Here is a 249,505-nt window from a genome sequence, read left to right on the forward strand (position 1 = left end):
TTTGCCTACAAGTGTCACAAGTGCCACCAAAAGCCAGGGTCTCTCCCTGCACTCACTCCACCAGCCTTGGTTGGTGCAACAAATTGCTCTTCAGATGAGAACAACCCGGGGATAAAATGCCATTTCAAAGAGTCATTCAAGGTCAATATGATGAGCTTGCCAGAAGGGAACCATGAGAGGTTGGAAGTACCCCCCATATGGCTGATGAGCAGGAACCACATTGTTCCTCACCTTCTGACAACCCTGGAAGGGATCAGCCCTGCCATGACTGGAGATCTCTGCTGGAAAGAGCCCCCAGCCACAGTCCTGTCCCTTGAACAGCCCCTGAGCTGTGAGAGATTCAGTCACCCAGCCTTGGCTGGATTCCTTACTGTCCTTAAATGTGCTTTGAAGACACTGGATAAAAGTGTGAGGAGTTTTGTAAAACATAAATAGAATGATTTAGGTGGCCAAAGGGTCCCCCATCCCCAGTGCTGTACCACATCTCACTGCTCAGTGCCACAGACACAGGACACTTGAGTGGGACATGGTGTGCCATCTTGCTAAAGAGACACTGAGCTCCCACCAGACTAGCCCAAGGCCAAGGAGAGCCTGTCACTGCTGCAGCCATGGTCCTGCTGCCATCTCTTGCTGCCAGGCACTGTTCATGTCCCCAGAAAGGTGTGGCCCTGGCTCCAGGTGTCACTGCCCTTCCCACAGTGCTTGGAGCACCAGGGCAGGCTGTGCACTCACCTGTTCAGAAGTTGCTCCACACTGCACATCCCAGGGCTCCCCTGCATCACCCAGCTCCACACAACTCCCCAGGCAGGTTCTTCAGCCTTGGAGTCAATATGTGACTTTGCTTCTCAGGGGGACACCCTGTGAAGCCCTGGCTTGGGTCAGGGAATGACATTCTCTCTACAGGGACATTCCTGCCACACTGTGCAGAAAGCACAGCTCCTCCTCAGTGCTCTGCTCCCCATCCAGGCACCAGCCCTTCCTCCATACCCATTTGCATTCACTCCACCTCCTCACCCAAGGCCCTGCTCCCTCTGGCTGGCACAACCTGAAGCTCTGAATCCACCTGGAGGAAAATTTCTAGCTGCTGGATGATGAATCTTCTCTGGATGAGCCATGGGACCCACTCTGGGTCCCTACAGCCACCCTTCAATGCACCTCTTGAGGAGTTTTGATCCTCTGCAAGCACTAGCAAAAGGAGCACTGCTCAACTGTTGGAGCAGCACTGGCACCCCAGCAGAGCAGTGATCATTCACAGCCACAGTCACAGCCCTTCTCTGCACCACAGTGACCTGCTCTGCTTCAGGATCCCTGATAAAATCACAGCTCCCCACCCCTGCTCCTCTTCCTCCTGAGATGTCTTTGTCCTGGGGTTTATTGAGCCCCCCAGCTCCCTGGCCCAGCCACAGCTCCTCACTTCCCATGGTCCTAAAACAGCACACAGCAGCTGGGGCTGGACAGATCTGCTGATGTTCAGTGCCACAGAGCCTCTTCTCACTGCCTGGCTGCTCCCAGCCCCCAGGGGTCACCACAGGAGCTGTGGTCAGCCTGGCTCTCCATGCCCCACACTGCCAGACCGGCTGTGCTCCGGCAGGGCTGCTCCCCGAGAGGGCAGCTGGGGCCAGCAGGAACCCGCTGGAGCTGTGAGATGTGCTTGCTGGCAGCCAGCAGACAAAATGTCCTTAAATCTGAGGTCCCCCAGGGAAAATAAATGCTCTCCATCTGCTGGGATGGCCGGGGTCTGCTGCGCCAGCCCACACTGACCTCTGCTCATGGCCTTGTCCCGAGGTTTCTTGACACCGAAAGGCAATGAACAGAACCCAGTGTGGAAGAATAAACACAGCCCGTGATACCCAATTTGGGCTGGGAAGGGCTGGGACACTTTGGGTGGATTTCACAAGCCTTTAGATAATTTATGCTGGGGCACTGGGGTTAGGGCTCTGGGCACTGTCCCAGGCGCCAGGGGCTGGCCTCGCCGCTGTCCCAGGCAGGGAGGTTACACAGCTACATTGTCCCTCCCAGTGCCCAGTCAGCTGAGGTGATCCAGCAGGACAGGCCAAGGGTGCCCTGGAGCTGCAGGGGTCAGGTGTGGGCAGGAGAGCTGCAGAAGCAGCAGGCAGATCCTGGCATTGCAGGCATCAGGAGGTCTGGGAGCTCTTCCCCATTGCTGGGGATGGGAAAAGTGGCTCAGCCCAGCCCCAGATGTCAGACTAACACAGGGCAAGGAGCTGCTCTCAACCACTGCTGGACCACAAATCAGGCTCCTGGCTCCACTCTTGGTGGGTCCACTCTTGACCTTGGTGGGCTCCCATCCCTCTGTCACGATGGGCATCCTGGGGGTGGCCCAGGCAGGGGTGGCAGGCTGAGGGGAGCCCCGATGAACTCCCCATCTCACAGCACCACCTGTAAAATGCGATCTTTCTGAGCACCCCAAGAGACTTTCTATTGCAAACCCTTCCAGATAAACTCAACTTATTTAGCTGATAATATATAAACAGTTTATCAGCTTTGCGCATTTGCAGTGCAGCGGGATGGATGTTGTTCTTGGAATTCTGTTTGGTCATAATATTTAGAAGAGGGCTCTGATAGCGAAGATAAGCAGCTCGCCCACAGCAGATGGCTCGTGAGACACTCGGCGGAGCCAACATTCTGTGGGGAATGAATAAACTTGTAATGCAAGTTGTTTGTAAGTGGTTTTAGCTAAATGTCACATGTAAGACTGCACAGACATGCTCTGTCCAAGGTGTTTGAATTTATAGGAGCGAGGATTCAAAGGCAGGGGCCAAATTTGCTTTTAAACTTCCTTAAACAAATGTACAGAGGATAAAATACCTCTGGATTTGCTCTTGGAGCCGGGGTGTGAGCAAGATGCATGCAAAGACACAGCGCATCCCTCCCTGCAGGTCCTTGCCAAGGGGCCGTGCCTGCCACTGTGCCCAGCCTGGGCTGGGGTGACACAGGGCACCATGACCCCCTGAGATCCCCCTGGCCCAGATCCACTTTATGAATGGCCTCTGCTGTGGCTGTTCATTCACCTTCCTGCAGAAGGGAAGCAGGGAAACACTCTCTTCCCTGCAAGTACCCAGGGAGCTCTTTCTTCATCCTCTCTGACTGCATGACGGGGCTGGGAATGGATCCCGGGGAAGCTCTGGATATTCACACACATCCAGGGCATCCCAGAGCTGAGCTGCTCCGTGGCACCAGGGCAGTGTGTGGCCCTGGCTGGGGAGGGGCTGGCAAAGGAGGTGCCAAGGCACAGCGAGCTGCAGAGAGAGGAGGTGGTGGCAGAGAACATCCTCACCCACAGGTCTGGTCTGTGCATGCTGGGGGTGGTTTGAGTGCTGCGGGGCAGGGCAGGGCTCTGTGTGGAGCCTGGGGATGTGCCGTGCCTGCTCTGCCAGCCCTCTCCTGGCAGCTCTCTGGGTGGCTCTGCCCATTTCACCTGTCTGTCCCTCCCAGCACAGCGACAGTGCAGGAGCCAACAAAGGGCACAACACACCTCACTTCTGCTGGCCACTGGGAGCTGTGGTGCTGTCCAGTGACTGCCCACCCCACTGTATCCCAAAACAGAGCTTTCTGTGATGTCAGCCTGAGCACCTCAGTGTCCAGAGCCTCCTGCTCAGCACAGCCTTCCTCCCCAGCCATGTTTCTGGGACAGAGATGCTGTTGAGCTGTGAGAAAGCACAACTGCGGGATCAGCCCGAGGGAAGTGCCAAGCCCTCACCTCCAGGTGAGGAGACACCATGGGCGGTGCTAGGGCAGTGCTGCCTTTCTGCTGGAGGAGGCCTGGAGGGAACAGCATTCCCAGGTGGAGCAGAGGCAGCCCTACACCTGCACTGGGGCTGTGCTCCCCTACCTGCTGCTGGTGTAGGGTCACCCAGCACTGCAGCAGCACTGAGGTGACACACAGAGCACATTGTCCTCACCCACAGCACTGCTCTGGAGCCACCACACCCAGGAGAACCCTCCCTGCCTCAGCTGCCCCAGGTAAACCCCTGCCATGGGGCCACACGGCCCAGCAGTGCTCTGACACTCTGAAAGGGCTCCTTTTACTACAGTCTGGGGGGAAAGGAACGCAAACCAGGGTGTTAAAATGTATTTCTTCTAGTTTTTGCTTTAAAGGCTCCTGCACAACCGGGCAAGGCACGCAGGCACTGCTCCCTCCTGCAGAGCCTGTGCAGACCCAGTCTCCTTCCAGAGTGGTGGAAAATCAGCCAGCACCAAGAGCTCAGCTGCCTGGAGGGACTCAGCCTCTCACCTCAGCACCCAGAAGGGACTCCAGGACTGGTTATTTGGGATTCAGACAAGCATCCAAAAAAGGAAAGAGGCTGGAGCCAAGGAATATTTGTCTTGTCCTGTGTTGTATGAGTTAATGAACGTGATGTTTCCAGCCCACTCCATTCATCCTGCCTTCCCCTCCCAGGTACTAAAGAGTCACACAGGTCACATTGCTCTGCTATGCCCTCATGCTAGATCTCCTTAGAAACTCTTTGTTTCCAAAGAGTCGCCCTCCTGCCCCAACATAACAGTGTTGGGCTTCTCTAAGTTCATCTCATAATTGTCTAGATTTATGAGGCCTCTACTGACATGTTGAAGACAGCATTTAGAGTCCCTCAGTTCTTGTTCTGTTTAATCCATTCCCTTTTTCCCTGGGTTGCGATTCCAGCTCAGCATGTGAAGCTCTGCCATTGCCAACAGGCTCTTTCATTCCCAAAACGAGGCAGTTTGACATCTTTGTAACTCTATTCCTTTCCCCCTTGTGGTCTCTCTTCACCTTTTTTACAAGTTGTTTCACTGGCAAATTAGCTGCGGGCTGGGCACAGTTCACCATGCACAGTGAGCACTGGGACAGAAATTCCTTTGGCCAGCAACAGTGATTGTCTGGTTCCTCTCAGGGGTACATGGCCTGGATGGGCTCAGTGTTTGGGCACATTCAGAAAACTTCACCTTCTCTGAGGTCTCCTCAGTCCTACCACCCTTAGGTGCCAGAGAGGTGCCAGAGAGTGCCCCTCAGTCTCCAGGGCACTCTCTGAAGGACAGCTTTGGGCCAAAGGTCTCAAATTTACTGATTCTGGTCAAACTTGAATTTGTCTTTACAGCCAGAGAAATACCAAAAGCAACAAGCTGTGGGTACCCCAAGATTGCTACCATCATCCTGAGGCTCCCATGGAGCACTTCCCTTTGGCACAGTCTGATGGTTGCATTCACTCAGAGTGTAGGTGATCCATGGTCTTTCTCAAGCAAATGTTTAATTCCATTTATAAAAACAATTTAACTGAAGCAATGGGATCAATTTGCCTCTGAAATGAGAATTAACAGAGGATGGTCCTGTAGGTGATTCCTGTGCATGATTCCTACTTGTGCTTATTTCTTCTGCACTTTGCCAGTCCTCCTGCTGCAGTCTCATTCTAATGCCCAGCCCTCTCTGGCCCTTCAGCCCCACCAATACCCCACCCAAATACCCTCCCCAGCTGCAGTAAACATGAGTGGCAGAGGCACAGGCTCTTTTGAGACCTGTGAATGAAGGCAACTACATCTTCTAGACTGAGTGCCTGCAGAGGACACTGCCCAGCTTTCCCAGGAGAGCATGGTGACACTCTGTGAGCTCAGTCTCTGCAGCTCCAGGAACAGGGATGGTGACCTCAGAGCAGAAGAACCAGAAGCAGCCGCAGAGCAGAGCTCAGCTGTCCCCTCCCCTGTCCCAGGAGGGTCCCTCCACAGATGGGGTCCTTCAGAGCTGTGCCAGCAGCTCTTGCTCTCCATTGAGACACAGCCATCGAACAATCCCTCTCTAATTGGCTTTGTTTGCTAAAATTAAACCCCTGCTCAATGAAACACAGCCAGGAAGACACAGCTCCCCCAGGGCGTGGGCTCTCCCTCAGACCAGCTGCCCTCATGCTTGGCCATGGTCCTGCTGCAGGAATGCCCAGGCTGGGGTGGTGGCATGGGCAGGGACAGTCCTTCATGAGCAGGGTGAACTCTTGCAGGCTGTGCTGCAGCTCCTCAGGTGTCACACGTGGGACAGCTGCCCTGGCAGGAGGCTGGGAGCACTCCTCACAGCCCCTCCCTGCCCAAGGAGTGTTCCTGGGGTTTGGGTCCATCTGGGACATCACATTCCCCCTCATCCCCAACAGGATCTTACAGCAGTGTCCCAGTCAACCAGCACAGAGACACTCCTCTCCAAACGAGGGGAGGAAGGCAGATAGCAAACTTTGCACGCTGAATTTTCTGAAACTAACTATAAATGGTAAAAACTCAAAGTCTTGCTTTCTCTGGAGGTTTTCAAGCAAAATAACCCCAAGAACAGCAGCTTCAACTTTTATTCGGATGAGAAAACATTCTTTTATTTTGACATCATCTTTGTCCGTTTTTATCATAGGGATAAAGTATCTTTTATCTGGACACAATGCATCAAGTTGCAGGGTGAGTCATAAAGTGAATCTATACAATTGAGCCAAGGTGCTGCTCGGGGGTGAGGGCTGGCAATGTCCAAATGTCACACTCAAGGTACAAGGCAATAAACAGCCATCTCTGCTCTCCAAGGAGCTGGGTCTGCTTTAGGAGAACTGTCACTTCAGAGACATCCCCGTGAGCTGGGCATGGACCTGAGCACATGAGTGAACCTTTCTCACACCTACTTAATTCAGCAGGGATGTGGAGTTTATCGATCTGCCGTGGATTCCCTTACATGCACTGGCACATCAGCAGGTGTGGGAGCTGCTGTGGGGTGATGCTGTCAGCCAGGACTGAGCAGGGTTTCCATCTGAAGCACAGTCAGGCTCCCCATGTTCAGTGTCAAACACTCAGTGGATTAACTTGGGGCTGGAAGGCCCTGGACATGTCTGTGCTGCTTGCAAGAGAAGACAGCTCTTGCACACATGGCAGAGAGGTGCCAGAAATGTCAGAGAGCAGGGAAATAAGCCTCATTCCTTCCTGGGCTGCTTCAGACTCATCATCCAGAGCCACCCCTGCTGACAGTTGTGTCCATTTATTCACCTTTTTTGGGGAGGGACAGGGACATGCATGGACTGCAGGGAGATGCAGGACTTTGGCTATGGAGTCTTGTCATGGAAAGTTTTCCTGTGTGGGCAGCAGGCACACTGCACCTCCTCCTTGTCTTGCAAGGGCTGCTGAGGCAGCTGAGGGTGAGGAGGAAGAGGGTCTCAGGACATTATGGTGCTTTATGTCCCTGGGGCTCCCTGCACCTATCCTAGACAGGGGAAGTGTCCCCAGCACAGGGCTGTCCTTTAGCACCCCCAGAACTCTCATACCAGGCAGAGCAGTGAGAACAAAGTGCTGATCTGACCAGGCTGTGCTCCCCAGGGCAGGCAGATATATCAAACCTGTCCTATGGGCAAGCCTTCAGACAAGCCCATGGTTATCTTTGCAAGGCTTAGGACTAGGAGAGGCAGCACAGCTTCCCAGAGTAGAGGAGGCTTTTTTGCTGGGCACCAGCCACCCCTCCAAACACCACCACGCCAGGGGACAGTGGTGGGAGCAGCTCTCCCTCCTCTCCTGGTCAGCCAGAGCTGTGCAGGAGGGGAGGTTGGCACTCACCTGCCCTGGGGGTGGCAGGAGGGCTTTGCTGCTGGTGGTTGAGTGCAACCTGGGCGTGGTGCAGAACTGGCACTGTGTTCTCCACTCATACCCTCCATGTGAACATCCATTCTGCTTTCCTTCCCCTCCCAGACAGCATCAGGAAAAGGCACTGACACCTCTGCAAGGGACACTCATTCTTCCTGGGATGGGAAATCTCAGTTCTGCTCTGCTCAAGTTTCTCTGCCCAGAGCTTCCTAGAAAACAGGCTGTCCTGGGAAGAGGACTTGGGCATAAGGTGCCCATCATGGGAAGAGGGCACCTCATCACCTCCCCCAAGCGCTGACAGTTTGGATGCTACAAGTCCAGGCCAGGAAGGAAACAGATCTGCTCTTTGTCTCCATGAGCTGCTGTTTCCCTGGAAAACCCAACCATCAGTCACACAGCAGAGGAGCACAAGAGAAAACAAAATTACTGGTTTTTAACTACAAAGTGGTGCAGCCAGCTGTACCTGGGCTGGGGGCTCACAGTACAGGAGTGGTTAATTATTGGATAGATTAGGATGGAAATGTGTTCTGATCTAAAAGCTGGTTTGGGGAGTACCTCTGCAGAGATGCCAGGGAACTGCCTTTGGCTGCTGAAGGAGTTAGGGTCACAGGGAACACAGGGAGCAGAGCTGTGGGTTCTCCCCAAGGAATCAGGGCTGGCTGAGCAGCAACATCTGCACTGGCTGCAAGCAGGACCCACAGCCCAGCTCACCCCAGGGCATAGATCTCCTCCTGTCAGGGACACTAAACCAGGGCTCTCTTCACCTCTGGGGGACACAGTGTGACTCAGCTTTTACCCACCCTCTCCTCAGAGGGGTCTTTTGCTCCACAGAGCCCTCGCCCACCCCCTCTCTCCATTCCTCCAAAGCAGTTGGATTAAGATTCAAAGGTGAAAACACAGCAGGAAACGCTTTGATACCAAGAGACGGACCAGCCGAGGAATGTTACAGGATTTTTCCGTGGCTGTTTCTTCTCAAGCATGTACACAAGCAGCAGCACTGGGTTATGCAACTTTGCCTCAGTGCCTTTAGCTGCTCCGGGCAGGGAGAAGCTGGTGTTATTTAGAATACCCCCTCCTTAAATCAAGCTGAGAAATGGGGACTGGCACGAGCAGCAGGACTTGCAAACTACCTAGATTCCAAATGTTCCCACTAATTAGCACAACACAGCATCTTTCCAGGAACAAGGGAAACTCTGAAAGCCCATGGCAGTGTAATAACGTGCAGTCTGATGGAAGCATATGTCCTGAGGGTGGGTGGCCAAGTCCTTGTGGATGTGGCCTGGCTTGGCTCACAGCACAGCCTGACCACACGGCAGGGCTGGAAAACCACTCTGATAAATGCACCCTTCAGTAGCCTTATACATTTGGATTTGCTTTCCTTGAGGAGGCAACTCCTCTTAACCTTCGCACAGATGGTCTCCTTCCACCCCTGTCTCCAGGAACACCCACTGCCATCAGCTGCTTCTCAGACCCTCAACAGCTGCAGGACACAGCCATGGTGCCACACGAACTGCAGGACACCTCAGCCTGATGCTGGAATAACAGGGCATGGAAAGAAACTCTCTTCACAGCTCCTTCCCACGTACCTGATGTTCAGGACCAGGCAAAAGTGTGTCCTTCAGCTTTGAAGATCTCAGCTTTTCTGCCTGGCCCTCTCCCCGAGGCTGGGTTGAAGGAGGGATGGGGCTACCTGGATCTCTTAGTTCTGGTGCTCCAGTGATATTTGTGAGCTCTGTGATCACCTCACCTGGATACCTTCTTCCAGTTAGGAAGAGAAGGAAGCTGCTGAGCACACCAAACACCTCCTGTCCAAAAACTCAGACTCTGCAGAGGGTACAGCCCAACGTGGGTGTTTGGTGGAAGAACTGTGCCTGCAGCACTCCTCACACTGCTCAGTAGCACTCACACCCCTCATCCTGGAAATCATCACGAGCATCTTGGAGTCATCACGCTTGCAAACCTCCAGAGGGAATGTGGGGGTCCTGCTGCCCACACATGCTGCAGCTCCCACTGTCCTGGAGCTCCAGGCAGGAGTGAGACCATGAGTCCCTGGGGTTTCTGATGGGGGAGATGGGTGTGAGCAGCTTCTGACCCAGGGGAAGAGCTCTGCCAGTGCTCCTGCATGAGCTGTGCTGAGCACAGAGCTGTGCTGAGCACCTCAGGATGTGCTGAGCATCAGGTGAGGCAGGAGAGCTGGCCAGCACAACATCCACCTTTGCTGCTTCTGTCAGCCTCCTCCGGCAACTCCCCAGCATCCTGCAGCTGAGGAGGTGCCTGTGCTGTTCTTTGCAAGGGACAGGGTTGGTGCAGACACACACACTGCAGCAAAACCACCCAGCACCTCACCCCCTGTTGCCACACAGGGCTGCTTGGAAGGAATGGGCACTGCAGATCTATGGATCTCAGGCCAGACTGGGTGGCAGAACTGAGCCCAGTGCTCCCAGCCAGCCCAATCTCCTGGGGACTGCACCACGCTGGCTTGGTTTGTTTTTTTAGTTCCTCCTTCTCACTCAGGAGGTGGCTGCCAGCTGCTCCTGTCGCTGCAGAACAGGAGGAATGATCAGCTCTGGCAGTGGGGAGCCAGGCCATTGTGGGCCTGGGGAGCAGGGCAGAGGCACCCTGAGCACCCTGAGCACCCACAGGAGGGCTTTCCTCTGGATCCTCATCCCAGCCACATGCAGCACATCCCTTCCATGGAAACACAGTGTTTGCTTTGCAAGTGCTGGGAGAAGAGGCTTGAAAACCATCCATGTATCTGTGCTCAGCAGTAGCAAGGGAAAAGCACCCTGAGTGTTTGCTGCTGCCCTCAGGGGCTTTACACAGCTGGGGGATTGTGCCCCAGTTTGGCTGTGGGCAGCCCTGCCGGGCTTTTTGACCAAACTACAACTGCTGTGAGTTGGCCCTAATTCACTGCTGGCTCTGGACCACCTGCCTCAGCTGAATCCTTGAAAGAAGCACAAGCTGGGGAGAAAACATGGAGAGAGGTGAACCACCTTTGGGTGTGTGGCAGGAACCCCTGGGCTGTGATGCACATTTTCCAGAGGGCACAGTTCACCCCAAAAATAGTTGGCAAAGTCTTTCCTGAGCAGAGGGGAGGTCATCCAGAACACACCATAACTCCAGCCATGAGAGCAGCTGTCTCCCTGGCACAATGAAGAGAAAGTGCATTTCCACATCTCTCAGGAAAGCACAACGCCAGGCAGTTCAGAAAGATCTGGGATCTCCAGCAGGACCTTGACTGGATGTTCCAAGCAAGAGTAAACAGCTCTAGCTGAGGTCCTGTGGGGCTTTTGGCAGAGTGGGGAGCCCAGGCTGCAGCCTGGATAATTCTAATAGATAATTCTAATAGATAATTCCAATAGATAATTCCAATAGATAATTCTAATAGATAATTAGACTCAGCTTTACTCTGCTGCTCCCAGGCAGATGAGTGCTGCAGCCTCTACAGAGAGCAGGGGCAAAAAGTGCTCTGAAAAGTTCACTACAGGCTGAGATGGTGGAGGAAGGAGAAGCAGCACAGTGATCAGGGTGCTGTGAAAATCCCAGAACATTCCCAGACACAGCACCAAAGCTCTGCCAGGCGCCAAGCAGTGCTGGCCAGGAGTTTTGAGGGAGGTGGGATGGGAAAAGCATTTCAGGGAGGCTCAGGTAGATTCTGCATCACCTCCTAGATGTGATGGCCCTTGGAAAGCCATCTCCTCTTTCCAACACACCCTGCTCTGGGCCAGCCTGAGGGAGGAACAGAGAAAGCTGAAACCCCACTGAAATCACAGGAGGTCCCTTGTGGTTCCTGGCTCGAGCCGATGCGGATCCATTTCAGCTGAATGCAGGATTATCTTGACAGCTTGAAAGCTATTATTAACCACAGCTCGTGCCCAGCACCCCACACAGCTGGGGGAGGCACTGTAAATCACTGCTGGGTGGACACAGGAAACCAAATAAGTGAGAGGAGATAAGAGGCCATAACAGAGGTGTGACGCACTTTGACAAACACCTTCGAGATGGCAATTCAAGACTTCAGTATTGCAGCCACGTGGATCAGCAGAAAAGGCAAAGATCAGGATTAATGGATGGTTGAGTGGACTCAGCCTTGCTGCCACATCCTGTGGCACCTCACAATTCCCACTGGAGCTGAGGGCTGCTGGGGTGATGGACAAGGGCTGAGCTGCCAGAACCAGAGAGGCTTCTGGGGCCAGAGACAATTCATCCTAGACTGAGAAGGAACAGCACCTCCAAGAAATGAGGCAGGAGAGCTCCAGGCAGAGTACAGGTTATTCTCTAGACACCTCCTAGGCAGCAATGGGAATTCCAGGGTAGACTTCAAACCTTCTTGATGATCTGCACTACCCAAAGGTGGCCAACATACATCAGCTGATTGGCACACAAGTCCCTCATCCCATTCCCTGTTTCAGTTTGACTCTTCCTAGCATGCAGCTTTCCCACAGCCCCGTCCTTTGGGCAAAAGCAAAATGCTGCTGATGATGCAGGAGGAGCAATGGCTCTGCTCTTCAGGGACTGAGAGGCAGGAGAGGAGGAGGAAACAGGCAAACTCTGACCCCTCACAGCATATTGGATCCTGCCTTCCCTCCTTCTCCTCTGCTCAACCACCAGGATTCCCTTCCCTTTCCACCTCTGCAGCACTGGGCACAAGAGGGCAGAGGGCATGAAAAAGCCTGGTGAGAAAGCTGAGAACATGCAGCAATCTGATGGAAAACTGACCAGGATGTGGGGTTGGGGAACAGCTGGAATGGCTGGAAACTTGTAATTCTCAGGGAACCACTGCAAACCCTGCAAAGAGACCCTCACCCCCCTTCAGGAATTAAAGATATATCTTGTGTGGGGAGCCCAGATCAATCCAGGAAGAAATTTACCCCCACCATGGGGTCTAAAATCCCCCAGAATTCCCAGTGTGACGTTGCTGGGCTGTGGAGGCAGAAAAGCATTTGAGTCCTCAAGGCTGCTCCTTGGGAGTGCCCATGCAACTACCTGCAGGATTTGCCTGTGGGGTGTGGACTCGAGATCAGGTTTATATTTTCTTCACCTCACTGAAAGCAGCCCTGTCAGCAGCAGTTCCTGGGCTGGAGACAGCTCTGATGGTCCCAGGTGGTGACAAGAGCCAGGAAGATCCAGCCTTGGCCAGGCCAGTCCTCCCTCAGCTCAGCCATCAGCTTTGGACCAGCCCTGCAAACCAGAAAGTGCCTTTAAAGGGTGAGTTTTGAAGGTGCCAGCATCTAACTCCTTGGCTTCTACTAATTTTTGCCTTCTTGCCAGTCCTCTTGCTTTACAGACAGGACATATCACTTCTCCTAATTGCTCAAGGACTCCCTGGCCAGGACCCACGTGTGGGTTTGGCCATTAATAACAGACTGGTTCCATATCTCAACCAGTGTCCATCTCCCTCCCTCACAGCTCCCTCCCTTTCAGGTGAGTCCCTGCCAGAAAAGATTTGGGATCTGTGGCAAACTCCAAGGCTCTGGCGAGTCTTCGGCCTCCTCCACTGATCTCCAACCCCAACAGAGTGACTATTTGCCTGCTCAGTGCAAGTTTATCCTGGAAGCCTTCATTGATACTCAGCCACGTTCGTCACTTGAGTCTCTGCAAACCCTCTGCCAGTTCAGGTGGGGTTTCTTGCTTTGCCCTTTCCCCCCAGCTCTCAGCTCTGCTCGGGCCAGCCCTGAGAGATGCCTGGCTCCAAGCCACACATCAAGAGCTGGTATCAGATCTGGATCACTGAGTCCCTTTTTTATGGGGATAAGTTTGGCAGCAACTGGTTCACTCTAGCTGACTGCTGAAACCTCTCCTCCTGTCTGGTTTTCCCAGCCATTCACTGCACCAGGATGCCAAACCAGGCCAGAGGCACCTCCTGGGACATTTCACTCCAGGCCATGGTCTTTGACCCCATGTGAGAAGAACAGCCCTCCATGTCCTGTACCAGCAGGAGACATCCTACAGAAAACTCCAGGTCCTGCCCATGTCCTCCTCCTCCTCCTCACTGGCATTCAGGCTATGTGGGAGCTGCTCTGGTCTGACCCTAAGACAAGGAGATCAATGAAATTTGCATATGCACTCTATTTTGGAAATGCAAACTTGGTACTCATTGCTTCAGAAAGTTAAATCATCAGACGGACATGTCCTGCTGGAGGAATGTTCCCTTCACCTTTCTTGTTTAACGTTCCAATGAGATTTTTTTAATCAGTATGAAAATCAGACAAAAGCTACACTGTACTGCAGTACTGAAAGTACATCCCAATAATTCAGAGTAAGTATGAGACAGAAGTACTCTCTCCCCAAACAGCCATTGAAGCAAAAGAAATCCCTGGTTAAACTCCTAAAAGGCCTGGCCAATATTAAGGATACACACAGTTCCAAATGGGCCTGGTGGTACTTTAACACACTCCTGAGCAAGTGGCTGAGAAGCATTCACAAGACTGATGGCATCTTCCTGATCCTCTGTCCACAGCCTGTGGTTGGGGGGTTGGAACTAGAGGGTCTTTAAGGTTCCTTCCAACCCAAACCATTCTGTGATTCTCTAATTCTTTAGGATTCAGGCTGGGCAGACATGAGGGTCCTTTGGGATGCTCAGATCCATCACCTCCAGGGGTTGTGTCCTCCTGGACATCCCAGAGTTGTTGCAGTCCCCTCTGAGCTCTGACCTCAGCCTGCTCTGCTCCCCTGAACAAGCCCAGCTCCCTCAGCCTCCAGACCCTTCACCATCTTCATCACCACCATGTTCCTGTGCTACAACAGTGTCAGCCATCTCTGCCAGGTGCTTTTAATGACCAGAATGGCCTTTTGGTCACATTCCTGGCTGCCCTGGGCAATCATCCTCAGCCCCCAGCAGCCCTTGGTGCAGCAGCAGGTCTGAGGGTTTCATGGCCCAGGGGTGGCTATCACTGTTTCCTGCCCTGGACCTGCACTGAGCTGTCCCCAGGAGTCAGGGATGGGCTGAGAAGCATGTTGCCAGCTCCATGCATTGAGCAGGGCATGCTGGCCTGTTGGAAGGGCTGGTCTGGGTGTGCACCCTGCTGGTGTTTTGTCTCCTGAGGGGTCAGGCAGCCCCAGCAGAGCTGTCAGAGCACTCTCAGCCAGCAGGCTCCGTGTGAGGCCACAGTGTGCTTGCACAACACAACAGAAAGTGATTTTTACACTTGACAACAATTAAGTATTCTTGTGTTTAACAACAAGTATGTGCTCGCTAGACCGAGTGCCTTCTGGAAAAGCCCTTAAATCCCTCGGCCCCATCCCACTCTCCCAAGGGGTGCGAGTGACAATCTGCCTGTGCTCTGCTGCTGCCTGGGGGGGATGTTCTGGGGACAGCTGCTCTCATCCCAGGGGACAGCAGACACCCCTAACTGCACGGGAGGAAGGAGGGTGAGAATGCAAGCCAAGAGCTGTGGCTTCAGCCTGTTGATGGGATGGAAGGCAGAGAGGGTTGTGGGAATGGGAGGGGGATGAGTTACATACTGGCGCTGCAGCAAGGCAAGCCCTGGACTCAGCCAGGCAGGCTCAGGGATCCCCACCCGGGTCAGGGGGCAGGGAATGGCCTCAGGGCTGTCCCAGCAGGGCCAGCCTGGTCACCCCAGAGCAGCCTGCTGTGTCACCAGAGGGTGGCTGGGGAGCACCCAAACCTGCAGGGCGCAGGATGGGGCTCCTGGTGCCAGCCTGGGCTCCCTCACTGCAGCCACCCTGGGACAAGTCCTAAAGCAGCACCGTGGGCTCAGTCCCAGCCCATCCTGGGAGTGCTGCTATCCCAGGCTGTGCTGCCATGAGTAGGGAGTGCAAACTACACTGTGCTGACTTTCGAAGAAAGTTTGGAGTGTTTAATTTCCTTTCCCCTTCCAGTATGAGCACAGAGCTAAGATCTGAATGAGGAACTGGCTGTGTTTGCTGTCCTTCAAGCCAATCTGGACCACTGGAAACATCATGGAAGAGCTGATTCGGCTGAATTTCATAATGAACTGCCAGTCTGGAAATTACAGGTGTATTTGGAAATATCTTGCACAGCTGCACATGGCTCCCTCCTTCCAGGAAACACACCCTGGGGAACACTGGTGAGAGAGTCAGGCACCAAGAGAAACTCATCCAGAGCAAAAGCTCAATGCAACCTAAGAGTCATTCCAAATATTTGTTAAAAAAAAAAAAGCGAAAATAAATCACACACAGGGAACTTCAGTCTGAATCAAATTGAACATCATCACTTCTCACCATTCTTTTAAAGGTCTGTTGGCTTCCAACTGTAGAATGCTACTGATAAACCACTTGCACTCAAACAAAGCCACCTGGCTTTGATCCTGACACTTGCATTCACCTGATATTTTTCCCCGAAGAACAGACCCTCTTCTGTACAAAACAACCCATTTCAGTGCAAGCCTCTTGTTCAGCAGAGAAGCTCCTGGACTGAGAGGCAGAGGAGGAAGAGGAGGTTGAGGATCAAACCCTGCAGCTCAGGAAGAGTGGATCTCAGAGCTGGTGCCCTGGCTGCCCCAGGCTGGATGTGGCAGGACCTCTGTTCCCCTGTTCCCTGCTCCGTTCAGCTCAGCCAGCGTTGGCCTGTGCCCTCCCAGGGCTGTGCCCAGAGGGACACTGGGCTGCTGTGACCCTGGGCGAGGGCTGAGTGCTGGCACAAGGTCCTGGGGGCTCCAGGCATCTCTCCCATGGCATAGGGTGGGGACATGGCCAGCTCTCTCACCCCAGGAAAATGAACTCCATCACCAACAGTGCTGCTGGCATGGAGAAAAGCTGAGGGTCTCACAGCCTTCCCACTGCTGGGGAAATCGTGCTCACTGCTGTCCTGGGGGATGCCACACACTCCCTGCCAGGGTCACAGGGCCCTTGCCGAGTGTGACACACAGTGACTGTCCTGCTGCTGGCCAGGGCTGCCCTGCACTGCCCTGTCACAGCTGGTGCCACGTTCCTGGGGACAGAGCTCATCCCAAGGTGATGCCTGATGATTTCCTGTCCTTTCTTTTTATACTCTTTTTATACATTTTTATACCCTTTTCCTCTCCTTGTACCCTTCACAAACACACCTTGTACCTTAGCCCTACCTGTTTATAACTCTTGTAATCTGATATTTAGCTTAGTTTAGGGGTTCTTCAGGGGGAAGATGAAACATCCCTACTATCTCAGAACTAGAAGCTCCAGCCTTGGATGGAGCCTCCTCTCTGAAACATGTTCTTGTAAACTAGGCTGTAGTTTCATTTGGGTGGAGATAACTGGAATAGGGGGACAATTACTTCATTTGTTAAGTTTCTTATTGGGAGATTTTAGGTAGATATGCTGATTAGTGAGGTCCATAACATTGTATACACGTTGTACATGGAGTGCTCCTCAGCGTGTTTCCACCTTTGTCGAGTTGTGCACCTGGGATCCTATAAAACCAAGGTAATACTCTTTTCCCCTATATTGCTGTGTCTGCTTCATATTTTTACCAGTGGATAAGGCACCAAAGGCACCCCCTCCACCCTCATGCTGCAGGATCCTGCTCTGCTCAGGCATTTGCCAAAGACAAAGGAGTTCAAGAAATGTTTGGACAAGGCTTTTAGGCACCTGGTGGGACTCTAGTGGAGTCAGAAGATGGATGTCCATGACCCTTGTGGATCCTTCCAGCACAGGACATTACGTGATTCTGCAAATCTACGAGATGCATGTTGTTGGTGTTTGCACTCATTCAGAAACGAGAGGCTGTGGAGGGCTGTATGTGTCAGACTGGCCCAGCAAAACGAGGTGTGAGCTCATGGTGTCTGCCATGACATCACAGGGCACAGCACCCCTTCACCCTGCTGGTGCCCATGGGCTGGAAATGTCTGGCCTGAACATGACAGAACCTTCCTGCATGGAACTGAAAACATTTATTCTGGAAGGGTCTGGATGCTCGTGGCTAAAGGCAATAAATACGGATTTAATTTCATAGTTAATACCCTGTCCAGGGTAAAATGCTCATTTTTAATATCGTTGCCTGCGATCTGACATTACCAACGAGATGTTGCAATGCAATCTCTGAGTCATTGTGCAGCAGATAATGGTATTTTCTTGAGTTCAATCTGGAGGAGTTGGCCCCATTTATCAAGCTTGAAAAAACGATGCCAGAGAGTCTGCCAGAGAGTCTGTCTGGCCTGTGCTGTGCACGAGTTACGTGACCCAGGGCTGCGAGGAGAGGGGGAGAGAGAGAGCAGACCTGGATGTCATGATGGGGGATCTCCTGGGACAGTGTCTCACACTCTCCTTCCTTAGGGTCAGCCAAGAGACTCCTGAGTTTGGGGTATGAGGGAGTCAGGAGTGACCATGTCGCTCCAGCTCTACCTTTGCTTTCAGGCTGCCCCAAGGGAGCTGCTGTCCCACAGAAGGAGCAGGCAGAGCTCACATTTGGGGTCTGGAGAGTCCCTGTGACATGCAGGAATGGCCAGTGTGAGAGGATCCCTAAGTCTGTTCATCACCAGCCCCATTGCTGCTGAGCCCAGGAGCAATATTGGGGGAAAAGAACACTTGGCAAGGTGGCTGAAGAGGGAATATCCATTGTGGACAGGTCAATGAAATCTCCCAGGTAGGGACTGGGGCAGGGAAGCCATGAGGAAGCATCCTCAAAGAAATCCTGCTCTTACAAGTACATCCTGTAGGTCTCTCAGGGTAAAAAGCAGAAGAATAGAAGGATGGGAGCTGGAGGAGAAGACTGCCTGGGCTGCTTTGGGCTCTGGGAATGTTAAAGGAGCTTGAAAGATCCGGAGAAAACTAGAAGCAATCCTAGGAATATTGGGCTTTATTTTCTGTCGGCAAGCAGGGGTGTCTCCAGTTATCCAGCAGCGCCAGCGTGGGAGGGAGACCTCTCTGGCAGAGTGCTCCTTCCTCTGGCAGGCAAAGCCCAGGTTCTGCACAGAAATATGCAGTGCACTTTTAGCACAGAGGATGATTGACCCATTGGGCCAACTTGGCTGGGGACGCAGCAGATTTGCTTTCAGCAAAAAGACTTTCATTCAAGACTGGGCACCTCATTGTAAAAGAAATTCTTTTTACTGACCAGACACTGCAGACAGGATGCAAGAACCAGCAGATGAGAGTCCCTGGCCTGCTATGCAGAGGTCAGAGCAGATGATCCCTTCTGTCCTTGAAAGCCAGTAAATGGTTCTGCAGATACTTAATGTGTGAATGAAAAAGTGACTCATGAGAACAAGACACATTAATTCCTGTGATCCTCCATCCAAAGGCAGTGCCATGAGGTGTCTGAGCCAGGAGGAAAACGTGGAATTCACAAAGGCTCCTACAAGCACAGGGTTCTGATCAGGAGCTGCACAGGCAGGTCTTGTGCTGAGATCTCCTCCTCTGCTCACCTGGAAATCTGTGGGTCAGCAGAGATTCAGCCCCACGGTGGGAGCAGCCAGTCCTCTCTCCTGCTCTCCACAGTTCTCTGTGGGTTTTGGGCAGGGAATTGCCTGTCCAGATGTATCTGCAGCCACCTGCCTTCCCCTGCCTTCCCCTGCCTTCCCCTGCCTTCCCCTGCCTTCTCCTCACATAGCAGCCACTTTGGACTTTCCCTCTGCCCTGTGTGCACTGCTGGACACACCACACTGGCATGCAAAGGGAGGTCTGGAAATCCCTCCCCAGGTGGTCTCCTCTCACCTCTCACAGGAGGTCACAAGCTCTGCACCACACTGATTTGGCTGCTGGATCAGCACAGGCTGCCCAACAGGATCTCCCTGTCCTGCTGAGGATAAAAACACCAATCACCCACTGCTCAGGATTGGGAGTGAGGGGTGGGAGATGTGTCTGGGGCAGAGGAGTCCAGCCACGAGCTGGGTGGCCCACAGGAGATGTTCCAGCTGTGGGCATCCTCTCCAGAACGAGTCAGCACTGCTCCCTCAAATGCTTGTCAATGAAATGAGGTAGTTTGGACATCAAATCCACAATTTCAAAGAGAAACTTACTTTTCCTACCAAAAGAACCCCACCAAAAAACCTAAAAAACAAACAAACAAACAAAACCAACAAAAAAAAAAAGAAACCCAAAACCAACAAAACAAAGGAAATTTGGTTTCCAGTGAAATGTGAACAACCTCAAAGTGATTGAAGGATTTCTGATTTTAACTGCCAAATGAAAAATATTGGGGAAATTTGGAGAATAAAAAAAAAAAAAAAAGTGGAGCTAATGTCTCAATTTTCAGCTGCCAAAGGAGGGACAATGCCATCTTCACACTGCCAGATTTCAGACAAGCCTTGGTATATTCAAATTAATATATATGTTGACAAAAAACCTTTCATGAAAACAACTTTTCTCAGGAACAATTTCCATTTCCCAGTTCTGTGACCCTAAAATACATGCCAAAAGTCTCTAAGAGGGCTTTAGTTTATTTAACTGAAAAGCAAAATGACAATAAAGCGAATATTTAAAGTGAAGCTCTGTTCTGAAAATATATCTACTTAATGCTAAAACGATTCAGTTTCACAGAGCTGGAAACAATTATGAACCAAATCAATTGGGAGAAGGAATTTAATCAGAAAAATGTGAATGCTAAGTGGGAATTGTTGAAAAACATTTTACGCGTTGCCCCAAAACCACAATCCCACAATTGAGAGAGAAGGCAACGTTGGTTAAAAAAATAGACAACTCTGGCTTGTGAGGGAAGTGAAGACAACTGTGAAAAATAAGAAAACCATATTTAACTTAAGAAAGTGGAAACTGATAATAATGAATGAGAAGTGAGAAACTGTAGAAAGCTGATAAGGAAAGCCAAGAGCTGAGGACAACATTTGGGCTGCAAACCTGAGCGAAGGAGCAGCAACTTCTGTCAGTGTAAAGGGAATAATTATAGCTCTTGTGAGGCTGGGTTAGACTTGGGATAGATGCACCAGAGCAATCAGCAGCTGCAGAAGAAATCTGCTGCTCACCAGTGGTTAGGGGAGTGTTTGGCTGAATCAGGCACTGGAGGGGTTGGGCATCAGCTCTGGGCAGACCCTCCACAGCAACAGACAGATTTGGGTACAAGAAACGTGATTAAAGCTACAGAAGAAAGAGCATGTCAAACTAAGATTCATCTTTTTCCTGGAATTACAAGATTGATTGATAAAAATAATATTGGTGGTATAATAGACTTCTGCAAGGCGATTGCCGTGGTTTGGTTACATTTTGATGAAGAAAGCAGAACAATACCCAATCAACATGGACCATATTTAAGAGATTAAAAGCTGGCTGTGGGGTGTCCCAGCTGTGATTGTCAATGGGAACTCCACACCCAGAAGGGAAAAGGGAGCTCCCTGGGGGTCAGGGCTGGGCCCTGGGCTATTCAACCGCCTTATCAATAATCTGGAATTATATTAAATCATCTGTGATGACACTGGAGCAGTGAGACAAACAAATGGAGAAGCTGCCAGATCACTGCTGCAGAGTGGCCTGGGCACTGTTAATGGGTGTGTTGGTTTTACATGGCCTGGGTTTTGGCAGCAGGGAGGTCACAGAGGTGGCTCCTGTGAGAAGATGCTGGAAGCTTCCACCATGTCCAGCAGAGCAAATCCCTGATGGCTCTGAAAATTATGGACATGCTGCTGTCCAAGGCTGGGCCAGTTAGAGAGGTTGGTTATGCTCTGTGATAACATATTTAAGAAGAAATTCAAAACCAGGTGGTGGTGTGCAGTTTTTCTAGCCAGAGAAGTGGAGGAGGTCAGAACATGTGACACGTCCAGGGACAGATTATGGGCCACCTGGGGAGGGGTGACTGTGGGACCCCAGGGAGTCCTGCAGAGCTTGTGCAGGCTGTACCTTCTCACAGGTGAAGGTGAACTTTCCCAGGACAGCAACCTCCAGGGCAGCAGGGAAATCCCAGAGCTCTGCACCTGAGTGCCTGAGGCTGCCCAGCCCCTGGCTCTGGTGCTCTCTGGGCACGAGGATGTTGGCAGACTGAAGAAAAGCTGGGAAGGTGAATATAGAGAACCAAACCTCCAGTGAGAGTCCTTCAGGAACACACCTGATTCACAGTGACCCAAACCAGCTCTTAACTTCATAGAATAACAGAATCACAAAATGGCTTGGGTTAGAAGGGACCTTAAAGTTCATCTCATCCCACCCCTGCCATGGCAGGGACACCTCCCACTATTCCAGGTTGCTCCAAGCCCTGTCCAGCCAGGCCTTGGACACTTGCAGGGATCCAGGATCAGCCATAGCTTCTCTGGGCACCCTGTGCCAGGGCCTGCCCACCCTCATAGGGAGGAATTTATTTCGTATATCCAGTAAAAACCTACTCTCTGTCAGTGTGAAACTGTTCCCCCTTGTCCTGTCACTCCAGGCCCTTGTGGGTTCCCTTCAGGTACTGGAAGACTGAAATTAGGTTATCCCAAAGCTTCCTTTCTCTAGGCTGAACAATCCCAATTCTCCCAGCCTTTCCTCCCAGCAGAGCTGATCCATCCCTCTGATCATCCTGGTTCCTCCTCTGGACTCTCTGCAGCAGCTGCAGGTCTTTCCTGTGCTGGTACCCCAGAGAGAGACAGAATTTGCCATGTGCCATTCCTCTCCCTTCCTCCCTCTCTCCCTCCTTCCCAGCTTCCCAGATGCTCACACCATGCCATCTACAGCCAGCCAAGCTGCTCCTGCCAACACCATGTGCAGGGGACTGAGATGTCACCTGCCCAGGCTTTGAAGGCTCTGCTGGGACCCTGAGCATGGCAGGAGCTGCTGTCATCTATATTCCATGACATGGCAGGAATTGTTTGCAAAATTATTTTCCAGAGGCTCTGACTTCTCCAAACTGACAAGAATGGGTGGCATCCTGTTGTGGGAAGATGCTGCTTTGTCCCTGTCCTCAGTAGAGGTAAAGCCTTCGTAGGTGGTGAGTGGCACTGGGAAGGAGTCCAGCCTGCACTCCATAGATAAATAAAAGCAGCTATTCCACTACCTGAAAATGCCAAAATGGCCAGGGACTCCTGTGTTCCCTGAAGCCTTTTCAGTGCCTTAGAGCTGGGAGGTCCATAGCTCTGCCCAGCAGCTGGAAGTCTCTCCATCCTGGTCACAGTGAAGACAGCTCCAGGAGGTGTGTGAGGACTGCAGAGCCAGAGCTGCACCTTGTGCAAGCAGAGCATGGCCATGGCACAGAAAGAAGCCCAGCCATGGCTACAGAGAGCCAAGGGCTTCCTCCTCCTGTTCATCGGGGCTCTGCAAACACTGCTGAGCTGTGGAGAAGGTCATTTGCAGAAAAGCCACCTCGTGGAGAGGATGAGGGGAGGAGAAGCAGCTCCTGAAGCCCTACACACAGCTCTGCCCTCATCTGGCTTGCAGGAGATCCTCTTCCCTCTGCCCACCTGCCTGCAGCCGCTGAGAAGCAGCAGGAAGGTTTTGGGCAGGGCACTGCAGAGGCCAACTAACCTGCAGCTCTTGCTGGCATTCCCAGGGGGAAAGAGTGCCTTCGGCTGGCTCTGGCTGCCTGTGTGCCAACATCCAGCATGTTTTACAACTGACCTGCAAGGAATGTGTGTCACTGAAGAGGATATGTAGCCCTGGAGAACATAAACCACAGCTGCATTGTTTAAAAGTATCTCATCCACTGGATTGGAACAACAGGCGAAGATGATCTCAGGGAGATAACTCTAGGAGTGTGTTAGCAGGAACGGCTCTGCTACCTTAGCCAGTGGAAGATTCTTATAAATTCACTCCTCCTGCCATCCTTTTGCAAAGGGTCAGAAGATGTACTGACAATAGCAGCATGCAAATATTTCAGAACTTGGCCACACGCTGAGCAAACACTCTGGATAGTTTCACGAGTAGATTAAAATGCCAGATCAGCGAGCAGCGCTGCACTTTAAAAATGCTCACTAATTTATTAAGTTTATTCTTAGCAAGCTTGCAGGCTTCAGAAAGTTAAATTTCTCGGTGACAAATGGCTGTGGAGCTGGGCAGGCAGGGCGTGCGTGCTGCAGCCACATGGCCCTGGGGGCAGTGCAGGGGAGCAGATCCCACCGAGCCCTGCACGGGGCACAGTCCCCAGCGGAAGAGCCAGCATGGGCTTTGTGTCAAGACTTGTTCAGCTACAGAGTACAAACCCAGGGCTCTTGGCACATCCCACGCTTCTCCAGGGAGCTGCTGCCTCCCACTCCAGGCTTAGACATCCCTTATCTGTTCCCCCAGGCCTGGCTGTGTGCTATGGGTTAACTGCTCTGAGCACCACTCCTCAGAGCACTCTTGATGTCCCAGCATCAGTCCCCTGTGCTCCAGCACCTCCTGCACCCAGGGCTGAGCCAAACACACCTCCCCTACAGAGACACCATCTGCCATGTTCCCAAATAACAGCATAACAGCCCTGTCCCTTTTCCAGGTACCCTGACCATGCTGTGCCCAGGACCTCTCATCTCCCTGTGCTCAGCCCTCCTGAGCCAGAGGCTTGGGCTCAGAAGCTCACTGAGCTTTATCTAAGACAAGACTGGTGGGAGGTGTCTCAGGTGGAACACAGCAGTAGCAGGTACATCTTCAGGCAGTAGTCGAGGGCTCCACTGCCCCTCAGCCCTCTGCCTCTGCTGTTCCCTGTGGCTCTGAACACCTGGAGCAGGGTCTGGAGTAGCAGGGTTTCCTCAGGAGGAAACCAGTGCTAGCACTGCTTCTTAAGATATATATTTTTGGTCTCCTTCTTGTTCAAACTGAACTAAAGAGTGTGTTTAGGAATCCTTCAGAAGGGCTGTGTGCCCACCTTTCACAACCACACACCCCTGGAGATGAAGCCTGACAGCAGGACAGAGCTCTGGGATGATGTGGGGAGTCCTGTGCAGCAATCTTATCTGACCTCTTGGGCCCTAGGAGTCCTCTGGAAGCACCACAGGACAAGGTGCCACTTGGACATTATTCAGTCCCTGCCAGGAGGGCTCTGACACTGCTGTACTGATGGGGGTAAAGGAGTTAGGCACCTTCTTATGCCTGTTTTTACTGCACTGCTAAAGAGAGGAGGGTCTTTCCCTGCAGGGAAGGACAGCAGTGGGATGGGGATGCCCACAGCCCTGGGAACCTTGGCTGCTCTGCAGGGCTTGATGCTGGAGCCTGGTGGGACACAGGCCTGAAGGAAGAGACAGAAAAGTGACATGGGATGTGTGAGTAGCAAGGAGTTTACCGAGATGAAAAACCACATAAAGGAGCATTCCTGTCATTGGAACTGTGCTCAGCAGGGAGGCTGGAGGCAGCAGCAGGCCTGGCTGTGCTGACAGCAGCTCAGCACTCCACGCACCCAGCCCTGCCCTTCACCTAGCTCGGGGAAAGCCCTGTGGCAAAGGGATGCAGAGAAGGGAAGCCTGTGTGGCACAGGGATGAACTGAGGGGCGATCCCCGGGCAGGGAGCAGCCTGTCAGCCCTGGGGCCAGGGCTCGGCACTGTGTGCTGGGACAGCTCCTCGGGGCGGCGATGACAGCCACCGTGGAGATGCCTACGTGCTGTTTGTGGGGCAGAAATAGGGCCCTGTCCCTTTCCAGGGACAGAACGCAGCGGGATCCTTTGAGCTGGAGCTCAGAGCCGTGCGGGGCTGTTCCGCAGCGTTTGCCGCATCTCCGGGGAGTTGTTATTCATCGTCAGACTTCAGAAAGGACTCGTGCCTCTTCTGCTAGCACTGGGAGGGAAAAGACTTTCCCAGGAACATTTCCTGAGCTGGGAGCGAATCCCACATGGCATCGCAACCCTCCGTCAACAGCAAAGGCATGTTATTGTTACTCACGCTGCAAATGAGCTGTTGGACCCAAGGCAGTGTGTGCCGCTGCTGGTAGTTAAACAAGCTGCCTCTGCCCCGTCCAGCAGCTGGCTGGGCCATGTCCGAGCCCTGCAGGATGACCTGCTCCCCCGATGCTGTGATTTACTGCCCAGCCTGCCGTGCAGAGAGAGAACAGCACACACACGTGTGTCAGGCGGGATCCACACCCTGCGGGGTCCCCGTGCTCTCACCAGCTCCTCATCCCCAGCTCCCTCGGCATTTCAGCAATTCCCTGCGGGAATGCCTCAAACCCAGCTCCTATGGTGAGCTGCTCAGCCCTATTTCCTGATCTTTGCCCTTGCTCAGCAGCAGTTTGGCTTCCAGAAATGCAGGAAAGTTGCAGACTCAGTCCTTACACTGTAGAAGCAGCATCTTGCTCACAAGCCCGACTAAGTGTAGAGAAGGCTTTTGAAGTGAGAGCACCCCAGAATGTCACCCTCAATAAGCCACAGCCACTCTGTTTTCTTCACCTCCGGTGGCTACAGCAGCACATGGGGGTGAATTGGTCTTGGGAGGCCTAAAAAATTCACATAAAGGATAAAACCAGCCCTGCAGTTAAAAGGATTGGAAGACTGTAAGAAGAGAAGAAAGTTCTGGAGACTGGTCCAGGGTGACACAGACGCTGGGCATGAGATGCTGCACTTGGGTGACAACTCGGAGGGCTCAGGAGAGTGTGGGCACAGTCCTGGGGAAGGCATGAGCACCAAACCAGAACCAGCCAGAGTGAAACGCTGCAGGTTTCTGCCTTTGCTCAGCCTTTCGCAGGGCACAGCCACAGCAGCCCTTCCCCAGGCAGCCCTCAGCACCCACTGCTTGCAGGGCTGTGTCCAGGCTGGGCAGTGCACAGGGGAGAAAGGAGAGATCCTGACCCCACACTGACACATCAGAGAGCAGCAATGGCTTTGCTTTGCAGAAGATCTAACAGGGCAGAGCTGTGCTACAGGGAGCACTGCAGGGTGGCAGGTAATTGTACAGTGAGCTCACAGGTGTGAGATCCTCGATATTTACTGGGAGTGGAGACTACCAGACAGACTGGACACCTTGCATGCTGCTGATGTTCCAAAGGACACAGGCCAGCTTCCCCATCAGGGGCCAAAGCCTCTCTGTGGGCTGGGTGATGCTGTCTGAGATAGACAGTGACAGACACCTCGTGAGCAGAGCCCCCAAGGACAGACAGAGGGTGAGGAGCCTCTCTGGGCACCTGCTCAGCACTGACAGCACTGCTGAGTGTCCCATGGTGCCAGTGCAGACCTGTGCAGGTCCCACATCTGCCTCGTGGCACTCCAAGGTCTCCTGCTGCCTTACAGGGCAGTGCTGGGACAGAGCCAGAGCAGAGCAGGGGCTGGAGGGGGTTGGGGTGCACCAGGCTGGGTTGGTCCCTGCTCAGCATGAGGGGTGAGTGGCAGAGCCTGCTCATTTCAGCCTGGACTTTATTTTAGTTCCTTTCACTCCTCCACAACTCTGCAAAGGCAACTGCTGGTCCTTCATCCCACACCTGCAGGCCCACCAGGAGTCACAGTGCTGGGTGATGGGCAAATGTCCTACCAAAACCAATCCTCCTGGGAGACTGGCTGCTCCCCATGAGGCAGAGCTCTGTCTGGAGAGGAGACACAACCCACAGCAGCAGCACCTCCAGGCCCAGTCCCACTGCAGAGACACAGCACACCCCACACCCCAGTGCTGTGAGGGGGTCACAGCCCTGTTCTGAGGCTGCTCGTGGCTGTCACACCATCACAGTGGGGTTCAGAGCCAGGAAATCCCTGAGGACAACTGATAAGCCCTCTGCATCTGTTCCAAAAATGCCCGTGCAGGCAGGGTGTATTCTTGGCTTGAGGTTGGGCCATAAATCAACGTGAGTCAGAAAAGGCCCTGACAGCATGTCCCCTTCCCTGGTGCCTTCTGCAGGACACTGCCAACAGCCCAGGCTGGTAGCTGCCTCATGTCTGGGTCACTCTGCATGATGGACACCAGCAGGGCCTGGGTGCAATGGCCAGAGAATCCTGGAGGGACCTGGCAGTTCTGCTTCAGAAACACGTGTGAAACACCACTGAGTACAAGGGGACAATTGGGGGGCAGGACTGCCCATGGGCTCCAGGAAGCCAAGAAGGGTATGCTGGCCAGGGAGCCACAATGCCACACACAGAGCACAGACTGGAAGATCCAGGCAGCGTGGTTCCCCAGGAGAGTCTCAGAAATTACCTCACAGTTTAAACTAAGCCATTCATACCTAATGAGCAGGCAGGACAGGACATAACCACAGCAGGCCAGGCAAGGGCCTGTGAATAAACCTTCAGCCATGAGATCCCATCCTGGAGCCATGCAAGACACAGCTGGCAGATCCCAGAGAAGCATCCCCTGATGGCTGGTGAACCATTCCCATTTCTGATGCCTCAGAAGAAAGGACAAGGATGGAGGGTGCCTCTCCCTGCCTGCCTGTGGAACTGGCACTGCTGGTTGCTGAGAATCCATCCCTCCTTCAAGGAAAGCAGCCGATGGAACAACTCCTCTGGGAAGTGGCAGGGGATAGGTTGAGGGAGACCCACCAGAACCTACAGCCCAGTGAGGGACAGATGGGCCATCCCAGGGAGACCCACAGCCCTGTCTCCACACCTCGGGGCTGGCACTGAACCTGTGCCACCTGAGCCACAGTGCCCTGGGAGGAGTGTTAGTGTCACTCCTGAGCGTCAGTGCCTCTGCCATCCTTGCAGCTCACATGTGATCTGAGCTTTCTCAAACACAGGTGCTTCTATAGGAGATACAGCATGGTGGAATGCTCAGGCTCTGCACTCAGCAGGGAAATGTGACATCCTTGTGTTTCCTCAGACAATAAAATGATAAACTTTTCTCCTGTCTCCTTCCAGAAAGGCCCTGCCTGTAACTCACCACAACAGTGCTGTTCCAAGTCTCCCCAAGTGCAAGGAGCTGCCCACCATGACCCAGGGTGCTCTTTGTCCCCTTTCCCAGAACAGGGGACACCTGCCAGCTGTGCCCAACAGCCAGCCCATGGTGGAGGACAGCACAACCAGCCTGCTGGGGGCTCAGAGGTGGGGAGGTGACACACAGCCCTGCCACAAATGTGCCACATCTGACAGCACAACATCCCAGCAGGTCCCTGCTCTCCAGCTTGGGGGGCTTTATCCTGGTGCAAGGCAGCCCTGAGCCTGACAGCAGAGCTGGATCTCTTTGTCATCTAAACCCCAGTGCATGAGCTGAGCTCCTGTCCAATAACAGGCAAGGAGGCCAAGAAATAAAGCAGGTACATTCCAGGAATGCTGCAGCAGCAAACACTGCATGAATCACGTCAGGCTGCATCTTCTTCCCAAAAGACATGCTTGGGGTGGGCATCCCACCTTTGGAGCTCAGCCTTTCCAGCAGGAGACAGGTCCTGCACACCAGGGGTGGTGGAGGAGAGGAATAACCACCAGGCAGAGGGAGGCTTTGATTCAGCCATGAGGTGTGGAAGAGCCACACAACATCCCCTGGCCTGTGTCCCTCCTCCATCAGCACCCACAGCTGCTCACCAGCATCAAACCAACCCCACAGGCCTTGCCACAGGACACTGCTTCTGCCACAACACCCAAACCTTCCCTGCTCTTGTAAAACGTCTCTCCCTTAATTCCAATGGGTTTTAATATGGACACAAGAAGAATGGAGTGACCCTGGAGAAAAGCAGCAAGGCGACAAAGCTTCAGGAAGGCACACAGTGAAAACGGATGGATTTGGATCTCTGGACCTGAGACTGTGGTTTGGAGAGCAAATACAGCACAGAGAGAGACATCAGAATTAGGGAAATCATTGCTGGTCATTGTGCCTACACAACAGGAGGGATGCTGGAAAATGGGAATGGGTTCAGAGAAAAGCTACAGGAATGACTGAGACACAAAAAACGTGGAAAACTCCAGTGCCATGGAAGGCAGAAGAAGCCCAACCACTTTTCCCAATGCAGGGCACAGGTAAAACAAGACTTGGTCTCACTCAGACAGCACCTGCTGGGCAGCTGTGCAGTCCAAATCAAACTGAGCTCCAGCTGATCCAGACCACTTGCAATGGGAAAGCAAAGTGCCTGATGCCAATGGTGTTGCTGCTCTCTCATGCAGAGCAGCCCTGCCACGGAAACAGGGGCTCCCTCAGCTGGGGTCACCCAGCTCTGCTCTGCCCAGGAGGGGCTGTTGCCCACAGACAGACAGGATGGGATGTTTTCCAGCCTCCCTGAGCCCTTTTGGGAGCAGATCCCAGCCGTGCAGCTGGAGAAAAGGCACCAGGGACTCGGGGAGAGCTGTGGGGAGGGAGAGATTCTCTGTGGAGATGGGGATGAGAGCAGGAGAGTCCATGTCTTTCCTCCCCACAGGGCCCGTGCCAGCTCGGTGAGGTCTCTGCTGGTTTCCTCTTGGCTGTCAGGCTGTGAGTGCTCGGCAGCAGCCGTGCCAGGCTCTCACAAACACCAGCACTGTGCTTGCACAGCGGGACAGGGCTGGCCTGGCTGGCCTCCAGCCCTGGCTGCCATAAAACGGGAAATAAGGGAATTGGAGAGAGACCACAGCGACCACCAAGCAGCCAGCACGGGCAGTGTTGGGCAACCGCCCTGTGCCAGGCACGAGCAGGGAGCAGAGCCTCTCCCTGTGCCCAACACACTGACAGCTTGGGGCACAGCTGGAGTGTGCCCAGAGGAGGGTGAGGATGGGAGGAAGCCCCGTGTGCCTCACCCTCCTCAGATGCTCCCGGGGAGGGAGGCAGCCAGGAGTCCCGGGATGCTGCACAGCAGACAGCGCAGCTCCTCTCGCTGAACAGTATGGAGTTTTCTGCTAGTTACATGTTTTATGAAAAGTTGTTGGCAAAAATGTGCATTTTCTTTGGCTGTGTTTTGCATGGATTTGGCAAAATGTAACGTTAGTGTCTCCCCTTGAGAGAACTTTATTGAGTGGAACAAAGTCGGATATTTTTAGCTACCCATTGTTAGCTGAAGAACAAAGCCATAACTAAGATATTTTGTCTCTTACACTGAAACAGGACTATCAGACAAATCCATGTACAGTCATATGTGGCTGCCCATTCAGATGGAGCACGAGAGGGAAACTATTTTTAGCCTGTACACTCCACACAACAACCGCATTTCCCTTCCCCTCCAAGCTGGACCACCACAGGCAGCACCAGAGAGAGCAGCTTTGGACAGGGGGACCTGGGGTTACTGCCTGCTGCTGTCCCTGGGGACATTTGACAAATGACATTTACAGGAGAGATTGGGTCACGCAATCCTAAAAACACACTCTAATTTTTCTGCCGTTTGGGGTGTTTCTCCCCCACTCAGAGCTGAAATGCTGTGTGTTTCACTGAGAGGCAACAAGAAACACTAAAGCAGGATACAGTCAGATCCCAGTGAAGCAGCTGTAATGCATAGTGCTAAGCCCTGAACCCTCACCCCTTTTTCCCAAAACACCTGTCCATCCCGAGCCCACTCTGGTGAGGACAGAAGATGCCCACAAGCAGCAGTGGGTCTTGCAGCCTGCAGGGAGGAATGGAGCAGCCACAGCCCAGTCCTGGCAGCACTGCCGCCCTTCCCGCTCGGCAGTCCAACCATCCGTGCTGGAAATGTCAGGGCTGGGGCTGCCAAGGCGCTGCTTTCGAAAGCTTTAACCCTGAGACACCAGAGAGCCCAGCACGAGGCTGACAAGCCTCCCCCGAGTGCTTCAGTGCTCAACAAATGACATCAGTGCATTCTGACTGGCAGCGTTTTGCAAAGTATTCATGTAATAGAAACAAAGCAGTCCATAAATGCCCTGGATTTCTGCGTGTGAGAGATGCCGAGAGCTTCTTCTAAACAGTTTTTGTGGGTTGCACTGGTGAGTCACTGAGAAATTGCACTAAACACTGAGCATTTGGTGCAACCAGAATGACCCTCCACAGTTAAGGGAGCTGTGACCCACTCATGGCAAAGCACGAGGAATAAAAGCAGGGTGCCAGCACACAGCCTGAGCTGCTGGGGGGGACCCACCGTGTCAGCTGGGATGGGGACACCACAGAAACCATCAGAGCAGCCTCCAAATGGCTGCAGCAAAGCAAGAACCTTTGGGAACCTCAGCGGCCCTTCACCACCATCCTCCCTGTGCACAGCAGCTGCTGCCTCCACAACACATTTCCCTGCCAGCCTCCGGCGGGGCTAGCTCCTCACTAGCCAAATGCACCTTGTTCCTGTTCCTGAGCAAGTGTCACTCTCCACACAGATGTCTGTGTAACCCACGACCTGCCAGGTGCCACCGTGATCCCACAAAAACCCAGGAGCAGCAGCAGGCAGCGGCGATGCCTCACTGTGCTCGTCTCCCTAGAGCTGTCCCCACGCACCAGAGCGTGTGTCACCCTAACCAACCCGCACGGGAGAAAGCGGCCAGAGGACAGAAAAACATGAAGTAGGAAGCATTAATTACCTGTGGGCTTTTCGGCTGAGCTAGAGCGTCCTGGAGGAGATGCTGCTCTGCCACTCCTCGCCTGCTCCGCGGGTTAGGGCTGCTTTGACCAGGGAGCACTGATTGTGTTTTATAAACTTGAAGCACACTAAGAACTGGTTTAAAATAGAGTGAACAGAGCTGGTGCGGGTGGAATTAGACAAACTCTGCGAGCTGCTTTTCCAAAAATAAATTAACTTCTTGCAGCCCGCGGAGCAGGGGCGGGGGACGGGGCCTCCTGGGAGAGCTGCCCGAGTGCCTCTGCTGCTCTGTCCCCCTTCTGGCACAGCCCCGGGGCTGGGGCTGCCCCATCCTGGGCACAGGCAGTCCCGGGGCTGCATGGGGAGGGGCAGCACGACCCTGTCCTCCCCAGTCTCTCTACACCCCCAGAAAGTGTCTGTGCACTGGCAGAGGGGAGCAGAGACACCTGAGGGAGTTGTGCCCTGGCACTGGGGAGTGGGGCAGGGAACCAGCCAGGGCTGGGAGTTATGGGTCAGTCCCTGCCAGACTCCTTGCCTCAGTGTGTGTTGGGCTTTTCTCTCTGCCCAGGGAGGCCAGTCTGGGTGAGCAGGGAGCAGATCTCCTCGGCACTGCCCGTGCTTGGATAGAACTGGGAGTGCTGGCTGTGGTGAGCTGGAGAGGGGGTCCAGAGAACCATAGGAGAGTTTGTGTTGGAAGAGACCTCAAAGCTCATCCAGTGCCACCCTCAGACATGGGCAGGGACACCTTCCACTATCCCAGGCTGCTCCAAGCCCCAATGTCCAACCTGGCATTCAACACTTTCACGGATGGGGCAGCCACAGCTTCCCTGGGCAACCTAGGCCAGGGCCTCCCCACCCTCACAGGGAAGAATTTCTTCCTAATATCTCATATAACCCTGCCTCTGGCTAGTGGAAAGCCATTCCCTCTTGTCTTGTCTTGTCTTGTCTTGTCTTGTCTTGTCTTGTCTTGTCCTGTCCCTCTAGGCCCTTGCCCAAAGTCCCTCTCCAGCTCTCTTGGAGCCCCTTTAGGCACTGGAAGGGGCTTTAAGGTCAGCCTGGAGCATTCTGCTCTCCACTTCTCTCAGCCTGTCACAGGGGTTGATCTCACACAGGTGGCTGGGGGAGGTGGCACAAGTTCTTGCATTGTGCTCTCCTGAGTGTGGACTCAGGACCAGATGGTGATTCCTGACATACCTGAGCTCTGGAGGGTCATTGAGCTCTGCCTGGCATTCCCAGAGGTGCTGTCACTTTGAGCAGAGCAGTCCCTGCTGCAGGCTGACCACAGCATGTCCTGGCTATGAAACTCAGGACATGAGTGGTGGACAGGCAGAACTGTCCCCCAGGAGCTCTCCTGACAGGCAGGTCCTGTGACCCCAAGGTCAGTCCCTCTTTACTCTCCTTTGGGGTGCATTCATGGTTTCCCTGGCAGGTATGAGATACTTGTCCCCATTCACACAGGAGCACCAGGCTGTGGTCAAATGGTAGCAGAGACAGTTTTGGGGAGCAGCACTGGCTGGGGAAAGGGATGGGAATGGAAAGGGGAAGGGGGTACTTGCAGACCCTACTCTGCCATGTCCCAGGGACACAGCCTGACCTGGGGAGTGGAGCTGCTCTTTATCATGTTTGCTGGGCCAGCAGGTCCCAGAGGACTTGGTTTCTCCAAGCTTGGTCTTTGTGAGTGAAGAATGAACTGGTGCTGAATTCCCTTTGACTTCACCTATGCATCAAATCCCTAAAAATATCACTTTCCCACCTATAAACTCTTTTTCATGGCTTGGGCTAGCCCTCTGGGCTGAGCTGCTCCAGTGCAGCTTGGAGCCCTTTGCTGTCCCTTAAATCACCCCTTTTTTCTTTTGATCTCAGCACCTGGCTGAAGCCTGGATGTTTGCAGGCTCTTGCTGTTGGGAAGGGAACAGGATGGAGTCTTCCATCTGGGCTCACCAGTGTTCCCTGAGCACAGGAACAGCTCAGGAGGCAGCAGGAACTTCTGCTCAGCATGGACCTCCTCCCCCCACTAACGCCAAGCTCTGAAGGCTCCCTGTCTGTGCTCCTCCCTCCTCTGCCTCTGCCCTGCACACCCCCTGTGCTTTCTCCTCACTGATAACAAGCAGAATGATGTCCACTTACCTGTGCCCCCAGTGCCACTGTGGTGCTGGGGACAGTGCTGGTGGCAGTCCCCTTCTCTCTCCTCAACTTTCACACCACACACTCACCCTCCTCACCTCCCCCCCCCCCAAAAAAAAGGAAAAAAATCCCTGTAGATTTTTTACACCAGCAGGGAGGTCCCTTGAAGCAAATCCCTCTTCCAACCAGCAGCCAGGCCAAGGGCAGCCCTCCCCAGGCAGGCAGGACACGCTCCCCAGGCAGGGAAAGTCCTTTTCCTTCTATTTATTTATATCCATCCCGCTGTAAACTCACCCGCCGGCGAACCTGCTGTTCACACTAACAAACACGTCCCTTTGGTCTGAGCAGCAGTCACTGGCCGGGCAGACACATGGAGCAGGGGGATCTCCACCAGAGAGATCCAGCTCTTCCATAAATCCCCAGCTCCCACTGGGTTTGTTTACATAGCAGCTTGTGACTGAAGTCCTTTTGGCAAAGCAGCTCCTGGTCTAGGAGAGACCTGAGCCAGAGCCCCAAAAGGGCCCACACTGAAAATGAGACAGGCATGATGGTCCCTGTGGAAGGTACTTTAGTGTCACTTCCAGACACTGCCCAGGAGAGGTCTGCTCATGGTGTGTTTGCACAGGGCAGAGCTACAGTACATACAAAATGTCCTTTAGAAGCAGGACAGGTGCAAAAAGGGAAACAGTGACATTTCTGAGGTGGAGAGGTGAGACATTGCATTATGTAATACTATTCTGTAATATTCTGTATAATATTCTGTATTAATACGTTTATATACCAATACAGCACCTGTGTTGTTATTTAGGCTGCCATCCTTTGAGCTCAGAGTTTGCAGTCCACTCTGGGCAGCGGAACAACTCACACTTCTCTCAGAGTTCTTCCAAACTGTTTGCTGTCCATCCACCGCCCCAGCCCACAGGGGACATGTGAGTTTTTGCCAGAAGGTCCTTGCAGAGGAAGATTTTCAGCACAGTTTTGCCACGAGAGCTCGGGTGGGGCAGGAGCTTCCTGCAGCAACCAGAGCCATGGCCCAGTGCTTGCAGCCAGGCCAGGGTGAGGAGGAGAGGCAGCTCTGCAGGGTGAGTTCACAGGCAACTTCCAGAGCCAGCCCTGCGTGCTGTGTAACACCCCAGGCCAGAGTGGGGATTTCCTCCATGCCAGTTTATCCCATCAAAACTGAGAGCTGAGATTACCCACAGCAGAGGGGCTCAGCTCTGCCCTCCAGGCTGGGCAGCCCAGCACCAGTGGGTTGATGGCTTAGCACCACCCGTGGGTGGCACAGAGGTGGCAGTGCTGCCTGCAGACAGAATGGGCAAAGCCACTGAGCAGCCAACAGTGCATGGGGTCACTTGCTGCCCGTGGGTGCCGCGGTGCCCCAGGGGGGTGGCAGCGTGGCAGTGGCTGTGTCCCTGTGCACACTCATGTGTGCCCAGGCTTTGCTCCGGATGGGGACACTGGGGGTGTCCCGGGGTGTTGCCAGAGGGAAGCAGGATGTGGGGTTTGGATCAGGCAGTGCCCCAGAGCCAGGCAGGTGCTGCTGACACCACCAGGGTGTCTGGCACTGCGTGTGCATGGCTGATTTCCGTGCCGCTTCAGCCCCGAGCAGCACAGCGCCGGCTGTGCACCAGACAGTTTATTTTAGCCATCGGGGCTGCGGGATCCGGGGCTGCGGCTGTGTGGGCGGCCGGGGGCCGTCAGCCCGTGCCTCCAGCGCGTGTGACACGCGTTTGGTGTCACCCGAGTGGGAGACCTGCTAGCGGGGTGAAATATGAGCTGCGGGTTCCCGGCTGCAGCTGGAGGAGCTCGTCCTGCAGCCTGGCTCTGTTCCCTCCCCGGGGCAGGCGGGGCAGGACAGCGGCAGCCGGTGCGGAGCTCCGGGGGAACACCACCCTCAGCGACGCTGCCTGGCTCAGGGATGTGCTCAGCAGCCGTGCAGGGCGATTTTTCCTCGCGGCCCTTATATCTCAGTTGCTTCAGATGTCCTCTGCCCAGCACCCGGCCTGACTGTGTGCCCTGAGCACGGACAGATGCTCGCTGCAGGAGCCTGGTTTATGGATCATCTGGGCACAGCCTCACTGACACCTCCAGCCCAGCCCAGCCCAGCCCAGCAGCCGGGCAGCTCTCCAGGGTCAGGATCCCACAAGGGGCTCAGGAGCCATGCTGTGACCCCACTGACAAAGCACAGGGCCTGCCGGAGCTGTGGCACTACCCAAACCACCGTGTCACCGGTGTGAGGTGTGTGACATGTGAGGGAAGTGCCGAGCTGGCAGCTCTGGGATCCCACACAGGTACTTCTGCCATTCCTGTGTGCAGAGAGTGAGGTCTCAGGGAGGGCTTAGGGAGCTCCCAGGATGACACTGAATATGGGACACCAACACGAGGTGGTGGATTGATCTGCATGGAATTCTGAGGTGTGGGTGTGGGCTGTGCAGGGACTCTCACAGGGCCAGCAGCGAGGGCAGTGTGCTCTGAATCAGCAACATGAGAGCAACATGCCAGGGCACACAGTACCCATGGACCACAGCCCTTGGTTCAGCCTATCCACCCCCTGAACATCACCTGGCACAGGGGGCAGAATGACCTGCCAGCTTAAAGTTTGTCATGGGGTTGCTCCTTCTGCAATGCCAAGCCTCAGTCCTCCAGGAAAGCTCCATGCCTGCCCGTGATCTGAAGAGATGGGGAAGGACAAGCTGAAGCCTTCCCTCAGGATACTCTAAACAGAAACAAGAAATACATAAAGGAATAAAAATTCCCTTTCAGAGTCTGTGAAGCCCCAAGCTGCCATCCAAGGGAAGACACAGAAGCTTCATGTCCCTGTTGTGGGCATCCTGAGCAGCTCCACCTCAACTGAAAACCCCAGGACTCTGGTATTTGGGGTGTGTATGAAGCAGAGGCAGGGGCAGTGGCAGGGTTTGGTGAAGCAGTCATGCCCTAACACATGTAGCAACTTCTTTACCCCACACACTGCATGTCTGGGGCACAAATACTTCCCTTAGGCATCCATCCAGGCCTAGGGATGCAGGGATGCTCTCCTGCACCAGGATGCTCTGCCCTGTGGATAGCTCTCACCTGGCAAAGGGAATTGGGCATCTCTCTTGGTGATGGCACCTGTCCGTGTAGGAATATAACAGGGCTGGGACAGCACTTGTCGAGGGACACCCTGGAACTGGTGCAGCTGCTCCTCTGCAGTGAGATGGGGCTGCCAGCAGCCCGAGGGACCCTGATTCTTCCTGCCCCCACTGCCCCCCACACTGGACTGGGGATGGGGACATGGGCACCGTGTATGGGGCCGGCAATGCTCTCCCCACGCTATTCTTAGGAGGGGTAAAGTTTATACAAGAAATTTAAGCTTTAAGCCCAGGCACCATAAATAGTCTATTTTTCAAGGGCTCCAAGTCAGTTGTAGGCTCAAAGCCAGAGCCAAAATTTGGCAGCTGTCTTTGTTTAGTGATTAATTAAAATGAGGTAACAAAACGAGACATATCTATTAACGAGGGTATTTGCAGCGTCAGTAGAGGATTCCAAATGGCTGATTTTTTTCCCCTTTTAATCTTCAAACTTCTCGTTAGGAAAACAAGCTCTTCCTCCAGCCACAGCCGGGTTGGGAGGGAAGGGCTGAGCCGCGGCCCCTCGCCCGGGCAGCAGGAGGGGAGCGGCGGGCAGGCGAGGCTTTATCTTTATGGTCCTCTTCCTTTAAACAAAGCAAACCTCTGCATAAAGATTTTTCCAGTTTGGAAATTTTATTAGACCTTAAAGTAAACTTCAATGGAGAGACCCTTGGCTGTGACAGAGGTAGGAGGGGGGAGCTTTGCACATTGCCGGCCTTTCCCCAGCGGGTGCCACGCAATGGGACTAAAATGGGAGTGATGGAGGCAAAGGGGCATTTTCTAGGCTCTTTTCCACATTTGCCAGGCAAACAGGGCCAAACCCATGTCCCTGCCTTGTTTTGGGGCAGCAGCACGCAGTGTTCTGGGCACCCTGAGGAGGTGTGACAAGACAAGGTGACAAGGAGGAGGGTGAGGATGGAGCCTGGGAGGCTCGTTCCCATCGGCTGTGCTCTCAGCTCATCCCTGACACTGGATGCATTTCCTAGATCAGAACACCAAGTGGAGCATGAGGCTGCCTTGTGTGGGAGGTGCCTATGGTCAGAGGAGGGTTAAAGTGTGTGCAGGGGTCAGAGGCAGTTCTCAGGGGTGTGTGAAACAGGTTCACCCTCCCCAAGGCTCTGAACACTTAGCCACATGGGAAAGCACCCAAGTATGAGGAAAAGGGAAAAACATCCCAAAATAGTTTAGTCTTGTTTTCTGCACTGAGACGCCCAGACAGGGTGGGAGTTCTGGTTGTGTCTGAGCTAAAAATTACAGTAAATAGAGAAGTGGCTGCAAAGCCCCATGTTCTGGATAAGAGGAACATGTGCAAACACTGTCCATCAGGGCGAAGCCACGCTGAGATGAAGGACCATAAATAAATGAGGAGGGGGATGGAGTGAAATGAGCTCTGTGTCAAGGGGTGAACTGTCAGCCACCCACTGAACCGTGTCCTCCCTCCAGTTTGTTTCATGGGATAACTGGGAGTGAGGGGAAGCAGCTTTGTACCTCGGGAACACTGAGCACAGGAGGGATCCTGGCATCCTCTCTGCATGGGGGTCTGGCACCACTGAGTCCACCTGGGGGGACCAAGGGGGGCTGATTCTGCCAGGACAGACCTGCTCTGGGGCTGTCCCACTCTCCAGGAACATCTCAGCTGCTGGTGAAACCCTAGCATAAATCCTGAAGTCTGATCTCTGGAGGAGGTGACAGAGTGGGTCATCCATGTAACAAGCAGAGAGGTCCTGGGCACTGGGTCCTGAAGGGATCTTCTCTTGTGGCACACAAGCCATGTGAACAGTGGGAAGAGGAGAGGGCTGGAGCAAGGCAGATTCAGAGTGGAGGAAAGCCCACTGCTCCTCCTTGGGTCATCACTCTCCCCGGAAAGAAAGGGGGATACTTTCAATGAATGCGCCATGGCCCACTTTAATTATCAGAAGTTGCCCACATCAAGCACCAGCCTCAAGGCCTTCTGATGAGAGTCTTTGGATGGGTGAGCTGGCAAGAACCCAGCAGCAACTTGAGGTCCTGGGCTGTCCAAGCTGTGTCTGGAGCTGGTGCAGGGGTGAGGGTGAGAAGTGGGGCTGATCCTCTGTGTCATGGCATCCCCGGTGGGGCACAGTCCCATGTCCCAGACTGCAGGACTGCACTGGAGGGGGACAGGGCACCCCATGGGGCAGAGGCCCTGCCTGTGCAGGTGCAGGAGCTGGCTCTGCTCCCCTGGTAGGGGGCCCTGGGAGCACGGCCTTGCAGCAGGATTCGTGCTGGGGGTGCTAAAGGTGGCACCGAGGGCTGGTGACAGCGGGAGGGAGCTCTGCGTGTTGGATGGAGCCTCCAGGATGTCCGGCTGGGGCTGAGCCCGGAGCAGCAGCAAGTGCTGGGGGAAGCGCGGAGGGGATGAGGCAGCGCAAGGAGCAGCCGAGGGGAGCAGAGCAGCACAGCGACAGCGGGACAGCGTGGGAGGTGGCGGCGGGGCAGCCCGGGGACAGCCCGGGGCGAGCGGGGCGGCAGGGCTGGGCAGAGGGAAGCGGAGGGGCTCGGGCGGCTGCGGGAACTCTCCGGGACTGCCCCGTGCTCACCTCAGCTCGGTCCCGGCGGGACGCGGCGGCGGCGGAGTCGCGGTGCCATCTAGGGCCGGGCTGGGGCCGCTGCAGCGCCGGAGGCTGCGGGGATGAGCGACAGGGCTATGGGACACGGCTTTGGGACAGGGCTGTGGGACAGGGCTGTGGGACAGGGCTGAGGGACAGGGCTATGGGACAGGGCTGTGGGACAGGGCTGCGGGACAAGGCTTTGGGACAGGGCTGAGCGACGGGGCTGCGGGACAGGGTTGCGGGACGGGGTTATAGGAAGGAGCTGCGGGACTGAGCGGAACCGTGCCCGGACACCACAACCCCGCATCCACCTGCTGCCTCCAGAGCCCAGCCCGGACCCGGACCCGCCGCTCCGTCCCCGTGGCTCCCTGGGGTCCCCGCCAGGCCGGTGCTGCCCCCGGGGCTGTGGGGGATGACGGCCCCGGCTGCGCTGGGCAGGCACCACCCGCGGTCACTCGGTGTGAGCTGACCCCGACCCGGTAGGGCCGAACAGCACCAGGGTCCCTGCCGGCAGAGGAGGGGTTGGGGAGCCTCTCGGGCAGCGTGCAGGGAAACCCGGCCGGTGCAGCCGAGCTGGAGCTGCGTCCCGGCCACTGTGCCCAACACCTGCCTGGCAGTGCCCGAGGTGTCCGAGGAGGACTGGGGAATCCTGTCCCCAGGAGGAGATGGAGCCATCTCCTCCCAGTGCACCCCACAGGGCTGCTTGTGGGTCAGCAATGGGACAGCAGGTCCCAATGCTCAGTCTGTCCTGCCCTTGCAATGAAGATCTTGCAGAAAACTCCTGAGCACAGCTGGGGCATTCTTGACTCTTGGTATCTAAGCTGAGGGTGTGTATGCTATATCTTGAGTCAGTGTCCCCACATGGCCTCCCAGGAGTGCACTGGTGTTGATGACAGTGCAGTGAGTGGACATGAGGCTGGCCTGTGGCCCCTTGCTGTGCTGTGACACCTTCTGCCTGTCCCTGGCAGATCAGGCAGTCCCCCTGCCCATGCAGCTGGGGGTTTCTCCATGCTACCTCCAGCTCTCCTTCAGTCTGGAGCAGACTGAGCTTTACCCACTATTGGACAGCTGGCCCTGAAGTGCTCCTCAGATTGGTTTCAGTTTGGTGAGGGCTGTCAGAGTGCTGGAATTGAGTCAGGAAGGCACCATGCTGGCTCTGCACAGGATGATTAGGCCTGGATCAATCCTCCAGAGGGATGATACCAACCTCCTGGGTCATGCAGGAATGAGTACAGACACATCTTGAGGAGGCAGAAACAATAAACACTCCTGAACCAGAGATGTGGGCTGGTTTCTGTATTCTGGCAGTTTGCCACATCCTGCAGCTGTCCAGAGAAAAGCTTTTGAACGGCTGGACCTGGGCACATGGAGCCCAGGGGCAGCCTGATGGACTGGACAGCAAGGGCCTGGAGGAGGAGGATCCAGTGAGGCTGAAGCTGACGCTGCCTGCATGTCCTGCCCAGGTGTTGTATTTCCAAGTGTTTGGATCTTCTTAGCATTGATTCAACAGCAAACCTCCTGGTCTCACCCCAGTTTCTACCACTGACCCCTCTAAGACTTCTGCTCTGTTCTGCAGCCTGAGCTGTTCACTGCAGTCCTATTTAAGATTTGACCTGGAGGAGGGGAGAGCACCAGGTGCTTCCCACTGTGTATCCCTGAGCTGACAGACACAACTGTGACACACAGCATGCCCTGACAGGGCTGTTTCTGCAGTGTTTCATGCTCTCCCTCTCTCCCAGGTCTCAGCCACACAGTTGCAGTTTATGGCAGGTGGGAAAAGCCTTAGTTCATCCATCTGAATTGCCCCAGCTCCTGCTAGGGGAGGGGAAACATTTTGGTTATCACTGAAATCACTTCAAACCAGGGACATTCAGCTGGATGACACTGGGTTTGTGTGAGCCATGGACAAGGGACAAAGAGCAAAATACGGGGAGAAGCACTGTGTGCCTCATTGAGCTAACAGCAATTGATTTAATTTATACTTTGACAGGCAACACTGAAAATAATCACAAACCACTGCAGCTCGGTGTGGGGGGTTTACCTTTCTTTTATTGAAAGAGCAGAAAGCAATATCCCCAGACTGGGAGGACTGGGAGAGGGAGACTAGGCTCTGCAGGAGCCAAGCTTATCCATACATCTGATCCTCTGGCAGACACAGGACCAGGGAGCTGCAGGAGATTGTAGATAAGAAAAGTAAACTCTTCTTTAATGAAGCTCCCTGGGTTACACCTTGCTGTTGGCTCCCTGAAATCATTCTAAATTCAAGTATTTCTGAAGCCTCATGAATTTTTCTCTTTCCTGTTTAGCTGCCTATAGATTTGCATATTTAGTTTTGGGATTTTTGAAGGTTTTACTGGCTAAGGCAGTACCTGTCATGTCCTATGCCACTTTTTTTAAAATTTCCCCTCTTCTCTGCCAAGTATTGTCATTATTTGTTGCTGAGAAACAAGACTTTGCAGCAAAATGCCACTAATCTGAGGGATAAACCACCCCAAATCTCACCTCTTAAGGTAATCCTGTTCATGACATACATTCAAATCCCATGTTTATGGCAAAAAAAAGCATTGTCAAATTGATTTCTCCTCCTGGATTCCCTGTCTGTTCCCCATTACTTGATGTCATTGGTAAGTGCAGTTACTGTATCTCTCAGGAACCACAGGTTTGCAGGGTAAATCCACCCCCGGGGCTTTGCAGAGCCAAACTCAGCAGGATTTAAGGTAAATCCTTTGAGCTTTTGGAGCTGCAAGTTGCAATGCTGAGCAAGAGGAGACCCTCTGTGAGACCCTCCTGCTGTCCCATGCAGCCCTTTTTGTGGGCTCACCACAGCCCACCTGGAGATTTGGGGATTTTGACACTGGTCACTTGGGAGTTTGGGAAGTTTTATGGGAAGCAAGGCTCACACAGGAACCTTTGCTCACATGTAATTCCATGTCAAGGGATGTTAGAGGAGAAGCCTTAGGGATAATTTAATAACATCACACCCTTCTGGGGGCTATAGAAGGTTGTGTGCACAGACAGTTTGCTCCAAGGAAAGGCTTAGGGACACCCACACCAGTTCCCAGATCAACTCTGCATGCATTCATGTTGGGCACCATGTTCCAGCTATTAGTCCATTTGGGATTCAATTTTGAGCAGTTTCCATGAGCTGGACTTTCCTCTGAGGGGCTTGCAGGGTGGGCAGCAATATATCTGGCCCAAAGAGCAGTGGAGAAGGGGGTCTGGGCCAGCTTTCTGGAGTATCCATGCCCCAAGGTCATGCTGTGCCTACAGGGAAGTCCTTCCCATGTTCAGGTTGTGCTGCTGACCATTGCTCTCACTCCTCAGTGGCAGGGTCCTGTCCAGTGGTGGGCCAGGCCTTGAGGCACCTGCAGGGAGAGGCTGTGAGCTGCCCATGCTCTGCAGCTATTCCAGCTCTGTACAGAGGGAGTGTTCACTGAGCCCCAGATCCAGCTGCATGCTCTCCTGGCTCAGGGTGATGTCCCCATCTCTGGGAAGCCATGAGAAGCCTCTGGCTGGCTCCCAGACCTGTCCCTCACAGTGTCCTCTCTTCATCCCTGCTGTCTTTGGGGGATTCTCTCTGCCTGGGACCAGCATCTTGTGGTTATTGCTTTGCCCTCAAGATCTTCTGCTTTCCATTAATTTTGCTTCTTATCTTGACCAGACTAGTTATCTCTATGAACCACTGCCACACCAAACTCTTCATATTGTCCTGAGTTGTCTTTAATCTATACATAAACCTGCTCTTGTAATAAAGCCCCAACTCCAGGGGAGGATAACAATCAGTGGAAAAACAGGGAAGCATTGGTTTCACCTTGGGAAAGTCCCAAAGATAAGGATCCTCCCTTGTCTGTTCATGGGGTCTGTAGGGATATTACTTTTAAATCTCTCCTGTGGCATGGCTGATGCTATCGCTCCAGCTGAGTTAGTTACCCAAACTGTGCAGTGCTGTGTATTATTGGAGCATTACTGGGCCAGATGGGAGCAGTTCCCTGCAGCCCTGAGGCAGCACTGGGTTTATGATGACTCTCCAGGTTAGGGGTGGTTATTGTGTGTGATCTCTGCACACTGCAATGGGGAGTGAGGCTTTGAGGGGAAATTAGACTGTAATTTAGCATTTACTATCAAAGGGTTGGGAGACCTGTTCCAGGAGATGCATGTGCTGCTGGAGCAGTGTCATAGAATAACAGAATGGTTGGGTTGGAGGGACCTTAAAATTCATCTCATTCCGCCCCCTGCCATGGCAGGGACACCTTCCACTATCCCAAGTTGCTCCAAGCCCTGTCTGACTTGGCCTTGGACACTTCCAGGGATCCAAGGGCAGCCATAGCTTCTCTGGGCACCCTGTGCCAGGGCCTCACCTCCCTCACAGGGAAGAATTTATTCCTAACATCCAATCTCAACCTATTGTCTTTGAAGTCATTCTCCCTTGTAAACAGTCTCTCTCCATCTCTCTTGCAGTGTCCCTTCAGGTACTGGAAGGCCACAGTTAGGTCACCCTGAAGCTTCTCTTCTTCAGGCTGAACAATCCCAATTCTCTCAGCCTTTTGTCATACCAGAGGTGCTCCATCCCTCTGATCATCTTGGTGGCCTCCTCTGGACTCTCTCCAGCAGCTCCATGTCCTCCCTGCACTGGAGGTCCCCTCAGGACCTCTGCTCATGGCACTGTCACAGCAGCTGCAGAACAGGACCAGCTGCCTGCTCAGAGCACAAGCCACCCTCAGTCACTCCCTTTATAGGCACTACAGGACAGCTCTGGGATGTCTCTACTCATCCACCAACCCATCTGTTAGGATGGGACACCACTCATCCAAAACTGCAAAAGAAAAAACATTTACTCCTGAACCATGACCCAGTCTTCAAAAATCCTGCCCCTTTGTGAGATGCCAGAGTACCCTAAAATCCAAAAAGTAAAGGACACTGGTGTGCTCCTGAGCCTCTGATCAGGTTCAGGAGTTGTATGCACTTACAGTGAAATCTTCCTAAGACTGATGAGGTATTACAAGCAGTTCTGTCAGTCTGCACAAGTGAAGTCACAGCTCTCCATTCTTGCCTGTGCACACAGACCCAAGCCAGCAAAGTTGGACAGAATTGCCAGGGTTCATTTGATGAAAAATACCACACACCTTCTTAGTTACTTCACCCACTAAAGAAACATTGGCTGGAATCCCCATGCCAGCTGGTCAGAGCCCTAAGAAAACTCTTGTTGTCACAAAGGTATTTAAAAAATGCATTAGGGGCAAAAAAAGGTATTTTCATGCTTCCTAATTCACCTGACCTGAAAAACATTTCCAGGGGAGGGATTGAAGCAGCAGTGGGGCTGGAATGCACAGGCAGAGCACTTGCCTTTGGTAACTCCAGCTTTTATTTGGGAGCAATTCGAAAATCACAGAATCACAGTCTCTTGGGTGGGAAAGGACCCACAGGGATCATCGAGTCCACCTCCTGTCCCTGCACAGACACCCCAACAATCCCACCCTGTGCATCCCTGGCAGTGCTGTCCAAACACTCCTGGAGCTCTGGCAGCCTCAGGCTGTGCCCATTGCCTGGGGAGCCTGGGCAGTGCCAGCACCCTCTGGGAGAACAACCTTTCCCTGATATCCAACCTAAACACTCCTGGCACAGCTCCAGCCATTCCCCAGTACTGTCCCAGGGAGAAGAGATCAGAGCTGTCCTTTGGGAGGAGCTGCAGCCCTTGGGGAGGTCTGAGCTCAGTCTGCTCTGCTCCTCTTAACAAACCAAGTACCCTCAGCTGCTCCCTGCATTGCCCCTCAAAGCCCTTCACTACCTTCTTTGTGTCCTTCTCCCTGACACTGTCTAAAAGCTTTGGATCTTATGTTGTGGTGCCCCAGACTGCCCCCAGGACTCAGGGTGAGGCCTCCCCAGGGCAGAGTTTAAGATCTAAACCAATGTTTCCCTTGTCATGTGGGGAGCAGAGCCAAGTGCCATGAGTGAGATTTAGGCTGCAGCACTGTAGTGTGTGAAATGTGTGTGAAAAAAGGGTTTGCCACTCAACGGAACAAACCTTTTATTTCATTCAAAAGTGAGGAAAACCAGGGAAAACGACCATGCTAATTTGAGCTGTTGTGATGTGAGTCAGGAGAATGGTAAGCAAATTATAGGTCTAAAGAAAGATGACAGAACAGCTGTAAACACCTTGGCAAGATCTGGGGGTTTGGAGAGGTCCTGACTGAAAGGATCACTGGAAGAGAAAGGGAAGTACATTGGCACTAAGAATAAAGGGAGACTGTTTGGAAAGCGAAGCACTGGGAAAGATAAGGTTTTTCTTTGGAACTCAGGACGACAAGGGATATTGATGGTCAGGGTTGTTTATGTTGGAATACTCTGGTTACAGTAACATCAAGTGGCTCTTTTTGAAGCAAACAAAAAGCCCCAGAGAGCTCACACTGGGTTAGGAGAGCTTGAAAATAAACAGAGCTTCAGCCTGGTGTTTGTACACAGGTCCTGAATAGGCTCCTGTGGGAGAGGAGCAGCAGAGAACAGGGGAGCCTGGGGAATCACAGGGTGTTTGGGGTTCAGAGAGGCCTTGGGAGGCCCAGCCTCCTGGTCGAGGTCAGGCCAGGGCCCTCAGGGCTGTGTCCAGCCTGGTCCAGCAGCCCAGGAGAGGGACAGCACAGCCGAGTGGGTGCCTGGCCCAGCTTAGCCCTGCCTGGCTTTGAGAGCTGTAATTATGGGAAGGATGGCTGGAGTTCCCCTGAGAACAAAGACACAGAAATATTTAGCTTCCCAACATCCAAATGCCTGATGCTGCCCCATGCCCCAGGCTGGCCTCTCATACTCACACTGGCAGGCCCATCTCCTGGGCTTTAGCTGCTAGGAATTTCCCCTTCCTTGGGTGAATCTGGAAAGAGTAAAACAGAATTATCACCCAAAGAAAAGGGACAGGAAACAAGACCCACATACTGCCAGGTCAAGAGTTTCTCCACAAGCCAAGAGAATATTTTTTCCCTTTTCAGTTCCACAGCCACTGCTCTAATTTACCCCAAAAAGCTTTTTCCACACTCTCTGGTTTCCAGGATCATGCTGCTGCTTCTTGCTCCCCTCTTTAGCCAAGCAAGTATGACAGCCTGCCCTACTCTGAGGGTTGAGCAAGAATGCAACCTGTATACTCATAAACACTGCTGTATGCTAAAAACACCTCCAGTTTTACACATTCCTACTCATGCTACAGCAACTCTGACATTTGAAATGCAGAAGCACATTATAGCTTCAAAGACCTGCTTGTAAACGCTGTCTCTAGTTAAATCTCCTTAGCAAAATGAAACGTCCTACTGTTAGGAAGCAATTCCTTACAGAGAAGGAGATCACACACTGGGACAGGTTTCCTCAAGAAGCAGTCGAGGAAACGTGCACTTGAACTTGCTGCTTCCCTCAGCCCGTGCAGTGAGGGGCTGAGTTGTGTCCGGGGAAGGACACAGACACGGCGGGCCCAGGGCTCGGCAGAGCCAGAGTTGCGAGCGAGGAGACCCGCAAAAAGGGGGATAAAACCAGGGAGTTCCCTGCTCGGGGTGCCCCCAGCCCGGGCTGTGTCCGTGCCTGCGCTGGGAATAGCTGGCTCTGTGGGCCCAGACATCCGAGACTGCGGGGGGAACCTGCGCTGGAGGCGGTGAGGAAAGCGGGTCTGACTGAGGGAACGGGGAGTCCAGCGGGGCCCTGGGCAGTGCGGGCGGGGTGCGGGCCCTGCAGCACCGCTGAACGGCGCCGGGAGTGGCGGGGCGGAGAACCCCGGGAATGGCCGGGCAGAACTCCCGAAGTGGCAGGGCAGAACACCCCGGGAATGGCCGGGCAGGGATGACCATGCAGAGAATCCCGGGAATGGCCGGGCTGGGATCCCGGGAATGGCCGGGCAGAACACCCCGGGAATGGCCGGGCAGAGAATCCCGGGAATGGCCGGGCAGGGATCGCGGGAATGGCCGGGCAGAGCACCCCGGGAATGGCCGAGCTGGGATCCTGGGAATGGCCGGGCAGAGCACCCCGGAAGAGCGGCCGGGCAGGGATCGCGGGAATGGCCGGGCAGAACCCCGGGAATGGCCGAGCTGGGATCCCGGGAATGGCCATGCAGAGAACCCCGGGAATGGCCGGGCCCGGAGCCCCGGAAGAGCGGCCGGCAGAGCCCGGTCACGTGACAGCGGCCGGGCAGGACAGCGGCGACTCGGGGCGGGGCGGCTGCTGCTGTTCCTCGCTTCCCATTGGCCTGTCCGAACCACGTGACACGGAGCCGGGCCGACCGGGGGCATTCTTCATCTCTCATTGGCTATCTCTCACCCCGCGGGGCGTGGCGCTGGCGGCGATTGGCGGCGGGCGGCTGCACGCGGATGTGGGCGCTGGCGCGGGCGCTGCCGCCGGGCCGCGGGCTCGTGTGGCGGCGCGCGGGGAGCGGGGCTGGCACCGGGAGCGCAGTCAGGGCTGGCACCGGGAGCGGCACCGCAGTCAGGGCTGGCACCGGGAGCGGCACCGCAGTCAGGGCTGGCTCCCGCGGCTGGGCCATGGCCGAGGGCCCCTCGGCGGCGCGGCCGGCGCGGCGGCCCAAGGACGTGCCCCGGCACGTGTGGGCCCGCGAGCGGCGGAAGAACGCGGGCACGGGCCTGGCGGGGCCCAACACCGTGTACGTGCAGGTGGTGGCGGCCGGCAGCCGCGACGCCGGGGCCGCCGTGTACGTGTTCTCCGAGTTCAACCGGTGAGTGCGGGCCTGGGGTCGCGGCCGCAGCCGGCTCTGTTCCCCGGGCCTCCCTGACGGCGCTTTCCCCCCAGGTATCTGTTCAACTGCGGCGAGGGCATCCAGCGCGCCATGCAGGAGCACAAGTAAGTGGGGCGGCGCGGGGGGACAGCCCGGGCTGGATCGGCCCCTCCTCACCCCCGTCTGCCCGCAGGCTGAAGATCTCCCACCTGGACAGCATCTTCCTCAGCCGCGTGTCCTGGGCCAACGTCGGGGGGCTGCCAGGTGAGTGGGGGAGCCCGGCACGGCCTCGGCCAGCAGCTCTCGGGCCGGATGCAGTCACTTTGGGAGGTGCCCGGTGTGGCGTGTGGGGCCTGCTTTAGGCACCGGTGGGGACAGCGACATCGCTGTCAGAGGGCTGGGCTGCACGTGGGGCTCTGTGCTGCTTCCAGCTGCTGAATGGGTTCTGCCATAGTGCAGACACGTGGTGGGACAGGCTCTGCCCGTCCAGCATGTCTGGCTTTAGCTTCCCAAAATCTCCAGTGTTGCCAGCAGGGAGCTGTTCATGAATTAGGCTGGTTTGAGGCCACTGCTGTCCTTAAGGCAGGATAAACTTAGAAGGGATGGTTTAGGATCTTGGCCATTAAAATTCTGGAAATCTCAAACAAAAAAGGAGGGGATTGCCAATCTGTTCAGGCACCTTGCTCCAGATTCATAGTATAACGTGTAGATATTTTCTTTATCTGCCAAGGCAGGTGACTTGTTGAAACTGCCACAAAGCTGAGGCAAAACTGAAATTAGGTCCAAGTTCAATTCTGGCCTTCATGGAGAGGCCAAGCACTCCTGAACAGAGAGGGATCTTTCTTTGGGATCTACCAGCGATTACTGGGGCCATGATAAAGCTGTTTCTCTGCTTGCTTTTAGGCATGATTCTCACATTGAAGGCTATAGGGCTTCAGAGGTGTATGTTCCTGGGGCCACCAAAGCTGGTAAGTATGGGAAGTTGCAGAAGGGCAAGCAAACCCTTGAAATGATAAAGCTCACCCTGGAACTGGGAGAGCTGGTGGCAAAGTGAATCTTTGTGCTGGTTTGAAATGCTGGTCTGAGTTTGTGTCAGCCCAAAGGACTGCTTCAAAATCCAAATCTGTTCAGTTACAGGACAGCAGAATTCTTCTGCACTTGTCTTGTAGAGTTACATCCTGATAAATCAGCTTTTGGAAGAAGGGAGGATCTTTCTTCCCTTCTCTGCTCGCTCCCCATTTTATATTAATAGAAACTCAGTGTCTGATCTCCTGCTTAATGCAGTCCTTGCCAGCCTAATGCCGCGTCTGGGCTGAAAATTTGCAATCCTCAGCATTGTTTTATTTCCTTGCAGTTTCTGCTGACTAATTGTATGGATGGAAGGGGTGGGGACAGCGGTTCTTTCTCTTTCTAAGGTGCAGTGCCTGCCAGAGGTGGGACACCTGCCCAGGGCTGCCTGAGCTGCCCAGATTTGTCTGACTGGGCGTTGAACCTCTGCCTTCACTGAAAAGTGCCTGTAGCTGCTGGGATTGTCGTGGCACTGCTTGTGGCACCGCTTGTGGCACCTCCTGATACACTGTCTCTTTTCCAGCAAAACTACTTGAAAGCCATTCGCCTCTTTCCAGGTCCCCTGAAAAGGATGGATTTAGGTAGGTAGGTCTGGGATGTGTAGCAAAGGAATTTGTAACTTTTTGTTTCATCTGTAGCCAAGGCTGCATTGACCTGTAACAGCTTCAGCATGCATGCCTGGGGTTTAGATCCACTCAGGGGACGTTTTAAACATTTGTTTTGCTCTGATACACTGTTAAACCTCTCACAACAGTGTTTCCAGCTGTGTTTCTGCTCAGGGGCTGCCAGACTGGCTGATAGAGGCAGCATTTGGTTTTAGAAAACTCCGAAGACAGTTTGCTTCTGGAGTCTGCCGGTGAACTTTCTCACTGTGGTATCATGGACTACTGCCTGTGGATGCTGGGCTTTTTAAAGCTTTAATTATTCATTAGGGTTTGCAGTTGGACAGAGAAAGGGAAGGCGATCATTCAGCAGGTTGTGTTTAAGAAAGAAAGACACTTTTCTGCTTTATATTCTTGAAGAGTGTGAATCTCTGTTAATGCACTTGTTAACGGTGGTTTTTAATCTCTTCCCAGCTGTGCAGTTGCACACAGAGCCTGAGTACAAGGATGAGACAATGACTGTCTACCAAATACCTCTGACAGGTGAGCGCATGGTGCTGCAGAGAGACAGGGGAAGCACGTGCTCAGTAAGCACAATGAAGGTTCAAGGAGCAGCTTCTGTTTGCCAGCCTGAGTAAGCAGAGGTTCATTAATTGCTTTTCTCAGGAGAAGGATCTCATTCAAATAATAAGACCTGCTGAGTCAGGGCCTTGGCTGGTTCCTTTAGGTGTGGGTGGATAGAATGACTTGTGAAACATCCCTGGATTTGGCTTTCTCAGCCAGCTGAGTCCTTCCTGCTGGGAACTGTGATACTGAGGGTGCAGCACAGACTTGACAGAGTTTAACAGTTTGGGGAGAAGGACTTGAATGAGGAATGGCTCTGGAAATAAGTGTCTGGAGTATGCAAGTGCAGGCTGGGCTGGGGGGAGGAGATCTATATTCTGGTGCAGTTTAAACCTGACTGTCATGGAAGGGGGAATGCTACTCCTGCTTTTCTTATCTTGTTGCTTTTGACTGATCTTTTTCTGCTTTCATTGGATTTGGGACAGGAAAACCACTGTCTCCTGAAAGTACATCTCCCCAGAGTCCTGGAGCATCACCCCAAGGTGGAAATAGCCCTAAAGGAGACACAGGGCCTGGATCCCCAAAAGCTGCACAGCAAAGCTTGGAGGAAGGACAGGGAAAAGAAAGCCCAAAGAAGACAGGTGAAACACATGGAATGGCCTTTTCAACTTTAAAGAGAGGAAGCCAAATTTAGGATATGGATTTGTGCTCTGAGCCATTTGGTCTCTGAAAATGAGGGCTGTAGAGAAGCTCAGCTGGATGATTTTGTGGAGCAGGAAGTGTCCTTGTACTTTGGAGGTTGACACAGAACTTATAAGGCCTAGAAATTGGACATGATTGCTGCTTGGGTGTGATTAGTCCTTACAGTAATTTGCTTCTGGCTGGGGTTGAAGCCCCAGCCTTTGTAATTCAGTTACAGGTGGATGCTGGGCTGATTATTTTTCAGTCTTTGGCTTAAGTTTGGTGTCTTGTATCTGGAGCTGGGAGCTGTCTGGCCTTGGGTGTTCATAACATTTTGCTGCTGGGCTCCAGGTTAACTGGATAATGTTCCTGTGAATGCTTTAGCAAATTTTGGCATGTTTTGCTTTTAAGAAAAATTATAGTGAGTGATGGTTTTTAGTAGTTTTGCTTTCTTTTACAGGTGATGAGCAGAACTGTGCAAGTAGGCATCCTGATCTGGTGACAGCTTTTCTTTGTAAAGTAAGCTTGGGCACAGAGTCTCTAAACCAACACAGAACAGATTAGAGAATAGAACAGAGTATTTCAGGGGGAAGGGACATACAGTGATCATCTACAACCACAGCATGGTTTGGGTTGGAAGAAACCTTAAAGATCATTTCATTCTGCCATGGGCAGGGACACCTTCCACTAGACCAGCTTGTTCCAAGCTCCATCCAACCTGGCATTGGACACTTCCAGGATTGAACCATCCAGTCCGACTGCCTGGCCACTTCAGGCTGCCCAAAATTTAAAATATATTATCAAGGGCATTGTCCAAACATCTCTTAAGCACTGGCAGGCTTGGGGCATTGACCACCCTCTGTAAGGAAATGCTTCCTAATGTCGTCTTGCCACAGAGATTTAACTGGAGACAGCATTTTCAAGCAGGTGTTTGAAGCTATAATGTGCTTCTGCATTTCAAATGTCAGATTTGCTGTAGCATGAGTAGGAATGTGTAAAACTGGAGGTGGTTTTAGCATACAGCAGTGTTTGTGAGTATACAGGTTGCATTCTTGCTCAACCCTCAGAGTAGGGCAGGCTGTCATGCTTGCTTGGCTAAAGAGGGGAGCAAGAAGCAGCAGCATGATCCTGGAAACCAGACAGTGTAGAAAAGGTTTTGGGGTAAATTAGAGCAGTGGCTGTGGAACTGAAAAGGGAAAAAATATTCTCTTGGCTTGTGGAGAAACTCTTAATCTGGCAATACATGAATCTTGTTTCCTATCCCTTTTCTTTGGGTGATAATTCTGTTTTACTTTTTTCAGGTTCACCCAAGGAAGGGGAAATTCCTAGCAGCTAAAGCCCAGGAGATGGGCCTGCCAGTGTGAGTATGAGAGGCCAGCCTGGAGCATGGGGCAGCATCAGGCATTTGGATGTTGGCAAGCTAAATATTTCTATGTCTTTGTTCTCAGGGGAACTCCAGCCATCCTTCCCATAATTACAGCTCTCAAAAATGGGGAAACCATCACTTTTGAAGGCAAAGAGGTAAGATGTGTCTGTGTTTCTGTGTGGCTTTGTCACTCTCCCTCCTTCATTGGGCTCCCAGGGTGAGCAGCTTTTGTACAGAATGCTTTGTCTACCCCTAGATCCTGGGACTGTTCTAGCTCCAGGTTGTTGCTGAATGTGGCATGTCTGGGGCTGCTGGGGTGGTAATTAGGGAAGTGCTCTCTGAGATGAATTCCTGTGTGGGTATGGCTAGGTGTTTGCTGTTTGGCAGAGTTGATTCATCTCCCCTTCCCAAAGGTGATGCAGGTCTAGGAGTGAGTTAGTGGAATTAATCCTTCCATTTTTTAAATCTGGGGATTGAATGCCTATGCACCTCTGACACCAGAAGTTTTTCAGTAGTTCCAGGGCACAGAGTCCGAATCTCTCAAACACTGGAGCAAGAAGCAGAGCCAGCTCTGGCCATGGCCCAGTTGATCTGCAAGTGAAGATCCTGACCTAGGAGACAGGATCAGCATATCTTTGTGTCACAAGAATTTCATAAAGCCTTTTTTTCCTTACACATGCTTTTGCTACCATCTGAATCTGTCATGGGAACCTAGATAGTGCTAAAATTACCCTCATCAGGTCAGGCTCTGGTTTGCTCTGAGGCCAGGGGTGGGATTGGTTATTACACAGCAAAATGCTTATGTGTGTAATGAGAGCAGAAAGGGCCCAAGAACTGCCCTGGCTGGTTGTACTGAGCATTGAGAGGGGCTGCTGGGATCTGCCTGACCAAAGGAGTTGGACACACAGGTGCAGGAAGGACTGTGTGTTCAGGCTGGTTGTGGTGTGACCATTGTGTATCTGCCTGCAGCTCGTCCCTGAGGAGCTGTGCACCCCCACTGACCCTGGCCCAGTGTTCCTCGTGCTGGAGTGTCCTCATGAAGGCTTTGTGGATGCTGTCTGTGAAAATGAGACCTTCCGAAGGTAGGGCTGGGGCACCTGGAGTCTTTGGGGGAGGATACCTGTGCTGAGCTTTGCCCCAGAGAAGCTCTTGTTCTAGTCTAGATATGCTGTTCCTCGTGGCTGATGTCTGAGCTCTTTGGCGCTGTTAAGGAGTTTTAGATGCAAGAAAGGATTGGTGGTGCATTCTGAGGCCTTTAGGAAAGGCAGGCCCTGTGGGCTTCTGTGAGTGTCACAGGCCTGTTTTCTCTCAGGGGCCTCCAGAGCAGGAATGTGCACTGGTGTCTGCCTGGGGAGCAGAGAGGCTTCCCTGGGTGCTGGAGGCCTGCATGCACATAACTCTCTAGAGCTTGTGCAGAAGCATTTGGGTTCTTGGAGGCTCTGCAGATGTTGCTGCTGGTGGAGGAGAGGAACTGGCTTATGGGAGATACTGGAGATGTCAGCAAATGGTGGGCCTGAGCCTTGTGCCTGTGGTGATGCAGAGCCTGGAGCTCTGGGGCTGTGCTCTGCAGATCCCTGCTCTGCCTGCCTCAGGGGGCATCACTGCTAGCACCAAAGTGGGAGAGAGGAGGGGATGCCATGGACATGGACTGGAGCATGGATATTATTTCTGTTTGAATGTGTCCCAGGTACCAGGAGGGACTTCCTGAGAACCAGGTGGCCTTGGTTATTCACATGACTCCTGAGTCAGTGCTGCGAGACAGCCGCTACCAGCAGTGGCTGGAAAGGTATGTGGTGCTGTGGTCCCTGGGTTCCTGTGTTGGCAGCAGCCTGGTTTTGTGGTGCAAGAAGTAAAAGAGCTGCAGAGAGAGGGCTCTGCTGGCTCAGGTGAGATTTTTAGCTCAGGTGTGCACATGTGCCCAACTCCAGTGTGGGGCTGAAGGTGTTGTGCATTATTGTCCTCTGACAGATTTGGGCCTGGGACTCAGCACTTGGTGCTCAATGAGAACTCCTCTGCTGTGCACAACCCACGCAGCTACAAGATCCAAACTCAGCTGAACCTCATCCACCCAGAGATCTTCCCTCTGCTCACCACCTACCAGAGCAAGGTAGGCCAGGCCCTGTCTCCCCCTGTGCCTCATGCCCTGAGCCAAGGCTGTGTCTCACGTCACCCTCCTCCTGCAGGAAGCAGAGGCTGTGTGCCCTGTGCCCATCGTGCGAGGGGAGTGCCTCCTGAAATACCACCTCAGGCCACAGCAGGAGTGGCAGAGGTCAGTGGGAATCTTTTACTTCCCAGGTTTTGGGTGTGGGCTTGAAGCAGCTTTTCAGTGAGGGAGGACACTGTGTCAGGATCCCCCTGCAGATCCTTTCTGGTGGTTATGCTGGGGGAACTGTCTCAAGGGCTGTGTCCCTGTCCCTTAAGGTTTCAGACAAGCCTTAGTACATGGATGATTGAACCACTGAAAACAGCACTTGGCCAGTGGTTTGGAGTGTTGTTTCTGTCCCTTGCTCCTGTAGCCTTGTGGTGCTTTGTCCTTTGCTTTGACTCATGCTGTGCACCCAGCTGTGGCTGTGGCAGAGCAGATGGAGGCAGGGAGACAGTTTTTGGGGAGCCCAGTGAAACTCTTACCCTCTGAAGACCTAGAAAGCTTGACATCTGAGCTGAAAGCTCCAGGTGGTTAAACAGTTGCTGGCTTTGCTCCTGCTGACCTGGTGGGCAAATAGATGAAGCTGCTCAGTGAGAACTTTAAGGACCAGGGAGCACAGGGGGCAAGGGGATTTCAGCCACCATGGCTCAGATTTCTGGCTTTGATGGGCACAACAGGAGGATCCCTGTGCCCAGAAAAGTTTAAGTTTCTCTGTTAAGGTGTCTGAAGGCCTGTAGTACTCAGGCCTGTAGTACTACTTCAAAGTAGTATGCTCTGAAGCAGGCCCAGTACACACGTCCCTTACACTTTTCAGCAACACCCAGATCCTTTTAGGTGGCTGCTCCTCTTCCAGGACCCTTTGTGCTGCCTTGCAGTGCCCTCTAGTGCCTGGCAGCACTGGATTGGGATGTACTGCTGTTCCAGGAGCTTTTCCACTTGGGTGGAATGATCATGTCTGTGCCTGGCCCAGCCCAACCAGGCCTTTTTGACACACACCACACTCGTGGATGTGTCTTCTCCCACCCTTCAAAATGGAAAGAGCATTTCCCCACTTGTTTTAAAGCTGTTTTGTCACAGGAATTTGACCCTTTGCTCTGAAAAGGGCTATTTCAGTTCCTGCCTTGCCCCATCCTGAGAGGTGGCCTGTTGTTGCAGAGATGCTGTGACTGTCTGTGATCCTGACGCTTTTGTTAGTGAAGCCTTGGATCTCCCTGACTTCCAGACCCGTGTGAAGGAGTGCAAAGAGAGCCTGTCTGCTGTACCAGGTATGGATCAGCAACTTGGCTTGGATCAGTGTAATGGGAAAAAGGACCTCTTGGTGATGCAGTGCTTTAGAGCTGATAAAGCTGTGAAAAGGTGGGGCTTGTTCTGCCTTCTGTTGTAAACCTACTGCTGAGGGGGGCAGAAAGGACTGATCTGGACCTGGCAGCTCTGGAGTTACTGGGCTGGTGAACTAAATCATGTCTGACCAGGCAGTGTGTGGAGAACATTTGCTTACATATCCTTGTTGTCTGTTTTCTCTAGGAAATGTGGATGCTTATCCTGAAATCGTGTTCTTGGGAACAGGATCCGCAATTCCCATGAAAATCCGCAATGTCAGTTCCACGCTGGTGAATACCAGGTAAATCCCAGTGCTCTCTGATCTCTACCTTCCAACCCAAAAGATCCCCCTCCCTGCATGGCCCTTCTGAGAGCTCTTATAGTGGCTGCTAAATATCTCTGTCACTTCTCACTAGTGCTAGCCGGTCCCTGCTCCTGGACTGTGGAGAAGGAACCTTTGGACAGCTCTGCCGCCACTATGGAGAGCAAGTGGATCAAGTGCTGTGTAACCTCGTGGCTGTGTTTGTGTCCCACATGCACACAGACCATCATTCGGTGGGTTGAGCTGGGGGAAGGGGAAGGGGAAGGGGCTCTGTGCAGGTGTGCTCTGAACGTTGGACTCAGCTGTAGCTCCAGCTGATGAGTGGGGGCTGCCCTGCTCTGCATTCCTCTCTGCATTCATTCCCCAGGCACTGCTGAATCTGTCTGTTTCTAATCCCCTCTCTCTTCTTGTCTGAGGTCTTGTTTGTTTTGACTCTGTGCTTGCTGAGCTGTGGTAGCACTGTTGCCACTTACTCCCCAGACACTTCTGACTACACTTTCTGTCTGTGTTCCCTTTGCAGGGGCTGGTGAATATCCTGATGGAGCGCCGGAGAGCTTTTGTAAGTAGCACTGGTGTTTCTCTGCTCCTGTACTTGGCTTGGGCTGAGGGGAGGAGAACTTTGGAGTAGTGGAGAAGCACCAGCCTTTCCCTAGCACTTCTTCTCTCTGATTTGGTGTACACCTAGTACTGATTTTTTTCCCCCACCTTTGCTTTTGCAGGCAGCCCTCAGTCAGGCTTTCAGCCCTCTGTTTCTGGTAGCACCTGAGCAGATCATGCCTTGGCTACATGAGTACCACAACCACTGTGAGGAGATTCTTGGAGACATCAAGTGAGTGCTCTCTGTGGAGAAATGTCCTTGGTCCTCATTCAAGGCAAACCCCTGTCCATTCCCCCACTCCTTTGTTGGAGGTAACTCTGACTCCTTCCACTGCCTGTAGAATGAGGATGTGCAGTTTGCAGAGGGCAAGATCGGGTTTTTTATTCAGTTGGGCTGATAAAAGAGGCTTACTTGCAGGCTCCTTTTCTCCCTAGGAAAATAGAGTTGGGCAAGTAGAAGAAATAGTATTTGGTAGTGGGGAAGAAGTGATTGGATGAGTTACTGGGACAACAGTGAAAGCAAGGGGTAAAACAGGCAGCTCACCAAGGTGCACAAAGGCACTGAGCTGAAAATGACAAACAGGAGAAATCAGCTAGTTACAGAGACGATGTGTGCCTTGTCCTTATTTGTCTCTTCTTCCCTCTCTCACAGAATGATTCCTTCTCAGTGTCTTGTGAAAGGCTGTGAGAACATCAGACCCAAAGCCAAGGAGTTTGTAAACTCTCTGTTAGAGAGCTACGACCTGGCTGAGGTGAGTTCCTGAGCATGGGGGCTCTGTGACTGGAGGGGACCTGGGGTCTAACACTTGTATCCTTGTTCAGTTTCAGACCTGTGAAGTCCAACACTGTAAAAATGCTTTTGCATGTTCAGTGGTCCACAAGTCTGGCTGGAAAGTAGTTTATTCTGGTGATACAATGCCCTGCATGGCCTTAGTGCGAATGGGTAGGTAACAAAACCCTCTGCTTGAAGAATCTCTTGGAGAAAGGTCTCCATCTGTCAGTATCCAAAGTGGGCAGCCCAAAACCCTTGGTGTTGTGTCTGCCACACAGCGAGGGGCTGAGGAGGGACAGGGGGGCTCCTGTAGGCAGTGAGACTGATCATTCTTCAGCTGAAAATTGAATATGTGATTGTTTACACAGGTAAAAATGCCAACCTGCTGATCCATGAAGCCACACTGGAAGATGGCATGGAAAAAGAAGCTATAGAGAAGACCCACAGGTGGGGTGTGTTCTGCTGTCTGTCTCTGTTAGGAAGGGAAAGTGATCTGCTGGGTGTAGCATTTGAAGCTGGCAGTGAAGGGCCCAAGTCCTGTCAAAGGTTCTGGTGTGTGTAGAGCTCTTGTACACTAAGGATGGTGTGTTGTTCATTGCAGCAGCTCTGAAACCACCACAGCTCCTCTCAACATCCCCCAAAAGACATGGGGAAAGCTTTCAGGCAGACCATGGTAACTCTACAAATAGACCAGCCCAAGGGAAAGGCCCTTTGCATGGTTACATCTTAGAACTAAGCTCAGAGGGTAGAAGATTTGTCTTACCTGCACAGCTCTCTGAAATTCCAGTGAGCACTGCAGCCAGGGATTCCATGTGCTGCCCCCAGCAAATGTAGGAGAGCAGCTGCTTGGAATTCCCTGTGAGTCACAGTGCCAGAGCTGGGTGTGCTGGTACCCCTGGGACAGGTGCCTGTCCCTGGTTTGTGGAGCTCTTAAGTGCAAGGCTCCAAAATTACAGCTGCTTTCCTGCACTCAGGGTTGTGTGGAAGTCAGAGATTTGCCACCAGTGCAGGCTGCCCGAGGGAGAGGGACCCTTGTGCTCAGCAGATGTGAGGTCACTGGGTGTGGTGTGACCCTGGGTGCAGAGCAGCAATACCTGCCAGCCTGGGTGTGACCAGGGCGTGTTCCTTTTGCAGCACAACGTCCCAGGCCATCCAGACTGGGATGAAGATGAATGCAGAGTTCATCATGCTCAACCACTTCAGTCAGAGGTATGCCAAGATCCCTCTCTTCAGCGAAGACTTCAGCGAGAAGGTTGGGATTGCCTTCGACCATATGAGGGTAAGGGGAGCTTGGGGCTAGCCTGGGAGTGGTGTCAGTGTTATTTTGGGATGGCTGCTTGTGAATTAAATTCTCCTCTTGTACTGTATCAATACCCCATCACCCAAAAAGCAGTCTCTGAACCAGCTCCTTTAACTGCTGGCAACATGGGGAAAGGATGGCTCAGGGTGAGACAGGTGCTGATGGCTCTTGAATCCAACTCTTAACACACTGGGTACCTGCCTCATGTCACCTCAAGTCTGTGCTTGCTGCTCATAGCCAAAAAACCTAATTTTGCTTCTATTGCCATTCCTGTCCCAACTGATGAGCTGCTCCAATGGCTTTCTGTAGCAGACACCTGAGAGACAAAAGCTGTGGCCATTGGGCTGAAGGTACCTGTGGTAGAGAGAGAAGCTCACTGTCAGTCAGAACTTGTGCTGGTTCTCAGCATTTCTGTGGAAAAAATGGCCAGAACACGTCGAGGTCAGGGCTGCTTGGTGCAGGTGCTGCACACAGGACAGGGCAGTGCCCTTCTTCTGCACAGACCAAAGGCAGCAAGGAAGCAAAGAAAATCAAACAGTTGTCCTGCAGGTGCTCCTGTGCTTGTGTTTCAGGTGCGTTTCGGTGACTTCCCGGCCATCCCGAAGCTGATCCCACCCCTGAAGGCTTTGTTTGCAGACGACATAGTGGAGATGGAGGAGCGGAAGGAGAAGCGGGAGATGCGGCTCCTGAAGGAGACTGCCCTCCTCCTGGACAAACTGACTGCGGAGAAGAACACGGAAGCAGCGTGCCAGAAACGGAAACAAGCCAAGAACCATCAGGAACTACCAGAGAAGAAGCTTAAGACAGCGAACTGAGAGAGACAAGGCTGGGAATGCTCTGCTCTGAGAGAGAAGCTTTGCTCTCCGCAGGCTTCAGGAGCGCACAGTGCTGCCGGCACCGCGGGAAAAGGGCTGGCCTGGGCATCTGGGTTTGCTTGGTCATCATGGATCTCCCTGGGCTGCAGCTCCAGTGGGTTGTCAGCAGTGCTGGTCCTTGTGGAGACAGGATCTGCCCACATAGCTCCTGTTCTGGGGGCTCACCAGTCCATGGGGCGTTTTTCTTTTAACCAAAAATCCTTCTCTCTGAACTGTTTTAATTTTGGGGTTAATGCTACAAGATATTGATAATGTAACAGCAGCAGGTGTGACCTTTTTTCAAGAGATCAGGTGTGAGAGGCTCTGGAGGGAACAGTGGGTTTGCCAGAAGAAGGTGAGCAGGTTTCAGTGATGGGAGGTGTAACCAGCTATCAGAACCCAGGTGATAGGAGGAAAATTAACAGTAAAATGGGACCCAGTTTTAGGGTTTTAGGTTAAATTAGAGGTGAGAATACATCTATACATCGGTGTTCCCATTTTAGTTTGGTTTTCTCCACTGACTTTTTGTTTCGAAAGATCAGTTTTCCAAACCCTTTATTTAGAATCTGAATAAACCACTTGCCATCCTCCAGAAAACTTCTGTGTCTGGATCACTAATGAGGCAACAAAAACCTGGATTTCTCTGGAGAATGACCTTGGCTGGCTGATTCAGCATTGGGGTAGAGACCAAGATCTTGTCCATCAGGTCTGGATCATGGTGGAGCCTCATGGCTGAGTTTCAGGCCAGCACAATCCTCTGCCTCTATTACCCTCTGAACAGGAGCTTTGCTTGTCAGTCCCAGCTGGTACTAATGGGCTCTTGAATAGCTCTGGATCAGATGACTGGAAGTTTCTCTGAGCAGATCCCAGTTCTGGATGCAGGGACCAGGAAAGCTGGCACAGCAGGCACAGAGTGGATAGGTGTGTGGTTAAGAGGAGTTTTTCCAAGGATTTTTGTGGATCAACTTCTTCCCTTGTCACTGCTGTCACTGCCTGTGTTTGGAGGCAGGAGGGAAGCTCTGTGCTGTTTCAATTAAGGAGTTCATTTTTGGAGGCTTGAAGTCGCTCAACCCTACTCAGGAGATGATACTTGCAGACAAGACATAAGACTTCATTTTAAGTTAATGGAAAATTAAGAGACAAACTGTCAGCAAAGCATCTTTTGTTGATGAGCTCTGCTTTAATGTTATATTTGTCTAAAGCAAAGAGTGGGAAATGGACACATTTGTGTCCTACGAAAAAGCTCTGCTGGGCTTTTATGAAGAGCAGAGGACTGGGGAAAACCAGAGCAAGTTCCTGTTACTGGAGAGGTGGAGGCAGGAGCCAGGTTGGGGTGCCCACGGGAGGACCTGGTTACTGCTGGGGTGACACAAGCAGCTCTGGGACTTCACAGGATCTGTGTGCTGCTTTTCATTGATGTAAAGAAGGGTCTTTTGTTTGGAAAATAGTGAACTGCTTCTCACAGAGGGTACTAAAGAAATGGAAATCCAGCACTGGCAGGAGCCCGCAGCACTCAAGTTTCAGCTTCCAATGCGTGTGCAGCGGTGTCGGGAACAGCGCGAGGGTGACAGACGGGACCTGCCAGTGGCCGATGTAGAAAAATTCCCCCGGACTGTGCTCTGAGCTTCTCGCGGAGCGAGCCGCGCTGGGAAATTGCTTCTGGGGTTCCACAGCGGTGCCGGGGTGAGGGAAACGGGCTGGAGCAGCAGGAAGGAGGTGGCAGCGCTGGGACCGCCCTCAAATCCCGGCGGGACACGGGAGCGGCTCCCGGGAGTCCCCCGGGCAACGGCGGCTGCTCCTCGCAAACACTCGGCGGAGCCGGGCGGATGGAGCCCGAGATGGACCCCGGGGCGGCGGGGCCGGAGCGCTCGGAGGAGCCCCAGGAGGAGCCCCCGGAGGAGCCGTGGGCAGCGCGGGTGGCTCGGGGCGCGGCGCTGGCTCTGGCGGTGCCCCCGGAGCGCTGGCGGCGCTGGGCGCAGGGCGCGGCAGGAGCGGAGCTGCGCGGCTTCGTGCGGGGCGCGGCAGGACCAGCGCTGCTCGCATGGCGGGGCCCGGGGGGCGAGCTGGGGCTGAGCCCGGGGCCTCCCCCGCCGCCCCCCAGCGCCACCAAGGCGCTCTTCTTCCTCCGCCCGCCCGGAGCTGAGCCCGGCCCCGCCGAGCTGCTGTGCGGGGATCTGCCCGCTGACCCTCTGCCCCACTTCGCCGCGCTGGTGGAGGAGGTAAGGGGGAAAGGCAGTAAGGGGTTTGTAGAGCCCAATGAAACCTCCTAAATCCTGACCCGCGTCGGCTCTGGGTGTCTCACAGTGGTGTCCGTGGGGGGACGACCCACGGTACAGAATCACAGCGTGGATTCCTGGGAATTAGAAGCTGTGGCTGCCCCATCCCTGGAAGGTTGGATGGAGCTTGGAGCAACCTGGGATAGTGGAAGTTGTCCCTTCTCATGGCAGGGGTGGAACAAGGTGAACTTTAAGGTCCCTTCCAACCCAAACCATTCTATGGTTCAATGATAGTTGGTGCTGCAAGGGACATCTCAGGGCCATCTGGTCCAAGCCCCTGCCCAAACCAAGCCACCCAGAGCCAACTACCCAGGGCCATGTCCAAGTGACTTTTCAATATCTCTATGGATGAAGACTCCACAGCCTCCCTGGGCTGCCTGTGCCAGCTCTGTCACCTCCACTGGGAAAAGGTTTTTCCTGATGTTCAGAAGAGCCTCCTGTATTTCAGTGCCCAGTTACCTCAGGTGGGCTGACGTTTTTTCAAAGGCATCTTCAAGAGATTCAAGTACTTTCTCCTGCCTGTGTTCTAGCCTGACCCAGACGGTGGTCTCTCAGTTTGTTCCCAATGACCCCTGGCCTGGAGAAGTCCTAGCATGGGGCTATAATGGGAAAGTGGAGAAACTGATGCTGTAGGTGCATTAAGATACTGGATTCCCAGGAGCAGGCTACCAGGCTGGCTGTCAGGGTTTTGTGGAACGTTATCTACACAGGAGCCCTTCTTCTGAGGGCTTGGATGAGCCCAGGTCTTGGGAAGTCAGCACAAGCAGCAATTTCTGCATCGTGGCTTTGTGGGTAATGGCAGGAGCTTCGGTGGGCACTGCAAACACCATCGGCTGCAGGGAGGTGCTGGGGTAGGAATATTGCCCAGGTCCTGCTAGATCCTGCTTTCTGGCTGCCTTCAGCACCTGGGGTTGGGCACACTTCCCCATCAAACTTCATGGAAAACTGAGTGGTGGCACTGGGCTGAGGTAATTTGGCATGAAGGTAGATAAGGTCTTGAATTTCCTGAGTCTGGGACAGAGAAGTCACTGTGGCCTATGGTGCAAGCTCTTCTAGAGAAATCAAAGGTTGTCCTTTTTTTTTTTTTGTCAGACGTTTTCAGAACAATCTCAGACTAAGTTTTCCAGTGAAATATTTGGTGTCAAGCTTTCTGTATTCTGAACTTCTGTCAAAGTTTCTTATACACCAGAAACTGACCCCCCAAACTGTGTAAGTTTGGTGAGGAAGGACAGCTGAGCTGCAAATTACAGCTCATCTGCTTGCCACACCTTCTCCTTGATGGCTGCAGAGCACACATTTCTGTGCTGTGGGGCTGGGGGTCCATCAGGAGCCCAGCTGTCATTTTAACAATCCAAAAGAAAACAAACAGCTGATTTGAGTGGTAATAACATTATTCTCATTAGCAGTCCATGTGATTTGAGTAATGGAGACAAAGCCTGCTACTATAGCAGCTGAGACTGCTGAAGGTGAACCCTGTGTCTGTCTGTGTGCCCTGGAGTTGTGCTCCCCTTCCCCCAGCTCCCTGGACATGGTGGTTGCTGCTGCTGGTTCTCTTCAGTCACAGTGTAAAGAACCTTCAGCACCCTGGGATGGCACCCTGGTGCTGGACTGCTTTGTTCCTTTTCAATTCCTTGTCTGTTTGTAGCTGGTTTTATACCTGCATCCTTTCCCAAGCTTGGTCACTTAAAGGCTGCTCATCACCAGGGGCAACCTGGCTCTGATCCCAAGCCAGCCCGGGGTAGGTGACAGACACTGTTGCTATCCCAACACAAAAGAGCCAGAAGCTGCTCAGCTCCAGGCAAGCTGAGCCCAGCCATGAGTCCCAGCTGCTGGGTCAGTGCAGAGCCTGGAACTTCCACTGATAAAGACAGGAACCAGATTTGGTGGGCTGCAGGTTTGGGAAATAACCCAAAACGTGGCTGTGTTGTGCTCACACAGCAGTATGGCTGGGGTGGGTATGGAGTAGACTCTCACCAACAGCAGATCCCAGGAGGTACCAGAGGACCTTCCCTCTGCACATGGGGTGGCTGGGCAAGGACAGCCCTAGGCTCAGCCCAGCCCTGCTGGCCTGGTCATCATCACCTGCCCTTGGCTTGCAGGCAGGGAACTGTTTGGGACAGTGATGAATGTGGATCTCTGTGCTTGGCCAAGCCAGGACCTCAGAGCCTGGTGAGCAGTTCATGTCCTGCAGCACTTTTGTCATAGAATCATCAAATCACAGCATGGTTTGGGTTGGAAGGGACCTGAAAGCTCATCCTGTCCCATCCCCTGCCATGGCAGGGACACCTTCCACTATCCCAGGCTGCTCCAAGCCCCATCCAGCCTGGCCTTGGACACTCCCAGGGATCCAGGGGCAGCACAGCTTCTCTGGGCACCCTGTGCCAGGGCCTGCCCACCCTCACAGGGAAGGATTTCTTCCTAAATCAAATCTAAATCTGCCCTCCTTCAGCTCTTCTTTGCTTTTCCATGGCTTCTGCTGCAGGTGATTGTGCCCATCCTGACCAACCGGAAGAACCATCAGGGCTGGCCACGAGTGGTGTCACAAGACATCATCCATCATGTCCACAACCTGAAAAGTACTGTTTTCAAGGTTGTTGGCCAAGTAAAAGGCAAGACCTTGCTGCCGCTTCCAGCTGGCTCAGAGGGAATCGAGGACATTGATCCTAAAAATGAGAAATTGTGAGTAGCACCCCTTGCTCTCCACTGGGTTTTCTTCTGCTGATGCATGTGCTGTGTCTTTTGGGGATCCTCCCTGTCAGACATGGGGACTGTTCTTGCTCCTTGTCCTCTGTAGCTCATCAGACTACCAAGGAGGGGTATTTTGCTCTCTCTGGTTTGTGGGCTCTGTCTTTGGAGACTGTGCAGGAAATGATACAAGCAGGAAAAGCTGAGGAAGTTGAAGGGGATGTGGGCATGCAGAGAAGCAATGAACCGCTTGAATCCCTGAGGGAAAATTCCAAACTCTGCAGTCAGGTTGCTCCAAGCCCTAATGTCCAACCTGGCCTTAGACACTGCCAGGGATCCAGGGGCAGCCACAGCTTCTGTGGGCACCCTGTGCCAGGGCCTCATACCCTCACCGGGAAGGATTTCTTCCTAACATCTAATTTAAACCTACTCTCTTTCAGTTTAAAACCATTTCTCCTCTGTTACGTTCTGGGCTAAGCAAAACCACCACATCTTGTCACTAACTGTCTTTGTAAATAGTTTCTCTTATGGGTTTGATTGTTTTGTAGTTTTCAAACATGGATCTGGACCATAACTGTAAAATCCAGCTGCCCATTGAGGTAGATCCAACTGAGCAATGCACATGGACAAGTGGGAAGCAAGGTGACCCATATGCTGTGTTTTCTGCAGCCTGGAGCTGATCAACAAATCCCTTGTCCATGCCACTGAGTCAGCCATCATTGGCTGGAGCCAGCAGATCCAGAGAGTGCTGAAGAAAGAGTCCTCAGAGCCTCTCCTGCAAGGCAGCAACCCAAACCCACAGGTGGAGCTGGAGTTCTGGAAGAACAGGTGCCCAAAGGGGGGCTGGTGGTGCTGCTTTGGGTGGAGGGGGTGCTGGGAGCCAGAAGCAGCTGCTTGGGGTCATGCAGAGACCTGAACAAGGAGAATTGCTCTCTCTCACAAAATAATGATGATCTCAGGGTGCCTGGAGGTGCTGGGCAGTTGGCTGGGTGTAACTTGGCCCCACCACACTTCAGGGCTACACCGGGAGGGAATTTTGTTGGAAATGCTCTTTCCATCACGGTTCACTAGGAGCCAGCCCCAGAGCAGAGCTGATGGACACACTCTGTACCCTCAGCTGGCTGCACTTGGTGCCACAGGGGGGTTAGATGAGCCAGGGAGTGGAATTTCACCCTGCCCTTTGTGTTGTGTCTGCTCAGGCTGACTTGAGACAGAGCCCTGCAGAGCTGTTATCAGTGCCTGCAGGAACTCCACCTGCCTCCTTTCTGCAGTGCCCTGCTCACAGCAGAGCTGCTGTCACCTGAACCTGGCACTCTCCTGTGGGGTTGGTCCCACGCCCTGTCACCACTGGGACTCAGTCCTTGTGTAACTGCAGGAAATCCTGGATCAGCCCCAGGGCAAACAGGGCTTTGGGGCACAGTGAGTGCTGCCCTAGCTGGGCTGGTAACCTGTTGTGGCTGCTGCAGGTGTGAGGATCTGGAAGGAATTTACAACCAACTGACATCCAGGAAGGTCAGAAACTTGGTGGAGGTGCTGGAGAGAGTGCAGAGCATCTACGTCCCAGCCTTCCAAAACATGCTCATGGATGTTGAGACAGGTGAGAAACTGGGACAGCTTCACCATGGTGCTGACTTGTGTCCTTTGTTCATAGCCTGGGGTCCCAGTGCCCTGTACCCTCCCTGCTGGGGTGACAGGGTGGCTGTTTTCTGTTGGCTTTGCTGGGAGGGAGATGTTGGTAGCGAGAGTTTCTTTTTCCTTGCTCTCAGGCTTTGGGGTTATTTGCATGAGCACTTCTGGCACTTGTCAAAAGGCTGAGAGAAATGAGATTGTTCAGTCCAGAGAAGAGAAAGCTCTGGAGTGATCTTATTCTGGCCTTTCAGTACCTAAAGGGGCTCCAAGAGAGCTGGAGATGGATTTTTTTACAAGGGTTGGCAGTGCAGGGCAAGGGGCATTGGCTCCACATTGCCAGAGGGCAGGCTAGGTGGGACAGTGGGAAGGAATTCCTCCCTGTGAGGGTGGGCAGGCCCTGGCACAGGGTGCCCAGAGAAGCTGTGCTGCCCTGGATCTCTGGCAGTGTCCAAGGCCAGGTAGGACACTGGGGCTTCGAGCAGCCTGGGACAGTGGAAGGTGTCCCTGCCCATGGCAGGGGGTGGAAAGAGGTGATCTCTAAGGTCCCTTCCAACCCAAACCACTCTGTGGTTTTATGATTATATGATGATGATTCTCTTGTTGGTCCACAGGTTTAGTTGCACAATGTTGTCCTGGTTTTATTAATTAAAATACATTAATTTTTTAACACTGGGGTAGTTCTTCAGGGTCCAACCAGAGACCTGTACAAAGCTAAGCTGAAGATTTCTCCTTTAGTCTGCTGGTGCAGTCAGGACAGGTGGGACTGTGGTCACCTTCCCTGTGGGCAAAGGATCTGCCACAGCCAAACCTGGGCTCAGCTGAGCTCAGACCCACCCTGCTGATCCTGCAGCTCGTGCAGAGTTGCATTTCCAGTGCTGCCAGACACTGCTTGGCCCTTGTGGCCTCAGTCCCTGCTCCCTGTCCCTTGTCACCATGTCTGTTTGCTGCTGGGTGTGCTGTAGGTGAGCAGGGATCATGGTGATGGATCTCCAGCACACGTGGGTGAGTGCTTTGTGCTCAGCAGGACTGTCTGTTCCCCACTGTGCCAACACCCACCTCGTGACTCCACCACCCCAGCTCCATGCATCTCACCCCTTCTCCCCTGTCTCCCCACAGCTCTGAGTGAAGCTCAGGACATTGACCTGCACCTCACACCCCTCCAGCAGCCCCTGCAGGACATAGAGGCTGTTGAGTTCAGCAAGGTGAAGCCTCTCCTGGTGCCTGTGCTGCACGTGGTGTGTTTGATCTGGGTCACCTCCAAGCACTACAGTGTGCCCCTGCGGGTCGTGGTGCTGCTCCAGGAAATCTGCAACCTTCTCATTCAGCAGGTGTGTGCCTGTGGCACCTTTGCTTGCCACAGGAAGGTTTCTATGAAAGCTGCTTCTCCTTTCCCCTGTCCTTCCTTGGCAAAGTGATTTTGAACTTGAGAGGAAGGGTCAGACATGTTCAGTGCAAGAAGTGACCCTTTGCTGTGACAGCAGAATTGACATCTCTGGTGTGATTTGGCTCTTCCAGGCTGTGGTGTATCTGTCTCCAGAAGACCTTCTGAAAGGAGAGATTGAAGAGAGCCTGGGCAAGGTGCAAACAGTGTTTGACATCCTTATTGCCTTCAAAGAGGCGTTTGAGGAGAGACGGGAAAATCTGCACGTGTATTATGAGCCTGGCCAGGAGGTCAGGAGGTGGGAGTTCCACAGCAGGCTGGTGTTTGCAAGGCTGGACAGCTTCCTGAAGAGACTGGAGATGGTGAAGGTGAGAATCTGGTGCTGAAAGGTATTGCAGCCATCAGGAGAGCTCTGTAGCCATGAACTCACTCGCTGAGCCTGAGCTTCCCCTGGTGCCAGGGCATGAGGCCACTCTCTGGGCTGTGCTGTCCCCTGTTCCATCGAGGCAGGGACCTTGTTTGAGCAGCTCCTGCTCAGGGCCTGTGTCAGATTTGCTGTTTTGTCCTCCTGCTCAGGCTGGTGGGTGTGTCAGTGCTCCCAAGACTCCTCTGGGGCTCCGTGCTCTTGTTGGAACAAGGGGATGTGGATTACAGGGCTGTAAATAAACCAGGACAAGTTCCCAGACATCCTGTGCCCTCAGAGACACCCTAGAGCTGGGCATCCCCTGCCTTGGACAGGGGCTCTGGGGGGGAGCAGGGACACCCTCCAAATTCCTCACCAGGCTACCCCTTCAAATCCCCAGCAGTCTGTCCAGCTGGGGGCTGTGGGGTGTCCCTATTTGCCATGAGATGGTCAGCTGGGGCAGGGACAGGGAGTGCCATGAGTGCCATCATCTCTCAGCCCCAGTGTGGCTGAGGCTCTGTTTGTCCTGTTACACACACACTGTACCTGCTGTACAGACACTGTGTTCCCCTGGGAGCTCTCCTGATAGTCTGGCTAACAGCTCACTGCATCTGCTGTTCACATCTTTCTGAAGTGAATCACTCTTTGTGGATGCCCCATTCCCAGCAGTGGGTCAGATGGGCACTGTCCAGGCAGTGTGTGCCTGTTCAAAGCAAGGTCTGGGTTGTTTCTCTCCTCCTCTCATTCTCTGCACTGGGACAGAAGGTTTTACTGCTTTAACCACATTGTGTAACTACTCATTCTTTAATGAGCTGTGTTGAAAACCATGATGGCTGACAGCTATTTTAAAACTGCTCAATAATTGTAGAATCACAGAATGGGTAGGGTTGGAAGGGACCTTAAAGATCATCTGGACCCAACTCAGCCTGAGCAGCCTCGCTGTGCCTGGGAGGTGCTTTGGCCCAGCAGCAAACAGGATCTGTGCTGTGCTAACTGTTGTCATCTGCTTGTGTCTGAACCTCTGTGTGCCTCCTCTGCCTCTGCAGGGTGTCCTGAGCACAGCCCTGGACCTGACACAGCTGGAGAAGATTGAGTTTGGGGGGATGAAAGGGAAGGCCCTGGGCCAGAAGGTGCTGGACATGTATGAGGAGTTCCAGGAGGTGTACAAGGTGTTCTCAGACAGAACCTACGACTGCCTCGACCTGACCAACGTGGTAGGTGGGACATGCCTGTGGGGACACCAGCAGCACATCCTTGTTTCCAGAGAGCAGCTCCTCTGCAACAGAGCCCTGGTTCCTCCTTCCAGCTCCTTCCTCCTCTGTTATGGTCTGATCTGTCACTGTAGGGAGCTGGGAGCTGCTGGCCTTTCCTGCAGACCTTTGGGAGTCCTTGTAGCTCCTTATCTACCATACCTCGCTGGTTCAGCAAGTGCATCTGAGGGTTTTTGGGGTGGTGGTGTGGTCTTCAGGCCAGGTTCAGGGTAAGAGAGTGTGGAAATAGCCCATGTTGCCTCCAGGCTAAAGTTAGTACTTGTGGGATCCATCCTGGAGGGCCATGAGCTCAGCCATGGGACAGCACAGAAGTGTCCTTGACTCCATGGGGCTTGACTGGAGGGTGGCCAGAGGAACAGTTTAATTCCTGGTGAACAAGAAGGGGAAATCTCTCTGGATAGGGAGGTGGCAGGTACCCCCCAGTGCCTTCTCACAGCTCAGGACTGGCTGTTCCCTCCCCACAGGAGTTTGAGCAGGATGTCCTGGGTTTCCAGCAGAAGGTAGAGGACATTGACCTCCGGCTGGGCACTGTGTTCAGCCAGGCCTTCAGCGACGCCCCAGACCTGCAGCACATCTTCAAGGTTTGTCTGTCCCTTCCTTCTCAGGGAGTCACTGCAGAGCCCAGACAGTGCTGGAGCTGCAGGGACTTGGGTTTGCCCATGGGGTGGACAGTGGGACACTGACACTGCTGGGCTGGACTCGGTCAGTGGTGCTCAGACCTGTGGGTGCCTCAAGAGCTGTGCAGCCCTGGAGTGGCTGGGAGTGTTCTGCTCTTCCCTTGTGACACAAACAGAACAGGTCTTGGCTCAGTTTGGGGAAGAGCAGTTGAAGAAATGACTCAAATCAGGCTGTTGGATGGCAGGAGTTCCACTGGTCTCTCTGGGAGCTGGAGGAAAGGCTGCTTTGTGCAGGATTTTCATGGCCAGGTTGGACACTGGGGCTTGGAGCAACCTGGGATGGTTGAAGATGTCCCTGCCCATGGCAGGAGGTAGAATAAGCTGGACTTTAAGGTCCCTTCCACCCCAAACCATTCTGTGATTCTGTGATTTCCTGGTGAAAACTGCTGTTAAAACCAGGTGGTCACTGTTGGTATCAATTCTTTGCTATTGTTGATACATGGATGCATTTCAGCTTTAAAATTTATGGTTTTCTAGAAACAAGGCTGGTTTGTTTACCAATGAATCTATCCTGCAGAGAAAGCAAATGGTATTTTCTGTAAAATTTCAATGTAATTGTAAAAAGGAATGTAGAAAATTGTAAGTGATAATATTTATCTTTCTGAGTTGTGGGTTTGTTGTTTTTTTTAATAGCAGATTTTGAAGCATTTGAAGAATAACAGTTGGAATATGGTTCACCCACAGAGAAAGTCTGAGCATCACTGTAACAGAGACATTTTTTGTGATGTGGTTTAGTGGTGGGATTTGGTCAAAGGCTGGACTTAGTGATCTTGGAGGTCTTTTCCAACCTTAATGATTCCATGAAAGGAAGGGACTCCTTGGGGAAGTTGGGAAAAACCTTCCCTTTGCCAAAGTGCCCATCAGTGCAGATCCTTGGGCTACTGAGAAAGACGAAGCAGCTGCATCAGTGAGGAAAATCCCAGTGGGACTTTCTGCAGGGGGGTGAATTTTTTCCCATTTCTTTCCCTGCTTCTTCCCCTGCACAGTTGCTGGCCATGTTCCAGAACCTTCTGGAGCGCCCTGTGATCGCTGCAGTTGCTGCTGACAAGGTCCCTGTCCTCCTCAGCATGTTCAGCACTGCCCTGGACCAGACCAGGTTCATCTACACCAGACACACCCAGGCAGGGCTGCAGCTCGGTGGGTTCCACGTGCTGAGGAAAATTGATTTTACAGGAAATTTGGGTTAGATTAATTAAGGGGGAAAATAGTTTGGTTTTCCTAAGGCAACCAGAACTTCTAAATTGCAAAGGTTTTTAGCTTCTGTAGTTCTTGGTGGAAAGGGGAATGGCTGGGAATGCTTTGTTCTTGGCATTGAAGCAAATACTCTGTTGGGGGGAAATATCCTTGTTTTAAATGTGTGTGTGTGTGGGATTGAAGGCATGTGCTGAGCTGTAAATGCAGAGCATGCAAGGGGGAGTTGGTAATTAAGGGTTTCATCAGCTTTTTCCAGGTTTGTTATTTCCTGGAAACGTTGGCACAGAAGGGAATAGGTAGACTCCTGTCAGATTAGGAGGATTAGTGTCTTCTTGAAGAGCAGCCCATTTCCTTGCCTCGGGAAGACTTTTCTGGAGCCTGGCAGATCCAGGAGAGGCAGCACTGCTGGAACCAGTGCAGGTTAACAAAGGGAATGTGGGGATTCATGGAGGATGAGTCCAGCATTTGCTGAGACTCTGTAGAGTGTGGTTTTGTGGCTCTGAGATGGGATGGTCACAACCAGCTCCTAGCCAGAAATCCCTTCCTTCCTCAGCGCTTTGGGAAGCAGGGAATTCACCCCAGGCACAACACCCCTCTGGATCAGCTCTGCTTCCAGCACATGCCAGGCCTCTCCTCTCATCCCTTATTCCAAATCCAGAAGCACAGGGGGACTTGCCCTGCTCCCAGAGCTCTGTCTTGTGACAGAGCTTGGATTTCAGGGCAGCAGCCAGGGAACCAGGGCAGTTTAGTGGAGCTGAGTTGCTGTGGGTGTCTCTGGGGTTGCTGTGCTCACAAAATGCTGTTCCCCTGTGCCCTGCCAGGGTTTCCTCCCCTGCACAAGAACGTCCCTCCCGTGGCTGGAGCGCTGAGCTGGGCACAGGAGCTGCAAGCTCGAGTCCAGGGGCTCTTTGAGCACCTCAGGCACATCCCACATCTGTGAGTGTCTGCTCCAGATAAGTTGCTTTGTGACCATCTGGAAATGTTGTCTCTAATCAATCTTTTCATGTTCTTCCTGTGTTGAATGTTATCCAGTGGCTGTAGCTGAAACAATCTTTAGTGAAGAGGTGAGAAGTGGGTGCTCTGGTGCCATTCACTTCCCTGCCATCTTTATTTGCTAGGAGATGCTCATTAATTGGATTGGTTTTGAAGTGGTTATGAGGCACATTGGGATAGAAGATGGGCTCTTCAGCTTTTGACATAGCCCTAGGTTGCAATTAAAATAGGTGTTGGAACCTTTCCCACTGCAATTCCTCTCAGCCTGGTCTTCCAGGACCTCCTTGGGATCAGCCCAGCTCCTGGGTATTGGCAGAAGACAACTTCCTCAGCATTAAACAAAGGAAAAAATCTCCCAAGATCAAGAAAACAAACCAGGGCTGGAATTCTCACCACCCAAATCCTTGTTATTATGGGTCATCTGGGAGATGTGTGTCCCTGCATTTTGCACTGATTTTACCCCTCTGTTCAGAGCAGTTATTGGCTTGTCCTGCAGCAGAGTGGTGTGAGGCTCTTTCCCACGTGCAGCTTGAAAGGGAGAACGGATTAAAAAGGAAAAATGAAGATGGTTTTGCTTAAAGGCCTTATAGAATCACAGGATCACTGAGGTTCAAAAACACCTCCCAGGCCATCCAGTCCAAGCTGTGCCCAATGCCCACCTTGTCCCCAGCCCAGAGCACTCAGTGCCACAGCCAGGCCTTCCTTGGACACCTGCAGGGATGGGGACTGCAAACCTCCCTGGGCTCAGTCCCTGCCCATTCCTCTTGTTCTATTTCTTGGCATCATGGAGGAGAGCATATATATATATATATATATATATGTGTGTGTGTGTGTGTGTACACACATATATATGTGTACACACATAATAACTGGTATATAACATACACAGATATATATTATGTGTTATAGATTATTGTATGCATATATATTTTCTATATATGTATATATATATTAGAATTTTATATATATATATATATATATAAAGTATTTTTTTCTATACATTGTACAAGCAGTTGTTCACACAGCAGTGACCTGCATCTAGTGGAGCCCAACTGGAACACAAAACTGTCTAGGATAAAATGTTTAAAACTGATGTTTTGGTAACTGATTTTTCCAGAAGCTCTAAGCCCTATTCTTGTCCCAGGTCCTTGTCCCCATTTTGCAGGTCAGCATGCAAACACCTGAGAGAGAGCACAGGGGGTTGGGTAGGGAAGGGATCTGGAAGGGTGAAATCCAAGGTTCCCCTTCAGAGTCTGCCTGCAAACTGTAGGGGGATCTTGGGAAGGGTAAATGCAGACCTCAACCCCCAGAACTAAAGGTAACCCTTGTCTTTTGTGCTGCCAGGAGCTTGGACTCTGCCCATGGAAGAATGGTGGTGCAGAAATATGAAGAAATGATTCAGCTGCTCGACAGGTACGTGGGGCTCAGGCAGGGCTGTAGCTGTAGGAGAAAACATTCTCCTCCCCCAAGCCACCTGCCAGCACATTTGGCAGCCCAGGGCCTGGGAATGTCCCTTTCTAGCCCAAGGGAATTTGCTGCTGGGAGAGGTGGAGGGATCCTCTCCCTGGGTACCACAAGTTTGCTGGGATGGATTCAAATGAGAGTCCTGCAGGAGGAATGGGGGCTCTGCAGTCCAGCAGGAGCATCAGCAGGAGCTGCTGTGGGGTGGAGGAGCTGCTGGGTGGAAAGCCTGGGCTGGGCTGAGGTCTCTGCCCTCTCATGCCCATTCACTGGCCGTGTTCACAGAGGCTGTAATGTGTATATTCCACAGTTTGGGGTGGGGGCCATTGCCCAGGACTTGGCATCTTAACATTTGCTGTTAAACCTGGCTGCTCTGGGCTGTCCCTTGAGAGCAGCCTTTTCCCCAGGAAGGAGATCCCTGCAGGGGCTGCTCCTCACTGGCAGTGAAGGGAGCTGAGACCCTGGGCTGGATCCTGCAGGGTGGGAGGAGGGAGCTCTGTTCTCATTACCAAAACAAGGCTGGGTCATTTGGCACAGCCTTTCAGAGAGGAGCAGCCCTACAGTCTGGGGTGAACACCTCGAGGTGCTGCTTTCTGGGTGACATTTCCCAGAGTGCCAAGGTGACAACATGATTCAGAAGAGACTTGGGAGTCACTTGGGAGGTTGGGACTGTCCATGACTTGTGAGATGGCAGGGCCCCTATTCTGCCCTCTGTGCTGCCATCCCAGCAGTGTCATTGTCACTGTGAGACAAGTGAGGTCAGCCTCAGTCACCCCCAGTATCCTTTAGGCACTTCGGAAACTCCCAGCTGCTGATACCTCACTTTAGGCTAAATGCTTTGAAAAGTCTGTCTCTAAATCTGAATCCTCTGCTAAAACTGGAACTTGAGAGAGCTTTGCCCTCCTGACTTGATGCTGCTGCTGGTTTTTGGGTGGCTGTCTTGGAAACCCTGTTGTTTATGGAGATGGCATGGATGGGCTTTGAACATTCCTTCATGTCCTTCAGTCCTCAGAGTGGCCTTGCCTTGCATTCAGGTACATCTGCAGCCAGCTGGCTTGGTAACTATGTGGTGGATGTTTCTCCTTTCTGGCAGGTATCAGGAAAAGCTGTACTTAGAGTGGTCTCAGACAGTCTCAGAAAAATCCCAGTACAACCTCACTCAACCCCTCATCCGGCGAGACCCAGAAACCAAACTGATCATGGTCAATTTTGATCCCCAGGTAAAGCTGCTGCCCCTTGGCTTTCCTGCCTCCTGGGGCACTGTCCCCAGCTCTGGGGGACATCTGGTGGGGTTGGATCTGGATCTGTTCTCTGTGGTCTGTGGAATCCCTCTGGTGCTGGGTAACAAAGATGTACCATAGATCTGCTCTGCCTAAATACCAGGGTTACAGTTTGAGCAGAGCAAATTCTGCTTCAAACCAGTGGCAGAAAGTCCTTCAGGAGCCAGATGTGTAACTGGTGTCAGCATGTCCAGAGCAGAGTTGATACTGGTGAGAGGAGTGATGGGACATCATCTCCTGAAGCATGTTGGTTATGTGTGCTTGAAATCTGAGCTTCTGAACGGCAGGGTGTAAAAAAACCCAGAGAGGGTTTGTTTTGTGACTCCAGAAACCTCTGATGGAAGGTGGCCCCAGAAGGAGTTGAGTCACTGGGTTTGAGGCCATGGTGCTATTTTTTTGTTATTATTTTTATGCCAGCCAGGCCAGCACACCAAGAGAACTGGAGCCATCTTATCTTTCACTTAGATAATGGCCTAGCTCCACTTGCAGGCACAGTATTGCTGAGGTTTGTGATGTGGGTCAGCCTTCATCTGAGAGGGGATCCACATGGATTGCTGAGAGGACCAGAGGTGATTGTGGCTTTTAGAGGCTGCCTAGGGTTGGCTGGTTGGTATTTAACAGAGCTGTCTGCCCTTGGCTGGGCAGAAATCCAGAGTCAGAGACCAATGGGAAACAGGTGGTACAGACCAGGAGGAGTCCAGGCCCCTTCCAGCATGCTGCTTTGGGAACAAACCAGGAGGAAAGCTGTGTGATGCTGAGAATGGATTGCAGAGTGTGCCAGGGGCTGGGAGGATTGTGCTGTGCTCATCTCTGTGCTTTGCTCCCCCAGCTGGTGTCGGTGCTGAGGGAGGTGAGCTACCTGAGGGGCAGCCAGGCAGCAGTTATCCCCCCAGAGGCAGCTGAGATCTATTCCTGCAAGGAATCCTTCCGGCAGCTGGTGGCCAGCTTGGAGCTGATGGGAAACAGCTACAACAAGGTGCTGAGAACAGTGCTGGAGGTGGAATATCCTCTGCTGCAGGGGCAGCTGCAGGACATCGACTTCAAGCTGAAGGAGGCAGAAGAAACACTGACCTGGAAGATGGAGGGTGAGCTGGCTCTGTGTGACACCTGGGTCTCCTGGTATTGCCCCAGGCTCTGTTCCCTGGTTCCCAGTGGCAGTTGCCAGCAGGACAGGGCACTCTCCAGCAGAGCCAGCACTGGGGAGATGAGGAGCAGCCCCCAGCTTGCCTGCTCTTTTCCACATCCCCTCAATCCACTGGGGCTGTGGACAGGATCCTGCTCCCCTCAGGTTTAGCCCAGGCTCTGGGGAGGAGAGGCTCCGGTGGTCCCTGCTGTGCCTTTTGGGGGTAGGAGGGAGCTAGAGGCTGCTCTGCTGTTCGAGGTGGTGAGTCTCTTGCCTTAAGGATGAATGAGAAAAAAGGTCTGAAGTGGGGAGCACTGGAGGTGGGACCAGCAGCTCTGAAAACAGATAATCAATCATATCATTTTCCTTAGGTGTCTTGGATCACCTCTCTGGGGTGATGGGTGATATCCATGGCCTTGAGCAGAGGGTGCAGAAAGCCAAGGACAACGTGGAGGAGATCCAGAGCATTGTGCACTCATGGGGGTCACCTGTATTCGAGAGGAGGGATTCCAAAAAGGAGTCAGTGCTGAGCCTGGAGGAGTGTCAGGAGCACCTGGAAAAGCGCTACAGCCTTGTCAGGGTGTCTGGGCAGAGGATCCACTCTCTGGTGAAGGTGAGGGGGGATCTTCCTGGGGGTGGAGGGCTCCTCAGAGGCTCCCTGTGTCCCTGCGACAGTGAAAATGTCCAGAGCTGCTTCACCTTTAAAGGACTCCCTTATTCATTTGAAAGCCTTACCCGGGGTTAATTAATGTTGGCTCTGAGGGGTGAGCTGGAATGGGGATGTGGGCCTGGCACTGCTGGGCTCCCAGCTCAGGGCAGGGCTGGCAGCAGCTGGAGCTCTGGGAAAGGTTTGGCTCCAACTCTGGCTGCTGGAAAGCCACTAGAGGGGAGTGGAGCATCGGGTTTGGGATTCTGCTCCAAGGAAAAATCTACTCTGTGGTGTTTAGCTGCAAACAGAAGCTGGGGCTGATGCTTGGGTTTCAGGCTTGCTGTCCCTCTGTGGAGCAGAAGGTGATGCTGACCATCCAGGGAGAAGCTGAGTGACAGGAGAAAAGTTGCTGTCCCAAACCTTGGTGTTTTCCAGCAGTTTTTCCAGAGCTCAGAGTCCTCTGCAGGCCAGGAGAAGGACCAAAGCTCTGCTCCTCACCTGCCTGGAGCCAGGTGTTGTGCATGTCTGGGACAGCCCCTGGCCTGGAGGGAGATGGGTTTTAGGCACAGCCCTCTCCTGAGGGTCACTGGCCTTGAACTCTGAGGAGACCCTGCTGGGTTCATCAGGATGAGCCTTTGGGACCCCCAGTGCTCCCTGCCCAGGGGTGCAAAGCAGCCTCAAGTCCTGTGGCCTCAGAGAAAAGGGAGGCAAACATGGCAGAGCTGCTAAGGCTCTTCTGCCCTCCGTTTTCACCTTGAATTATTCCTGGAGACCAAGCAGCCCTTGGCAGGAGCAGATCGTGGCCATGTCACCACCTGCAGGAAGGTTCATCTTCCCTATCCTTCCCTAAGTCTGACACTCATGTTCTCCAGCATCAGTCCTGATCTATGGGCAGCTCTCTTCAGGACAGACTCACCCTGCTGTGTGTGAAGGCATCTTCTTTCTCTTCCAGGAAAACCAGAGCCTCTTCCTTGCAGACCCAGCATCTGATGCCTGGAAGGCCTATTTGGATTACGTGGATGAGATAGTCCTGGATGGATTCTTCACTGCCATTGAGTGCTCACTCAAGTACCTCCTGGAGAACACAGGTGACACCTGGTTCCTGTCCCCTGGCTGCAGTGGCTGCTCAGCCTCTCCAAGGGGACATCTCTTGTTGTGCTCCCTGATACTCAAGGGTTGTTCTCTTCTTCCTGGCTTTCCTGTGGCACAGAAGCCTCCAGGAAGGGAGGGTGGCTCCATCACTGTCACTGGATTGCTCAGGGGGAGGGATGGAGGTGACTGTGCACTGTTTGCCAGGATTAATGGAACAGAGGAAATCGAGGCATCCTCCCAAGTCTGTGCTTGGCCATCAGTCACCTCCCACACTCCCATGCTCAAAACATTAATGTAGTACCATATTTCCTCTGTGGAGAGTCTCAAGAGCCAGTTCTGCTCCTGAAAGGCACAAATAAAACCCTCAGCCCCTGAGCATTAGTCCTGGGCAGAGGTGAGCTGGGTTCAGGAGTCACCAGACCAGCCCTCCTGCCCACAGGCACCAGGGAGGTTCACTCCTGCTGAGAGCAGCCTGTGTCCAGCTAAAGCACATCTCCAGGAATGCTTTCCTTTTGAATGTGGAGGCACAATGAGTCAGAGAATTGCATCCAGTTCTTCACTGTCTCGTTAAAAACTTGCATATGTTGTCACATTTGCATCTGGCTCCAGTTTCTGGTTGCTGATATTTTTTTTCCCATGCCTTTCACGACTAAATTAAAGAGCTTCTTGGTTCCTGTTGTTTTTCTCCTCTGCAAGCACTTCTGTGCTGTCATTGTTCAGCTCTCAGACTCCCTTTGCATGAGCTGAAGAGCCTGGTCTCCTCAAGCCTTTCCTCCTCAAATCACTTGTGTCTCATCTGTCCCCCACTGTCTTTGGTGGGTACAACAACACAGCTGCTTTGCCAACATCTCCATGGGTTATGCAGACACCAGTGAGTGTGGGTTTGCCACCACATCCTCCTGCTGTCCCTGTGGGGCTTGTGGTACCTTGCAGTAGGATGTTGCAGTAGGCCCAAGGTTGCTTTTTTCCCCTTGAAAAATAGGAGAATCAGGATTTCTCTCTTCTTTGCAGATGCCAAGGCAGGGCTTGCTCCCCTGTTTGAGGTGCAGCTGGATTTGGTGATCCCAGATTTGGTATTTCACCCACCCCTGGACCCTGGCACCAATGATGGCTTCTATGACATGGTGGAAAGTCTTCTCAACGGCATCTACCACATGTCCTCACTGGTGCCTCGGCTGGCCACACACAGTGGCTTCTGCCACTACCAGGTGTGTGCTGGGGAGCTTCCCTGGGCTGGGTGGCACTGAGGAGGTGCCATGTGCTCCCATGGCACTTCCCTCTCCCCTCTCCCTCTCCCCTTTCTGCTCTTTACTCTTCTTTACCTTCTCTCCTTTATTTTCTCTCCTCTCTGCTCTCTTTTCCCTCCTCTCTCCCCTCTGCTCTCGTTTCTCTCCTCTTTCCCCTCTCTTGTCTATCCTCTTTCTCTCTCTATCCCCTCTATCCACTCTCTATCCACTCTCCCCTCTCCCCTCTTTTCTCCTCTCTGATCTATCCTCTCTCCCGTGTCCCCCCTGTCCCCATGCAGGCTGACCTGGAGGACATGGCAGTCCTGTCAGACGAGCGCCAGGAGCTGCTGAGCCGCGTGCAGTCGGCGGTTGGCGAGTGCTGCGCACAGCGGGCTGGGCTGGAGCGCTACTCCCACCTGTACGGGGAGGACAGGAAGGAGCTGTGCCGGCAGTTCCTGCTCTACGGGAGAATCCTCACGGCTGCCGACATCGAGGCCCACGGTGACGACGGTGTCCCCGAGGCGCCACCCACCCTGCAGCAGTTCAGGGAGCACATCGACTCCTACGAGAGGCTCTACGAGGAGGTGGCTAACTTGCAGCCCATCAGCACCTTCCAGGGCTGGATGAGGGTGGATGCGAGGCCTTTCAAGGCAGCCTTGCTCAATGAGATTAAAAGGTGGAGCTTGGTGTTCAAGCAGCATCTCCTGGACCACGTCACACACAGGTGAGAGCTGGTCCTGCCCCTGCTGCTGGGACTGCACTGGGATGGCTCTTGTCTTGGCTGGGCTGGATTGTCTCACACTGATAACCAAGTCAGTTATAGAATCATGGAATCTCCCGAGCTGGAAGGGATCCACAAGGATCATCAAGCCCAACTGCTGGCCCTGCCTAGACACCCCAACAATCCCACCCTGTGCATCCCTTGTCCAAGTGCTCCTGGAGCTCTGGCAGCTTTGGGGCTGTGACAACTTCCACAGACAACACAGGAGCAAGAGAAGGGCCCATGCTGCACCCCAGCTCCATCACACCCCTGGGTCCTTCATGCCCTGGTCTCTGCTGGTGTGTGAGCTGGGGATGATGACATTCTTTGGTACTGTTGACATCCCTGAGCTGATGCCCCTGCAGCCTGATGTGTGGTGTTTGTTTGATAGGATGTTTGCCCACTCATCCCAAGCCAAATAATTCCATCTCTGCCAGGGCCCTGGGCTCACTTTGCTGGGTTTGGTGTTGGCCATCAGTAAACTCCATTAATGTTCTGAGGTACTCGCTCTGCTTCTAAAAGCCCATGATTCAGGTAAAAGCAGTCATGGGGAGAGTCTTCAGTCTACAAAAAGGAGCAGTTTGGGCTCCAACTATTGCATTAACATGTGTTCCTTGTTCTGAAGAACTGCTCAGCTCTGTGCAGGACAATGCCTCAGGTGATTTATTGATCACAACTTAGTCACCACTGGAGGGTGTCTCAGGTCTTGGATGCTCCCAGGGAAGTGTTCACAGACATCTGAAGAGGAGGCTGCTGTGTGGGGTGGTGATACAATCTCTTGTGTGCTTTTCAGCACCGTAATTCTGTCAGATAATTTCTTTGCAAAGAGGTTTTGTGTAGCAGAGTACAAGCGTTTAGGAGTTGCTATTGAGAGTCCCTGACTCAGCAGTTTAGTCTTTATTAGGTGAAGTATTTAAGGATACTTTTAGGCCCAGCAGTATCCAGAGAATTTAAGCAGGCACTTAAAAGTAAGTGTGTTGAGAGGTGGAGAGTGGATGTGCTGGGAAGAACTGGAGACCCAGGAGCCCATTGTTCCTCTGCTGAAAGTGCCCTGCAGCTGGTGAGGTTAAGAACAGGATAAGGAGGTGAGGAAAAGAGCCCCAAACACTCTCCTTGTCTGTGATGGTTTATGGCTCAAGGGCTTTGAGAGACAGGAACCATGACTTTATTTTTAAAGACCTGGAAGGATTTTTTCCCTCCCACATATGTGCAGTTGCTTTTCTGAACTGCTGTGAGTTTGAATCACCTGCAGGAGGGAGCTGCCCTGTGGAGTGAGGCAGTACATGAAGGAGAATCCCTGTTTGTTAGAGCTTTGCAGTGTGTCAGGTTCACCTGGAGAGTTTGGCTTCTTGTAGTGGAAGAGATGGGGTGAAAACTGTCATAGAATCCCAGAATGGTTTGTGTTGGGAGGGACCTTAGAGATCATCCAGTCCACCTCTGCCACAGGCAGGGACACCTTCCACTGTCCCAGGCTGCTCCAAGCCCTGGCCAACCTGGCCTTGGACACTGCCAGGGATCCAGGGGCAGCCACAGCTTCTCTGGGCACCCTGTGCCAGGGCCTCACCATCCAGAAAAAACTGACCTCTCAAAGATACTCCCTCCAGAGCCCTCCTGAGCTCACTGTCTGTTACACTCCTGTTCAGCTTGACAAGTCCCAACCTGTCCTTCTGTTCCTTGAAGGAACCTGCACCACATCCAGGGATACCTTTGCGCATGAATTTCAGTTGTGAGGCTGGATATTAATTCCAGAAGAGCTGCTCTCACCCTGTGCTTCCCTGCTTTGTGCCCTCCAGCTTGGCTGACCTGGACGAGTTCATCCAAACTGCCGAGAAAGGTCTGAGCAGAAAGGTGGAGAAGGGTGATTACGGTGGCTTGGTGGAGGTCATGGGTCACCTGCTGGCTGTGAAGGAGCGTCACAGTGCCACTGATGCCATGTTTGAGCCCCTGAGGGAAACCATCGAGCTGCTGAGGGCCTATGAGCAGGAGCTGCCCGAGGAAGTCCACCAGCAGCTGGAGGTGGGTGAGCACTGGTGGTGGACACAGCAATTTGCCCAGGAGCAGAAGGCAAAGGGAGCAGGAGTGGAGCAGCATCTCAGGGATATTCAAGCCCCTGCTCCCTGTCATTAGAGGGCCTCAGTGGGTAGTCTTTTGCAGGATGTGCCTTAGTAGCTCTAAATTTTGGAGTTATATTGAGATTTTTCTTTTAAAGCAGAGATTAAGCCTTTTGTTATGTATGAAAAACATAGAATTGCCTGCTCCAACTCCCAGCGATTACTCTTGAAAAAAAAATTAATGCACTTTCAAATCCATCTGTTAATTAGGTTGAATTATAATTATTTTTTAATACGCTGGTTCTTGGCAGCTATGGAGATGGGAAGGATAATATTGGCAGAGGAGTTGCCTTCTCACAGGACTTCAGTCCTCCTCTGGATCAGACCACCAGAGCTGCTTTTTACCCAGAGGACATCGCTGGGAGGAGGTTGTGAAAGTATTTTGGCACCTTTCCCCATCTGGCTGTCATGAGTCAGTTTTCTTGTGGGAATTCCTTTCATTTCTGCAAGGGGACTGTGAGATGAAGGTTCTAAGAGATGGTGAGGTGCCTGACCAGTGTTGAGGGACAGAGACAAGCACTGCCAGCAGCCAAGGGGGTGCAAGGAGAAGGGTGTGGGTACTTGCTGGTGGGTGCCCTGTGGGCAGAGCGGGCTGGGCAGGACACAGGGATAAAGCAGGACCTGCTGGGGAGGAGTTCTGCTCCCATTCCCTGCTGTAGGCTCAGGTGGAGCTGAGGGGTGTTCAGCAGTGCCTGGATTTTCTGCTTGTGCAGCCATGATCTGTGGGTGGTCAGTCACCAAATCTGGAATAGTTCAGGGCCCTAAAGATATCCAGGGTCCTACAGACTCCCTGGAAACCAGGAGAGCTGCATTGCATGGGTGCTCCACTCTTCATCCACCATAAAGCCCAGTCCTGTGGGGAACCTGGCTCCACTACTCCCCTGCTCAGGAGCTGCTGGTGTGTGCCTGCTTGTGCAAATACCTTCAAATTACTGATTAGTTTTCCTGATAGAAGAAATGAGGATGTCGAGCAGCCATCCAGATGCAGAAGATAGCAAAAAAGAGTTGTTCTTTCTGGCAAGTGACAACAACACTTGTGTGTGAATGATTCATTCCCTCCTGTACAGGGTGGGAAAGCCAGAAGTTCCTGTAGGCACCTCTAGCTCCATGGCTGTGGAGATGGATGGAGCTGCTGGTTAGTAGGAAAAGAATGAAGCAGCTCCATGTGTGCCCTGCTGTGGTCATGGAGAGTGATTTCTATGGAGACTGTAATAAAAGTGGCAGGAAGAGCCTCCTCAGGAGGGGCTGGCCCTGTCCTGGCCATTTCTGCTGCCTCAGAGCTGCCTCCAGCTATTTCCCTTCTTTCCATGGTGCTGCTGGGTCTCCATTAATCTCCTCGAGAATGTGAACTGAGATGCAAAAAACCCCAAAGTCTTTCCTGTGGGATTGCACTGAAGAGGGAACTTGGGGACAGCAGAGCCCTTGGCAATCAGAGAATTGTCAGGGTTGGAAAAGACCTCTAGGATTGTAAAATCTCACCATGCACCCAGCACCACCATGTTCACCACTAAACCATGTCCCCAAGTGTCACATCCACATGTTTTTTGAACTCTTTCAGGGATGGTGACTCCACCACTGCCCTGGACAGCCTGTTCCAATGCTTTACAACCCTTCCTGTGAACTTGCTTTGTAATATCCACTCTAAACCTCCCCGGGCACAACTTCAGGCATCTCAACCAAACTCCCTTGCAGTTTTAAACCCAGGATCTGCTGCTTTTCCCATTCTGTGGTTATCCATGTGCAGATCTCACCCCTCACAGCCCCTCCTGCCCCCCAGCAGTGCTGTTGTCCCCACAGGAGCTGCCAGAGAAGTGGAACCAGGTGAAGAAGCTGGCTCTGGCTGTGAAGCAGCAGGTGGCTCCTCTGCAGGCCAGCGAGGTGACAGCCCTGCGCCAGAGCTGCGCCGCCTTCGACGCCCAACAGCTCCAGCTCAGGGAGAGCTTCAGGAGGGAAGCTCCCTTCAGGTACCCACAGGTTTCAGCAGCATAACCCTGGAGAGAAAAAAAGCTTTAAGGACTCATCCCTGCACATCCTGGGGATCCACAGGTCTCCTACCTGCTCACAGCCCCTTGTGTTGTGTCCCTGGGAAGAGGTTGGGTTTGGTGCCACTTTAAGGTGGTGTCAGCAGTGCCACGTGGCTCTGCCATCAGGGTGTAGTAGAGACCTTTCATCTCTCCTGTGGCTCTCAGAGGCACTGTTTGTTTTACAGGTTCTTTAGAAGTTGTTTCAATATCACTTATGGAGAATAAACATTTATTTCTAGGTTTGACACCGAAAAGCCTTATCAACTTCTGGATGCAAAGCACATGGAGATTAAACAGATGGAGTCAGCCATGACCTCGATTTATGAATCAGCTGGTCTGTTTGAAGTCATGGTGCCAGAGTATAAACAACTGAAGCAGTGCAGGAAGGAGCTGTGTCTTCTCAAAGAGCTCTGGGATATGATCTCCCTGGTGAGCACCAGCCTCGATGGCTGGCAGAGCACCAAATGGGTGGATATTAGTGTGGAAAACATGGATCTGGAGTGCAAGAAGTTTGCAAGAGAGATTCGGAATTTGGATAAGGAGATGAGGGGGTGGGATGCTTTCAGTGGGCTGGACAGCAAGGTGAAGAACATGCTGACAGCCCTGAAGGCTGTGGCAGAACTTCAAAATCCTGCCATCAGGGAAAGGCACTGGAACCAGCTGATGCAGGTGACAGGGGTGAGGTTTGTGATGGACTCAGACACCACCCTGGCTGACCTCCTCAAGCTCAACCTGCACAGATTTGAGGGGGAGGTCCATGGCATCGTGGACAAAGCAGTGCGAGAAATGAGCATGGAGAAGGTGCTGAAGGAGCTGAGGATGACCTGGAGCTGCAGGCAGTTCCAGTATGAGCCTCACCCCCGCACCAACACCCCCTTGCTGAAGTCAGATGAGGAGCTCATTGAAACTCTAGAAGACAACCAGGTGCAGCTGCAGAATCTGATGTCATCCAAATACATTGCTTTCTTCCTGGAGGAGGTGTCTGCCTGGCAGAGGAAGCTCTCCACTGCTGACTCTGTCCTCTCCCTCTGGTTCGAGGTGCAGCGCACCTGGGCTCACCTGGAGAGCATATTCATCGGCTCAGAGGATATCCGGGCACAGCTTCCCCAGGTGTGAAACCCCAAATCCTGGGCTTCCTCTTTGGAAAGTGTTGAAGGGCAGGCTCCATTATTAAATGGGATTATCTGTAGTGCCAAGTTCCCCAAAGCAGGGCTTTTCTCCTGCTGCCTCATTTCTCTGGAGGCAGGTTGTGGTTGTTCCCCCAGAGCTGTCCCAGGATGTTTTTGTACCCCAGGCTGTGCTTGAGCCATGCTGAGGGGCTGATCTCCTCCCTTCCACCACTGCATGGCAAACACAGAGTTCCTGGGGACAGAGCAGGAGCTGCTGCCTGCCTTCAGTGCTGCAGGCATGTTCCCTTTTCCCCTGGAGGAGAGAAGACTGAGATAATTTCTCAGACAGTGCAAATCATCAAACAGAGCTGGCCCAGGCAGCTTTGGCAGCATCCCCTTCCTGACCTTCCGCACTGGTGCTGGGGGAGAGCAGCTCTTCTGCCTCTCCTGTCCTGGGGAATGGAGCAGAGCTGGCCCTGGGGACCTGCTCAGGGTGCCTTCAGCCCACTCCCAGTGTTACTGCAGACTCACAGCTGTGCTGAGGAGGAATGTGCCTTTCCCTGGTGAGGGAGCTGCAGCTGCAGTGTCCCTGCTGTCCCTGGGCAGTGTCACTGATAGCACTGAGGGCTCTGGCTCCAGGGAGGGTGGGAATTGTCCCACATTGACAGTGTCCCACCTGTGCCCATCCTTCCCTCTGGGCTGCTCTGGTGAGCTCTGGGCACACCTGGGCTGGCTGGGAGTGCTGCTCCCCAGAGCCCTGAGCACTGTCCCCTGTGCCAGCACTGTGTCACCTCCAGCAGCTGGTGGTGGGTCAGAAACTGCATCATGATTTAATCTGTATCAATGGGGCAACCTGCACCTCAACACCCCCTGGCAGGTGCCAAGGGTCAGCAGCCTCTCCCCCAGCAGGAGGGAGGAAGCTCAGACCTTCTGGAGGCTGATTCTCCTCAGGATGCATCCAGGGCTGGGGATGATATGCTGACAGGGCATGGGATGCACATCCCAACCTGGCTGGGAGAGCTGAGGCTGTTCAACCTGGAGACTTGTGCCAGGCACGAGGGTGGGAGAGCCCTGTGGGACTGGAGGAGGATCCCCCTCTGCACTGGGCAGAAGGATGTTCCCCCCACCCCAGAGACAGCTCTCAAAGGCTGGAATCTTTCAGCATACAATTAGAGCATTACTGTGACCGTGTCCTTTGTGTCCCTCTGTAGGACTCCAAATGCTTTGAAGGGATTGATGTGGATTTTAAGGAACTGGCTTATGAAATTCAGAAAACCCCAAATGTGGTTGAGGCCACCAATAAACCAGGTCTGTCCCAAAAACTGGAGGACATCCAGAGTAGGTAGGTAGAGCATCAGTCCCAGGATTTTGTCAGAGACTGGAATCAACCCTAAGAAGTTGGTTGAACCTGTGCTCCAAGGCTTTCTCTGAGGCTGTGCATCCTCTGCAGTCACAAATCACAGCTCTTCTGATCCTTCTCAAGTCTTTGTATTTGTGACCCAGCACCCTGAAGGCCCTGAGTGGAGTGTGGCACAATCTCATCCTGAATATTGATTTGTGCATTGTTCAGGGCCAGGCATTCAGCAACCCATGGCCTCAATGCCACCCCAAAATGATGTCTGAAATAGCTGTGGAGTGCTGTGAGCAGGGGTACCTTTAGATGGGATATTGGGAAGGAATCCTTCCCTGGGAGGGTGGGCAGGCCCTGGCACAGGGTGCCCAGAGAAGCTGTGGCTGCCCCTGGATCCCTGGAAGTGTCCAAGGCCAGGATGGACAGGGCTTGGAGCAGCCTGGGATGGTGGATGTCCCTGCCAGGGCAGAGGTGGGACAGGAGGGGCTTCAAGGTCCCTTCCAACCCAAATCATTCCATGATTCTGCGAAATCTGCAGCAGAGCTGAGCCCATTTTCTTTCATTTACAAAATTATCCCTGTGTACCCTTGACAGAAGGCAAAACACAGCTCCCTGAGACAAACCTGAGTGTCCTGAGATGGAGACATTTCTGATTTAACATATGAATCTGCCAGAAAAACACTTCAAAGTTCACGTTAAGCTGTTGTGTCAGTAGCAGCTCTCCATTTCAAATAAAGATTTGATTTTATTTTCAATCGAACAAGGCCAATGTTCCTCACAGAGAATGTTATTTAGGAACTTTGTAAGCTCAGCAGCAGTTTAGCATGTGAACACTGCAAGATTCATTTTAGATCGGAGCAAACAAGTTTCCTTTCATGCTTTGCAAACACAAAAAGCTGAGTTGGTTGGAATCAGACTTTAAAATGTGGCTCATTAGAATAAAAGCAGTTCTGGAAATGTTCATCCCAGTGGATGCCACCACCTGTGGCAGCTACGAGCTTGTCTGAAACAGTAGGTCAGACTGCAAACCTTTCCAACCTCTCCTTCCACTTGTGTTTCTGCCTTTTTATGAGGCTGCCCTGACTCTTGGGTGTTTGACCCCTGGAGTAGAGAGTGAGCTGTGAGTTCCCTTGTGCTTTGTGGATCTATTCAGGGATGTTGGAAGGACCAGCCTGCAGGCTCAGCTCCTGCCTGGCATTTCCCCATGGTGGGGACAATCTGCCAAAGGGCAGTATGAAGCCTGGCAGGGTATTTACCCACCTGCCCTGGGCTCTGTTTTGTCTCCCCAGGTTGTCTCTGTGTGAGAAGGCTTTGGCTGAATATTTGGACATGAAAAGGTTGGCCTTTCCCAGATTTTACTTCATTTCTTCTGCAGATTTACTGGATATTCTTTCCAACGGCACCAACCCACATCTGGTAAGGCTTCTGCTGCATCACCTCTGCATTTTCCAGCTGTCACTAGTGTCACAATGGAAGCTCTTGTCCTGGGACTCTCCTTAGTGTCCTTTCTGCAGTGATTTTCTCCCACTCTATGTGGATTAATAACTTTCACAGCTGATCTTCATCTGTCATCACTGACAGGCAGCACTGCACTGGGTGTTGTCTGATGTAACCCTGGTGGTGATTGTGGCAAGTTCAGAGAACATCTCCATGGGTTCTGTGCCATGAAAACGTGGGTTTGTTTCTGCTCAGATACAGTGAGGTTGCAGGAAACTAACTTTCTTGAGGATCTCATCCAAAATTTGTTGCTGGCCTTGGATCCCAACCTGGGATGCCACCAAACAGCATCTGCTGCTGAATGAGCCACAGACTGGTCATTCCAGCATGGAAATGTTAGCCACTGGTGGCTTTAGAGGGCTTTTTTTAGGCAGAAGAAGCATTTGCCAGTAAGTTCTTCTTCCTTCCCCTGTGCAAAGCCTTTGGGATGTGCTGACTGTAGGGCAGGGAAGAGCACAGCCTGCAAGAGGTGAGCAGCTGCTGGTCAGACAGTGGCTGTGGCCCAGGCTGGGTGTCTGGCCCTGCACTGGGCATCTGGGATGGTGTCTGAATGCTGGGGAATCCTCCCAAAATCACCATTGCTCCTGCTGGCTTGGATCATCCCGGGGAGGAGCTGGCGGTAATCTTCCTGGTGTAAGAAATGGCTTCCCAGAGCCCTTCCCCCCATTCCTAGGGATCAGACCCCTCTATCCCCCGTGAGTTCAGAGGATTCAGTCCTTTTCCCTCTGGATCATGGCAGTGGTGTGGGTGGATCCTTGTGCTGCTGGAGCTGCTGGCAGGAAACCTGAGCCACTTTGCCTGGCAATGCCATGCCCTGACCAGCCTGGCTTGAGAGGCATCCCTTATCCTAAGGTTGGTATGTAAACCAAATCAACACATTCGCAGCAAATGGAGACTGTTGGGTAAGGAATCAATTCCTTATTCCACCTTTTAGCAGTGACCAATCTCACCTTAAGCTTTTCCTCATTTTCAGTGTTCATGTGAGCACGTGGATGGGGCAGGCTTGGAAATGCTCTTGTTGCCACTAACCTTTAGCTCTGCTTGGATCTATTTGCTGCTGCTGGGTGATTTCAGCCCACAGAGTGTCGTAAATACACAGCTGATTGATGCTTAAAATGGAGAGAGGGAAAGAAAGCACAGGAAGCAGAGAAAAGCTGCTGTGTTGAAATGCTCCGTGGAGTAAGGAGAAATTCCTGGTGCTTTCTGTTATTCAAAACTATTTGCAGTAAAATCAAAGTAAATGTCAGGCAGGATCACACACGGATACGCTCTCAGCCTTTCCACTGTAGTTTCAAAGCCTGATAATTCCTAAAGGAGGATTAAATAGACAATGATATTATCCACTTGAACTGGATATCGAACTGGTGCAGACTCAGGTGCATTCTGGGCTCTGGGGGCAGAATTGTATCGAGTGCTGGAGCACAGCCAAGGCCTTGCAGAGTGCCCAGGGGCTGGGAGTGGCCAGTGGGGATTGCTGAGCCTGTCCACTTACACGTGTAAGAGCAGGATTGCATGGTTTATGTAAGATTTGAAAGGAGATGTGCTTATCTGGTGGGGAAGCTGAGTGTCCATTGCTTCTTGGTCCACTTGGCACCTCCTGGGATTTGGCTCTGCTTGAACACAGGTAAGAAGGTGATGAGCTGTGGCCACCTGTGGGACAGCTTGTGAGGAGGGGTTGGAATCCCCTGTGGGACAGGGAGTGAGAACTGCACAGAAAATCCATAGGATTGTAGGATGTCCTGAGTGGAAAGAATCCACAGGATCACTCAGTGCAGCTCCTGGCCCTGCCCAGACACCCCAACAATCCCACCCTGTGCATCCCTGGCAGTGCTGTCCAAACACTCCTGGAGCTCTGGCAGCCTCAGGCTGTGCCCATTGCCTGGGGAGCCTGGGCAGTGCCCAGCACCCTCTGGGGGAAGAACCTTTCCTGATCTGCAGCCTGACCTGCCCTGGCACAGCTCCAGCTGTTCCCTGTCTTGTCCCAGAGCAGAGATCAGAGCTGCGCTTTGGGAGGAGCTGCAGCCCTTGGGGAGCTCTGAGCTCAGTCTGCTCTGCTCCTCTGAACAAACCAAGTGCTCTCAGCTGCTTCTCATAGGGCTCCTCAGGGCCTTCACCATCTTCATGTCTCTCCTCTGGACACTAATGGCTTATTGTCTTTTTAAATTGTGGTGCCCAAAGTGCCCCCAGCACTGGAGGTGAGGTTGCTCCAGCCCAGAGCAGAGCAGGACAATCCCTTCCCTCCCCTCCCCAGCCATGATGGTCCCCATTCCCCCCAGGACACAATGGCCCTTTGGGATGCCAGGGCACTGCTGTCTCATATCCAACTTGCCATCAACAAGGACCCCCAGGTCCCTTTCTGTGGCACTGCTTTCCAGCCTCTCATTTCCCAGTGCTCCCAGCTTTCCCTGAAAGCAGCAGAGCACCAGGCATTCCAGGCTGTTCTCTTTGCCCATCCTGACTGTGGGGTTTGAGACAGGCCATTTCCCTGTCTCAGTTGTCATTCTGCTCCTTCTGGAAAAGTATTTTTGGTCAAGATGGGGGTTTTGTCCAGGTTGTTGAGCTGTTTATCCTGGGTCTCAGGCAGAAAAAAAAATCTGGCTTCCCCATGGAGGAAATTTCAGGATTTTCTTTGGCACAAAATTGATTTCTGGACAGGAAAAAACAGAAAGGTTCCTAGCGAGGGAAACTCCCCAGTGCTGAGAACAGGACAAGGTGGAGCAGTGGCTGGAAACCTCTCAGTACTACCTGCAGGGAAATTGGGCTAGGGGGCCATGCAGTGCTTCGATGGTTTCTGTGCTTTTGCCCTGCGTGGGAGATTTCAGGATTTATTATGCCTGTCTGTGTTCTAAAGGAGGTACAAGGAGGTGGAAATACTGAGAAGGACAGCAAGAGGCTTGTGTTGGCAGCATCCTGGCCATGAGGGACAAGATGTGGTGCTGCCAAGATGTCCAAGTCATGCTTTGTGAGCAGGATTGTTCCTGTCACACCTCTGCTGATCTCTGTTCTGCCTGCTCTGTCTCCATCACTTTATTTATGCAATCCCTTTTGCAGGTGCAGCGTCACCTTCCCAAACTCTTTGACAACTTGGCCAAGCTGAAATTCCAGGTGGACTCTGAGCAAAAGACAACCAAGGTTGGGCTGGGAATGTACAGTAAAGAGGAGGAATATGTCCAGTTCAGTGAACCCTGTGACTGCAGCGGGCAGGTGAGAGGGAAGACCTTGTCTATCCAAACTGCCCCCTGAATCTGCTCTCCCTGGCCAAGATCTTGTAGAGCTTCACTGCACTGCCTGTATGAGAAAAGCTAGAAGAGGTTGTGTGGAACTTAATCCTTGCTTACACCTCAGCTCTAGTCCTCCTCTGGATGGGTCCTGACAGCCCATGGTGTGAGGAAGGGCTGTGGCCTTTTCCTTACTGGGTTTTTAAATTTTAATTATTGAAAGACATTTTAAAGGTTATTCTTACCCTCTCAGTGGGGAAGTAGATGCAGATTAAAAATAGATGAAGTTATTCAGTAGTACCTTTACACAGGTACCCTTGGAAAGAGAAGGGCTTTTTCCCTTTTTTCCAGATCTTCATTCCTTCATAGGATGAGCTGAAGTACAAAATTTAAGAATCAAATTACTGCTCAGCTTTTCTGGCCCTGTAGCTGCACTTTTCTCCATGGGCTATTATAGGAAGCTAAAGTATCTAATACCAGCTCTGAGCTCCCTGGTGATGGTGTTTGGCATTTAAACTCTCCTCTCAGTGAGGACTTTGCCTGTGAAATACTAAATTCAGCAGGAATTGTGTTTTGCAGCATTCTCTTGCTGCTGGCAGATTGTGCTCAGGTCCCACAGGTGACTCTGTCATGGCCTGGAGCTGGAACACTCTGAACTAAATTGCTCCTCAGTGGAGTTCAGTTTGGTTCCTCCTATAGCTGGAGTTCCACAAAAACCTGCCTGGAAAGAGATGTTGATCCTGCAGGGCCAGAAATGGCTGAGTCCCCCAGTTTGGGGGAGGCTTGAGGCTGGTTTGACTGGAAAGCTGAGCTGCTTGTCCCACTCCCTGCCATCCCTCCTTGCTGATGAGGAGCAGGAGTGTTCCTGGGGTTGAATCTCTTGTGCAGGTGGAGGTGTGGCTCAATCACCTGCTGGACACCATGAGGGCCACGGTGAGGGATGGGATGACAGCAGCTGTGGCAGCATATGAGGACAAGCCAAGGGACCAGTGGCTCTTTGACCACCCTGCCCAGGTACTCTCCCTGCTCCCAGCACCATCTGGGCTTCCCTTGCCCTCCTGCCCTTCCCTGCTTCCAGTGGGGACTGGCTGTGCACGGGGATGTTTCTGGCTGTGCTGTCCAGGAGGGAGGAAGGGAGAGTTCTCCTTTCTTCTGGCAATCTCCTGATGGATTCAGGCTGAGCTCTGTGCTCTGACTGGAGCTCCAGGCAGGATGCATCCTGGGGACTTGGGCATGCAGGGGTCACAGGAAGTCCCTACACCCAGAGAGGTGAGAGAACAAACTGGTGAGGCCTGATGAGAGGAAAGAGCCCCTTGGATGTCCCTCTGGCAGCCTCGTGGTCTCCAGCTTGGCCTCCTGTGTGGTCAGACGTGGGAAAGGGGCTCATTTACTGGTGAGCAGCTGCTAAATGTGTCTGGGATGGGATTTTAGTGGATATCACTGAGCAGATCCCTGCTCTCCTGCCTGCTGTGACACTGTATTCTGTACTGGACATATAAAATACTTAATTTAATGTCAGGGATGCTTCATCTTTGATCTCCCTGTGGATCAGACACTCTCAAATGTAAGGAAACCCTGGTGTTTCCTTGCTACTGAGTCAGTCTGTTTCCCCAGGTGGCTCTCTGCTGCACCCAGATCTGGTGGACAGCTGAGGTGGGGATGGCCTTCTCCAGGATGAAGGAAGGCTATGAGAAGGCCATGAGGGAGTACTACAAGAAGCAAGTGGCCCAGCTGAACACCCTGGTGACAATGCTGCTCGGGCAGCTCTCCAAGGGTGACAGGCAGAAGATCATGACCATCTGCACCATCGATGTGCACGCTCGGGACGTGGTGGCAAAGATGATTGCACAGAAGGTTGGTGTTCACAGCTCAGTGTGGGCCATTGATGGGAGGTTACAGGGTGACAGACCAGCCACAGGAGCTGGGATCAGTGCCTGGCTCAGCAGGGCACACATGGCCATGAGGAAAAGAATTTGGGCTTTTCCTTCTGTAGCTTTCTTGCTCTGGCTGGGGCCACAGGGTATCCCTTGGGACTCCCTTTTCTGTCACACCTCACCCACACCACTGCCTTGTCATCATATACTCACAGAATGGTTTGGGTTGGAAAGGACCCCAAAGCTCTTCTCATTCCAACCCTGCCGTGGGCAGAGACACCTTCCAGGCTGCTCCAAGCCCCAGTGTCCAACCTGGCCTTGGACACTGCCAGGGATCCGGCAGGGGACACTGCAGGGGCAGCCACAGCTTCTCTGGGCACCCTGTGCCAGGGCCTGCCCACCCTCACAGTCAGGAATTCCTTCCCAGTATCCCATCCATCCCTGCCCTCTGGCAGTGGGAAGCCATTCCCTGTGTCCTGGCACTCCATCCCTTGTCCCCAGTCCCTCTCCAGCTCTCCTGGAGCCCCTTTAGGCTCTGGAAGGGCTCTGAGGTCACCCTGGGACCTTCTCTTCTCCAGGTGAACACCCCCAGCTCTCCCAGCCCAGCTCCAGAGCCGAGGGGGGCTCCCTCTAATACTCTGTCCTTGATGCTGTGTCACATCCTGCCCTGCAGGTGGCTGAGAAGGTGTCCTTGGTGTGCTGGGTTGTGGCTTTACCCCCTCCTGTGTTTCTGGGGTGCAGTCAGGCTGAGCACAGCTTTCTGGCTCGTTTGGTCTGAACCTCTGGGAGATGGGGAGGTGCCACTCCTCCACCCCTGCGCTTGCAGTGACCAGTCCACAGCTGGTGACAACTGTCCCGCAGTCCCTCTCAGGTCCCCGAGCTGTGTGTCCCTGGCAGCCCCTGCCCTCCTGTGATGGTGCTGGTGGCACATTGCAGGTGGACAATGCCCAGGCGTTCCTGTGGCTGTCCCAGCTGCGGCACCGCTGGTCGGACGAGGAGCGGCACTGCTTTGCCAACATCTGTGACGCTCAGTTCCTCTACTCCTACGAATACCTGGGCAACACCCCTCGGCTGGTGATCACCCCCCTGACTGACAGGTGAGACCTGGGGAGCTCCCTGATGGCTGGGCTGTGCCAGGCAGCTGGACACAGAGCTGCCAGGCAAACAGGGCTTTATTTGGGATTGCTTTCCCCTGTCTCACAGCAATCTGGTGGAAAAGCTCCAACTCTCACTCGGTTTGGGATTTTACAGTGCTGCTCTCTGGGGTGTCTGTGCCTCAGATCCCAGGCTGGGATGCAGCTCCCAGGTGAAGATGCCCATGGTGGGTGCCTGCCTGGGCATGAGGTGTCCACACCCCGCAGAGCTGGAGAGTCCCAGCCTCAGTCTGTGTCCCTGTTCCCTCCCCTGAGCAGGTGTTACATCACCCTGACCCAGTCTCTGCACCTCACCATGAGTGGAGCTCCTGCAGGCCCTGCTGGCACCGGCAAGACAGAGACCACCAAGGATCTGGGCCGAGCCCTGGGCATCATGGTGTATGTGTTCAACTGCTCCGAGCAGATGGACCACAAGGTACTGCTTGGGGCCCATTCTGGGGTGCTCAGGGCCTGGTGGAACTGCAGGATGGGAGTTATCCAGCTGGGCTTCCTCTGATCCATCCCTTCTCCTCATATCCCTGCTGCATCCCTTCCTGCTGAACAGCTTTTTCTCCTCCTGCCTCTTCTTCTCTAAGACTTGCACGAGGTTCTTCAGAAAGAAGAGACCCAAACTATGCTCCCTGCCCTGTTCCACCTTTCCCTTCCCTCCTGGAGTTAGATTCCATAGGAAATACTTCACAAATTCTGGTCTATTCAGTCGAGACCCAGGCTGGGCTGATCTGTTCCCTCTCGGCACACCCAGAGGCTGCCTGGGCCTGGCATGGGGAGGAACCTCTCCTGGTTTCTCAGGATCCTCCTGGGGTAGGGCCAAGGCTGGATCTCCACAGGGCACTGGGTTTGGTGGCCTTGGATCATATTTTATCCAGCTGAAGTCTCTCATGGAAGCAGGGCCATCAGTAACTCAGCCCAGGTGACCTTTAAATGGAACCAGAGTGCAGAGATGTCAAGAGAGTGCAATTAGCAAATCAAGAGGCAAACTGTGCAGAGCTATAAATATTATAATTGAGTTGTGCCTGCTGCTCCCGTGCACTTTTCTAAATACCCACAATAGACTGCAAATTGCTATAAATAAACAGGCAGGGAAATCAAATCAATTTTTTGTTGGAGTTGATTCCATTTTTGATTTCACTCTTGTAATTTTATTTCATTTTTTTTCTTTTCAGTCTTGTGGGAATATTTACAAAGGCCTTTCCCAGACAGGAGCCTGGGGCTGTTTTGATGAATTTAACAGGATCTCTGTCGAGGTCCTTTCTGTGGTTGCTGTACAGGTAAGTGGAGAAAAGCTTGTGGTTAAAACAAATAAGGCAGAGCCATGCTGCAGCACTCACAGCCAAGGTAAATATGGAAAGTGTGTGTTGCAGTGTCAGTTCATGTGTGGGCAGGTGAGGGTCTATATCCCAAGATAAATCACATGAGCATCACAGCAAGGACAAAATGCAGCAGTGATGTCCTGCAAACTTTTTTTGTAACTTTTTTCTTCCCCCAGTTAGAGCATTTGTGTAGAGACAGTTCTTAACATCTCCTTTTCCCAGCTCAGCACCCACAGGTACAGCTCTGTACCTGCTCCTCCTGAGCAAGACCCTCAGGCATTAATGATAACTCAGTGTCTCATTGCAGGGAGCAGAGCTGCCCTGACTGCTGGGAAATCACTTCCATGGAGGGCAGGGTGGGATTTGGGACAGATCTGTGTGCCACAAGACTTTTGGGGCTTACTTATGGCCTCCAGTCAGGCACAGGTTGTGGGTCATGTTCAACAAATGGGAATACAAAAGCCATTAATACTTAACCTGTTCCCAAGGCTGTGCAGCCTGCCTTCGTTCCCTCGTTCCCTTGTTCCCGCCTTCCCTCCTTCCCTCCTTCCCTCCTTCCTTCCCTCCTATAATTTTACCCTGTCTCTTATTCCCTACACCCCAAATCCCACCATCACCAACCCAGCACCCCTTGCTCTGCCCATTTTTGAAATCTTTGCTTCATCAACAGAGCTCATTCCCTATGGATTGGGCAATGAGGGTCATTCCATAGGGAATACAGCTGGGAAACAGGGCTTACCTGGCTACACTGCTTGAAGTCCCCATGACCCCATACTTCTGTCTGTCTCTGAGATGCCAAACTGACACAAAGTAGTGCTGTGGAGCTGGGGGTGGAATAACAACATTCCCTTATACCTTAAGTGGGAATTTGTCACATTCTTAATTTCAGAATTAAATAATTCTGAGTAAAGTGCAGGATCAATGGTGAGCTCCACTAAAGTCTTGTGCCTGTGACCAAAAAGAGCTTGAAATATGGAAATTCACATCACCAGGTGCTTGGACCATTTAATTGTACAGAAATTAGGGGGTTATGCTGCCATTCTGCAAATTGGGGCAATCATCTGGTTCCCCAGCATCAGTGTCCAAGGAAACCCTTCAACACCTCCATCCTGAACCAGACCACCCTCAGGAGGAGCTGAACAGCCACTTTGCAGGGCAGCTTCAACCAAAATCCAGCTTGTACTGATCTTTGTCATTTTGTTACTACCCCTAAATTAGATGTGGATTTATTTATTTTGTTTGATTCCAACGAGGTAAAAAAATTGCCAAAAATTGAGTTGCCAAAATATCAAAGTTCTTCTGGTCCCAAATGCCAGCTGTGAGTGCAGGTTTTGGGATCCTAAAGCTTGAGTGAGGCACTGAGTTCTTCCTAGACTCATGTTGGGGCTTGGCATTGTAGAAATAAAGATCTAGAGCCAAGAAATTTCTACACTTCTGTACATGTTTTGGTCAAAGGAATTGTTCTGAACCCCTCCACGAACTCCTCACTCTTATCTCTTTCTCTCATCATTGTACCTCATCTGATGTCCCAAAGAAGTCCCAGGCAGGTACAGGAGTCTGTGTGTCGTTCCCTCTCCATTTCCCTTCCATCAGGTTCTAGTTTAAAGTTGCCATTGAAAAACGTCTTTGAGGATCTTTAAAATAAAAAGGGAAGCTGAACAAAAGAAGCCCAGCTATGACTCAACTGCTAATGATTCCCTGGCTCCTGGCTGGAGCAGTGTCTGAGCAGGGCTGTCTCTCCATCATCGCCTCTCTGGCTGCTATTAGAGGGTAACCATGGCGATGGTTAATTGGCTGCCTTAGTCATGCAGCTCCTGTCGATGTGGGTCCTTACACAGAGAAACTCGATTAATTGCTTTGCTTCAAGATGGCAAATAGGAGTAAGTTTAGGGCAGTGAACAGAAAGAGGTTCCTCACTTGCTGAAGTGGTGCTATCAAGGAGGTGAGCTGGCTGAGAGGAACTGCTCCCTTGGGAAGGTTGGGAATGAGGTGGTCTGGCTGTAAAGGACTCACTCTATTGGAATGGAAGATTGGGAATGAGGTGATCTAGCTGTAAGGGACTAAATCCATTGGAATGGAAGGTTGGGAATGAGGTGATCTGGCTGTAGTGAATTTGCTCCCTTTGGAAAGTGGGGGATGAGAAGAACAAAGCTGCAATCAGGCAAATAGGAAAGACCAGCCAATACCAGTGATTGAAGATATCAGGGGAGGTCTTCGAGTGTCTGCCTTGAGGGTTTCAGTTTAAATTAAGCATCTGATGTCCCCAAATCTTTAAAAGCAACATCAAGTAATCCGTTTGCAATTGAGCTGAGGCCAAGTTTTATGGGGAATGCTCCTTTTCTGGGTCTGCTCAGGGAAAAGACCTGGCACAGGAGGTTTGGGCTGTCATGAAGGTCAGTGTGTGAGGAGGAGTGAAGGGGGATCAGGGCAGACTCTTGGGACTGCTGTGGCTGTTGGTTTGCCGTGGTTCCTGCACAGCCCTGCATCTCCTCTGCAGCTCTGGCCTCCTGTGAGGCTGGGAAGTTGAAGAGCTGGTTTAGCCTTTGGTGGGGTTTTTCTGTGAGACCCACAGGTGATGTAAGACAAGGTGAGACACAGGCAGCTTTGGAGGCCTTTCCTTTTCCCTTTACCCACATCCATCAATGTCTTATGAAACAAATTCTTGCAACTCCTTTCAGTTTGACTACCTAGTCTCTCTTCAGCTCTTTTCTGCTTTGTCCGAGTTGGATTGTGATGGGAGACATACAGATTTACCCCAAACAGTGTATAAAGCTTTATATGGTCAGTGAAAACCCAAACCAGAGCAGTGATAAGCCCCAGTCATCATGGGCCAAGTGCAGAGAAGGCAGCACCTCTCTCTGGGATTTTCATACCTGAACACCAGCACTAAGCACTGCCTTGGTTCCTAGGTGAAGAGTGTGCAGGATGCAATACGGGAGAAGAAGAAATCCTTCAATTTTCTTGGAGAAGACATTAACTTAGTCCCCTCAGTTGGGATTTTCATCACCATGAACCCTGGTTATGCAGGACGAACCGAGCTACCTGAGAATTTAAAAGCTCTCTTCAGGTGAGTCGAGGTCAGGCTTTGTGACCTGTGTTATAAGAATGGCAGAAATTGTCTTTTGGAACACCCAGGTTTGGCTTCATTTTCTTGGGATATTCACTCCCACTGGGGATTTACAGATTGTTTCAGCCTTGAGCACCAAGCCTGGATCAGGGAATGCACAGGGAGGGCAAAGGAGCTCTCTCCTGAGCCATGGGAAAAGGCAGTGTGGGCAGACTGGGAAAGTCCCCAGTGGCTCACTGGAGAAGACCTGGAAGATAAAGCTACAACTGCACTGCCCTTGAGCTCTGTAGTCAATACTTGCTCTGCAGTCCTTTCCTGCCTGTCTCCCTAGGCCCTGTGCGATGGTGGTGCCAGACTTTGAGCTGATCTGTGAGATTATGTTGGTGGCTGAGGGGTTCCTCCAGGCCCGGGCCTTAGCCAGGAAGTTCATCACGCTCTACCAGCTCTGCAAGGAGCTCCTGTCCAAGCAGGTGAGCCCTCTGCTCTGCTCTGGATCCCCCAAGTCAGGAATGTGACACTCTACCACACACATCTATGGCTGAAGCCTCACAGCTTTTATTTACTGACTGCCTTGGTGGCACCTGCTGGGAGAAGGGAAGGTTTGGGATCATCAGAGCAATGACATTTTCAAACTGCTTTCCTGGAGGATCTGCAGGGACAAAGGCACTTGGCCAGCTCCATTAGTGAGAGGGATTTTTCAAAGGGCTCAAATGCCACCATGGCTGGGGTAGTATTCAGTGACCCTTTGCTTTCCAGTCTCTTAGCTCCCATTGATTCTCCTGCCTGCGAGGAGTTAATGAGGACTGTCCCTCTCTTAGTCCAACTAAATACTTCTCTTTCATGTCAAGTGTTGACCTTGTAGGGTCACTTTCAGTGCAAAACTCTGGTTAATCAGATTTTAACTTGTCATCATCTGCATGGATGAAAGCTGGGGCCAGTGGTGAGTTGAATGAGGACTCCAGATGGAAAACCTGATCTCAGCTGTGCCAGCATGAGCTTGGCTGGGTTTCTGCCTTGCCACAGAAACTCTGAACAGTGCACCTGGAGGCCTGGGGGAGCTGTGGTCTCTCACATGAAGCAGTCAAGCTGTTGGGCTGTGCTCTGCAGGCTCTTAATGGAGCAGAAATAGGACTTGCATGTTGGCTTGAGAGTTCCTCCTGTGCCTCTTTAGGATTCCTTTTCAGCAGTGTCCTCCCTGCCCCTGCTTGGTGGACTGTCCCTAGGACCAAATGTGTGTGGTAACCTGGTGATGGGCAGGATGGAGAAATTTGGGTATCTGAGGTCTCAGAATGGACTAACAAGCCTTTCACCTCAGGAGCTCCTGGAGATCCAGGGCTCTGGCTGGCCTTGCTTTACCTGCACAAAGGCCAAGCAAACTGCTTTAGGGTCTAGGGGAAGAAATTGCTCATGTCTCCAGAGGGCAAGTCCTACTGCTGACAGTGCCAGCTCTGAGGCCATGTGTTGGCATGAACAGCTGCTTTATTCGACTCTTTGATTCTGTCCCTGCTGGGATGGAGAGCAGGTAGCTCAGGCTGGTGGAAGTCTCTGGCCATGACACAGATAATGGATTTATCCACAGATAGTGGATGCCTTTCCACTGCTGACTGGTCTGGCAACTGTGATTCCTGGTTCTTATCCCTGCCTGCTGATACTGTTTAGGCATCAACTCACCCCTGTTTTTATTTCTTCCTGCCCCTCCATGTAGGATCACTACGACTGGGGTCTGCGGGCCATCAAGTCAGTGCTGGTGGTCGCTGGCTCTCTCAAACGTGCAGACCCAGACCGACCCGAAGAGCAAGTCCTGATGCGCTCCCTCCGTGACTTTAACATCCCCAAGATCGTGACAGATGACGTGCCAGTGTTCATGGGGCTGATTGGGGACCTGTTCCCTGCGCTGGATGTGCCTCGGAAGCGTGACCTGGATTTCGAGGTGCTGGTGAAGGAGGCTGTGCTGGAGCTCCGGCTGCAGCCTGAGGACAACTTTGTACTCAAAGTAAGACCAAGGGATGCTCTTCCTTACCTACACCATCATCAGCTCAGTTGGGTTTTCTCAGCCATCTTTGCTTTTTCAAAGAGGGCTCTGCACAATCACAGACTCATAGAATGGTGTGTGTTGGAAGGGAACTTAAAGCCCATCTCCTTCCACCCCCTGCCATGGGTGGGGCCACCTTCCATTAGACCAGGTTGCTCCAAGCCCTTTCCACCTGGCCTTGGACACTGTCAGGGAGGGGCAGCCACAGTATTCCCCTTGCAGACAGACCAGAACACCCAGCTCTGCTGGGTCTGATGCAGCTGCAGCTACTCCTAAAGCCAGCACTGCCTCTTGCCTGGATTTACAAAGAGACTGACTCTTGTAGGCTCATGCACATGTGGCCCCTGGACAGCACAGCCTCCTTGGCTGGTGGCTGTCAGATGTGAACACTGCTGGAGGAGGTTTGTCTGCCTGCTCAGCATTTCACCCATCACAGTTAGAGTGGTCAGACCCAACTATGGGTCAAATCCCTCTGTGTCTCTGGGTCACAACTTTCTAAAGAGGAGGACTCACAGAATCACAGAATGGTTTGGGTGGGAAGAGACCTTAAAGAGCATCTCATTCCAGCCCCCCGCCATGAGCAGGGACTCCTTCCACTAGACCAAGTTTTGCAAATTTGAGCTTCAGTTTGGCATCTTTGTCTGAGCTCTGGGCTGTTTCCCCAGGTGGTGCAGCTGGAGGAGCTGCTGGGTGTCAGGCACTCGGTGTTCGTGGTGGGTTCTGCAGGCACAGGCAAGTCCCAGGTGCTGAGGTCCCTGCACAGGACCTACCAGAGAATGAAGCGCCGTCCTGTCTGGACAGACCTCAACCCCAAGGCAGTCACCAACGACGAGCTTTTCGGCATCATTAACCCAGCAACAAGAGAATGGAAAGATGGTAAATATCTTTTCATGCCTGAATTTGGAGATGAAAAGGGTATTTTTAATGAAGCTCCTGAGTGACAGCAGGATGATGGTTCTTTATGTGCAGATCTCACAGCCCAGGTGCTCCTCCCAGCCATGTGAGGGTTAGCTGTTGGAAGGACATGCAGGATGTCACAGCTTTTTGGTCTTCAATTGGGAATTTATCCTTTTGCCGTGAGGATAATTATGCCCATTAACACCCACACCTCCCAGTTTTTTGGGGCTGGGCTGGTGATGGAATAGAGCTCCCTTCTGCCCTGTGATGTGCACTGTGGTCCCCCAAAATGTGCCACTGCCAGGTTTCCTTAGCTGGACACTCACAGTAGCCTCTGAGAGGTGTTTTTCCACTAAATATCAGTGCCTGATCTCTAGCACACAGTGTTTGCCGGACTGTTGATCCTGATTGCTCCTGAGGAGGATAAGATGAGCATTTAAAACCTGCTGAAAGATTACAGAGATGTGGAGTGAGAACGTTGGGTTGTGACTAATCCAGAAAGGCAGCTTTGATTTCCGAGTGCTGTTTTGGGAGTCGTGGGGGAGGTCGGGGAGGACAGCTCCATAAATCATGCTCAGCCAGAGGTCTCCAGGAGATGAGCTTCCACCACCTCCCCTGGCCCCACCATGACCCCTCCTGCCCCCTGCTTTGCTCCAGTGCCAGGATTAATTTCTTTTTAATTGTAATTGGGGACCCTAAATCAAAGTGTCAGAGGGAAGTGTGGGATACAGCCAGAACCCTGCAGAGAGAGCTGCAGATCAGGGACTGTGGGTGGCACTGGACAGCAGGAGGGACACTGGCAGGTGACAGTCCAGCATTCTCAATCCTCTAATGTTTCAAGAGAACTTACAGGACTTTTTCCTGAGGACTCAAGGCAGATATTTCTGCATTAACCATTCCTGAAAAGGTTGTTCCTTGGTGTCAAAGACCAGAAAAGGCCATTTTCACCACAGCCTGACAAGAGAGGATGTGTTTCCTTACGGATCAGCTCCTCCTTTTGCTCCTCCCGAGTTCATCCTGTCACTCATTTCCCTGCCACCAGTTGGAAAGTTTGTACATGTTAGGTGGGAAAAGGTTCCACAAGGGAATCCTGAAAGTGTTATTTGGAGAACCAAACTCATCTTTCAAATCCCAAGACCGCCCTGTGGTGTGGCTGCCCAAGGCTGGGAGAGGAGCACTTCCCTCCAGCTGCTGTCGTGGTGTGTGTGAGGGAAGCACTGATGCTCTCAGGCAGGAGCTGCTGCTGACACTGATGGTGCTGGAGTGATTGCCAAGATGTGTCCAGGCAGAGGCAGAGAAGTGTTATTTCTGACCCCATCTCGTACCTGTGTCAGCTGAGCTGTTCTGGGTTTGTTGTGCTCAAGCTTTGTTTCGGTCATACAATGCCACCGGCTGTTCCTGACCTGGATCACAAGGGAATAGCTTGTCCTGGAGAAAAAAAAACCATGCCTGTCACAATTGACCAGATGCTAGGCTGTTTTTAATGTTTGCCTGATGTTCCTTCATGCAGACCAGCCTTTCCCTAGGTATTTCCTCATGTGGAGGAGAGTGATGGTTTTGTGGAGCTCTCATTTGCCCTGCAGTACTTCTGCTCTGTTCCCAGCTTCTCGCTCTTAGCATTCATTATTTACTCCCCTTGAGACTCTGTATCCTCTCTGTCTCCTTGATTTTACTGACATTTTGTTCTGTCACTCAATGTCAGTCTGGGCTTGTTCTCCCCTCAGTCTCACTACAGCTGTGACCCAGCATTTAAAGCATCTTGATTTCCCTGATATACTTCAAGCCACGGAAAAAAAGGAAATTAGAAGAGTTTCCAAGGCATATTCAGATTGTTTTCTCTGCATTGTGTAATTTGTGTATTTTTTTTTTTCTCTATCTGCTCTTTATTTTTCTTACGATTTTCAGTAGGAATGAAGCTCATGTAAATCCACAGTCATTCTCAGTGATAATAACTGATAATGTTTTTTTTCTTCAAAGCAGGTATCATTATATAGTATTATTTATGTCCAGATGCAAAGAGTTGTGAACATTTATGAGGAAAGCATAATTTTTAGAAAGGTGCTAGAAAAATGTTAGAGCAGGTGACAACTTCAAGGTTCATCAACATATTCATGTCACCCTCCCAGGACTGTTTTCATCAATCATGCGAGAGCTGGCCAACATCTCCCATGATGGTCCCAAGTGGATGGTACTAGATGGAGATATTGATCCGATGTGGATTGAATCTCTTAACACTGTGATGGATGATAATAAGGTAATGGGTATAAGGTAAAGAAACAGGTGTTCCTTGTCGGGTGTGAGTCAGCCTGGGAGAAATGCAGATGCTGAAATAACACCTCCCGGAATAATGCAATTGTGTTTCTTCAGACAAGCCAAACAATATTGCATAAAGGCAATGGTGCATGAGGGAAATAGCTCAGAGCTTGTTTTCATTGGAATTTCTCTTTTCTGGAGAGTCGTGCTCATGAGTAATCATTAATGTCCTGATCATAACTTCAGGCCCTTTAGAAATAGAGTAGGGACATAATTCTGTACCTTTTCCCCACACTGAGGGAGTGCTTTAGATTCTGGGATGTGGAAGAGAGAAGAATAGTGCCAGTTAGAAATCATGTCATGGCATCACAGAATGATTTGAGTTGGGAGGGATCTCAAAACTCATCCCATTCCACCCCTGTCATGGGCAGGGACACCTTCCACTGTCCCAGGCTGCTCCAAGCCCTGTCCAAGCTGGCCTTGGACACATCCAGGGATTCAGGGGCAGCCACAGCTTCCCTGGGCACCCTGTACCAGGGCCTGCCCACCCTCACAGGGAAGGATTCCTATCCCATCTCTCCCTGCCTTCTGGCAGTGGGAAGCCATTGTCTCTTGTCCTGTCACTCCAGGCCCTTTTCCAAAGTCTCTCTCCAGCTCTCCTGGAGCCCCTTCAGGTGCCAAAAGGCCACAATAAGGTCACCCCAGGTCCTTCTTTAGGTTGAACAACCCCAATTCTCTCAGCCTGTCTGAGAACTAACAGAGCTGCTCCATCCTTTGGATCATCCTGCTGCCTCCTCTGCACTCTCCAGCAGCTCCAGGTCCTTCCTGTGCTGGGGCAGCTCTGCAGGTGGGGTCTCAGCTGAGCACAGGGGCAGAATCCCCCTCATCCTGCTGGACACACTGGGGCTCAGCCCTTTGCCCCAGAGCTGCTGTGCCTCGAGGAGCTGGGCTGAGCAGCCAACACCAGCAGTGCCAGTGCTGAGTGCTTTTTATTCCTGTTCTGGGAGAGCTTTAGGCTGTCTGTCTGTGCACACACAGGTGCTGACCCTGGCCAGCAATGAGAGGATCCCTCTGAACCCCACCATGAGGCTGCTGTTTGAGATCAGCCACCTGCGCACTGCCACCCCGGCCACCGTGTCCCGGGCGGGTGAGTCCTGCCTGAGCTCACCTGGCAGCAAGTGGCATTGGTGATGTTAATCAGTCTTTTGTTGGCCAGCTTGGTGCCTTTGAAAGCCCCCAGCCTGGTAGCACAGCTGCCCTGGGTGTGCAGGGTGTGTTCCTGAAGCACACTGAGGATCCTGAGCCCAGGGGCATGTGGGGTCTGTCATCACCTTGGAGGTGTAGTTGGGGTGTTCCTACTGCTGATGTGGGATCATGGCTGCAGTTCTGCACAGCTCTGTGTGGGCCTGATGAGGACAGTGCCAGTCTGGATCCCAAAGAGCTGATCTTTTGGAGCAGCACATGGGAACAGGGAAGGAAGGTGTCCCCTGCTGTCTGGGGCCCAGAGCAATAACATGGCTCAGGCAACACTGTTGAGGAGCAGAAAGGCCTTGCAAAGGGAGAGCCTTGTTGCCCTTGTAAAATCCTTGCTCACTTCTGTTACTTTGGCTAACTAGAAAAGCATTCTGGGAATAACTCAGGTAAACCAGAGGAGAAAAACAAGTTACATAATTGTAAAACAATTATTAGAACCAATCAGTGCTCACACTGTGGGGCTGTGGTTGGTTACACATGATGCCTACTCCTACTGTAGTCTATAGTGATTGGTTAAGCACATTTGTTGTGCCTCACAAGTATGGAAGCTCATAACAAATTAACAGTTTAAGAGCCCTGAATTTTTGCAATAAGGCATCTTTGCCATAGCCATTGTGGAGATTATGCATTTAACACCACACAACACCATGTTCTAGATTTGGGACAGGGTCACGAGAAGTGTCCTGTTTTCTTGACTTACATCTCTTCACTTCTGCTCTGCAGTGGGGCAGGTAATAGGGCTCCATGTGTATTTGACAGGGTTTCAGTTGTGTGAGAGTAGCTGAAAATTTCTGGTGGAAAAAGGGAGAATCTCTGCTGTGTCCTTACTGTTCCCTCTTCTCCTGGCCCTAAAGGGATCCTGTACATCAATCCTTCGGATCTGGGCTGGAATCCCCCTGTGAGCAGCTGGATTGACCGGCGAGAGGTGCAGTCTGAGAGAGCCAACCTGACCATTCTGTTTGACAAGTACCTGCCAGTGTGCCTGGACACCCTCAGAACAAGGTACCATTGAAGGGTGGTTGTGTCTCCACTGCTGAGGGCAGGGGGGTCACTCACCACTTTCCAGCTGTGCTGGGGTTGTGCTGCAGAGCTGGTCAGTGTCCTCCTTGTCCCCAGGAGCCATGAGTGCCATTGGCTTCAGCTCCAAGGAACAGCAGGGTGAGAGGGCAGTTGACACTCCTGCCCATCCTGGGTTGGTCTGATTTGGTTCTCCTTGGATATTGATTTGGTGGTTCCTGTACTTGTATCAGTTTTGTATCTCTTGGAAAGTAAATCCACAAGACCCTAAAGAGGACATCTTTCCAGTCTCCTGATGTGTCAGGCCAGACCTGAGTTCACTCCACAAATCATGTTTCAGTAGAGCATATTTCAGACCATTGCTGAAAGAAAGTGTGGAAGATGGACTGAGCAGATCCTCTTTAGTCCTCTCCCCACTTCTTTTCCTGCCCCTTGGGGATGAGGAGGAAGCTGGTGTTCATGTGAGGGTGGGATTGCTCCAGAGGCAGTCCTCTCTTAGATTCCTATCCCAGAGCATTTGAGCACAGCTGAGCTGCTCTGTGTGGGCATCCAACCTGGGCATGTTTCATGGCTGGACACCAGACTACTGAACATGAAAAACTGGACAAGAAGTGACGGTTTTAAACGGAACAAGGGGAAATTTAGATTAGGTATTAGGAAAAAATTCTTTCTTGTGAGGGTGGTCAGGCCCTGGCACAGGGTGCCCAGAGAAGCTGTGGCTGCCCCTGGATCCCTGGAGGTGTCCAAGGCCAGGTTGGATGGGGCTTGGAGCAGCCTGGGCTAGTGGGAGGTGTCCCTGCCATGGCAGGGAGTTGGAGTAGATGACCTTTAAAAGGTCCCTTCTAACCCAACCTACTCTATGACTCTATGATTCTCTATCCTCTGCTTGCTCCCTATAGCTGCACTTTCATTTAAAAGAAAAAATGAAAAGTCAACATACAACTGAATCTGAGCACTGTCAGCCCCAACAGGGAGGTGTCAGGAGGAGCTGCTTTACTACAAGTACTGCTCCTTGGAGTGGGAGTTGGGAATCTTGCTTGGGAGCTGCTCTCTGGGTGCCCAAACTTTATAGCTGTTGGCAGCAAAGCCCATTGAGCATCTGCAGCCCTCTCTGCTCAACAACTGTCAGACCGTGAAATCCCCAGGATTGGCTGCACCAGCTCCGAGCTGAGTATTTTGGTAGCTTGCTTAATTCAGAAATTGTAAAACCAACCTTTCAAATAGCTCTAATTACTTTATGCAGGACTTCAGTGCTGCTACAATATTAGTCTGGAATTCTGTAAGTGTAGCTTAAACGAATGTAAAATGGCAAGATGAAAGGTTTTATTTTATTACTCCTCTATTTGACCGCTTTTGAACTCCTCATGCTCCCAGGAAATCATCGCCTTTAGCAACTCCTCCATTTTACTTCTTTCAAGAGGATCAAAGTTTTTAAGTGCTTGAAACTTCTGATTACTGTTATTACATGTGACTGTGCCAGTGCCAGCGGGTCCAGGCAGAGGATGGGTGTTCTCCTTTGTGCTCTTCCAGGGAATGAGACACTCGCTGCTGACAAGGAAAATATTCTGACAAAGCATTCCTGCCTTGTTTTCCTGGGCTGGGAGCAACCCTGGTGCTTCACCCAGTTATATTTCCCATATTTTCAATTTCCATCCCTCAGATTTAAGAAGATTATTCCCATTCCTGAGCAGAGCATGGTTCAGATGCTGTGTTACCTCCTGGAATGCCTCCTGACAGAGGAGAACACACCTCCCGACTGTCCCAAGGAGCTTTATGAACTTTATTTTGTCTTTGCTGCTGTCTGGGCTTTTGGTGGATCCATGTTTCAGGACCAGGTAAGGAGGTGCCACATCAGCATCTTTCAAGAGGCCTTTTATTGCCTTTATTTATTTATACTTTTTTCTACTTCCCCACGCCTAGTGCTGTGTCAGTGCTGCTGTTTGACCTGGAAACCTGAACTAAACAATCCCTTTCATGAAAGACCTCATTATCCAGGAGGAACATGGGAGAATGGCTGGGGGGTCATGGGGTGGAGGTGGAGGGTGTTTGCTTATGCAGAAACATTTCACTGGGGAGGTTAATTTATAGACATTTGTGGATATGCATAATCCATCAAATGAAGATGGATTTATCAGGTGAATCCATCAGTGGAGCATTCCCCAGACTGTGCAGGTAAATGCTGGGCTCTATGGCACAAACCAGCTCTGTCACCACAGCCTGTTATTAAACACAGGAGGTTGTTGAGAGTTGGCTGTCCTCAATTTCTGGTGGAATTACACAAGAAAGGGGTGGTCAGCAGGGCAGGATGGGGTTTGGGGATCATGTGCTTCCCCTGAAGTGGAACAGTCTTGGCTTGGAGGGTGCTGAGGGGTGCTTGTGGCACTCAGGTGACCTTCCCTCTGGGCAGGCAGCTCGGGGGGGCTCTTGGGGGATGTGCTGGGCTCAGTCAGGCTGTGGAGGGATGGATGTCCACAGTCTAGGATGTGCTGGAGGCATGACCCTGAGAGATCCAGAGACAGAGACCCCCTTGGGCTGTGAAGATTAATCAGGACAAGTGGTGATGCTATTCCCCCCAGGTCAAGCCCCTTCTCTGGAGCCCCCTACCCCTGTCACTAGTTGGACTTGTTGATGACAGTGTGTCCCAAAGACCTTGCTGTCAACCTTGGTTCCCAGAAAGAACCAAGACGGGAGAGGGGCCTCGTGCTCCCCAGGCCTTGGAGCTCTGCAATGTGTTTGGTGCTTCTAGCTGGGGAAAAGGGCAGGGAAAGTACTGGTAAAGTCACAAATATAGAAAAGACAAAAGGCAAAATCACTCTGGCATCATGGACACGGCATTCCCATGCCACAGCAGTCAGTTCTGGCATGGCAGGGCCTGGGCCCAGCTGGCAGGAGTGGCAGGAGGAGCTGGCTGTGTGGCAGGAGGAGCTGGGTGTGTGGCAGGAGGAGCTGGCTGTGTGGCAGGAGGCTCAGCATCCCGCAGGGAGGATGCTGCCCTGGAAGCCGAGCTGGGCGTTGCTGCCTGTGCTGCTCTGTAAATGTCAGAGAGGAGAGCGTGAGCACACAGCGTCCGAGCGAGGGGGAGCCTGATGAAAAATGAGCCAATATAAAAGCTGTTTATTGCTCCCTGCTGAAGGTGCCCTTCGGGGTGACCTTTTGCTGCCGAAATGTCAGGAGAAACAGGCTGGAAGGCTTCCCACTGCTCAGCGTTTGTTGGTGGGGAGCGGAGCCCCTCTATAAAAACAGATGATAGATTTGCCATTTCCAGGCTCTGAAATTAGCAGAAATCCATATGGGGTTTTTGTTAAAGAAGCAGTTTGAACTCGATACCATTCTGGCAGTAGAGCTGGGGCTGGGGCTGCTCCACTTAAGGGCTCAGCCCCTCCCAGTGCTGTGAGCACGGCGAGGCACCACTGCCAGAAAGCTTTTAGCAGTGCTGCACATCTCTGCTCCGCTGCCGGGCTGAGGAGTTGTGACAACAGGAGATTGGGGATTACAGTCATTCTGCCTCTCTGGGTAGCACGAGACTGCAAAATCCTGGACGCTAATAATGTGTTTTTCAAATCCTCTGGTTTTTTGATGTACGGTGGCTCGGGGAGCTTTGCAGAGGACACTCAGTTCAAAGCCAGGCTTCCTGATGGAGGCTGAGCAGTCCATGGTCCCACCTGGTCCCAGGAAAGCCTGTGGGGTGGCTATGGGGAAGAGAGACCTGCAGATACCCCAGGAATAAACTGCTGCTAAAATTGGCTCAGTGATGCATCTGCTCTCTCCCAGACATCATTTTAGCAGCACTTTTCCCCTCCTTCCTCCCTGTTTCTCCCCAGGGCTGAAGGCTGCAGTCGCTGTGCTCTGCGTGGGAAGGGTTCACACAGCGACTGGCCCAATTTCACACAGGAGACCTGAGGCAGGGAAGGGGACTAAGCACATTCTGCAAATCCTGACTCAGTATCTAAAGCAAAAACTGTCAACCCAGCTCTCAACAAAAGTTCAGAGGCTTCAAAATCTCCATGCATGGAGAGACAGAATGGGGAAAGGCAGGAAAGCAGGAGCTCTATGGCAGCATGGAAACAACTGAGCTGCAGGAGCACTGCCCCTCTCCCGTGCTTTGCTGCACTGCTGCCTGCAGTCCTGCTGCTCCTGCTTGAAAAGAGGCCAGAAAACAACAACCAAGTGTTTGCAGGGCAGTGTGATTTATGAGGAAGAGATTTGGTATGCATGCTCTGACTGTCCATGGCCATGGATGGAGATGGATGTGGTGTCCTTGTCTGTTGGAAGAAGTAGGCACCAAAAATCAATCAAGTGTCTGTTTAGTCATAGGCACGTATTTCTCTTTTTCAAATTGATCCATCTGTCTAATCTCAGGCATACTAGGAGTGATCAACACAGAGGATGAAATATTTAGGGGAATAAATAGGAGTGATGAGAAGAAATGAAGAAAATGAAGAATTAGACAATAATAGGAAAAAGGATAAGATTATTATGCCGTGGAATATATTTTAAGGACTAATCCCACTCTGGTGGACTGGGATAAATAACATATTCCACCTCTAATGAATTTCTCCAGATTTGCCTATTTTCTCCTCTCTTTGTCTTGCAGCTCGTGGACTACAGAGTGGAGTTCAGCAAGTGGTGGGTGGCAGAATTCAAGACAATCAAGTTTCCTTCTCAGGGCACAGTCTTTGACTTTTACATTGATCCAGAAACAAAGAAGTTTGAGCCTTGGTCTAAACTTATTCCCCGGTTTGAATTTGATCCAGAGATGCCACTGCAGGTAGGTGACCCTGGCAGGCTGTTTGGCTGCAGGAGTTCCTGTGTTTCAGTGACTGCATGTGGGTGTTTCAATGAAGTCTGGTGAAAGGTTAGGCTCTGATGGAATTCTTTGTGGGATACATCTAAATTACCCATTTTTTTACTGTGCTTTGAGTGTAACAGCACAACCTCCATCCATCTTCCAAATATAAGTGATGTACAGCAGGGGCAGGGAGCTGCTGTGCCCAGGGTGCAGGGTGGGGAGAACTGGGCTGCAGAGAGAAGTGGTGTGAGACAGAGCAGGGACAAAGCCCCTGAGACACCATGAGAGGCCCTCAGGACAGGACAAAGCCCCTGAGACACAACCACTGAGACGTGTTGTCACTCTACATGGCTGGAAATGAAGATGGGTTTATGTTTGGGCCAAAAAGAGTTTCTCAGGTAGTGAATTGGGGTTGCCAGTTGCACTTCTCTGTCCTTTTAGAAGTGCCAGAGTGCTCACTGGCTTGTGAAAATCCTCACTGTTTTAGTGAGGTGTGTTTGTGGGGAGATGCAGATGCTGCTCCCAGCACCCAGCTGTCAGGGTTCCCCTGCAAAGGTTAATTTAATGGCAGCAGTGTGCCATTCCTTCCCTAGGCTGGCGTCACCTTAGTCGTTCCCAGCTCTCCCAGGAGGTGGCAGTGGGGTGGTGGCAGGGCTGGGGACACTGACGTGGTTGCTGTGCCCCCAGGCCTGCCTGGTGCCCACGGCCGAGACGGTTCGAGTGAGGTTCCTGGTGGCCAAACTGCTGCAGCGCCGGCGCCCCGTGATGCTGGTGGGCACTGCTGGCACGGGCAAGTCAGTGCTGCTGGGGGACACGCTCTGCTCCCTGGGCACTGACCTGTACCTGGTGAAGAAGGTGCCCTTTAACTACTACACCACCTCTGCCATGCTGCAAGGTAAGGCACTGGTTGACTGTTAAGCTGCACCAGGGGAGGTTTAGCTTGGACAACAGGAGGAATTTCTTCACAGAAAGAGTGATTGGGCATTGGAATGAACTGCCCAGAGAGGTGGTGGAGTCACTGTCCCTGGAGGTGTTTCAGAACAGATTGGATGTGGCACTCAGTGCCATGGTCTGGGTGACAAGGTGCTGTTAGGTCACAGGTTGGACTCAATGCTCTCAAAGATCTTTTCCAACTTGGTTAGTTCTGTCATTCTGTGTGAAGATTCTGTGACATTCCTGGGGCACCCATTGGGGTTTGGCGCTGGATGTGCACTGGGAAGCTCAAGGAAAGACCCGTGGGTGAGCTGGCTGTGCCATTTGTGGGCAAACCTACAGTCCCACAGTGGAACTCTGCTCAGCAGCACCCTGCTTTTGTGGAGATGACATTTTCCAAGCTGAGAATTTGCATTCTCAACCCCACCACTCTGTGTTCAGGGCTGTGCCAAAGCCCAAGCTTCAATCTGCTACAGTTTTTATGGCTTGTATTTGACTTGAAGTGTGTCTTTAATATGCTGGAATTTAAGCCTGTGCTGAATAGATGGATTTCTTGGAGAGGATCCAAACTGTCCTCAGGGTGCAATGATGGGAATTGCATCCCAATTAGCAGTGAGGATGGTGCTAATGGATATGTGCAGGCTGTAAGCCAGGGCTGCTTCCTGGGGCTGTCCTCTTGTCCTGCCACAGGCCAGCGTGTCCCATGGAGCAGATCCCACACCCTCCTCCCCAGGAGCACAGAGCTTGCAGGTTTGGGGGGCTCAGATCCCCAAGGAATTTCTGGCCCCAGGGAAGTCCATAAGAATATTGCTGATGAGGATTTTGGGGATCAGTGAAAAATTAGGTTTGAGACTGAGCTAAGGTCAGTTTTGCTGTGCAATGTCTTCAGAGATGAAGAAAAGGGAGGAAATTCTTGAAAGATGTCTCATTTTGGAATGGTGTCCAAAGAGAGATAAAATAATTTTACATGTGTTTATTAAGCAACAAAGCAACCTGGTTTGTTTTGAGTTGAATAACAACTGTGGGTCACTGTAAAACCAAATCACTTCCTTTACACAGCTTGATTTAAGCTTAATGTCCTGAAATCACAGAATATTCTGAGTTGGAAGGGACCCACCAGGATCATCAAGTCCAGCTCTTCAGGGTATGGCCCATCCAAAGGAACAAATGCACAACATTGGCTTTGTCAGCACCATGCTCTGGCCAACAGAGCTCATCTCCTTCTACTTCCCCAGAGAAGCTGTGGCTGCCCCTGGATCCCTGGCAGTGTCCAAGGCCAGGCTGGACAGGGCTTGGAGCAGCCTGGGATAGTGGAAGGTGTCCCTGCTATGGTGAAGGGGTTGAAATGAGATGATCTTTAAGGTCTTCCAACCCAACCCATTCCACGATGACCTGTGGAGCACTGGGGAGACCAAGGATTAACCTTCCCTCTTCGGGTTTTTTGTGGCTGGGGACACAATCCCAAGCTGGATTGATGCTGAAGGCAGGGAGTGTTCCCAGCTTCATCCCTGCTCTGCCAGCCTCCCAACACTGCAAACATTTTCAGAGAGGTTTGGTGGTTTAAAATTGCTCTCTGGGGCTGATCTGCTCACAGAGAGGTGACAGCACAGGCCCAGGCCATGCTCAGGGGCCATGTTGTGGGACCACATCCACTCTCTGGGGTAGGCTGGGAGAGTTTCTGGGCTTGCTGGTGCCTCTGTGCACAGCAAATTATTTGGGCTACTCATCCCTCAAGCAAAAAATGGGTAAAGCCCCCCCCTCCCCTTCTGGCCAGTCTGGCAGCCATGGGCAGTGTGATGGTTGCAGCCTCTCTTTCTCCCTACCCCCTGGTGTAGGAAATGCCCCTGGGTTGGCAGGGGGCTGAGCTGTGTGTGTGCTCAGCTGCTGGGGGATCTGTCCTGCTTTCCCCCAGCTGCACAGGTGAGGCTGGGCAGGTGTGGCACAGGTACAGGGTGTCCCTGTCACCCTGAGCTTAGGGCTGAACTCTCCCCTTCCTTCCTCTGCAGAGCTGAGCACGTCTTCATCACGGGGAAGTGTGATTTGTACTGCTTGGCATCCTTCCCTACTGCTCATTTTTTAGACTTAATTTGTCCCTTTTTGTGCAGTTTGTCAGTTGGCTGCTTTTTTTTTTCCCCAGCAGGTGCCTCTTTAGATTTGTAAAATGTGAATCCAAAGCACTTTGGGATTTTAATTTTTTATTTGCTTTAGAAGGAGCAAACCTGAAAGCCAGGAATTCTTAGTCAAGGTGCCTGTTGGGATGGATTTTTAAGGTGTAGAGCTGCACTCTTCAGGGGAAGCACAGGGATGTGGTTCAAACCATCCTTGTGGTCCTGTGGTTTACATAATTTCATGTGTGTAGGGACTAGAAGGAGCCAGACACTGTCTGTGCCCAAACCTGGGCAGTTTGGGGATTTTTTTTTGGTGTATTGTGACCAAATCCCACTGCCTGTGGACCCTGGATCTCTGGTGTGCTGCTTCATGCCCCCTTGGAGCTCTGCTCCTCCATCAGCTGCAGCCCTGTCCTCATTCCACACCTTCCCCTGCACATCTGCCTTGAGCAAATGACAGTAAATACTGTACTTCTGGGGTTGTGTAACTTCTCCCCCTTGGCCATCAGGGTGAGAGGAGCCCCGTTAGCCAAGTCTGGTGTGTTTGAGAGGCTGACAGGGATGTGTCAGGAGCCCAGAGCAGGGACCCTTAAGGATTATTGTGGGATAGGCTTTGAATTAAAATGCAACTTCCACAAACGTGTCACTTCATCCCCAGTAATTGCATTTCACTATGATGAATCTCCTGCATCCTTGTTTAACCTCGAAAAGGGCTGATTTTATATGTTAATTAAGGCCTAATTAAATTTAAATTAAATGCTTATTTGAAACACTTAATCTGACTTGCTACCAGAAATTTCAAATATTGTGGTTTTATTGAAGGGGGAGAGAGACTCCACTGAGGAGAAATCTATCATTTTTCTAAGCACAATTCATGCCTTTGTGCAGAAGTGTCTACAGCAAGAAAACAGCTGAATTGTTAGTGGGTAACCAGGCTGTCTGCAGGGCACCCAAGCAGGAAACAAATGGGGCTTTAAAAGATTTGTGGTCTGGAAATAAAAAACCAGAATATAAATTTTCCTTAATAACTTTTGGCCTTGATAAGGAATGGCTGAAGTGTACATTTGCACAAATTTTTTATCAAAATTCCCAGCCATCCCTAATTGCAAAGAACTGCTCCTTGCCATGCTGCTGCTTACAGGGCTGGTGATAACCCCAAAGTGTGTCAGTGAAACAAATTCTGCTCCATCTCCAGGAGAGCTGAGAACACCTAGGAGTGAGGATGGTCTCCAAGAAAGACCCTGGGAGAAAAATCATCCCAGGGTCTAGGCAGAGGAAAGCTGCTGCTCTTTGCTTTGCCACTTACTGAGGCAGTAAAGGTTGCTCAGGCTGCAGCAAAAGGAATCAATAACCTATAAAACATTTTGTGCAGCAGTGTGGGGTGATTTGCATTAAATATCATTCCAGCATTGTAAATATTCCCAGTATGCTGGTCTAGAGCAACATATAACCTCAGCCTTCTGCTAAAACAAATGGGAATTTTCCAGAGCTTCGAAATGAGAGGTTTTGGGACTGTGCTTAAAACTGGGTGGGAATGGGATGGCTCATGTTGGAATTGAGTCTTGTTGGGTTATCTGGGCGTTTGGGTGATTCTGGGAAGGGGACTGACTGTGCTGGGCTATGGATCAGAATAATCTCAGCCAGGAGGACTGACTTTAAACAAACATGCAGAAAGGTTGGGAAAGGCTTTATCTTGCATGAAAAGGTTGTGTTTGCTGTGAAAGCTTGTAGCAGAGTTTGCTGCAAATGCAGTTTGCTGTGTTTTGTTTGCAAGGAGGCATTGAGAACTTTGTGATTTGGGTTCAGTCGGAGCAAAAATCTGCTCAAGGGGCCCTGCAGGGCTCTCAGCCACAGCCTGGGGACAGCCTGGCCTGGGAATAGCCACTGTCCTGCTGGGGAGCAGTGTGCTGTGCCAAGAGCAGCTCTTCCTTCCTGCAAAGCCATGACCATCCCAGATGGAGCTGGCAGTGCTGGGGCTCCCTGGGGCAGCAGGAGCTGCTCCCAGCGGGCAGAGGGCTGAGCAGTCATCTCCAGTCACTTCTGCCCACACAGGTGTGCTGGAGAAGCCTCTGGACAAGAAGGCTGGCAGGAGCTATGGCCCTCCAGGGACCAAGAGACTCGTGTACTTCATCGATGACCTGAACATGCCTGAGGTGGATGCATACGGGACAGTGCAGCCCCACACACTGCTCAGGCAGCACCTGGACTATGGCCACTGGTAGGAGGCTGCTGGGGCTGGGCTGAGACCTTTTTGTCCAGCTCTGGTGTTGGGAATGGGGTTTGAGATGAAGGCACAGTGCAAATTCCTCTTCCCATCCCCAGTTGCTGGGCTGGAGCTGGCTGGGAGGCTCTGGGTGAAGAGATCATTGTGCACCCTGGGGTGTCCCCTGTCCCCAGCACACAGTCCTGGCTGAGGGGAGCTTCCCCCTGCCATGCTGAGCATGGAGGGAGGAAGGAATTTGCCTTACCTGGGATGAGCTGCCCCTGCTGTGAGCACCTGGTGCTGTTTTCAGTCAGGCAGCAGCAAACAGGCAGAGGTAATTTGTAGGAAAACCAGCAGCAGTGTTTTGGAAGGAGATTGGAGTGTTGTACACTGCAGCCAGCAGTGCTGTGTGGGACAGAGATACTCACAGCTCTCCCACAGGGAAAACAAGGCAGAGACCCAGAGCCATTCTCAGTCTCCTCAGCTGTGTGTGCTGGACTTGAACAGAAGCTTCCCAGCCTGGGGACAGTGGGGTGGAAGTAAAAATTCAGGGCTGTGGGTTTTAGGGAGGTTGGGCATCAAGAGGGCTCTGGGGGTGTATGGGAGCAATGCTACGTGGTGGGGACACCATGTGCCACCTGTCCCCTCCCAGGCAGCTCCAGGCTCCCTGCCCTGCTCTCAGCAACACCCTTGGTGCTCCTGCTCAGCCTGGTGGGTGCAGCTCAGGCCAGGGTGCAGCTCAGCCCAGAGGAGGGAGAGTGGCACAGCTCCTGTTCCCTCAGGCTGCCTCATTCCCAGCAGTGACCCAGGGGCTCTGCTGCATTCTGGCACTGCCAGCAGCCCCCATCCTTCCCTGCAGCATCCTCCCTGTCCCCTCCCCAGGCTGGCCCAAACCAGTCACTCCTCTGATTTCCACAATTTCCATGCCAGTGTGGGGTCTGACCTGAATGTTTTGGTCAGAACTTGTTACCAGCTGATGGAAATGTCAGCTACAGGATTTCCCCAGGAGCACAACCCTGTGTGCTGGGCCTTGTGCAGATGTGCAGCAGCCTGGACCCTGCCCTGGAGATGGGCAGAACGTGACCCCCTGAAGCCAAAGGGTCCTGGTGGTCCACAGATACACTCAAAGGACAGCAGCAGTGGCTGTCCCAGCTGTGGTCACCATCTGTGGCTTTTGCTGTGCCCCAAGGTACGACAGGACCAGGCTGTCCCTGAAGGAGATCAGCAATGTGCAGTATGTGTCCTGCATGAACCCAACTGCGGGGAGCTTCACCATCAACCCTCGGCTCCAGGTAAAGCCCTGCACCATAGCAGGCACAGCTCTGCCTTTATTTTGGGGTGGATTGCTCAGGCACAAGGCTCCAAGAGAACCTGGGGCAGATCCTGCTGTCATTCAATCAGTAGGAACAGCATGGATCTGTGAAGTGACTGTGATTTCTGATGGAGAGGCAGAAGACTTGCTGCCTTTCTCCCTTCTTTGTGTTTCCTCTCATTTTGCTGCTCAGCAGGAGGAAGAAGTCACAAGTTCCCAGCCAGCTGGACTCTCAGGAAAACCTGTGGTTCAGACAGGCAGATTTTACTTTCCTTCAACTGCTATTTACTGCTGGATCATAGCTGATTAAAGTCTTTTGGTGGTCAGGCATTGGAACTGGCTGCCCAGGGACTCACTGTCTCTGGAAGTGTTCAAAAACAAGTGGATGTGGCACTTCACAGTACAGTTTAGTTGACCAAATCCGATGTGGTCAAAGGTTGGGCTTGATGATTTTGGAGGTCTTCTCCAACCTTAGCCATTCTATGATCTCTTTCTCTGCAAGCTCTGAATCAATAAAGGATCTTCTGGGAGGTGGCACTTCCAGGAGCTGCTCCTGCCAGAGACAGGACTTGGCTTCATCAGGGTCAGTGGGACCCTCAGACCTTACAGCTCCTCAATGGACTGAGCTTCCCTTGTGAAATGCCATTGAAAATCCCTTGTTCAGCCAGCAAAAGGAGTCACCTCTTCACTGTCTTCTGCTGGGAAACTGGAAAGGGGAGATGGTTCTGGTGGACTGCAAGTCATGGGATCATAGAGCATCCCAGGTGGGAAGGGACCTTGAAAGATCATCTGGGCCAACCTTTCCTGGGAAGGTTCTGGTTGCTGTCTGAACCAGAAGCTCTCCTGAGAGTCCAGCTGGCTGGGAACTTGTGATTCCTCCTTCCTCCTGCTGAGCAGCAAAATGAGAGGAAACACAAAGAAGGGAGAAAAGCAGCAAGTCTTCTGCCTCTCCCTTGGGAATTACAGTCACTTCACAGATCCATGCTGTTTCTACTGTGCTCTGTTCAACCACAGCAAATCCCCAAAAAGCATTGACCTGGGATGTGGTTGCCCATCTCTCTGACCCTCCCATGTCTCACTTTCTCTTCCTCAGCGTCACTTCTGTGTCTTCGCTCTCTCCAACCCTGATCAGGATGCCTTGTCCAGGATCTACAGCACCATTTTAGTGCAGCACCTGGCAAGTGGGAATTTCCCTGAGGCTGTGCAGAAATCAGCCCAGCAGCTCATTGCCCTTGCCCTGGGGCTGCATCGGAAGGTGGCTGCCACTTTCCTGCCGACAGCTGTCAAGTTCCACTACGTTTTCAACCTGAGAGACTTCTCCAATATCTTCCAAGTAAGTGCAGCTCCTGTGCTGTGGCACTTGCAGTTTGTCCTGATGTCACAGGCAGCTGAGGACCTGTGTCCCTCTGGCCCCTGGTGAGTAAAACAGTGTCCTACCCGCTAATGACACAGCATGTGTGTCCCATGAGCCCAGGGGGTGACCTTGGGCCATTCCCCAACTCCTGATTGGTTTTGAACGGATTCCAGAGCCATCAGCCATGACTTAGGGGAAGATCAGTTAAAATCTTATTTATTTACTTTCCAGCCTCCTCTGGCCAGTGGGGAGAGATGCACAGGTCCAGAAGGAGGTGCAGATTTTGAGGGATTTGAAGTGTCCTCTGGCTGGAAGAGGACCAGCTGGAGGGAGCTTTGGGCTCCTGACCCCAGCCCTTCATGCAGTGGCTGTTGTGAGTGGGATGGAGCTGGGCTTGTCTTGGTGAGCCCTACCCCACCCATGTGAGTGTGGAATCAATGGCACCACCCCACCCCACCCCACAGGGAAGCTCTTACTGCATGGGGCAGGAGGTGGATGCTCTGTGGGCTGCTGGCCCTGAGGAGAGCAGTCAGTGGTTGAGCTGCTGTGCCAGAGCCAGGACAGCTGGGTGGCCTGTACCAGCATGTCCTCTCAGGTGCTCAGCTTTGTGCATGCAGGATGGCATTGAAAGAGCTAATAAATCAATCAAAACCAGCTTTGATTTTATCACTGGAACTGAATTACCAGCCACTGTACCAAAGGGAAGTTGTTCAGCTTCAGAAATGTTTTCTTCCATTGTTGGTGAGATTTTGTTGTTCTGTTTTCCCAGCAGTCTCACACTTTAAGCAGTAACACCAACTGCTTCAAAGAGCCTTTCAGAGTTTCAGGCTGGTTAATAAAATTTGATAAATTTCTCAGCAGCCAAACTGAGGATCAACACCATAACCTGTTCTAAACCCCCAGCTGGTAATTTGTCACTGTCCTTGTTACCATCTGTTATACAAAGTAGGTACATGGAAGTTCAGTGCCTTGTGTCTGCCCATCAGACAAGAGCTGAAGGAATGACAGGACAGGGAAATCCAGGAACAGGACCTTGAGCAAGTTAATAACTCCATTGTGTCAGGAAGGAATCAGGCCTGTCACTTGTGCTCAGCTGAACATCCCAGCTCTGATGTGAGATGTGGGTCATGTTAAATCCTGCCTTCCAGTTAATCTGGGCTTTAAGAGGCACAGGCAGAGAACAGAAGCATTTCAATGGGAAGCTTTAAATTGAACTGCTGGATGTGCCAAGGCTGGGGGTATTAGAAAACATCCTGCCAGATCCTGATGCTGAGCCAGAGGGCAGGACCAGTGACAAGAATGCTCCTCATTCTCCATCCCAGGGATTCTCCATCCTCTTTTTCTCTTTGTTTCTTTCTAATGTTGGCCCCACACCCTTCCCAGATGCAGTCACCCAAGGCCATGTGTCCCTCATGCTTCCCAGCCAGAGATGCCACTGCTCCCCCTGGAAGCTCAGCCTCCCCAGGAGGATGCTGCTGCTCCTCAGGGATGCAGCTGGCTGTTGGTGGAGGAGCCTGGTTGCTCTAGGGTGAGGAGGATGGGTTTGCAGGGTAAGAACAGGGGGGATGTTCAGTGAATAAGTGATTTCAGGTCTGTGAGGTGGGGATTTCCTTCCCCCCATGTGTGCTTGCATCAAAAACACAACAGCTTTTGGGCTGTGGGGGTCTTTAGACTCAGTTCCTTTATTTAGAGAGATTGAGTGATTTTGAATTTTATTTTAACCAGTTTGGGATCTGATGTGTTTCTCCTTCCTCTCTTTTAGTTGTCAGCTTTCCTTACCAATTTTTTTTCTGGAATAAATAAAATAATTTGACAGCTGTAATGACAGATGTGAAACCCAAACAATCTGAGCCATGGACCAGTGAGCTGAGAGGGCCTGCTTTACATTGCTTTCAATGCATTTAATAGTTAATGTATAAATAATTAGATGTTAGGAATAAAAGCTGTCTGTTTAATTCATACCATTGAAAACCCTGTGAGCTCTTGATAGGCTTAGTATAGGCGACACATCTTTGAAATATAATTCTTTTATGCATTTTAATAGAGTTCATGGTAAACATACTGTGCTAAGCAGACAGCAACTGATATTTCCTGCAGGCAGAATGCACCTAATTAAAATTAATTGATTTTAAAAAATCTCCACCACTAACATTTCCAAACTATTTTTCCCTCTTGACAAAGCACCCATGGCATGGGGTGGGGATGGAAAAGCTGCACATCTGCTGCCTGGCTCTGCAGAGTCCCACCTGCTGAGAGCAGGATCTCCAGCCTGGCCAGGGGAGGCTGGATGGGATCAAAATGGGTATAAGGAGTATAAACCTTCAAAAGAATGTGGGAAAGAGGTATTCCCAGGGGTGTGGCCAGCAGATTGAGGGAGGTGATTCTACCCCTTTACTCTGCTTTGTCAGACCCCAGCTGGAGCTCTTGTTCAGCTCAGAGGTCCCAGCACAAGGACATGGAGCTGCTGGAGTGAGTCCAGAGGGGACAGCAAGACGACCAGAGGGATGGGACAGCTCTGCTGTGAAGAAAGGCTGGGAGAAAGGGGGTTGTTAAGTCTGAGGATTGCTCTGGGGTGACCTCACTGTGGCCTTTCCGTGCCTGAAGGGCTCCAAGAGAGCCGGAGAGGGACTTTGGAGAAGGGATGGAGTAACAGGACAAGGGGGAATGGCTTCCCACTGCCAGACAGTAGGTTTAGATGGGATATCAGGATGAAATCCTTCCCTGTGAGGGTGGGCAGGCCCTGGCCCAGGGTGCCCAGAGAAGCTGTGGCTGCCCCTGGATCCCTGCCAGTGTCCAAGGCCAGGTTGGACATTGGGGCTTGGAGCAGCCTGGGACAGTGGGATGTGTCCCTGCCATGGCAGGGGGTGAGATGGGATGGGATGATTTTTAAGATCCCTTCCCACCCAAAGCAGTCTGGGTTGAGAAGCAGCCTTGGGAGTTTTGGGTGAACAATTCCATGGTCCCTGGGGCAGTTTGCTGTGGGTTTGCTCAGAAGCTCAGCTGCAGGTTGCTCTAAGGGGGACTCAGCACGGTGGGTGCTGCCGTGAGGTCCCTCAGGGTTTCCTGACTGTCTTTGCTCTCCACAGGGCCTTCTGTTCTCTACCCCTGAATGTCTGAAGCAGCCCCAGGACCTCGTGAAGCTCTACCTGCATGAGTCCAACCGGGTGTACCGGGATAAGTTGGTTGAAGAAATGGATTATGAAACTTTTGACAAAATCCAGCGGGAGATGGTGAAGAAGTGCTATGAGGTAAGTGTTGGGGTCTGCTGAGGTCTAGTTCTGATGACAACAGAATAGAATGGGTTTATTGGAAGGGAAGTCAATGATTTTCCTTCCCTACTCCTTCTCTCTTCTAACTCTTTCCCATTTTCCAACATGCAGGTGCAACTATAGGGACAATAAAAAGGCTGGAACACCGTAGTTCCCTTGGAAGGGAGCTCAGAGCTGCAGTGGGTTTTCCCATACTTGTTCTACACTATTTTTTTCTCTTTTACAGGACATTGAGGACACTTTAGAGCAGGCCAAGCGCATGAATGTTTATTGCCATTTTGCCAAAGGCCCTGGGGAACCTGGCTACAGGCCAGTTCCAACCTGGGAGGAGCTGAACCAGATCCTCATGGAAGCCTTGGACAACTACAATGAAGTCAATGCTGCCATGAACCTGGTGCTGTTTGAGGATGCCATGTGTCATGTGTAAGGGCATTTTCTGCCTTTGTGCTCTCATCATTTGTCTGTGCAGATTGTTTTGTGGAGTTTCCTGGAGGATGTGGGAAGGTGGATCCATGGGCTGAGGCCAATAATCTGTGGTTCAGCAGGGCCAAGTGCCAGGTCCTGCAGTTGGGGTACCACAACCCCATGAAATGCCACAATCTGGAAAGCATCTTCTGGAAGAGGCCCTGAGGGAGCTGGTGACAGCACTGGGGTGGCAGCAGGGCCAGGGCAGTGTCTGTCCCCTGTGCTGGCACTGCTGGGGCACCTCCAGTGCTGGGGCAGCTCTGGGACCCTCAGGACAAGAGGGACATGGAGGGGCTGGAGATGTCCAGGGAAGGGAACAGAGCTGGGAAGGGGCTGGAGCACCAGGAGAGGCTGAGGGAACTGGGAAAGGAGCTCAGCCTGGAGCAAAGGAGGCTCAGGGGGACCTTGTGGCTCTGCACAACTGCTGACAGGAGGGGACAGCCAGGGGGTCAGGCTGTGCTTCAGGGAACAGGGACAGGTGGAGAGGGAGTGGTCCTAAGTTGCAGCAAGGTTTAGATTCGATATTAGGGAATATTTCTTCACTGAAAGGGCTGCCCAGCCTTGGTACAGCTGCCCAGGGCAGTGGTGGAGTCCCCATCCCTGGAAATGTTCAAAAACCACATAGCTAGGACACCTGAGGATGTGGTTTAGTGGTGAACATGGTGGACAGTTGGACCTGATGATCTTTCCCAGCCCTAAGGATTCCATGACTCTGTGAGAATCACAGCTGTGCAGCTGCAGGAGAACTAAAGCTTCACCTGCCCTTTGTGTCCAACACAAAGCCTGCACTGCTCCAAACTGGTGTTTGGAGGGAATGTCCAAAACTCTGGGGCTTCCAGCCAGAGGCTCTGCATGCTGGTGTTTTTTTGGTCTGGTTTCTGTCATGAAATCTTTGGCCCTTGGTGCTCTGCATATGGCACAGACATTTATCAGGTGTGACAACATACAGGCACTTTGTTGTCTTCCCTTGACAGCTGGCAACAGAACTGGTTGTTCTGGGGTTTCCCTAAATGCTGACAGCTGGTTTAGAGCCACATTTACACAGCCCCTGACTGGGATTATGCTCTGTATAAAGTAAGATTATGTGCATTCAGGCTACTACTTTTAAAGGATGGAGGCACTTAAACTGCTTTGATCCTCTGGAAAACCTGCTTGCATGTGGATGCCTGGAGGTGCAGATGGATTGCTGTTGGAAATTGGACATGAGGGACTATATGAAGATAAGCTTCTCCCTGATCATTATGATCATTATGTTTACATGCCTTGGGGAGACCTCCAGCTTTCCCACACAGCCTGGGGGAATCCCAGCAGAGAGAGTCACTGCTGGGTGCTGAGATGCACAGCTGGCCTCAGATGGCTTCAGGAGATGGACCTACCCTGGCAGTCAGAGCTTTAACTGATTTTGTATGGAAGTGTTTTCCCAAGAGATGCAGATTTAGGACTCTGAGCTGGAAGGAAGCCACTGATCTGCTGCACATCAGGGTGGGTGCTTTCAATTCTCACTCTGGCAGCCTAATTTTTTATATATATATATATACACACACACATATATATATATATATATATATATTAAATGGATATATATATATATATATATGGATATGTCTATGTATCTATATATGTAAATACTACTCCCATTAACAAACTTTGTCTGTTCCAAGAGCTCCCAACCTGCCTTCTTGGCCACTGGGCTGGGGCAAATTTTCCCTGACAGTCTGGCATTTCCTCCTCTGTATGGTTCCTATACAACCTGTTGTCCATGTGTGTTTCTGCTTGCACTGCCTGCAGAATGGTCACAGGAACATTGACTCTGTGCTCCACTTGCACTTTACATAAATTGGTGTTTGTGACAAAACATGGCACTGTCCCTCCAGTTCATACTGAGAATAATCAGGAAGGCAAGGTTTGAATATCCAGCACCATTTCAGTGGAGCTGAGTGAATTCTGTTCATTGCATTTGGAAATTGCATTTGGCTAAAATACACAAGTTTCTCCATCTCAAACAGCTTCTGACTGTCAGCTTGAATTTGCGGAAGATTTTCAATTGGGAGAAAAAAAGAAGAAAAAGAGAAGTTTGATGACTTAATAGATGGAGGGCCATGGGGGATACCTGTCAGTCACCTCATCCAGGGCTGTGTCACAGCACAGAGCCCTGGAGAGCACATCAAGGCAGGGACCACAGGCAGAGCTGGCCTGGGGAATTCAGAGCAGGAATGCTAAAGCTCTCCTCACAGACTGGATTGCTTTTATGGAAATCATTTCACAGAAATTATTAAATTACGACTATAAAATTATAAAAAATCAGTTGGAGCCTCTGCATAGATTATAAAATACTCGAGTTGTAATAAAGCAGTGCAGTGTTTCTCACAGTCTTATTTGAGAAATAATTAGATCAATCTAGGAAAATCATGAAGGGAGCTGAATAAAGGCAATGCTGTGAAGAAGAAAACAGGGCTTGTATTTCAGATAGGACAGTGAGGGTTCCACAAGTGGGATCATCTGAACCCCCTCACCTGGGGGGTAACGTGGGAGTTAAAGAGGATAAAAGGGAGGCAGACAGAGTTCACCACAGGGCTCTCAGACAGGACAGGTGAGCAGACCTGGGAAATAACAGCAAGTTCATTGTCAGAGTGGGAAAATCTCACTCTTACATGGTGGCGGTGTGGATGGATAACTGAAGAACAGGGACTGTGTTTTCCAGGTAGGGTTTGTGCCATTCCAGCCATGGGGGAATGTGCTGTAATGCACAGCAGGGCTCCTCACCTGTGCAGGAATCCCAAACACCTGAGAAGGAAGAGGCCTTTCCTGGGAATGTGGGTCAGAGCCTTGAGTTTTGATCTCAGTGCAAATGCCCATTTCCTCCTGTCCTCCCTGCAAAGATGTCCAGCCCTTCACTTAAACACAGTTCTGTCCAGCAGGACTTGGCAGGTAGAAAAAAACTGGGCACAATCTGAATTGCCACCAAACTGGGGTTTTTTTCATCAGCATTGTCCTCTGCACAGCTCTCAGCAGAGATGGGCATTGATTGCTGCCACGTCTCCTGGACTGACATTCTACATCCCGCTCAGAATACAATTTCCCAGTGAATAAAATATGTATTGAAAAGCAGTGGGCAGAGAAATAGGAAAATACTCCTATTAATGAGAGACTGTGTATGCTTCAATTTAGCTGCCGCATCAACCGTATCCTGGAGTCGCCCCGGGGGAACGCGCTGCTGCTCGGCGTGGGGGGCAGTGGGAAGCAGAGCCTGACCAGGCTGGCAGCCTTCCTCAGCTCCCTGGAGGTCTTCCAGATCACCCTGAGGAAAGGCTACAGCATCCCTGACCTGAAGGTGGGTGACTGGAGAGGCTGAGGTGGAGGGGAAGGAAATAAAGAGCAGAATTGCTCTGAAAATGTGTTGGATATTGAGGGACAGAATCGAGGAGATGAGCATGAGTCCAGGTGTGCCCAGGTGGGCAGGAGGCCAAGGGCACCTGGGCTGTCCCAGCACTGGGGTGGCAGCAGGGCCAGGGCAGTGCCTGTCCCCTGTGCTGGCACTGCTGGGGCACCTCCAGTGCTGGGGCAGCTCTGGGACCCTCAGGACAAGAGGGACATGGAGGGGTTGGAGATGTCCAGGGAAGGGAACAGAGCTGGGAAGGGTCTGGAGCACCAGGAGAGGCTGAGGGAGCTGGGAAAGGAGCTCAGCCTGGAGCAAAGGAGGCTCAGGGGGACCTTGTGGCTCTGCACAGCTGCTGACAGGAGGGGACAGCCAGGGGGTCAGGCTGTGCTTCAGGGAACAGGGACAGGAGGAGAGGGAACAGCCTCAGGCTGGGCCAGGGGAGGCTCAGGGTGGATATTGGGGAATATTTCTTCACTGAAAGGGCTGTTAGCCCTGCCACCGCCCATGGAAGTGTTCAAGTCCTCACCCCTGGAGGGATTTAAAAGCCATGTAGATGTGGCACTTGGGGACATGGGTTAGTGATAGCCTTGGCAGCTCTGGGGGAACAGTTAGACATGATGACCTTGGAGAGTTCTTGCAACCTAAATAATTCTGTGATCCTGAGATACTGAAACACTCCAGACATGTCATGGTGCTGTGGAGAGGAGCAAATGCCTTACTGGACTGTGTCTGCACAGGGCTGCAGCCAGAGCTGGGGTATCCTGGCAGAGATCTGAGCTGGCCAGGCCTGAGAACATCCCAGCCTAGCCCTGAGTGTCAGCCTCAGCTGTGCTGATGAACCCCAGTTACTTCTAATTAAACCAAGACACGGTAATTAGCTCATCTGTGAAGTGCCCGTTGTGGAGTGATTTGGAGGTGGAAAAAGAGCAGGAGAGAGTAGGAGAGTTCCCAAATGCTATGCAGTTCTTCCTCTGTTTTTTTGTGTATGGAAGGGACTGAGTGGATGGGGGATGCTTCACTACAGACAACATCTGCCTGCGCTGATATTTCTGCACAGGCTAGTGAGCTTAAGAATTGTAAATTAACAATTTGGAAAATCACTGAAAGGGTTTTAAAGTATTTTAGCTGCTGACAAAATGCTCTGTAGCACAAATGTTGTGCAAATGGCAGTCACAGTCACTTCACTCTGTTCTGTCTGGGAGATGTGATGACTGATGTCCCCAAGTTCCTTCCCCACCAGAGGCACGACCTGAAGTGACCTGTGGTTGTGTGCAGGTTCTTTTCCCCATGTCACAAAACCTGTCCCACCATTTGTTGGGTATTTTCAGCCCAGCTCCTGGGATTTTCTAGCCCCTACCTGTCCATTTACTGCCCATCTTCCTAGCCTGTGCCTCCAGCAAGGAATAGAGCTCACTACAGGCATTAATAAACTTGTTTTCAAAGCATCTCTTTGCCTCTCTGTTTGTGCAGGTGGGAGATAAGTTGGTTTTCCCTTCACTCTTTATTAATTTTCAAAGAATTTATGAAGCATAGAATCCCAGAATGGTTTGGTTTGGAATGGACCTTAAAGCTCAACTCATTCCACTCTCTGCCATGGCAGGGACACCTTCCACTGTCTCAGGCTTGTCCAAGCCCTGTCCAGCCTGGCCTTGGACAATTGTAGGGGTCCAGGGGCAGCCACAGCTTCTCTGGGCACCCTGTGCCAGGGCCTCCCCACCCTCACAGTCAGGAATCTCTTCCTAAGATAAAATGCAGACTTTTTTATTTTCTTGGCTATGAAGAGCAAGACAGTGACAGATTCCCCTGTCTACCGTTGGCCCTTCCCTCTCTTATCACTGATCTCATCCAAATTTCCAGTAATGAAAGTAGCAAATCATTCTCTTGGAAAATGCAGGTGTGTTTGCTGAATTTCTAAGAGAGTTTCTGAACCATTGTCCAGAGCATTCCTTTAGGATCCACCCTCCATGTTCCTGGTACCTTGCTTGGAGGGGCAGGAAGAAAAGGATGGAGGCTCAGTTGGATGAACATCCTATTCCAACCCAAACTGTTCTATGATGATTTATCTCATGAACAATTTGGATTTCAAAAAGATGGTGTCCTCTAGCGGGAGGATGGTGTAGCATTTCCAGGCAAGCAGGCATGGGAATGTGGACAACCCCAGTCTCCACAGCCAGGGATTGCATTGAGTCTTCAGCCACATCCCTGCTGACCTCTCAGTGGTTCAGCCACAGACATTGCAGTGCTGGCCAGGACATTCTCCTAATTTCTGTGTTAGACAGACCTGGTCATAATGTCAAGTCTGACTTGGTGACATCTGACAATGACAACAGCCATGAACTGCCCATTGGCCCAGAGAGTTTGACCACGAGGGTAGAGATTGGCCAACGTTCAGTTTCCTGCTAATATATTGCAATTGTTTTGTTCCCAGCAACTGGGAATGTTCTGAATTATCCTGTTGGTAGTTCGTGCTTTGCAGAATGGAGGTGTAAGCCCTCCTGGTTTCCCACCTGCAGGCAGACCTGGCTAACCTGTACCTGAAGGCAGGGCTGAAGAACGTGGGCTCTGTGTTCCTGCTGAGCGACGCGCAGGTGGCAGACGAGCAGTTCCTGGTGCTGGTCAACGACTTCTTGGCATCAGGTACAGCCTTTGTGCTCTGCTTCCTCCTCTCCCCCTCTCCAGTGGAGTTCTGCTCCTGGTAGCACCTGGAATTCCATATATAATGATGAAATGAGCTGGAAGTTACATGGGTTGAGCTCTCGAGAAAAGCCATGCTGAGGCCTCCCTGGGGAGGAACACTCCATCAGCTGGGAGATTTCTTGTCTTTCCCTCATGCCTTGTAGCTGTTTTTCCATATGTCATGGGATTCTGCACATAGTTGTTATGGGACATGTCTGTTGGGATGTTGCAGCTGGGGACAGAGCTAAAGGAATGTATGACCAGGTGAGGAGTTTCACCTGTGCATCTCATGCATCCACCTCATAAACCAGGGCTGTTTCTAGATAGACGATTTGACTGGAGTGTCTGTGAGCTGGAGAATGAAGCAAAGCCACTGAGTGACTGTGTGTTTCTCACCTGGGTGCTTATCCCATTCCAGTCCTTTCCCTGTTGTTTTTCCAGATGCATTTAGGTTTTTGAGTTGCTGCTCACCCAAACCATTGCAGAGCAGTCAGTGTCCCTGGCAGTGCTGTTTCCCTGCAGATCACAGCACAGCTGTGTGTGGATGAGCATTCCCTGTGCTAGGTGTGCCACAGTTCCTGGGCACCTGGGAGTGCAGCTGGTGTCACCAGGACCACAGGAGGACACCTGGAGTGGGCATGTCCACCTTTGTCCTGGCAAATCCCTGCCACTGCCTGCCTGCCACTTTTTGCCAGGTGGGGAAGGTACCAGCTGGGTCAGGTCCCTCCAGGGATGGGGAGAGGTGAGGAATCAGCAGCATAATTGTTTGTCAATAGCTCCAGAGGTGACATATGTGGCTATAAATTGGTGGTCAGGTGGCTTCAGTGGATAACAAGCCCTGCCTGTGATGATTTTGTAACCAGGAGCAAGGACAAGTTGTTGTGGAGGGTTGGGAGGAGCTCCCACCAACTCTTCTGTGTGGTGGAGATGCACCAACACCTGATGACTGAAGGTGATACTCAGGAGAGAGCTGAGGTTCTTCATCCTGAAGAAGAGAAGGCTCTGGGGAGACCTTAGAGTGCCAGAGGGGCTACTGGATAGCTGGAGAGGGACTTGGGACAAGGGATGGAGTGCCAGGACAAGGGGAAATGGCTTTAAGCTGGTAGAGGGCAGCTTTAGAGTAGATGTTAGGAAGAAATACAGAGGCAATGTAGGAGGCTGAGATTCCCCCTGAGGTGAGCAAGTGCTCCCCAGTGAGTGCTGGCAAATGGCTCTGGCTGCTCTGCTCTGCAGCCTGGCTTTCCTTCTTTCTTACTTGTTTCACTTGTTATCATCATCTAGAAAGCTAGAGCAAAATATACCTTTTAATCTTTTTTATAAACGAGCAGATCTCTGATTAGTGTATTTCCCTAAGTGATTAGTGTTCATGTTGAAAGTATCTGACTCAATAATGATGATTTTAATCAAATCAGAAGCCAGAAAGGAAGTGAATATGTGACAAATTAGGGAACGCTACAAAGATACTTGGTTGGATGCATTTTTGGCAACCAACTGCTTAACTATTAACTTCTAAAAGTGTTTTCAAGATTTTTAACTTTTAAAATGTTTTGGTGATCTGAGAATTATTTGGTTCCTGCCGGAAATGGCCCTGAGCAGCTGCAGAAATTTTACATGTAATTAATGCATTTGCACAACTACAATCATTTTATATCATGTATCGCATATTAGGGATTTGAATATTTCTTTTGTAATCTAATTAGACTGTAGAGCTAAAAAAAATTGGTTTTTCTGTACTTTGACTCTATTCTGTGTTCCTTACCCTTGTGTTTTATAAGGAAGTTTGCTCTCACAGGTGTTTATTTTTCTGCAGAATGACATTCTGTGCCCCTTTGGTGCTGCTGGGGCCCAGGGGCACCTGGTGCAGTGGTTTTATCTGAGGAAGGGACTCCCCTGAGTCCCTGAAGAGGGAGGCAGCAGCTTCCCTTTGCTCTACAGCAACCTCCAGCCCTGTAAACCCAAATGTGCCCTCTTCTCCCAGGGGAAATCCCAGATCTCTTCCCTGACGATGAAGTTGAAAACATCATCAGCAGTGTGAGGAATGAAGTCAGAGGCCGGGGGCTGGTGGACTCCAGGGAGAATTGCTGGAGGTTTTTCATCGAGCGTGTTCGGCGGCAGCTGAAGGTGAGATGGAGCAGGAGGGGCTGCTGCTCCCCACCCAGCGTGCTGCAGATCTGTGGGGTGTTTTTTAAGGGTACTCACGGACTCTAGGATGGTATGGTAAAGACACTTTATTGTAAAAATTTAGGGTTTTAAACTTGTTAGTTTGTTACGAGTTTCCATACTTGTGAGGCACAACAAATTTGCTTAACCAATTGCTGTAGATCACAACAGGAACAACATGAGGTGTAACCAACCACAGCCCCCAACCACAGCACTGATTGGTTCTAATAATTGTTTTACAATTATCTAACTTGCTTTTCACCTCTAGTTTAGTTAAGTCGTTTTCAGAATACTTTTCTAGTTAGCCAAAGTAACAGAAGTGAGCAAGGATTTTACAAGGGCAGCAAAGCCCTCACTTTGCAAGGCCTTTCTGCTCCACAGCAGGTGTGTGGGGTGGGGATGCTCTGGGCTGCAGCCTGACAGGTTTTACTCCCTGCTCCTGCCATGAAGGTGCACTAAAGTGTGGGACACACTGTCTGTGTCATCACCTGGGGGCCTTGAGGAAGCACAGTGGGTGCAGCACAGAGGCTGCTGCTCCCTCAGCTGCTGGGGTGGGCTGCTCCCTGAGACCTGAGGTGGGCTGCAGGAGCAGATGCCAGCCCTGCTCTCAGCCCTGCCTCCTCTCCTGCCCCCTGCCATGCTCTGCAGGTTGCGCTGTGCTTCTCCCCCGTGGGCGCCAGGCTGCGCCTCCGCAGCAGGAGGTTCCCAGCCCTGGTCAGCTGCACCACCATCGACTGCTTCCAGCAGTGGCCTCGGGACGCCCTGGAGTCTGTCAGCCTCTGCTTCCTGCGGGACATGGGCACCCTGCAGGTGAGAGCCTGGGGACAGGGCCGGGCACAGCCAGGAGTGCCTCTGTGCCCCTCACTACATGGGCACACAGATGGGAACTTAGTATTCTTTAAGGGCACACATGGACTGTATGAAGGTATGGTGAAGACACTTTATTGCAAAAATCCAGGGTTCTTAAACTGTTAGTTTTTTATGAGTTTCCATACTTGTGAGGTACAACAAATGTGCTTAACCAACACCACAGACCAGATAGGAACATCAGGTGTGACCAACCACAGCCCCATGGTGTGAGCACTGATTGGTTCTAATCATTTTACAATTATGGAACTTGGTTTTCACCTCTAGTGTCACTGAGTCATTCCCAGACTGCTTTTCTAGTTAGCCAAAGTAACAGAAGCAAGCCAGGATTTCACAAGGGCAGCAAAGCCCTCACTTTGCAAAGCCTTTCTGCTCCACAACAGGCACTACTGCAGGGAGGGTTGGATTGTTCCAACACATCCAGAACAGCCCATATCTGTCCAGAGGGCATCAGTGGTACCACTGAAGTGCATTAAACTCAACCAAACCATTCTTGAGGCACATTCCAGGTGTTTTGGAGAGAGCCATGGACCTCGGCAGCAGAGCCACAAGCACCACGCTGTGTGCTGGGAGCTGGTGTGTGACAGGGTGCTGATGGCACTGCCAGGGAAAGGACGGCTCTGCCAGCACAGGGACAGTTCCAAACTCACCCAAGAAATACCGTGGTGCTCCTGAGAGGACATGTGGGAGCACACACTCTGCTCTCCCCACTTGTGTCGGAGCCTCTGGAATTCTCAAGGGCAAAAATAGGTCAGGTTCTCAGTGATGACAACCTGCTACTAGAATAGAGATTCATTTCTGTTTATTTAGTTTTCCTGGGCAGGATTTAGGAAGAATAAAGTCTACAGCGTTTCTTTTTAGGAGTGTTCACTTTTCCCATTTGTACAGGAGAAAAGCCCAAATTTATACTTAAAAGAGCTGCTATTTTGTAGAGAAATTGCTTGGAATAAGATAACATGTGAGATAAAAAGATATGAAAAGAGGTATAAAGTACACGAGCAACAAAGTTATTTTAGAGATAAGAGTGAAAAGGGATCAGCTTAGGTGTTACATCCTGGATTGTGCTGCAGCAGAATGAAAAGTTACCCAATCCCTTTATATTCAGCACAGACCTGTGTTATATATAGTTTTCTATTTAAAATAGTTTCTCCCATCTTACTTTTAGGACTCAGTGAAAGACTCAATAAGCAAATTCATGGCCCATGTCCACATCAGTGTCAACGAGGTGTCGCGGCTGTACCTGAGCAACGAGCGCCGCTACAACTACACCACCCCCAAGTCCTTCCTGGAGCAAATCAAACTCTACCAGAACTTGCTGCTGAGAAAGGACAAGGATTTAAAGGCAAAGATGGAACGGCTGGAGAATGGCCTGGAGAAGCTCAAGAGCACTTCTGCACAGGTAAAAAGATTTGGGGTTTGAAGGGGTTGGGTTTGCTTGTTTCTTTTGTCTGGTTTGAGGGAGAACTTTACAGGGAAAAATCTGTCCTGGATCCTGGCTCTGGTCTGGCTTGAGCTGGGTTCCTGGAGGAGCAGAAGTGATGCTCTGCACTGGAAAGGAGAATGGAGAGATGTGTGTCCAATCTCTGCTGTTTGGGAGGTAACCGAAAGATCACAGTAGATAAAATGAGATTGGGATCCAGCTGGCTCTGTCATCATCTTTTAATGGTTAAATTTCAGCTGAGGTAACAAAACAGCTTAGAAAATACAGGACAGTCACTGATTTTTGGAGTTACATCCAGGAAATCTACAATAACTTCAGCAAGACTCTTTCCAACTAAATAGTGCACGTTCTTAAAATGAGGCTAATGTTCATTTTTCCTTCCGTTATGTTATCCACCTTTAAGGAAAGGTAATGCCTGTCTGAAATGCACATTAGTCATCCCAAAATCCCCCTGATAAATACTCACACTGGCATTCTCCTCAGGTAATGACTGGAAGTGTTCTGGGTATTTCCCAAACCTCTCTGCAGTGACACCTACATCTCTTCCTACACTCCCATTTTTCTCTCCATTTCCTATTCTATTAACTCTTACAAATGTTTACTCACAAAACTTCTGCAGTGGCAAGTGGGGCTCTCCTGAAGCTGCTCTGGAGGGATGCAGGGGAGTTGATGAGAATGAAGGACTGGCAGCTCCATCCCCTTCCACACCTCTGCTCTGGGAAGTGCTGGGGACATCAATCATGTCTGTCACACTCGAGGGGACACACAGCTGCCTGGAGGGTGATGGATGGGCTGGCTTGGTGCCTCTCAGTGCTGATATCTCCATCTCCCTTCAAACAGCCTCTGCTCACCGAGCAGGGCAGGGCTGGGAGGACACAAGGGGTGAGGACATGCCATGTCCCCTGGGCAGGTTTCAGCATCTCCTTTGTAAGCAGAGAGCACCCGTGGCACCCACCAGAGCAATGAGGCTGTGCCCTCACTGCCCAGCACACCTCACCTCCCTCACCTCACCTCCCTTCACCTCCCCATGCAGGAAATAATTCTCATGACCTCTGGAGTGCTGCTGTTTTTGAGGATTTCCCAGTGGTGGATAAGATGGATTAGGTTTATTTTTTATTGGGACCAACTAATATGAAATGAATCTTCAGAGAACAAGTCCCTGTGTCTGTTGTGACACATAGGAATCCTTCTGGATTCTTCAGGCTTCTCTTCAGTGGGTGCTGTGTGGGCAGGGTTCTCTGATGAGCCACAAAGCAGTGGCTGGGAAGTGGTGGAGGACTTGGAGGCAATGGGAAGGATGGGAAAATCAAATCCCAAGAAGGGTGAAAGAGCACAAGGTGTGTGTCTGGTTGGAGTGAGGCTGGGGTGAGAGGTGCCTGCTTGTGCAGGTAATTAAGATGCAAAGCAGTGAGGACAAATATGTCAAATTCAAATCTAAAATTAGCACTGGGGGCCTAAAATTAAACACCTAAATTGCCAAATGTGCGCAATAATCAAAACTGCTGTTGATTTGAACCTGAAGTGTGGATATTTGTTGGTATTGGAAATCATACCAGCATGTTCAGTCTTGAAAATGGATTTAAAAGGCTGAACTTTACATTCACTCATGGAAATGCCTGGTCTTAGGGCTGAGGAAGATGAGTCCTCTCACTCAGCTGTGTCATCTGCAGGTTGTGCTCCTGGTGCTTGGAAGTGATGTGCTGGGGGGGGAGGGTGGTACTTTCAAAGTAAAGGTGGAGGACTGTGATCCCTGGGTATCACCTGGTGGTGCCTTAGCTCTGAGGACTGGTGCTGATCACTGGTCCTGCTGCTCAGCTGCCATGGCAAGTTAAGGATGAGGTTTGTGTGTTTCTGTAGGCTCAGAGTGGCCTCAGCACGAGGGGCTGTTGTACCAGGAGGTGCAGGTATTTTTGACTTTGCTGTTCCAGTGTCAAAACAACCTCTCTGCCTACTTTTACTGTTCTTCCCCTACCCTTTTTAATTTTTTTTTCTGTGGAGATTTTGACACCTTGATGCTGTTGACCAACTTTCCTCCTGCAGCAATGTTTTCCATCAGTTTGCAAGCATCTCTCCCTGCAGACAGCAGCATCCTCAGCACTCAGGGAAGCTGAAGCCTCCTTCCTATTAGGACATAATGGATTGGGAAGATGTGTGGGATGAGTCACTTGTTTTTCAGAGTGCTGTGTGCCACGAAGAGGTCAGCGCCCATTGCTGAGTAATTCTGAGGATGGCTTTGCTTAATATTGCATCACTGGATTCCAGATTTGAGTCTGGCTGGTGCTATCAATTAATCGCTGACCTTTTGATGTATTTTTGTGTTCTTGAAACAAGGCAGGGACAATCAGATAAAATGAGTCTTCTGGGAGGCTGCCCTCCAGGTTTTCTTCTCTTTAATAATTTTTCTCATGCTGTTCTGGTGGTAGGCAAGGGCTTCTCCCTTCCTTTCCCTGATGAAGTCACAGCACATTACCCTTGAATCTCTCATTTGCTTTGCTCTTTCCCTTTCCACCTCACATTACTAATTGCTTATCAGATTGCTCTGCACTCAGGAAGCTGCTCACAGGTTTCTCATAGAATCACAGAATGGTTTGTGTTGGAAGGGATCTTAAATGTCATCCCATCCCACCCCAGCCATGGCAGGGACACCTTCCACTATCCCAGGCTGCTCCAAACTCCATCCAGCCTGGTCTTGGACACTTCCAGGGATCCAGGGGCAGCCACAGCTTCTCTGGGCACCCTGTGCCAGGGCCTGACCTCCCTCACAGGGAAGAATTTCATCCTGATATCCCATCTAACCCTGCCCTCCTTCAGATTAAAGTCATTCCCCTTTGTCCTATCACTGCAGGCCCTTGCAAATAGTTCCTCTCCAGTGTCCTTGCTTTTTAAAAATCCTGCCCATGTCTCCAGTCATTTCCCCTTCCATCTCTGCGTGGTTTTGGCAGGGCATTGTCTGTTCCCCTGGGCTGAGCTTACACCTGCTCTTTGTAGTGCTGTTGAGTGCCCGTGGATTTTAATCCCCTGCTTGTTTTGTCCTGGCTGTGTAAAGCCCTGAAGCTCCTGTTTGTGTGTGTGTATCCAGCACACAAAGGCTGATTTCTGTGCAGAAGGTCACAGCCATATCTGTCATCAGCAGAGCCCACTTCAATTTCCTGCAGCCCCCGAAGACGCGGCGCTGAACAAGGAGCTGCCGCTGGGTTTGTCACATGAAGGGATTATGTGCTCGTGTGAGGCTGGATTTACAGCTGTGCCTTTGTCCTGCTGAGAGCAGTCCCACAGTGCCAGGCAGCAGGGGATGCTGATGGATGGAGGGCATGTGGAGAGTCCTGAAAAACTGCTCTCTGCATGGAGCCGATGCCAAATGCCAATAGCTTCAGTTTATAGATTGCAGATTGTGCTCTCCCTTCTGGTATCAAAATGGGTATCACCAAAACAAGAGTCTGGTTTCCCCTCCTGTGAGTATTTTTGTATAGGTAAAGATGTGCCCCAGGAGCTCTAAGTGAACCTTTATGAGCCTGAGATCAGGCCGTGAATGCCTCTGTGGTCTGCCCAGAGTCTAAGTAAAGTCACTGCAATGGGGATTTTAGCAGGAGATTTTCTGTCTGCAAGTGATAGCCTGTGTGAGCTTCCCCTGTGCAAGTGCTGGTGAGGGATCCTGTGTGTGAGCAGTGTGTGAGGAGCTGCCACCATGGCCATGGTGGCCTCCTGGCTGCCAGCTCAAGGGGACGTCCCTTCTCAAGCTCATCTGACATGGCATTTAAAGCCCCTTGAGCCTCGGAGCTCTGCCAAGGGCTGGACCTGTCAGCAGATCTCAACTGCAATCTTTCTGGGGTGAAAAATGATGTTAGGAAGAAATCCTTCCCTGTGAGGTTGTGAGGCCCTGGCACAGGGTGCCCAGGCTGTCCCTGGATCCCTGGCAGTGTCCAAGGCCAGGTTGGACACTGGGGCTTGGAGCAGCCTGGGATAGTAGAAGGTGTCCCTACCGTGGCAGGGAGTGGAATGGGATGATATTTAAGGTCCCTTCCAACCTAAACCATACCATGGGTTTGTGATTCCTGCCACGAGCCCATAGGACTAATGGTTGCAGAGCAGGTGCTGCTGCTGGCTGGAGGGGCAGGGAGGGCCAGGGAGAGCAGGAGGCTTGGGGAGTTCCTGGTGCTCAGTCCTCCTCCAAACCACCCTGAGCCTGGGTTTGCTGGTGACAAGCTTGAGAAGCTCAAGTGTGGCTGAACTGAAGGCCTTGTGATCTCCCCAGCAAGGCACAGCACAGCTCTGTTCAGGGGATGTGACATCAGAGCTCATGTCCAAAGCTGATGGCTTTGGTTTTACAATGACAAAGCTCCCTGCAAGCACCTGATGTGTGATGGGGATCCTGATCTATATGAAATCATCTCAAGAAACCCAAAATATGCTTCCTCCTACTTCCCACTGGATCCTGCCCAGAGCAGTGTCCATGTGGCCTTGGTCCCTCTGGGAGCAGGGGTGGGACAGCTCCTGGAGCAGTGCATACTGCTGGAGCTGGGCTCAAGGACTGGGCTCCTCACAAGCACAGGGAGCAGCAGGCTCTTGCCAGCAGCTGGAAATGTTCCTTCCCTGCACTGCCAGGACAATGCCTGACAGCCAGGCCCTCCCTGCTCTCGGTCCTGCTGCAGTGTGACCCTGTGCTGAGCAGTGAGGAGCAGGCTGGGCAGCCCAGCTCCCATCTGTGTCTCTTCCCTGCAGGTGGATGAGCTTCAGGCCAAGCTGGCAGCCCAGGAGGTGGAGCTGAAGCAGAAGAACGAGGATGCTGACAAGCTGATCCAGGTGGTGGGGGTGGAGACGGAGAAGGTGAGCAGGAAGAAGGCGGTGGCCGACGAGGAGGAGCGGAAGGTGGCACTCATCACCCAGGAGGTCGAGCAGAAGCAGAAGGACTGTGAGGAGGACCTGGCCAAGGCTGAGCCTGCCCTGGTAGCTGCCCAGGCTGCTCTCAACACCCTCAACAGGGTAGGGTGAGGATTCCCATGGGAACTCAATGCTTTTCCCCTGCACTGGGGGAGAGGAGCTGTGTTATCTGATGGCCCAAGTTTTGGGCATTGTTTGTTGCTCCTCCAGCTTCCTCTCTGCTTTTGCATAAGTGTTTTACAAAAAGAATGGATGTGGCACTCAGTGCCATGGTTTAGTTGATTAGGTGGTGTTAGGTCATAGGTTGGACTTGATGATCTCAAAGGTTCTTTTCCAACCTGGTTAATGCTGTGATTTTGTGATATGGGATTCCAGGTGGAACTCAGAGCACCCATGAGGCTGCACCATGTTCCCTTTCACTCACCACCACAGAGAGGGGCAGACAAAGCTGATCCAAAGGAAGATGCCACTGGGAAAACTTGTAATCAGGAGATAAGCATTGCTCTGATTGCAGGAGATTGGTTTTGGGAAGATTTTTTTATACCTTGGAAGCTTTGTCCTTCAAGGGTATTCCAGGGGCTCCTGTTTGGAGTCTGAGAGTTGGAGATGTGCCTGAGAGATGGACCTGTAATTTATTCTGGTCTGCAGTTCATGCAGTGGTCTGGAGCAGCAGCCTGCACTGCATGCAGCTGGAAAACCACAGCTATTCCCATGATCACAACAGGGCATCAACCCATGGCTCAATCATAGCCCTGCTGGGGGACAGGAAAGCAATTCAGAGTAATCTAGGATGGGCTTTCTGTTGGATTAGTTTTTGGGAGGGAGGTAGTTTTGCTGCAGACATGTGTGCTCTGGCTTTTCTTCATGGGAGGGAAATGACTGTGCAGAAGGAAAAAAATTATCTCTCCATTAGTTCCAGTTTTGTGCTGGAGCTGTAGAATCTCTCATTAGGCAAAGAAGGGGGCAATGCTGGGATTTTCTCCAGGGAACTGTAAAGCAGCAGTAGCAGAGCAGTGGAAGCCATGGTCTCCTTTACCTTCTGATTGGAAATGTGTCAGAGGGCCCGACCTGCTCACTGACATGAATAATCAACAATGTTTATATGTGTTTGTATAGTTTCTGCCCAATTATCTCAGTCGTCTTACTTGGACTGCAGTGTTATATGCAACATTAACGAGGAAAACAGTGAGAAAAGCTGTTGAGTAGAATCCAGTAAAAAATCCATATAGTCAGTGAGGATGTGGATATGTGGATATTTCTGTGGCAGTCACCTGCCAGTGCAAAAGAAGAGCAGCCATGGCCACTGGGACATGTCCAGGCTGTGTGGAGAGGGAGTGAGAGCAGCTGCCTTAGCACTAATCCCAGGGAAAGGAGCAGGGATGTGGGTCAGCAGCAGCCAGTGGCCCTCAGTGGGATGAGTTAACACATCCTCAAAGGCCACAAGCTCCTGCCACTGCTGTGTGACACTGGGCTGGCACCAGAGCTGGCACTCAGGCTGACTGGGCATCATGAGAAGACACCCAAGGTGCACACAGGTGAATGGGCCAGGGAGGTTTTGTTTCATTCCCAGCACCCCAAGGGCAGTAACCTGAGGGATTAGAGTCTCTGGCAGGTCAGAGATGTGCCTGGGGTTTGCAGCAGGGAGAGCTCGGGGCAGTGTGAGGAGGGAAGGAACATTGGGCAGCCGTAGCTGGATGTTTCCTTCAGAGAGATGGAGCCCTTGGGGCAAAGCCAGGCAGGGCTCAGTCAGGAGCTGTCACCCTCCCTCATGAGCATCCCAGCAGTTTCTCCCCCTGTGTATTCTCTCATGGCAATTGCCTGGGGCTGCCTGGTGGGTGGCTGGTGCAGTGGGGACATGCTGCTGCTGCTGGGGACATGGCCATGCCATGGGAGATCACAGAACATGGGGTTGGGATCCACTGGGGTTCCCAGCCATCCCCTCCTCCCTGGCTGCTGGTGCAGAGCTCTGTGTGTTTGGGGAGGAACACCTGAGCCCTGCTGAACCCACACACCTTTTACCCATCACTGCTGCGACCAGAGCAGGTCCTGCTCATGGGGCAAGGGAGAAGGAACAAGGGTCTGGGATGGTTTTTGGTGTGCAAATTATTCCAGGAAGACTGGAAATCACAGAATCATGGAATAGCCTGAACTGGAAGGATCCACAAGGATCATGGAGTCCAACCCCTGTCCCTGCACAGACATCCACAAACAATCTCCCCATGTGCATCCCTGGCAGAGCTGTCCAAATTCTCCTGGAGCTCTGGCAGCCTCAGGCTGTGCCCATTGCCTGGGGAGCCTGGGCAGTGCCAGCACCCTCTGGGGGAAGAACCTTTCCCTGATCTCCAGCCTGACCTGCCCTGGCACAGCTCCAGCCATGCCCTGAGGTATAAATACTTCCCTTGGTCAGCATCTGACCAGGTGAAGTGACCACACCATGTGCATGTCCTCCTCATCAGCTGCAACTTGAACCCACCTTGATTTCTGCTCCTGTGTTTGTGGTCAGAGGATTATCCTTCTGATGCTTTAACCTTTTGGTGCCTCCAGAACCCTCCATACCCACACTGCTCTCAGAAGAGCTGGCTCTGCTCAGCCTTGACAGGGTTAATTCTCTCTGTGTTCTTGGCAGTTTAAACTTTCCTTGTCCTTTTTTTTCCATGTGAGCCAAGAAGTGACCGTGGGCTGGCTCAGCCTGGCTTTGGCTGTGTGGGTGGGACCTGCTGCAGCCCTTCTGTCCCCTGCTGTAGTGCTAATGCCTTTTTGCAGGGGCTGGTGGTAGTGAGAGTGACTGAGGCAAACTGAGAAGCTATTTAAAGTGTTATGGAGAGATAAGTCTATACATATATGAGATAATTACATGTAGATGGAAGATTATTAAGGTGATTATTATATGGACCATGATGAGTAGCATGTGAGTTCCAGTGCAGAACACCTGCAAAACAAAAAACTGCAAAGCCAGATGTGATAGCGAGTTTGAAAACTTGGGAAATCAGGGGATAGAGACAGGGTTAGAAACAAAAATGCCCTGTTGGCTCCTCCAGTGCAGTTTGGCTGCTTGCCCTGTGAGGGTGCCTGGGCTCCTCCTGCATTCCCTGAACCCTGAGGGCTGAAGGAATCAGAGGATGGCTTTGGCATTGTCACCTCCCCTTGGGTAGATGGGAGCATGAAGGGAAGCTCAGAATGCTGGTTTAGAGGGCCTGGGGGCTGTTTCTATAGGTTTCCTTCTTTATCCCAATCCTTTGAGAGGGCATAAAGCCTCCTGCTCCCCCAGGCAGCAGGGAAAAGGTGGGAGTGTGGGGAGGAGCAGTGTGCTGTGCTGGCCCCAGTGGGATGTCAGGAGCAGGGAATGGAGCAGGTGTGCTGCAAACATGCCGAGCAGTGATCTAAAGGCAGCACTGCTGGGGCCGAGAGGAGCCCAATTTATCAGATTGATGGCCTGAGAGCCTGACTCTATTAGTGGCAAAGTGAAGAGAAAGCCCATTCATTTTTATCTAACAACCTTGTTTTCCCCTTTTCAGACCAATCTGACGGAGCTGAGGTCCTTTGGGTCACCTCCTTCTGCTGTCAGCAATGTCACCGCAGCCGTGATGGTGCTGACAGCCCCGGGAGGGAAGATCCCCAAGGACAGGAGCTGGAAAGCAGCCAGGGTGGCCATGGCCAGGGTAGATGCCTTCCTGGACTCCTTGATCAACTTCAACAAGGAGAACATCCACGAGAACTGCCTCAAAGCCCTGCAGCCCTATTTGCAAGACCCCAAGTTCAACCCCGAGTTCGTGGCCACCAAGTCGTTGGCGGCGGCAGGGCTGTGCTCGTGGGTGCTGAACATCGAGCGCTTCCACCGCGTCTTCTGCCACGTGCAGCCCAAGAGGCAGGCTCTGCACAGGGCCAACGCCGAGCTGGCAGCTGCCCAGGACAAGCTGGCCTCTGCCAAGGCCAAAATCGCTGTGAGTACCCTTGGGGGGACCTGTCCTACTCATCCCTGCCTGGGGGAAATCCTCTCTTTTGGGGAGAGCTGCTGCTTGTCACTCAAGTTCTTAAGTGGGGAGTGGGAAGGCAAAGGTTTGGGGGATTGCAGGGTTTTCTCTCCCTTCTGCTGCACTGGCAGCCCAGAAATCCAGCCCTGTGCTGGGCTGAGCCCCCAGAGTGGGCAGTGGGGAGGGGAGGGGAGGGGAGGGGAGGGAGGATTCTGCCCCTGTGCTCAGGTGAGACCCAACCTGCAGAGCTGCCCCAGCACAGGAAAGAGCTGGAGCTGCTGGAGAGAGTCCAGAGGAGGCACCAGGATGATCCAAGGGCTGGAGCAGCTCTGCTGGGAGGAAAGGCTGGGAGAGCTGCGGGTGTTCACCTGGAGAGGAGAAGGATCCAGGGAGACCTCAGAGCTCCTTCCAGTGCCTAAAGGGGCTCCAGGAGAGCTGGAGAGGGACTGGGGACAAGGGATGGAGACACAGGACATGAGGGAATGGCTTCAAACTGAAAAAGGGGAAATTTAGGTTGGGTATATGGAAGAAATTCTTCCCTGTGAGGATGGTGAGGCCCTGGCCCAGGGTGCCCAGAGAAGCTGTGCTGCCCCTGGATCCCTGGCAGTGTCCAAGGCCAGGTTGGACACTGGGGCTTGGAGCAGCCTGGGACAGTGGAAGGTGTCCCTGCCATGGCAGGGGGTGGAACTGAATGAGCTTTAGTGTCCCTTCCAACCCAAACTGTTCTGTGATTTTCTGACAGGATATTGCTGCTTTCTAAAATTCATCTGTCCAATCTTGCTTGCACCTGGAGAGGAAGGCTAATTATGAATTATTATTCCTACCTAATTTTTTTAAGGTATTTTCCCTCTACTCCTGGTTGCTCAGAAAACTCATAACCTCAAGCCAGTTTATGTCCCAGTGTGCTGCACAGGGCAGGGCACAGGGACTGGAGGCTGATTCAGTGCTGGGAGCACAGAGCTGGGCTGGCTTCACACTCAGTGCCTGGTTTTGCAGGATGGCAACTGCTCTAACAGGAGCCTCATTTGTCACAGCACAGCTCCCTGGCAGCACGTCTTGGATGTTAGTTGGATTTTTGCTACTTTAAAAAAAAAAAAATCTCTGAATAGAAGAAATTACAGCGTGATTAAAAGTGTATTTCCACAGAGTGTAGAGTGAGGCCTTTATAATTTTCCTTCAGAAAATTATCTCTATGTGAGAACACATCCTGCTTTATCCTGCTTTTCTCCCTGTTCCCTCCTGGCACAATACCTGCTAAGAACAGGGTGTGGGAAGCAGCTGCTCCAGAACCTGCCTGGTTTTGGGGTGCTTTGGCTGTGGGATCTCTTTGGGATCCCCTCTGTGGCTGGGCTGTTGGGCTGGAGCCACAGGGTCCCACTGAGTGACCAAGGGCCAGCAGCTCCCTCTCCTCCCTCACCCAAGTGCTCTCCCCTTTCTACCAGCACATCACCCTGTTAGCAAACACATCACTCTTTTGATGTTTTCAAGGGCTTATCGTGCTTAAAATGCTTACTACACTTTTTAACTAAAAATACAGAAAAACGGTGCTGAGCTCTCAGGTCACCCCTTCCTGCTGCAGATGAAAGGAAGCACCTGAAGCAGGGATGGATTTAGAGGGCTTTGGTGTCTAATTCTCCCACCTCAGATGTGCAATACAGCGCTGAGGAACTTTTTTCATCCCTTTATGCTGCTCTTCTCCAAAGCTTTTTATGCCTGAGCTTTTTAATTTTTTTAAAGGAGTGGGATTTTGTTAAAGAAAATTGCAGTCTTTGGGGAGATTACTGGTGCTCCTCTGGCATGCACTTACAAAACTGCCTGGTTTAGGGGCCTTTTCCTCCCTGCAGATGGGAATGATGCACGGGAGCGTGGGATGGATGTGGAGGTATATCCTTGCTTATCAAGCTGGGATATCTTGGATAGCTGCACTGCTGTGTGGTGATTCATACCTGCTCACAGCTGGGCCCCAAGCTGTTACATAGTCATTTTTATTAATAAATGAGAAAATTCAGATTGTCCAAAACGTTAAGTACCTTTTCTCCTCCTCTGCCTGCCTGGGAATTAAGTGCTCTGCACCTAGGTAGAAGTGAGAGGTGTGTTCAGAGCTGCACACAGCTGTATTTGTGTGTCACTGCAGTGTGCCTGGTGGGGCCCTGCAGGCCTGCTCTGTTCTCCAGACCAGATATGTGTATATATTCTATAGATACTCAATTATCAGATCATGCTTGTACAGTGGGATGTGATTTATATGAGCCTTTGTAGGCTCATAGATCCATATGCACACAGGGACAGAAACTTTTTGTGTTATTGTTCCAAGGCCAGTCAAGGAGAGGCTGCTTTGTGTTTGCTGGTATCCAGGAGAGCTGCAGAGATTTCCAATATAATCCTTTTTCATTTTCGGGTTTGTTTCTAGTGTGTAGCTCAGTGTTAAAGTGATTTACAAGCAGTTTAGCCTTAAGCAGTCTTGCACTGGGTGCAGATAAAATCAATTATTACTTCTCTTATCAGAAGTGAAATGCTCCAAGTGCTTGTGGGAGCTGTTGGTTTGGTTTAGATGGGAGTGTGAGCAGCTCTGTCCAAGCAAAGGGCTCTCCAGCTTCTTCTGCAGGTGCTTTGGCCTCTTGCTGCCCCTCCCAGCCCAGTGACCTGCCTGGGACATGGTGCCACCTCACTGGGGCTCCTGGCACACTGCTCCTGCAGAGCAGAGCAATGTTATTGACTTATTTGTTGTATTCCTGCTGGACACAGTGGGAGGGTTTAGACTGCAGGTGGTTGAGGCAGAACTCCAGGAGCCCCCTGGGGATTTGAGCTCAACTTGGGGAATCAGCAGAGCCTTGAGGAGTGGTCAGAGTCAAGAGGCTGGAGCATCAGGAAATATCAGTTTGGGTTCCTCAGCTGCCTGCTCATTGCTCAGCCATAGCACTCATCATCAGGGCTCAGCCAGAAGCCCCAAATAAGTTCATTTTGTGTGTCCTTTGCCTCTGGCCTGTGCCAGGGGTGTGAGTTCCAAGCAGTGACCCAGCCCAGCCCAGCTGCTCTGTGCTGGCTCCTGATGCAAGGCTTGGCTGGATGAGCTGGGCTGGAGCTTGGCCAGCCCTGCCACAGGGCAGGGCAGCTCTGGAGAAGGGTTTGCCTTAGGATCCTAGGATGCCACGATGGTTTGGGCTGGAAGGGACCTCAAAGTCCATCCAGTGCCACCCCCTGCCATGGGCAGGGACACCTCTCACTGTCCCAAGCTGCTCCAAGCCCCAGTGTCCAACCTGGGCTTGGACACTGCCAGGGATCCAGAGGCAGCCACAGCTTCTCTGGGCACCCTGTGCCAGGGCCTGCCCGCCCTCCCAGGGACGAATTCCTTCCCAATATCCCATCTCTCCCTGCCCTCTGGTAGTGGGAAGCCATTCCCTGTGTCCTGGCACTCCAGGCCCTGTCCCAAGTCCTTCTCCTGGAGCCTCTTTAGGCACTGGCAGGAGCTCTGAGCTCTCCCTGGATCCTTCCCTTCCCCAGGTGAACACCCCAGCTCTCCCAGCCTGGCCCCAGAGCCAAGGGGCTCCAACCCTCAGAGCATCTCCATGGTCTCTTTTGAACTCACTCCAACAGCTCCACATTGTTCTTGTATTAAAAAAGTGCTGTTCCTGACTTCTTTTCACGTGCAGCGCCTCAACGAGAACCTGGGCAAGCTCACAGCCAAGTTTGAGAAGGCCACTGCAGACAAACTCAAGTGTCAGCAAGAAGCTGAAGCTACAGCCTGTACCATTGCCCTCGCCAACCGCCTGGTGAGTGCAGCAGGGGCAGCTCTGGTGGCACCAGAGGGAGGCACCAGGGGCTGGGATGAACCCTGTGCACACAGCACGTTACATCTTCTCATGTTTTTGGAGTATGTTTCCTGCTCTGCAGCAAGTTTCAGTCATGAGAATGCTTTTGCACTGGCTGTTTTCATGCACCAGGGCAGCTCTGCTCGTTAAAGTTCCTGGCTCTGCTGCCGTCACAGCTCTCGCCTCCTTCTTGGAGCTTAAATGTGTGATCAGGTACTGATGGGCCAAAAGTGTATGACTCAATAATGGTATCATAAAAACAAAGGTGGGAACATGCCTCTAGCTTTGCAGGCTTTGAAATGACAGGAATTAGGGTGAAAAGCTCTCTGAAAGCCTCAGTCTCCTCCAAGTCAGAATACAAAGGTATTTAGGGATGTGATGCTGGGTGCAGGTCTCTGTTTGTTTTACCACCTTGTTAGACTGTAATTTGTGTGTAAAATGTCTGTTTGTATCTATCTCAATGTAGAAGGAGAAGAGGAAGATAGCCAAAAGGGATAGATTTTTGTTTGGGACACAGAGAACTGGGCTCAGTTCTTAATTTTTTTCCATTTCTTATTTCTCTGGAAGTACAGGACCAGTTTGAAGGGGGCTTGGAGCAACCTGGTCCAGTGGAAGGTGTCCCTGCCCATGGTAGAGGGGTTGAAACGAGATGATCTTTAAGGTCCCCTCCAGCCTAGGGCATTCTGTGACTCTGTGAGACTGTTCTGAAACCTCCTTAGGTGACCTTCATCAAAGGGCTTTAGCCTGGATTTTCAGACCTGTTTAGTTTCCAAGTGGGTTTTCATGGGCAGAAGAAAAGGAGTGCATTTAGTGGGGCATCCAAGTGCTCTCCAGAACTCTGATCATCCTGGTGCCTCCTCTGGACTGGCTCCATAAGCTGTTATATGGACTTGAGATAGGATATTTATGTATCTGGGTTTCAATCCCTCATTGAAGGGAACTCCAAGTGCTCCAAGGCCAGAGCAGGATGGGTTTGTGACCAGCCTGGTCTGTGTATCCAGAGACCTGGGGGAGGAGGGAGCTTGGATTTTTTTGGGGCAGATAAAGGACAACATAATTGGATAAGCTTTCCCCTTTGAATGATTGTTATTTTCCAGTCCTGGCAGTCCCTGCTGGGGTTTCTGAGCCATTTTAATTTAGATTGGCTTTGGACTGTGCTCAGGCACACAGTGGGGACTGTGACCAGCCCTGTCCTCCCTGTGCTCACAGAGGTGATGGCCAGGGAGGCTGGAAAGGGGTTTGCTCTGTTTGGAAGCAGGGAGAGCCTCCCATGCTGCAGTTGTCTGTATGCACAGGTGGGACAGGATGAACCTTGTTTTCTCCATAGAAATCCCCTGCAGGCTCCATGGCCCAGGATGGAGTCTGCTCCCCAGGCTGGGACACCTTTCCCTTTCATCCTTGGAGAACAGGCAGAGCCAGGTGGAAGCAAATCTCTGCTCCTGCCTCTGGGATCACCCACAACTGAAGCACCACATGACTGGCACAGCCTTGGCAGTGCTGAGGAAGATGAGTCTGGGCAGTGCCCTGGATTCTGCTAGAAAAAGGTGTTGTGTTTTTATTGATCTCTAGGATCTCAAATGCTGCTGCTGTGCACATTTTTCAGCCTGATAGTCACAAGTGCCAGTAAGAGAAGAGAAGCTAAGACCTTGGGGAAGCTGATGTCAACCCTGGGCTCTTACAAAGAGAAGAAGGATGGAGTGGGGTTGTTTGTGTTGAGCTGTAATCTCTGCCTTGCTGGGAGATGAATTTACACACCTACACCCAACCACCCAGAGCACCCTTGAGAGTCTCCTGCTGCTCCAAACAATGCACAGGCTGAGCAGGAACAGCTTGTCACAGCAAACAAGGGAAGAAACCCAGACATTTGTGGCTGCTGCTGCTGCCATGCCTTTCAGAACAAAGATTTGGAAAGAGATACTTGGAGCTCTCCTAATGCTGCAATTAGGATCATAAATTAACTTTCTGCTGCCCTCACCTGCAGCCCTCTTGAGGCTACACAGCTGTGCCAGAAAACCCCTGGAAAAGATGGAAATACCTAGGAGCTCCTTTAGTAGTGCTGACCCATGGACAGTGCTTCCTGCAGAGACCCTCCCAGGCTGCTGGCGTGGGGCAGGATGGAGGTGAAGGACTCTCACCTTTGGCTTGCCCAGCTGGGGCTCAGAGCTGGGATGACTTTCCTGGAAGGTTTCCATCTCTTATTGCCACACTGAGGGCTCCAGTGTCCCTCTTGCAGGGGCTTCTCACGCTGCCAGGGTGCTGCAGCACAAGGAGGGGCAGAATTGCCAGGCAAATGATTAGGATCAGGAAGGTTTCAAAGTCTGGAGGGAAATTATTGGAGTTCAATGCAACTTCTTGTTGCAAGCCCTCCAAGCCCTTGAGCTTGGAAACTGAGCCTGTGGCTGGGGTAGGAGCTGCAGCATTTGTGTTGTGGGTTAATAGAAAACCCACTCCTTAGAGGGTTTCCTATTCCCCATTTCCATAGGGTAGAGAAATGCTGGAGTAGCAGATACACAGGAATTTGTGATGTACTCCATATTTGACAGGCTGAGAAAGCTGGGACTGTTCAGCCTGGAGAAGAAAAGGTTTCTGGAGACCTCACAAACCCTTCCAGTACCTGAAGGAGCTGCAAGGAACTGGAGAGGGACTTTGCATAAGGAGCTGTAAAGACAGAACAAGGGGGAATGGGTTCAGACTGAAAGAGGGGAAATTTAATTCAGATGAACAGGAGGAATTGTTCCCTATGGTTAGGCCCTTGCCCATGGTGCCCAGAGAAGCTGTGCTGCCCCTGGATCCCTGGCAGTGTCCAAGGCCAGGCTGGACAGGGCTTGGAGCAGCCTGGCAGAGTGGGAGGTGTCCCTGCCATGGCAGGGGGTGAAATGAGATGAGTTTTAAGGTTTGTTCCAACCCAAACCATTCCATGGTTTGTGATTCTGTGACACCACATCCCAGGCCATGCTGGTTACATCTCTTCCCCACTCCATGACTTAGGAACAGCCTCTAACCTCAGCAATTCTATGATTCTATACTGTCAAAAATTCTTCATTTGTGCAGTGTAGGCAAGGAACTCCTTGCATCCCAACTTCCTGCTGTGCACTGCACACCAACTCCTGTGTCCTCCTGGCTTTGATCTAGGAATAGGACCTGACAGCCCTCACTGATGTGCAGTTCATTTAACATTCAAGAAATGTCACTGGTGTGGCTGTGGGTAGAAATCATTTCCCAGACTTTGAAACAAACACGTTTGAGGTTGTATGAAGAATGTAAGTGAACATGGAGAGTGATGCTTTGGATTGCCAAATGAACCTGGGGGACTGAGGCAAGCACAGCTCTTGCAGTGCCAGATTGGCATCTCATGAACTCCAGGTGACCTGAGGAAGATGCTCCAGGATGCAGGGGACAGGAGCAGGATCTGTGCACCAGAAAGGGAGGCTGGCTGCTGAGTGCTGTTTGTGAGTGGGGGTGTGCTAATGCAGAGGAGGAAATTTAGTGATGACAAATGCTAAATAACGTGTGCAGGGAAAACAAACTGTAATCATGCAGTTACATGGATAGGGCCTAATTGCACTATTATCACTCACAGAAGAGCTCTTGGAGTTGTTGCAGAGAGTTCTCAGGAACAGCAACGTGGCACTTGACAGGAGGAAAAAAGACAAATTGAATATTACTAATTGGTAGGAAAAAAGCTCAGGAAACTGAAGTTAAGCATCATTGTATTGGGTCTGTCAGTGCCTACATCCCACATGAGATGATCCTGTCTAAGAAGGCTGTGAGCAACCTGGGAAAGCTACAATAACGTATATAAGCACTTCCATGTGAGAGGGAATACATTAGTGCTCTTCATTTTGGAAAAGGTGTAGAGGGGATGGATGTGGCAGAAGCCTCTAAAATGGTGTGCAGCCTCATGACTGGTGTGCAGAAGGTGGTGGGGAATTGTTGTTCACTCTCTGTCATTATCAAAGAGCCAAAGGAAATCAAATGAGTAGCTTTTAATTTCCTACTTACTAAATAAAAAAATTCTAATGACTTCTAGGATCTGAGGTGGGAGACACCTGGGATGTCCTGAACACATTAAAACTGGTAGTAGTGTGTGATCCAAGCAAAGGAGAAAAAAAGACCTCTAGGACCTAAGTAGATTAAAAGTAACATGAAAAATTAATTAGGAGTATGGAAGCACCTCTGAGTACCAGGAAAATCAGATCAATACAGATTTCTTGGTCTTAGAGGGGCTGTGGGAGTAATATAGTAGTCGACCTCAAGGAGACCAGAGGGAAGACCTATAGATGTTTCATCTATAAAAACTGCAAAGGAAAGATGGAAGAACTGACTCTGTGCACTGTAACTGTAGTTGAGATTAAGGATCATTTATGTATGATCCTTAAAAGTGACCAATAACTTACAAGTAGTGCTCTGCTTCTTTTCCAAGAAGTAGGATAAGACACGTGGGCTGAGAGCAGGGCCTGTGCAGCTCCAGCTGGACTCCAGCAGAGGAGGAGCAGGGCAGGTACAGCCTGTTCTGCCTGATTGTTGATGTTTTCCAGCCTTCATCCCACTGTCAGAAATAGGAGTTTGCATGATGAGACAAACTGGCAAGACTGAGAACACAAAACTGGGAATTCCCCCATGTAAAGAGGAAGCATTGCTGTAGATAAAATAACTGGCTGGTCTGGATGTGGGAACCACAGGAATGGGATGAAGTCCAGAGCTGTAACCATGGACTGATAACACATTGCTCACCTCTAAACCAGGAGCCCAGTGCAGCAGCCAGTGAGGACTGTGGGAATATGTTCAGTCAGGCTTTGCCCTACATGCTGTGCAGCCCTAAGAAAGGCAGCTGTGGTCCTAATCCTATCCTGAGTGGCATTCTAGCAAGGCTAAGGGGACATCTGCACAGTTTGAGACCAGCAATAGGCACTGGGGAACCTCTGCAGCTCTGTGAGGAGGGTGGTGGCTCATGTTTGGGCAGAGCAACTCATCCGGGGCAGATTTAGGGACAGCTCTGAGGTTGGGTGGGGCAAAGAAAACCTGAGGCTGCTCTTTCTGCTCCTGGGAGGCGTCAAAGCTCCCAGAGGCAGTTTTCCCTGATCCAAAGGGGCAGTTTTGGCAGGGCAGAGAGGCCATCAGAGGTGTCACTGCAGGTGTCTTTCAGTTCTTGTGCTCATCAGAATAAACTGATTGTCAGTGGCTGGCCCTGGATCCCTGACAGTGTTCAAGGCCAGGCTGGATGGGGCTTGTAGCACCCTGGGACAGTGGAAGGTGTCTCTGCCCATGGCGAGAGGTGACCCTGGATGGGCTTTAAGGTCCCTCAAACTCAAACCAGTCTGTGAATCTGTGACTCCATGAATCATAAGCGAGCTAGATGAGCTGGTGTGTAGCAGATTGCATGGCTCTGCAGTGATGATGTTGACTGTCTATAAAGAGTTGCAAAAATGATCCCAAGTGATGGAGGCATGAAACACCAGGTAGATAAATGTAATGTAAAGTATATTGGCAAAATTAGGTTTTACTTCACATGCCCTGTAAGTGATGCTGAGCTGATTGTTATCACTCAGGAGTGAAAGGATGGAGTTAAGAGTTCTGTGAGCTCTGTGCTCCCAGAAGCAAAAAGCCCTCTCCAAACCCAAAGCCCATCTGAAACCGGATATTAGGGTTTATTAGGAAAAGAAGGGAGAACAAAACAGAAAAAAATCCCCATCTTGCTCTATGAATACCTTCTAAATAAATCTTGAATGTGCAGCATTACCGTCGCCCCCTCTGCTGCACCTCAAAGGCTGGAGGAGAATGGGAAATGGTGCAGAGACAGCAACAATAAAAGGAACCGGATAATAAAGATTGCATCATTCGCTACAGATAAAGATTGCAAGGCAAATCAAAAGGCTGCTTCTGTGGGAGGAATTATTGAAGAGGCTAAAGCTCTTCAACCTGAAAAGGAGACAGCAGAGGGGTACTGAGGGCTTGCAGTCCTGAGTGCTGCAGAGAAGCTGGTGCCAGCAGGATTGTTCCCTGGTTTTGCACTGGACAAATGTTTTAGCAATTGAAAAGTTCAGGCAGCACATCAAAGGATGTACTTTTTCACAGAAGGCACAGCTGAACTGTGGATCTCCTGCCCATGGGATGCTGTAGATGCCAAAAGTTGGGTTGATATCCACGGCAGCTTAGGCTCAGTCATGAAGTCAAAAATCATCCGTGGCTGTTAAGCACAAGGGTATAAGCTGTGGGTCAGAAGGTCCTGAAGTCAGCAGTGGTGGGAAGCTGGAATTTGTGTCCAGAGCTGTGCTTGTGCATGCAGCATTCCCAGGACAAGGGCTGCTGCCAGCTGCAGGAGGTGGCCTGTGGCTCTGCCCTGCAGAGCTGGTCCTGTGCTGAGCACTTTCAGAGGGGAATCAAACAACTTGTTGGCTTAGGCAGGCACAGCATGTTCTCTGGAGGATACTGACTGGCTGTCAGAGGATGTGGAGGCACACAGGGGTGGAAGGGGAGCTGTTTCATCTGCAGGAGAACCAATGCCATAGAAATGGGAGGGAGTTTGTGTTGGGAATGGGAAGGTGGTTCTGACCCTCAGGAAGCAGTGAAATTCTGCTGGAAACAGGCCTTGGTCAGCTTGGAAGGTGTGACTGTGAAATTCAGTGAGGCTCTGCAGGTGTTGCCTTCCCATCCTGGGGATCTGTGTCTGCAGAGCAGTTTAAAATGGCAAAATAGCCCAATTCAGGGGAAGGAGTTATTGAAGGTGTTCATAAGGCTTGTCACAGGGCTAAGTGTCAGAGCTGGGCCTGTTTAACATTGAACAGAGACCTAGAAAAAGGGACAGTGTCCCATCAGTATTCCATACCTGGAATTGCAGAAGAGAAGCATATAGAGGAATTTTTTGTAGAAATGAGAAATATGAAGAAATAATAGCCATAAGCTAGTGTGGAGTGAGGACAGAGGAAAAAAACTAGAAGGTGCTGGTTGGCCCTGGTGACAGAGAGCTGTGAGCAGAGGGGAGCTGTGCTCGGTGTGGATGTTCCCAGAGCAAGTCCATGGAGAGCAGTTCCTCCTTGGCAGCAGGAGACTGACTGTGAATTTCACCATAAAATCTGGCATTCTCCATCTCAAATCCATGAGGTCAACTCAAAACTGGGTTGGGTTTTTCTAGCTTGTGAGCTGAAGGCTGCATTCCATTCCTGTTTCCAATGGTACCCCAAAAAGTACCGATGGTCAAACAAGTGAGCTGTGTGTGTAGAGATGTCTTATTTCATAAGGAGATGCTGAACCCTCTTCAAAGCCCCAGCTGGACTGTCTGGGCATTGGGTGCTGATGAAAAATAGGTACAAGGAAGCATTTTTTTGGACAGAATCTGAAGGGAATTGTGATCAAAATCTCATGTACCTGGTGTGATAATAAATTGTGTGAAATAATTGTGGCTGTGGCTGTGGCTGTGGAGAGGAGTGCTCTGTGTGGGAGGGGATGTAATGAGGTGGGAATCTGTGGCATTAAGGCAATTAACAGGTGATGGGCTGTCCCAGAAATCCCTGTGCAGGTATCTTTATGTGAGTTCCTCCTGGGGAAGTGATGGATCCTCCCTGGATCCAGCAGAGAGCTGAGTTTGGCTGCAGGACAGCTCTGCCATGGAATGGGGTTCCCCAGGTTCTAAAGTTTAGCAAATGACAGCTGAGGTCAGGAAGAAGCATTGCTTAAATACCTCTGTAATTCCTCCCTGTGAGGTTGTGAGGCCCTGGCACAGGGTGCCCAGAGAAGCTGTGCTGCCCCTGGATCCCTGGAGGTGTCCAAGGCCAGGTTGGACACTGGGGCTTGGAGCAACCTGGGATAGTGGGAGGTGTCCCTGCCATGGCAGGGGTGGGATGGGATGATTTTTAAGGTCCTTTCCAACCCAAACCATGCCATGACTGTGTGAGTGATAAGTTTGATGTGGGAATTTGCAGGTTGGAGGACTTGCCTCTGAGAACGTGCGATGGGCTGAGGCTGTGCAGGACTTCAAACAGCAGCAGAGCACCTTGTGTGGAGATGTCCTGCTGAGCTCAGCCTTCGTCTCCTACCTGGGCTACTTCACCAGGAAATACCGCCAGGACCTCCTGGATGGCATCTGGAGGCCTTATTTGCACCAGCTAAAAGTAAGTCCTGATTCCTCTGAGAAGCCTTTTTTCCTTGGATTAATGTGGCCATAAATCCTGGTGCCCACAGGGGATCCCCCAAGGGAGGGGCTCTCTCAAACTAGGGACATCACTGTGTCCTCACCAAGTTGGACTGAGGATCAGGACATGGCCATTTGCTCCTCTCTGGGGAAAACGTGGTGTCCTTGCTCCATGTACACAGGAAAATCCCAAACACAGAGCCCAGCTCTGCACTTTTGTCCAGGAAAACAGCCATGGCCATGAAGGAGGGGGGAATATGGAGAAGGAATTACTTTGAGGAGGCAGAGCTCGCTGCCAGCTCTCCAGTAGGCTTGGAAAAACTCCAGGTGTTTTTTTCATTCTGGACACAAGCTCTGGTCATGCTGGCCATGCCTCTCAGCTGGTTTTATCCATGTCTTGCTGTTAGGACCAGATGGAGATCATTGTGCTTGAAACTTGTTTAATATTTCACTAATTTTAACAGGTTCCTCTCATACAAATGATGCCAAGAAGCTTTTAAATAAGGTCCCAATGGGGCAGAGATGCCCAAATCAAAGGGCTGACCAAAGCAGACAGTTCCTTAGGCTGAGAGGAGAAACCTCATTCTGCATTTCTTAATACTGAGCCAGAAACTTAGTTAAGAGATGCCATATTGTTCCAAACATGACCTGACTCTGTGATTAGAAATGTCAGGGAAGTGCCTGTAATTCCAGTGGAAGTGAAAGGCCCATTTTGCTCAGACACCTGGCACAGGTAGCTCTGCTTGTCACACCCAGAAATGGCCTCTCCTGTCAGAGCAGCATTTCTGGACCTACTAATGCTGGTTTGCAATACAGCAGCAGCCTTAGCAGGGGGATAATTGTGTCCTTCCATGCTGTCTCAGGGAGCTGAACAGGGCAGGCTGTGATCCCAGCATTGGGGCTGGGCTGGGGAGGCAAAACCCCTGGGATTGCTTGTACAGGTTGTGTTTGTTCACAACAGGAGTGGGAAACAAAACTAGATTGAAAACACCTTGTAAATGGGAAACCACAGACAAATGATGGAAGCACAGAATGGCTTGTGCTGGAAGCACCTTAAAGATCACCTCATTCCAACTCCCTTGCCATGGGCAGGGACACCTCCCACTAGACTCCATCCAACCTGGCCTTGAACACTTGGAGCATTCTTTATGATCATGAACCTCCCCTTGCAGGGATGGGGCAGCCACAGCTGTTGTGGACACCCCGTGCCAGGGCCTTACCATCCTCACAGCCAAGGATTCCTTCCCAATATCCCATCTCTCCCTGCCCTCTGGCAGTGGGAAGCCATTCCCTGTGTCCTGTCCCTCCATCCCTTGTCCCAAGTCCCCCTCCAGTTCTCTTAGAGCCCCTTTAGGCACTGGCAGGGGCGCTGAGCTCTCCCTGGAGCCTTCTCCTCTCCAGGTGAACACCCCAGCTCTCCCAGCCTGGCTTCAGAGGGGCTCCAGCCCTTGGAGCATCTCCATGGTCTCCTCTGGACTCTCCAGCAGCTCCACACCCTTCTGATGTTGGTGCTCCCAGTGCTGGGGGCAGCTCTGCAGGTGGGGTCTCACCTGAGCAGGACAGAGGGGCAGAATCCCCTCCCTCAACACCCTGGTCACACTGCTGGCGACGCAGATAAATACAACTTATCACTTTTTAATTAAACTAACTTTTCTTGCAATCAGTAGGGAACTTGGAATCGCCTGGAATCACTTCACCCCCTAGGAAGCCTTTCTGCTTTGCTCCCAGGTGCCAATTCCTGTGACTCCAGGGCTGGACCCGCTGTCCCTGCTGGCGGACGAGGCGGCCGTGGCGGCGTGGCAGAACCAGGGCCTGCCGGCTGACCGCATGTCCACGGAGAACGCCGCCATCCTGAGCAGCTGTGAGCGCTGGCCCCTCCTGGTGGATCCCCAGCTGCAGGGCAGCAAGTGGATCAAAAGCACCCACGGCGAGGAGCTCCGGGTGATCCGAGTGGGGCAGAAGGGGTAAAGTCATCCTTCTCCTGCTGTGACCCTGGCAGTGGGCCTGGCTGGTGGGTTTGGTGAGCAGTGTGCCTGGCTGGTGGGTTTGGTGAGCAGTGGGCCTGGCTGGTAGGTTTGGTGAGCAGTGGGCCTGGCTGGTAGGTTTGGTGAGCAGTGGGCCTGGCTGGTGGGTTTGGTGAGCAGTGGGCCTGGCTGGTGGGTTTGGTGAGCAGTGGGCACTGAGCTGCAGCCATCTGAGGCAGTCACACTGAGGCAAAGCTGTCACTGTATTTGCTCACATCGTCTGCTTACTTGTTCATTACCCAAATGATAGAGATTTCTTATTAGATCAAGGGTCTGCTTAGTGCTTGGCTCAGTTACCATAGAAACTCCACTAAGCTGGTGATGGAGCGAGCTGTGTGCTAAGGCTGAGCTGGAGTAGCATAGAGTCTTAGACTGCCTTGGTTTGGAAGGGACCTTAAAGATCATCCCATTCCACCCCTGCTATGGGTAGGGACATCTTGCACTATCCCAAGTCGCTGCAAGCCCCTCCAGCCTGGCCTTGAACACTTCCAGGAATGGGGCAGCCACAGCTTCTCTGGACAATGGGCCTGTGTAGGACTGTGGCATCCTCCATGGGGCTCCTGTAGGTGTCATGTCCTGGTTTAGTCTCACCAGAAGGATGACCAGGGCTTCCTATCTCTTGGAGAGAGAGAGGGCTTGAGCATGGAGAGCGATGAGGGTCACCCTGCCCTGCAGCTCACCTCCCACCAGCTGGACACTCTCATTGCAGCACCCTTGCATTGACCTGGATAAATCTTTAATGGAAAGGCTTTTCCACCCCATCTCTCATCTCCAGTCAGACAGACAGGTCTTCTGTAGGTGTCACCTTGCACCCATCTGTACCCACTGGGGAGCCCTAGCTGGGATGGGGCAGCCTGAGTGAGATCCCTGCAGAGAGGTGTGAGCAGTGGGGTTGTTTTCTGAATACAGAGCAAAGCTCTGGCAGCAGGCTAGAGTGACCCAGGCCTGGTGCTTGCAAATTCCCATAGATTTGGAGATGCCTTGGGTTGCCCATGTTTCACTGGTCCCTCCTCTGTGGTCACCCAGGTTGTTTTGCTGGTGCCTCCTGTGCTCTCCTCACAGAAAATAGCAATGAGTGACTGGATCTGCTCTCATGTGGGGTCAAAATAAGGATCATTTTTCACTAGAGAAGGCTTCTGTTTCCCAGCCACCTGGGCCATCATGCCTTGAAGTTATTCAAAGCAGTCTGTGGAACAGCAAGGATCCCAGAAGGGGCACCAAAATCTGACCCTGCAGGATGGAATCAGAGGAACAGACCCTGAAATATCCCTGCCATCACAGCTTGCTGTGCAAATACAACATCCATTTTCCCCCTCTCTGGTCACACTCTGGGCTGGCAGGGGCTTTAGGAGGGGCATTTAGTGTGTTGCTGTGATGTCTCAGAGCTGAGGACTGAAAGCATCATCAGTGCCCCATTACAGTAATTCAGGGAATGTTTCACCATCTGGGAAATGGAGCTTTTTACTTTCAACTGCTGAAAGAGGTGTAAACCCACACAGAGGGCTCACCTTCAGGAAGGGCCATGAGCAGCTCTGGGGCAGCTCTGTCATTCCCTCTGACTTTCTTTGTCTAAAATACCCCTGGGCTCAGAAAAATGGAGGCTGCTTCTCAGGAGTGGGGGTTGCACTAAGTAGGCATATTCCTCTAAAAGTCACGCCTAAAAGTCACTCTAAACTTTTGTTTCAGATCTTTCTGTCTCCTCTTGAGGTCTCACGTGCTCTGGATTAGATGAGGAGTGTGAATTTGACCAGGAGAGGTGGTTGGAGGTAGTTGAGGAGACTCAGTGTGACAGTGATGGTGGAAAAGCACCCAGAGCATCCTCCCCTGGTGCCCAGGGTCCTCTTGGCTGAGGGGTTGTGTGAAGTGTAGAGCAGCCTGGAGGACACAGCCCAGGCACCTGGCCCTGCCCTTCCTGGTACAAGACATCCCAGAGCAGAGCATCCCCATTTCACAGCTGGGCACTGGGCAAAGGGTTCCATTTCCTTGTGAGGAAAGAAGTTGTCCTAAGCATGACCCTAAACCCTGGGCAAAATGGAGCTGAAAGCTGCTCTTCCTCTGTGCTTTTATGCAAGCTGAGTTGCACCAGTGGGTTGTGGAGGAAACAAAGTCTTTGCTGAAAACAGCTCCAGGCTGTCCCAGCTTTGCTCACAGCTGCCCAGGCTGTTCTTGGGACGGACTCAATGATTATTCCTTGCCCTTGGAAGATTTGGGACCTCATTCTCTTTGTTGGACACCCAGGACTCTGCCAGTGCCACTTTCTATTCCAGGCTTTGACACCACCTTACCCCTCATTCTCCCTCCAAATGCTGGCAGCTGCCTGTAGCTGCCACTGCAGCAAGGGTCCCCTCTGTCCCCTGACACTGACAGTGTCACATCCTGCTCTGCTGCAGGAGGCACCAGTGCTGTTTCCCACAGGTATCTGGACACACTGGAACAAGCCATGGCTGCAGGAGAGTTGGTTCTGATTGAAAACCTGGAGGAATCTGTGGATCCAGTGCTGGGGCCATTGCTGGGGCGAGAAACAATCAAGAAAGGCAGGTGAGCTTGGGGGGGCTTGGGGGCACATCTGGGTGGGGATTTGGGGCTGTTGTGCTGCAAATGTTCACATCCAGCAGCATCAACACCCTGCCTTCATGGGTGAGGGCATTTTAAATCAGGCAATCACGGGTAATTCAGCCATAGGATGGCTGGGAAATCAACCTGAATTTCTCATTTCACTTCACAGCATCATTCAAACCTCATCTAAAAGGGAGACCTGTAATTCTCCCATTGTACCTTGACCTTGGGGTCTGTAATTGGCTGTTCTGACACTGAATTATTACCAAAATAGCTGCTGTTCTTGTGAAGTAAAAGTAGCCTTGAATTTTAGCAAATACTGCACAGCATTTAGTAATACAGCTACAGGTTTCAGCAGCAGGGATATCAAGTGTTTCTTAATGAGGTCAGGTTCTCATGGCAGCTGCTAGTCACCTCCAGCCCAGAGGAGGTTAGCAAGAAGGGCAGCGAGGGAGTTTGTTTTTTCCTCAAGTTCTTGAGGATTATTTCCTTGCTTGCCTAAAGAGTGTTGTAAACTGGTGGGCAAGGCTAGCTGTCTGCAAAGTTTGTAGGGGGAACCATCCTGGGAAGGGTGGCTGAGCATGGGTTTGGCTGCAGGATGGAGAGGCAGGACTGGTCCCAGTGCAGGATTGAAATATCTGGGGAATGTTGAGAGGGGAGTGCAGCAGAAAGGCAATCCTGAGCCACCCTCCAGCACCCACTGAGCCCCTTTTGGGGCTGTACATCTCTGCTCTCAAAACTCCCTGGGAGATCATGTGTTTCCTAACAGAGGGAAAATGAGTCATAAATCACAAAGAAAGTTCCTGGGTTTTGTGTTTCCAGGCCTTAAGCCCAGACCTCAGGAGAGGTTCTGTCAGTCCCAGAGCAGGAATTGTTTTGCTGTGGGGTCTGGCAGGATCTCTGGTGCTGCTGGGAGCTGCCTGTGCTGGGGGATTTACAGCTCTAAAAGCAATTGAGGGAGCCAAGAGGGCACCCAGTGAGTGATGATTGACTGGGAAGTGTATTCAAAGTCCTCTGAGAACATCATCATTCCCACAACAGTCCCAGTGTGTCCCTGAAAGCATTTCTGGTTTCTCTTTGTCTCTGACTCCCATGGGTTTTGTTAATATAGAATCATTAAATGGTTTGGGTTGGATGGGACTTTAACATCATCCAGTGCCACCCCTGCCATGGCAGGGACACCTTCCACTGTCCCAGGCTGCTCCAAGCCCCAATGTCCAAGCTGGCCTTGGACACTGCCAGGGATCCAGGGGCAGCACAGCTTCTCTGGGCACCCTGTGCCAGGGCCTCACAACCTCACAGGGAAGAATTTCTTCCTAATATCCAATCTAAACCCACTCTCTGTCAGTCTGAACCCATTCCCCCTTGTCCTGTCACCCCAGTTCCTGATGAACAATCCCTCTCCCATCTCCCTGTGTCCCTTCAGCCCCTGGCAGGTGCTCTGATGTCTCCACTCAACCTTCTCCTCTCCAGGCTGAACATTCCCAGCTCTCCCAGCCTGGCTCCATAGGGAAGCTGCTCCAGGCCCTTTAGCCACTTCATGGGCTCCTCTGGACTCACTCCAGCAGTTCCTTGTCCTTCTGTTGGGGACACCAGAACTGGGCCCTGTTCCAGCTGGGGTCTCAGCAGAGCAGAGACAATCCCCTCCTGGCCCTGCTGCCCACACTCCTTTGGCTGCAGCCCAGGGCATGGTTGGATTTCTGGGCTGGGTTAAACCTTGGTTCAGAATATGTTGATTCCTGAGGTCTCTGAGCTTTAGACTTCATGTCAGCAATGCAGACCAGGAGGATGCTGGGTTTTCCTGGCTGATGTCACCTCCCAGGAATGGCAGCCACCACTCTCCAAATGTGGCTTCACTGCTCAAGCTCAGTGCAGCTGCAGAGCTGACCTGGTCAGAGCCAACACACTGGGAAATTTTAGCTGTGACTGGTGAAAAGCTCGATGCTGAGAGGCTTTTCCTCTCTGTAACTCCAGTTTTTAGGCAGAACCCAGCCTCTGTCCAAAGCCAGGAGGGTTCGTGGTTGGACTGGCTGTGCTGCTGCTGGAAACTTTGAGCCTCCTTAAACAGGATCCAAAATTCAGGGGAGACTCTGGGTTTTTTACCCGAAATCAGGAGTGATTCAAGTGTGTCTGGTATTAAACACTTGGCTTTAACAGTGATTTCTGTGAGGAGTGCCAAGTCCCTGGAGCTGCCATTGACTGAGACACTCCTGTCCTGTGCTGACAGCTCCTGGCTGATGCTCCTTTTGTCAAATTCCAGGTACATCAAGATTGGGGACAAGGAGTGTGCTTTCCACCCTTCCTTCCGCCTGATCCTGCACACCAAGCTGGCAAACCCTCACTTCCAGCCCGAGCTGCAGGCCCAGTGCACCCTCATCAACTTCACTGTCACCCGCCATGGCCTCGAGGAGCAGCTGCTGGCGGCCGTGGTGCGCATGGAGAGACCTGACCTGGAGGAGCTGAAGGTAGGGCAGCACCTGGGGGTACTCTGGGAGCTAGGAGACATCATCACTATTTTTTAAATTATTATTATTATTATTATTATGGTGGTGGTGGTGATGGTGTTATTATTTTTATTGTTATTACTATTGTTGTTGTTATTTTTGTTTGTATTGTTATTTATATTGGTCATTTATTTTGTTATTACTATTGTTGTTGGTCTACACCTGGAGGAACTGAAGGTCAGCACCTGGGGGGTACACTGGGAGCTAGGAGACATCATCACTATTTTATTATCATTATTATTATTATTATTTATTATTTTTATTAATTATTATTATTATTATTTATTTTTGTTATGGTGGTGGTGATGGTGTTATTATTTTTATTGTTATTACTATTGTTGTTGGTCTACACCAAGAAGTCTGACCTGGAGGAACTGAAGGTCAGCACCTGGGAGGTCACACTGGGAGCTAGGAGACATCATCACTAGCATTATTATTATTAATATTATTAATAATATTATTATTGTTATTATTATTAATTATTGTTATTATTGAGGGGGTGGTGGTGGTGTTATTGTTATTACTGTTGTTGTTGGTCTATACCAAGAGGACTGACCTGGAGGAGCTGAAGGTCAAAACCTGGGGGTTACACTGGGAGCAAGGAGACATCATCACTATTATTATTATTATTATTATTATTATTATTATTATTATGGTGGTGGTGTTAGTATTGTTATTGTTATTACTATTGTTGTTGATCTACACCAAGAAGTCTGACCTGGAGGAGCTGAAGATCACCACCTGGGAATTTTCACTGGTAGCAAGTGTTACAATCTTCATCCTTATTATTATTATTATTATTATTATTATTATAGAACAAACAACATATCACAAGCCAGCTTGCAGAGATTGCTAAGCTTGTCATAAAATCAGAAGATTTCCCTTCTATGACAAATATTGAGGGGTTTTTTTTTCCTTCACTCTTATCTTTTCTTGGTATTTTGAGAACACTTGTACTGCATTTTCAAGATTTTTCTCCCAAAAATTCTTTGTTTTTCTTCTCCTCTTGAGACTGAAAGCTGCAATTCTCATTACATCAGGTCTTTTCTGGACTTTGCAGATTTAATTTTGGAGGCAGGATTAATCTCACCTAATTTCCAGCATTTATGGTAAAGGGTTCTCTCTGTAAATATTGTGAGGCTGGTAATGATATTTTTCCGTTCAGATTCTTCCTCCCACTTCTTTGTAACAGGCCAAAATATTCTCTCTCTCTCTCTTTTATTAAGTATGGCTTTAATTTCAAGCTAATTTTATGAAGAAAGTCCTCTATTCTAATGACACCTTTAACAATGTAACAAATATATAGAATACTAAATATTTTCTGAGAGTGGGAGCAAATTTGCTGCACATGTTCAGTCAGGCCAGGCCAGTTCTGTAATAATCTTCCCACTTAATGAGGTTCTGAAGCACCTTAGCTGGGCAGCCTTAATGATGCATCGAGTCTGAACCAGGCTCATGTGCTAATGAGCCAAAGGATGGCATCCAAAATGCCCATTGAGCTGATTTAATGGGTGAGCCAGGGTTGTGCTGGGGCCACCAGGGACACAAACTCAGTCCCCCCAGCACTGACTCGGTGCTGGGCTGGCACAACTCCTGTGGGATGGTATTTTCCTTACCTTGAAGAATATTTAATTATTTCTCTCTGTCATCACAGCAAGGTAACACCAGAGCCATCAGCTGTCCTCCCTCTCACCCAATTCCACCCTGCTACAGCCCTGCTGTCTCAGGGAGGAGAAAACCAGCCTGGCATTGCAGATGTTCTGCTGGAATGGGATCAGGCAGCCATAAAAGCCTGTTCCCTGCTGGCCTAAGAGCAGAGCTGTGTCTCCTTGGGCACAGTGGGGAGCTGCCAGTGGCACTTGTGACCAGGCTCTGGCCAGGAGCTCAGCACCTTCTGCCCCCAGGGCTGGTCTGGTCACTGGAGAGCCCCTTGGAAACCCAGATGGGAGTGTTTGGATTCCCCATAGGAGAGGTCACCTCTCCAGGCGTGTGTTAGTCCATCCTCTGCACCCTGGGGCTGCAGGGACAGGTATTTGGTGTCCAGGGAAGGTTTAGAGCTCTGGTTTGAGGGCAGAAGGAGATGATTCCCAAAGCACTGCACAATGGTTACTGAATTCAAAGCACACTTTATATGTGGAGCCCAGAATTTATTGCTAATAACCTCATCAAATTCATCAGGTAGCTATTATTAATCCAATTCTCATAACACTCACCTTTAAAAAACGTTTTCTCAACACAGTCTGTTTCCATAATCTTTTTCTTCATTGACTCCCAGTTATGCCCAGTTGTTCAGTCTTTCTGTTCCTCCTTACTTTTAAGCTCTTTTCCTGCTTCATGTGGTTGCAGATCTCTGTGCAGAGTCTGAGACAGACTCTGCTTTGGTTCTAGGGACAGCACAGGTCTAGGGACAATGTGTCCAGGACAACTCCTTGCTCTGGCTCTACATTAAAGGCAGGTTGGACCAGGAGAGGCAGCAGGAGCCTGGCTGTGAGACAGTCACTGCTGAGAGAAGCTCAGACCACGTTGGGTTAAGGCAAGCAAAGCCAAACCCCAAGACCTTCTCTCTCTGGTCAGTCCAAAACCTGTGTGAAAACACAGGGAAAATCTTCCCATCTGGTTTGTGATGTTAAAATAGCACAACAAAACCAGCAGAAGGGAAAAGTGGCTGCTGTGGCTGAGGTTTGAAGGCTCTGGCAGTGCATCCTGCAGAGCTGGCCTGGAGCTCTGGTGAACTCTTTTTCCATGGAATGGAGTTTGGAAGGCTCTGGGAGTAACCTGTTTCCCAGGAGCAGCACTTGTATCTATCAGCTGTGAAACAGCAGCTAATGAGCTGCACTACAGAAATCAGGAATGGTGACCTTGGTGTGCTGCAAAGCATGGCAGGATGAAGCTGCAGCAGCCTCAGGTGCTGGGGGCACCCCGTGGTGCCTGGGCTGCTGAGGGTGCTCCCTGAACCTGGGTGGGGATTACAGACCATTGGAGCAAAAATCCACCCCCTCCTCATTAATAACTGCAGGGCTCACAGTCCATGGTGTGCAATAAGAGCTTGCAAAATGTCATTTTTCAAGGCATGCCATGCTTGAATGACATGAGCACACAAAATTAGCCACGATAGTTTTCTGGTTCAAGACTTGTGAAATATTCACCACCAGGAGCAAATTCCTGTGTGTAAAGCCAGGAGAAGAGGCCTTTAAAGCAGCCCTGGGCAGCTGAAATACCAAAGCAGACACACTTCAGTGCCTGCCTGGCAGAGCTGTCATTAACATGGAATGAGGGTGAGCACAGCAAGAGCACGGAATTTCAGCCCAAATATTGAAAGATGAGTTATTAATGAAAGAGTCCCTTAATCTGCTGAAAAACCTCTGACAACAGAGCAAATCCTACAGGCTCCCCTCTGCATAGGGTTTCACATTTCTCTTGCCTGGGGCTCCTCCAGACCCTACAGGGGGACAGATTTTCCCAAAACTCTCTTTGGAGCATTGGATCCCTTGGCTCAGGGCACTGAGTCTGTCATGTACCCTGGACTTGTCTCAGTTCCACATGGCCCATGTCTGCTGTTTTGCAGGGCTATAAAACACTCCTTTGCAAGTTCCTTGAATTTCTTGGTTGTGTCACTTCAGCACAGTCTGAGGGTTTAAAATGAGCATTACCCAGCAGTGTTTTCCGTAGCAGGTGTCAGCACTGACTTCACCAGGCTCAGACCAGCATCCCAATCAGAGGCACAGCTTTCCCACAGGGTATTTTCTGTGATAACTCTAAAAATAGGTGCTCACAATAGGGACATATTGTGGGCTGCCACAATAAACCTGAGAGCCAGGAGTTTTCTTCGAGCAAAGACACAGAATAGGGCAATCTCATTTCGGGGGAGAAAGCCTGTCCTGGAGGAACAGTTCAGAAAGGAGCCAGATGAGAGCCTTTGTCTCCACCAGGAGCAGTGTAAATGACTGGTGAGGGAGGTGGGACCAGTGAATGGAGGGGGCACTTCAGAGCCATGGGAAGAATTTGCTCTGTAAATCAGCAATTTGCCCATGGCACAGGGTGGTTTTACTGGCCTGAATCTGCCTGCCCATCTTTGTGCTGAGTTTGCAAATCCTCTGGCAGGGGCACTTTGTGCAGGTCCAGTTTCAGCCCAGTAAGCCACTGGTGCCAGTGGGACCTCAAGGCCGGGATACAAATGAGAGCAGGGCAGGAGAGGCTGTGGCTTTGCCCTCAGTTCTGAGCCTGAGATCTCATCGTGCTCCCCTTGGGACCTGAGGGACTTTGCTGCTGGTTTTGCCATCAGATTTTAGCCCCGTGGCCCTCATTGCTGGTGTGACTGGTGCTGGTGTGGAGTGGCAGGAGCAGAGGTTCAGCAGCAGGGGTGAGGAGCAGCAGGGACTCTCCAGGCTGACCTGAGCCCAAGAAAGGAGGTACAAAGATACAAGATATGTGTTTGACATGAGGATAATCTTTTCTTCCTGATTCATTTCCAGCATTTTCCTCTGTTCCCAGTGACAGGGCTGAGTTCTCTGGTGCTTTCTGTGCTGTTCCAGGTTTCTCTGAGTTAATAGCCTGTGGATAAGAAGTGATCCCAGATCCCAGAGCTGTCCTTTCCCAGGAGTTGCAGAGAGCAGGAACAAGCACTACTGGACTATGACAATTGTCAGTGGGAAGCCTGTTCCCAAGTGAGATGGTTAATCCTTATTTAACCACACCTTTCGTGGCTAAAACTTTCTGAATTTATTACTTGCAGTCAGATCTCACAAAGCAACAGAATGGATTCAAGATCACCTTGAAAACATTAGAGGACAACCTTCTCTCTCGACTGTCATCAGCCTCTGGGAATTTCCTGGGAGACACAGCGCTGGTGGAGAACCTGGAGACCACTAAAAGGACAGCTGCAGAGATTGTGGAGAAGGTAGAAAGACAGAGATAGCCTGGAGAAAAGCATGTCTGTGGTGCTGTCTTTAGGGATTTTTGGGTGGAATGTAACCTCTGCTCTGCCCATCTCTGCTCCTTCTGCTGAGCAGAGAATAGAAATTGGTAGAAATTGTAAATGCTCTCCATTCTGGGGAGCTTCAGGCCATTTAGTTCTTTGGAGGTTTTTTTGTGTTAAATGACCTATTTAAGACCAAGAGAAAACATTGGTGCCTGATGTAAAGACAATAAAATTTACACACTGTATCAAGACAGCTTTAAACTGTTCCAGCATAATCCTGAGTACATCACACTGCCTCAATTAGGCTGGATTTTAGTACTGACCAGGGACTGAAATCTGGTGAGTTTGTGATCTCAGTAAATCTGCAGGTACTTGGGTATTTCACACCTTCCATTCCTCAGAGTATAAATCAGCATTTATTCATAGTACATCAGCTCAGGGTGCATTTAGCTCCCTGGGGAGGAGTTTCATGAACCTCCAAAGGGATTTTTTTGACCTAGGTGTTCTTCAAGTGCTTCACCTTCTAAACCAGCTGTGCTGTTCAGCTGGTCACTGCCAGCAGTACCAACAGGGGAGGAATTTAAAGTTTGCACTTGGATTTTATGAGTTTTTCCCCTCTGGAAGGCTGCGGCAGAGCCCTGTTAGAAGTTTAAGTCAAACCTCACTCTCTTCTTGGTCTGTCTACCCAAAGAAAGGTGTTCAGCCAACATCTTCCTTCCTGTTGAAGTCCTCCCTGCTCTACATATGGAAAGCATCTGTGCCCCACCTGTGGCTCTGAGTTTACCAGAGCTGTTAATGAGTCCAGCACTGCCCTGGGGATGTGCAAACAGATCCCAGCAGACAGTGCCGCACTCAGCAGAGTAAGGCTCAGCCTGGGCTTCCTTGGGAAGGGTTGGGGTGCCCCAGCCAGATGTGCTCACAGCAGCTCAGTGACAGCACAGGGGACCCTGTGGTTTATCAGCAGGGGCTGTGTGATGCTGTGCTTGCTTGTTCTGCCACAGAAAGCCTAGGAAGGGCTGGAGAGGGACTTTTTGCAGTGATAGGACAAGGGGGAATGGCTTCAAGCTGAAAATGGGTAGATTTAGAGCAGATGTCAGGAAGAAATTCTTGGCTGTGAGGGTGCTGAGGCCCTGGCACAGGGTGCCCAGAGAAGCTGTGGCTGCCCCTGGATCCCTGGCAGTGTCCAAGGCCAGGTTGGACAGGGCTTGGAGCAGCCTGGGATAGTGAAAAGTGTCCCTGCCATGGCAGGGGGTGGAATGAGAAGAGCTTTGAGGTCCCTTACAGCCCAAACCATTCTGTGATTCTGTGATGCCATTGCATGGTTTGCTGAGCTGACTGGGTCAGCAGTGTCTCAGCAGCTCCTGGCCATGGTGTGAGACATGTCTGTCCTCAGCCAGAGTCTCAAATAAACCCCAGGGGGCTCAGGGATGTCACTTCACACTGCTGAGGTGGAAGGAAAGAACAAACAGGCCTGAGGTGATGATGGGCTGGTGTATCTGCCAGGAGGATTTGCACATGTTCCTCACAGCAGCTGCAGAGTGAGGTGGGGAGTTTGGTGCTGCTGAGGACAGGCAGCAAAGAGCTGTTATAAATTAGCAGCTCTCAGCCCTGGGGAAGCTGCCTGAGAGCAGCACTAGCTCAGCCCAGGGCTGTTAATGACCTGCACAGGAGGGGGACAATTAGCAGGAGAAACTCATTGATGAGAAAATCAATTGCAGTTAGCAAAGAGCAGAGATCCTAGGGAGGAGTCTGGAGGAGACCTGGGAAAACAGGGGATTGGGTAACTGGGTGGAAAATGCAGTGAAATGGAAGGTTCCAGAGGGGCAGGATGGTGGGAAGGGCAGCTCCAGCCTGGCTGCTCTGTGGCTGTGGAGCAGAGGTCCTGTGGTGCTCACCTGGGGGCTGTCCTGGTGACTTTGTGGCTGATGTCCCCCTCCCTGGGCTGCCCTCACTGCTCAGGGCTGTTCTCACAGGAATCCCTTCTGTGTTTCCCTGCAGGTGCAGGAGTTCAAGGTGACAGAAGCCAAGATTAACGAGGCCAGAGAGCACTACAGAGCTGCAGCCTGCCGCGCCTCCCTGCTCTACTTCACCATGAACGAGCTGCACGCCATCCACCCCATGTACCAGTTCTCCCTGAAGGTAGCTGCCCTCCTGGGGACACTGCTGGGGCTGCTGCCCTCTGTGGGGTCAATAAAATCATCACAGGATCACAGAGTCACAAATCCCAGAATGGTTTGGGCTGGAAGGGGCTTAAAGCCCACCTCATTCCACCCCTGCCAAGCCTACCTCATTCCACCTTCCACCATCCCAGGTTGCTCCAAGCCCCGACTAGAAAGAGTCTCAGTTTTAATGTTTTAATAAATGGAAGACTTTTTTTCATCATATAAGAAAGCTATTTTGGGGGATGGAGGGTTAAACGAGCATCCTGGTCTACAACTTCTTCCAAACGAGTTCTTACCTTGACAAGTGACCTGGAAAAAGGAATTGAGAAGAGACTACAATGTGTTGAGCCTCATCCACAAAGAAGCTTTTCTTTTTGATATCTCCGACTCGTTTGTTGAAGTAATTTTATCAGAAAAATGTACAGAATATCTTTTGTGCCTTTTGAAAGATTCATCCCTTACACATACATAATAGATACAGGGGTTCCTGAGGTTTCACCTTTAATCTGTGTCTTCCATAGTTAGTTTGTTTTATGTTTTCCAGTTGGCATTAGCAGTGTGTATAAATACACAGAAAATTATTGGGTGAAATGTTTTTGTCTAATAAATTTTGATGACAGATCATAAAACATTGTGTAAAGATGCACAGAGATGATTTTGGAATACTTGCCACACAGCTGGAAGCCCATTATAAATTAGAACACAAAGATTTATGTGCTGCTCTGCAGCATGTTTTAACACAATTTAAAGAAATGTTAAGCAGGGAAATGCATTCTGCAATTATTTAATAATGCATTAGGTATCAATGTTACTTTAATTTGTTGAGGCATCGTTTTTCTTTTGTAAAACCCTGAAAATAAGGCTGCCAACACAGTCATGCCTTGTCCAGTTGGTGCCATCAATGTGTATTGGCCTGGTTATTTCCTTTAGCTGGGCTCAGCACATGGAGCCTTTGCATTGCTAAGCAGGACTTGGGGTTTATGTTGCTGTGAATTTCCTTTTTCTGGTTGCATTTGATAATTTGCTCCTGTTTTTAATTTGAACGACTCTGAAAGTTTTTTGTCTTTTCTCATTTAGATCAGAAATGTTGTTGCAGGAATCCTTAATCTCTTATATAAGAGGGCTGTTCTCTCTGCAGACACCCACCCTTGAGGGGGACTTCACTGGCTGCTTCAGCCCTCCTCAGCCAGTCCTTGGCTGGATCCACACAGTAAAATACTCATGGGACTTTTAAAAATTATTATTATTTATAGGACTTTCTCTTCTCCAGGTGGAAATATTTGTGCAATAAGTGTGCTTTTCTCCTCTGCTCTGCTCTGGTGAGGCTCCGCCTGGAGTAGTGTCCAGGTCTGGGGTCCTCAGCACAGGAAAGATGGGGATGTGGTTGAGCAGGTCCAGAGGAGGCCATGGATATGATCCAAGAGGTGGAGCCCCTGTATGGAGCCAGGCTGGGAGAGCTGGGGGTGTTCACCTGGAGAGGAGTGTGGGGGGAGACCTCAGAGTCCCTACCAGGGTCTAAAGGGGCTCCAGGAGAGCTGGAGAGGGACTGGGGATAAGGGATGGAGGGACAGGACACAGGGAATGGCTTCCCACTGCCAGAGGGCAGGGAGAGATGGGAGATTGGGAAGGAATTCCTGGCTGGGAGGGTAGGCAGACCCTGGCACGGGGTGCCCAGAGAAGCTGTGGCTGCCCCTGGCAGCGTCCAAGGCCAGGCTGGACACTGGGGCTTGGAGCAGCCTGGGATAGTGGAAAGTGCCAACGGCAGGGGGTGGAACAAGATGAGCTTGTGTTGGATTTTTTTCCCATGGAAACCATTCTGGAGTGTATGTTTCCTCTGGGAACTCCACTATCTGCTGGCTTAACATTTGCAGAGAAGGTGGTCTGGGTGTCCCAGTGGGAGCACATTGGGCAGAGAAACATTTCCTGTGTGCCTTGAGCCTGAGTTCCCTCTGCCCCATCCTTGCTGCCTCCTGGGGCCCTAGGGAGCACATTGTCCCGGGGAGTGTCACCTCTGCCAGGCTCTGTGTCCCTGCAGAGCAGCACAGGCAGGCCCAGGGGCTGCTCTCCGTGTGTTACCTGCCCTGTGGAGCTGGGATGCAGCACCTGAGCTGGCATCACTCACTGGGACACCCCAGGGACACCCAGGGCCAGGCAAAGGGCATCTCCCACTCCCCATTCTCACTGTGTCTCTCCTCCCAGGCGTTCCACATGGTGTTCCAGAAGGCCATGGAGAGGGCAGCTCCTGCTGAGAGCCTGGCAGAGAGGGTGCTGAGCCTCACTGACAGCATCACCTTCTCAGTGTTCCAGTACACAGCCCGGGGGCTCTTCGAGGCTGACAAACTGACCTTCAGCGCCCAGCTCACCTTCCAGGTAACCTCGGGCAGCTTGTGGGACAGAGCTCAGTGCCAGAGCAGCACAGACAGGGCTGGGGCTTGATTGTCTTCTCTGCCACTCTTAGAGTCACAGAATCCCAGAATCATTCAGGTTGGAAAATCCTTACAGGACTGTAGAATCCAACCCGTGCCCAGTGCCCACCTTGTCCCCAGCCCAGAGCACTCAGTGCCACCTCCAGGCCTTCCTGGGACACCTGCAGGGATGGGCACTCCAAACCTCCCTGGGCAGCTCCTGCCAAGGCCTGAGCACCCTTTCCATGAGGAAATTCCTGCTGCTGGCCAAGCTGAGCCTCCCCTGGCCCAGCCTGAGGCTGTTCCCTCTCCTCCTGTCCCTGTTCCCTAGAGCACAGCCTGACCCCCTGGCTGTCCCCTCCTGGCAGCAGCTGTGCAGAGCCACAAGGTCCCCCTGAGCCTCCTTTGCTCCAGGCTGAGCTCCTTTCTCAGCTCCCTCAGCTGCTCCTCATTGGATTTATTCCCATGGATAACAGGCACAGATGCTGTGTTTGGATTTGAATTATGCTGACAAAGGTTGAGAGAGTAACTCCTGCTTGCAGGACCTAGAAAAAAGGGCATCTTGTAATTTAACCTAAACAAGTTAAGAGCTGCTCTTGCTGCAGTGCTGATCTACCATGTCAGCTGTGTTTGTATCATTCTCAGTGTACAATCTGAGCAAGACCTCTTTTGGGAGGCCCAGAGCACCTGCATGGTGTGTCCATCACACCCCTCCAACACCCTGCACATTTTAGTCACGCATTTGGTGTGTACATGAGTTGAATAATCATTCTGCTGGAGTTTGTTGCTGCTCTGGATCCTGGCTGCTCAAGGATGTCTTGTTTGTTTGGAATTACAGATACTTCTGATGAATAAAGAAATCAACCCAGCAGAGCTGGATTTCCTGCTCAGATACCCAGCAGAGCCTGGAGTCACGAGCCCTGTGGAGTTCCTGTCTGATCATTCCTGGGGAGGCATCAAGGTACCTGAACCATGGGAAATCAGCTCCCCTCATCTCCTCTAAAAGCCCTTCAGCCCTTCAAGTGGCTCCTTGTGGCATTTGGTGAACAAAAATCTGCCATACATGAGGAGCAGCACAAAAAGGCCACAGACATGGAGAGTTTTGCAGGTCCTACAACAATTTTTGGGGCTCTTTCTGTACCCTCATGTATGTCCCTGAGAAGGTGATTTTTCCCTCTGAGATTTAGGCTTCCCCCTGTTAGACCAGGCTGAGAATCACCTCAGAGCTTTGTGGTTGTGGCTTGTAAAGGACATGGAGATGTCCCTGGATTTGGGAAGGAGAGGGAATTTCTGCAGAGATGTGCTGAGGCTGGAGCTGTGACAGCTGCCAGGGAAATACTGTCATGGGAAGGGGCAGGTCTGGTACCTGCCAGGGGTTTGGAGTGAGAAGGGAGGCAGAGCATCCCAAAGAGATGAGAGTTATCCCACACTTGTTCCTATTTGTCAACAAATGTGAATTGTGCTCGGGTTAGACCTGGTTCAGCAGGGTGGGATTTGCTTTCTGAAAAGGGTCAAAATATTCTCCACCTTTGGCCTGTTCATTGCCACCTTGCTGGAGCTGGGATTGTGGTGCTGATCAGTCTCTGGCACCTGTGGTCATGTAAGGATCAGTTTTATTTACAGCATGTTGCCTCTGTGGGACATTTTCCTGGTGCTGTGAAGCAGGGAGTGAGGATTTCCCAGTTTCACTGGGATAGATCTCAAATTTTCACCTGGGATATTGGATTTTCCCTTTCTCTCTGAATGGAGAATGTATGTGGTTCCTGGAGGGGGACCAGACAGAAAATCTTCATCCAGGCCCAATATATCTCTGGTATTCTCTGCCTCTGTTTTGTGGGGCTTTCCAGAGCTGTGCAGGAAATCTGGCTTGTGGTGCCACATGCCTTGGGCTGAGCTCCCTGGGCAAACCCTGTCCCTCAGGAGACACAGAGCTCAGCTCCAGGCTGCAGCTCAGGAGTCAAAGGAAGTCGGTATCTCTAACACAGGTCACCCACAGTGATGCCAAATGGCAACATGGAACAATTCATGGCAGATGTGGCTGCCCTGAGCAGGAGTTGCCATCTCCATCTCTTCTCTGGCAGTGAGGATGGAGCCTCTGCCTCATTCTGCGTGTCCCAGCTCATGTTAAAATGTCACAATTTTCAGCCATAGAATAAGCTTGGAACTTCTCACTAAACCAGCTCTGTTCAGCCTCTAAAAGGTCTATTTCCATAATAATGAAGGAATTAAAAAAAATCCTCCACCTTTTCCTTAATCACCCTCTATTTAGCGGTGGCACTTTGCTGTTCAGACAGCAGCAGCTTTAGTTTTTTTGGGTAATCAGGAGGACTGATGTGCAGTCTGTATGGACTGTGGGTGTGCACACACCATTGCTTGACATCACAGGTTTTCTCAGCTCTGCTGTGTCCCTGCCCAGGTTCAGCCTGGGAAAATGTGGGTTGGAGGTGCCTTTTAGTCCTCTGGAGTCCCTCTGGGTTCTCATTCTGCACTGCCTGGGACTGTCCTGCACTGCAAAACTTCTTTCTACTTCAGTGCTTTAAGCTTCCTCTGGAACATGACCTTCCTTCTGCCATGGGATTGAGAGGTTTCAGACTCCAGTTCCCATTTTGGGGATACTTTTATGCATCTTAGGAAACACACGTTTTCTGGCACTTGAGGACATAGTTTAGTGCTGGTGCTGGGTTGATGGTTGGTCTTGGTGATCTTAGAGGTCTTTTCCAACCTTTTGATTCTATGATTCTCTATTACTCCAGCAGTGCCCAAGGATGCCTTTGCCACCAGCCTGCAGGTGGTACATTCCACAAACAAACATCACCTATGCTTGCAGTGAGTTTTCTTTGTGAGGTCATCCCTGCTGTGCTGCCAGTCCCACTCCATGTGGCTAAACTGGCCTTTCCTGTTCCCCCTGTGCTTCAGCACAATTGTTGCAATGGTCTCACTGCTCAGTGAAGCTGGTTCAGTGCCAGCTCAGGGGCATAAACAGCAGAATGAACAGAAACTCCCAGTCAGTCAACCCTCAGGCTTTCTTCTTGCTTCACTCCTGCCCAGAGGGGCAGCTCTGATTTCTTCTCTAGGGACAGGGACAGCACCAGGGAACAGCTGGAGCTGTGCCAGGGCAGGTCAGGCTGGAGATCAGGAAAGGTTCTTCCCCCAGAGGGTGCTGGCACTGCCCAGGCTCCCCAGGCAATGGGCACAGCCTGAGGCTGCCAGAGCTCCAGGAGTGTTTGGACAGCACTGCCAGGGATGCACAGGGTGGGATTGTTGGGGTGTCTGTGCAGGGCTGGAGTTGGACTGGATGATCCTGTGGTTCCTTCCAGCTCAGGACATTCCATGACTGTGATCCATGACACAGCCAGGAGAACAGGCAATGCCCAAGTGCATCTGTGCTGTCAGAGCTGCTGTGACACCAGCAGGGAGCTGCTCCTCAGAGCTCAGACCCTGTTATCACTGAACAAGGGCTTCTCCCCTCCATCAGCTGCTGGAATTCCCATTCCATCCCTGGATGTGCAGCCTGCACTCTGTCACCCTGGGCCAGCCCAGAATGGATGTTGGGTGTCTATCATGGGGTCACTGCATGGGGGGAGCAGTTGGAAGTTCATTCTGGAGGCAGGAATTGAGGGTAGGTTGTCACCTCAAGTCCCTTCCCAAGTGATTCCCTTCCCACTCAGCTTCTTCCTCCCCACTGAAGAGGGTCTGTGGTTGAGGTTGAAACTGTGATGCCCAGAAATCTTTGCAGAAAGCTTTCCAGGTGTGCTGCACCCCTCAGGTGTCCTCAGCCTCAGCCTGCACCCAATGGCCCCAGGAAATTCTCATCTCCACGAGCTGCAGTCACTGCCCAGTAATCTGCACTAATCTTATGAATTTCAGGGTTTTCTGATAGTGAATTCTGCATTATCAGATACTGAATACCCTTCAGATTGTCTTTTGTGATGATTGTACTATTGATTTTACTATAAATAATACGGTTGGCGTCAACTTTATTAGTGTTTATGTTCTGTTGATGTCTGTTGGTTTATTGGCCTTTGAGTTTTTGGCAATTCCAGTTACTTGAGGCATGGGTTTAGTACAATCATATTTTGTCACAGACTGCTATAATTAGGTTAATTAGTCATGGCTTCTACACAGCTTATTAACAGGCTAAAATCTCCTTTTCTTATATCAAGAAGATTAAGTGCTATAATAAATTGTTTCTTCAACAAAGCTTGAGCAAAGTACATTTCAGATTTATATTTCAAATTCAAAGTGAAATTTAGCATTCTGCTGATTTTTCACAGAAACATTGAAAATGCTCCAGCCCAAAGGGCTCCTCTTGCCAGGGGGTTCTGGCCAAGATAGTGCCAAAAGAAATCAATATTGGTATTTGTGGCCCATTCTGAGCCTCCCACTTTGGGCACATTAACTTCCAAGGAAACCTCATTAAATGTTGAGGGCTCTGGGCATGCAACTGGCCTTGTGTGACTTGGCTTATTATTTATTGTTGGGGGTTGATTAATAATATATATAGGCCAATAATCCTTTGCAGCTGTCTGGCTGTTTGCAGCTCGTGGTGCTGGAGCATCTCACTTAGGAAACAGTCATTTATGATTTAGTTTTCCAGCTTCTTTCAAGCTCAGTACAAAGTTTCACAGAGCTTTTTGCTGTAATGTGTGTGCCAGGGAAGGTCAGTATTTACCCCTGGATGAAGAAAACCCTGGCCAGAAGGACATGGTTTGTAGGGAAAGGTAATAGCTTTTATTATATCTGCTGATAGACTTGGGAAAATAGGTACATTTCAGGCTCTTTTGTGCTTCTTTAAACCTGAAACAGGGATTGAATTCGAGCTAAATAAAGGCTGAGAAAAGCTGCTCTGAGCTTGGCTGGGTTCTGTTCATCAGTCAGGCTGTGTGGGAGGGAATGGTACCTGTGGAGGAGCATTCCTTGGCTCTGGAGCAGGGGAGATGTTAGCAAAGGGCACAGCCATCAGCATCAGTGCAAATCCTGCCTCTGGGTCGTTGAGGGTTAGCTAAGAGCAGGAAGGGGACAGAACTGTGTTGTTTAATTAAAGCAGTGCCTTTGCTGAGTGCCTGGCTTTGGTGCTCAGTAGAGTTGGTCATTTCAGTCCTAAGGCCTCTCATTTGCAGGGGCTTAGCAGTGATCCTTTGAGAAGGGAAAAGTGTTCTTTAACTCCTAATGAGGTTTCCTGTCTCTTTTCAATTTCCTTTATTACAGCCTGTTGTACTGCTCACCCCCTCTGTGTTCCCAGTGTCTACCCTGAAAGTTTTTCTCTCTGTTGGTACTTCTGCAAACATTTTCTGTGTCCATACAAGGTTGGCTGTTTCTCCTGACTTGGCTGGAGGTTTCCTCACCAGTAAATGTGTGGACACACCTCAGACCACTGTGCTGCTGCTGCTGCTGGAGCTGTGGCCACAGCCAGGTGCAAATGGCCATTTGGGAATTCCCACTGTGTGATTGAATTAACACAGAATCCATGTAGAGACTGTCCTCTGCAGGGTGAGCATTCTCTGAGCTGATCTCTGAATTGATGCTCTGTGGTCCCTTGAACCCTGTGTGAAGCCCAGGCTGCCCTGCTGAGCTGTTCTTGGTTATCCTCAGGGCAAGAACACACAGCTCGTGTCATGGCTCTTCTCTGTCCATGGGGACAGAAATGACATCACTGGGTGTTAGGGTTGTTTGGTTTTTCAGGCTGTGTCCAGACTAACCAGTAAAGTGGTTAGCAGCACCTCTCCTCTCCTCTCCTCTCCTCTCCTCTCCTCTCCTCTCCTCTCCTCTCCTCTCCTCTCCTCTCCTCTCCTCTCCTCTCCTCTCCGCTGATGGAGCCAGGGGCTGTGCCCTCATGGTCAGGGTTGTCTTGCCCTAAACCAGTCCATTGGAGAAGGTGAGGGTTGTTCTCCAGCCACCCAGCCCAGCTGCAGGAGGGCTCAGTGGGGATCCCTGACCCCCCAGTCACCCCAGCTGTCAAGTTCCCCCAAACTCCAGCTCCTCCATGCCGTGGGGAGCTGTGTCCCTGCTGCCCTGGGGTGCACATGGCTGTCCCCATGGCCGGCTGTTCCCAGGCTGGGTGCCAGCAGCACCAGAGCCTCGGCTGGGATGCACATTTCCCAAGCTTGATTTCCTTTGTGATATTTCCTGCAGTGCCTCTTCAGTGCTGAATGCAGATGTGTCCCACAGGATAAGTGCAGCGAGTTAACACACAGCAGGAGTACACCTGGCCAGCTTGGATTACTTCTTAGCCCAATCATTTCCCTCATCTTTTTCTGAAGAGGAAGAATTTTCATTATGTAGATATGAAAACGCCACTGAAAGGGCATTGTTTATTAAATGTGATGTTGAATAATGAGCTCTAAATACTGAATTCAGCTTTCGAGGAGGAGAACAGCCCTAGACAAAGTCGTATATTAACTCCATATTTATAATTTTGCAGAATGCAGATGATAAGATTGCGTGTGTGGCTTATGAGATAAAATACCGAATCATATATTTTGCATTTAAGAAAACTGGATTTTTTGGGACAAAAGAACAGAAATCTCTCTTCCAACTTTCACTTCTTGCACTTTTTAGATGAGGAAATTTTTCATTCTTCTCCAAGATCCATTGTGACACAATCTGCTGCATACATTGTGCTCTCTGTGCATATGCAATGTCCTTTGATCAGGCTGGTCAGACAGGAAAGGCTCGCAGCTCACAGCTTCCCTTCTACATTCAGAATTATTATTATGCCAGAAAATCATAGTCTTAATTAAATATCTTCCATTAGCTCAGTTCTTCAGACGTACAGCCTTTTAGAGCATCTTTGATAGAAAACATTGATTGTGACACTTCAATGGACATTTATCTGCTCTCATCTAGAAGTTTTCTAAGGACATTCTTCTGTCCTCTGTATCAAGTCTCAGAGAAATATTACCAATGTCTCACAGAAATGCTACTTGAGAACGTTTTACCTTTTTTTCCCTCTTCTCTTTTTTAACCTGCTGGCTAACGATCTGATGCTTATCTAAAATACAACAGATTGCCATCACATCAAATATTTAAGGATGCGCTTTGTTGGTTTGATTGCAGAGTGGAAATTGAGTTTTTTCGGAGGTTCTACAGCCTCTGTCTTTCCCTCTCAATCCACCCGGACACAAAGCCTGCTGGCAGCTGAGCATTTGGAATGTAAAAGCTCCTTCACCCTCTGTTTAGAGGGAAAGGGAAGTAATGCCTTCATCCTGCCCTTGGGTCACACCAACCCCAGGCTGGGGCAGAGGGGCTGAAAGTTGGGGAATGCTGGTGACAGAGGCTGGAGATGATCCCTGGTGTGTCCAGGTGGGCAGGAGGCCAAGGGCACCTGGGCTGTCCCAGCTCTGGGGTGGCAGCAGGGCCAGGGCAGTGCCTGTCCCCTGTGCTGGCACTGCTGGGGCACCTCCAGTGCTGGGGCAGCTCTGGGACCCTCAGGACAAGAGGGACATGGAGGGGCTGGAGATGTCCAGGGAAGGGAATGGAGCTGGGAAGGGTCTGAAGCACCAGGAGAGGCTGAGGGAGCTGGGAAAGGAGCTCAGCCTGGAGCAAAGGAGGCTCAGGGGGACCTTGTGGCTCTGCACAGCTGCTGACAGGAGGGGACAGCCAGGGGGTCAGGCTGTGCTCCAGGGAATGAGGAAAGGGATGAAAGGAAACAGCCATGTGGATGTGGCATTTGAGCACATGGTGGTGCTGGGTTGATGGTGGGACTTGGTGATCTTAGACATCCTATTTAACCTAAATAATTCACTGATTTTGTGAGAAAGGATCTGCTGGAGCTCCTCATAGTGTAACAGAGCCCTTTCCCTGTTTCCTTTCCCTGGCAGTGGTGGTTCAGCTGTCCTGGGGGACCCATGCCCAGCTTCTGGTTCTGGCTGTGTGTTCCCATTTTGCTGAGAGGAGGGAAGAGGGAAGATGGAGAGTGTGGCTTGGGAGAGCAGCCTGACTTTGCAAGGCCCATTCTCAAACCCACTTGAACAACCTCCTTAGAAAATGCAGCGAAAGTGTCAACATGAACCCATCTGGGAGACATCTCAGGCAAAATGAGGAAAATACAGTGGGTGTAATAAGCAATGAGAATACAAAGATTGTGACTAAGTCTCATTCCTGTTAATGACCTTTCCTGTCAAGTGGAGCTGGCTCTAAGCACGCACTGGTAGGAAGCAGATGAGTGCTGAAGCCATTGTTCCCTAATTCATGATACAAGTTTCACTGGAAATTTCCAAGGGAAGGTAGTGAAATCTGACCCATCACTCATAACCAGGGTGGTTTTGAACAGCGATGTGTTGTGGCTCTGCACACCTTCTGTCCCCATTAAAATGTAGAAGCAGCAAGGAGGAGTTGGAAGGGAGACAGGGGCATGCAGTGCCTTGAGCTTGTCAGTCAGCTTTTATGAAGGAAATGAGGAGGGTTAAAATAACATTTTTGTGTTGAAAGGTGATTGAAGCTTGGCAAACCCATCAAATCTTTATTTTCACCTTTGCTAGAGATTTTTCTTATGAGTTAAATTATTCAGGTAGTGCGGCTAAACAGAAAATAACACCTTCAGTGTATGAATAATACAACCTAAACCCTAGGATGGGAGAGATTGCAAATAATCCATCATCTGCAACATTAATTCCTCTAGTTAACAGTAGTATTTAAATGGAACAATTCATCTGCCTATACGTCTTTTTCCTGAATGATCCAATCTATCAATTGAAGCCAGGTGCAGGTCTGACTTTGCCATTCTTCCAGAAGCTGTCATTTTCCAGCTGTGGGGATGCTGGTTTTCCTAAAGACTTTTGGGCCAGCTGCAGAAAATGAAAGAAAGAAATTATGAATATTCACTGAAACCTATTTAAGCTGTGCCCATGGACAGCGTCAGACCTTTACAAAGTGTTTGGGGGATCATGGAATTGTAGAGTTGTTAAGGTTGGAAAAGACCTTCATGATCCTCGAGTCCAAACTTTGACCAACCTGAGTCCCACCATGGTCACTAAACCCAAAGTTCACCTACTTGAAACCCCTCAAGACCACAGAGGACTGCAGGACCCCTTGGAGCAGGTGGCACTGCTGTCCCAGATCAGCTCAGGCTCAGTGACACAACCACTGAGCACTCTGAGCTTCTCGTTGGGGATCTCTGTTAAAAACTGCGTAACACAATTCATAACGCCACAGCTCCTTAACTGTGCAAGTCAAATCGTGACTAATCAGCAGGATTTAATCATCTCACAGATTATTAAAACTGTGAGAATATTAAATATAATTTCTTTCCAGTGTTGTCAAGTTATGTGATTTTTAGAGAGATGTTTGATGTTCAGTGTGTTCCCTACAGAACATAATTCTTTTAGGCAGAAGCTTAATTTTTTTTTTAAAGAAAAGCAAGATATATAAGTTAAAACTGAAAATAAAAACCAGATATAACCTGAAGCCTCGAAAGATAATGATAGCTTTTACAAAAACCCTCAAATTCCTTTATTTTGATTTCCTTTTGTCTTTTAAAACACAGTCTCCTGGCTGCTGAGGAGGTGGATAACTGGGTGTTAGGAGTGTTCTGGCAGCACTGCCTTTACTGGCTCTGTATTATTTTCACAGTGAGATGATTTTGTCCTGCCTTGCCCCAGAGTTGTTCTCAAATCAGGTGACTCTGAGGAGGGCTGTTTTAAATTACAGAAATATTTTAAAATGCAAACCAATCTTTTGGTTATTTTTTAAAGGATAGTTCCTTTTGGAATTGAGGGGAAGAAAACATGGCGATAATATAAGTGTTTGGGGTTTGTTTGGGGTTTTTTTAGGTTTTATGACATCTTATGAAGCAACACATAAACTTGAGGCCAGTTTGAGCAGATGGTTTCCTTAGCACAGTTGCCTTTGGTGATCAGAGCAAGTGTTCCCTCTAATAAATGTACAAAGCTTGTTGTGCTGTGTCTGGCACTGGGAGATAACTTGTGTGCAGCAGCAGTGACAGCAGCCCTTTGCAGTTGTTCTTTTGTCTCCTGTGGATTCTGAGGGTTTCCTCTCTGCCTCTCCTCCCTGTCCCCAGATGTTGTCCCCACAAAGGTCCCCCAGATGTTGTGCCCACCAAGGTCCCCCTGTTCCCTGGGATGCTTGGCTGGCTCTGGGCTGTGTGTGGAGGACACTGCTGGCCTCACCAGCACTGCTCTGCCATGGCATGCAGCATTCCTGTCCCTGAGCCAGGGGCTGCTCCATGCTGTGTTTCCTACAGCTGTGGGGGAATGAGAGAGCTCTGCATCTGTGAAAGTGTGAACCCACGGAGCTGCTGACACACCAGCTCCTCAGCAACACTGCTTCTGACTTAGACAAGGAACTGGCAGAGAAACATGAGTGATAAAGCAACTTGTCTGTGATTCAGTGAATGGAAAACCATTTGCTCTGAGAAGACGATGATCCTCGCTTTAACATGGTGTGAAGAATTCTGTTTTGTTGAAAAAGTCTCCTTTTGAGGTACAAACTCAAGCCCCTCCTGTTTGCAGCCATCAGAAATGATCACAGTGTGGATTGCAGAGACAAGAGCTCGAGTCCTCCAGCTCTTTGTATCATTTTCTATTTTGACCAATATTTTCTGTCTCTCTCCATTTCCATGACAACTCTAAGTGACAAATGTACTTTTCATTATGTGGACAAAAATAGATACCCTGCACAGGTTTGATGTGTAGTTCCCATCTGCTGCCCCAATGTCCCACTCCTGCCTGGGAACAGGGATGTGTTAGTGCTGGACTAAATCTCTTGGAGAAGTTCACAACAGAGGTATTGAAAAGCATTTAATGTTCACAGAAAGATTACTGATTGAGAGAGCTTTCACTCCACTGGCTTTTAAATAGAAACATCTCCCATTAATACCGTCATTCCTAATAAATGCTATTAAAATTGTTGACTAATGAAAATTTTAGTGTTAATTTATATAATACAGACTTTTTATTTGCAATTAGCGCTTTCTTGATTCTGCAATACGTTGTTCAGGGAGAGAGAGAGATTATCATTCCTGATTACATGTCTGTCATTTAGCAAGAAAAAAGCAATTTTTCCGAGTCTCCCTTGTTAACATCAACCAAGAGACTTCTCGAAGCTGCAGCAGCCGAAGTTCTGAAGTGATATTTTAAGCAAATCACGTCAAAAGTCAACAGTGAGAAGATGTTTTATATAAGCACTTGTACTGAGAATTCCCCGAATTCAACATTTACCATTGTATTATGCTCAGCCACAAGAGGTGCACTGAATACATTTATTGCTGCACGAACCAGGGTTTGGCAGATCAGAATTTGTGGCATCATTCCTGGGAATCTCAGTTTCTCATGTTCTGTGCTCTGGTGTCTGTTTTTTCACAGCAAGCAGAGTATGGCGCTGAATTGGAGCAAGTCCTTCTGTCGCTGACACTTCTCCTTGTTAGTGCAAATCCACACATGGAAAGAGCAGCTGTTGAATCACTTTGCTCGCAGTGTTTATGGAATTCTCTGGATCCCTGGGCATGGGGATGTCAGTGGAGAGCTGAGCCAGCCTGTGCTGTGGCACTGCAAAGACTCTGCTCTTCCCTGTGCCTTGGCTGGAGGTGTTGATGGAATGGTGCCTTTGGGCAAGGCTGGGGTTGTTGCAGAGGAATTTACAGTGGTATCTGTATGTCCTTCTCTGCCCAGAGCTCTGGTTCTGACTCTGGAACACAGCCTGGGAAGGAAGGTGGGGGATTTGTCCAGCTACAAGAGGACAAATGTTCCATGTTCCTGGCATATGTCATAAGGATCAGCTGTGACAAACTGCACCTTGGGAGGTTCTGCTTGAATATATCTTTTCAAAAATCATCTCCTTTACTGTAAGGACACTGCAGCTCTCAGCAGGGCACCCAGAGGGGCTGAGAGGTTCACCTTGGAGGGCAGTGTTTTGGTGGACACAGCCATGGCCAGACCCAGCCTGAGCAGCAGCTTGGCCTGGGCTGCTTCAGAGGTTTCTTCCAAACCATTGCTTTTGTGATGCTGTGAGTGGATGTACAGCAAATGTCCTGGGTCATGGCACCCTCTGGGAACAGCCCCACAACCTCTTTCTGTCTGTCATGGCACAGATTCCCAAAGAAGCTGTGGCTGCCCCTGGATCCCTGGCAGTGTCCAAGGCCGGGCTGGCCAGGGCTTGGAGCAGCCTGGGATAGTGGAATTCGTCCCTGCCCACGACAGGGATTTGCAATGAGGTGATCTTCCATGTCCAACCCAAGCCATTCTGTGATGCTGTAATTCCCACTGCTAAAGATGTGAAGACATTTGTTATCAGAAGCCCACTTTTCTGACATCTTCCTCCCCTCTCTTCACTCTCTGGGACTAAATTCAATCTATTAGAAAGACCAAAGTTTTACACTGCTCTTGTCTTCCTGTTGCAAAGCCTTTCCAGAGGTAAAGTGGGGTTTTTAAAACAGTTTGATCCTCAGTGTCTTCTTCCTTGTTTGCAACAGCACCATCTGCCAGGGCCCTTTTGTGATTTTCCAAGCTCTGTGCAAGGGTGGATCTTTCCAGTTCATCTGAATAAGGTGTGAAAACAGCATTTCTCAGAGAGTTTCCTCAGGTGCTTCCCCCAGTGAAGCTGTGTGGGATGGGAGCTGGAGCACTGGTGTGGGGAACACCTCTGCTCATCAGGGAGCTCCTGCTTCACTCTGACACTTCTCTTTCTATAGAAAACAGCTCATTCACTGTCTGTTATCCTTCACTTGTCTTTTATCCTTCACTTGTCTTTTCCATTTTGTGTTCAGCCACTCACATCTCCAGATTATGCAAAATGAAGATGTTTGTTTCAGTGAGAGTTCTACTCGAATCCAGAAGAGCCTTACGAGCTCTGCAATGTGTTCTGCCACCATTTGTATGAAAGAGAATTTGGATTCTTCACTTGTCTGCATAACATTTATAGTTGCCACTTTCTAACTACAAAATCCAACTACATTTTCTTTGCAATTCTAATTTATTTAATGCCTTGCTTGGCTGTTTTTGGGGCTTTCTTCAGCTGCCTGTTTCTGCTACAGACTCGTAGCACCAAGAAGTTAATCTTCATGTGCATTTGGCAGGTAGAAACCCAATGATTTTGTTTTTATCACGATCCTGGAGGGGATGAATGCCTGAGGAGAGAAAGCACCTACCTCTTTACACTGGCCCTGTGTTGGGGAGATTCCTGGCTCCATGATCACCATGAAATCAGTGGGAAAGCTCAGCGTTGTGGTTTCACAGAGGGTCTGCACCAGAGGGATGTGCATTGGGGGACAGGGAGAGAAAACCAGCTGTGTGTGTATGAAATCACCCAACCATGGCAGGGGAGTTGGAACAAGATGATTTGCAATATCCCTTCCAATCCAAACCATTCAGTGCTTCAGTGAAGACAATTAATATTCCAACTGTGAAATCTCTTTAAAAACCAGTTTTGTTGAGCATGGCATGTCTGAGTCTTTGTTCAGCACAGTTTTTCAGCAGCTGTTGTGGGGTTTGCTGCACAATTCTCCTCGTTTCTGTGGAATCAGTAAGGAGATCATGCAGCTCATGGGAATGCCAGCAATGTACTCTCCTATCAGACATGGGCTCCAGATTTCCGGCTCTCATCCAAAACAGTCATTTCTGGGATAAGTGACAGTGGCAAGTCTTTGTCACAGAGATTTTTCACATCTGGTTTCCAAGCAGGAGAGGAGAGTTCTTCCCTCTTTTGGTAGTGAACAGGGCATGCTGGCTGATGCCAAAATCTTTCATCCTTCCCTGTACTGTGCCTTCTAAAGAGAGGGGACAAAGGGTGGTCCTGCTGGGTTTCTGGCTGTGCTTGCCAGGCTCCAGCTCCCTGGTGGAGCAAAACATGAGCAGTGAGTAATGTTGGAAAAATGGCACAGAGTCACTGTAAGGTTGCCCTTCCTGACCTTCCTTGAATTTTTCCAGGCTCTCTCATCCATGGAGGAATTCAGAAACCTGGACCGGGATATCGAAGGGTCTGCAAAACGGTGGAAGAAGTTTGTGGAGTCGGAGTGTCCCGAAAAGGAGAGGTTCCCTCAGGACTGGAAGAACAAGTCGGCTCTGCAGCGCCTGTGCATCCTGAGGGCCCTGCGGCCTGACCGAGTGCCCTGTGCCATCAGGTGGGGCAGCTCTGGGGCTGGCTCTGTGGGGAGCAGGAGGAATGCAGGAATGTGTGTGGAGTTGGGAATGTGAGTTCCTTTTGAGGATGGGAGTTCTGCAATGTGATTTTCCTATCAAGGAATGGTGAATGAGCCATGAGGGTGGGCAGGCCCTGGCACAGGGTGCCCAGAGAAGCTGTGGCTGCTCCTGGATCCCTGGCAGTGTCCAAGGACAGGCTGGACATTGTGGCACCCTGGGACAGTGGAAGGTGTCCCTGCCATGGCAGGGGTGGCACTGGATGGGCTTTAAGGTCTCTTCTAACCCAGACTGTTCTGTGATTCAATGACCTCTGAACTCTGCAAGACAATGAACTGTCGCTGTTGAACGGCTAGCGGAGTGAAGAACCAAGCCGGTCAAATGTGGCAAAAATTCTGAATTTTATTATTTAATTCTAAAACTTATATAGACTTTCAAAGATCATCTGAATTGGGTCAATTCAAAACCTCCCCTTAGGCTGATTGGCCAGGCTTGAACCACCTATCCTTCCAGAGACCGTTTCAATAACATCTAAACTTTATCTTTATTTATAGAACACAGGAGGAAGAAGAGAAAAATTCCCATGCGAAAGAGTCTGTGCTTGCCACAGCGAACACATTTTATTGGAGTAGAATTTCTTGCTTAGGGGGATCAAAGCCCCATCAGCAGCAGGGCTGGAGCAGTGTAAGAGGCTCTGGGTGAGGAGCAGAGCTGCTAAGTCAGAAATGAGCATCACCATGCAGGTGTCACACCTGCTGGACTCTGGGTGATCATATTTAGAGTTCAATAACATCCACTTCAGTTACTGGATCAGTTTTGGCTGCTTCTTAGACACCAGAATAAAGAGTAGAAGTAAAGGAAAGTCTTATAGAGGTTTTTTCTCTTTTTCTTTTTTTCTTGTAAGATGCAAAATTTATGAGCTGCTGGTTCTGAAAGTTGTAGTGGTAAATTATGTAGTGGAGGTAACTGGGCGAGGCTAAACTTCCTGAAGTTATGCAGAAGCAACTGGCTTGTTCCAGACAAACTAAAGGTCTTTCAGTCCTTTAGGACTTGGGTTTGCCTCCTCTGCCCAATGTTTTGACATTTCAGTGACGTTTCTCATGCTCCTACTTCTCCAGTATTTTATATTCCTGCACCACCTGACCTGTGCATGATGCAGGGTGTATCACTCAGTGTATGAACTAGACCTGTTCATGCTTTAAAAAAAAAAAAAAAGACAAGACTGAATGAAGTTTCCCCATGGTCAATATTATTATGTTTTATTAGAATAAATACTAGAATTTATCATAATCATAGTATTCTAAGTCATCTTCCTTTTTCATTTCTTGCTCTTACAGCTGGATTCTCCATGTGTCTGTCAGCTGAAAATATTGATTTTCCTGTTGTTGTTTAGCTTGAGTAAAATAAGCTCTTGTCTGTCTGAAATTTCAGGTGCATATTTCATTTAAGCAACTATAATTCATTTCTTTCTTACTCACACAGCTCAGAAATAACTGGAACATCAAATTTCAGCCCCTTTCATATCTCTCTTTTATGCAAAGGGAATCCAAGTTCAAAAGCTTGGCTGGGTATTTTTAGGGTCTGGGCACTTCAAGCCTTTCTGTTTGCACAGGAGTATTTAAATGTTGTTTTGTATAGTTTTGTGTTGTTTCTTATCTCGAAGTAGGTTAGAACACAAACATGTTCAAACAGGAACAGTTCACTGAGCCTTCCCCAGGACTTTGGAGACTCTTCTTGAAATACAGGGCAGTCAGACAGGAGGCCCAAAAGACTTCAGAAGAGAAATCTCAGACCTGAAAAGCAAAGACAAAGACAGGCAAAATGGGTTTGGCTTCCTGGGTCCTTGGTGGTGTCACAGTCCTCAGAGCTGCCTGGTTTGGGTGGATCCTCCTTCCTTGGGGAGGGATTTGCTGTTGCTGAAAAATCACTGGAAAATACAGCAATCTGCTCATCAGTCCTGGTGGTCAGTGAGGTGTGGTGCTGTGTTGGGAGGAAAAGCTCTCCTTGGATTGAGGGTGACACAGCCAGCGTTCCTGGGAGCCCCACAGAGCTCAGGGCACTGGAGTGATTCCACACAGCACAGGGCACTGGGGTGATCCCATAGAGCACAGGGCACTGCTGTGACCCCACACAGCACAGGTCCCTGATGTGACCCCACAGAGCACAGGGCACTGCTCTGACCCCATAGAGCAGAGAACACTGCTCTGACCCCACAGAGCACAGGACACTGGGGTGATCCCACACAGCACAGGGCACTGCTGTGACCCCACACAGCACAGATCAGCTCTCAGCCAGTCCCTTGTCTTGCAGGGTATATTTTTATTTTTGTTCTGGCACCATTTCTGAGGTCCTGCTGCTGATATGGTGACCCAGTCCCCTGAACACCTCGTTTTTAAAAACCCCACCTTAGGGACTCCTCCAGCCCTGTCTGAGGGCAGCATTCCCTCTCCTCCACATGGATTCCCACCTGGCAGCCTCCCTCTCACCTGAGCTGCGTTTCTGAGCCCCCAAGGCACTGTTTCAAAGAGCTGAGATGTGAGCTAAAACAAGAGTGTTGTGATCTCTGATCTGATGGACTGTGTTAAATGTTGTGACCTGAAGCTTTCCAGCAGCAATTTAGCAAATCTTGACCCTGAACAGAAAAATCTCCTTGAAAGAATGACCAAAAATGTGGAAGCTTTTTTTTTTTTTTTTGCAATCCCTTAGGCATTTCTATTCCAGCTGCCTTTCCCCAGTCCTTGAAGGAGGTTCTCAGCTCTCTTAGAAAGAATTTGGCTGCCTTCAAAAGGCCTGAGTAATCCAGCTAAGCTCCAGCAGCCTTCCTGGGGTTTGACTATAACATTCCTACCTTTGAATCAGTGTTCAGTGTATCTCTTTTTGTAAAGCAGAGATGTCAGAAGCTCACCTTGGGGGAATCCAGCAGAACATTCTCAATGCTCTGTGTTCTGTTCCGGCAGCTGCTGTGGAGCTGAGCCTTTTCCTGTTCACTGCTTTGTATTTTTCCTTGTCACTCCCATGCCAAGGCTCCATGCACCAGATGTTCTTTGAGCTCTTCCCTTTTAACCCTCCAGATCAAAGTAATTGTGTAAATCATCTGGACTTTCTATGGATTGCTGCTTCCTCTGGAAGGCTCTTTGGATTGCAAAACACGTGGCAGGTTCCTGTATCTTAATTCTTTTCTCCTGAGATTCCCTAGTCAGAATCAAGCCAGTGCTTGTGTTGTGGCTCTGAATGCAGCCTTGGGCTGGCAGCTCCCACTGCTCTCCCCTCTCACTTCCCTTGGTCTGTCAGGAGCTGGGGTCTCCTGGGGCATCCACCCTGTGCAGAGTGCCAGGGGTAACCCAGGAATATCCTGAGGGATAACCCAGCCTGCAGATCCTCTCCACAATTATTTCATGCTCATTTTCCTAATTCAGCTTCTAATTCGTTTGAATCATCAAAATGAAAACTAATTGGAGGACAAGTCATGTGAGGAGTGGCTGAGGGAGCTGGGAAAGGAGCTCAGCCTGGAGCAAAGGAGGCTCAGGGGGACCTTGTGGCTCTGCACAGCTGCTGACAGGAGGGGACAGCTGGGGGGTCAGGCTGTGCTCCAGGGAACAGGGACAGGAGGAGAGGGAACAGCCTCAGGCTGGGCCAGGGGAGGTTGAGATTGGATATTAGGGAAAACTTTTCCAGCTGAAAGGTTCTCAAGCCCTGGCACCATCCCTGGAAGTGTTTAAAAAACCTGTGGATGGGACACTGGAAGACATGGTTTAAAGGTGAACATGGTGGTGTTTGATAATGGTCAGATTTGATATCTTGAAAGTCTTCTCAAGCCTCAATGATTCTGGGATACCATGATAATGAATTGATTATTTGCAGGGGAATCTGCCTTTTCTGAACAAACTGACAAAAGCTCTTTCTCTCTGGCAGAGATTTTGTAGAAGAAAAGCTGGGCAGCAAATACGTGGTAGGGAGATCCCTGGATTTTGCAACAACCTTTGAAGAATCAGGGCCTGCAACCCCGATGTTTTTCATCCTCTCCCCAGGAGTGGACCCACTGAAGGATGTGGAGAAACATGGTAAATAAATCCTGTCTCCAGGCACACCACAGCATTGCTATTTATCTGCTGCTTAATTATCTTAGCACGACATGCCTGTTTTGTTTGGGTTTTTTTTTTTCTCATCTCTTTGTAGATAATGAAGTAATATGTTAAAAATAGATAATTGTGAGAGGATGTGATGGGATTTGGGTTTGGTTTTATTGTTTTTCTTAAAGTTTTTTGGATTTTCATCTCAAGTTTAAATTAAACTTGTCTCTTTCCCGCACTGCCTGGATTCCCAGTGTGGTTCACACTGCAACAATCTCCGAGTTGGGTTTGTGCACAACCTGTAATTTACGTCAGAGATATCTCAGATGCTGTCAGATGCTTGTTGCCAAGAGAGGTTGAACCAGAGGACCCTTGAGGTCCCTTCCAACCTGCTATTCTATGGTTTTATGACAACTAAAAATAAGCAACAGCTCCCCGTAACAGATTGCTGCTTTATGGCAAAGTTTCCCATTCTGCTTCCCATTCTTCCTGTGCAGATTTCCATGTGGATGGTCAGATGTGGAGCTGTCAGCTGGCTCCAAAGCCAAAGGGGCTTCTGTGAGATGCCTCCCTTGAGAAGGCACTGATCCCCTTGTGCACCAATGGCTGCAGCCTCTGCTGTGCTCCAAAGCTGCTCTTGTATAATTTGCTCTGGGGCTCAGCTCCTCGGTGAAAAAATTCCCATTTTCAGCCTGAACATCCCTCTGGAGCAGAGGAGTGTGATGCCTTTGGACAGTGGGCTGCTCCACATTGCCATTCTGCTCATCAGAGGTTTTTCCCCTTCCCCAGCAATGTGCTCCTCACATATCCCAAACCATGATTTGATCCCAGACACTGTGGGGTACAGGGTACCTTTAAACTGTGTGAATGCACACCTCAGTGCACAGCATAGCTGCTGCCTGGGCTTGGGCAGTCCCAGGACTGAACATCATCCAGGCTGGCACAGAGCAGTCACCCCAAGCTCAGCTATCACTCAGGGCAGTGGCAAGAGAACAGTGACCTGTGGGTTCTTTTTCCTCCCCATTGCACCTTCTGGGTCATCCCAAAATAAAGTTTGAGTGAGACTTTACCCACATTCCCTGTAAGAGCTGTTAAACCTGGTGCAGCCTCAGCCCCAGGCAGCTCATTGTGGGGAATTCTTGAGTTTTGCTTCGCAATTCAGGCTCTTTGTGCCCTGAAATGAGGTGTCATTACTGGGAATGGAAGGGACCTTTCCCCCAAGGAAGCTCCTGTCATGTGCCTGGCTTCCCTTTGGAGCCACTTTGGTGATCCTGTCTCTCACTGTTATTTTCTTGTTCGGGAAATGAAGCACTAAAATCAAACCATGAGTGGTTTAATTGGAATTGTAAAGATGAGTGTAGCTGAGCACCTGGGGTCAGTCAGCCAGAAACTTACAGCGAGAAAAAGCGAAAAAAGAACTAATGAAATAAAATCATTGCTACAGAGCAGCTGCACTGGCCTTCAAGCTCCCTCACTGGGGCTGGATTTGGCTCATTATTGATATTTTCTCTGTCCTTCGTTAGGTTTTATTAAAGAGCAAGATAATTCCTGTGAATGGAAGTCAGCTCCTTGCAGATGCTCTACTCATGGGACCTTTCCTTGGCATCACAGGGAGGGCCCTGCAGCAAAAACTGGTGGGCTGGAAGAGCTCTGTGCCCTCCCTGAGTGTCCATCCCCTCCCTTCTGCAGCCAGCGAGGAGGGAGCAGGGCTGGCATTGCCAGGACAGGCTCACTGTCACCCCTCTGCAGTGCTGGGAGGTGGAAATAACAACTGATACTCATTGATCATTAATCACCTGGTTTGGGGCAGTGCCCTGCTTCTGTGATTTGCCCCATCCCCTCTCAAGATGGTGAATTTTGTAGGTAGAGGAGATCAGCAGCTTTCAAAGCTGGCAGCAGCCAGAGATGGTAGGAAAGAGCTGGAACCTCTAAGATGTGGGGAGAGCTGTATCCCAGGGGAAGCTGTGGTGAGGCTCAGCAGAGAGCTGGAGTTTGGCTGTTTGTTCTCCTTATGGCCATCTGTTTCCTATCTTGTACCACGAGATGGTTTCTAAGCCTTAAAAGACAAATCTTGTCCTTGTCTCACTCTAAAACTTGCCTGCTTTTAGCAGGAATGGGGAATTAGGTGTGCACCATCTGCAGGAAGGCAAACCTGCATGCAGAGATAAGAGTAGGCAATCCCCAGGGATCAGCATGTGGAGATGAGCACTGCCTCCTGGCTGAGCCCAGTCCATCCTGGGGGATGTTTGTGGGGCTGTTCCCTCCAGCATCACAAACTGGGGTTTGTCTTCTGAGGAGCACACAGGGAGAGCTGGTTCCAGGCAGCTGCTCTTCCTGTGAGAGGAACAGCAAAGGCTGTGTTCTCTCTTTGGATGACAGATCCTAAACCTGGCCAGGAGATTTGCAGCCATGAGCACAGAAATGATCTGAGCCACTGGCATGGTGCAGAGAGACCAAAGGATCATCACAGACTGCATGAAGGGACACTGAAGAGCTGTCCTCTTTCCTCCAGAGCAGGGCAGTGGGTGACAGGGGCTTGGGCTCCCAGCATCCCTGAGGGGCAGGGATGGAGAGGGACACTGGAGGGGTCTGAGTTGGCTTTGCTGACTCCTGGGACCTTCCCATCTGGAGGCAACTCCAGTGATGTTCCATGAGGAATCTGGAGGGCTCACTGCTCTGCAGCTCCCAGACACCTGGGAGGCTGTGCTTGGGCCCCCAGGAAGCTCCCATGGATTTCATTCCAGCTGCTCTCTCCAAACTGAGCTGGTTCCCAGCCGTGCTGCTGCACCCAGCCTGCATTGCAGGGGCTTCTCCCTACCCCGTGTGGGTGTTCAAAGCCTGGTTAATCAGCAAGAAAAGATTTTAATTTCTTATCACTGTAAAAGTAGTTTTTACACGAGGTTGCAAGGGAATAATGTTCTTTAAACAAGAAGCACTTTGTAATAAGGTACCTTTGTGTGGATGCTGCACTGTAATTAAAAGGGTTTGGGAGAAGCTGCTGCTGTTTGAGCACTTGGGCAAGGAGTGGGAGAGAGCCAAGAGAATGAGACAAGAGAGCTGATATCAGGAGCTGGGATAGCTCACCTGTGAGGGTTTGGTGTGAGGGAATTCAGCCTGGCTGTGCTGAGGTGCTGAACTCACTCCTGGTTTTCTCCTAGGGAAGAAACTGGGCTACACCTTTAACAACAGGAACCTGCACAATGTTTCCCTTGGACAAGGCCAGGAGGTGGTTGCTGAGCAAGCTCTGGATCTGGCTGCAAAGGAGGGTCACTGGGTCATCCTTCAGGTATGGAGTCATTGGCCAGTGCTGCCCTTCTCCCAGCTTGTCCCACGGTGATCCCTCCATGGGGACAGGCTGCCATTCCTGCCAGGGGACATGGGACATGGTGCCACCCATGTGTGCAAAGCAGCCACCCCTCACTCCATCACTCCCTTACTTTGCTCAGGCTCTGTCAGTTTGGGTTTCTCCTGCTGGAGCTGGCTGTGGGGTGTCCACGTGCAGGAACCTCTGAGGGGAGGTTGTGCTACACTTCCTGTGTCCTTTTGTGCCTCATGAATAAATGAAGAGCTCTGTTCTTAGAGCCACTGGCCTCGTGCTCTGCCAGCTGCCCAAAACTCCTTCTATATCTCAATGAGCAGGGAGTGGGGAGAGGCTCTGCAGTGGGAATGACTCCTCTGGGCATCCCAAGCCAGGGAAATTCTGCAAGCTCTTACCACAGCTCCACAAAACGCTTCAGAGGCTGGGAGGGTGTGGAGGAGCTCTGTCTCTGTCAAGTGCTCTCTGGAGCCACTCATTTAGTGAGTGTTTGGCTTTGCTAATGTGCACTCGGTGATGTCAGCTCTCATTACAGGTTTTGGGAACCCCTCTGATTTCCTTGATGTGGGTTATATAAACTTTTATTAGCACTGAATTGTTTGCATAAAATTAGATTAAGACAAAGCTCTGAGTCCTGATCTGAGCCCGCAGGCCTGGTTATGAATTGAAATTAAATACCCTTGATATTTTGATCTTAATTTTTTTTTTTTTTTTTTTTTTTTTTGCAAGCTCCCTCTAAAGTAAACAATGCTGAGCTTCTCCAGAGCTTTTAACATACAGAGGCCTGAAATCCTGGAGGTGGTGCAGAAGGAAATATGCAGCTTTTTGAGCCATTCAGTAATGCAAAGTGAGGAGTTATTTTCTACAATGCTGGTGTGCTGCCGTAAAGGATGTGTTTCAGTGCTAACAGACAAGCACTGGGGGTCTGAAGGATTTTTATTACATCCGTTCCCATCTTCTCTGGTGGTCAGAGGAATCAGTAAGAGGTCTCAGCAGACACTGAAGGTTAAATCAGAAGAAATCCTTCCCTGTGAGGGTGGGCAGGCCCTGGCACAAGGTGCCCAGAGAATCTGTGGCTGCCCCTGGATCCCTGCAAGTGTCCAAGGCCAGGCTGGACACTGTGGCACCCTGGGATAGTAGAAGGTGTTCCTGCCATGGCAGGGGATGGAACAAGATGAGCTTTAAGGTTCCTTCCATGATTTTATGGTTCTATGATTAAATCAGAAGAGCTGCAGAAATTAGATTTCTATAAAGGAACAATATTGGTGGTTGGGCTGGTTGGTTTTCCAGCAACACCTGCCAGGTGTGACTGTCTCTGGTGGCCCAGAGCAGATTCCCCCTGAGCTAAGAGAGGAGCTTGACCCAGCTGGGTTAGGGTCAGCGTGCTCTAATGCATGGGGAAAGTGATCACTCAGCCTTTTTGATCACTTTTTGGTCACTCAGCAGTCCCCAGTGGCCCTGAGAACAATATTCCAGGTGCCAGTGCTGGGTCAGGGTCACCTGGGATTTCCTCTGGCATAGTCACAGAGCTGATAACACTTCATACACACAAATATTCCACTTCTGTGCTGTGCTTGGTTTGGAAGAATGGGATGTAGGCAAGAGTGACTCAACACAGAGCTCAGAGCTCTTTCTGCCTTGGTTTCTAAACCCAGACTCCTCACTCCAGCAGTGAGGATTGCTCCCCCACAGGAGCTGGAGTCCCTCTGGGGACAGCCCTGGGCACGTCCAGCAGGGTTTGGGGCAGAGATTTGGGGCAGGCAGCACCAGTTTCACCATTTGGTGCCTGGATCAGACCTGTGGAGTGACAGCAAAGCAAAGGGACATCACTGTCACCCAGCCTGGCCAGGCTGCTCAGCTCCAGCGCCTGTCTCTGCATCTCACTTTGTGTTCCCAACTCCTCCCCAGGCTGGAGCTTCATCCTGGGAGCAGGAGAAGGAGGAGAGCAGCCTGAGGGGCTAAAGCTGTGTCCCCTGCATTGACAGGCCACACCAAACTCCTTTAGGTTCAGCAGACTGCCATTGCATGAAAGCAGCCTCTGCACAAACTGGGGTTTAGAAGGTTGGACAAACCACGTTCTCAAGGCTGACAATCTGACCTTTGGCAAAGTCAGGAACCAGACTCATCCCAGTGGGATCAGTGAGGAGACGTCCCATAAAGGATTCTCCTGCCATCACAGTCAGAGGTGGATCAGAGCAATATTTGCCATATGGTTTATCCAGCAAGATCTTTCCTGCAAGGCTTTTGGTGACAAATACCTCACAAACAGTTCCAGGATTGTTTTTTATGAGATCTGGAATAACACAGACAACTCAATTTACAAAAGTGTCCCAGGATTTGTGGATCATTGCATTTGAGGATCATAATAAAAGAGAAGACAGAGCAGCTCTCAAGAGCCACTCAGGGTAATTCTACCCAGATTAATTAAACTCATTAATTGAAGGCTGTATCCCACCCACAGGACAGCTATACCCAGGCTTCCCATTTGTTTTTGGGCAGACAAAAAGCAACTGCTAGTTTTGCTTCTGTATTTTGCTGTCCCCTGACCAACAGCTCAGCTCATGTGGAGCAGAGCTTCCCTTCCATCCCCTGAATTGCCTCTGAGCTCATCCACTCACTCTCCAGGACAAGCACTTGAGGTGATGTCTGGGTGGCTTTAACACATGTGGCTCCTGACTGGCCCTTGATTGGGACCAGACATAATGAGAGTGGAGCACTTGGAGCACTAATGAGTTGGGGAATTAGGTTTGTGAGAGTTAAAGGATATTGAGGCAGTTGGGAGGTTCTTACTGGATTGCAGGATAGCAGGATCACTGCTGTGCTGGAAGGGCTGCTGTCCTCCAGCCAGTTCCTCTCAGTTCTGTTGTTTTCTGACACAGCAGGAGGCAAAACAAAGACAAAAGCCTCCATGTCTGTCCTGTGAACTTGGGGGTTCCATCAACCATCACACTGGATGGTGACAGGACAAGGGGCAATGGGGACAACTTGAAATCCAGGAAATTACATTGAAACATAAATACAATCTTTTTTATGCCATATGAATGGCCAAACACTGGAAGAGTTGCCCACAGAGTTTGTGGCATTTTCATCCTAGGATGCATCCAAAAGGCACCTGAGCATGTTCCTCACAGGCACTGCCTGACCCTGCTTTGAGCAGAGGGCTGGGACTGAGTGATGCCAGAGGTGTCTCCAGCCTCAGTGGCTCTGTGATCTCTGCTTTCCCATGCCAGGTTATCCATGAATATGGTTTTTCTGATGCCTGCAGTCTCCTCTGTGCAGGGAGGAAGGAGTTTTGCACTCCAGGGAGCACTAAGCTACAAGTTAGCACAAACTGTGTCTGCTCTGTTTCCCTCTCAGAAGCCTTTTGCTGATCCAGTGGCCATCACAGTCACCAAATGGGGTTTATCAGCTTAATAGCAACGACACAGTGAAATTTGTTTATATTTGTTCAGATGCACTGATGCAGGGAAGAGTTCAGACATTAGATATTCCCAATTTAATTGTAGTCTTCATCCATTAGCCAAAATGTCACTTCCCTCTCTTTGTGATCGAGTTAATTTAATTCTTGAGCATCTTTCCATTTTCCTAGGTTGCTGCTTCACTGAGTCAGGTTCACGTATTAAATTGAATAACAGTGAGCTCCTGGAGCAAAACTGTGTGAGATTCATCACTGTATCATAAATCACAGAATCCCAGGATGGCTGGGGCTGGAAGGACCTCTGGAGATCATCTGCTCCAAGCCCTCTGCCCCAGCAGGGTCCCCTGGAGCTCAGGATCCCATCCAGGTGGGTTTGGATATCCCCAGGCAAGGAGCCCCACAGCCTCTCTGGGCAGCCTGGCCCGGGGCTCTGTCACCTCCCAGAGAAGTTTCTCCTCAAGCTCACCAGAAGCTCCTGGGGTCACTCTGTGCCCAGGGTCTGTCCTGTCTCTGGGCACTGCTGGGGTCAGCCCAGCCCTGCTCTGCCCCTGAGGTGTTTGTCTCATGGAAAAGTCCCCTCTGGCTTGTCTCTCCTCCAGGAGGAGCAGCCCCAGCTCCCTCAGCCCTTCCTCAGTCCCTCATCATCTTCATGTCCTCACTGGACTCTCTCCAGTGGTTCCCTGTCACTGCTGAGCTGGGGAGCCCAGGGCTGGACAGAGCTCCAGAGCAGAGCACAGGGACACAGTCACTCCTGACCAGAGAATGCTCTTCCTCCTGTTCCCAGGATCCCCCTGGCCCCCAGGGCACTCTCACTGAGGTCTCACAGCTCACTGTCCCCAGTCCCCCAGGTCCTGCCCCTCAGAGCTGCTCCAGCATCAGCCCAGCCTATGCTAGTTCCCAGGGCTGTTCTGGGATGTCCCATGTATCACATTGCCTAATCACAGCACACACCAGCATCTGAGCCTCTGACCCAGTGCAGAACATACCCATTTCCCTTCCAGCCCCAGCATCTTCTCATTCCTAGAAAAATGGAAGGAGAAATGCACACCTGACCTCCAGAGCTCATTCAGGATTTTTGAACAAATGCACAGAATCATCGAGGTTGAAAGAGATCTTTACAATCATCCAGTCCCACTGTGGCCCCAGAACCTCCATCATCACCCCTAAGCCTTATCTGCACACCCAGCAGCCCCTTGAACACTTCCAGAGACAGTGTCTCCACCACCTCACTGGAAACTTATTCCAATGCCTGACTACTCTTTCAGTGATTTTTTTCCCCCTTAGTATCTAATCTGACACTCCCTGGAATGGCCTGAAAGGCCATTTCCTTCCTCCTCTCACGGAGACAAGTACATCAGAGGAGGAGCAGAGAAGGGCTGTTTGTGGGGCAGAGCTGTCAGCCTGGCCCAGCACAAGGGAGTGGGAACTTCATGGGCAGGACAAGAGGAAATCAAGGATGAGTTATTTCTATTTGCTCTTGTCTGCTGGGTTCTTCCCCCTGACTGGGGAGGGAGGGAAAGAGACTCTTTATAGGGGCAGACAGTGGCAGGACATGGGGCATTGGTTTTAAACTGGCAGAGGGCATGGTTAGAGTAGATGGTAGGAAGGAATTCCTGGCTGTGAGGGTGGGTGCCCAGAGAAGCTGTGGCTGCCCCTGGATCTCTGGAAGTGTCCAAGGCCAGGTTGGACAGGGCTTGGAGCACCAGTGGAAGGTGTCCCTGCCATGGCAAGGGGATAGAATTGGATGATCTTTCAGGTTCCTTCCAACCCAAACCATTCCGTGATTCTGTGATTCTGTGACACCACATCCCAGGCCATGCTGGTTACATCTCTTCCCCATCCCATGACCTGGGAAGAGCAGTGCCTTTCCCTGTCCCTTTGTGTCCCCCAGCACAGTGCAGTGAGCACAGGGAGGGCTGGGCTGGCTCTGGCTGTGTAGCCTGGCTGGCAGAGTGATGGAACAACAGGGAATGTTTTCCGAGAGATCTCACCAGAGAGTGAGACTCTGTAAAAACAACCAGTTCTCCTTGTTCCAGGAGGTGATTTGTGACCAGGCCTGAAGGAGAGGGGCACTTTCAGAGATGGGCAGGGTCCCCAGTCACTGCCAGCCCAGGGAGGGCAGTGTGTGCTGCTTTATGTACGTGGTGCTATTTCTGATGGTTGCCATGGCAATGCTTGCATCCCGTGCTATATGTTCTGCCTTGTGAGGTACAAACACACAGAGGTGCTTGCGAGTGAACTCCCAAAGAAAAGCCTCTGGTGCTCCCATGTTGCTGCATGTGCACCCAGCTCTTCCCACAGACACTCACCCTGCAGCACTCTGAGCCACCCCGGGATGGAGCACGGAAATGGCACAGGGGATGGGCAGTGTGGGTGGTCAGAGTGCTGGGAATAGACAGTGTGAATGGTCAGCCTGGATGGTCAAAATGCAGGGAATGGTCAGTGTGGATGGTCAGTTTTGATGGTCAGTGTGTCAGTGTGCAGGGTCAGAGTGCAGGGGATGGTCAGTGTGAATGGTCAGTGTGCAGGGGATGGGCAGAGTGGATGGTCAGTGTACAAGGGATGGTGTGGATGGTCAGTGTGGATGGTCAGTGTGGGTGGTCAGTGTTCAGAGAGTGGTCAGTGTTCAGGGAGTGGTCAGTGTTCAGGGAGTGGTTAGTGTGGATGATCAGAGTGCAAGGGATGGTCATGTGGATGGTCAGAGTGCAAGGGATGGTCACTGTGGGTGGTCAGGGTTCAGGGCAGGTGTTTCAGGTTGCTTTTTCCACAGCAGCCTTTGGCCTGCAGCCTCCCCTGGTGCAGCATGGATGGATTTAGCATTGCCTGTTGCTGCCCCAGCCCTGGGTGTGAGCTGGGAGAGCCCAGGGGTGCTGGGGAGGAGGCACAGCACCTGCTCAGAGTTCAGATTTTCTGGCTAAGGAAATACTGTAATAAAGCAATACATGGCTTTGGTGTGTCCTGTCCTGGTGGGTTGTGGAATGGGGAGGGTGTGAGGCTGGAGCAGGTTTAGGGAGGGCAGGAAGCCCTGAGCAAAAGTGGTGGACAGGCTGGTTAACCCCTCTTTCTCCTCAGTAGGGTCTGGAGGTGGCCCATGGCATTGGTGGGAGGTGGGGTCCAAAACAAGCAAGAAAAAGTGGTTTTTGATGGACCTGTGGCTCAGCTGTGCTTGGTGTTCAGGCAGCACTGCTCGTGTTGGCTCGTTATTGATAATTGACACATCACTCAATTACTGTGACCGTGTGGGTCCTCATTAGCTGTGTTCTCTCAGGTTTTGTTATCTGACTGCTGAGAATTAATTTTCAAAGTTTCCTTCAAACCTGTGAATCCCTTCCACAGCATCTCTGTCTGGCCTGGGCAGATCTATTCATTTGAATCATGAATTCTTAAGACCAGCCCATGTTTTGCTGCATATATTCCTCTCTTTCATCCCTTCTATCACAAAAGGACAGGATATAAATGCACTCAATTATCACTGGACTGGAAATATTCCCTAAGTTGGCTGTTAGCAGGCAGTGGTATCACAAATAATGATCACTAGTGTCATGTCAACACAAGCAAAAGCAATTATTTTTGAGCCATCCAACACCAGCAAAGCAGATGCAGGAAGAAACTACCAATTAGAGATGAAAACACTTAAGGTCAGATATGCAGACTATGATTAAACTGATACTTAATGCATGATTTTTCTTTTGATATTTTGTTGAGCTCTTTCCCTGTTTTATGAAATCTCTGTGGTGTTGGAAGCACTTTGGTTGCAGGATTCAGTCCACTCCTACCTGATTGTGTTTGACTGGTGTTTGTAGAGTGAGTAGGCTGTCTGGGCCCTGGGGATGATCTCATCTCCTGAAATGCTGAAATCCTGAGTGCATCAGGGCAGCACTGCTGCAGCAGCACTCAGGTGTAATTGCATTTTGGCTACTGCTCCTCACACAGTCCTTGTGGGTGAGAAAACAACCCCAGGACACAATCCCTTTGCCCAGACATCTCCTCCTCCTCTGCCCCCACACCCCAGAATCCATTTCATCCCCGTAATGTGAGCACAAACCTAAATCATTGCAGGGAAGGAGACTGAATTTCTGCAGTTCTCAATAACAAATATTGCTCCCAGCCATGTGAATCAGATTTGGGACAACAGAACCAGAGGCAGCAAAGTTCCCATGGCTTCCCATGGCTTCCCCAGACAGCAGTTCTCTTGACCCACACCCCTTGGTCCATCTGAGGGCTGACCTGTCCCTCCAGCAAGTTCAGATCCTGGTAGGAGTCAGTGACAGCAGCCACCAGCCTGTCCCAGTACCTAAAGGAGCTCAGCTCTTCCTTTCCACAGTGTTCATCCTCTTCTCCAGCCCCAGCTGGGATCTCTCCATGTGCAGCTCACCAGAGGCACCTGAAACCTCACCAGAGGCACCTGAAAAGCCAGCAGAGGTTTCTGTGCTGCCATGAGGGAGCTCCTGGGGTGTCCCCCTGTGTCACCACTTCACAGACAGCCTGAGGCACTGCCAGCCCAGCTCCTGCCTGACACAGCACATCCACAGCCTCAGGGAAAGGGGTAGAAATGGTGCAGATGTGCAGGGATGTTGGAACAGGGCAGTCATGGAATCACCATCCCCAGAAGTGTTCAAAAACTGTGGCTGTGGCACCTGGGGACATGGTTTGCTGGTGATGCTCGTTGGATTTGGTGATTTTAAAGGAGTTTTTCCAGCATTAATGACTCTGTGTTTCTGTGACTGTAAGCTCAGCTCCAGTCTGTGATTCTCTCAACTCCCAAAACACCCTGAAGCAGTAAATTGGCAGTTTAGTTGTGTCATGTGAAAATGCACTTCCACTATTGTTTCAAAGCTTGCAGTCTGCTCTGTTCAGCCTTCACTCCCTCCCTCCCTCCACCTCAACCTCTGCTCTCTCCAAAGGAGTGACTCCTTATTGATGGAGTGTCTCCTTTTGTGGGAGTTAAATCCTTTTGGATTGAAGAGGAGTGGGAACTGGGTGCTGTTCACCAGATGAAGGCCCCCCATGGATTTATGGAGTGGCAAAATAATGTTTGTGGTTTTATTTGGTTCCTTTGCTGGCGTTTGATTGCTTTTGCATTGTTAAGCATCGAACTGTTATTTGCAGGAAATAACTGAGGGCTCTGAGATCTCTTCCCTGAGTGATAATAGTTAATTTTGAACCCATCAGTGTGTGTATCTGTAGCTGGGGTTGTTTTCCTGAGTGCATTACTTTGCATCTATCACCACTGAATTTCTCCTGCAGTGTCATTGCCAGTCACTTAGAATGATGGCATCCTCCTGCAGTTCTTCACCAGCAGCCTTTATTTTCAGGACTGGAAATGGCTTTGTCTTATGAGTAATTTTGTCAGCTCACTAATCATTTGCTCTTTCAGATGGCTTTTGATATGGTGAGAAGCTGAAACTCCATCAGTAGTTTCCTACCCCTGTTCCCTGTGTTTTAACTGGTTGGTAGCCTATGAGACCTTCCCTTTTACCTGCACCAGTGCTGGCAGTGGGAAGATTAATAGCTGCTATTGATGAAAACCCAAGCCTGGGGACACACTGACCCCACAGAGGCAATTCCTCCTCCTGCAGGGCCATGCCTGGTGCTGAGGTGGGGATGCCTGGAGAACTCCCCTCTCCAGTCCCTGAGAAAGGAATTCATGGGGATGAGGTGCTGTGTTTAACCCCAGATGGCATCTGAGCCCCTGCCCAGGGCTGGGATGGGGGCAGAATGTGGGGTTATAGGAGAGAAAATTCATGGGTTGAGATCCAGACATTTTAATAGGGAAAGCCAAAGCCACCCAGGCAAGCAAACCAAGGAATTCATTCCCTGTTTCCCCGGGTTGGCAGGGGCTCTGTCAAACCCCTGGGGCTCTGTCACACCCCTGGTGACTGGGGAAGGCAAAAGCCATCACCCCCAACATTCCTTCTTCCCGCTTCCCCTGCTCTGTGCTGAGCAGGATTCCATGTGGCTGGGACATCTCTGGGGTCAGTGGGGTCATCTGGGACAGCTCCTTGTCCCCCAGCCTGCTCCCTTGGCCATGTCTGTGCTGCTCAGCAGGACTGACCCTCCCAGTGACCAGCACTGCCCAGCCCAGCCCCAAACCCAGCCTGGGGCAGCTCCTGGGGACAACAGCAGCTCCTGGGGACAGCAGCAGCTCCTGGGGACAGCAGCAGCTCCAGCCCAGCCCAACCACACACCAGCTCAGGCTTTGATAGCCTCAGTTTAGCTCCCTAAACTGGCTGGAACTTTGAGATTCCTGGTTTTTCCTAACTCACACCACTGGGGTGTGACATCCAGCCTGCTGGAGCTCCTGCCTGGTGCCTCCTGCACACCTTCCACAGCTGGGGTTCTTCTGGGGGGAAACTAGCTGCTCCTATAATCATTTATTAGCTCCTCAACTTCTCTAAGCAGCTCTTCGTCTGCTGCTTCAGTTTAAGAATCCAACAGTGAAGAGATTGCAGCATTGTTATTGGCTGGGGTTATTGAACCTCCAAAACTGAGGTTTGCCTCAGAGGGCTTTGTTGGTGTGTTTAGAACCCTCGTGGCAAGGCAGGTGTAGAAGATGGAATCAGACTTTTCACAGGGGTGCCAAGTGAAGGAGCAAGAAGCAAAGGACTAAAATTGAGACCCAGATTTCCTTTAAACATTAATTTCATTTCATTATACTATTCTTCAATTTATTTTTTTATTGTGAGTGTGGTTGAACACTGGCACATATTGCCCAGGCAGGTTTTGGAGACTTCAGCCTTGCAGAAATCAAACCCCCAGCTGGACACAGTGAATCTGCTCGGAGCAGGAGGGTGGGATGGATGATCTCCAGGGGCATCTCCAGCCTCTCCAATCTCCTTTTCGAGTGATTCCACCAGGCTGTAACAGTGAGAGCCTCCCCAGGCTCTGCAGGGAATATTCCTGCAAATAGGGGCTGCTTTGGGGGTGGTCTGGCCTTTAACAGGCACTCCCTGCAGACCTTGATCATCCTGTTTTATAGACTCTCTGGTAGGTTACTGGTTTCTGGAAAAGGCTTTTTATTAGATTTTATGGTTTTCAAAATACTGCTTCTTGTAGTATTTTTTGACCTTACCATGGCTGGGTTTTGTGCTCTTTTCTGTTTTTCTCATTTGGACAAAATTTCCACTTTCTGAAGAATGTCATTTTACTCCTAATAATCTCCATTACTCTGCTATTTAACCATGAGAGCTCCTTTCTGACACCATTTATAGGTGATATATATTTATTCTCAGCCTCTAATATGGTTCCTTTATGTAATTTCTTTGCCACCTCCAAGCAGTTCATCTTGCTGGCGGCTGCTTTTAATTTAGGTTTAGCAAGTTCCTCGTCCTCTCTTTGGGTGGGATAAATCACCATCCCAAGTGCCTGTGAACACAGCCAGTTTGGATTGCACACCTGCCTTTAAAACAAGGGTAGTTTAGCCCACAAATCCCATTCCTAATACAACAAAAAGCTGTTTTCCTGCCTGGAAAACTATAACTGTGTAGGAGTCTAAGGGAAAAACTGGGGCTTGGCTTCATCCTTTTCACCATCTCCCCACAATTCTGCTTAATCTTCCGAGAGATGTGTCCAATTAGTTGCATGAATAAATAAATTCTTCATGTTACAGGACTTTGTGGAATCACCTGCTTGACTACTTTGCCCAGGAACTGCTATTGAGGGCCCTCACTGTAATTGTGAGAAAAATGAACAAATGTTTTCATTTGAGCTTGGTGGGGCTGGGGGGAAGAATAACAACTCTGCCCCCCAGGAATAACATCAGCTGGTACTGCTGAAATGAGGACAATTCCAGCACTGACAGCCCAACCAGGCCAGCTGTGACTTGCTGCTCTGGTGCTGATTTATATTGATTATTTTGAATTTGAAAGTGTTCTTGGTGCATGTGGGTCTTTGGGGCTGGGAGCTGCACACAGGCACTCCTGGGAAGAGACTCAAATTCCAGAGTGGAATTTGTGAAAATTCCATGGTGGCATGGATTTGGTGCCTGCTGAGCACACGGGGGTGCAATGGGGGCACTGAGCAAGCCTTGTTCCCTTTGTCCCTGCCAGAACATCCACCTGGTGGCCAAGTGGCTGAGCTGTCTGGAGAAGAAGCTGGAGCAGCACAGCGAGGGAAGCCACCAGGATTTCCGTGTGTTCATCAGCGCAGAGCCAGCGCCGTGCCCTGAGAGCCACATCATCCCCCAGGGCATCCTGGAGAACTCCATCAAAATCACCAGCGAGCCTCCCACGGGGATGCAAGCCAACCTGCACAAGGCCCTGGACAACTTCAGCCAGGTAGGAACACGATGGGACATGTGCTGGAGCTCTGTGGAGCATAATGGACTTTGCCTCTCCAGTCCCCTTGTAGCCTCTGGATCCAACACTTCCTCTGCTCTGCCCCACAGGCCAGCACAGATCTCTTTCCAAGCACTGATTTTCCCAAGAGGGGGTTCAGGTGATCCTGAGAAACCTCTTTTCTGCAGCAGGTCACAGTGATGCCTGAGGTGGGCAAAGAGAGGCAAACAGAGGCTGGACAAAGTTAAGAGGATAACAAGCAGTTAGATTCCTGTCCTAGGGACACTGAGTGCCATGTCCTGCCATGCTGACACTCAGTCACACACCAACCCTGCCTTGGCTCACCCAGCTCTCACAGCAGGACCCCAACCAGCACAGTCTGAGATCTCCCAGCCCTTGAACTGCCTTTTAGGATCACTGGTGCTGACATCATGACAGCCTCTCTGTTCAGAAGATGGCACATCTTTGAGGATTGCTTTCTCTTGGGAGGTATCTCTGCTTTGCTTTTGTGAAAACCTGCAGTGCTGAGTCCCACTCTGGGGCCCCAAATCCAGAGGAGGCCACTAAGGTGATCAGAGGGCTGGGGAACCTCTGCTGAGGAGGGAGATAGAGAGACCTGGGGTTGTTCAGCCTGGAGGAGAGGAAACTCCAGAGAGACCTTAAAACCCCTTCCAGGCCCTAAAGGGGCTCCAAGAGAGCTGGAGAGGGAATTTGGAAAAGGGCCTGGAAGGACAAGGGGGAATGGCTTTAAATTGAAGGAGGGTAGATTGAGATTGGATATTAGGAAGGAATTTCTCCCTGTGAGGGTGGGCAGGCCCTGGCACAGGGTGCCCAGAGAAGCTGTGCTGCCCCTGGATCCCTGCAAGTGTCCAAGGCCAGGCTGGATGAGATTTGGAGCAGCCTGGGACAGTGGAAGGTGTCCCTGCCCACAACAGGGGGTGGCACTGGATGGGCTTTGAGGTCCCTTCCAACACAAACCATTCTGAGATTCTCTCCATAAAGCCCCTTCTTATTTGGGATGAGGCAACAGCAGCCCCAGGCAAATGTGGACCCCAGGCCCTGGGTGATGGGGCAGGGCAATGGGGCAGCTCACAGCTGGTTTTGCACTTAGATGTTGGTGTGGAGAGAATCCCAAGAGGAGGAGGGAACATTGCTGAGCAGGTGTGGAGGGAGGCACCATGCAAGGATTAATGCCAGTGGTCAGGGAAAATGATTCCATTTTTATCTACTGTTATTCATCATCTTGAACTCCACAAAATGTCCTGGAGAACAAGGGAGGGGGGAGCCTTCACCCCAAGTAACATTTTCATCCTGCCTCTGCTCATTTCAATCAATAGTAAATTAGCATTTTCTAAATTGCTGGAGGATTATAAAACATCTCTTATCAGAAATCCTGGAGCGAGTGGGTGGGGTCCCTTTTACACCTCATTTCCCTGCTTTATACAGAAGAGATGTTCAAATTTAGCTTTCAGCTGAAGGCTACAAAGAAGGCCCTTTATTCTGTGCAGGGGATATTGTTCTGCTTTGTAGCTGAACAAAAATTCACAACTGAAGAGAGGCTGAATGAGAGTGAACTGGGCTCTCCCTCAGTGTTCATCCTCTTGATGTCTGGGGATGTTTCCTAAAATGAGAAAGGTGCTCTGCATATTTGAACTGCTCTCAACATATTTGAAGCAGTTCATCTCATTTCTGATAATAAAGGGAGCTTAAAATGCTCCCTAATGAAGGAGAAAAACAGGGCTGTTCTTGGGTCATCACACGCACTTGGTCAACATCTTGCACTCCTTAGAGTAATGAATTCCCCCTTTTCTGCTCAGACCCTGAGCCCTGCCATGCTCTCAGCAGATTAGAGGTCTAACATGGCATTTTTTAAAGATAAATGAAGTTACATGGGTGCCCTTTTGCCATCTTTGTCACATAGCCGAGTGAACTTCAAGGGACTGGGTAGGGAGGATGGAGGGGCTGGTGGAGCTACTCCCTCCTTACTCAGCTGCTTGCTCAGCTGTGCAGGTCAGAGCCTGCTGGATATGCTATTCCCGAGGAAGGTTTGCTGCAAAACCCTTCCCAAAATGTTCATCTCCTGGGTCTGGGGGGATCTGTGCTGTTGGCCCATCAGGATCCTGCCATGGGGCCAGAGCTGGGCAAGCCTTCTTCTGGCTTCAGCCACACGAAGGAGGTTCATCTTTCCCCAGGAGAGCCCAGCTCCAGCCTCGTGCCCTTCATCCCTCCTGTCCTGGCCCTTCTTCATCCCTTCAGCCCCATCCCTGCATCCCTTCAGCCCCATCCCTTCATTCCTTCAGCCCCAGCCTTCCATCTCTCCTGCCCAATCCCTCCATCCCTTCAGCCTCATCCCCTCATCATCCCTTCAGCCCCATCCCTCCATCCCTTCAGCCCCATCCCCTCATCATCCCTTCAGCCCCATCCCCTCATCATCCCTCCAGCCCCATCCCTCCATCCCTTCTGCCCCAGCACTGCATCCCTGCAGCTGCTCTGCTCTCCTGCAGCTCTGCTGCTGGGAACAGGCAGGGCTGCCTAGGCTCCCTTGGTCCCATCCCAGCACACACAGAGCTCTCTGGAGATCAGTTTCCTTGCTCATTTTCCTTGATTAAATGACTCAGGCTCCTGCCCTTTCACCTCCTGGGCAGGAACTCTGCCAAGGGTCACAATCCCAGCCCTGGTGCTGCCACACCTGCCCAGGGTGGTGACATGGAGCTGCTGGAGAGAGTCCAGAGGAGGCACCAAGATGTTCCAAGGGCTGGAGCACCTCTGCTATGAGAACAGGCTGAGAGAATTTAGTTTGTTCAGCCTTGAGAAAAGAAGGCTCCAGAGTTACTTAACTGCAGACCTGAAGGGGCCTGATGGGAACTGAAGAGGGACTTTTTTACAAGATCATGCAATGATAGAACAAGGGGGAATGGCTTCCCACTGCCAGAGGGCAGGGATAGATGGGATAGTGGGAAGGAATTCCTGACTGTGAGGGTGGGCAGGCCCTGGCACAAGGTGGCTAGAGAAGCTGTGGCTGCCTCTGGATCACTGGCAGTGTCCAAGGCCAGGCTGGACATTGGGGCTTGGAGCAGCCTGGGACAGTGGAAGGTGTCCCTGCCGCTGGCAGAGGGGCTGGAAAAACATGGATTTTAAGGTCCCTTCCAACAGAGAATTCTGTGGTTCTGTGGATCTCTCTCCATCTTTCTGGTGAGGAATGTTGAGCACATGCAGGTGATGGGGTGTTGAGTGGCTGCACGTGTCCTTCCTGCACTGTGTGTGTTCCTGTGCAAAGCCACTCGGAGCTGGAAACAGTGAATATTAAGTCACAAAATATTTGTTAGAATTTGCCAATAAATTTGCAATGCAAAGCCACTGACTTTGAAAATTAGCACATGTGTGTATGATGCAAATATGAACTGGAGGACAATTTGATTGGCCTCTTCTCCCAGGTAACAAGGAGCAATGACAACAAGCATCACCAGGGGAGGTTGAGATTGGATGTCAGGAAAAATTTCTAAACTGGAAGAGTGGCTAAGCACTGGAACAGGCTGCCCAGGGAAGTGGTGGGGGCGCTATCCTTGGAAGTGGTCAGAAAATGAGCAGTGGTGCTTCACAATATGCTTAATTGGGCATGGGGGTGTTGGGTTGAAAGTTGAACTTGATGATTTGGGGAAACTTTCCAGCCTTGAACTCTGTGATTCACCCCTGTCTGAAGTCCAGTGTGTTTGGGTTCCCTGGGAGTCTCCGGGGCTGAGGCAGGGCTGTGTTGCAGGACACCCTGGAGATGTGCAGCCAGGAGAAGGAGTTCAGGAGCATCCTCTTTGCCCTCTGCTATTTCCACGCGGTGGTGGCGGAAAGGCGCAAGTTTGGCGCGCAGGGCTGGAATCGCTCGTATCCCTTCAACACGGGTGACCTCACCATCTCCGTCAGCGTGCTCCACAACTACCTGCAGGCCAGCTCCAAGGTGGGGCACCAAGGGGGCTGGCTGCTGGCTTTGGACCACCAGCGTGGCCTGGCTTGTGCTGAAGCTCAGGGAAAGTGTCCTGAAAGTTGTTTCCTTTGGGTTCAGAGCTTGCCAGTTTGGGGAGGAGATGGGAGGAGATGAGAGGAGATGGGAGGAGATGGGAGGAGATGGGAGGAGATGGGAGGCCTCAGTGCCACGCTCAGTGGGAAACTGCACTGTGCTGTGACCCAGCTGCCCTGGGGCAGGATTTAACTCCTGCCTGATGTTTGTTTGCTGAGCAAAGTGATGCAGTGAGGTGGGAGCCCTGAGGGTGCAGGGCAGTGCCTGGGCTCAGCCTGCAGCTCCCAGAGCTCCCTGAGCTCTCCCTGCTCCATGCCCAGGTCCCCTACGATGACCTGCGCTACCTGGTGGGTGACATCATGTATGGAGGTCACATCACTGATGACTGGGACAGGCGGCTCTGCAAAACCTATCTGGAAGAGTTTATCAAGCCAGAAATGATGGAGGGAGAACTCTGCCTTGCTCCAGGATTTCCCCTCCCAGGGAATATGGATTACAATGGCTATCATCAGGTAAGCTCTTTGTTTGCTGGCATTATTTATACATGGAAATGGAATCTCTTCCATAACTGCCCCATAATCTGCCTTAGGAGGCAGGAATAGGGCTGCAGAGTTCCTGCACTCTTCCTCTTATTTCCCATTACGTTCTGTTGCTGTGGATGTTTCAGCATTCCCCTGGATGAACCAAGTCTAATGGTAATTTGCTACTTCATCATGGGCTCATTCTGTTCATGCATGAATAGAACAACTGTATTGGTGCTTGAGACTTAAGCAGGGCTCCTGGAAAATTACATCCACATACTGGTTGCTAAAACGGCCCTTTCAAGCTCGTTTTATCATCAGTGTTGATGAGAATCACTGAAGGGTCTTGTTGATCTACTTACGGATCTCATCTGTTCTTTGTACACAAATGCAGCAGCAGAGAGAGGCGTATTAGGCTGGTTTTGTTCATAAAACTTAACTACTGGAAGCTCAATTCCCACAAGAGATTTCAGGATGTTGATGCTGAAATGCACAGCAGATAATTGCTAGAGAAGGTCCACTCTGAGACACGGAGCCAAGCCAAACTCCAGCAATTACAGAATTTTCCCAGCAGGAGTAGAAGCAGTTCTGTAAACATTTGTTATCCCCTTCCTCCCTCCCTTCCCCAGTGTTTCAGCCACAGGCAGAGCTGGGTCAGTGCAGGCTGACCTATTTGGGGGGATGATGCCCGTGCTGGGAGCTCTGCAGGCAAAGCACCCTGGCCTGTTTCTAACCTGCTCCTGGATCTCTCTGTGCAGTACATAGACGATGCCCTGCCTCCAGAGTCTCCCTACCTGTATGGCCTCCACCCCAACGCCGAGATTGGCTTCCTCACACAGAGCTCAGAGCAGCTGCTGCGCACGGTGTTGGAGCTGCAGCCCCGGGACAGCAGTGCTGGAGAAGGAGCAATGGGGACCAGGGAGGAAACGGTGAGAGTGCAGAGGGAGGAGCTGCTGGGTTTTGATTCCTTTCTCATCCATCAGTCCTGTCCAGCTCACGCTTGGCCATTGTTCTGTGTTCTGCCTTTGCCTGCTAAAGCCTGGATTTATGCAGAACATCACTGTGGTTAGATGTAACTGAGCATTGGCAGGAACAGGACAGTGCCTCTTAATTACCCCATGCACTGCAGTGCTTTCATTAGCATCCTCCCGAGGTGATGCAGATAAACCTGCTGTGAGCCAGCAGTCCCTGTGCACCCCTGTGACTGGCATAGCAATGGGCCCTGGGCACACCCACAACGTGCCACCCAGAGCTCAGCCCTCCCCTTACTGCTGCCACCACGTCCCACCACCTCCCCAGCTCCCAAGGGCCTTGTAATTCCTTATTTCCAGCTGAACTCCTCTGCTATGCCTGTGTCCTGGGCTGATCTCAGCCCTCCCTGTGGAAACTCACAGCTCATTAAAACATGGCCCAGGCATCCCTAACAGGATCTGCAATCAGCCAACACATGCTCAGGTTTTTACTGCTGCCTTCTTAAGGTGCCAGCTCTGTGTTTGAAGCTTTGCAAATTAATGAATGGCTAATAGGCAGCTGATATGCAGCCTGTGGTTTCACACGAGCTTCCTTTGGTTTGGTGTGGGGTTGGGGAACTGGCTGCCTTCCTCTAAGAGGCTCCTAGAAGTGCCCAGCATGGTCAGTTTTCAGTTCATACTGGAATTTGAGGTGAGGGGAATAATCCAGAGGCAGCAAAGCCAAACAAGATACCCAGCGATAGCAACTGAGTGCCTCTTCTCCCCTCCCATTCCTTTCGTTATGGAAATACAAATAAACTCCTCCACCAGGGAAGCACAATGACCAGTGAGTGCCCCAGTGGTGTCACAGGTCATGGCCACCCTGCAAACTCCTGGTGACAGTCCAGCAGATTCTCACAGGAGCACAGAACTCCTCATGGCTCTGTCTGGGAATAAAATCTGCCTGCGAGCAAGCAGAGTGTGACCTCAGCGCACTGTGTCACGCCTGGGGACACAATCCCACAGCTCATTTTCCTGCCAAGGTGATCTCTGTCATTATCCAAGCTGTCCCTTCCCCTTGCTCCTTGGATGAGAGTGAGTAAAGCCTCGTCTCTTAACTCCTCCAGTGAAGGATATCCAGCCCCTGGTTGGGCTGAGGTGATTTTAGGGAGCTTCCAGGCAAAATGTGAGCCTGTCATTTTCCCGAGGCTCTGACAAGTCTGGTTACTCCCACAGATTTCTGAGGTCACATTACAGCAAACGAGCTGTAATTGTTGTGAAGGAATCAGAGCCAAAGGGACTTGCAGGGCAATTTCAAATTAGCTGATATTTCTGCACTGCACCCAAGGTGCAGCCAAGGAGTTTTTCCAGCTTTAGCCACCTGTGTGCTGCAATAACAGCCCACATGGTCACTGCTGACGGGAAGGAGGGTTTGGAAGGGCAGCAATGGGAGGAAATTGGAGTACAGAGTCCAAAATATGGATGTTGGTGGCTGTGGCAGCAAAATGACCCTGCCCTGGCTGGCAGCTAGCACTGGCCCTGCATGCCAGGTTTGGCACTCTGGATCGTAGAACTTTAACTGCATTGTGTGCACCCAGAAAGTCCTCAGAAGCAGAAGTGTTGCTCAGGTTCCAGCTGAGAAGTAAAGCAAAGCTTTCAGTGAGACACTTCCACAGCAAGCTGCTCATGTAAACCTAGGAAATGCAGCTGATCCCATGGATCCCCAGGAGTGGCTTCATGCCTCGTTGTCAGCAAGAGGTTTGTCTGTTCTATTTATTTTTTAAACACTACAAAGATCCTGTTGCATTGGAGCTTTCTCTGTTCAGTACTTAGAGTTCCGAAGAAGCTGTGATGGTGACCAGAAAATCATTTTGTTTCATTATGCTTTTCTTCCACTACTCCATTAGTCCAGAATGCCAAATTCAGGTTAAAATTCAATTTTATATAATGACCTCTCTCCATCAATACACCAGAGGAAACCAGCTTATAAGCTCCATTGTCCTGAGGCTCAGCTGAGGCTCCAGCCCCATCCATCTCCTTGTGAGTGTGAGCTCAGGAGAAATAAGAGAGCCAAGAAGAGAGGAGGCTGCCACATGTCACAGGGACATTTTTAAACCATCATTTTGAAAGCTGTTCATCTGACATTAACTTCTGTGAGCATTTGGACATTAATAGGATGGGGCAAACTCTTTGGAAGGTTGCTGACAGGGATGGTTTTGGAGACACTGACAGGCAGATTGAGTTCTCACAGTTCAGGCAGCTGTGAGCACAGGGATCACTCACCAGCATCCCCCTCTGTTCTCCCTTTGGCACAGGTGAAAATCCTTCTGGAAGAGATGTTAGAGAAGCTCACAGATGAGTTCAACATGGCAGAGCTGATGGCAAAGGTGGAGGAGAGGACACCCTACACGGTGGTTGCTCTCCAGGAGTGTGAGCGCATGAATATCCTCACTGCTGAAATCAGGCGCTCGCTGATGGAGCTGGAGCTGGGGCTGAAGGTAGGAGAGCTGCAAAATCCCAGAGGGATTGATTCCTGAGAGACCATCAGGAAGTACAAGGGGTCACAGGGAATAATTTGCTGCTGGCTGCAGAGCCAGTCTGGCTCCACAGGATCTCACAGATGGATTTCCTGTGGCACAGGGAGGAGTTCCAGGCACACACAGCAGTGTCTGCCTTTTGGGAACAGAGGCCAAGCACTGCTGGCCACCCCAGATTGTGGCACAGCAATGGCAGGTCAGTCACAAATTGAGACATGGCCTACTTAGAGGTGAGACAAAAATCACACCTGTTCATAAAATGTCCATGAATGGGGGGAACTTGGAACAAAGTGTCTCACAGGAAGATGCTGAGCTGAAATCAAAGCTTGGTTTTGTGTGAAGGCACAAAATGTCCAGAACTGTAAGAGAAAAAGGCTAAAACCACAAAAGTTTTGGAAGAACTCCAACTGCCCTTGTTGGTATGAGCTGCTGGAGGAGGGGTGGAGCTCACCTTCCCAGAGGAGTCACCATCCATGGCGCTCCACTGCAGCTGCTTCTCCACCCTGGTGTGAAAGGAGACTGTCCCAGGAGGGGAATGTCTGTGTCCCCTGGCTGCTGGCTTTGCCACACCAGTTAGGATGCAGATTTCTGGGTTCAGCAGGCTGTGAGGGAAGGCTGTGATTGATGCTGCATCCACTGGCAGAAGTCACCTCCTGCATCCCCCCAGGCACTCAGTGGGACAAAATAGAAAAGGTTCTGAGTGCCCATTAGGGGAAGAAGCAGCAGGGATCAGGCTGCACTGCCAGGGAGAGAGGAGCTGCCTGGCCAGTCCTGGTGCTCAGGAACAGCACTGCCCCTTCACCTTGTCACCCCCAAGGGCTCTTCCCCATAGCCAGGTGCTGTTGTTCCCTTGGCAAGGCCTAGGGAATGCAGCCTGGAGCTTCAGCACTGCCCTGCCGCCTGCCCTGCCTCCTCCTGCACACACACAGGGCCTGGGGGATCTCCAGGTGTGAGGAGAGGCTAAGGCCATCAGTCTGTGGGCATTCCCTGCTCCATCCTTCCTGCACTGACAGCTTGTTATCCCATCCCACTGCAATGCTCAGCTTCCCCAGCTGGTTTGCACAGTGTTGGGATCAGCATGGCTGAAGGGTCTGGGTTTGACTGAACCCCTTCATGGGAAGAGCTGAGGGTGAGTGAGGAGCGCCTGCCTGAGATGGAATAACATCCCAAACCTCTGCCAGGGGCAGCTGGGAAGAGACATCTCCAGCTGCCCTTCCTGGGACAGGCTTGGCTCAGGATTTAGGCAGCAGCAGGGATGGGACTGAGCTGCTCCCAAATCCCACTGCACCCTGGACCAGCAGCTGCAGATGTGTCTGCACTGCATTTGCTGCTGGTGCTCGTTGTCTCAATTAAAGGAGAGACATATCACAGGCACTCATGGTGGGTCAGTGTGTACAGCCTGTTTTGAAATAAGCTGATATTTATGTAGTCAATTATCATAAACAGATTTCTCTTATTTTTGAGCATAAGGCAGCGGAATTGAAAATTCCGTTTCCTGAGACAGGTAAACAGAAGTGATTTAATGTTTCAATCCCAGAGCCCCAAACAAGATATAATTGTGACTTGGACAATGTGTGGCAATTAGATTTAATGTGGGGAAGAATGTGCTGTTTAATATTGGCAGGGGAACAAGGGGGTGCATGGCCTTAAATAAACCACAAACAAAAGAAACCACAGCAATCAGCAACACAAGCTTCAAACCTCCCCAAAACCTGCCACAATTCATGGCAGGGAAGGAGATGGGATCTGCAGAAAAGGCTCCTCCAAGGACTGAGCTGGGATTCAGGGACACCCAGGGCCAGGACTGGAGGAGAACTGCAGAGCAGAGGAGCAGCAGCATTTGCCATTTCTTCATCTGCTGTTTGCTGCAGAGACACAACTGAAGGGTCTGAGAGACCATCAGTGGCCAATTGGAAGAACCATGAAGTCCTTAAGGCTGGGAAAGACCTTAAGATCACCAAACCCATCAGCAGGACCCTGCTCACCACTAAACCATGGCCTCAAGTGCCACATCCACGTGGTTTTTGAACACCTCCAGGGTGCATTGGCTCAGCTGGTCAGAGCCTGCTGCTGACACCACCAAGGTTGTGGGATCAGTCCCTGTACAGGACATTTACTCAAGAGTTGGACTCAATGATCCTTGTGGGTCCTTCCAGCTGGGAATACTCTGTCAGTGTGTGGTTGGTGACTCCAGCACTGCCCTGGGCAGCCTCTTCCAGTGCTTTACAACCCATTGCCCGAAGAAAGCTTTCCTGATATCCAAACCAACTCTCCCCTGGCACAACTTGAGCCCAGTTCTTCTGTGTCTGCAGCCAAAGGTTGCCTGTGGGTCCCTGCAGAGCTGAACTAGACCTTTTGCATGACACAAAACGCTGCTCAGTGTCCCCTTTGTCACATCCCACACCTTGGGGACCACAGAACAGCCTGAGGGTGCTGATGGCTCTTTCTGCTGATGCCCTGACTTGACTTCTGGGCTTTACACTCAGCTTGGGGAAGAAATTGTGCTTTAATTGTTCCTTCCTGTGAGAGCTGCTAAGGCTCTGGGGCTGGGGATCTGCACTGACAGCACTCAGAGGAGAAGAGTTTACAAACCAGGCCCCACAGAGCTCAGCAGAGAATAAATAAAGCCCAGAGAAAACAAGGCTTATTGTTTTTAACTGACTATCTGCCAAAAGAAGGCGATTTGGAAATGTCATGCCTAATTTGAATTTCTGAATAATTCATCGTGTCGTTGTAGCGGAAAGTGATTGTTTGGACCAAAAATAGGAGACATCCCATTAGGAGGAAGAGAAATTGCAATAGACTGGTAGCCATCAAAAATAACTGGCATGTTGCATTTCCAAGCCCTTTGTTCTGGCTGGCTCGGGTGGGACCAGAGGCTGGGCTGAAGCACTTGCATGTTAATGGTGTACCAGCCTCATTTCCTGCAAGCAGATCCTCCAGTTTGCAATTTGGGTGAAGGATGAGCCTCCAAAATGAGGATAACATATATTATGAAATAACAAAGACCAAATTTTGATAGGCAAGCTGGGTATCAAGTGAAAATAACCTGAACTGAGAAAACAATTTGTGCCAATAGTGTGCTCATCTTAAGGGAACGGCTGCAGGCTGATTAGGATTTCCTTCAAGGGTGTCTTTAAATGAAAATTAGTCCCAGCGTTTGGGAGAAAAAAATTTTCAAAAGTAACTTGAATAATTTCTGATGCACTTTAGTATTCAGCATCTGAAATGCAAATTTATGCATAATTGTGTTTGGACAACTCTATGAGATTGCTGCTGTAGATGCTTTGAACCCTCACAGGAGACTCAAAGCATGCTTGAGTGCGCAGGCTTTAAAAATTGCTTTTCTCAAGCCTTGCTGAGAATTACATTTGCTAATTCATTTGTTTCCTGAAAGTAAAACTAGACATGATATATGATTGGAGGGGGGGCTGTCTTTAAATCAATTTGGCTGCTTGCACACATTCTGCAACGTTCTTACCCACAGTAAAACACTTCCAGGAGTGCAAACCCCTCCAGTTCCAGTGTCCTGCTGTGGCCAGAGCTGGACTTTGTCCCTCAGGCTTTATTTTCCTGTGTGATTTTGCTATGGCTTTAGCCCAGCCCATTGATAGTTCCTCTTTGAGGAGTATCTGCTGAGGAGGGAGATCCTGACCCATGGGCTGTGCAGGAATCACCGTGCTGTTTCTGTTTGTGGCCAGCAGAAGGTGTTCAATGACAAAGCCATTGTGAGAGCCTGGTGAAGCTCTGCCAGCCCCTCTGATTTTCTGTGGGGTGAACTTGGATTGTGGGTCAGTAAATTGCCTTAAAGGGTATTTCAGAGGGAGTGAAATAGCTCAGGTGCCCGAGAGGAAACCCCTGGAGTCTGCACTGCCTTTGTGTTTCTCTGTCACTTCTTGGCAAATGCCAGCATGAGACTCCTTTCATTTGTGCTTAACCCTTGTGTTTGGAATTACCCTGCACTTTAAAGCCCTTTGGCCAGGTATCCCTTCATTTTGAGATTCCCCATTCATGTAAAACCCTTGCAGAGAAGTCATGAGATGGCAGAGACTCACCTGATCCCTGTTCAGCTGAAATGGCACAGGAGATGTGGGTTTTGGAAGGTTGTTCCTCATATTTTAGTACTAATTGCACATTCTTCTGCTTCCACCTTTTCATTTAACCTTGTTTGCTGTTTTAGCCTTGAAACTCATCTTAAACCCTTTGTACTCAGGATTTTCTCTATCCAGCAAAAAATCTGCACTCCATGGGGAAACCCAGCAGGTTCAGATACTTCTGCCTTTGAAACCTTGCTGCATTTAGCAAGGCATGTCTGGAGCAGAGGTTTAATCTTGCCTTGCACCAGTCCATCCTGTTGAGAGATTAACATTTCCCAGGGAGGGGATTTTGGGATGGGAATCCACAGAATTTGGGAGGGAGGAGGACTCACAATGGAGATCTCAGGGCTGCAGTGCCTTCCAGGCACAGGGCAGTACCAAAACTTTCTCAGCTCCCATTGGAACTGGGGGATACTGGGGACTTCCCCTTGAAGTCCTGCCCTTTCCTATTGCCAGAGAAAATCAATTTTATTGTCAATGTTTAGAAATTTTCACAGGAGCCAAAAAAAGAAAAAAAGAAAAGAAAAAAAAAAAGGATAAGGGCTGTAAGTCAAGTTCTAAAAACCAGAAATGCTCAAGTGGACATTTCCAGGGCCTGAATTCAGCTGTCACCCTTGCTCCCTGTGCTGGACACAGTGCATGGGGCAGCTGTGTGTCCAAGCCCATCCAGCAGCTCCCAGGGCTGCATTTGCCACAGCGTGGTCACCTCAGAGCATTCCTGGTTCCCTGAGAGGATTCCTGTCCTGATGACAGTTGTCTGCCAAGGTGAGGCAGCTCTGGTCTCTCTTCAGGGCTTTTCCTTGGAGGAAGGTTTGCTGACCCCAGAGCAGGCCTGCTTTGCCCTCAGGAGTTGGCAGCCAGCTGGTGCCAGTCTGTTCTCCCAGGTACCAAGTGACAGGACAAGGGGAAACAGTGTCATGTTGCACCAAGATTGGATTTTAGGAGAAAGTTCTTCATGGAAAGGGTTGTCAAGCATCAGCACAGGCTGCCAAGGGCAAGCTTGGAGGGAGTCACCATTCCTGGAAGTGTTCAAAAACCACGAGGATGTGGCACTTGAGGCCAGGGTTTAGTGGTGAGCAGGGGGGTGGTGCTGCTGCTGGGTTGGTGGTTTGGTTTGGTGATCTTAAAGGTCTTTTCCAGCCTTAAGGACTCCATGGTTCTTCCAATTGCCCACTGATGGTCTCTCAGAGCCTTCAGATGTGTCTCTGCAGCAAACAGCAGATGAAGAAATGCCAAATGCTGCTGCTGCTCCTCTGCTCTGCAGTTCTCCTCCAGTCCCAGCCCTGAATCCCAGCTCAGGGACTGAGGCTGCTGCAGTCCTTGGAGGAGCCTTTTCTGCAGATCCCATCTCCTTCCCTGCCATGAATTGTGGCAAGTTTTGGGGAGGTTTGCAGCCTGTGTTGCTGATTGCTGTGGTTTCTTTTGTTTGTGGTTTATTTAAGGCCATGCACCCCCTTGTTCCCCTGCCAATATTAAACAGCACATTCTTCCCCACATTAAATCTAATTGCCACACATTGTCCAAGTCACAATCATATGACTGGACTTGGTGCCATTAAAGGTCTTTTTCAGCCTCACCATTCCATGGTTCTGTGGCTCTAAGCGTTAATCACTGTGCAGTGAGCCCACTTGCCCTTGTTGGTGTTGGATGCACATGGATCATCACCATTCCTGCTCTCCCTGCTCTGCTTGGGATCCAGCTGTCAGTGTGACCTGCAGGGCATGGTCAGCACGGGAACAAACTGCAGAGATGTTTAACTGCTGGGCTCTGACAAGCATTGCTAAACAACTGTGGGGGTTGCTTTGAGCAGATTTCAACTTTTGCTAAAGCTTCCCAGATTTCTGTGGCCCCAGCAAAGGGCACCTCTGCTGACCTCACGGCTGGAGGCACTGAAGTCCTGTGAAAGAACAGTTGGAATCTTTTAATGTGAATAGACTGACCCAATTCCCTCACCCTTGTTCTCAGCAATGGCTCAACTGATTCCAGTTAATCTTTCCAAAAACACTTAGCCCGAGGCAAAGAGAAATTTTAAATCAGATAAATTTTGGCCAAATGGTAATGGAACAAAAGGAATAATGGAAACCAGTGATGGACATTATCTGTAGGTCTCCGAAGTGCTGGGGGGTGTTGTGTCCCTCCAGCTGAGCACAGAGTGTGCAGAGATTGGAATTGTGGAGATCATTCTATACCAGAGAAACTAAGGTGGTGTTTGCAGGTTTTGCCTTTGCCTCCTGCTTGGCTTGAGTGAGCTAGAATCACAGAGGAGTTGTTCAGCACCTTGTCTGGCCCAACCCCATCCCAGAGCAGGGACAGGGAGAGCAGCTTGTTTGGGACCATGGCCTGGTGGGTTTTGAACATTGCCAAGAATGGGGACTCCACAGCCTCTGTGGACAACCTGTTCCAGCGTTCAGCCACCCTCACAGTGTATTTCCATGGAATATCTTGGAGTTCAGACAGTTCCTGCTGCCTCTTGCCCTGTCACTGGACACAGCTGAGAAGGGTCTGGCTCCATGTCCTTTGCTTTCCACCATCAGATGTTGATTGGTGTTGGAAGGATCCCCCCTGAGCCATCTCTTCCTGAGGCTGAGTCTTCCCCAGTCCTCCCAGTGTGGCCTCCAGTGGTGAGCAGAGAGCTGCCATGGAGCTGCTGGCACTGCTCCTCACACCACCCTGGCCACTGATGGTCACTGGCTCTGGCTGTGCTCAGCTGCTTGGCCAGCAGCTCCCAGAGCCTCTCTGCAGCTGCTCTGCAGGCAGTGAGTTCCCAGCAGTGCTTGGGTTACTCTTCCTCACGTGCAGGACTTGGCATTTCCCTCTGTTGAAATTCCTCTCAGCTCAATTCTCCAGCCTGCCCAGGTCCCTCTGAGTGGCAGAATTTTGGGTATCATGGAATCACAGAATGGTTTGGGTTGGAAGGGACTTGAGAGCTCATCTTGTTCCACCCCAGGGACATCTTCCACTATCCCAGGCTGCTCCAAGCCCCAGTGCCCAACCTGGCCTTGGACACTTGCAGGGATCCAGGGGCAGCACAGCTTCTCTTGGCACCCTGTGCCAGGGCCTGCCCACCCTCTAAGTAAACATTTTTTTCCTAATATCCAACCTAAACCAGTCCTCCTTCAATTTAAATCCATTTCCCCTTGTCCTGTCCCTCCATCCCTTGTCTAATGTCCCTTTCCAGCTCTCTTGTAGCCCCTTCAGGCACTGGAAGAGGCTCAAAGGTCTCCCTGGAGCTGCACAGTCTCACATAAGAGTCAGTTGGTGTTGTTCTCATAATCACAGAGTCACAGAACCAGAGAATCATGGAATGGTTTGGGTTGGAACAGATCTTAAAGATCTTCTAATTCCAACCCATTGCCATGGGCGTGGTTAATCCTTGATGCAAAGCAGTTTTGTGGCCTCTTCCTGAAATCCTTTCCTTGATGGGACAGATCTTCCCTCAACACACACATCCTATGGACAAGGAGCTGCTCCCCCAGCTCACCCCAGGCTCAGGGAGGCTCCAGGCACTGCCTGCAGTCCCTGACAGGATGAGCTGCAGCCTCTCTTGGCAGCTTGGGCTGAGCTGAGGCCTCTGCTGTGCCAGGGACAGTTGCTCCAGGTGGGGACAATGACTCCTGACATGTCACCAGCCCTGCCAGGCAGGTGTGCAGCATCCTCAGCACAGCTGGTGAGCCCCATCTGTGTGTCTCATGGTGCAACCTGCTGAAAAACCTGCAGCAAAACCTGCTCCTAACAGCCCCTCCCAGCTGCCCTTTCAGCCTTGCTAGCATCCAGGCATCCCTCACTTAGATTCACTGTTATTTCAGCTGGATACAGCAGGAATTTTCTTCATTTTAGTGTAGAAGACCCTGGGAACCCTCTACAGAGTACCATGGGTTCAAGGGGGGTGCAGCTGTTGATGTGCAGAACCCTTTTTTGGCCATGAAATGATGTTCCAGCTCTTCTGGCAGAACTGATACAGGTTTCTAAAAGCTTTAAAACTAATTAATTGCTGCATAAAGGAAAAGTCAAACCTCTCTTCTTATCTCACTTGGCTGAATCATATCTTACTTTGTTGTGTGTTTCCCTGCTGTGGAAGGAGCTGTGATTACATTTGCAGACAACACGTGAAGTCAAAAAGAAAATCTTGCACTGCAAAGCAATAAATGGGGAGGGGAGTGGGGGAGAGGAGGGGATAGAGTGTGACATAACAAATATTTGGACAGTTTTAGAGTAGATCATCAGAGACTCCAGTATCCTGCCCTGGCAGTGAGTGAGAACAGCTTTACACCCCTGAAAATCTGCTCTGTAAAGATCTTCAGCCCATGAGAGAAAACAGAAAAAACTCTGGGACAACTGAGGGACACCCCTGCTGCTGTCACTGTTGCACAGCTTTTCCTCCTGGTAGTATTTTTACAGCAGGGAGGACGAGGGTCCAGGAATATACAATAGAAAGTGTGCAGGAAAACCCCAAACTCATGAAGTCACTCCCAGCACGTGGCCAGCAGTGACTCTGTGGGGTGCTGTGCTCCTCCTCATGTCCTGGCCCAGCTCTGCTTCCAAACAAGCTCTGCTGGGCAGCTGTCAGTGCTCACTGTGCCCTTTGTCACCAGGGAGAGCTGACCATGACCAGCGACATGGAGAACTTGCAGAACTCCCTCTTCCTGGACACAGTGCCTGAATCCTGGCTGAAGAGATCTTACCCTTCCACAGCCAGCCTGGGCTCCTGGTTTGCTGACCTCCTGGCTCGCATCAATGAGCTCGAGGCCTGGACCAGGGACTTCTCCTTGCCCTCCACACTGTGGCTGGGAGGCTTCTTCAACCCCCAGTCCATCCTGACAGCCATCATGCAGACCACAGCCAGGAAGAACAAGTGGCCTCTGGACAAGATGACGCTGCAGTGTGATGTGACAAAGAAGAGCAGAGAGGATTTTGCCAGTGCTCCTCGTGAAGGGGCTTATGTGCATGGGCTGTTCATGGAGGGAGCACGCTGGGATGCTCAGGTGAGATCTGCAAGGCTCTGGGCTTGAGAGAGAAGCAACAGGTGGGGTGTTCCAGGGGACAGGAGCTCATCTGAAACAGTCACCTGAGCTGCCTCTTTGAGAGGCAGGAGATGTGGGCCTGTCCTGTGCAGCCTGAGCAGCTGTCCAAGGTGTCAGAGGAGCCACCCCTTGGAGCTGTCTGTTCCATGGCTGTGCAGGGTGCTCAGGGTGCTCAGCCTCGACTGGTACATCCCCTTTGTAGCAGGGAAATCTCAGTCCCACTGTTCAGCCACCACTCGAGGTACTGCTACAGACACAGGACATGAGGTCCTCTCAGGGCTGCACTGTCCCCACACCTCTGCACGGGTGTGGTTTCACTGCTGCCTCCAGAAGTGAGGTGGCAGATTTTGTGGGGTCACTCTGTTGCCTGTTTGGCAACAGAGTGGGGAGAAGGGAGGAGACTCTGATTTCCTGTATGCTCCCATCCTCAGAGCTGGGTGGGTGGGATGTGCCAACCCCAGGACACTGTCCCTCCACTGTTAGGTGCTGCAGGATGCCATCTGCATGGGGAGAGGCTGTGACCAACAACTAATCCCATCCTTTAGCTATCCCTTAAATAAAGCTTGATGAAGCTCCAACCTGTAGAGTCCATGTGGACTCAGGCTGATGGCCCATTGGGCTTGGACCTCTGGGCTGCCTGGCCTGTGCTGCCATGGCTCCCAGTTTGTGCTGTGTGTGGGAATTCAAGGACAGGGGTTTGTGCAGCTCTTCTTGTGCTCAGCCCATGCTCTGCTCCTGCTGACCCATGAGAGCCAACACTCCCCAAAGTGGGTCACCCAGACCTTCTGTATCTGGGTCGAGTTTACCCCCTCACAAGAAGAGGTTTTTATGCCAAAACCAGCTCTGTAGCCAGCCCCAGCTCTTCAGGCTCTAAGCCAGCCTTGGGGATCCTGGTTATCTGCTGTGGGATGTGGTGATGGTGCTGAGCACGAGGCTGTGCCTGTCACACACCAAATCCAGCCTGACCTCACAATTCTGATCTAACACTCTCCACTTGTTTGTCATCTCCCTCTCTGCAATTGTTTTCCATGAAGGACAGGAAATCAGGCAAAGCTGTGACCTCATTGGTGGATGTCATTTCATCCCACATCCTTGGGGAGTTCAAAGCTCCAGGCTGTTTTTTGCTCTGGAAATGGCCTGAATTGGGTCTGGGAAGCCCCAGGCAGTCGGGAACATTGGCAAAGGTTTTGTTGGAAGATTGCAGTGAGGATCTCATGTGGGTCAGGTCAGATCTCCTGCTCTCGTGGTTTTGGCTCTGCTCACAGCACAAGTGACAGAACAGGAACCATCCCTGTCCCTTTCCCAGCTCTACCCCCACAGTTCCCTGGCTATTCCCTTCTCCTGCTGGGGCTGCAGTGCACAACCCCTGGGACATCACAGCCCCTTTGCACAGGGAGCATTGGATTTCTGCTGCCCTGAAAACCTGACAGAAATCAGCTGCACACAACAGAACAGAGTGTTTAAGTATTTCCTGGTCTTGCATATCAAACACTCCATTTAAGAACATTCCAGTGCCTGCTGTTATGTTTTCTTTGCCACCATTACTAGAAGATGAGTTCTGCCCTGGTTTTACCCAGATCCAGGCAATGCTGGAGTGAAGGACAAGAGGTTTTGGTGGTGCAAAGACAGAAATCTTTGGGAAATACTTGGCTTCTCCCCTCTGCCTCCCTCCAATAACTGCTATGGGTGATTGCATCCAGCAATGGGATTTGTCTTCAGAGACCATCCCAAGTCCAGTAAATGTGTTTTTCTGATTACATTCTCCTTGTGATTGAAAGATACTGAGCAATTACATTTATGGAGCCATTCATAATCTCTGGGTATCATGCTTCAATTTATTTCAGACAGGAAAAGGATATTTTCATGGGTTGCTGCTCACACTGAAATATCTTTTCCCCCTAGTGGAACTATTCATTTTACCTATAATCCAGTGAGTACCAGTGTGTATTAATGGATGCAGAACTTTTAAACCAGGTGCACAGTTCTTTGGGGTTGTGTACTCCTTGAAAATTAATCCTCTGATAAAAATGGCAGGCCACGTTTGGAAGAATTCCTCTGGGGAACACCTCCACTTTTAAAAGAATATTTCACATTTAGGTTGTGCCTCCAAAAAAAGGAAAGAGTCCTTCTGTGTTCTGCTACTCACATTTTTCTATTTATTTAAACATTTATGTTTGCCCTTGGGTATCTTAAATTTATGAAACATTTATTACAAAACAGCAGGCAGCTATTAGATGAAATGAAACTAAGCAGATTATTTTGGGTGCAAATGATCTCTTGCTGCAGCCCTGTTAAAGTCAGTGGGACTCAGTGACAGTCAGAAGGATGCTGTGGCTGGGGACACTCTGAGACATTTTATCTCAAGCCATGGCAAGGTGATTCTTGGCTTTCTTGCACCCAGCAATGGAGAGTTTGATGCCAAGTGTGTGCATTGCCCTTCCTCAAGTGGACTGGAGTGTGATGGGAGAAGGGGAGAGGAGGATTTAACACCATGTGTGCTCCATGGAGCTTTTCCAGCTATGGACAGCACAGCTGCTGGCATGGAATCACAGAATCACAGCCTGGGTTGGGCTGGAAGGGACCTTAAATCATCCCATTGCACCCCAGCCATGGGCAGGGACACCTTCCACTGTCCCAGGCTGCTCAAAGCCACATCCAGCCTGGCCTTGGACACTGCCAGGGATCCAGGGACAGCCACAGCTTCTCTGGGCACCCACCCTGGCTCCCCACCCTCCTAGGAAAGAGACCTTTCCCATTCCCCTCGTTCAGCTGCAGCCACAAACCCATTCCCTCTGGGACTACCTTGGAGTGATCCCTGCTGGCTCCTTGTCCCCTTCCCTGTCACAAGACAGCCAATCCATGCTGGGGGTCCCTGGGCCAGTGCACCCCAAAGGGGCTGTGGGTCACAGGGTTTGGCCCATCTGTCACTCCCCTGGCTTGTGACAGCTCTGTGTGCCCTCAGCCCTGGTGACACGTGGCACTGCCACACAGCCACGCTCAGCCACCTGCTGGGGACCTGGGACAAGCAGAACTGAAGGATTCTTTAGGATCTGAGCCTGAGCTCTCCAGGCACAGAACAGTGGTTTTTCACCAGGAGTGCTGTGCTGGTAGTCAGGAGAAATTGCTTTCAGAGCAGAATTAATTTCTGATGATGAGAGCGATAAAAAATGCAAATGAGAATCAGCCCAGACATAACAAAATGATATCTTACATAGAGGTACCTCAGGAAGATTTCAGCTCTTGTTAACCCAGAAACAGGTAGAATATCTCTTGGAAATTTCATTTGAAGTATTCTCAGAAGTAAAAAAAAGAGAAAAAGACCTGATCAAAACCCAGTCTCAGAAATGAAAGGCGTGGATGTAAGAAGAGTGCATAATAATGTTTAATAAATTCTACTTTGCAAGGTATTATAAGAATTATTTAATGTTTGTTCAGCACGTTGGAAATACAAAATCCTAAATGAGAGTTGGATTTATCACAGCTCAGTATAACAGATGGCATTAGTACAATTAAACCACGGTGTGTGGCAAGAGGGATGATTTTTCTTCGCTCATTTGCAGAACTAAATAAACTACTGGAGAGGTTGAATCTCACCCACAACTCTGATCCGAGAGCATTTGAAATAATGATGATAAGTGAAGCTCAGCTGCAGCGAAAGGCAGTTTCTTTAGCACTGAAAAGTTTCGTTTCCATTTCCCTATTTGTTTTCATTTGGTCTCTCTAGCCTCTATGAGGCAATTTTCCCTGGAAATGGATTGATATGCAGGGCATTTTATTGTCAAGAAGAGAGACAGAAGATGCCAGAGAGACCCAAATTAGAGAAACAAACTTGATTTCTTGTCCTGGCAGGGTTCTCTCCCTCTGCTGGGCTGGGCAGCCTGCTGGGCAGGACATTGCCTGGAGAAGGATAAAGGGGAATTGATATTCAGTGATGATACTCCCTCAGAAAAGTTCTTTTGAATCCTCTTGGTTGCATCCATGAGGGTGGAAGCAAGGCTGTGGTGCCTCTTGGGGCCACACAAGCACTGTGTGCATTCACTGCCCAGACAGGCATGTCCCATGTCATGCTCACACTGTGGTGCTGTGTGGGACATTGCTTGGTGACTTTCAGGCCCTTCTCAAGTGAGGATTGTTCTCCATCTCAGTGGTTCAGGTGTTCATCTTCACTCCCATCACGAGCAACACCTCCCATGAGGTGATTCTGGTTTGGCAAAACTCTGAGAAAGAGCTGCATGAGAATAATCCCAGGTCACTGTGGTTGGAAAATCCCTCCAGCCCATCCAGTCCAAGCTGTGCCCAATGCCCACCTTGTCCCCAGCCCAGAGCACTCAGTGCCACCTCCAGGCCTTCCTGGGACACCTGCAGGGATGGGGACTGCAAACCTCCCTGGGCAGCTCCTGCCAAGGCCTGAGCACCCTTTCCATGGAGAAATTCCTGCTGCTGTCCAAGCTGAGCCTCCCCTGGCCCAGCCTGAGGCTGTTCCTCTTGTCCTGCCGCTGGCTGCCTGGCAATAGGACAAGAGAAAGGAGCTCAAGCTGCACCACAGGAGAAACCAGGACAAGAGGAGTGAATCTTTGTTCCTAACGTGGCTGGACAGGGCTAGGAATGTTGTTCCCACACAAAGCCCAGCTCAGATGGGAGGGTTTGAGGATCTGGTGAGAGTGCAGGAACCTGGACCCTTGAGAGGATCTCCATTGAGGGAGGCTGTGGTGATCCAGTGAGATGTTTGATCCAGACCCTCCTTCCTCAAAGAGACATCCAACCCCTGACCAGGAAAGCTGTTTGCTCTTCCCCAGTAGGAGCAGCATGGATAAAGAGCTTGGGAACATCAGAGGGCAGCTGAATGACACCTTTGAAATCTGAGTAAGCCTTTGTCTCCCCTCTGCAGGCTGGGATAATCACGGAGGCCAGGCTCAAGGAGCTCACCCCAGCCATGCCTGTGGTGTTCCTCAAGGCCATTCCCGATGACAAACAGGACCCCCGCAGCATGTACCCGTGTCCCCTGTACAGAACACGCCAGAGAGGGCCAACCTACGTGTGGACTTTCAACCTCAAAACGAAGGAGAATCCCTCCAAGTGGGTGCTGGCTGGTGTGGCCTTGCTGCTGCAGGTCTGAGGCACCAGCACAGCCCCTGCTAATCCCTCACCATGCCTTTGTCACACTATTTAAGTAATTGAATGCTGAGTTTAGCCCAAGCTCCACCTCTCTGGTGGACTCTCAGGTTATGTACCCAGGATTGTCTCTGAGCCCTGGGGACAGAGCCTGTGAGGAGGTGACAGAGGTGCAGAGTGGATCATGGACCAGGTTCCTGGCTGCTGGAAATCAATCCCATAATTCTTACATTGCTGCACTGGAAGATCCCAGCCCACAGCCTGATATCCCACACCCACAGAGTGCTGAGCTCAAATCTAATTTTTATTTCTCTTCATGATCCAAAGCAGTTTTAAAATCAGTGGCTTTCTCCAAAACACTTAAACAGTCCAATGACTTGTGAAATTCTCCAGAATTTATTTTTTTCCCTCCATGAGTGTTTCTTTGTCATGTGTGTAATGTTGAAAGCAGGGAGGTGAGCAGATGTTGTGGTTATAAACTGTGTCTTGCTAACACTCCTGTAAATCTTAGAAACATTGAAAATAGTGTTAATATCCAAAGTGCTTAATGGAATCGACAGTGAAAGTACAGCACAGGGATTATTTAAGAGGAATATGTCATGATGATAGATACTTACTAATAAAAGTAATTGCTCCTGCAATAGTCTCTGGAATCTGCACATTTACTAACGGTGTGGAGAGCACAGGGGGTCAGGTGGGAGGAACCTGTGTGGGTCACTGAGAGTTCAGTTTCCACTGGAATGGGGGAGAAGTGAGAAGTGATGAGCTCCTGGTGCAGAGAGCACAGAGGGTGGCTGGGTGAGCATTGTCTGAGTGCCAGGCAGACAGAGCATGGCTGAGAATGGAGCTGGGAATGGGAAGGCTGGGTTGGTTCCTGGGAAATGGGGTTCTGCCATGCTCTCCGTGCTTGGAGAAACACACAGGACCTCTGGGCAACATTTGCTGCTCCTCTCCTCACCCTCCCAGCCCTATGAGCAGCCCTGGGTTTTCACCAGGGCTTTGCTGCCACCTCTGAGCTCATGGCAGGTCCCAGGGAGCCTGGCAGGAGAGAAGGGAAGGTGCCAGGGGTGTAGAGGGCTTGGATTCAGCATCAATGGGCACCCCAGACCCTCCCACCCTGAGCCAGTGCCAGGGTACAATCTCACAGGCAGACTTGGGTCTCCAGCAGGGACTGTGACCCTCCTTTGGGGACACCACAAACCCTGTCAGTTGGATAAACTCCCAAAGTCGGGGAGCACCTCAACAAACACCACGGAGAGGAGAGGAGAGGAGAGGAGAGGAGAGGAGAGGAGAGGAGAGGAGAGGAGAGGAGAGAGGAGAGGTCCCCACTTGCCAGCTCTGGCCCTGAATGGGCTCAGGTGTTCAGCACCAGCTGGGGAAAGGGGAGGATCACCAGCCAGTGCTGCTCCAACTGTTCACATGGTGGCATGGAAACCTTCAGGATTGTGTTCTCAGGGAGCTGTTGGGTTCATAGGGTGGGAGTTTGCAGCCTGGAGGGACCTGCAAATCCAAGTGAGTCACCTCAGGCTACCCTGATACTCCTGAGGGATCTGATCCTCCCACGTCACCCTGCAAGGATTTTCAGAGCTCCCTGTGCTCCCTGGGGAGAAACAGAGTGGCTCAGACCAAGATGTTTGACTTGTAGACTCCTTAAATGAGGTGAGCTGGGCTCAATCTGCCTGTGGTATAAGCAATGCAACCATGGGACAAGGATCTGCTTCCAGGTTAGAAATTATGCTTCCCAGCTGGGAACAACATCAGAGCCCTTGCACAGCAGTAGGCAGGAGAAAGCTTGGGGTGGAAAAGGTCTCGTGCACCTTGTCTTCTGGGTCACCCAGCTATGTGTTTGGGACAAGCAGATGCAGCAGCAGATGGTCTGTCAGGAATGCAGCTGTGCAGGGTGTGCCCTGCTCAGGATGGGGCCTGGATCATGGGAGGAGGGCAGGTGAGAGGCTCAGAGCACAGAGGGTGTCTGGAGATTGCCTGTGTATCTCACTGAGCCCACTCTGAAGTCTCCATCGGTCACCAAGCCCACCCTGACCATACAGGACTGACCCCTCTGGAAGCTGGGCTCCCTCAGTGAGCAGCAGCCCAGCAGCACCACTGGAGAGCTCTGCAGCAAAGCTCACCGTGAACAGGAGCTTCCAGCAGACTGTTCCTCAGCCAGAGCATCCTGAAGAGGTGGCTCCATGTGAAATCTCCTGACAGACAGAAAGCCAAAATCCAGGAAGCAGCAGTGCTGTCATTGCTCTCCAAGCCCTGCTGTGGTCATATCTTGCAGTGTCTGGAAGCACCATTTCCTTATGTCTTTACCTATCAAACTGCCTTTACCCCAACCCGTGAGTTTTCACACCTTTCCCCTCCCACCTCTCTCCATCCCACTGGGAGGGAGGCAGCCAGGGGCTTGGGGGCTTGGCTGCTACTGGGGTTAAAGCAGGAGAGCATTTCTGTGGGCAGTGTTTGGTTTCTCAGAGCCTCATCTCAAACTGAGTGGTTTCTGGGTGGCTTCAGCACACAGCAGAAGATGTGGTCAACTCTCTGCCAGGGCAGGGGATCAGCTTTGTTCCCACTGAGAGTCAGCCAGGAGGGTGAAGTGCTCAGGCTTTGCAGGAGATCCACAGGAACTCTCCTGCCCTGAGCAGCACAGCAGCTCTCTTCCTGCAGGAATGAGAACATCCAAAATCCTTGCCCTTGAAGTCCTGGAGAACAACAAACTTCTGGGTGAAGGTAAGGAGGGACAACTCTTTGGTAAGAGCTTTGTTTAATTGCCAGGCAATGTCTCCAAGGCACATCCTCAAAACATTAATGATGGAGGAGCTAGTTAAGGCTTAGCAAAAGACATCTGCAAATATCTGATGGAAGGGAGGGAGCTGTCTTAAGCTGGCTTTTTTAAATTGCCTCTCACCCATAAATGAGGTAACAGAGTCTGTAGAGTATCCCACATAATGAGTACCTGCTAGAAGAGGGCTGTTAGCTGGGGAAAGCTTTGCTATTAAATTAAATCCCTCCCAATTTAGATTAAAACCTGCCAATTAGATATGAAATGTAAACTGGTCACTTCCCACAGCTTTGCAAAGTTGTGCACATGAAGTCTTTCACCATGCTGGAGACTTAGATACATAAACACAGCACTGCTGAGTTAAACACAAAAAGACCAGAATGTACAGTAAGTACATTGTGCTCCAAGTAATCCATCATGTTGGATTAGTCCTTCACTGGGGTTTCTTCAAGGCTCCTTTTACCAGGGGGACCTTGTGGCTCTGCACAGCTGCTGACAGGAGGGGACAGCCGGGGGGTCAGGCTGTGCTTCAGGGAACAGGGACAGGAGGAGAGGGAACAGCCTCAGGCTGGGCCAGGGGAGGCTCAGCTTGGCCAGCAGCAGGAATTTCTCCATGGAAAGGGTGCTCAGGCCTTGGCAGGAGCTGCCCAGGGAAGTTTGCAGTTCCCATCCCTGCAGGTGTCCCAGGAAGGCCTGGATGTGGCACTGAGTGCTCTGGGCTGGGGACAAGGTGGGCATTGGGCACAAAATCCCATGAACTCGGAGGGATTTTCCAACCTGTATGAATCTGTGTATGATTCTCAGTGTCCTGTATGTAGGATTTCCTGCCATTCTGGAGACTATTACCCTAAACCTCATTCTTCTTCTCTTTCCAAACCTTCCCCCCTTTTTCCAGCATACCAGGGCCTCTCCCTGCTCAGATGCCCCTTACACATGGGAAAGGAGAAGCTCAGTAATTCCCCAGGCACTGCCTGCTCCTTCCAGAGCCACAGCCTGGGCTGTTCTCTTGTCAGCTCAAGAAGAATGGTCTGTTGACAACAAAATGGATCCGATTGTTTTATTATATATATCTCCCTGCATAATTCACTAGTTGGGCAGGCAGGGTAGTGGGGAGATATTTATAGATACTAGAAATGTCACCAGGGTGCTCATTCTTCATCCTTTGAAAATCATCACAGGAAAGAGTTGGCTGCAAAATGCTACAAAGGATGGTGAATAATTTGATGCTTTAGGGGGTGGAAAAAAATCTGACAGGCGTGAGATATCTGCCCAAACCAGGCAATTAAATCCAGCTGGACAGGCTTTTCATTAGGAGTGATTCATTAGTCAAAGGTCAATGTTTTCTGTCCATGAGCTCTTTGAGACAGCTGCCCACTTGGCACTGCCATGGGCACCTTCCTCCTGCTCTCCTGGCTGGGTGGAGGATCCCAGCAGAGGAAGGATGTGGAGCTGTTGGAGTCCAGAGGAGGCACCAGGATGAGCAGAGGGATGGAGCAGCTCTGCTGGGAGGAAAAGCTAGGAGAGCTGGGATTGTTCAGCCTGGAGAGGAGAAGCTTTGGGATGTCCTAATTGTGGCCTTGCAGTGCTTGAAGGAGCTGTGGGAGAGATGGAGAGAGACAGTTGACAAGGGGTGGAGTGCCAGGATACAGGGAATGGCTTCACACTGCCAGAGGGCAGGTTGGATGGGATATTGGGAAGGAATACCTGGCTGTGAGAGTGGGCAGGCCCTGGCACAGGGTGCCCAGAGAAGCTGTGCTGCCCCTGGATCCCTGGAAGTGTCCAAGGCCAGGCTGGACATTGGAGCAGCCTGGGACAGTGGAAGGTGTCCCTGCCATGGCAGGGGTGGCACTGGATGAGCTTTAAGGTCCCTTCCAACCCAAACCATCCTGGGCTTCTGTGACTTTCAGGCAGTTTGGCAACAGTGAAGATGTGGTTCTTCACTTTTACATAAAGGGTGATACCCTGGGAAGTGACTTTTCCAGCACTGGAACAAGTCTCATGAGGCCATTGTCCAGGCACAGCTCCAAGGCTGCTCTCCTGCCCTACAGCCCCCTCCATCCTAACCCCACTCCTTCACCCCACCTTCACCAGGCCTACTGAGCCCCAACCCTCCCTTCAGCCCAGCACTGGCCAACCTGAGCAAAGAGAGTTTTAAACGAGCAGGTCAATGTTTCTGGGCCAAAGAAATGCCTCTTGCAAGCAGACTGTTGCTCCTGAAGGCAGAGGAGCCCTGTGACCACCAGTTTTCCAGTGGGCTTGGGGCTGTGCCCATTGCCTGGGGAGCCTGGGCAGTGCCAGCACCCTCTGGGGGAAGAACCTTTCCTGATCTCCAGCCTGACCTGCCCTGCCACAGCTCAAGCCATGCCCTGTCCTGTCCCTGTCCCAGAGCAGAGATCAGAGCCATCCTTGGGAGGAGCTGCAGCCCTTGGGGAAAACTGAGCTCAGGATCTGCCAAATTGCCCCACATCTCTTCACCAGCTGCCCAGGGAGCCCTGGAGTCACCAGGTCAGGGTGAGATACTGAGCTTCCTTAGAGTTAAGGCCAAGTCCTTGTGTCCTTTGCTTTGCCCTGTCCCAGGAGTTCATCCAGACCCTCATCCCTTGAGTTTATATCCAAGGGCATGTCCTGGATGCCCAGGGGATCCCAGCCTGGCTCTCTGCCTTGCTCTGTATCCATGGGGCTGCTTTGGCTCTGACTCCTCCAAAGGTCTGTGGTCAATTAGTTAACTCCAGATTGGTGACATTTTCCAAAGTGATGAAAGTGAGAGAAGGAAAATTGTGCTATTGAACACTTAATGTCAGGCAAAATTGACTGAACTCTCCCAGGACAGAGAAATGGCTTTTCCATAGCCTGGGAATGTTGTACCTGCTGCAAATTATAATTGGCAGAAGAGCACAGTTCAAAGCAGAGTCTTCACAAATGCTTTGTAATGCTGTCCCACATTTTGGGGTTAACCAGCTCCATTTTACTGCAACTGTTGCTCACAGAGCAAGGGAAAATGTGGAGTAGACACATGAAAGGAGAGCCTGGTGGGTGGGCAGGAGATTGGCTCCACTGGGGCAAATTAATTGCCGCTATTATTGGGCACTGGCACTGCCCAGGGATGCAAATTCTGCCTGTGCCACTGCTCAAGTATTTACAGCACAAAAGTAGCTCTAACATATCAGCAAAATGCATTCATTTTACAACGTGGCATTAATACATTTAATTAGCAATGGCTTATTAGATTCATGTCTGTTATTATGCATTGTTTTTTAAATGACTGTAATTGCCCAAACAAATCTACAAATGTATTTACCTTGTTCATGGCTGCGAGTCTCATTTAAAAAGCTTTCAGACTGTACAAGGCATTCATGGAGTTGTAAGCAGCCCCTCTAATTGGAATGCTGGTGTTCCTGGGAGTGCAGAGGGAGGTTTGAGGCTCTAAACACCTTGTCCAAAGGCCTTGAAACCCATGTATGTGTGCAGACTTTAGGGCTGACTTCTAGGAAACCCCTAAAACATTCATTTTTATCAGGGGCAAAAGCCATGAGGCGAAACCTGAGCCTGAATTCAGTGTCTTGGTTCAATGTTTCTGAGAATCTGTGGGGAGCTGGGATGAGGAGCTGTCAGCTGTGAGAGCTCCAGTGCCTGAACCTCTCTGGTTCCTGGGAAGGGCTGTTTCAGTCTCACTGCTGAAAATGCTGCCTTGGAAAAAACAGAATATTTGTAGTGCTGTGTGAGGTTTGATGGAACCCACATGAGGAAAAGTTGCTTATGTCCATGATGGAAGTTTAGTCCAGGTCAGCAGCTCTAGAGACCTTGGCACATTCATTTGCATGATAATCACACAGAATCACAGAATTACAGAATCATTGAGGCTGGAAAAGTTCTCCCAGCCCATCCAGTCCAAGCTGTGCCCAATGCCCACCTTGTCCCCAGCCCAGAGCACTCAGTGCCACCTCCAGGCCTTCCTGGGACACCTGCAGGGATGGGGACTGCAAACCTCCCTGGGCAGCTCCTGCCAAGGCCTGAGCACCCTTTCCATGGAGAAATTCCTGCTGCTGGCCAAGCTGAGCCTCCCCTGGCCCAGCCTGAGGCTGTTCCCTCAATCCATCTTGGGACTCTGCATGGTGTTGGGATCAGGAATGGAGTGCTGACCTGCAGCTGCCTGGGGCTCACCAGGATTCCTGCTGCAGAAAAACCCAAGTGAGAGATCCTCCATCCCCTCTGCTTAACAGAGGTTTTCCTGCAGAATCCTCCTGGACAACCATCAAACCCTGGGAATGATGGGAATACACATGGGAATCCAGAAATGGGGAAATGATTCTAAGAGACAGGTGGGGTTCAAAGGGCTGAGAAAATGATGCAGCAAATGCATAATTGTTGAGAGGAAATAAGAGGTTTTTCAGCTGCAGACTGGCAGATTATTTGGCTTGGTGTGTCTCTTCTGTTTGTCAGAACAGAGACAAGAGAAATCTGAACAAAACCATCTTTGGAAATCCTGCCCTGCTTCCCATCTGCCGTTGCTGGGTACTTGGTATGGAATGGGATTGTTAGGGCACTGCCTGCACTTGGACTGTGCTCTGGCTACTTAACGAGGGTGTCAATTAATTACTGTGATGTTGTTGTTGTGAAGAGGCAGCAGAGAGGAGGAGAATGCTCAGATGCTGAGCTGTGAGTTGCTGTCTGTCTGAGGGGTCTGGCTGGACAGGGAGAGTTTGGTTTGTCCCTCTCCAGGGGAGGTGGAGGCTGTGTGGAGTGTTGGGGTTTGCACAGAGCAGGGAGAAGGTTCTGGGGGTAAACACCTTCTGACTCCATCCAAAAAGCTGAGGTGATGAGTGTTCCAGTGGGAATGTTTCCTTGGGAAGCTGGGATGACCTGAGCAGCATGAGCACAGGAGCTGTTCCTGCCTGAGCCCCCAAACATTCCTGCTCTCACACCAGCCTCCAGCTGGTGTCACATCTGGGCTCAGTCACATCCACAGCCTGCACTGGCTGCACCACCAGCCCTCCAAGGAGGCTGGACAGCACAGGGGAAGGTGGAGTGGGGTCTGGTGTATGCTGCCAGGGCCACTCCTGCCTGCCCACTCTGCATCCCAGGGCAGAGCCAGAGCACCTGCTCTGTGTTCAGGGAACTTGGGTGGTGCTAACTCTCTTCCAGGCCCAAACTCAAAAGACAGGGTGATGGGAGATCCTCACATTTGTGTCCTCTGAGCTGGGAGATCCCATTTGCACCGGTGAGGGCAGCAGAAGGGAACAGTCCATGGGGAATAAGGGCCATGGGGGATGAAGGATGGTCCATCCCTGCTCCAGCCAGAGGAGGAGATCACCCTGCCAGGATGGATGTACTGCCCTGGGGTCACACCTGCAGTCTGAGGCAGCAGAGGCTTGCACTGGCAGAAGTGCAGCCAGAAGCAGAGGGGGATGTCCCCAAAACCCCTTCTCAGCTGGGGATTCTCCCTCCTGAGGAAGTTCCCATGTGCTGAAGGGCACAAGGCAGCCCTGCCCCAGCTGTGTCACCCTCCCTGCTCCCCCAGGACCCACAGAAACCAGAGCTGCCCTGGGGCAGAGTGAGGTGCTGAGGAGGAAGATGCTCCCCATGCACAGCTCAGCTCTGGGAGGAGCTCAGGGAACCCCTGAGGCTCAGGGATGTGATGTTTCCAGGCACATTTCTAGGGAGGAACCGAGGGCATTCCCTCTGTGCCTTCCTTTACCAACTCTGTGACACTGTGATAAGCTACTGTGGCTACTTTGGATCCATTCAAAGGTTTATCTCATAGAATCAGAGAATTATTAAGGTGCAAAAAGACTTCTGAAATCATCAAATCCAACCTTAGTCAGGTCCATGCTTGGGTCACATTGAGAGCTTGAAATCTGTGAGTTATTCACCAACAAATGAGCTTCTGATTGACATTTTCCTTCCATTTGTTACCAAAATGGGGAGGCTCCAGCCCCACAACTGCCTCTCCTTCCCCCTAGTCTCACTTCATGCCCTTCCCTGTGAGTTCCTCCCTTCCAGGGAGCATTTCCTACTGCTGTTTGCATAAATCACAGGGAGAGGAGAGGAGAGGAGAGGAGAGGAGAGGAGAGGAGAGGAGAGGAGAGGAGAGGAGAGGAGAGGAGAGGAGAGGAGAGGAGAGGAGAGGAGAGGAGAGGAGAGGAGAGGAGAGGAGAGGAGAGGAGAGGAGAGGAGAGGAGAGGAGAGGAGAGGAGAGGAGAGGAGCTGGCACAGCAACACTGCCAGGAGACATGCTGGGGGCCACAAGCTGAGAACTGAGAGCCTCAGGAGATCAACCCTCACTTCCCAGCACAAAAGGCAGCATGAGGGAATGTAGATGTGGATCTGATTACAGTGGAGAAAGATGTCAGCCCTGGAAATTAATTATCTGCTCTTCAAAAGGACCAAGTTCCCCAAGTTAATGATAATTAGGAATAGAAAATTGTAGAGGGGGAAACGCAAGTGAACAAAAGTGAAACATTCTCTAAAGAAAGGTATTGGGGAGTAAAAAGCCACAAGCAGAGAAGCAATTCTGACAGAAAGCCTGGAGGGTGGATGGAGTTAGCAACTGAATGGAGAACAACTGCAAAGGGAAAAAAAGAATTCTTCACAAAGCAGAACTGGGAGATGTGGGAAATTGCTAAGGGAAGCTGAAAACAGTGGGAGAGAGGCTGTAACAGGCAAAATTACTGTCAGGGGGTTCCTTCCTCACTCCACATCCAGGAGTGAGGAAGACTGCTGACAGGAATGCAGGAGGACAGCAAGCAGGCAGGTGAAGGTCAGATGGACTTGTTCAGCTCAGTGCTGCTCAGCCTGGACCTGAGCTTGGGGACTGAGTGCACACAACCACCTCCAGGGCTGCCTCATGCCCAGGTTTATCCCAGCTGTTTCATGGATCAGATGTGGAAGAGCATCCTGGCCCTGGCTCAAGGGATGATCAAGACAGGCTCCAGGTAACTCCCCCAGCCTGCTCCTGTTTGGTTTGGAGGAAGCCAACAGGGAGCCATGGCATGTGCTCAGCTCTAATCGCTGCTTTGGAGAGAAGGACACCACAGTCTGGTGGTTCTGGGGAAATCTTGCATGTTGGGAGACATTTGTCTGTGCTCCCTTGTGGCTAGCACAGGTCTTTCGCAGGAGAATTTTTTCCTGTGTTTTATAAACAAAGATAAAGTTTGGATGTTATTATAAACAGTGTCTCGAGATTTGGACAGTTCAGGCCTGGCCAATCAGGCCTAGGGGGAGGTTTCTGACTGACCAATCTGGGTGACCTCTGAAAAATCTATATAGGTTGGAATCAAACAATAAAAGCTCTCTTTTTATGCCACACTGAGAATCCAGGTCTTTCTCTCTGCTAGCGGCTCAACAGCGACACTCCCTAAAGCAGGGGAAAGAATCCCTCCATCTGCAGCCACAGGGGTGTGGAGATCCCCTGGGCTCCATGCTGGTGTGCCCATGGCTCCCTGAGAGCTGCCCTGGATATCTGGCAATTTCCAAAGCCCCAGATGGAAAGGCCATGTGGGACAACCAAGTTAGATGAAGTGCTTAGAAGAGGACATGAATGAAAGGCCAAGTGGAATCTAAAGCTGGATTAAAGGCCAGCAATGCAACTGCTGCCAGAATTTGAGGCTTTGTAGGACTTGGGTCTTGTCAAACAAACAACTCAATTCCAGGGTGGGCTGACAAAGGTAAGTGCATAATGGGGTTAGTCCACGGGTGGCATTTCATTTAATAATGCATAGTATGTTAATAAAAGTTTCCTTTGGGAAATGCAGAGTGGGTGGGGATGGCTGCCTGACATATGGAGAGGAAGGAGTTGCTCATGGATCAATCATGACCTGCTGTGCCCTCCCAGTGGGAGCAGATCTGACTGGTGCTGCCAACACCTACCTGGAAATGGATGGAAAAAGATGTCCAGAGCTCAGCAGTGAGCTGGGAACAGCTCTTTTTTGGATGAGACTCCTGAGTGCCCAGCCCTGCTCCAGGGCTGCTGCACAGTGTTTAGTTCATGACTCAGAGAAAAGCTGAGAGCTCTCCATCCCTGCAGGCACAGGGAGAGCTGAGAGATTGTCTTCCATTCTGCTCCTTATCTTTGAGATAAGTCATCCTCACAGGGTGATTTCCAGAGACAAACTCCTCCCATCAGGGCTGTGAGTGCTTCCCTCAGTGCTCTGCCTCCTCTGCTGCAGCCCAAGGGGCAATGACTCCTCAGGGAAGATTCTTCCCAGCTAATTAGAGGAACCAATCGTGGCTGCACTCAGAGATCACAGAGCCAGCATGGCCTGGTGATCAGCAAGCCCAGCTGTCAGCTCTGCCTGCCCAAAAGTCCCTGATCCTGACCCTGTTCCCATCATCCCAGCCACCTTCCTCATCTGCCACCCCTTGGGAGTCATTTGTCCCCAGCTTGTTTGGTTCAGGAGCATCTGGGCTGAGGCAGGGACAGCATCTGCTGCTGGCCCAGGCTGGGCTGGTGGGACAGCAGGGACAGGGACCTGTGGCATGTGACAGAGCTGGAGCAAAGTGTCAACCTCACTGCTCTGTGTGGGGGGAAGCAAGAGCAGCATCTCTGCAAATTAATGAGACATGGGAGTGCCAGCTGGGATCTACTTGACTGCAGGTGACCTCTGCATCTGGGAGCAGTGCCAGGAGTCAGGAGGATGGAGTGATTGCTATGAGCTGATGCAGATAACAATAAAACACCTCTATTAACACTGACAAAGGATGAGAGTGAAGAAGTGCTTTGTCAGGAGCCATCTCTTCCCCCTCAGTCTCCACGTACACACTTTTTGTCTGGTTTAACGTCCAACTGTGGCTGAATAGGCTGAGATTGCTGTGAGTGAGAGTTTCCCCCACCCTGGCCATCACTTCTGCTTGTTCATCCATCCCTGAGCTCATGATGATCAGATCACAGCATGACAAGCACCAGGGTTCCTCCAAACATTCCTCGTGGCCTCATCCTCAAACCCATGCTGAACCTTTCCAGCTCTCCCTTGTGTTGTACACAATGCATGCATAAGAATTATTTATAATTACTTTAATAATGTATGGTCTCAAAGACATCATGGCAGCCAAAAGGGTTGTACTGGGAAATAGAGATGCATCTGGATCTGCCCTGGAAAAGAGAACAGCCTGAGGCAGTCCATTGCCCACATCCATCCTCAAACAAGCCAGCAAGCAAATGCTTTCAGTCCTGCTGGAAAATGGTTCTGTTGGTTCAACCTGCAGCAGGAGAACATGGATATCAGAGAGGTGGATCAGCAGGACAGGAGGAAAAGGGCAGCACAGAGAGATCTTCCAAAGAGCCATTTGTGCTGGGAAGGAGCAGGATGTGTGCTGGCTGGCAGACCCAGAGGAAGGCTCTGCTCACTGGGAGAGCCTCTGGGGGTGCAGAGCTGCCAGGAAATGGGTGCAGACCATGTGCAAAGCTCTAGAGAGGATTTTGGTGCTTCCCCAGGTCGTTGCTGCACTTGCTTACCCAGTATTTTAGACTCCACAGGAAATCAACCTCCCCTTGGAAAGAGTGGTCAGAACAGTGTGTGAATGAACTCCTGCAGCACACGGGGAGTCAGCTGTAGTAGTAGAAGCACAAATATCTCTCTCTGCAAGACCTGCTGGGGAGCTGAGGATGCTCTGGCAGTGCTCTGGGGCTGCTGCAGAGAGTGGTGGGTGAAACCACACTGGACCAGGGACACAACTTGAAAAAAATACATACCTTTAAATAATTAAAAGCCAGAGGGTTATTAGTTCTGTGTGTGCTTGTTCCTGTTTTGTCCTTCCTGGGAAAGAACTGCACATCTTTTCCTGCTCTGAATATGCCTGGCTTCAGCTCCCAGACCCTCTCCTGTTGCTTTTCCAGTTTATTGAGCAGCCTTTCGGAACTTGGTGTTTTTCCACATTAAGCTGCTCTGTGTTGTGAGCACATTGTCTTTCAAGTGTCTCCTCAATTAGCTAAACAGGTTGAGGTTTTAAATCCTTCACTTCAAAGTGTTCTCTTCCCCGCTCAAATCATTTTTATGGCTCTTTTTTGCACTCATTCCCTTTTTATCATCCCTCTAAAGTGTGTGGATGGCCTCAGCCCATCATCCCCAGGGGCTGGAGTCACCTCCCCACCCTGGACCTCTGTTGGAACACCTAAGAGCAGTGTTGGCTTCCTTGCTGCTGAGTCACACTGATCCCTGAGCTGCTCTGACCCCTAAATCCTGTGCTGGTATTTTTGGGATCAGCCTCAGTCAGGGCTGCATCAGCTCAAAGCCCTGCCAGACCTCCCTGCAACACTGAAATGGGAAAAGCCTGGCTGAGATGTCAGTTGGATCTTCCCTGTGCTCACCCCCTTTGAGAACAGTGGTTCTGGTTTGCTCCATGTGCTCTTAGGCCTCTGCTTGGCAATCCCACAGCTCCCCGAGGCTGTCACTGCCATTCTCAGCTTGGGCACAGCACTCATCACCCCCAGAGCACCCTGCAGAGTGTCCTGGCTTCTGCAGGAGACACAAAGCCCCAGACAGCCCTACCACAGTCCCTACAGACCCCAGTGTGCCCAGTGACCTGCTGCTCCCAGCAGGGCTCTCCCCAGCCCAGCCCTGGCTGCTGTGCTGCCAGAGGACAAGGGACAGCCTGTTCCATCCTTCCCTGGCCTGTTTGTTCCACATCGATTGACTGGCTGGGCAGGGATGTGCTTCTGGCTCTGCAAGGAGAGCAGAGAGGGAGGGCTGCAGGCTGGAAGGACAGAAGTGCCTTTCCTATGGTTTTGTCCTGACTTGGATATCTCTGTGCCCTTCCACAGCCACAGCTGACCCTGCAGGACACCTGCCTGCTGCTTTCCTGCAGCTCTGAGCACACAGACAGCAATGTGCTGCTGCCTCTGTCCAACACTGATCAGCAGGGCTCCTGGGAGGTTTTCTTGGCAGGAATTAAAGAACAAATGCTCTAGAGACACAGATAAAGTGCAGGAATTGTGTGCAGAACTCTCAGCTCTCTGTCCAGCCAGGTGTGGTATGTGCCATGAAGTCACCTCCTTCAGTCGCCTCCTCTAAAGGCACCCCAGGGATGCTGGAGCTGCTGTGATCACAGACCTGGAGACCTTCCCACTCCTCAGGGAACAGAGCCCAGCTCCCCATGGCCTGTCCTGGGAGCTGCCATTCTGCTGAGCAGCCTGGCAGAACATGGCCCTGTGTCACCCTTGAGGTGACACCACAACCCCTGGGGTGCTCTCAGCACTGCTGCCACCTCCCCACACCCAGCACAGAGGAACTCATGTCCTGCAGCCTTTAGGGATGTCCCTCCAGGGCTGTCCACATGGAATCACACAATCATTCAGGGTGAAAAAGACCTCGAAAATCAATCTGTGCCCAATGCCCACCTTGTCCCCAGCCCAGAGCACTCAGTGCCACATCCATCCTTCCTTGGACACCTGCAGGGCTGGGCACTCCAAACCTCCCTGGGCAGCTCCTGCCAAGGCCTGAGCATCCTTTCAGTGAAAAAATTCCCCCTGATGTCCAACCTGAGCCTTCTATGGTGCAGTTTGGGCCCATTTTGTCTTTCTGCCACTGTCCTCTGGGATGACAAACATTTTTACATGGGATGATGAACTTCCTTTTAAAAAGAGCCTCATAGCAGTCAGGCTTTGGAGAGTTCCTGGAAATTTGATTCAAAGTTTGGGACAAATTACCCAGGAGAAGAACCTGGCTTCATCCACTCATCTGGGGAGAACTTCAGATGTGCCTGGTTCAGCTGTGCCCAGGTGTGCCTGGGCTTGGGAATGTGTCCTGTCTGTGTCAGCACCAGCCTGATCTTCCAGGGATGACATGACCATTCCCACAGCATCACCATTGCCTGACTATCCCCTGCCAAAATCCTTCATCACGTGGTTCAGGGCTACTCTGTTCAAAAGAGCCCTTCAGTGAGGGCAGTGCCTACTCTGATACCCAGTGATCTGTACCACGCCTGTGGCTGATGGGGAGATGAAGCCACCATGTCCTGGAGAGCAGGGCAGGCTGTTCAGACCTGGGGACACACCTGGATGTGGTGACTGCGTGTTTTGGCCATGTAGTGTTTGTTTAATCACAAAGCAGGTAGGTGGCTGCCAGCTGAGACAATGAGAAATTGTCCCATTTTACATGGAGAGCTTTTGAATTCCAGCACGGAAAGCTTTTGAATTCCAATGCAGCAGAGCCCAGACAGTGACTAATAGGCTCTTCAACAGGTGCTAACTTGAATTTACCTTGGGAAAAATACGTGAAGTGGAAGGCAATTAATCAGATAATCCAACATTTGACTAAATCTGTTTCTTGAACTCTTTGATCTCTCCAATTAGCTGCTACCAGGCTGCCTTGGAAAAATACCTTCCAGTGTAACAGGGGTGGGTGAAAACCATGAATTAGCACCTCCAGTGCTCAGAGCTGGGTCAGTCAGCTGGTGGAGATGGAGCAATTGGTGCTCCTGAAGGTCACCCCAGCAGTGCCAAACAGCACAAACAGCTCCAGGGGACACCCAAGTCACCACAGCCCTGACAGTCCTGAAGTGTGAGCATTGCACAGCTGCAGTGAGTGGATCTGAGTGTGCCATCATACTGGGAGTGAATTCCAGAGAATCATGGAATGGCTTGGGCTGGGAGGGAGCTCAAAGCTCATCCCATCCACCCCCTGCCATGGGCAGGGACACCTTCCACTGTCCCAGGTTGCTCCAAGCTCTGTCCAACCTGGGCTTGAAATGTCTCATACTTGGGTTAGAAGCTGTTCTGTGCTGCTGGGAGAGGAGAGAAGGTGCAGGAGGAAGATACTCCAGGGGCTTGAATAGCCAGCAGCAAAATCACTCCAGTGTGAAGGAAAACCCTGGAGTCTCTGGGAGTGCTGCTGGGGTGGGACTGACTGCACAGGCAGGGCAGTGATGGGATCATTGCTCCAGTGCAGGCTTTTTGTTCACCAAATCAAGATCCCCATCTGTGTCCAGCTTGTGCCTTTCAGCAGCTGCCTTGGGAGCTGGGATGGGAAGGGAAACTGCCAGTCAGAGGCAGCTGAACTCAGCCAGGTGGTAAGAAACTTTGGCTCCTTTCCCTGTTCACCCCAAGCAGGGATGTGCTGTTTTCCTGCCACCAGCCTTGGACACAGAGGTGGCACTGAGCTGGTTGTGCTCTGGAAGCAGCCCAGCCTGGAGGGACAGGGAGAGCTGCTGGGTGACCTCACTGCAGAGGACTGACTCCAGCAGGTAAACAGCCTGAGGGGGCTGAGTTAGTGCAGGAGATTAAGTCAAGATCTAAGCCAAATTCCCCAGGCGGTAAAGCTTTTCCATCATGGTCTGCTCACCCTTTACACTGAAAGCCAGCTCTGCATGTCCCCAGGCCAACCTCCTTCAAACACAGGCTGAACAGGGAGAACACCCCATCCCATCCCATCCCATCCCATCCCATCCCATCCCATCCCATCCCAGGCAGTCCTCATTTACCCACTCCATCCTTGGAGACTCCACAAGCAGCTCTCCAGCCCCATGGAGGGGATGTTTCTGTGCAAACACAGCGCTAAGAAACCCTGGGTAAATGCCTCTTTATTTTGCTCACAGCAGGCAGCTCAATTTGTCTCTAATGAGCACTAACACGCTCTCTGCTATCACTCAGAGCAATTATTCTGGACTCACTGGTTGCATGCAGAGCTCGGATACTCAGCTAACAGCCTGTGCCAAGCACTGCCTCAGTGGCAGCTCCGGGTGGACAGTGTGACCAGGTGACCCAGCAGGAAGAGGCAGGTCAGCAGCACAGTGTGACACAGAGCCAGGACATGGCACAGGGACAGTGATTGTCTCTCCTCGGGTGAACAGGTTCCACCCTCAGCTCACAGCACAGTGACAGAGTTTGGCTGCTCAGGCTGCACAGGCTGCTGACAGAGGAGAGACCAGCTAGGACCCTGCCCTGGCCACTGCTCCCTGCCTGGTGGCTACCACAGGTGGACAGTGGCTTTTGGGGTGTGGTCACCAGCCCTGTGCTTTCGTGTGGCAGGAGACAGGAGTGGCCCTGCAGGCTGAGGGACAAGCAATCTGCCCTCTTCAGTTCCTCTTCCTCCCCTAAGGTTTTCCTCCTCCATGTGTTTCTCAGCCTCTGTAAAGAGTTTCTGTGCATCCCTGAGTCTGCAGAGGAGCAGCATTGGCAAATGTGAGCTGGGGGCTCATCCTCAGCAAGGAATACTGAGACCCTTTTGTCAGGAAAACTAATCCACAAACTCCAGAGATTTATGTCCAAAAAGGAGACAGAGGAGTCCTGTAACTTGATTCATTAATAAATTGAGAGGTCATGGGCATTTCCCCTGGGGTCTCTCAGACTGTTAGAGGACTTAGCCTCCTTTTTATCCTAATTTCCCAGCTGCATTTCCCTCTCTCTTTCCCCTTTGGCTGAGGTACTCGAGAAGTACAGACTTCCTGAATTGCCTAATACAGACCCCCTTCTAATGTACATTCTCCTTTCTTCTTTTTCTTGTGTCTGTGTTGTTGTAGTTCATTAACACAGACTTGGGTAAGTCAAATTAGGGGAATTCCTATGGAAATCCTTCCCATTGTTTCTTCTATGTCACAGTATTGTTTCATCTTACCAGCAGACTCAGGTGTTATCTTAGCAGCCTTTGGTTTGTTAAGACACTCCCTTATTCCTTTCACTTTCCTGCTCACAAAGGCAAAACTTCCTGTGAATTCTTCTCGTGCCCAGGGGTGGGACATGAAAACAGGACCTGGAGATGGAAAGGAAGATCTTGCTGCCCACGGTGATGTGAGTTTGTTTCCCTCCCGTCCATGCCCTGTGACATTGCAGATGAAGCACATCTGGGATGTCCCACGGCCCAGGGACAGAAGCACAGCCCTGCTCTGAGAGCTGTGCCTGCTCCAGATCCAAGGGGCAGAGCTGGGGTCAGAGCCCTGGGGTAGATCTGCAGCAGGGCTTGAAGAGCTTCACAGTCTCTGTGGTTTTGTCTGTCCAAAATCACAGGCTTTGGGACAAATCCCTGCGGGATTGCTGCCTGGAGGTTCCTGGGGAGTTGCTAATGAATTTTTGAGGAGCATTCTGCAAATCCAGGGCAGCATTGTCTCATTAACCCCACAGGCAGAGCCTCAGGGTGAGTTGGGGGTGAGCTGAGCAGGGCTTTCAGCCATTCAAACAACCACTGAAGGGCATTTCAGAGGTATTTCTGTTTGGATTTTCAGATGGCCCACTCAAGTAAAAATAGTATTTGTTGGTCCAAAACCTGCTCAAAATATAAAAATAAAGACTTGCAAATAAGAAAGCAGTTGGGACTTCTCTCCCAACCTGCTGTCCTGCCCCACCTCACAAATATGGGATACAAATGCATCCTTTACCACAGACCAGGCAAGGGGCTCCACTGACAATCCCTCTGTTCTCAGCCCACTCAACTGGTTTATCTGCCTCCCTCTACACCCAAAAGGGCACATCTGAATCTTTGTGAGAACTTAATTTCCTGAAGTTGTTGGCTGTGCTGTACAGAGGAATGAATATAGGAAAGAAGTTGCCTCCAGCCCTGACCTGAGCACAGCACAACAGGTTAATTCCAGCCCTCCTGCCTATTTCCTGTTAGAAAATTGCAGCCAGGGATCCAAAGAATCCTAAATTAATCTTAATATTTATAATGGGCTTCAAAGGAGGTGGAGCAGAGCAGCCCCATATCAAAGGTGGCTGCTTTAACAAGAAGGTTCCTGGCAGAAGATCCCATAATTGAGGGCACAGTAATTGGAACAGAGCAATGGCTCCTGGCCAGGACAGTGACTGGGTGAGCAGTGTGGGGTTTTTGTCACTAATGAGGTGCTGGTTTATAGCAGTGATATCCCAGGATTTAAAGCTCCCTCAGTTTCTTCCTGTGCTGCTTTGCCTGCTGTGTACTCTGTTGGTGTCAAGGCAGGCAGGGCTGGGGGCAGATGTGGCATCCTGGCATTCCTGAACAGAGACATCCCCTTCCAGCTGTTAGACATTTCCCAAACTTCACTCAGAGTGACATTTTTTCAGGAAAGCTTCTGCATCAAACTGCAAAACTGGGAGCTGATGTGAGAAAAACAGGGGAGGACTGGAAGATGCAGTGATTTCCTGTGATTGCATGGAGCTCCAGAACATTTCGGGAATACCAACACAGAGGCAGTGGTGCACCCGAGGATCCATCCTGTGATTGCAGCTCACCTTTGTTGTGGCTCCATCTCACTCCCTGCACAACCAGAGCTTCTCCAGGGCAGCCCTGGGCTGGGTGCTGCAGGGATTCTGCTCCTGCAGGGATTCTGCTCCTGCAGAGCCCAACCCCAAATTCAGCAGCAGTTTTGGGCCAGGAGAAAGGAAGAGCTGCAGGCTGATGTTGGATGGGGTCATGGGCAGGATGCTGCCTGGGAGCTCAGCTCTGTGCCTCCGAGCACTGAGTGGATATTCACACACAAAAACGCTGTTGATTTTGTGCCCCATTTTCTGGTGAAGGAGATTTGGAGGAATTCTCCAAATTCAGAGCTGCAGCAGAGGCTTTTCCTGTAAGCCCAAAGGTGCTGTCTAACACTAAACCCTCTAAAAATCTGTTCCATTCATAAAGGCAGCCCTCGGAAAGCACCAGCACACTGGCTCTTGCCTTCCCGAGCCTCAGTTCTTTGTACAATGAGGATAACACGGGCTCTTCATCTGGGTGTCTGGAGATAAACTTGGCTCTGCACAGCCTCATCCCTGCCCGTGATGAATGGCACAGAAAAGGCCTCTGGAAATGAGTCATCCCTGGAATGTGGACACTTGAAAAGGCATCCTCCCTCGGGACCAGGGCTGGGAATTTGTCTCTCATCTGCTGTGAATAGCAGCCTGGTCAGCGAAGGAGGACAACAATGGATGGTATTTGCTCCCCTTGAGAGCAGCCAGTCCCTGACAGACAGTGACAGTGACAGTGACAGTGACAGTGACAGTGACTCAGTCACGGAGCTGAGCTGGAGGGAGGGGGAGCCAGGGCTGTCCTTCCCAGGGCTTCAGAGACAGACAGAGCATCAGCTCAGAGACTTCAGCTCAGGAGCACAGCCCCACCATTTGAGATAAGGGAGGTCCCCAGCAGCATTATTGGGTTCCAAGAGGTGCCTCTGCCCCATGGACACAGCAGTGCCCTCAGAGGGACAGAGAACAGCTCAGGCACCAGGGACTGTAGTCAATAGAGGTGCTGGTGACAGGCTGGAGATGATCCCTGGTGTGCCCAGGTGGGCAGGAGGCCAAGGGCACCTGGGCTGTCCCAGCACTGGGGTGGCAGCAGGGCTAGGGCAGTGCCTGTCCCCTGTGCTGGCACTGCTGGGGCACCTCCAGTGCTGGGGCAGCTCTGGGACCCTCAGGACAAGAGGGACATGGAGGGGCTGGAGATGTCCAGGGAAGGGAACAGAGCTGGGAAGGGTTTGGAGCACCAGGAGAGGCTGAGGGAGCTGGAAAGGAGCTCAGCCTGGAGCAAAAGAGGCTCAGGGGGACCTTGTGGCTCTGCACAGCTCCTGACAGGAGGGGACAGCCGGGGGGAATTGGGCTCTGCTCCAAGGTGTGAGGTGATAAGCTGAGAGGAATGGCCTCAGGCTGCATTAGGCAAGGTTTAGGTTGGATTTTGGGAAAAAATTCTTCACAGAATGTGTGGTCAGACATTGCAAGAGGCTGCCCAGAGCAGTGGTGGAATCCCCATCCCTGCAGAGATTTAAAAGCCAGGGTGGCATGAGGGATGTGGTTTAGTGGTGGCCTTGGCATTGCTGGGGGAACAGCTGGACTTGATGATCTCAAAAGCCTTTTCCAGCCTAAACAATTTTCAGATTCTATGGTTGTCTCCTGTACTGGAGGGACTTGAGTTCCCTGGTGGGAGGTTGGTCAGTGAGAGTGTGCTGTGGCACTGTCTGTGTCACAGCGGGGACACTCCTCTGCTGCCCTGGAAAGCTGAGGGCACCAGAGCAATCCTCATCTTGTCAAAGGCCAAGAATGAGGTAGAAAAACCTGAATGTTGTACTTAATTAGTCATGGACCATCTGGCTGAGTGTGTGGTACAGCTGTGCTCAGTGCAGGACCCAGGAGCCAGCACAGCAGCAGGTTGGTTGGAGGGGCCAAAGAGGATTTTAGGTGTTTGTGTGGGGAGATAAAACCCTCCCTGTCTTGTAAACACAGCCCAAACTTTCTCTTCTGCCATTTCCCACTGCAGCATGGCACACAAAGCTCAGTGCAGTATTTCACTCTCCTCGGAGCTCAGCTTCTGGCTGATCCACCTGCAGCAGCACAGACCCTCCTGACATCCCAGCACCATGAAGGATCTACAAATCCCAGAGCTCTGCCTGAGCCAGGGCCTCCCTGGGCTCCATCACTTCTTGTGGTGGCAGGAGCAGTGACAGCCCAAGGTCACCATGCAGATCTCTGCTGCTCTCTCAGTGTTAAGCTGCACCAAGGGAGGTTTAGGTTGGACATCAGGAAGAATTTCTTCACACAAAGAGTGATTGGACATTTGAATGAGCTGCCCAGAGAGGTGGTGGAGTCATTGTCCCTGGAGGTGTTTCAGAACAGACTGGATGTGGCATTCAGTGCCACGGTCTGGGTAACAAGGTGGTGTTGGGTCAATGATCTCAAAGGTCTTTTCCAGCCTGGGTAATTCTGTAATTCTGTGACTCTGTGAGCTCTGATTCAGTCTCCTGCTGCCACCACTGCCACCACAGTGGGTGAAGTCTAAGTCTTGGAGAGCACCAGGCCCAGTGTTTTTGGGGCAGCTTGGAGGTGCAGACCTGGCAGCTGAAGTAGAACCTCTCCTTGCTGGGGAAACCTGTGGGATCAGGATGCCTGGGTAACCCACCCAGCCAGGGAGAAGGTACAGACCTGGAGACTGCTGGTGGAAGCTTGGACAGTGCAGTTGTCCTTCACCTTTTAAATATGTCAGAATTAGATTCCACAATTTAAAAAAAATCCCTCTCTGTGTCTCCCCAGAGGACAACTGGTATTAGACCTGTCACAGCTGCACCAAGACCTCCAGTGTTCAGCTCTTGAGGTGGGGCAGAGGAATCCTGGCCTGAGAGGGCTGAGGCAGCTCCTGAGCTTTGCTCTGGTCACTGCAGGCACTGCCATATCACTCTGCACAGTCCCTGAGCACATCCAGCTCCTAAGGAGCTCAGAGGCAGCAGTGTGACACTAAATCATCTGAAAGGCCAGGAAATCAGCCCTGAGTTGATTTCTGACCTGATGTAGCCTTGTGCCCAGCAAGGAGAGGCAGCAAGATGAGCAGAAAACCCTTCCTGGCCATGTTTGGGTGACAGGGACACACACTGCAGGTCACCTGTGAGATCTGCCCTCTGTCCTCCCCTCAATCCCCACAGCAGCCCCGTGGTCACTGCAGAGCTGAAGCTCTCTTGGCACTGGCAGAGCTTTGTCGGCAGCCCTGAAATTCAAATTCAAATAAATAAAAAGTGCTTCCCAAAGCTGGAGGCAGAACAGAAGAGCTGCTACCTGGCATTTGGACAAGGAAGGAGGGGGGAACTGCATCGTATTCCCAGGGAGCTCCTGACTCACTCTGTGCCTGGCGTGAGTCACTTCCGAAGGTCTCTCCTTCCAATGTCCTCTCAGCTCTGCAGGGAATGGAAATGCTCCTGAAAGCTCTTCCAAGCCCCATTCATTATTAAATGCCTTGAAGTGTGTGACTGCTGGGGAAGAAACACCTTGTGGACACAAATCTCTCCTCCATGGGCGGAAAACACTCCCAGGTGTGAAGGGAGCTCCAAGTCCCAGAAGGACTCTCTGAGCTGAAGCTTCTGGCTCTGAAGATAGCTGAGAGGAAGGTGGATTGCTGCTCAGAGAATGACTGTGGCCATAAAGCAGTGCTGGCAGCAATCCAGCATTTATTGGGAAGCATCCCCCATTCTGTGTCCCCTGGACAGTTTGCTCCATGGCAAGGATCTGGTCCTTCTGAGCCTGGATTTAAGAGTTGTTTAACACCCTACACTTTTCACCCCCTAAAAGTGCTTATATGCAGTGACCCTGTCACCTCAGCATCTCACTTGGAATTAAAATGCTGAGCTTTGTAAGAACCTCACTGAAAAGCATTTCCCCAAGTCAGTTTTGAGCTGGAATGATTTTCCACTCGGATATCTACATCCACCCCAGCAGCCCTGCTCTGGTTCCTGCAGGTCTGAGAGAACTGGTGGCATTAGGACACCTTCTCTTCAAAGGACCCAGCCCACCCCAACTCAGAATTTCCCTCTTTTGCTGCTCTTTGCATCCCAAACCCTTTGTGTCTCCTGTGCAGTGACAATTTCATCCTTAATTCTGGATTGCTGGGCTCAGTGCTGTAAAGTGTGGGTGGCCTTGCCCTGAGCTCTGCCAAACACCACTTGAGGTGGCACTTCAGAGGGTGAAACCCCTCTTGGGGCTCCTCCAGCCCCTCTCTGCTTCAGCCCTCTCACACCACTCCCCCGAGGATGTGCAGTGACAAAATCCTCCCTCAGATTATCCAGTGCTGTGGGAAAGGTGAAACTCTTTGCACTTCCCCATCATCCTGCCAGCCCCAGCTGTAAGAACTTTAGAGAATTGATTTGAGTTGGTTTGACAAGATCTGCTTTTTTTAAACCCATGCTGACAGGTGTTAATTATCCTGTAGTCCTTCATTTCTTCATCATTTCCCAGCATCTTTCCAAGGCAGCTGGGAGCTGTGCTAATCCTGAGGTTTGGGAAACATTTCCATGTGTTTTGCTGGGGCCCAGGAAGAGCTGCTGGGAAGATGTGATGGATGGAGTGGCCACTGTCACTTCTGTCCTCGTTCAGACCCCCTCTGGGCCTCCCAGCAGTTTTACTGGATTTTGCCTTTCAAGGAGTGGACACAATCCTGTCTTTTTCATGTGAGAGGATCCTAAACCTCCCCAGATGGAGGAATTGCTGTTTGCTAATGGATGTTTTGCCTCCCTGCAGCTCTGGCTCTGGGCCAGCACTGATGTGACAAGGTGACACCAGGGCCCTGCTGCAGGAGTGACCTGAGACC

The 249,505-nt window shown here is 51.1% G+C and overlaps 3 protein-coding genes and 1 long non-coding RNA gene across 8 annotated transcripts in view; 2 read left to right on the forward strand and 2 right to left on the reverse strand.

Moving 5' to 3' along the window:
• The window catches only part of MYOCD (myocardin), a 238,252-nt gene extending 206,447 nt beyond the window's left edge, over positions 1-31,805 (reverse strand). For 2 of the 4 annotated variants that reach the window (XM_085077964.1, XM_085077963.1), the window contains exon 1: positions 31,699-31,805. The gene's annotated coding sequence lies outside the window, so the exon portion shown is untranslated. The remainder of the gene's footprint in view (positions 1-31,698) is intronic. The other 2 variants (XM_085077968.1, XM_085077967.1) reach the window with 1 other exon arrangement.
• Positions 31,806-44,741: 12,936 nt separating this feature from the next.
• Positions 44,742-47,491, reverse strand: LOC146429692 (uncharacterized). The gene is made up of 3 exons (XR_014855651.1): positions 46,813-47,491; positions 46,302-46,360; positions 44,742-46,213 (listed from the first exon to the last, which is right to left on the reverse strand). It is a non-coding gene; the product is annotated as an uncharacterized LOC146429692 (long non-coding RNA).
• A 311-nt stretch (positions 47,492-47,802) lies between these two features.
• On the forward strand, positions 47,803-60,385 carry ELAC2 (elaC ribonuclease Z 2). Its single transcript, XM_085077981.1, has 24 exons — positions 47,803-48,196; positions 48,271-48,321; positions 48,390-48,460; positions 49,100-49,164; positions 49,788-49,845; positions 50,341-50,409; positions 50,916-51,071; positions 51,572-51,630; positions 52,413-52,471; positions 52,560-52,632; positions 53,447-53,559; positions 54,165-54,263; positions 54,446-54,584; positions 54,661-54,746; positions 55,779-55,888; positions 56,148-56,244; positions 56,360-56,498; positions 56,786-56,824; positions 56,985-57,094; positions 57,515-57,614; positions 57,685-57,805; positions 58,003-58,081; positions 58,769-58,913; positions 59,507-60,385. Exons 1-24 carry the CDS (start codon positions 47,835-47,837, stop codon positions 59,747-59,749), a joined length of 2,643 nt encoding a protein of 880 aa, XP_084934107.1. The 5' UTR covers positions 47,803-47,834; the 3' UTR covers positions 59,750-60,385.
• Positions 60,386-60,500: 115 nt separating this feature from the next.
• DNAH9 (dynein axonemal heavy chain 9) lies at positions 60,501-226,425 on the forward strand. Of its 2 annotated transcripts, XM_085077980.1 has the most exons (69): positions 60,501-62,007; positions 64,547-64,743; positions 65,419-65,577; positions 66,216-66,346; positions 67,495-67,706; positions 67,894-68,127; positions 69,209-69,376; positions 69,898-70,014; positions 71,097-71,247; positions 72,126-72,240; positions 73,642-73,710; positions 74,852-74,978; positions 75,868-76,123; positions 76,533-76,774; positions 77,763-77,898; positions 78,914-79,110; positions 79,428-79,852; positions 81,682-81,904; positions 83,797-83,963; positions 84,263-85,133; positions 86,344-86,474; positions 87,773-87,899; positions 91,032-91,184; positions 92,087-92,212; positions 92,813-93,052; positions 94,009-94,169; positions 94,485-94,641; positions 95,390-95,494; positions 98,446-98,603; positions 98,935-99,073; positions 100,309-100,596; positions 101,301-101,511; positions 103,659-103,786; positions 104,824-104,932; positions 105,894-106,041; positions 107,717-107,891; positions 110,651-110,824; positions 111,533-111,740; positions 115,939-116,104; positions 117,279-117,381; positions 118,495-118,734; positions 121,842-122,003; positions 122,251-122,447; positions 125,658-125,820; positions 128,382-128,505; positions 130,523-130,665; positions 131,353-131,514; positions 132,737-132,970; positions 137,732-137,992; positions 141,406-141,831; positions 145,512-145,631; positions 153,590-153,778; positions 155,527-155,762; positions 158,238-158,360; positions 160,639-160,843; positions 165,615-165,779; positions 167,799-167,939; positions 170,162-170,332; positions 171,206-171,328; positions 184,248-184,441; positions 188,370-188,518; positions 191,686-191,813; positions 203,310-203,537; positions 207,295-207,486; positions 207,867-208,058; positions 208,826-208,996; positions 211,333-211,515; positions 220,244-220,633; positions 225,561-226,425. In XM_085077980.1, exons 1-69 carry the CDS (start codon positions 61,615-61,617, stop codon positions 225,786-225,788), a joined length of 13,437 nt encoding a protein of 4,478 aa, XP_084934106.1. In that variant the 5' UTR covers positions 60,501-61,614; the 3' UTR covers positions 225,789-226,425. The 2 variants fall into 2 exon arrangements, 1 of the variants encoding a protein (XP_084934106.1); XR_014855650.1 differs by lacking the exons at positions 170,162-170,332; positions 171,206-171,328; positions 184,248-184,441; ... (7 more) ...; positions 220,244-220,633; positions 225,561-226,425 and having other exon boundaries at positions 165,619-165,779; positions 167,799-167,928.
• Positions 226,426-249,505: the final 23,080 nt, after the last annotated feature.

The sequence above is a fragment of the Lichenostomus cassidix genome, chromosome 18 (genome assembly GCF_008360975.1).
Source record: "Lichenostomus cassidix isolate B80296 chromosome 18, HeHo_3.0, whole genome shotgun sequence".
NCBI lineage: Eukaryota > Metazoa > Chordata > Aves > Passeriformes > Meliphagidae > Lichenostomus > Lichenostomus cassidix.

Bases quoted from the DNA above. Each gene is read 5' to 3' on its own strand.
- ELAC2 (XM_085077981.1), top strand. From the start codon at position 47,835: ATGTGGGCGCTGGCGCGGGCGCTGCCGCCGGGCCGCGGGCTCGTGTGG. The intron at 51,631-52,412 runs GTAAGCTTGGGC...TACTTTTTTCAG, and splicing joins TGACAGCTTTTCTTTGTAAA to GTTCACCCAAGGAAGGGGAA. The intron at 57,806-58,002 runs GTAGGTAACAAA...TTGTTTACACAG, and splicing joins CATGGCCTTAGTGCGAATGG to GTAAAAATGCCAACCTGCTG.
- DNAH9 (XM_085077980.1), top strand. From the start codon at position 61,615: ATGGAGCCCGAGATGGACCCCGGGGCGGCGGGGCCGGAGCGCTCGGAG. The intron at 117,382-118,494 runs GTAAAGCCCTGC...TCTCTTCCTCAG, and splicing joins CCATCAACCCTCGGCTCCAG to CGTCACTTCTGTGTCTTCGC. The intron at 208,997-211,332 runs GTGAGAGTGCAG...CCTTTGGCACAG, and splicing joins TGGGGACCAGGGAGGAAACG to GTGAAAATCCTTCTGGAAGA.